The sequence below is a fragment of the Symphalangus syndactylus genome, chromosome 2, assembly GCF_028878055.3.
Source record: "Symphalangus syndactylus isolate Jambi chromosome 2, NHGRI_mSymSyn1-v2.1_pri, whole genome shotgun sequence".
Classification (NCBI taxonomy): Eukaryota; Metazoa; Chordata; class Mammalia; order Primates; family Hylobatidae; genus Symphalangus; species Symphalangus syndactylus.
The window spans coordinates 37587508-37850500 of NC_072424.2; the positions used below are offsets into that span (position 1 = coordinate 37587508).

At 48.3% G+C, this 262993-nt stretch overlaps 8 protein-coding genes and 2 long non-coding RNA genes across 51 annotated transcripts; 4 read left to right on the forward strand and 6 right to left on the reverse strand.

The window, feature by feature from the left end:
• Positions 1-16620: 16620 nt before the first annotated feature.
• On the reverse strand, positions 16621-23808 carry KAZALD1 (Kazal type serine peptidase inhibitor domain 1). 5 transcript variants are annotated; one of them, XM_063618086.1, is made up of 6 exons: positions 22748-23808; positions 21764-22320; positions 20432-20592; positions 20205-20352; positions 19914-20031; positions 16621-17616 (listed from the first exon to the last, which is right to left on the reverse strand). In XM_063618086.1, exons 2-5 carry the CDS (start codon positions 22266-22268, stop codon positions 19937-19939), a joined length of 909 nt encoding a protein of 302 aa, XP_063474156.1. In that variant the 5' UTR covers positions 22269-22320; positions 22748-23808; the 3' UTR covers positions 16621-17616; positions 19914-19936. The 5 variants fall into 5 exon arrangements, with proteins under 5 accessions (XP_063474156.1, XP_055107665.2, XP_063474159.1 ...); XM_055251690.2 differs by having other exon boundaries at positions 16738-17616; positions 20432-20647; XM_063618089.1 differs by having other exon boundaries at positions 16740-17616; positions 19937-20031.
• Position 23809: 1 nt separating this feature from the next.
• Positions 23810-30140, forward strand: LOC134732505 (uncharacterized). The gene is made up of 2 exons (XR_010115756.1): positions 23810-24747; positions 27991-30140. It is a non-coding gene; the product is annotated as an uncharacterized lncRNA (long non-coding RNA).
• A 12289-nt stretch (positions 30141-42429) lies between these two features.
• On the forward strand, positions 42430-48017 carry LOC134732510 (uncharacterized). Its single transcript, XR_010115770.1, has 2 exons — positions 42430-42900; positions 47500-48017. It is a non-coding gene; the product is annotated as an uncharacterized lncRNA (long non-coding RNA).
• Positions 44622-53571, reverse strand: SFXN3 (sideroflexin 3). Of its 11 annotated transcripts, none has more exons than XM_055251734.2 (12): positions 53272-53571; positions 52324-52492; positions 50997-51160; positions 50304-50354; positions 49752-49850; positions 49292-49367; positions 49045-49130; positions 48650-48777; positions 48423-48472; positions 47160-47209; positions 46632-46679; positions 44622-46374 (listed from the first exon to the last, which is right to left on the reverse strand). In XM_055251734.2, the coding sequence occupies exons 3-12, from the start codon at positions 51155-51157 to the stop codon at positions 46278-46280; spliced, it is 846 nt and encodes a 281-aa protein (XP_055107709.1). In that variant the 5' UTR covers positions 51158-51160; positions 52324-52492; positions 53272-53571; the 3' UTR covers positions 44622-46277. The 11 variants fall into 11 exon arrangements, with proteins under 11 accessions (XP_055107709.1, XP_055107708.1, XP_055107693.1 ...); XM_055251733.2 differs by having other exon boundaries at positions 49752-49846; positions 50231-50354; XM_055251718.2 differs by having other exon boundaries at positions 49752-49909; positions 50231-50354.
• A 90-nt stretch (positions 53572-53661) lies between these two features.
• On the forward strand, positions 53662-77248 carry PDZD7 (PDZ domain containing 7). The gene is made up of 17 exons (XM_063618139.1): positions 53662-53732; positions 54424-54813; positions 60766-60906; positions 61224-61398; positions 62449-62625; positions 62882-63029; positions 64162-64222; positions 65649-66044; positions 66571-66768; positions 68404-68454; positions 69020-69195; positions 72612-72703; positions 72854-72945; positions 73109-73180; positions 74042-74659; positions 75579-75679; positions 76075-77248. The coding sequence occupies exons 2-17, from the start codon at positions 54588-54590 to the stop codon at positions 76456-76458; spliced, it is 3108 nt and encodes a 1035-aa protein (XP_063474209.1). The 5' UTR covers positions 53662-53732; positions 54424-54587; the 3' UTR covers positions 76459-77248.
• On the reverse strand, positions 77089-88425 carry LZTS2 (leucine zipper tumor suppressor 2). Of its 15 annotated transcripts, none has more exons than XM_063618233.1 (5): positions 88308-88425; positions 82009-82458; positions 80791-81450; positions 79211-79468; positions 77089-78439 (listed from the first exon to the last, which is right to left on the reverse strand). In XM_063618233.1, the coding sequence occupies exons 2-5, from the start codon at positions 82414-82416 to the stop codon at positions 77756-77758; spliced, it is 2010 nt and encodes a 669-aa protein (XP_063474303.1). In that variant the 5' UTR covers positions 82417-82458; positions 88308-88425; the 3' UTR covers positions 77089-77755. The 15 variants fall into 15 exon arrangements, with proteins under 15 accessions (XP_063474303.1, XP_055107748.1, XP_055107767.1 ...); XM_055251773.2 differs by lacking the exon at positions 88308-88425 and adding an exon at positions 87739-87961; XM_055251792.2 differs by lacking the exon at positions 88308-88425 and adding an exon at positions 86556-86710.
• Positions 88426-90582: 2157 nt separating this feature from the next.
• Positions 90583-97389, reverse strand: TWNK (twinkle mtDNA helicase). Of its 7 annotated transcripts, XM_063618160.1 has the most exons (6): positions 95471-97384; positions 95040-95280; positions 94384-94491; positions 93922-94063; positions 91923-92013; positions 91782-91796 (listed from the first exon to the last, which is right to left on the reverse strand). In XM_063618160.1, exons 1-5 carry the CDS (start codon positions 96711-96713, stop codon positions 91969-91971), a joined length of 1779 nt encoding a protein of 592 aa, XP_063474230.1. In that variant the 5' UTR covers positions 96714-97384; the 3' UTR covers positions 91782-91796; positions 91923-91968. The 7 variants fall into 7 exon arrangements, with proteins under 7 accessions (XP_055107893.2, XP_055107920.1, XP_055107902.2 ...); XM_055251918.2 differs by lacking the exon at positions 91923-92013 and having other exon boundaries at positions 90583-91796; positions 95471-97389; XM_055251945.2 differs by lacking the exon at positions 91923-92013 and having other exon boundaries at positions 90583-91796; positions 95040-95218; positions 95471-95585.
• Positions 97390-97407: 18 nt separating this feature from the next.
• Positions 97408-98665, forward strand: MRPL43 (mitochondrial ribosomal protein L43). The gene is made up of 4 exons (XM_055251959.2): positions 97408-97611; positions 97727-97833; positions 97958-98184; positions 98361-98665. The coding sequence occupies exons 1-4, from the start codon at positions 97481-97483 to the stop codon at positions 98379-98381; spliced, it is 486 nt and encodes a 161-aa protein (XP_055107934.1). The 5' UTR covers positions 97408-97480; the 3' UTR covers positions 98382-98665.
• A 649-nt stretch (positions 98666-99314) lies between these two features.
• On the reverse strand, positions 99315-116101 carry SEMA4G (semaphorin 4G). 3 transcript variants are annotated; one of them, XM_055251910.2, is made up of 15 exons: positions 115565-116101; positions 111844-112350; positions 111604-111752; positions 111272-111334; positions 107202-107300; positions 106544-106637; positions 106292-106405; positions 105914-106083; positions 105661-105830; positions 104942-105086; positions 104590-104812; positions 104241-104356; positions 103952-104112; positions 103705-103766; positions 99315-101629 (listed from the first exon to the last, which is right to left on the reverse strand). In XM_055251910.2, the coding sequence occupies exons 2-15, from the start codon at positions 111965-111967 to the stop codon at positions 100803-100805; spliced, it is 2517 nt and encodes an 838-aa protein (XP_055107885.2). In that variant the 5' UTR covers positions 111968-112350; positions 115565-116101; the 3' UTR covers positions 99315-100802. The 3 variants fall into 3 exon arrangements, with proteins under 3 accessions (XP_055107885.2, XP_055107867.2, XP_055107876.2); XM_055251892.2 differs by having other exon boundaries at positions 103937-104112; positions 115565-116099; XM_055251901.2 differs by lacking the exon at positions 115565-116101 and adding an exon at positions 115233-115545 and having other exon boundaries at positions 103937-104112.
• A 4220-nt stretch (positions 116102-120321) lies between these two features.
• On the reverse strand, positions 120322-176680 carry SLF2 (SMC5-SMC6 complex localization factor 2). Of its 6 annotated transcripts, none has more exons than XM_055251985.2 (20): positions 173105-176680; positions 170575-170618; positions 169317-170050; positions 168180-168237; positions 161616-162610; positions 160570-160640; positions 156852-156974; positions 156289-156456; positions 155213-155315; positions 148720-148795; positions 147148-147289; positions 141661-141763; positions 140296-140472; positions 138680-138777; positions 137964-138051; positions 135597-135728; positions 135050-135127; positions 128890-128976; positions 125967-126035; positions 120322-123569 (listed from the first exon to the last, which is right to left on the reverse strand). In XM_055251985.2, the coding sequence occupies exons 3-20, from the start codon at positions 170040-170042 to the stop codon at positions 123534-123536; spliced, it is 3330 nt and encodes a 1109-aa protein (XP_055107960.2). In that variant the 5' UTR covers positions 170043-170050; positions 170575-170618; positions 173105-176680; the 3' UTR covers positions 120322-123533. The 6 variants fall into 6 exon arrangements, with proteins under 6 accessions (XP_055107960.2, XP_055107953.2, XP_055107949.2 ...); XM_055251978.2 differs by having other exon boundaries at positions 161616-162607; positions 173356-173876; XM_055251974.2 differs by having other exon boundaries at positions 173356-173876.
• Between the last annotated feature and the right edge of the window lie 86313 nt (positions 176681-262993).

Below are 262993 nucleotides of genomic sequence, written 5' to 3' on the forward strand. Positions count from 1 at the left end.
AGATATCAGACTTACTTAGCCAACCCACACAATTTCATCAACCAGTTCCTTGAAATAAAATTTGGTATGTATTTAATAAAATTTATTTTATTATTTTTAGAGGCAGGGTCTTGCTCTGTCACCCAGGCTGGAGTGCAGTGGTGCAATCACAGCTTACTGCAGCCTCAAACTCTCAGGCTTAAGCAATCCTCCCACCTCAGCCTCTTGAGTAGCTGAGAGGTGCACACCACTGCAGCAAGCTAATTTTTATTTTTTGGTAGAGATGGGGTCTTGCTATGTTGTCCAGGATAGTCTCAAACTCCTGGCTTCAAGCAGTTCTCCCACCTCTGCCTCACAAAGCACTGGGAATACAGGCAGGAGCTAACATGTTTGGCTCCCCCAAATTGTTTTTAATGAGCCAGGTGTGGTGACACATGTCTGAAGTCCTAACTACCTGGGAGGCTGAGATGGGAGGATCACTTGAGCCCAGAAGTTCGAGGCTGCAGTGAGCTATGATTACACCACTGCACTCCAGCCTGGGTGACAGAGCAAGATTCTCTGTCTAAAAAACAAAACAGGACGGGCATGGTGGCTCACGCGTGTAGTTCCAGCACTTTGGGAGGCTGAGGCAGGCAGATAGCTTGAGTTCAAGAGTTCGAGACCAGCCTGGCCAACATGGTGAAACCCTGTCTCTCCTAAAAATACAAAAATTAGCCAGGTGTGGTGGCGCATGCCTGTAGTCCCAGCTACTTGCAAGGCTCAGGCAGGAGAATCACTTGAACCCAGGAGGCAGAGGTTGCAATGAGCTGAGATCACACCACTGCACTCCAGCCTGGATGACAGAGGGAGACTCCATCTCAATAAATAAAATAAAATAAAATAAAATAAAATAAAATAAAATAAAATAAATAAAATAAAATAAAATAAAATAAAGTGGCTCACCAAAGATTCCCTAGCTAGTAAGTGGGAAAACAAGGTTTCTAGCCAGGCTCCCAATTATATTATAACTGCCCATTCAGTGTCAGAACCTGGCTCCAGGTCCCAAATTCAAGGTAGGTTATACCTGTGCCCAGTGAAAAGGTGCTTATGGATCTCCCCAGCCCCTCATAACTCTCAAGCATCACTGTGGCTCAGCTGAGTTTTTGTTTCTGACCTGGATCTTGTCCCCTCTGTCAGGCTCCTGGCCCTTTGTTCTGGGTTCTTATTGCTGTCTCCGATTCCTTCCTAAGGAGATGGGCCCGAGAGTGGCAGAGCCTATGTGCCTTCTAGGCTTTGGTCACTCCCTTTGAGAAACAGCCAGACCCCACCCTCCAGGTCAGAAATCTTCCAACTGAATCCCTATGGAATATTGTCCTGATGTAGTCTCCGAGCCGAGGGACTCCCTAGGAAGCTGGATGCTGGGCAGGCTGTGGGTGGAGGGGGAGGGCTCAGGGAGACTGACTGAAGGACTCTGAGCCAAGAATGGGTTTCAGGAGTCTGGGAAAGAAGTCTAGGGAGCACAGGGGCTCAGTGAGGGCGAAAATCCTCCCCAGCCCCTCAGTTGGTACCTCACAGTTATCTTTCGGGTCTCAGCTGCAGGAAGCTCTCCTTCACCCACATCTGAGGGTAGGCCACATGCTCCGTGTTTCTTCTCTCCCATCCTCTGTCTTGGCCCAGGTGAGCAAAAGGGCAGAAGACCTAGGCAGAAGAGATAGACCTCACAGGTGACCAGCTCTCCTTAGTCCAGAGGACATGTCTAGGATTGAAGCCTAGAAACAGGGGATGGCAGGAAGCCCTATGGGCTTGGAGGCCAAAGTCTAGCCCTGTGAGTGCCTTGCCTTTGGTTCAGACACTCTAGGATTAGTGAACCACCCAAGGCAAGACTTCCGCACCACCACCAGGGAGGACAAGAGAAAAATGGGAGGCAGAGGATAGCCCTGGGGAAGCCAGAGGTGATCAACAAACAAGCTTCCTACCCTTCATATAGGGATGTGGGTAGAAACTACACACAGGGAAATACTCAAGCCTCTCCATACCAGATGGTTAAGGTCACTTGATGTTAATGAGTGTCTCATCTATTTGGGAAAATCCAACCTGGAAGAGATCCCTTACCTCCACCATCCAGCTTCACCTGACCTAGGCTCCCATGGCACAAGAAAAGTAATGGTGTCCCATGGTCTTGAGTCTGTGCCCTGCCTTCTATTTCCAGCTTCTGTTCCAATTTAACTGCAGGAACTGGTGGGAGTCATACTCCCACCTGTGCCTTCGTGAGGAGGTAATTTCTTGTTAGAGATTTTAGGACAAAAATGTCTAATCAGCTGGGCATGGTGGCTCACACCTGTAATCCCAGCACTTTGGGAGGCCGAGGGGGGTGGATCATTTGAGGTCAGGAGTTCGAGACCAGCCTGGCCAACATGGTGAAACCCCATCTCTACTAAAAATACAAAAAATTGCCGGGCATAGTGGCAGGTGCCTGTAATCCCAGCTACTTAGGAGGCTGAGGCAGAAGAATCTCTTGAACCCGAGAGGCAGAGGTTGCAGTGAGCAGAGATTGCACCACTGCACTCCAGTCTGGGCAACAGAGTAAGACTCCATCTCAAAAAAAAAAAAAGTCTAATCATTTATAAGTCAGCAGTCTTCAGAGAGCTCAGAGAGCACTCCAGAGGGTGGAAGCCATGTATCCCCCATTGGACTAGAGGCTCCCTAAAAGGAGGAGGCTCCATGTCCCCTTTTAATAGGGACTCCCAAATGCAGTTGTATTTCTCTTATCTTCCCCCTCAGTGCCTTGCCTTGAGGTCTGCAAACAGTGATTCTCAAAACAGAGTCCCTGTGAAGAAGCCTGGTAGGATCAGGGGTCTCAGAGCATGGCCAGGGCTGCCAGACACCCTCCACACAATATGGCCCCCTGCATAGGCTGGTGCAGTTACTACTCCACTGACAGCTCTTTAGAATCCATTCAGAGTTTTGGCCCTGCTGTAATCTCTGGGTGATGAATATTTCCCCTAATGAACTGACGGGAATTGAATTAGGCTGGAATGCTTGTGTGCTTAGACTGTAGCTGATTAAACCCCCATCTGTGCAAGAACTGCCTGTAAACAGCTCGTTACATACAATTTTTTAAAGGAGGGAAAAATGGTGTTGGTATTCAAGTTCTGCAAAGGAACAGGAGAGAAAGTGGAAGCAAAATGTCCATCCCAGGATTTTGGCAGGATCTGGTTGCTTTTAATCTGATCAGGCCAGTACTCCCACCTTAGGGCACCTCCACTTTCCAGCCAACTTATCTCATGAGGAGGGACTTAGGCCAGGGGTCTTCAGGGCACAGGTACCTGCACCCTTCCCCAGGAGTCCTGCCCAGATCTCCTCTGAGCCCACAACTGTCTACCTCTTGCAAGGAGCATTTATTAAACAGGGAGTTGCTTTGGGGAAAGGTAGGAGAAGGAGAAGGTGTGAGAGCGAAGTCAGGCCTGTGGATTCAGTTCCCATCAGATGCAGCTCTAGCTCTTTGTTCTTCCTCCAAAATCATCTGGTCACCTTCACAGGAAATTGTAGGGAGTTCGGGGTAGGCACTCCGTCTGGGCTATTCGTGGGCCCTTCGTCAGTCAGGACCAAGGACAGCACCCCCACTATTTCAAGGATCACCAAACTTCCAGGTTCCTCCACTTTTCCCTCTTCTTCCCTGCTAAACATTCCTCATTCTTCAACACACCTTTTCCTTTTCCTTCTTGTTCCCTTCCTCTTATTCCTCCCTCTTCCTTCTCATTCCTTGTCCTTAATCCCAGGGACAGAGCCTGGCTTCTGATTCTTCACCACCAGGTACTTCACCCCAGGAATCCCTCAAGAAAAGTTAGTTAGGCTGGGCACAGTGGTTCACGTCTGTAATCCCAGCACTTTGGGAGGCCGAGACGGGTGGATCGCTTGATCCCAGGAGGGAGAGACCAGCCTGGGCAACATGGTGAAACCCCGTCTCTACAAAAAATTAGCTGGGCGTGATGGTGTGTGCTGGTGGTCTCAGCTACTCAGGAGGCTGAGGTGGGTGGGTCACCTGAGTCTGGGAAGTCAGGGCTGAAGTGAGCCATGATCGTGCCACTGCACTCCATCCTGGGTGACAGAGTGAGACCTTGTCTCAAAAAAAGAAAAGCTATTTAAGCACCCCAAGAAGTCTATCCCACCAAACCTCTGTTAAAAGCCTTATTCCCATGACTGACTCTTACCCAGGCCATACAAGAACATACACGCCGAAATCTGGTGGTTAGCAGGAAGGAAGGTCAGGGTGATTGTTTCTGACAGACTGGCCAACTCCCCTTCTCCAGTGGAGCTCAGAATCAGCCCACCTGATTTGAGTACTCCCAGCACAACTATGGCTCTAACACTACAGCCCTCCCCTCTCTTCACCCCTCCTCCCACCCTTATCACTTTCCCTCCCTTCCCCCCTCTCCTCTCCTCTGTGTCTCTATGAAAAGTGGCAGCAGCTGCTGAAGAAGGCAAACCCTTCAATGAGCATCAGCAATTGTAGTGACTGAATGTCCCAGCCTTCTTTCCCAGTTAATCTGACTTGGGAAGAGTTGAGGTGTGCTCTGGCTCTGCTGCCTATGAAAGGCAGAGAATAAATAACAAGCCAGAGGCATAAACAGATGTGCGGATATATGCAGCTGGCATTTCCCTGCCAAATTACTATGGACAGAATGCTGGCAGGGGGCCAGGATGCCTCCCTCCCTGTTTGGAGTTCCGCCACCAGGACCTATCCAAGCTCACCATCCATTTGGCAACATCTGAGTGAAGGGAAGGGATGCCAGAGAAGGGAGTGGGGAGGCTGCAGGTGCCCTTAGGTTTGGTGAAGAGCTCCAGAAGCTCATTCTAAAGACTCAGGTGGGTGGGGGTTAACATGGTGGGGAGGGATAGGGAGCTCTGACCAGGCCCTCCCTGTAGGTTCCCTAGGGTAGTCCCCTCAGGGTGTGCCTTGAGGGTCAATTCTTATCATACTATATGGCTCTGTGTTTCCACCCTCCCATTCACTCAAGGGTTGGGTGTTCCTTGATCTTTGGTCATATCTGGCATTCCTCTGAGTTGGCATGGAGTACAGGGGGCAGGTACCAGCTGGTTAAGAGCCAATCAGAAACTATGCAGAACAAAAAGATGTCCCTACAGGCTGGGCTCAGTGGCTCATGCCTCTAATCCCAGCACTTTGGAAGGCCAAGGCAGGCAGATCACCTGAGGTCAGGAGTTCAAGACCAGTCTGGCCAACATGGTGAAACTCCGTCTCTACTAAAAATACAAAATTAGCTGGGCATTGTGGCACACACCTGTAATCCCAGCTACTCAGGAGGCTGAGGCAGGAGAATCCCTTGAACTCAGGAGGCGGAGGTTGCAGTGAGGCGAGATCGCGCCACTGCACTCCAGCCTGGGACACAGAGTGAGAATCTGTCTCAAAAAAAAAAAAAAAAAAAAAAAAAAAAAAAAAAAAGGATGTCCCTGGAGACTCCAGCTCTGGAACAAGAAACTGTGCTTGGAATTACTGTGCAAGTAGCAAAGCAAGTGGGCAGGGAGAGAAAGAATGATCTAGAAGGAATGTTGCCCAAGGGGGTCTCTCTATGGCTAGCCCCAGATCTGAATTCAAAGAGACACCAAGCCACCTTCTGGGCTTCATTCAGATCACAAAGGGTCTTTTCTCTTATTAATTTGCCTTTCTTATGCCAGGCCATCTCATGCAGATTTGAGTGGCATGGAAAAGTTTTTCCAGTGCCTGATTATTGCCTTGCACCATATAAGGTGCTGCAGATTTCTGACTCTATGGGGATGGGTGATGTCTGCTCTGATGAGCCATGGCATTATGACAGATCTTGGATGGTCTCAATTCTGTAGGCAATGGGGAGCCAAAGAATTATATGATAAAAGTAAGTGGCCTAAAAAGACAAGACTGGGAGTGGAGTGAAAGGATGGGTTGGAGGAAGGAGAGATGCAGAGTGGGGAGGCTAGTTAGGAGCCTGTTTTCAATCAGGCCTGATGATGGGATCCTAAGCTATGCAGAGGTAAAGGAACAGAGGGAAGAGTGGAAAAACAACTGCTGGGACTTTGTGATGAATCGAACAGGAATCAGATGAAGAGGGATAACATGGCCACATAATTTATCACGCAATCTAGAACAGTTTTGAGCATAAATGGAGTTCTAGCAATGATTTTACCAAGGCAATAGACATGAACTGTGGACAACTCTGGGCAAATCTGAACACACAGATGCATTGGTCAAAGATGGCTCAAAGTATGATGTTTGGGCAAAAGCATGTATAGGAATGATGCTGACCAAAGCAAGGAGGCTGGGAGGCAGAGTAACAGGATGGGAAAAGAGGGAACAATGCCCTTGGCATTGGACTTGTCAAGTTTGAAGCACTTAGAGACATTCACCTTGCAATAACCAGCAGGCCACCCTCTTCCAAACATCCATGAGTGCTTACTTGGCAATGTGTGTTTCAAACTTGAAGGACAGTCAGAGTTAGATATGTTGCTTTTTTTTTTTTTTTGAGACAGAGTCTCGCTCTGTTGCCCAGGCTGGAGTGCAGTGGTGCCATCTGGGCTCACTGCAACCTCTGCCTCCCAGGTTCAAGCAATTCTCCTGTCTCAGCCTCCTGAGTAGCTGGGATTACAGGCATGCACCAGCAAGCCCGGCTAATTTTTATATTTTTAGTAGAGACAGGGTTTCACCATATTGGTCAGGCTGGTCTCAAACTCCTGACTTCAGGTGATCCACCTGCCTTGGCCTCCCAAAGTGCTGGGATTACAGGCGTGAGCCACTGCACCTGGCCTAGTGCATATTTTTTGACGCACAGATGCCACTTCTAGAAATGTTAATCTCAGGAAATATTCATTCTTGTACCAAAAAATGACATATATATATAGATATATATAGATATCTATATCTATATCTATATATTTTTTTTTTGAGACGGAGTCTCGCTCTGTCGCCCAGGCTGGAGTGCAGTGGCGCAATCTCGGCTCACTGCAAGCTCCGCCTCCCGGGTTCACGCCATTCTCCTGCCTCAGCCTCTCCGAGTAGCTGGGACTACAGGGGCCCGCCACCATGCCCGGCTAATTTTTTGTATTTTTAGTAGAGACGGGGTTTCACCGTGGTCTCGATCTCCTGACCTCGTGATCCGCCCGCCTCGGCCTCCCATAGTGCTGAGATTACAAGCGTGAGCCACTGCGCCTGGCCAAAAATGACATATATTAAAGCAGGATCATTGTAGCATTGCTTGGAAATAACCTAAAGGTCCGTGAATAAAGAATTGGTTCAATCTATTCTGGAGTGTCATGTGAAATATATCCACATATATTGAGGTATATCCATATATGACCTAGAAAATATCTCTGGTTTTTTTTTTTTTTCTTTTTGAGATGGAGTCTCACTCTGTCATCCAGGCTGGAGTGCAGTGGCGCAATCTCAGCTCACTGCAATCTCCGCCTCCTGGGTTCACGCCATTCTCCTGCCTCAGCCTCCCGAGCAGCTGGGACTACAGGCGCCCACCACCATACCCGGCTAATTTTTGTATTTTTTTTTAGTAGAGACGAGGTTTCACCATGTTAGCCAGGATGGTCTCGATCTCCTGACCTCGTGATCCGCCTGCCTCGGCCTCCCAAAGTGCTAGGATTACGGACGTGAGCCACTGTGTTCAGCCCATCTCTGGTATTTTTAAGTGAAAAAGGCAAATTGCAAAATAATAGTATGACACGATAAATATACAATAATTGTTTTAAACCCTATTTTTGTGTGTGTCTATATGGTGACTATGTAAGAGACCTAGAAGAATATACACTGAATTGTTAACAGTAGTTGCTTATGGAAAAGAGAATAGAATTAGAGGGAAAGAGAAAGGCTTTTACTTCTTTACACAATACAGAAGTTTGACGTCGAATTTTTTTCTTGAGATAGGGTCTCAGTCTGTCACCCAGGCTGGAGTGCAGTAGCATGATCACGGCTCACTCAGCCTCCAACTCCGGGGCTTGAATGATCCTTCCACTTCAGCCTCCTGAGTAGCTAGGACCACAGGTGTGCACCACCATGCCTGGCTGATTTTTGCATTTTTTGTAAAGATGAGGTCTTGCTGTGTTGCCCAGACAGGTCTCCAACTTCTGAGGTCGAGTGATCTACCTGCCTCAGCCTCCCAAAGTGCTAGAATCACAGGTGTGAGCCACCAAGCCTGGCCAAAATGGAAATTTTTATAAGCGTATGTTCATAGACTACATTTTTAAAGTAAGGGACCAAAAAAAAGGATTTTTTAAAACACAGACTAAGGAGTTATTAAGGGGATAGGTGAAGCCCTAGGAGTGGGTGAAACCAGAGACTGGGGCTGAAACTTGAGACCTATTCCCACAGATGGGAAGCTAGGAGCAAGGAGACAAGGCCAGAAAAGAAACCCTAGAGGGTGGCCAAAGAGGGTAGAAATCACTTCTGACGCCCAAGGCTAGGGAGATAGAATCTCCACCTCACATGTAAGACTGCCCTTATCAGTCTCTCCAAACTCCAACCCTCCCCTTCAGGAGAACAGAGCTATACAAGAGCCCAGCTTTGTTCCAGGGCCGTAATGTGTCCTCGGTGACCCACAGCTGTTCCAGACTCTGAGCTGTTAGAGAAAAGCCCAGCTCTACGTTAACTGCCACATCAACCCAGAAGACCAGCTTGATCCTCGGCACCACCTAGGGTGACCCAGCCCCAGCCTAGGTGGCCCCACCCTAGGTAGTCCTGACTTTTTCCTACTTCTCTCCTCTACCCTAATGCTGTCAAAACTCCCAGTACTTCGCCAGGTGAAAAAAATAATAGCCAGAAATTAATTCCATCTTGGGGAGCAGGGCTGTGTGTGTGTATTGTGGGGGGTGACGCGGATGGACAGAGAGCAGCTTGACTCACAAGAGCTCCTCCCCTGGGGAGATGGAACCTGACAGACAGGGGTGTGGGATGCATTGAGGTGACTTCCTGACAAGGCTGTCAGCATGGCTCACTCTTCACTCTCAGCAGCAGGTCCCCTGCAGCTAAGTCGGCTTCTTCGTTTTCTCTGTCTCCACCTCTCTAAGGCTGGCTCTCTTCCCCCTGCCAGTGCCTCTTCTCCCCTTTGGAAAGCCCTTTCCAGTGCTCACTTCCTATCTTGGTGCTCCACTTCCCAGCTCTGCTAGGCTTTTTCTTTTTCTTCTTTTAACAGAAATGCATAGAGTCAGCTTTTCCATTAGGGTGCCCTAGCCCCTGCCTCCTTCTCAAACACAGCAAATTTTATAGATGATTGGGAGTCCAGGGATGTACACAGCACATGGGGCAAGGAGACAGTGTGCACACATGTGTGTGTGTGAGAGAGAGAGACAGAGAGAACACCTTTTGGTCCGTGTGTATGCTGCGAGTGGAGGGAGGGGTTCAGAATGTGTATGGGCTGGAGGAGGGCACAGCTGGCCCTAACCAAGGTTCCTCAGTTCGTAGAAGATTATAGATACCAGTACCAGCATTGTCTATAGAGTTTGTCTCATCAGCAGCCCCATCCCCAATTTATAAGTGAGAAAGCTGAGGTCCAGAGAGGTTAAGTAACTTATCTTCCATCACACAGTTAGCTAGTGGTAGAACTAGGGTTAAAACCCAGGAATTCTGACTCATGGACAATACTGTGTTCACAACTCTCTCAGAGACCTTAGAGAAAAGGTCCTATATCTCAGACACCATAAAGATGACAGATGCCCAGGCAACAAGGTGTTGCCCATCTCTACAAAAAAAAATTAAAAATCAAAAAAATAAATAAATAGCTGGGGCTTGGTGGCATGTACCTGTAGCCCCAGCTACTCAGGAGGCTGAGGCAGGAGGATCCCTGCAGCCCAGAAGTTCAAGGCTGCTGTGAGCTATAATCACACCACTGCATGCCAGCCTAGGAGACAGAGACATTATCTCAAAAAAATTAAATTAAATTAAATTGAAATTAAATCTTAAAAAAGGAGACTGGGCACAGTGGTGCATGCCTGTAATCCTAGCACTTTGTGAGGTCGAGGCAGATGGATCACATGAGGTTGGGAGTTTGAGACCAGCCTGGCCAACATGTCTCTACTAAAATGACAAAAATTAGCTGGATATGATGGCGCATGCCTGTAATCCCAGCTACTCGGGAGGCTGAGGCAGGAGAATCACTTGAATCCGGGAGGCAAAAGTTGCATTGAGCCGAGATGGCGCCACTGCACTCCAGCCTGGGATACAGAGAGAGACTCTGTCTCAAAAAAACAAAAACAAAAACAAACAAAAAAATCTTAAAGATGATAGATTTGACTAACAACTTCTTAAAGTGGTGGGAAAATCTAGAATCTCCTGGCCTTCAGGCTGCCCAGGGGACAGGCCCAGCCCTGTTTCTCTGTGTCCCCACCAGCCCCAGCGGTGACAGCAACCCCTCTCCTTTCCATCATCGCTGATTCTCTCCTGATGGAGTTCTCCTTGGCTGGGTGTTTCTTACCGACCCTTATTCCCACCCCCGGCCGCCTCATCCAAGGACCCAGCCCAAGACAAATTGGTCTTCCCCTTACTCAAGCTCTGGTTCCAGCCACTGCCTAGGGGCTTGCTCGACTTTTTCGAGTGTCCTCTGTTTCCCAGCCCAAATCTGAAGTCCCCTTTGAGCCGCAGCTCCTTGGCATTGGAATCATTTGACTGCTCCAGGAATGACCCAAGACATCTTCCCCTTCATTGATTGGAAGAAAAATTGGTTCTTAACACAAGCTCTGTTCATTTGACAGCAACATGAAATGCCAGCACGGGGCGGCCACCCCCTCTGCCCCTGCCTAGCATGCTGTAAGTTCTGCGGGTCCCCTTGCAGAGCTCATATATGAAGACTGTCTTCCCCGTCTCGCTCTGCCCCCAACCCCTGCCAGGAGCCTCTGCTATGAGGAAATGGTGGTGAGTACGGCAGTCTTCTCCTATCGCTCTAATCGCCTCTCCCACCTGCCCGCAGCTCCCCGAGGAAGAGGGGTGGAAAGAAGGGTGTGGAAAAGAGGTTGGCAGAGCAGTAAAATGTCAGGGCCTTTCCTCTCTGCTCCCTCTCGTGGCTCTGGAAGCGTCCCACTTTCTCCCCTCGCCCCTCTCCCCATCTCCATCTCCTCCCCTTCCCTCTTTCTCCTCCGCAGCCCCCGATGCAACCGCTGCTGAGGCAATGGTATTTGGGGGATGAGGCGGGAGAGGTTAATTATTGCTCCCTCGCCCGCCACGCCCCCCCCACAAGATGTATCTGACTGTCAGAAGGGGTGACAGATGAAGACAAAGTACAGGTACGGCGCAAACCCGCCCTTCTTGTACCAGCCAGGGGTGGGGGTGGAGGGGGGCGCTCTACAGAAGTTTTAACCCCTCCAACGCTGGTTCACACAGCAGGGCGGGGCGGCGGGAGTCGGGGAAGCTGGAGTTAGAACCTGGGTCCTGATGAGGGCCGGCTGAACCCAGAAAACCTGTGGGGCCTCTTGCCTTGCCCCAGTGATCTGAGGTGGGGGGCTAGGTTGCGGGGAGCGACTGTCCCAGAGGCTACAGAATCAAGGTCACAAGCAATCATTCAGAAAACTTCACAGGAACAGAGAAAGGGGCTCATGGAGTAGCCTAGGTCGATTTGGGGACTCAGGAACCCCAGTAAGAGGGAGCGTTCCACCACTCTTTCACCTTCTCCATGACAATGTCCCCCTCACATGTCTGTCCCCAAGGCTGCTTGTCAGGGTGTGCCTGTGTATTGGAGAATGAGCTTCTGTGTAATTGTGTGTCTGAAACTGTGTGTACTTCTGATGATGTAACGCAATAGGCTTGGAAGTACTGGCCTACACTGAGGTTGTGTGTGTGCGTGCGCACACGTGTGTGAACGGGTGTGTGCATACACACCCACGGGTGCTTGGAAGGTGTTTAAGGGTACTGTGATGGTGCCTGTACTGTGAGCACAATGTGCTGTGAGTGTGCACGAGAGAGAGTGCTTCTGTCTGTAAGTGTGGCTGGGGCGAAGGAGTGTGTGTCAGGAGAATGTGGATGTGTGCATCCAAGTACTGAAGTGTCTGCATTTGGGACTGTACACACGTGTGCTAGTGTGAGAGACACGTGGACGTGGATTATGGTGTAAGTGTGAGCATGGTTGTGTGTGCACGCACGCTGTGTGCACACTGGGCTCGAGACTGCAGCCTCTCCCGTTCACTGGCGTCCCTCCCTTTCCTGACTCCCCTCTCTCCATAAGCAAACGAGGTGAAATAATTACTTTTCCATTTAAACGCCCCATGTTCAAGCCAGAATGAAAACAAAGTGATTTAATAAAATTGTCTTTAAAAGGGAAAAGAGGAAAATAAATGTCTGCTCTGCTCCCCTCCCTGGCGTTCAGGGAGGCCCCAAGCCCTTCAAAGTTAATTAAAACAGGAACAAAAATCACAGAATCGCTTCCCAATCCTTTTCCCATCTCTCTCTGCCTTGAAGGTAAGGCAGCCCCAGAACCACTGCCTCAGCCCTGTGCCTGGAGGGTTCCTCCTGTTCTAAGTTTCAACTTCCCCAAGGACCAACCCTCACTCTCAGCAGGCACCTTGGCCTTCCTGCACCCATGTCTGGGGAAGGCAGCTCCGTCTCTATTTCCCTCCTCCCAAAGAGTCATTAAAGGCTTTGTCTGGTCATTTGAAGTCCTTGATGGACACTGGTCCCCATCAGAAGCTTCCGGCCTTGCCTCCTCCCAGGACACAGCCGGCCCTCAGCCCCTGCTGCTCCCCCGCCCCAGGTCCCTTGAGCCTCCAGCTGCTCTGAGCTTTATCTGTCTTCACTGACCCCCTGGCCCAGTCCTCAGCTCCAGCCCAGCACAGTTCCGGCTGCTTCCGCCTGGTCTGTATCTGTTCCCCATCAGAGGCCCCATTGGAGCTCTAGCCCTTCATCAGCCCAGATAAAAGAGATGGATGGAGGTGACTTTGGGGGATGCCCCTCCTCACAAGTCCAGAGGTAGAGCCCTGGGTTCTGACAAGGGCTCCCTGAGGAGGGCTAGGGGTGGGGGTGAAGACTGCTGAGCTCTCTGGAAGCCCAGTCCCTGCCCATCTCTATCCTGCCTCAGCCTTTCCCCTTTTCCTAAGGCCCAATTCCTAAGGCCTCCTCCAGGCAGATGCCAAGACTGCAATCACCCCATTCTCCAACACACCCACTCCAGCAGGGAGCTCTGCACTGGGCACCCTGCCCCCATCTCCATGCAGATCATCTACCCCAAAATAGTAATGCATGGTAAAACGTTTATTGAGCACCTATTTTGTTACAGACACATTGCTTATAAGATCTCTAATCCTCGTCACAACCCCTATGGAGTAAATTTTATCACTATATTGCAGAAGAGGACACAGAAGAAGGAAAGTTAAGAAACCTACCCAATGTATGCACTTAAAAAGCAGAACTGGCTGCATGGGTGGTGCATGACTGTACTCCCAGCTACTCAAGAAGCTGAGGCCGGAGGATTGATTGCTCCAGCTCAGGAGTTCAAGGGTGCAGTAAGCCATGATCGTGCCACTTTAGTCTGGGTGACAAAGCGACACCCTGACTTAAAAAAAAAAAAAAAGCAAAAAAAAAGCAGTAGAACTGAGACTCAATCCCATACTGCAAAACCTCCTGTGCAAAGACCCACCATTACCCTTCAGAGATTACTCCCCCCAGAAACCCCCCACTACTGTCCCCAGAACTTAATGCCTCTGACACCAAGGAGTTAGGCCCAGGAGAACTGTGAGGCCTTCTCCAGCCCTACTCCAGCTCTCGGGGTGGGGGTAGCAGGAAGCAATTGTCCCTAGAGTCCTCAACCCTTATCCTGGGAGACTCCATTACTTCCCTCAAGCTGTCACCACTTCTCATAAAGACCCTGTCTTTTCTTCCAGGGGACTCCAGCCCTCATTTCACTGAAGGTACTGAGCACTTCAAGGTGCTCCCCACCAAGAGGATGGGATGAGATTTGATTGTGGGGTAACTCTCGTCACCACAACTGGACTTTCATAACTGTCCACCCTGTCCAGAGAGGCTTTAGTTGCCCAAATGGCAGAGTAAATGTCAAAACCAAATCCAGGCCAGGCACAGTGGCATGCGCCTATAGTCCCAACTACTTGGGAGGCTGAGGCAGAAGGATCTCTTGAGCCCAGGACTTCAAGTCCAGTCTGGGAAACATAGCAAGACCCTGCCTCTAAAAATAAATCAATCCGAAAAATAAATCTAGGCCAGGAACTAGCTTGCGTTTTTAGCACATACCGCCCGCACCCCACTCCCTAACCAGCGAGGACACAGCCCAGGGATCTAAGGCCTCAACCCTGGGGAAAAAAAAGAGGCCCTGAAGAAAGGGGAAAAAGGCAGTGAAGGGGCAGAAACCCTGGTAGTCCAGCAAGGGAGGGTGAGAAGGAAGGGGAGAGGTACGAGAATTACCATAGACCAAGGGTTGGGGTGGCACCTGGCAACTCCCGGACTTGACTGCATCTGGAAAGCATCTAGCAAAAGCAGGCAAAGGAAGAAATGATTCAGAAGCACCTTCCCACTTCAGTCCTAGAAATGTGTGTGTTGGTGGAGTGGGTGGACATTCTATGACCTTTTCCAGGTCTACGCCCCACCCTTGTTTGAACCCCTTGGGCTGAGCCCAAACTGGAAGCTGGTAATGGCAGCCAGGTAGGAGATGACCCAGGTGGCTGGGACAAGGCTTCATGGGACGCTGGTATTGTGAGCCCTGCCCCACCTCACCCACCACTTAAGTGAGTCACCTAAGCCAGGCCAGGCCCTGGAGCCTTAGCTCTCCTCTGCCCCCAGCACATCTGGGAGTCAGCTTCAGCAGACAGAGGGCTAAACTGGGGCCCAGCATGGGGAAGGGAGGTGGGGGTGGGGAGGGAGGGATGACTCCCTCAAGATGGCTTCCAGGCTCCACCCCCAGACAGGTGTATCCCTGCCACCAGAGCCTCTATCTCTGCCCTGTCCCCACCCCAGCTCCATCCCCAATCCCAACCTCGTTACTCACTTCTGCCCCCTTCTCTATCCCACCACCCCATCCCTCCCCAAGTGTCCTCAAACTGCCCCTCATTATCCACAAGTGACTCCCAGAGGACACTGCCTCCCAGAACTGATCCCTCCTGGTCTCTAAGTGCCCTCATCACTGCCCTCAGAGAACCTAGCCTCTTACCCCAGCCTGGCAGACCCCGCTCCCACCCTTCCCCAGCACTGAGCAGAGGCAAGACTTGATGTGCACCAACAGTTCCTTACCACGTGTGCACTTACACAGCTGTTCCCGGTTTAGAAAGAATTCAGTCATTCAGAAGGCTGAGGAAATAACCACAATGCATCCTAGGAGGCAACAGGCCTATGTCTCTAGCTTCTTTCCCTCTGCCCTCAGCTGCCTTCATGCTCAGAATAGAGCTCCAGGTGACAGGACCAGTGATTGTGAGTAAAAAACCAGGGAATCTCCAGGCCTACCAGAATTTAGGCCTATCTACTCGCATATACACATATTAGACAGTATTATATGTGCGCGTGCACATAATCCAGGAAATATAAACATACATAACTAATGTAAGTATACATACACATCTTAGACTGGAATCCAAGTTCCACGAGGGCAGGAACAATTTTCTTTTAAGGCTCTGTCACCCAGGCTGGAGTGGTGCAATCACAGCTCACTGGCAGCCTTGAACTCCTGGCTCAGGCAATCCACCCGCCTCAGCTACCAGAGTAGCTAGGATTACAGGTGTGCGCCATCACACCCAACAAATAAAAAAAAAATTTTTTGTAGAGATGGGGCTTCACTATGTTACTCAGGCTGGTCTCGAACTCCTGGGCTCAAGCAATCCTCCTACCTCAGCCTCCCAAGTGCTTGGGTTACAGGCAAATTTTTCCCATGATGTAGCCCAGTGCTGGTACATGACAAGTATTTGTAGAAAGAATATGACACAGCCAGGCATCATGGCTCATGCCAGCTACTCAGGAGACTGAGGCAGGAGGATCACTTGAGCCCAGGAGTTTGGGGCTGCAGTGAGCTATGAAAGCGCTACTGTAGTCCAGCCTGGGTGACAGAGCAAGATCCTGTCTCTAAAAAAAAAAAAGAAAAAGAAAGAATGATACATAATGGAATATATACTTGAAAATAAATGTCTATACATATACATATAACAATACATCCAGATGCAGTCAAGTCCACGAGTCTCCAGGTGCCACCCCAACCCTTGGTCTATGGTAATACTCATACGTCTCCCCTTCCTTCTCACCCTCCCTTGCTGGACTACCAGGGTTGCTGCCCCTTCACTGCCTTTTTCCCCTTTCTTCAGGGCCTCTTTTTTTCCCCAGGGTTGAGGACTTTTGCACACACATACATACATACAAAACCTATATATAGGCCAGGTGTTGTGGCTCATGCCTGTAATCCCAGCACTTTGGGAGGCTGAGGAGGGCAGATCACTGGAGATCAGGAGTTCGAGATCAGCCTGGCCAAAATGGTAAAACCTCATCTCTACCAAAAATACAAAAAATTAGCAGGGCATGGTGGTGCACGCCTGTAATCCCAGCTACTTGGGAGGCTGAGGCAGGAGAATCGCTTGAACCCAGCTGCAGTGAGCTGAGATAGCACAACTGCAATCCAGCCTGGGCGACAGAGTGAGATTCCATCTCAAAAAAACTACATGTATAATATATCCACATACATATATATGCATTTAGATGTATACATGCATACATACAATGCACACATAACTACTATATATTGTATTTTACATATAGATATCATACTAATATATGCTACACATACATGTGCACATTCATATACATTAAATGAATACAAATTGAAGCATCTTTTTTTACTTAGATTTTTCCAGTCAAGTAAATTGTCTCAAGGCCCCTGGCCCAGGTCTGAGTGTCACTACCAGAATGATCACCAGATGGCACTCCTTCGCCACTTCCTGTACTCCCAAGTTGCCAGAGATGTCGCCTCTTTCCGCTAAGGCACAAAACTTGCAGAGCCAGGTGTTCCCCAGGCGCTTCCCCGCACGCCACCGCCCGCGTCCTCCCCCCAGCCCCCACCAGCGTGGTGAGTGTGTCCTCGGTCCCCAAGGTCTGCAGTCTTGGCCCTCTCTGAGTCGGGTTCATCTCTCGGGCTTCCAGGCTTCTTTTTGAGGGACGCTCTCCGGCTTCAGGCTCCAGTTCTGCCCAGTCCGCACATCGACCCCCCGGTCACCAGGGCGCCAGGGGCTGGGCTTCGCCAGGACACCCTCGGTTATACCAGCACGGCTGCGCAACTCTTTTTTGAGCCTTCGCGATGAGAGCAACCAGTCGAAGCGGCCCTCCTCCTCACGACAGCCCGAGGAGGGGGTCAGGGTCATTTTCAGACAGCCCCCTCTGGCTTCCTCTTCACAACCTGCTCTAGATGGAGGAGAGAGGCACGCCCAGCCCGGCTGAGCTAAAAGCAGGGAGAAGAGCCCGGCGGAGGCCTGGAAGCCTCGGCTTGGGAGGAGCTGGTCCGACGGACCCTTCCTGCCCCGGTTTGTCCGGACTCCGGATCTCCGGGTAGGAGCCAGAAGAAAGCGCATTCCAGGGATTTCAAGCGGACTATACTTAAAATCTTGGAGGTGGGGGATGTAGGGTGCGACTGAGCCTCTCCTGCCTTCAGGCCTGGCAACTCTGGGTCGGCGCTTCTGGAACCTCACATCCCGGGTGTGAGCAACCTAGGACACAAAACGCGGGGATGGCTTGAAAGCCCGTGGGGAGGCGAAACCGGGAGTTCTGGCAGCGGCTGAGCCTCTCCCTCCTCCTCCCTCCCCCTCCCCTGCCTTCCCCCGGGAGCAGCGGGAAATTATTTATTAAAACGCCGCCCGCGCACTCATTTATTTGCGGTGAATAATCCTCGGCATCTCAGCACGTTTATTAAACCTCTCCCGTCCCCGCGCCCGCATTACTTTAATAATAAATCGCGTGTCACTTTCCAGCGACATTATTAAAGCGCGTCCGCTGCAGCAGAGGCGGGGTGCGGGGAGGGAGGGGGCGGTGGACAACAGTTCTCCCATTCCAGGCTGTGGGGCTTGAACCAGCAAGGCGGCGGAGGGGAAAACTGAGGCTGCTAGAAGGCTGCAAAGTCGGCTAACGCGATCAAGGAGTACGGATTCCCCGGGACCTGCGTGACCCTCTCCGGTGGGGTGGGGCTTTTGGTGAGGAGCCTCTGCTCTGCAGGTGGACGCGGTAGGAGCTATGGGCCCGCAGAGGGCGCCTTGGAGCCCTGCTGGGTGAAGAACAGGCTAGGGGCGGATTCCCTGGCTGATGCTGGGACTCACACCCTCGTACCCTCTTTCAGCGCTGAGCGGATTTTGGCCACAGCGCCGAAGAGCACGCCCCACCCCCGCCTACCCCTCTGATTCTGCTTCTGTGGGCGCCCTGGAATCGGCTCCCGGTATCCAACCCGCTTGGGCTGTTGTGCGCGGCTCCTGGGGCCGCCCAGCTCCAGCCTGGGTTCGGCAATAAAAACTATCGCTGGCTTAAGGACCCGGGGCAAGGCAGCAGTAGATGGAGTAGGGCGTAGCCGCGGGAGGGGCGGCCAAGCAGGACCTGGGGTTGGAGTTCCGGACCACGCCCCTCCCATGTGGCCAGGCTCCCTGCGTTGGGCCCCAGAGGACAAACTCTGACGCTGAGCCAAGGGCAGGCCCTCCCGCAGTGGCGCCAGGATCCGGGTGGAGCCCTGGCGTGTAGGAGGCTGTCGCCATCCACACACAGCCTCTCGGCCTCGCTGACTTATGCTTTCATTCTCTCCTTCAATCATTAAATAAGCATTGAGTCTCACCAGTGTCCCTGGGCGGGCTAGGTAAGAAGAATGAGGAAAGAGATTTGGGGACCCCAAGCCAGAGAGGACAGGTCACAATTGGGGCAGATAGGAAACAGGCTTACCATGGCTCTGGCTTCTGCAGGAAACGGGTAGATTTCTATGGGAGCTGGGGAAGGGTATGGACCACACAGGTGACCAAACTTCTACCCTCCTCTATCCAGTTTATGCTTTCATTTTGGGGGCCTACCCACATAGCCCTGTTCCCCATTCTGGCCTGGGGAAGGGTTTGGAATAAGATGAGCACAGAAGCAGGTAATGTATACCAGCCCCAATGGAGGGCAGACTGGGAAGATAACTTCCCTCCAGCCAGATGGCTCCAGCCTCCCTCCCTCAAAGGCAGGATAGGCCCAAGTTCAAACCTTCTCTCTGTACATCTGGCAGGCACGTGCTTAGAGAGCAGGCCCTGCAGCTTCTGGAAGCCAGAGTTCTGTTAGTGTGGGAGGCCTCCCAGGGATATTCAGTTTTCATGTGCACATCTGCATAAACTGTCTGTGCATCTGTCTGTACATCATTAGAAATCTTTATTGGTGCCTAGCCCTGTGCTAGGCTTTGTGCAATACAGAGTGGTAAAAGATCTGGAGCTGGCCTCACCCATCTCCCTGCACTGAACTAAGTCATGCTCCGCTGTGTTCTCTCTTATACAAAAGACGGCAGACAGCAAAGGGGACTGCAGTTAGTAGGTGCAACTGGGGCTTAGGAGAGAGGGAAAAGTTCTGGAAGATGAGTTTGGGGAAAGGGCAAACAAGCTAGATAAACGCTGGAGACCAGGAAATAGCAAGAACCAGGGCCTGGGAGGAAGGGCAGTTAGAAGTGTGGCCGAGCAGGGCTGGAAGAAGTGGAGAATCCTGGTGCCTGCACCTCTGTGTCTGCTCTGGCCCCCACCCCAGCCTGGGAAACAACCTGTTGGAGGTCCTACTGGCCAGGGCATCTCCTGCATGGGTCCCTTTGTACCCCACTAGTCCTGGTCTCAGCCTCTCTCCCTACCCTGCTCCAGCTTTTGTCTCTCCCCTACCACACTGCTATCTTGGAGTCAAATAGGCCTCCCATGATCATCCCTACTGACAGCATGAAAGCAGTCCATGAAGGGACCCTGCTCCCCTTTCCAGGTCTTTTCAAGAGCAGGGATGAACACTATAGCCGCTCACCCACCCCCAGGGGCCAGAGCTCTGGACCTAGTAGTAATCGTCACTCTCTTCACTCTCAGCCTCCTCCTCAGGAACCAGGTTTAGTGAGCGCAGCTGGGGGATGCCTGTAGAGTTCAGCTGGTCTGCAAACACATGTGGGCAAAGGAGAACAGGAGAGAAGGACTGTCAGTGCCCACATAGCCCAGTCTGCGGAAGGCTATGCTTGTGTATACAGACACATGGACTGTTTCTTACACATTCACAGCTGGAATCCAGCACCATCCCCCCAACCCCCAGAGCTCAGGAATCCCCTTACCAGGTGTGAGCACTGTCAAGCTAGCAGGGGCCTCCACTTGACCCAGGGCATTGCGGGCAAGGCAGCGGTAGGTGCCCTCATTGCTGGGACGCACAGCCTGGATCTGCAGCCAGCCAGTCACCTCAAACCTCTGGGGTCCACCCCTAAACTGGAGCCAGGCAAGGAATCAGCAGGGTCCTTCTGGAGGGCCCTGGGCTGCCTGAGGGAAGCCTCTCCCACCAGTCTACCTGCACGGAGATGTGGGGGTCATCCCCTGGCAGCTGGATGTCCAAGCCATCCTTCCTCCACTCGATGGAGGCCATGGGGTAGGCAAACACCTCACAGCCAAAGATCACATCCTGCCCTGTCACATTCCAAGTGTCATATGGATGTGACATGATCTGGGGCCCTGGGGGTGAAGGTGGGAGGTCTGAGAATAGCATGGCCCAGCAAAGGCATCCAGTCTGGCAAAGACATGATACACAAATTTTTGTGGACATGCTCGTGGCAGAACACAAGATATGTGGAGGTAAATACACATCCATAAACACACCATGACACACACAGGTACACACAGATGTGGATGCTGGTACACACAAGGGTACCACGCAGACGTGGAGATAGGTATACATGCACATGTGCACATAGAACCTCATGCAGACCCAATGCACAAACAAGCACACACACCTACATTGTAGCTTGGCAGCCACTCTGTCCCTAACTGCTCCCCTGTCCTCATTCCACCCTCCTCAGCCTTTCCTGCAGTGCTTGTAACCAAAACCTTCCAGATCCCCCTTCCCCTTTTCTAAACAGGCCCAGTTCCCAAAGGCGGAAAAGCAGCCGTTCCCTCCGCAGCACCCCCTGGGGGAATCCCGCGGCAAGGCGGAGAACCTGAAGCTGGACTTGTGCAACAGGCAGGAAGCCTGCAGGAGTGGAGGAAATTGTTGGGACTCCCGCGGGGTGTTTGTTTTCTGGCTGCCCCAGCCGAGCCAGACACAGAGCCGGGACTCAGGAAGTGAAAGTTACTAAAGCTACCAAGGAAAGCTAGAGGCCTGAATGGCCCCCAGTTCCCAGGGATAGAGAACTAGCTTAGCTTCCCGCTCCTCTTCACTAATCCCTAAACGCAGGAGAAAGGAGAGAGGTGGGGAGACTGGGTGAACAGACTGCTCTAAGAATCTGCCCAAATGAAACGTGATTGCATCTCACAGGAACCCGTCTTACTGCCTGGACTCCACTGGTCTGGGGAAAGTCGGGGGGTCTCTGAGCAAACCCACAGGCTGTGTCTGCGCCCTCAGAGGACCTGTCTCTCCCTGCCAGCCAGCTCTGGAGCTTTCACGTGGTTCAGCGCATGCAGCTTGCTGAGGAAGCCCGGGACCCCCACTCCACTCCACCCCCCACCCCCACCTTAAGGTGGCAGCTTCTATGGACCAGTAGCGAGAGCAGGGTTTTACACGGGACTCGAGGCCTCTATGGCCTTATCTTTTTTGCTCTGCTGGCCAGAGACCAATGCCTTCAGGGGTCGGGGAGCAGTGCCTCCAGGAAACCTAAATGCTGGGGTGGGGGCCCCGGGCCGTGCGTACCCGATTCGCAGGGCCCCGGGTGTGCCACAGTGAGGTTGGCATAGGGCCGAGCGCGGGCCGCCTCCTGCAGGCGGCAGATCTGGGCGTAGGTGTGACCGTCGGACCCGCAGAGCGGGCTCTGAGAGAGACAGGCACACAGAGGTTCCGGCACCTCTCCGCGGCTCAGGTCGCCGCCTGTGTCCAGCCGGCACTCAAGCTGCTCGCCGCAGTGCCCGTAGAAGTGAGCACTGGGGTCCAGGTCGCAGAGCTGGCCCTCGAGGTTGGCGCATTCCCAGCAGCAGCCGCACGCGTCGCGCACCCAGCCCGCCAGGCAGCCCCGCGGCGCTGCGCACTCTTCTGGCCGGCAGGGAGCGCAGCCCTCGCCCTCCGCTAGCAGCCGCAGCCAGCCGCGCCGCAGGTAATCTGGGCCTGGGGATGGCCTTGCGCCGGTCGGGGGCGGTGTCAGCACCACCAGCAGTAGCAGGAGCACAGGCAGCGACAAGGCAGCTGCGGGCGGCGGTGGCATGGTTAGCGGGAAGCCCTGCGCGCACTCGGGGCATCAGCGCGTTCGTGGCACCCTGCCAGGAAGGGAAGCCAGGTCAGGAGGTCAGAAACAGGGCCTGTGCCGAAAAACCAACCTCACTGCTTCTTGTACCAAAGCACGACACTAGCATTGCCCCCTCCCCCGTTACCAAGTAGACTCCCCCAACACACAGGCCTAGTGACCCTCTAAGGATTATCCAGTTATGGCAGTTAGCAATCAGTTGGGCTGCTCTTGGCGGGGGCTGGGAGTGAAGAGAGGTGAGGAAAGGGTGATAAGGCTCAGGCGCACGCACACCCACCACCAGCACCACTTCCGTGCACCATCCGACTTCGATCCCTGGTCCCTGAGCATCCTTGCCAAAAGAGAATGGGCGGCTCCAGAAGTAAGAAGCTGTTAATGGGGGGTGGGAACTGGGGGAGCTGATGCCCCCTCGCTTATGGCCTGGGGCACAGAGTGCTCACCTAGTGTCCGGAACTAGGCCCTTCGCAGCAGCCGTGATTCGAGTCCGAAAGAAAAGGTTATGGAAAGAAAGCAGGGGCGCAGTCAGCCGGGCCCGCCAGCCACCTCTGCTCCGGCCTGAGGACTTCTGAGAGAGCCCACGGACTTGGATTCAGAAAGCAGCTCCTCCGCCCCCTCTCTCCGCCCCTCGACTTCGCTCACCCGCCTTCCCACTAGTTCTAAGGCTGCCAATTTTATGCAGCCGCACAGGACCCTCCCGGGTCATTTCCCCCAGCCTGGCCCAAAGTCACAATGCGAGCAGAGGAGCCGTAACCAGACACCGAGGCTGGGAGAGAGGAAGGGGGTGAGGACCGGAGGCGGGGAGTGGGGGTAGGAGTTTGGCTGGGAAGCTCAAAGTGTTGGCTGAACGGCTAGGCTCTGTCCCATCTGACTTTACAGTCCCTAGCGTCGGCGAGGGCAGCTGCATAAGGGGGAGGCGGCAGGAGCTCTGGTGCCAAGTCATTTTACGTCGATGTCGGGGCGCTCCTGGAGGGCAGGACCAACCAACTTCGTCTCCCCGCAGCCCAGGGCTGGTTCCCGGGAGCGACAGCAGGCTTGCCCACCTAGCTGCCCCACTGAGGCGCGGACAGACTGGGTGCCTACATCCGCCTTCCCTCATCTGGCCTCCTTCTTCCTCCCCACATCCGGCAGGTGCTGCGACCCGCGGGTGAGCCGGGTAATTCGAGGTCTGAGCCGACCAGCGGCCGCAGGGAGAGGCGTGCTGGCGCCTCCCCGGCGGGCGTCCCTCGGGTCGGGATTACAGGTTACGGTTGCGAGGCTGGCAGGGCCGGAGGCACTCGGCCTCGCGGCCGCCACCACCGCCACCGTGGCACTTTGGGCCGGGGGCGGGGAGGAGAGTATTCCTGCGGGCCCGCCCGCCAAACCCGGGTCGGGCAGGCCCCGCCCCGGCCGGCCCCAAGTGGCTCACAGAAGCCGCGGCTCAGTCCAGCTCGCGTGGGGGTGGGGGGCAGAAATAGCAATCCGCAGCCGGCGAGGGGGCGGCACTTAGTCAGGCTCCGCCCACAAGGCCTGGCTGCGGCCCCCGCCCGCCTGCGCGGGATCGACTCCGCATGCGCACTGGAGCCCCGGAATCCAGCCGGGCCTCTCCCTTCGGAGAGCGCCCCTGAGTTGGGCCAAGCCCATTCATTCAGGGCCTCCCAAGCCACGTAGGCGCCATCCCTGGCCAGAGGGGTTCTGAGGAGGTGGGCAAGTGCAGACACTCTCTCCCGGTCTCAAATTCGAAATAAGAACTAGAAGTGAACTTCACGCGAGGCCTCGCAACTGTCGCGAGAATCAGAACAGGAACTCTAGGAACCGAGAACAGTAACAGCCCCCGGATTTTTAACAGAAAAAAGAAAGGGCGGAGCCAGCTCTGGTGGATAGTTGTGAGTAATCCCTGGTCCTTGGAGTAAGTGTCGATCTGGGGCAGAAGGGGAACTGTCAGAGAGCTGCCGGAGACCCCGAAAAAGGCCAGAGACGGGGACTTGTGGGGCTGACGAATGGAGTCACCCAAGGAGAGGTCTCTGGCTCTAACAAAACACCTTAGGGACGGAGCTCCTTGCCCGGGATACAGAGCAGAAACAAGTCCGGGATCTCTTAGTGAATTGCTGCTGGCTTCTAAGGCCTGGAGCCTATATTCAACAACAAACTTCACGGACCTAGAAACTCTCCACTTATCCTACTATTGTAGCCCGTTGCTTACTTTCAGTCTTTCCTATGCTCTAAGCCTCTGGTAGTAGGAATCGTGCCTAATTCACTACTGTATCTTGTGAACCTAGCCCCGCGCCTGGTGGCACGGCAAATTCTCGGTAAATATTTGTGGATTAAATGTGAAAGACTGCCTGAGTGTTTAACCTGAATTTTCTGAGTCGCTGCTGATGGAGAACAGTAGGTAGACGGGGAACCAGCGCCCTCTGGTGGGCTTGTGGTTCGTGACGAGAACATCCTGGAACTGTGCATCCAGGTAGGCACAAAGATAATAAAAGGGGATCCGCTGTTATTAAGTAGAGATTTTGTTCCAGTAAAACCCTACATACCGTAAAAATACTTTTAGAAGGGAGTTTTTTGAATAGGACACAACTTGAAAGTTTAGATACATTCCCCGATCCTCAACATCCCATACTTTATCTCTCAAGGTTCCAAAATATTCAGTAACACCTATGCGCATCATACATAGTAAAGAGATAGCAAATGATTTTGCGTATTTATACTTTGAAAACGTTTACTCTGTTTTGTGCAAAACGGGCCAAAGGGAAGGGATTCTCTAGCCTAGATGATGTGAAGACTGCTAGGGAGAGGAGCCAGGTGGCAGCATCCTTTGCATTTAATGAGGGAGACTAGATCCAGATGGGCAGGGTGAAGTCGAAATTTGTTGATAGTAGATGGTCCCGCCTCTTTTTTCCCCTTTTCCTGCAGATGCTTGTATTGAAGAAGGAATGAGGTATAGAATGTAGTTTTCTTTCCACTGTGAAGCCTTGTGTTCACAAGATTATCGTACTTTCACTTTCAGTCACTGACACATGAAATAACTGAAATATAATGACAGAATGATGAGCTGGAGTGCGGTGGTGCACGCCTGTAGTCCCAGCTACTTGGGAGGCTGAGGCAATAGGATCCCTTGAGCTCAAGGGTTCGAGAGACTATGTCTCTTTAAAAATAGAATTTTAGGGCCAGGCGTGGTGGCTCACACCTCTTAATCCAAGCACTTTGGGAGGCGGAGGCAGGCGGATCACCTGAGGTCAGGAGCTTGAGACCAGACCAATATGGTGAAACTTCGTCTCTACTAAAAATACAAAAATTAGCCCAGCGTGGTGGTGCATGCCTGTAATCCCAGCTACTCAGGAGGCTGAGGCAGGAGAATCACTTGAATCTGGGAGGCAGAGGTTGCAGTGAGCCCAGATCACGCCACTGCACTCCAGCCTGGGTGGCAGAGCAAGACCCCCTCTCAAAAAAGAAACAAAAAATAGAATTTTAAAAATAAAAGAGTGACAAGGGCCCTATACAGATGAACAACAGAAGATGAAACAAGGCATACAGAGTTATTGTTTAATTTGGTAAAAACAAGAAATTACTTCAAAGGACCCACATATTTTAACCTGTCACTTCACGAACCCTATTTTGACACAGCTGGTGAAAATAGTAGAGTTGCAACTTTGAGGAAGAAACAGGAGTGAAACAAATGGCCCTTACTGACCTATTAGAGATGGATACAGAGAAATTGTGCTTCCTGTGATTATTAGAATTGGTTGAGAAAAAAAAAAAGCTAAACATAGATAATTAAAATGGAATACTTTGTAGCTACCAACTATGACAAATAGGTAAACTCTAATATATGTAGGAAACAAAGTGAAAAGTACATATGGAAAAATAAGGTAAAGAGAAAAGAAGAAGTATATGGATACTGATCACAACTGTATGTATATTTATCATCTATATCATCAATAAACATCCTAAGAGAATTTGGAATGAGGCTAATGGTTGAGTGTGATACTCACTACTCCTTTATTTTATAAGTTATTTTTCCTTTTTTTTTTTTTTTTTTGAGACAGAGTCGAGCTTTGTCGCCCAGGCTGGAGTACAGTGGTGCAATCTCAGCTCACTGCAACCTTGGCCTCCCGGGTTCAAGCGATTCTCCTGCCTCAGCCTCCTGAGTAGCCACCGGTTAATTTTTTTTTTTTTTTTTAAGTAGAGACAGGGTTTTGCCATGTTGGCCAGGCTGGTCTTGAACTCCTGACCTCAAGTGATCTGCTCACCTTGGCTTCCTAGTAGAGGCTATTTTTATAGGTAAATTAGAATGTCAAGATAAATGTAGCAAAGCTGGGACTGCCACGTAAAAAGATTGGCTGGGCACAGTGGTTCATGCCTGTAATCCCAGCACTTTGGGAGACCAAAGTGGGCGGATCACCTGAGGTCAGGAGTTCGAGACCAGCCTGGCTAACATGGCGAAACCCCATCTCTATTAAAAATACAAAAATTAGCTGGGTATGGTGGCACATGCGTATAATCCCAGCTACTTGGGAGGCTGAGACAGTAGAATCGCTTGAACCCAGGAGGCAGAGGTTGCAGTTAGCTGAGATCGCGCCACCACACCAACCTAGGCGACAGAGCAAAACTGCATCTCAAAAAAAACAAGAAAAGAAAAGAAAAAGGAAAACGTAATTCAGCTACAGGTAATGTTACAAAATGAAGACTGGAATAGCCAGGAACTGGCTCTCTGGAATACCTAGGCATTAAGGCAAGTTGAATAAGCTTCAAGACATCTAGAAGGAATCAGGCCTCAGTCTACCTTCGTATATCTCAAAAGGCAATCCCTCCCCCCAGCACCCACCTTCAGTATCCCATTGACCCTTGAGATGGTGACTATAGCTCCATCCAACCTGATGACTTGGCCAAATGTTATATTGATAAACTTAGAAAGGATGCTTAAATCATTCTACACGTAGATTCTTTCTACATTTCTATTTCTTTTTTTTTTTTTTTTTTTTTTTTTTGAGACAGAGTTTCACTCTTGTTGCCCAGGCAGGAGTGCAATGGCACAACCTCGGCTCACTGCAACCTCCACTTTCTGCGTTCAAGCGATTCTCCTGCCTTAGCCTCTCATGTAGCTGGGATTATAGGCGTGCACCACCACACTAGGCTAATTTTGTATGTTTAGTAGAGACAGTGTTTCACCACATTGGTCAGGCTGGTCTCGAACTGACCTCAAGTGATCCATCCACCTCGGCCTTGCAAAGTGCTGGGATTACAGGCGTGAGCCACCGCGTCTGGTCCTTTCTACATTTCTTGTTCTCATTTTGTTTTTAACTTAATTTCATTATGAAGTATAACAGACAAGCAGAAAAGTGCACAAAATAGATATATGGTTAAATTAATTATTACTAAATGAACACTCATGTGATCATCCAGGTCAAGAAACAGAACATTGCCAACACCCGCAGAAGCCCCCATCATGCCCCCTCCCCAATAAGTTTCCCTCCCCTTCTCCCTAGATAACCTTTTTTTTGTTTGTTTTTTTGGTTTGTTTGTTTGTTTTTGTTGAGACATGGTCTTTCTCTGTTGCCCAGGCTAGAGTGCAGTGGCGTGATCATGGTTTGTTGCAGTCTCAAACTCCTGGGCTCAAAGGATCCTTCTACCGCAGCCTCCCAAGTAGCTGGGACTACAGGCACACCACCACGCCTGGCTAATTTTTTTATTTTTATTTTTGCAGAGACAAGGTCTTACAATGTTATCCAGGCTGGTCTGGAACTCCTGACCTCAAGCAGTCCTCCCACCTCAGCCTCCCAAATTGCTGGGATTATAGATGTGAACCACTGTGCCTGGCCAATAACCACCTTTAACTCTGTACTTTAATTTTACCTGGTTTTGACATTTATAGAAATTGGGACATGCCTAGGATTGGAATTACTGCTTCATGTGATATGTATATTCAACATTAGTAGATTTTCTTTTCCTTCTTTCCTTTCCTTCCTTCTTTCCTTCCTTCTTTCCTTCTTTCTTTTCTTTCTTTCCTTTTCTTTTTTCTTTCTTTCTTCTTTCTTTCTTTCCTTCTTTTCTTTCTTTTCTTTCTCACAAGGTCTCGCTCTGTCTGGGCTAGTCCCAAACTCCTGGGCTTAAGCAATCCTCCCACCTCAGCCTCCCAAAATGCTGGGATTATCAACATTAGTAGATATTACCATACACTTTTTCCAGTGTGATGTGTGAATTTATATACTCTTCAGCAGTTTATGAGAGTTTTCATTATGCCGCATCCTTGCCAAGAGTTGGTATTGTTGTTGTTCTTTTAAATTTTAGCCATTAGGTAAAAATTTTAGAGCCTAAAATTTTTAAATGGCTAGTTCTGCAAGGATTTCCTCTCTTGGATATTTTTTTAAAAACCTTTTATTTTGAATTTTAGACTTGGATAGAAGTTGCAAAAATAGCAAAGAAAGTTCCCATGTACCTGTCACCTAGCCTACCCTGGTGATAACATAATATCTTATATAACCATGATATAATTATCAAAACCAGGAAATTGAAATTTATACAGTACTATTAGCTAAACAATGGACCTTATTTAGATATCACTGGTTTGATATTACGTGTGTATGTATAATTGAAATTTTATTGCATGTGTAGAGTTGTGTGACCATGAGGTGAGTAAATGGGTCTTCAGGGGTATGACAGGGTAAAACTGATGCCAAGGGAAAAGCTAGTAGACTCTATAGTACTAAACACAGCGTCATTTAATATATGAGTAGCTTTTAAAATTATTATATCAAAAGTCAGTGATGGGAAAGGCAGCTAGTTACTGTAGCTAAACACACACAGCTGGGTACGGTGACACATGCCTATAGTCCCAGCTACTCCGGAGGCTGAGGCAGGAGGATCACTTGAGCCCAGGAGTTCAAGTCCAGCCTGAGTGAAATAGCAAGACCCCATCTCTATAAAAACAACAAAAACCCACTGTCACACATTTGCACACTGTGCATCTACCTGTTGGGGGAGCTGTGCACATGGGTAGAGTCCCAGGGTCACTGGTTGAAGTTCACTTTGCATTATGACACACTCAGAAGGAAAGATAAGTTTCTGCCCTTACATCCAATTTTACTTGAAGACAGTTTTCTGTAGGTGAGGCCAATGAGATAACTTTCTGCTGACACCCCTACAGCATCCTCGTTCCTTCTGCCAGACTTCCAGATCTCTATTTCTGGCCCAAACCTCTCTCCTGAACATCATTCCATGGATTCATCTACATCCACTTCTAGTATTTTCTTCCACAGCCAGGAAAGAAGTCCATAAACAGCTCCCGGCTGCATCATACTTAGGACACCCAGAAAAATGTATCAGTATATCACATCTCAGGGAAACCTTTTATTGACTCTGTTTAGGTGATGTGCTCAACAATAATTCACCACATGGCCCAGGAGCCGCCACCCTGGACCACAAACCCCATAGCAGATGCAGTCAGTGCCTCACTCATATACCCTTGGCTCACACCAAAAGTTACCTGCAGATAGTTCCTTTATGACCCGGTGGGTCTGTCTGTCTGAGGGAGTTCTTTAGCCCCTAGAGTGAGCTCGGCTGACACGCAGGGCAGGCTGGAAATGCCGTGGAGGTAACAACTCAGGAGCAAGCCACATCTGGTGAGGAAAAACACTGGAGGACAGATAATCCTGTTCCTTACCCTTCAGTGGGATAATTTTGAGGTGTGTTCTCCACAGTTTTTCAGAAGGCTTAGAGAGACTGAGTCACAGTTGTCCTCAGTGGTAACCTGCTCATTAATGCATCCTTTATTTGGTTTTCCTCCTCTCTCTGACTTCCCTTCCCCCTCACTGTGTTTTCTGGGATAAACTCCTAAATAAACTACTTGTACCAAAATCCTTGCCTTGGGATCTGCTTTCTGGGAAATCAAAATTAAGACAACCCCTGTAAAGGGAGGAGGCCATCTTCCTGAGTGCCCCCTCAAGACCATAGGGACCAGGGGGAGATCTTAGACCCCAAGACCACATTGTGACAATATCTTTGCTCACACCCCACTTTATTTCCTTCCTTTTTTTTTTTTTTTTTTTTTTAAGAGACAGAATCTTCTTCTGTGGCCATGGCTGGAATGCAGTGGCATGATCATAGCTCACTGCAGCCTTGAACTTCTGGCCTTAAGCAATCCTTCTGCCTCAGCCTCCCAAGTAGCTGGGACTACAGGTGCATGCCACCACACCTGGATAATTTTTTTTGGTAGAGACAGGGTCTGGCTCTGTTGCCCAGGCTGATCTTAAACTCCTGGTCTCCCAAAGCACTGGATATCCCACTTTTTTTTTCTTCTTCTCTTTTTGAGACAGTGTCTCTCTCTGTCACCCAGGCTGGAGTGCAATGGCACGATCTCAGCTCACTGCAAGCTCTGCCTCCTGGGTTCAAGCGATTCTCCTGCCTCAGTCTCTTGAGTAGCTGGGATTACAGGCACTTGCCACCATGCCCGGCTAATTTTTTTGTATTTTTAGTAGAGATGGGGTTTCACCATGTTGGCCGGGCTGGTCTCGAACTCCTGACCTCAGGTGATCCACCTGCCTCGGCCTTCCAAAGTGCTGGGATTACAAGCATGAACCACTGCACCCAGCCTGGATATCCCACTTTCAACCTTTGCTCTTGAGAAATAACAGAGTCTAGTGTTGGCTTCTGTGGAGTGTTGGGACTCCCCTTAGCTGACCAGTTCACTGAAACTAAGGAAGAACCTGACAAATGTATGCTCAGAACTCCAAGCAAGAAACAGTGGGGGCTTTCTCAGGGCTGATGGGAAATAAAAAGGACTAATTAGCTAGGAACTACTTGGCTTTTAAGCAACCAAACCACATGGAGAAGCTCAGGTCCCAGCAGAGCATCAGAATATGATTTATAGAATGCTGTGCATGTATAAAAGTTCATAAGCATTACATGTCAACATACTCAGCCTGCCAAAATCCAGAATTTTTTGTGCCTTTTCTATCATTTTCCCCAAGGGTAAGGTACAAGAAAGAGAGGTAGCAAAATGTGGCAATCACAGTACCAGGAGCAGTGGCTCATGCCTGTAATCCTAGTGCTTTGGGAGACCAAGGCAAGAGGATCACTTGAGGCCAGGTGCCTTGGGAACATAAGGATACCCTGCCTCTATCCCACTCCCCAAATAGCTTAGCATGGTGGCCTGCACCTATAGTCACAGCTACTTGGGAGGCTGAGGTGGGAGGATTGCTTGAGCCCAGGAGTTAAGGCTGCAGTGAACCACGATTGTGCCACTGCACTCCAGCCTGGGTGACAAAGCAAGACCCCATCTCCGAAAACAAAACAGGAAAGTGGCAATCAGGAGAACTTCCCAACAAACCTGCTGGATCTGTCCCCCAGTGTGGGGGATACAGATGGGAAATCTGTTCAGTAGAATTATATAGAAGTTGATGAACTAAAGAAGTGTGTAGAATTTTGGGGCTCTGAATTGGGGGTTAAGATCCCCTGGGTCCTGGGACTTTTTGACTTGCTGTCACACTCCCCTCAACAACTTTTTTTTTTTTTTTTGAGAAAGGGTCTTTCTCCATCTCCCAGACCGGAGTGCAGTGGCGCAATCACAGCTCACTGCAGCCTTGACCCTCTGGGCTCAAGCAATCCTCGTGCCTCAGGATGATAGCCGCCTGTCAGTACACCCAGCTAATTTTTAAAAATTATTTGTAGAAACGAAGTCTTGCTATGTTGCCCAGGCTGAACTCAAAACTCCTGGGCTCAAGCAATCCTCCCACCTCAGCCTCCCAAAGTGATGGGATTACCAGCGCATGCCACCACACCCGGCTTAACATTTTTGTTTTGTTTAGAGATGGAGTTTCGCTTTGTCACCCAGGCTGGAGTGCAGTGGCACCATCTTGGCTCACTGCAACCTCCACCTCCCAGGTTTGAGCAAATCTCATGCCTCAGCCTCCTGAGTAGTTGGGACTACAGGTGTGCACCACCATGTCCGGCTAATTTTTTGTATTTTAGTAGAGACGGGGTTTCACCATGTTGCCCAGGCTGGTCTCAAACTCCTAAGTTCAGTCAATCTGCACGCCTTGGCCTCCCAAAGTGCTGGAATTACAGGCATGAGTCACCGTGCCTGGCCTGGCCTAACATTTTTGAAAGTGTGGCTGCATCACAAGAGACAAAGCTGCTGTGACCCAGGTCTTATGCTTCTGGAGCCGCCAAGTGCAAACAATAGCCCAGCCACTAGACACTGCCTGTGACTGGCAGCATCTATGGTAGGTGGCAGCTAGAGGCCCCACAGCCTAGGAAGGGCCTCCCAGAAGTTTTTATTTTGACTTAGAATCGAGGCTTTCAGTCTCAGCTTTGCCAGCAGCTGAGACCCATCTGAACCAAGGTTTCTTCTGAGAAACGAGGGTGAATTTGGACTTCAGGCATGTCATATTTGGCATGGTGTTTTTAAGTTCTTACTCAAACATTGAGACATTGTATATAAAAGTCCAGAATTTGGGGCCAGAATTGTCAGGCCAGGATGTTCAGAGATGCTTTGAGGAGAACCCCCAGCTGCTCCTAGTGCTAGGATAGAGAGGTGGGAGGGGTAAGGTAAGAAAAGCCAGAGATGATATCCAAGCTGCTGATGCTGCCAGATTGTTTTGAAAACAAACAACAAACAGTGGGGAATCTGGCCTACCCAGCAACAATTGAAGGTGAGTACTGGCTGCCGTTTTAAATAGGACTAGCCCTCTCCAGCTCAACACAGTCCCAACCTAGTATGCTTCCCCCATTTAAGATTCCTGACATAGCCTTTGAGTTCATGTTCCTTGAACTAGATGGTTTGTTCAGCTCTAACATGCAATAATAACAACAGGCCAGGCATGGCGGCTCATGCTTGTAATCTCAGCACTTTGGGAGGCCGAAGTGGGAGGATCTCTTGAGCCCAAGAGTTCAAGATCAGCCTTGGAAACATAGTGAAACCCCCATCTCTACAAAAAGTAAAAAATCAGCAGGGTGTGGTGGCACATACCTGTAGTCCCAGCTACTAGGGAGGCTGAGGCTGGAGGATGCTCACTGGAGCCCAGGAGTTGAGGCTGCAGTGAGCTATGATGGTGCCACTACACTCCAGCCTGGGTGACAGAGAGAGACCCTTTGTCAAAATAATTATAATGATGATAACAACAACAACAACAATAATAGCTATCATTTATCAGTGCGCCAGGCCCTATGGCAAACAACTTACATATGTCAACTTGTTTCAGACTTACAAAACCGTGTAGGGTAGGATTATTAGAGGAGAAAGCTGAGTTTCAGACCTGTAGGAAAGTTTGCCCAGTGTCACTGGCCAGTAAGCAACAGAGCTAAGACTTGAACCTGGGGCTGCCTAGGTTCAAGGCATGATTCTAACATCACACTATCCTGCCACTATTACAGTATTTTTGCCAGCCTAACTTCATTGCAGCTGGAGCCAGAACAGCAGCAAGTGTTTTATAAATGTAAATACCCCATATTCAGGGGCGAAGCTGTGGAAATGCAGGCGAGTGTGTGCCCAGATGGCAGGAGATCAGGAGGTAGGGAGACGACGGGGAAATCGCAGGTCACAGCATCTGGCCACCTGAGGCCAAAGTGCTTCAGGGTTGGCCTCAAGAGAAGACAAGAAAGATGAGGTGGGGGGAGGAGAGAGGAGGCCAGGATGTCTGAGAGTCCTTGGGGAGAACCTCCAGGTGTTCCTCCTGCTGAGACAGGCAGGTGGGAAGTGAGAGAAGCAAGCGCTGATGACTGAGCTGCTGGCGTTGGCAGGAACCTAACTGACTCAGGGTGGTTGAAGCGGGGGAGTGAGGTTAATGGGAATCAGGGGGCTCTCTGAGCCCCAGGGCCTAGTCCTCCTCATTCTTGTTCCCCTCTCCTTGCCTGAGTGGTCTGTGGTGACCAGCCAAATTCCTTTACAGGAAACAGCCCAGCAACCTTACAGGGGGAAAAATGGAGTCCTCCTTAGGTGCAGAAACACAGCAACTTACCTAAGGTCTTGGGCCCCCCGCCCGGGGCAGTGCATCGAGGTGAGACATGAGAAGAGGAAAGAGCTTGTCCAGAGGCGCGTGGTTCCACAGCCCATAAAGTTGGGGGTGGCCCGAACCTGAAACGGAGCCTTGGCCAGGATCCTGCAACCAAAGCCTGAAGCGCCCCCCGGTGGGGGCCGAGAGAGCTGCAGGCAGGTGGCGGCGCGGGGCAGGCGGGCGGGCGGAGGAAGCTCCCGCTACGCAGAGAACGCGGTGCGCCCCCTTCCCACCTGCGCGAGGGCACCCTGCCCGGGGGAGGAAAGGCGGGAGTCCGAGGCGGGTCGGATTCCCAGCCAGCTCCCTCCTCACAGGAGGCGGCCCATTATCCGGCGTCGTTAAAGAGCAATTAGATGGAAATTAAGCCGAGAACAAGTATTGATTATCTCATTAAGGCAGGGGGAGCCCGCTCAGTCGGGGAGAGTTTACCGCCGCTCACTCCATTATCTGCAAGGTGAAAGCCTGCGGTCATCAAAACCCAGTGATGTATCGATCTTGCCCCCATCCCCAAACCCATTCCACCCCTCCCCCCTAGAGTAGGTGGGTTCTAGAGAGGTGACACCACGGGTGTGATGAGCTGGAGGAAGAGCTCAGGCCCCTACTGTCTCTCTTAGCACTTTCTCTTTAGTTCCCTTTATTTCTTCAGTTTCTGGTCCCAAATTTGTTTCTTTTTTTTTTTTTTTTTTTTTTTTTTTTTTTTTTTTTTTTGAGACGGAGTCTCGCTCTGTTGCCCAGGCTAGAGTGCAATGGCGCGATCTCGGCTCACGGCAACCTTCGCCTCCCGGGTTCAAGCGATTCTCCTGCCTCAGCCTCTCGAGTAACTAGGATCACAGGCATGTGCCTGCCACAACACCCGGCTAAATGTTGTATTTTTAGTAGAGACGGGGTTTCACCATGTTGGCCAGGATGGTCTCGAACTCCTGACCTCAGATGATCCTCCCGCCTCAGTTCTCAGATGATCCTTCCCGCCTCCCAAAATTCTGGGATTACAGGCGTGAGCCACCGATCCCCGCCCAAATTTCTTCTGATGGTGGGAAGGGCGGGAAACCAGAGACAGTTCACCTCTCTCCAAGATTGGAGAAAGAGGACTTCTGTGGTTTTACATCCAAGGAAGAGAAACCGGAGTTGAGACATAATTGAAAGAATATGCCCCTGTTGACACACAGTACAGGGCACCCCTGGGCCCCGAACTCCTTACCTCCCAGGAGAGGTTGAGTTCTGGGTCACCATCATCGCCAAAGGAAGAGATTCCTAGGACAACCCCACAGGCTCCCCAAAGCCCAGCAACTTCAGAAGTCAGAAGGGGCTTCCTTAGGGTCCCTGATGGTGTGATCTTTGTAGAAAAATCACAGTGTCAAAGAGGAAAGTTTTCATCCTGGCTTTGCTTCTAACTGGCTGCGTGACCTCCTGCAAGTCACTCTGCCTCTCCAGGCCACAGAGTCCTCAAAAGAATGGGTCCAGAAGAGCCCCAAGGCTCCAGTCCAAGTGCCTAGTTCCCTGCTAGCAGGCACTGGGGATGCGGCTGTGTGCTCTGCTCCACCTGCCTCAGGAGCTCATGGTCCCAAGGGGGAGAAGACGCTGAACTGACATCATGGAAATCAGTGTTACAATTATAATAGGAGTCAGGAGAAAGAGTTCAGGTGCTGTGAGGAAGTTTAAGCAGCCAGGAGGCTTGCACACGAAGCAGATATTCCAATAAACACACAGGGGACAAGCCTGTTGCCCACTCATTCATTCAACGCACAATTACTGAATGCACATCGGAGCCCCTGGTGAGCAAAACTACGGTGTCTTCCCCCTGAAACCCACAGTCCGGTGAGGGAGACAGACATCAATGATATAATCGCCCGATAATTGCCGCAAAAATAAAGGCAAAAGCACAAATATGGTAGGTATGCTGAAAAGTATGACGGGGCGCACGGAGAGAGAATGAGAGAACTGAATTGAGGGAGGGCGGGGGCCAAGGAAGCCTGTCCGAAAAAGCGATGGTCGGCCATCATTTAAGGTTGGAAGTCCTGAAATCGAGGCAGCAGGAAAGCTGGAGGAGTCCCCTGGAGAGAACGAGCCCTTCTTCCCCGAAGTGCCAAGATTTGCCTTCGAGCGCGCCCAGGTCGGCGACGCAGCAGAGAACACTGACGCTCGTAATCCATTGCTGGACTCACCTGAGAGCCTCAGGTGCGCGGGAGAGTGGTAGGGGGAGCAGAAAGGAAGGCGGAGTGGAGGGACAGCAGCCGCAGGTGGTGCGCCCAGCCCGCCCCGGGTTGGCTCGCGCGAAGCGAGAGCCGCCGCAGCAATATCTGGGCTCATCTCCCTGCCCCGGAGCCGGGCAACTATTAATCTTGGTTGACGGTTTCTAATGTCCTGGTTGGGAGGCGGGGAGTGCGGCCCAGTCCGCCCTAAAGGTAGAAGTGGTTAATGGGCCTCTTCATCACCGCCAGGAGCCGGTCCCTGGCGGAGCGCGAGGGGCGCTGCAGCAGGTGAGCTGCGGAGCTGGCGGAGGCCCTTAATGAAGCTGCCCGGGCTGGGGCGGACCGAGAGGGAAGCTGGGGGACGGAGGCGGTTCCAGGGGTGAGAGGTAGGTTCGTCCTCCCCGACAGCCCAGCTTTGGGTGTGTGGAGTGGGGGAGCTCACCTGGGCGCCCTTTACCTGAGGGGCCCTTCTGAAGGCGCAGTGCTGGGGTAGGATGCTGACTTAGGCCTGCCTAGATATGGATCTTTTCCAAGGTGACGGGAGTTGGGCGGGATTGGGGTAGGAAGGGGGGTGTCCGAGAACCCGGGTCGTCCTGCAATAAGCGAGGACCAGACACAAAGTGGGTGCTCCGAACTGTTTGCTGACCTGCAAGGCCTGTGCCTCACGTGTGCAGGGGAGAGATGTTAGGGTCAAGTGAGAATTTCGGGACCTCCGGACCCCAGTGATCAAGAGCGTCCTGTCTTTTCACAGCCGCTCCCCTTCCTTCTCTGTGACTCAGTTTCCCCTCTGAGGCGGGTTTTCAAGCTCCCCAGCCCTCCATCTCCCAATCCCGTCCCCTCCTCCAGCATACGCTAGCGGGATCTGTCCCTAACCCCGTCCTCTCAATGCAGTCACCACCACCCTCGCCCCCATCCTGGCCCAGACTGCTGGGAAAGAAGAGGTGGTCCCACCCAGCCGCGTTGGCGCCACTCCATGGCCCTCCGCTGGGACCCGCTGCCTCCCGGAGACCGGGCTTCTCTGCGGGTTTGGCTGTCTCTCGTTCGCTGTCAGCTTCTCTCCCGCCCTCTCCCGCCTCCAGCCGCATCAGAAATATATTGTATTCTCACCTAATCCTGTTCAATTACAGCATAATAAAACACATAATAAAAACCTAATTCATTTTTTCTCCTGCGCCCCCTATCTCCCAGCATGTTCTTGCTCGGGATTAAAAATTTGTCTTCATGTTTGTGGCACGCAGTCCCAACTCCTCCACATATTTAATGTATGAGCTGGGGGCCTGCGGGCTCTGCGGTCTTTGAGCCGGGACGGCGCCTGCCAGTCACCTGAGGATGCCGGCAAGAAAGAGGGAGGGGTGTGGACCTGCGTGGAGCCCCATCGGTGCCCACTCCCCTCCTTCTCCTGGATGAGGCGCTTGAAGGCCCCGAGGTCTCCAGTGGCGGGGAGAGATAGCACATCCTTCCCGTCCAGCAGACCCACGGTAGCTTCCAGTAGTCATAGCTTGGAGCAGGTCCTTGGGGATCGAGTTTGGGGAAAGAGACTCGGCCTATATGGTGCCGCTCGGCGGGAGATACAGAGCATAGCCACAAAGAGGGGCCCCTCGGTCTTCAGCCTCCATTCCCTCCTCTGTCTCTGACCTTCTGAGATGGCTTGGCCTGGCCTGGCCAGTGAAGCTCTGCCTTCCCTGCCTGGACCACCATGCCCAGTCCCGATGGGTTCCCTAACACCCTCTGATCATATTGTGAACAACCTTGAACTGCTGAAATAAGGTTAGAACTTCCCACCAATAAGGGAAAATTTCCTGCAAAGGCACAGTACCTGGTGGGTTTACAGAGGGCAGGTCTGAGACCCAAATACAGCCCAGTGATATTCCTTTGTTTTCTTTTCTTTCTCTTTCTCTCCCTTCTTTCTCTTTCTTTTTCTTTCTCTCTCTATTTCTTTCCTTTTTCTTTCTTTTGACAGGCTCTCACTCTCTTGTCCAGGCTGGAGTGCAATGACATGATCACAGCTCACTGTAACCTCGAACTCCTGGGTTCAAGTGATTCTCCTGCCTTGGCCTCCTGTGTAACTACGATTACAGGCACATGCCACCACACCCAGCTAGTTAAAAAAAAAATTTTTTTTAGAGATGGGGTCTTGATATGTTCCCCAGGCTGGTCTTGAATTCCTGGGTTCAAACCATCCTCCTACTTTGGCCTCCGAAAGTGTTGGGATTACAAGTGTGAGCTACCATGCTCGGCCTGTATTCCTTCATTTCTTCCTTCATTTATTTAGGACAGAAGTTCTCAAACTTTCTACATCCACAGAACCCTTAGTTTTTCAGTAATTTTTTTCACAGCACCTGAAGTCAAAAGAAATAGCTAACAGCTGGGCGTGGTGGCTCACGCCTATAATCCCAGCACTTTGGGAGGCCGAGGCAGGTGGATCACTTGGAGCCAGGAGTTCAAGACCAGCCAGGCCAACATGGTGAAACCCTAAAAATAAATTTTTTTTTCTGCTAAAAATACAAAAATTAGCCGGGCATGTTGGTGGGTGCCTGTGGTTCCAGGTACTTGGGAAGCTGAGGCAGGAGAATCACTTGAGCCTGGGAGGTGGAGGTGAGGTTGCACCACTGCACTCCAGCCTGGGCAGCAGGGCAAAACTCCATCAAAAAGAAAAGAGAGAGAGAAGGAGAGGGAGAGGAGTGAGGGGGAGGGGTGGGGGGGGAGGAGAGGGATAAGCTAACAGTTTCCTTTAAGTACCTAGGTCCAAACAACTTAAGTATTGACATCCTAACAATTTTGTAGCTGTCTAAAAAACTAATATACATAAATTGGAAGAAAAAATAATATTTTTATTTCATTCTTAACCCCAATTGCTTACTAATGGGATGCATGTGCCTGCTGGGTTCTGTGTAACTTCTCAGGACTTGGAATCACCTTGAACACTGTCATCCTCATTTCCTGTTCCACATTGACTTTTGTGTAGTTCTTTGTATTACAGCAACCACCAAAAGCCCAGTGATGCTGGGTGTGGTGGCTCACACCTGTAATCCCAGCACTTTGGAAGGCTGAGGCGGGCGGATCATCTGAGGTTGGGAGTTTGAGACTAGCCTGACCAACATAGAGAAACCCCTTCTCTACTAAAAATAAAAATTAGCCAGACGTGGTGGCATACGCCTGTAATCCCAGCTACTCGGGAGGCGGAGGCAGGAGAATTGCTTGAACCTGGGAGGCAGAGGTTGTGGTGAGCCAAGATCGCACCATTGCACTCCAGCCTGGGCAACAAGAGTGAGACTCCATCTCAAAGAGAAAAAAAAACGAGAGAGAGAGAGAGAGAGAGAGAAAGAAAAGATCATTTGCAGTGATAAACAAATCCAGCAAGATGAACCAGACTCAGAAGACTTGAGAATTTAGAAAGTAATGCTGCCAGGTAGAGTGCAGGGTGATGTTTTACCTGACACCATCACTGACCAGCATCACCATCCCACCCCACTGTGCCTTGGTGCCTTGGAAATAAGGTCATGAAAATGAAATCCTATATCACTAAGGCCAAGCAACACAGCTGTGGGACCACTCTAGGAACTGGACAACAGTATGGTGAAGTTGTCTCCCTTCCAGCCTGCCTTAAGCCATACCAACTTGGTGCCAGCCCCAAGAAGCTGCGGATGTGAAGGGTAGGTCAGCCCCACAGGGAACTGCCAAAGGAAATAGGCATTGGCTTGTGCTGGGAAATAGATAAACAACAGACTTGGAGAGAGTGGCTCTGATTACATATGAGACACTCTCTCCAACACCCCATTCTCTGCATTGGAAACTCCTGGAGAGACAAGAGAAGAGGGAGGGAGGAGCTGAGCTCTTCCTTCGTCTTGCTGACTATAATAACTAGGGGGCAAGCTTCACTTCCTCAGGGGATTTTTCAAGCCATGTTACCCCCAAGATTCTGATACGACTCCCTGGGAGGACACCCTTCCCCATCCTCCAGGCTGAAAATCACTAAAGCTGTAAGCCATCGTTTGTTTTGAAGGTGTCACATTTTTACGTTTGTTGAGGTATAAAACAGATTGAGAACCACTGTGTTGTGACCTTACCTGAGATCAATACAGGGGTGGGATTTAGGGCACATTTGGATTCCTCATTCATTTATTCAGCAAATAAGTATTGAGTACCTACTGTGGATCAGGCACTATTGTAGATGCTATGGGCATGTAAAAGTAAATATATGAATTGATGTTTAATGGGTATATAGTTTCAGATTTGCAAGAGAAAGTTCTGGAGCCTGTTTCACAACAATGTGAAAATATATATATATGGCCGGGCGCGGTGGCTCAGGCTTGTAATCCCAGCACTTTGGGAGGCCGAGGCGGGCGGATCACGAGGTCAGGAGATCGAGACCACGTTGAAACCCCGTCTCTACTAAAAATACAAAAAAAAAAAAAAAATTAGCCGGGTGTGGTGGCGGGCGCCTGTAGTCCCAGCTACTCGGAGAGGCTGAGGCAGGAGAATGGCGTGAACCCGGGAGGCGGAGCTTGCAGTGAGCCGAGATTGTGCCACTGCACTCCAGCCTGGGCGACAGAGCAAGACTCCGTCTAAAAAAAAAAAAATATATATATATATATATATATGTGTGTGTGTGTGTGTATATATATATATATAAATATATATATATATATATAAATATATATATATATATATATATATATAAATTTTTTTTTGAGACAGGGTCTCCCTATATTGCCCAGGCTGGTCTCAAACTCCTGGGCTCAAGGGCTCCTCCTGCCTTGGCCTCCCAAAATGCTAGGATGACAGGCGTGAGCCACCACACCCAGCCAACAATGTGAATACAGTTAACATTATTGTACACTTAAAAATGGCTAAGATGGTACATTTCATGTTATGTGTTTTTTACTACAATTTTAAAGTGAAGATATGGTGCCTGCCCTCAGTGGGGCTTTCATTTAAACTGGAAAGAAACATCTGTATAAGGCCAGTAATACATGTTGTAGTAAATACCAATCAGGGTGATGCCCAGTTCACAGCAATTGCCCTTCTTTGGTTACAGCCTCAACGTCAGAGGTAAACCTGAATGTCCAATGTCCTTGCCTGTTGACCCTGACCCCTGGCCACCTGCTAGGGGTACACAACTGATCTAAGCTGCTCCAGTTTTTGAAACTTGGAGAAAGCAGAGGTAATTCTGTTATAAAATGTTCTTAAGGGTTTTGTTTTGCACAGATTTCTGTACCTCACTCCCCAGATGGGGTTATGTTACATAGATTTTCCGGTAAAAGTATTAGGTTGGTGCAAAAGTGATTGCGGTTTTTGGCAATACAAGGCCTCTTTTCAAGGGGATTGCCATGTCCATAAACTCCAGCTGCTGACACCCCCAAAGTTGGCTTTGTCCTTTCCAGCCCTGTTGTTCACCTCCATCTCTGGGTATGAAAACTATAGCAGAATCCTTCCAATATCTCCCCCTATTTACTGAAGCTAGCCACAATTATTTTCTGTTGGTTTCAACAAAATAATCTCAAAACCCAAACCAAAGTGTTCCTTTTGGGAAACAAAAATTGTCATTTGATGAGGACTTGCTGGTGGTAGAGGAGGGGAGGTCGGAAGGAAAATAACATAGCTGGTTAATTTATAGGTTAACATAGCAAACTCTTGCCCCTTCAGCCTGAAGGAGCTTCTTGTTTCTTTATTAAAGGCACAGGGTTATTTTCCTACTGGATGTGTTGGATGTGGGGTTGTGTGTGTAGTCCAAGCTATGCAAGGTTCCTCCTGCCTTCTCCAGGTCGTTATTTAGTTGCAAACATTGCTGGTCTGAGAAGATAGGAAGGAGGAAGCTATGGGAGGCTGTGGCCTGGAGCTGAGTCTGCCTTTGTCTGGCAGCCTGAGCTGGGACTGGAGCCTAGGAGAGCCCCAGTGAGGGAAAAGATGTGTATACAAGAAGAGAGAAGGGAGCATCTTAGGAAACCCCCCTTTTGGGGATAATACAGCTGAATCCAGATTCCTCCACAATTCCTAGCAAACGGTTGTCCTTCATGCCTTTCGGGCACGCGCGGTCTCCCCGCAGGTGAGAGGGTAGCTTCTCTGTTCACCTAACCGCCCATTTCTACCCAGCACCGGCCACAGAGCCCCAATTAAGAGTTCAGCAAACGTTTCCTGGACTGTTAGGCTCAAGGGTGGTGAAAGGGAAACGAGGACTGCGCCGAAGAAAGAGCCAACAGCCTCAGAGGCAGCTAAAAAAAAAAATCCGGGCTTGGGATCCAGGAGGAGACTCCTCGCGTGATTCCTCGAAAACCTCGCGGATTTCTGGGCAGGAAGTCAAAGGGCTGGCGCTAGGGAATTCGTGGGTTTCGAAATTGGAAAGGAGGGAGGGGGACTTGGTGGATTTATCGGCGCAGGATCGAGGTCAGCGGGAAAGCGGATCTGAGACATAGCTTCCAGGCTCCCACCCGGAAGGTGAGCGAGAATCGGGGCCTGAGGCACTAAAGCCGTTGCTTGGGAAACGGGAAGGAGGCGGAGCCGAGCCTAGCTTTGACTGACAGGGACCACAGCAGGGGCGGGACTCTGCTTCTGACTGTTCCCAGAAGGTGGTGGCTTACCTTTGACCGCGAGGGCCCGGGGGCGGGGCTTGAAATGGACAAGCTTCACTGGGAGGAAATGGGGCTTGACTCTGACCTGCAGGGCATCAGACCTAGCAGGACTAGGCCAGAGTCTGGCATAGCCCCACAGTGCCAGAGTTGAAGCTGGCCCTGATTACCTGTCCTTAGGAAGCCGGTGTCCTTGGTTCCGGTGATCCTGGAAAGGAGCAGTATATTCCTACTTGACCACCTCCCTGTGGCCAGGCTAAATTTAAAACATGGCCAGGGAGAGAGGGAAGGTTGTGGTCTTTCTGGTCTTCATAATAGGCAGGATGGGGGCTCTGGAGCAAATGAGGCCAGGCAAGGGGAAGAAGTTGGGAGGGAAGGCCAAGAACACCAATTCAGGCTTCCAGAGAAAGTTCCTGAAGTCTGAGTTCTGGGAGGAAGACAGGAGGCCCACCCAAGAATGGGGCAGAGCACTTTCTAGTGAAAAACGTGCTGCCCCTCAGCCCAAATGCTGACTTCTGAGGAAATTTCCAAGTATACGGAGGCAGTTTGGAAGGTATAATTGGCTAAGGTTTGTCCCTAGAGAGCCTGTGATGTGCCCTATAGCTAACTCTTTGGATGTGTTTGAGAAACTGGTGTGGAATTAGAAAGGAAAGATGACAGAGAAGCCCACTAGTGCCCTGGCCAATCTTTTCTCTGACATGGTTTAGTGTTATCTGTGGAGCACAGATAATTCTGTTATAAAATGTTCTTAAGGGTTTTGTTTTGCAGAGATTTCTGTACCTCACTCCCCAGACGGGGTTATGTTACATAGATTTTCCAGTAAAAGTATTAGGTTGGTGCAAAAGTGATTGCAGTTTTTGGCAATACAAGGCCTGTTTTCAAGGGGATTGCCAAAGGCCAAAAGTGTAACTGCAGAAAGAGCTTTAAGAGTTGACTAAGGATTCTAGTGGGCTTGGTGATTGACAGGACAGGATGAAATTAAAACTAGTTATCTAGGCCGGGCACGGTGGCTCACGCCTGTAATCCCAGCACTTTGGAAGGCCAAGGCAGGTGGATGGCTTGAGCCCAGAAATGGAGACCAGCCTGGGCTACATGGCAAAAACCATCTCTATAAAAAAATACAGAAAATTAGCTGGGTGCAGTGGCACGTGCCTGTAGTCTCAGCTACTTGGTAGGCTGAGGCAGGCGGATCAATTGAACTGGTGAGGTCAAGGCTGCAGTGAGCTGTGATCTGTGATCGTGCCACTGCACTCCAGCCTGGGCGATAAGAGTGAAACCCTGTATCAAAAAAAAAAAAAAAAAAAAAAAAAAAAACAGAAAGAAAAGAAAAGAAAAAAGAAAGAAAGGAAAAGAAAAAAGAAGGTGAAAGCATCTACATTCCCCCTCTATCTTAGGACATACTTGGGTTGCCAGAGGGAGGACTGATTTTCTAATCTCAGAGCTCCCTCTGCTGGGGGATGAGGCTCCCTACACAAGGGGAGGAATGAGACAAGACCTGGACTTGGGGAGAGTCCTGGGAGAGACGGAAGGCTGCAGGCAGGGGACTCTTTCTGGGCCCTCAGGACATGGAATCAAGTGAAGACCAAGAAGTAGACAAGTTTGCAGTTTATTGAGTAATGGCTGGCTTCATAGATATTATCACTGGGGGTGGTTGATGGGGGGAACAGGAAAATGCTCTCAGAGGTTCCCACTGAAGCCCTTTCATCTGCCCTGCCCCACCCACCACTGAAGCCAGAGGTCATGGGAGCTGGGATCTAACTACACTCTGTGAACTTACCACCACCCATTCCATCCAAGCCCATATTTTATTTGGACTAGCCATTAATGCCCGGGCCCTTCCTTTTCCAGGGGGTGGGAGGGTGGAGGTGGGGACAGGACCAACCCTCAAGAAAGAAAAGAGGTTAAGGTGGGGGTTTTGCTGAATGTCTAAGAAATGTCAGTGGAACAGGCTGGGCGTGGTGGCTCATGCCTGTAATCCCAGTGCTTTGGGAGGCCAAGGCAGGTGGATCACCTGAGGTCAGGAGTTCGAGACTAGCCTGGCCAACATGGTGAAACCCCATCTCTGCTAAAAATACAAAACTAGCAAGATGTGGTAGCGTGCACCTGTAATCCCAGCTACTTGGGAGACTGAGGCAAGAGAATCACTTGAACCCAGGAGGCAGAGGTTGCAGTGAGCCAAGATCGCACCATTGCACTCCAGCTTGGGCAAAATAGTGAAACTCCATCAAAAAAAAAAAAAAAGTCAATGGAACACAAAATTCCCTGTCTTAACATTGTACATTTGGGGCCTAGCTGCCCTTGAGGATGTCCTAGTTACACCCTCCCTGATACCTGTGGAGTTTAAGCACCATTCCTACAGCTATGTCCCTCGGGAGGGAGTGCAGTGGGAGCTCTTAAAAGGGAATGCTTGCTCTGCCTCTGTGGCTTTTTGTTTGGGAAAGGGAGTTGGGATTGGAGGATTTAGATTTGAGGTCATGATGGCAGAGCACACCAGGAACTCTCAAGGCTGTGCCTGAAGATGCCCACGCTGCCGAGTAGGGTGGTGGGGGAGACAGCAAGGGCAGTACAGGACACAGGCACTCCTTTGTCTGGTAGAGAGGAGGAGGGGAAATGGAGCTATTCCAGGATACAAGGGATGGCAATGAGGGATGCATAAGTCCCCTGCCTCCCTTGTCCCAATATGTTCTCCTCTGCCAGCCCAGTCAGCTTGGGGAGCTAGGTATCAGAAACCTGAAGGATTCAGCCCTCTTTGTCCTACTAGTGTCTATAAGTCTCTGTCCTGAGATCCTGGGGCTCCTCCTATGTCTAGAAGGGATGAGATGCCATCAAAAATAACTTGGCTGGCATAACAGTTTAGAGAAGGAAGTCCCACCTATAGCCTGGCTGGCAGGCAGGTGGACATGAGGCTGAGAAGGGAAGCCAGATGTCAGAACGTACTAGGCTAGCATGCCTGCTCCTAGCTTTCAGGACCCAATGTACACATACACATGTGTATCATGTATGTATATGCATGGACACTCAAGCACAGGAGGGAGGGGTTATGTGCTCTGATCTTTGAAACCAGAGAAGGGAGGAAAAGCCTTATGGGGGTACCTCCCCCACCCTAATAGGTTGCTACCCTCAATGGCCATCTGCCCACCAAGGCCGCTGCCCAGTGCTAGGCAGATAGCCAAGTGGCAGGGGTGATATGACTCCACTAAAGCAGCAGCCCAAGGAAGTGAGGGAGGGGACAGAGGCTGACCCTCCTCAAAGCCCCTTGTTGTAGTAGACCACTTCAACACTGGGGTTTTGCTCATGGATCTGAGCTCTCAGCTCTGGTTCCAGCTTGCTCACGTGTATGGAGCTGCAATAGAACAGCACAGGCCAGTTAACGTCCCCTGAATCCAACCCCACTCAGGCCCAGGGATTGCCATCCCACCTCCTCCCAGGCTGAAGAATCCTCTCCTTCTACTGCCAGAAGGACTGGCTCACTGTCATTCCCCCACTCCCAGAATCAGTGGAGTGCCTCCTCCTGAACACACCGGAAGACCCTAGGTCAGCTGGTCCAGAGATGCAGAGTCCAATCCAGAGTCCCCCACCCAGCCCAGGGACAGCACTTACCTCTTCTGGGGGAATAGTGCACAGCACAGGGGGGTCGCAAATACCAGGCTAGGGGAGACGAGTGTTGGACAGGTTTGTAAAGCTTTGGCCTTAGGGTGTTCCCTCCCTGCACCCCACCCCATCCTTGGAGATGGGCCCTAGGGGTGGAGATTGATAAAAGCTGAAAGGACCTTTTAGGAATAGTAAACCCAACCTGGACATCAGGTTCTGAGGAAAGAGAGCCCCACAGCCAGTAAGTGGCAGAATCAGGAATTAAATGGGCATGAATCTCCTGGATGGCACCAAAAGGTACATTTCCATGGTTTCCTCTTATAGATGAAGACTGGAACCCCCTCACTAAGCTCTTGACCTTCAAGGACAGGGACCACCCCCTAACACACAAAGTAGACCCTATAGGTGTTCCAAACACACACCCACTGAGTGTATGAATGGATGATGTCTATAAACATCTTAAAGACAATCCATACCCACCCACATCCACCATGGACAAGGCACTCCCACACCCCAGCTAACTCCTTGCACACTTACCAGAAGCCCACCAGTCCCACCTGCAGGGGTGCCCCCAGCCAGGGGCGGCGCTGTGGAGAGACAGAAAGACAATAGAACGGCTTGTGTCCCCTGCCTCACTGTCACCCCATTTCACCCACCATAGCTCTATCCCATCAGCCTTGCCTTGGATCCCTTAGACCTGTGGCCCTTTTCTTTATCCCAAGGCGATGACAGGGCTGGGACCTCCAGATCTCACCCTTCAGTTCTAGCCAGGCCTGTCTGCTGATCACCCTCCCTGGCATCCCATGACCTCTCACCTCTCAGAATTGGTTGCCATGGTACTCCCTGGCCCTTTTTTTTCTTCCCTCATTTCCTCCAGGAGCTGATTTCTTCAGGAAACCTGTGAACCTCCACTTACCTCTTCCCATCCCAGTGGCATGAATCTGACCCTTTGCAAGCACATCTCTTCCTCGGCACTCTTCTCAATTTGCTCTGGCCACAGGGACCACCAACCTGTTCCTCAGATGTGCAAGCCCCTCCTGCTGCAGTGCCTTTGCACTGACTGTTTTCTGTACCCCAAATACTCTTCTCTGCGTTATTTGGCTCTCTCCTCATCCTTTGAGGCTTTAAAGACCCCTTCTCTAACCATCCTATCTAAACAGCTCTCCCCCATGAATCTCAATTACACTACCCCCACTGCTTTCCTACAAAGCACATATTACACTTTCTAAGAATGTATTTATTGGGTGCCTCCTTGTTTCTTGGTTTCTGCATCAGACTATAAACTTCATGAGGACAGGGGCCATAACCATCTTGTTCAGTGCCGTCTCCTCAGCCCTAAAACATGCCTGGTGCATGGCACTCAATACATTTGTGAATAAATGATTCTGTGAATGAGCCAGAGCTTGTTCCTGTGCTTTGCTTTTGTGTCCTGTTCATGTCTGTGTGTGCGTGTTCACCTGTGTGTACCTCTCAGTATGGAGGCACTAGGGGGTAAAAGAATGAGCATGAGATCAAGCATGACTATGACAGTCCTCTTCTGTGTGTGTCAGAAGCTTCTGGAGTAACACTGATGAAGTTGGTTTCCTCCCCTTGTCCTCTCCTTCTGCCCCCGCAGGGTTCCTTCACCCCAGCCCAGTTCATTCTCACTGAATGAATGAAGGTGGAGGAGGCGGTGCAGGGGTCAGGAGAAGGGCTGGCAAGTCTTAGAGACTCAAGCGAGGCTGGAGAGAGGGTTGGAGCCTGGTCACTTCTTCTCCCAGCCATCACCCATTCCAGGACAGGAGAGGTACAGTCGCCTACCTTCAGGAAGTCTTTCTTCTCCAGAGTGTCCATGATCAGTGGGGGGATGGCTGTGGGGAGAGCAGGGCCAAGAAGGAGAGCATTAGTAGTGGAATTAGAGTCAGGAACTGTGAAGGGTGACCCCCTCAAAGCTCCTCCCTCTCTCTCCAGAGTCCTCCAAAGTCCCTGAGAACTGCACCTACTTCTCTCAGAGTCTCCTGTGCCCCACCCAGACACTCCCGCCTTACCCATGGCAGGAATCGCCATGCAGATTCTTGAAATCACCACCTGGAAGATTCCCTGCTTGGCTGCAGTCACCGAATAGCCAAGCCTCTGACCTGCCTCGTCAGCCACCGGGATGCCCACCTGCAGCTCTCTGCAAGGGAGGGGGGTTGGGGTCAGATCACAGGCCCCAGATCCCGCCTGCAATGCCCAAATGAGCAGCAGCTCCTCAGGGTCCCCTCACACACCCCAGGCTCAAAGGCTGGTTCTCCCACCTGAGGATCCCAGGGTCAGACTGAGCCAGGGCCCAGCAGCTCATGTCTGGGGAGGGAGAGGGATGTCCCCATTCTGAGGTGGTCTGCGTGGCTGGAAAGTGTGGTACATTCTGGGCATGCACGTGCCAGGAGCCAGGGTCACTCACCTCTGCCTCATCAGGGGGATGTTGATGCAGTTGGCAGCTGCCACCGCTGCAAAGGGCACAAATCTGCCAACCAAGGGGGGCAGGTGCTGGGGAGGAAGGGTGTTGTTCAGTGGCCCTGAGGGCCATGGGGTGGTGAGGGGCTCTGGGGAGATATAGGGGGCATATAGGTCAGGACTGGAGGCGTGATGAAGAAGAAGGAGGCAGATAGAGGATGAATGGGGGGGTCAGGGGAGTGAGGGGCCTTTACCTTGGTGAGGGATTTGAGTCCCAGGGCCGTGGCCACAGCTCCAGTGGTGGCACTCACATAGGCTGTCCCCAGCTGCCTGTGGGTGGAAAAGCCAGGTCACGGGGAGAGGTGACAAGTCCAGCAGGTGGCCCTTTCCTTTGGGGATATGCCAAGTCCTCAATACATGAGGCGTAAAAGGGGAAGCTCCTTGCAGAAGAAGCCCTCCCTCCATCTCCAGCGTAAACTTGTCTGGAAGCCCCAATTGCACCCTGTGAAGAGGGGTGGGTCCCCTACAGCATACATAAGAGGACCTCATGCCTTCAGTTAGGCAGGGTAAGTTGGGGTGGGGCAGGCTGAGGAGAGGGCGCTGAGCACTGGCTGCATGGACCACAGGGAACTGGAGAGAAAGGAGAGGGCACTGCAGGCTGGGAGGAGAGGGTCAGATGGGACAGTGCAGCTGCTGCTGGGGGCTGGCTCTCACCTCACGGTGATGGGAGTGTCACCACTGCGGTTGGAGTAGTTAACAATGGCATTGAAGGACTGATTCACCCACTGCCAGAACACTACAGTTGGGGTCTTCCTGAGGGAACAAAGACACTCACTTCTGCCCCGTCTACAGTGGCCCTCATCTTTAGACCCCTGTAATGAAACCAAAGGTTATTCCCCAAGCCTAAGAAAGGACCCAGTTGATGGCCCTAGAACCTGCTCTGGTAACCCCTATGTACCCCCACTCCCATTTATACAAACACACCTACTGTTTCTGGGGTGAGAGACCTCCTGAGGCTGAATTCTGAGGAATGGGAGGGATTCTAACAGAATCTTTCACTCACCCAATTGGCCCAGACAAGAAGCACCTAGTCAAGCCGTGCTCTAGCTTAGGGCACTGAAGAAGGGGACGTGGGACAAGACCTGCCTGTAGAAGGTGAGCATGCAGCCAGTGATGGTCATGTTCATGGGCACCTGGGCTGACATGCGGCCAATCAGGACCACCTTCTCCCCTGTGTCCGGATGGAAGGCGGAGTCATACACATACTTCGCCCTCCACAGCTGGTCTTCGGTGATCCCTGGGGTCACCACGCCGGCCCTGCAGAAGTTGGCAAGGAGCAGACAGGCTATGCCAGGGGGGCAGATCTGCCCTCACAGGCCCCACCTGCCCAGCCCAGGGTAACTCTGGACAGAGAACCAGGAACTTCAGCCCCCTGTCTCAGCATAAGGGAGCTCCTTGTCTTTGGGAGAGGGCCAAAGTTTCCCAGAAGTGGAGGCTCCTATTTCTATTTCCCTTATAGCCACACAAAGAGGGGTACCCTTCTGTTTCTGCCAAAATTCTGGGTCATGGGTGATGGTGGTTTCCAGTGGGTCAAAAATGGCTGCGAGCATTGCAAGAGTTTTTCCTCCCAAAGATAAGGGGAATTCCCTCCTATCTTCCTGGGACTCCACTTTGAGCACCTCTATCCTTGCAGAGGGTAACCCCACAATGGGACAGGTCCCTGTAGAGGTTTGTGATGCATAGAGCAGCCCCTCCCGTAAATATCAATGCCATCTTCTCAACCCAAATGCCCTAAAATCCTTTGGGTTAAAGCTCTGTGATGCCAACAGAGGGGGCTAGAGAGTGAGGGGATTGAGGGACAGGGTCACTGTCAAGCTTGAGGAGGCAGGTACAAAACATACTATATTAATCGCAGAAAATGAGATCCTGGCACACAGGGTCAGATTGGGGGGTGGTCACCTGTAGTTCTGCACAATGTTCCGAGAAGCTTCCAGCTGTGCCCCAGACAGCAGCAGATTTCGAGGATCAGTAACAGTGAAAAAGTGCCGGGCTCTGCCCAGGAAAGTACTTTGGTCCCAGCGAGGTTCCTGGATGTTGATGTCTAAAGGTAATTCACCCATTTTCTGCAGGACAGAGACAAGGGTCAGAGCGGGAGTCCAAGGGTCCAAGGGCTCCAGCTAGGGGAAATCTTTGGTGCCCCTGCCCTGGCCCCTAAGCTTATCATCAGTCCCTTCAAGAGCTCAAGGTGACTAGACAGGTAAGCAAGGATGTGGGGAGGAGCTGTTTTCTGGGCAATGTCCCAGCCCGGGGACCTGCAGCCACTGGAGGAGGGGGAGGGGAAGACCAGAAACAGGAAAACAGATCTCCTTGTGCTCTATCCTGGTACAGATTTTCATGAGTGAGGATTTACATGTATGTGGTTGACACATAAGCAGCAACAAACATCCCAGCCACGTGTGCTGCAGACGCACAAGAATATATAATATATTTATTACACACCCATGCTCAGGTGAGCTTTAGGCCCCAGCTGCCCTGAGACCTGGATACAAACCCCCTAGGCTGTTTTGGAAAATGACACAAGACATCCCACACTCCAGTCCCTGACTGGAGGAGAGCAAGGCCTTACTGGCCACCCAGGGCTTATCTGTTCCAGATCTCAATCAGGGGACTCTGATGTCAGCCATGTGTGTGCATGTGGGCACGCACAAGTCCCTCTACAGACCCATTTTCTCCAACTCACACTGAATGACCCCAGGTTCTCCCTGGTCCCTGGCCAGGCAGGACTGGCACAGACACTCATCCACCTCTCTCTGGGCCACCTGCCTCCGGATAAGAGCAGGATTCAGTGGCTGCTCCCTCCACCCAGCACAGAGAGGAAAGCCTGGTGCAGCCATCTGGCTGAGTTGGGCAGAATCCTACAGAATGACTAATCCTCTCCAGCCACACTTCCTCCCGCAGAGGCAGACACGCCCTCCCCTCACACTCACATACCCACACACAAAGACACAATCATGCACACCCTACCCAGACATACTGACAGGGTGGAGGTGTCCTGTATACACCGGCTCACAAATACCTTTACAGGCGCACACTGTGCCCATCTGCAGACACTTGAATGTGTGACTACACACAGCCCCACCCTGACATTCCTTCCCCCAACCTCCCTTGTGCCCTGTGGACCTCCATACAGCCGAAGATACTGACTGCACCAGGACAATTTCAAGGCAGGCTTCCTTCACTGACCCCCATTCTCGAACCCCGCCCGCCAGAGAGAGCGAGCACTTACGCTTTCCAGAGCTCTCTGAAGCTCTCAGAACCGCCTTCCTCTCTGCCTCCGCTGTCGCCGCCGGGCCCTCCCAGCCATCACGCGGGACGTCACGCGTGACGCCGACCAGCAGGGAGGGGCAGGAGCTTCCCGGCCGCGCCCACCCAGTGGGCACCGGGATTGGCAGAACCTGGGGGAGGTGGGTGTCATTCGAGGCGATGCCCCCAGCCTGGGCCACCGGGACTAGACCCTAAGCTGCTTCCCAGAGCCAATCCCACCTCGGGGATCAGTTCTGGCCCCCTCCCCGGCCAGAGGGAGGAGGGGCTGGAGCCGCGGGGGCTGTTCCCTTTGTTTACAGTCCCCTGGCGGGCCTCAGCAGACCCCCAGCCCTGCAGCAAGCGGTCTAGGTGCCCAGAGAGAAAGCCTAGGGTGCAGGTGGGCGGTGTGGAGGGGCGGTCCTCTGCTGGCGCGCCGGGAGGGACTCGGGTTACCGCCTGGCTTGTTTACTTGATGGCTGCCTTGGCAATGGCCTCTGGCTTGCTTGCCCCCCTGGGCTCCTACCCCAGTATCCACAAGCTCGTCTTGTAGCAGCGCGGCATTCGCATCACTTCACAGCCCCGTTCCTGTCGTGCCTGTGCCCCTTCTATGTCCCCAGCCCTCTCCTTGCTCCCCCTCTGTAACCCCTAGCTCCATTGTGTCCGTGGTCTCCTTACGCTCCCAACCCCTAGCCCTGCACCCCAGACCGTAGCCCCACCCCTGGAATGTGGAGGGGCAGACGACCCCAGGAACCTCGCGGTCTGCATCCGAGCAAATGCATCAGAAGGATTCTTAGGATTCTTCCCGTCCTGGGACCAGCTGCCCCACCCTGCGAGCATTCCAGAACTGGGTAGCCACAGACACCTTCTGACAGAGGAGGAGGATGCAAGTGAAGAAGGCACCCCCTCCTCCACGCACATACTCACAACTCACCCAGACACCACACAGAGCACGCGTGCAGCAAACTCAGGCTCACGTCCCGCTCTGCCCGGTGGCGTCCCCCCACGGAGGCCTCAAGGGTGCCCACGGAGGGGTGGCAATTCCAGGAGCCCCGGTAGCTGGCTCGGCTCAGAGAAGAGGTGGTTCGAGCGGGAGGGGAACAAGCCGAGACCCAAGCCCTAAATTTGTGGAATGAGCTAGGGCGTCAGAACCAGAACTGGGGTGGGTAAAGAACTCCGCTGACGGGCACCAGGGCGTTCGGCTGTCCCGGGCGCCCAAGGGAGGTGCCGGAATAGAATGACTGGCGGCCCTACCAGCCAATGGAAGCCCGGGGCGGTGCAGGCCAGCCCAATTCCCGCAGCCTCCGCGGAGCGTGGGTGGGGTTTGCCGGCTGCAGCAGTAGCTCTCGCCTGCGGGTGGTTTGACAAGGCTGGCGGCGCCACACCAGCGACTAGGTGAGGGGGACCAGGCACAAAGGGGTGGGGGACCTGGAAGGCCGAGTTGATATTGGGGTGCTTCATTCTGGGTCCCAGAACTTCTCCGAGGGAACTGGCCCTGGGTTTTGCGCGGGATGTCGTGGGACCCCTCTCCAGCAGATCCTCCCCGAAAGCTTGGGAGAGGTTCATGCAGCCTCTTTAGACCCGGAGCCGCTGCCTGGAGCCCGCGGGTGTCTGGGGGGCTTCCTGGGCCTCAGCTGTCTGAGGTTCTGAAGCCCTATCCTCGAGGCTCAGCCCACCCCACGCCGCCCCCGCCCTACCCCGGGCCACCCCCATGCCCGCATGTGCATGAGAGAGGTGATGCCATGAGCTGTCCTGACCTCTCTTTTGTCTCACACCTCTCTAAGCCCCAGGGCCCGCAGTAATCCCAACTCCACTCTCAACCTCTACTGAGGACTGGGGACGGGAGTAGATTACTCAGCCTCGAGCAGGAATGAGGGGTGAAAGGTTCCCATCTGCCTTGTATAAAGTTAGCGAGAGTCCACGATGGTGCCTGGACGGGGCAGTTCTCTGGCCTAGGGTGAGACAGGAGGGGGGCCTAAGGCATGGGAGGGCAGGATGCTTAAACCAGCGGGGAGGGGTGGAAGTTTTGGGGGGCAGCAGGGGAAACATTTACACCCCTCCCTCATCCCTGCTCTCCCTGCCCAAGCCTGGAGCTCACACTTCTGAGAGGCATCGCAGACGAGGGCCTTCACGTTACTGAGACCCCAGCCCCGCACAGAGGCTCATGGAGCTCGAAGCCCGCGGGGCTGCCCTCTCCAGAGCTAGCAGATTCCTTCTGGACCTGTAGGGTGTCGCCCTAGCCCAGCCGCCATGGCGCAGGGTTTCGCAGTGGGCTTCGACCCACTGGGCCTAGGAGACCTAAGCTCCGGCTCTCCGAGCTCCCTCTCCTCCCGAGGCCACCTAGGCAGCGACTCAGGCTCCACCGCAACGCGATACCTGCTAAGGAAGCAGCAACGGCTGCTGAACGGGCCCCCCCGCGGAATCCGAGCCTCATCGCCCATGGGACGCGTCATCCTCATCAACTCCCCCATCGAAGGTGGGGGCGAGACCCAGCCACTGTCCTGGGTTGGGGAGGGTGGGGGTAGGGGACAGTGGGAACTCAGCAGGAGGAGGCAGAGCCAGTATGATTGGGGGAATTCAAGAGATAGGAGTCACAGGGAGGTGGCAGGCCGCCTGGGAACCCATACACTCTTCCTCACCTGCCCTTGGCCTCTCCTCCAGGCCAATCCTGTAGGGGTCCAGGGTCGTAGAAGGGTCAGAAGAGGGAGAGAAGGCCACGGCAGCAGGGACAGGCATGCGTGTGGTATGCTAGCCCCAGGTGGGCAAGGCAGGGGATTGAACTGGCCTCTTTCTCCCATGGGCTCTGCCCTTCTCCAGATCCATTGTGTGTACTTCTGGGGGATGGGGCAGGATAAAGAAGGACATCCTCCATCAACCAGTCCATTGTGTGACAAGCTCTGTGCTGGGCTGCGAGGAGTCAGTGCCCAAGCGGGTAGACAGAATTCAGGGCTTCTGTGCTGAAGGAGGGGAATGAAGGCAGCACAGCAAATGTTCAGAAGAGGAGGGTTGAGGGTGGAGAGGGAGCTCCATCAGGAAAGGGGAGACCTAAGCTTATGTAGTTGCTTAATGCCGCTTCATGGAGCACCAATTCTATACCAGCCTTGGGGAGGTGTTACAAGGGACCTAGAGAGAAATCAGGCTCCCTCTTCACCTTCCAGAAATCTATAGTGTAGCAGGACAGAGCAATAAGAACAGCTGGTGGCAGGGGTGAGCTATCACCAACAAAGGCTGGAAGTGAAAAGCATGGAGCATGGTAGGTGGGCACTTAGGAGCCAGCCTGGCTGCAGTGACAGATGTGAGGTGACTAAGAGCTGGTGAGAAAGACAGGACCTAGAATGCCAGGTGCGGAGCCAGGCCCCCTGAGTCTGGGCTTTCTGTGGGCAGGGCCAGATAAATATCTCCAGCTCCTCTCCTCTTTCTTAGCCAGCAGAGCTCCCCTGGCTGGATCCCAGACTGGACTCTTCAGGCCCTGCTCCTCCCGCTCTGACCCAGCAGGGCATCTCTCTTCCCCTCCCTAGGCCACCGGAGCAGGTGGTGTGGGCATGTTGCTCAGGGAGCAGGCTTTCCTCCACCAGTGGCCTGGCACACTCACCCCTGTCATACACCAGTCTATGCTTCACCCTCTGGTGAGCACAGGGCACTGCTGAGGGTCACCACGGTCATTCTGGTGAGGGAGCAGAAGTCCCCAGAGGAGTTAGGAGACATTGGGGAAAAGGGAAGCAGGCACCACATAACCGTCTTTATTAGTCCCATTCTATTAAAAGAACTATGCTATACTCCCTCTGATACACTCTTTCTCTTTCTCTCTCTCTCCCCTTCCCTTTGCCCATGTATGATGCAAGGGCTGTTTATAACGTCTTTTTTTTTTCTTTAAGAGGGAAAGGGTCTTGCTCTGTTGCTCACCCAAGCTGAAGTGCAGTGGTGTGATCATAGCTCACTGCAGCCTCAAACATCTGGGCTCAAGTGATCCTCCAGCCTCAGCTTCCTGAGTAGCCAGAACTATAGGCATGCAACACCAAGCCCAGCTAATTTTATTTTGTTTTATTTTTTGTAGAGACAGAGTTTCACCATGTTACCCAGGCTGGTCTTGAACTCCTAGGCTCAAGTGATCTTCCGGCCTCAACCTCCCAAAGTGCTGGGATTATAGGCATGAGCCACTGTGCCTGGCCTATATCGTCCCTCTAAAGATCCTCTTCCAGGGATTTCATGATTGCTTTCACTCTCTGCCTCATGCTAGTGCCACTGTGCAGCCAAGGAAGCAGCATCTCCTAGCAGTGAGGGACTGAGGAGTTGCTCTGACCACTTGGCTTCTCCTCTGACTGGGCAGGGACCCTCTGAGCTCAGAATTCTCCCCTCTGCCGGAGCACGAATACCTCCCAAGTCACCGCAGCCTGGAACCCTGCCCCATGTTAATATTTAGATCACTCCCGGGGAGTAAAATAACTGATAAGGAATAAACGGTGGGAGAAGGGACATTGCCACCTACATCAGCCCCATGAGATCCCACCAGCTCCTTAAATTCAACTGGTCCCAGAGAAAATGCATTACCTTTAATCCAGGAAAGCGTTACCCTTAATGCATTTCTCCTCACTCTCCTAGTTTGTCCATCCATCCATCCATTTATTCTTTCACTTATTCAAAAAAATACTTATCAAATACCAAGCACTGTCCAACATATTGGAGATACACTAGAAGAGAATTACGAAGTCCCTACCATGATTGAACTTACGGTCTAGTGAAAAGAGACAGATAAATAACACAAATAAGCGAACGACGACAAAGGATGGAAAGAGCCAGAAGGTGATCATCTGATGATATGATAGAATGGTGCTTCTCAAACCTCAGATGCCTCAGAATTGCTGGGAAGTCTCATTCAGGGATAGATTACAGGGCTCAGTCCCAGAGCTTCTGGTCCAGTGGGTCTGTGGTAAAGCGAAAGAATTCCCATTTTTAGCAAGTTCTCAGATGATACTGATGCTGCTGATCCAGGACCAAGCTTTGAGAAGCCCTACAAGAGGGACTCACTGGGAGGAGGGGTAGGACACTCCAGGAAGCCTTCTCTGAGAAAGTGGTGTCTGAGCCAGGAGGGGAATGAGGAAGAGGAGCTGACCTTCTAAAGGCCTGGGCAGGAGCACTGCAGGCAGAGGGGACACTGGAAGGACTTGGCCTCCATGAGGGACAGGAAGATCAGTGTGGCCAGAGCTCAGTGAGGGAGGGGAGGGCGGAGGGGTGGGCAGAGGAAAGCCCAGGCAGGGCCTTATAGGGCATGGTGAGGAGACTGGAGTGCTAGAAGCAGGAACAGGTGTTGAAGTTTTTAATCAGGGAAAAGACATGATCTAATGTAAAAGCTGACTCTGGGTACTGTATAAAGAATAGCAAAAGGGGGCAAGAGTGGAAGCAAGGATAGTGCCGGGGCTGCAGTGGAGCACCTGGGGGAGAGGCTGGGGCAGTGGAGGTAGAGAAGATTCCATCCTTGCAGGGCCCAGGCTCCTGGAAAACCTCAGATTTCACATTCCCTGACCCAGGGCCCTAGGGAGGCCCCAGTGAGGCCCTGAGGAGAGAGGGTTGGTAGCAAGGGAGCAAAAGCCTCCTTGGCTAAGGCTGAAAGTGTTCTGAGATCTGTATAATCTAATCAGCTGGGAAAGCCCTGGCCCCCCACATCTGTCCTGCATCACCCCTCCCCGCAGGCTGCCCTTGGGGATTTCTTTCTGAGCTGCCCTGGCCGTGTCCTGTAACCTGACTTCTCTTAGATCAAACTGAAGTGTGTGTGTGTGTGTGTGTGTGTGTGTGTGTGTGTGTGATTTCTCCCTGTCAAACACCTCTAGAGTAACCCTTACCCATGAAGAAATCTCAGCTTCTTACCTGGGACCCAACTTACCCCTCTAGCCTTCTTGCTTTTCTGTAACTGGAAGGCCTCCTCAAGGGCCCACAGCTGAGCCTCCCTGGCTCTTTCCCCCTCATTAGTGCCCCCCACTTTCCCCCCACCCATCAAAATCCCACCCATCAGAGTCCTTACAGAAACCTTACCTGGCCTGGGCGCGGTGGCTCATGCCTGTAATCCCAGCACTGTGGGAGGCCGAGGCAGGCGGATCACTTGAGTTTAGGAGTTCGAGACCAGCCTGGCCAACATGGTGAAACCCTGTCTCTACTAAAAATACAAAAATTAGCCCAGCGTGGTGGCACATGCCAGTAATCCCAGCTACTGGGGAGGCTGAGGCAGGAGAATCGCTTGAACCCAGGAGGCGGAGGTTGCAGTGAGCCAAGATTGAGCCATTATACTCCAGCCTGGGAGAAGAAGCGAGATTCCGTCAAAAAAAAAAAAATCCTTACCCGACAGGTTCAGCCTTTAGGAGCCCCCTTCCCCGCCTACTTTCCCCAGCGTGATGGAGAGGACCACCTTGGGCACATACATATTGCAGTGTGGTGTGGTTTGGGGTTTCTTTCCCTGTGTAGCCAGGTAGTTCCTAGAACCCTGACTTCCAGACTCACAGAGTCTAACAGATGGAAGGGCCCTCAGGGATTCCATAACATTCCATACAGAGATTTGCTGGGTCCCAGCTTGCATGCCTCCAAAGATGGGAAGCTTACTATCTGTCTTAGAAAATCCCTTCCATTGGCCAGGTGTGGTGGCTCACACCTGTAATCCCAGCACTTTGGGAGGCCGAGGCAAGGCGGATCACGAAGTCAGGAGATCAAGACAATCCTGGCCAACACGGTGAAACCCCGTCTCTACTAAAAATACAAAAAATTAGCTGGGCGTGGTGGCGGGTGCCTGTAGTCCCAGCTACTCAGGAGGCTGAGGCAGGAGAATGGCGTGAACCTGGGAGGTGGAGCTTGCAGTGAGCCGAGATCGCACCACTGCAGTCCAGCCTGGGTGACAGAGTGAGACTCCATCTCAAAAAAATTTAAAAAAATAAAAAAAAAGAAAAAAAGAAAAGAAAATCCCTTCCATTTCAAGGCTGGGGTGGTGGCTCACTCCTGTAATCCCAATGCTTTGGGAGGCCAAGGCAGGCGGATCACGAGGTCAGGAGTTCAAGACCAGCCTGGCCAATATGGTGAAACCCCATCTGTACTAAAAATACAAAAATTAGCCAGGTGTGGTGGCACACGCCTGTAATCCCAGCTTACTTGCGAGGCTGAGGCAGGAGAATGACTTAAACCTGGGAGGCCGAGGTTGCAGTGAACCGAGATTGCATCACTGCACTCTAGCCTGGGCGACAGAGCAAGACTTTGTCTTGGGGAAAAAAAAGAAAGAAAACCCTTTCTATTTCTAACAGCTGAATGTTTTAGAAAGTTTTTCCTTAAAAAATCTGCCTCTGTCTAATTCCACTGTGTGAGCAAGAGTGCTGCAGGCAGGTTCTGTTTACACAGATGAAAACATCTAATGCCTTCCACAGGGTAGCTCTACAAGCATTTGAAGATAGAGCTAATATACTAATTTATGCTGCAAGCTGATGAAGCCAGACACCTTCAACCATCCCCCATAGAACAGAATCCTGAACCTTCTTGTCTGTCCATCTGACTCTCGGAGTATTAGAATTGTTTATTAATTTGGCTTACCCCAGGCCCATGGGCATGTGAAGCTCAGAAAGCAGTGATACACACACACACACACACACATACACACACGCACGCACACACACGCACAGATGCACACATATTAGGAAGGAAGGAGACCAGTACCTTTTTTTTTTCTTTTTTCTTTCTTTCTTTCTTTTTTTTTTTTTTTTTCTTTTGAGACAAGGTCTCACTCTGTCACCCAGGCTGGAGTGCAGTGGTGTGAACACAGGTCACTGCAGCCTCGACCTCCTGGGCTCCTGCCTCAGCCTTCCGTGTAGCTGGGACCACAGGCATACACCACTACACCTGGCTAGAGAATAGTGTCTTTAGCGTAGAGTCCTGTCCCGCTGATGTCACCTTCTTTCACACCTTCCTGGCCCATGGTCTCAAAATCACTCAGAGGGGGCAGGATATGTGGCTCACACCTGTAATCCCAGCACTTTGGAATGCCAAGGTGGGAGAATTGCTTGAGGCCAGGGATTTGAGGCCAATCTGGGCAACAAAGTGAGACCCTGCCTCTACAAAAAATTTAAAAATAATCTAGGCACAGTGGTGTGTGCTTGTAGTCCTAGCTACTTGGAAGGCTGAGGCAGGAGGGTTACTTGAGCCCAGGAGTTTTTGGCTGCAGTGAGCCATGATCACACCACTGCACTCCAGCCTGGATGACAGAGCAAGACCCTGTTTCTTTATAAAAATCACCCAGAGGGGCCTTAGAAATGGGCTGACCTGCCCCACTGCATTTAGGCCCCCACGTGCCTGTGCGACTGTGCCCAGCAACCTAGCCTTTGCAGGCCCCAAGTTGGGGAAGCCAGGGGCCCTCTGTGCCCACAATGAACATGGGGGCATCCCTAAATCCCTGTCCTCACAGCCAACAGTGATGAAAGTGACATCATCCATTCAGTGCGGGTGGAGAAGAGTCCAGCAGGGAGGCTGGGATTCAGCGTGCGCGGGGGCTCAGAGCACGGCCTGGGCATCTTCGTCAGCAAAGTGGAGGAAGGCAGCAGTGCAGGTAAGCGGAACCCCCAGGCCAAAGTCCAGGCTTAGGATGTGACTCCAATCTCAGTGAATGGCAGGGGATGCTGCTGTCAGGGACAGACGGAAGAGTCCCCAGCTCTGGAGGACCTGATTGATGGGGAGACAGAGCCAACCCTCACAGCAGAATGGTTTAAGGGACAGATCCCTAGGCACTGGGAACACTCAGCCCCTGCTCTGACAATCCTCACTCTGATTGAGGAGCTCAGTTTGACCCCAGGGAGCTCCATCTGATGGGGGAGGCTCAGCCCCACCCTGGGGGCCCATGCCAGCCACTCCCATCCTGTGGTGCAGAGCGGGCTGGCCTGTGCGTGGGGGACAAGATCACGGAGGTGAATGGGCTGAGCCTGGAGAGCACCACCATGGGTAGCGCCGTGAAGGTGCTGACCGGCAGCAGCCGCCTGCACATGATGGTGCGGCGCATGGGCCGTGTGCCGGGCATCAAGTTCTCCAAGGAGAAGACCACGTGGTGAGCAGCAACTCCCTCATCCTAGCCCTGGCCTTGCCCCAGCCCGCCCCAGCCCACCCCAGCCCTACCACCACCCAAAACCCACTGGCAGGAGAGGCTTCTGCTCCTCCTGCTCGCTGGCACAGGAAACGCAGGGGATCCAAAGGCCTGAGTTCAAAATAAGGAGAGGCCGCATCTCTCCCCTGCCCTCCTCCAATAGCTCTGCTCTCCCAGATCCCAGTGGTTCTGCTGCTACATTGCTGCTGCTCCTGCTGTGAAACCCAGAGGCAAAACACCACCTCTCCACAGGGGTGCTGTAAGGATTAGAAATGGGGCCTAGCCTGGGCAACATAGCGAGACCCCTTCTCTAAAAAAAAAAAAAAATGCCAGGCACGGTGGCTGAAGCCTGTAATCCCAGCACTTTGGGAGGCTGAGGCAGGCGGATCACCTGAGTTTGGGAGTTCAAGACCAGCCTGACCAACATGGAGAAACCCCGTCTCTACTAAAAATAAAAAATTAACCGAGCGTGGTGGAGCATGTCTGTAATCCCAGCTACTCGGGAAGCTGAGGCAGGAGAATCGCTTGAACCTGGGAGGCGGAGGTTGCGGTGAGCTGAGATCATACCATTGCACTCTAGCCTGGGCAACAGGAGTGAAATTCCATCTCAAAAAAAACAAAAACAAAAAAAAACTGGGCATGGTGGGCATGTGCCTGTAGTCCCAGCCATTCAAGAGGCTGAGGTGGAAGGACTGCTTGAGCCCAGGAGGCTGAGGCTGCAGTGAGCCATGATCACACCACTGCACTCCAGCCCGGGTGGACAGAGCAAGACCCTGTCTCAAAAAAAAAAAAAAAAAAAAAAAGGAATGATCCTGGCACATTGCAGCTGCTCAATAAAAAGAGGCAATAAGGCTGGTTTCCCAGTTAATGAACCTATGCCCCACTGCAGGTCTCAGGCCTGGGGAGTCCCCCAAAGGCAACCCCCACTTTCCCTGCCGTTGTTAGAGCTGCTGGGAGGGTGGTGGGTGGCAGCGGATGGAGGACCCCACCTGAGGGCCCCCTGCTGTTGTCCAGGGTGGATGTGGTGAATCGGCGCCTGGTAGTGGAGAAGTGCGGTTCGACACCCTCTGACACCAGCTCAGAAGATGGCGTCCGGCGCATCGTCCACCTATATACAACCTCCGACGACTTCTGCCTGGGCTTCAACATCCGTGGGGGCAAGGAGTTTGGCCTGGGCATCTACGTGTCCAAGTGAGGGCTGAGGCAGGAAGTGTCTTGGGGTAGAACTGAGAATGGGGTCTGGAGTGGGGCCTAGGCTGGGATGTGGGGATGGTCAGCAAGTGAGGCCTGGCCAACCACCTGTCTCAGTGAGGGCCTGGGAGGGGGTGGGAAGCCCCAGTAGGAGGGTCAAGGAGCTTGACTGGTGCAGTCTTGTGTCCAAGAGAAGGGGGTCTGGGGTGGGGTGATGGAGGGCAGGCCTATCAGACTGATGCCTGTCTGGCCTCAGAGTGGACCATGGTGGGCTGGCCGAGGAGAATGGCATCAAGGTGGGGGATCAGGTCCTGGCGGCCAATGGTGTCAAGTTTGACGACATCAGCCACAGCCAGGCCGTGGAGGTGCTGAAGGGCCAAACGCACATCATGCTGACCATCAAGGTGGGCAGAACTGTGGGGGTAGGGAGGTGAGGCCAGAGTAGGGGCTTCCCAGACCACCCTAGTTCTTAATTATGCTCTGCAATTTATGACGTTCCCACAGCCACTAGAAGGTAGACAGGCATAGTTCTCATCCCTGTTTTGAAGAAGAAGAAACAGATTTAGAGAGGCACAGCAACTCACGAACAGGTCACTTACTCAGCTGGTCAGTGGCTGGGCGTGGTTCCAGTCCTGCTCCCCACAGTGCTAGAGTGGTGCCCCTTTCTTATGAAGGGTGGAGGCCTAGGGTTGAAAGGAACAAATGTCTTGCCCAGAAGGGAGGGGTGGTGGCTGTGGCTTTGGACAGGACCTGGGTGATGGGCATCCCTAGGGCATACAGCTAGGAGGGCTGGGCTGGGGCCAGAGGTTGGATTTCACGGGAGGCGGCTGGATTCATTATTCATGTGGGTCTCACACTTGTCTGAGGATCAGGTCTTCTCATTCTGGCTCCTGGAGGATGCCACCTCACTCTCCCCTGGTGCCCAGCCCTGGCCCCTGCTCTACCCTTCTGCTTCCCCAAGTCTTCACTTGGGGTGAAGGCTTCATTGGGTGCCTCCTCTGCTGCCCTCCCCCACCCATTTCTACCTCTCCCCCATTCCATTTTTCCTTTTCCTTCCTCTCAGATTATCCCAAACATCTCTCCTTACTCCCATTCTGCCCCTCATTCATTCAACAATATTTTTGAGCACCCTCTATGTGCCGGCCACTGTGCCAGGTACTGGGGCTACAACAGTGAACAGGACAAATAAGTTCTCTGCTACTGGAGGGAGACAGACCAATAAACTAGATGCTTGCAGATAGTGACAAATGCTCTAAGGAAATTAACAGAGAGATGGAATGGAGTAATTCAGGAAGGCCCCTGTATCTCCGGGTCAGGGCGGCCTCCAGGCAGAGTGAACAGCAGGTGCAAAGGCCCTGAGGTACAAAGGAACTTGGCATGTTCAGAAAGAAAGTGGCCTGTGTGACCAGAACATGATGAATTTGGAGGACAGAAATGAAGTTGAAAGTTTATGCCCATCCTGTCACCCCCGCCCCATTCTCACTCTCCCTCCTCACTGCTCCCCCTTCCCTCCTATGCCCACCATCCCCTCCCCAGGAGACCGGCCGGTATCCTGCCTACAAGGAGATGGTTTCTGAGTACTGCTGGCTGGACCGACGTAAGTGGCTCAGATCTCCAAGGTTGGAGAGAAAGGGCTGAGGCCTGAGGGTGGGGCCCGGATCTCTGAAGAAGAAAAGGGCCAGGCTCAGTGGCTCACACCTGTAATCCCAGCATTTTGGGAGGCCAAGGTGGGAGGATCGCTTGAGCACAGGAGTTCAAGACCAGTCTGGGCCATGTAGGGAGACCTTGTCTCTACAAATAATAATTTAAGCCTGCCACGGTGGCTCATGCCTGTAATCCCAGCACTTTGGGAGGCTGAGGCGGGTGGATCACCTGAGGTTGGGAGTTCGAGACCAGCCTGACCAACACGGAGAAACCCAGTCTTTACTAAAAATACAAAATTAGCCAGGCATGGTGGCCCATGCCTGTAATCCCAGCTACTCAGGAGGCTGAGGCAGGAGAATTGCTTGAACCCAGGAGGCGGAGGTTGCAGTGAGCAGAGATCGTGCCATTGCCCTCCAGCCTGGGCAACAAGAGCAAAACTCCATCTCAAAATAATAATAATAATAATAATAATAATTTAAAAATTAACTGGAGTGGTGGTGAGGGCCTGTGGTCTGTGCTACTTGGGAGGCTGAGGTGGGAAGATTGCTTGAGCCCAGGAGTTTGAGGCTGTGGTGAGCTGTGGAGCTGTGATTGTTCCACTGTACTCCAGCCTGGGTAACACAGTGAGAGACTGTCTCAAAAAAAAAAAAAAGAAAAGAAAAGAAAAGAAAAAGCCTGGCACGGTGGCTTATGCCTATAATCCCAAAACTTTGGGAGGCTGAGGTGGGTGGATCACCTGAGGTCAGGTGTTCGAGACCAGCCTGGCCAACATGATGAAACCCCATTTCTACTAAAAATACAAAAATTAGCTGGGTGTGGTGGTGCATACCTGTAATACCAGCTACTCGGGAAGCTGAGGCACAAGAATCGCTTGAACTCAGGAAGTAGAGGTTGCAGTGAACTGAGATCACGTCACTGCACTCCAGTCAGGGCCATAGAATGAGACTTTGTCTCAAAGAAAAAAAGGAAGGAGAAGGAGAGGGAGAGGGAGACGGAGAGGGAGAGGGAGAGGGAGACGGAGAGGGAGAAGGAGAGGGAGAGGGAGACGGAGAGGGAGAGGGAGAGGGAGAGGGAGAAGGAGAAAAGGACAGGAACCAAGACCCTTCACACAGTCTAGAGCTATTTCTGGGCTCCCCTCTGAGAATCTGCGGATAAAATGCAGGCTGTCCTAGGGTCTGGAGTCCCAGTGGGTGATTCGAGAAGTGACATGCCTTAGGTCAGTGGCAGCATCTCAGAGCAGCGGGTTCCTCACCACTGCGGTTCTAACCCAGGCTGCTGCCTGACCTTGCCTCCTCCACCCCTAAGCCCAAGGGTGGTCTGCAAGCCGGGCAGGGCCCTGAAGCAAGCCCGCTGATCCCTGGCGTCCCTACTCCCTGCAGTGAGCAACGGGGTGCTGCAGCAGCTGTCCCCGGCCTCTGAGAGCAGCTCCAGCGTCTCTTCGTGCGCCTCCAGCGCCCCCTACAGCTCGGGCTCCCTTCCCTCGGACCGCATGGACGTCTGCCTGGGGCGGGAGGAGCCCGGCAGCCGCGGCCCAGGCTGGGGGCGGGCCGACACAGCCATGCAGACGGAGCCTGATGCGGGAGGCCGGGTGGAGACCTGGTGCAGCGTGCGGCCCACAGTCATCCTCAGGGACACCGCCATCCGCTCGGACGGCCCCCAGCCCGGCCGCCGCCTTGACTCTGCGCTCTCTGAGTCCCCCAAGACGGCTTTGCTGCTGGCCCTCAGCCGACCCCGGCCCCCCATCACGCGCTCCCAGAGCTACCTGACCTTGTGGGGTACGTGGGGGATGGGTGGCTGCTGCTCCCTCCACAGCCTCTGGTCCAAAACCTGTCTCACACCCTGTCCTGGGCTCAGACCTCCCTTTGCCCCAGGCCTTGACGCAGCCCCTGCCCAACCCAAGCTCCAGGCTGCTCAGACCCTGCTGTGGGCTCCACTTTAAATTAGTCCTGGACCCCACATTCACCCTTAGTCTCAGCCCCTGTTCCCCGAACCAGCCCTAACCCCAACTCCTGGATCTTGGAGTTCCCAGGCCTATTTAGACACACAGTCGCTCACACACACGCACGCATGTGTGCCCTTCTCTAACTGGGCCTCAAGGGAGATTCCTTACATAGCCACAGCTGTGCGGTGGGGAAAAGGGTCAGAAAGTCGGAAGAGGAACCGCACTCCCACCCCGGCATAGCTGCAGATCCTGTCTGCCCTCTCCTCTCCCTTCTCTCTGTCCCTCCCCACACCCCTGCCCCTCGTCCTTCCCTTCTGCCCACCCCTCCAGCTCCCCCGGTTGCTCCCTCGTGTCTGCAGAGGAGAAGAAGCAGCGGAAGAAGGAGAAGTCGGGGTCTCCTGGGGAGAAGGGTACCCTGCAGCGCTCCAAGACGCTGATGAACCTCTTCTTCAAGGGAGGGCGGCAGGGGAGGCTAGCACGGGACGGGCGCAGAGAGGCCTGGACACTGGACAGCGGGAGCCTGACCAAAACTTGCCCTTGCCTGGACATAGAGAAAGGTAAGTAGTGGGTTGATCAAACAGGAAGACAAAGTCAAGTCCACTAGCTTCGGCATCCAGCAGTTCTGAGTTGAGATCCCACACCGCCTCTTACCAGCTGAGTCCCTACTCAACCCCTGAGAGCCTCAGTTTCCTCATGAGTAAAATGGGGGTAATAATACCTATTTCTTTTTCTTTCTTTTCTTTTCTTTTCCTCTTTCTTTCTTTCTCTCTTTCTCTTTCTTTCTTTCTTTCTTTCTTTTCTTTCTTTCCTTCTTTCTTCTTTTTTTTTTTTATTTTGAGATGGAGTTTTGCTCGTTGCCCTGGCTGGAGTGTAATGGTACCATCTCAGCTCACTGCAACCTCCACCTCCTGCGCTCAAGCGATCCTTCCACCTCAGCCTCCCAAAGTGCTGGCATGACACGTATGCATCACCATGCTCAGCTAATTTTTTTGTATCTTTTTGTAGAGATGGGGGTTTCACCCTGTTGCCCAGGCTAGTCTCAAACTCCTGGACTCAAGCTATCTACCCGCCTCAGCCTCCCAAAGTGCTAGGATTACAGGCGTGATCTACCACACCTGGCCAATCCCAACTACTCTGGAAGCTGAAGCAGCAAGATCACTTGAGCCCAGGAGTTTAAGACCAGCCTGGGCAACATAGCAAGACCTCGTCTCTAAAGAAAAAAAAAGTAAAAGAAAAATAAAGCACATCTTGGCTCAGCTGCTGATTTAAGCTGGGTCTAAACATCTGAGCAACATCATCAGACATCTGTCCCCCTCCCTCTCTCCCATGCGTTGGCTTCGCTATTGTGGGGCTTTGCCGACTTGGGGGTAAGATGGCCTCTATTGCCTAGCAACCCCAGGGGAAAGTGCTTCTCCTTAAATAGTTCCAGCTGAAGTCCCAGGGTAAGCTCTCCCTGGCCCAGCTGAGATCCTGTGCCATGCAGAATAAATCGCTGTGATGTGGGAGAGAAAGTGCTTTTGTTGGCCAGCCTGGGTCATGTACCCACCCTGGAGTACACGGGCTAAGAACAGAGTGGGGTGGGTCCCCAGGGGAAAATCAGGGTGCTGTTTTCAGAAGAGGGGGGTGGATGTCGGATCAACAAAACAACCAGAGAATGAGGAGCTGGACGCTGCTTCGCCCTGGGGTGGGATGTTCTGGGGTCTCAAGGTGATTGTACCATGGGAGAGATAATCGCTTCGAATTACAGCTGCCTGGTCCTTCTCCGTCAGCGCATCTCTCTTCCCACAGTTCCCAAGGCCCTGCCCTCTGCTGGTTCTCCTCCCACCTCTCTGACCACTCCTCTATCTCCTTCCAAGGCTCCTCTTTTTCCCTCTGTCCCCTGAAGGTAGGTACTTCTCCAAGCTCTGTCCCTGAGGTTCTTCCCTCCATACATTTGCTTCCAAGTGAATTTGCATAAGCAGTGCTCAGACTGCACCCTCTCTTGATCCAAAACCGTCCTGACTCCCCGTTGCCTATGAAGGAAGTCCATAGACTGAGCATTGCCTTCAAGCCCCTCAGGGCCAGGCCTCTTGCCTCCCTATCCCACCTACTTCCAGTCTGAATTTTCCATTCCAGCTTGTCCTGAGCCCTCCTGACCCCCATTTTCAGACTGGGGGCCAAGGCCTGCAGCTGAGCCTCTTTCTTCTTCATAGCAGGGGGCGTGGGCCCAGTGCAGAAGTTTGTCACCTGGAGACTGAGACGTGGTAATTCATGCATCCCTTTACCAAGGCCTAGTTTACAGTAGAGCAGCAGATAAGGGTGCATGCTGGGGGCTAGCTAAGTGGCTCTGGACTAAACTCAGTCAGGGTCAAGCATGGGGGATCAGGCAGCTAGAATGGTACATGTTGGGGGCAGCTAAAAGAATTGGACTAAGCTTACTAGGAAAGATAGAGTGGCAGACAGATATTGGGGTGCATTTTAGGAGCTTGTGTTGGGACTGCCAAAGATATATTTGGGGGTGATGAGGGAGCCTGTGCTGGGGCTCCAGTGGGGAACAGACTACTATGACAGTGCATGTTCAGGGGGCCCTGGGGGCACTGGGCTAAGGCCCCATTAAGAAACAGACTGGTATAGGGGTCCATGTTGGGGCTGAGGGCTGGGGTTTGTGCTGCATTGGTGGGCAGGTTGCTGTGGGCAACCATGGTGGGGAGCATATAGGCTAGGCTAGGTTTCTGCCCCAGGCACCTGGGCTCTCAGCTGGCCAGTTCTGGGGCCCAGCCCTGCTGAGGGAAGCCCCTCTCCCCTCCCCTGATGGCTCCTGCCCTGCAGACCGAGAGAGGGGCCGGGCCCTGCTGTCTGCCAGGTCTGGGAGTCCCTCCAGCCAGCTGCCTAATGTGGATGAGCAGGTTCAGGCCTGGGAGAGCCGGCGGCCCCTCATTCAGGACCTGGCCCAGAGGCTGCTGACTGATGACGAGGTGCTGGCTGTCACCCGCCACTGCTCCCGGGTAAGCCTTCATCCCATCCGCAGCCCTGGCACATGGTCCTTCAATCACCCAGCCCATCATTCATTCAGGCCACTGTCCACTGACCAGTGTCTAGGCTTGATGCCAGGAGGCTAGTGGTCAGTAAAATCAGAAGTCACCCCTGTCACACACACACACACACACACACACACACACACACACAAACACCTGCCAGCTCACAGGAAGAAGAGCTAGAAAATCACTAGAACCTAAACGCCCATGGTGATGAGTCACATGAGGAGCTGTGAAGAAAAAGAACATGAGAGGGTAACCCAGGAGACACACATTAGATGGTATGGGCTGGGAGGCCCTCCTAGAGGAGGTGATATTTAAGCTGAGAAGAGAAGGAGCGGACAGGTGCCAAGTGGAGAAAGTGAGTCCCTGCAGTCACCTGCCTCTGTCCTCTCTGAGCCTCCATCCTTCACTGCATGCCACCCTCTGCTCCTGGGTCAGCCTGCAAGCCTGGCTTCATGCCAGGTCCTCTCCCCTGTTGCCCAAGTAAGTAATACTTTGCCTCCCCCAACACCTAAACTGTTGTTCTCTGTTCCCTTCCACTTCAAAGAGAACCAGAGGGCCCCAGGGTGGGGAGAGAGTCAGATTTGAAGGAGTCCCTGGGGCCCATCTGTTGGGGAGGCTATGGGGCACAGCTCACTCACTCCAGGACTGGCAGGTCCTCTCCTGCCCCTGTCTCAGGAAGGCCTGGGTGTGTACACTGGGCTCTTTGTGAGGAGTCTGCACACTGTGTGTGAGGGCAAGCTGGGAGGTCTTGAAAAATTGTTTGTGGATTCCCTCACCCTTCACCGTACTCAAAGTGGGGCTGTGTTTTATGTCTGTGTGGTGTGTGCACTGGCGTATCTGTGGGGTACCTAGTTTGTGTTGATATGACTGCATGATTGTGTGTGTGTGTGTGTGTGCATGTGAACAAGCATGTGTCTGGCTAGCGTGTGTGTGTGCGTGTGCATGTGTGTGTCCATGCATTGTCACCTGGAGACTGAGACATGGTCATTTATGCATCCTGTTACCAAGGCCCGGTTTGCAGCAGAGCTGCAGATGAGGGTGTGTGCTGGGGGAAGCTAAGGGGCTTTGGGCTAAACTCAGAAAGTGTCACCCTCAGCTCCCAGGGCTAAGTAGGGCAGCGTGTACCAGCCTCCAGTGGGCCTGCAATGTAGGCTTTGGCCACGAGGTGGGGCTCTGGGACTCTCTCTTTGGCGGCTCCTTTTCCCTCATCCCTCCCTTCTCCTCTGCCCAAACCTCCCACTGTGCCCCCATACCACCTGCCGAACTCAACCACCACCCAAACCTGACCCAAGTCCCCCATACCAACAGGTCAGACCCTCTGCGATGGAGCCCTGGCTGAAGTGATGAGTAAAGTTCTCCTAGTGACTGGGGCATGTAGCCCTGAACCCCAGGCTTCCCCTCTCTCCCCATGTAAGCCATCTCTCTACAGCTGCTAGACCAGGAATCAGAAACCCCTCTCTGGTTGGCCAGGCGCGGTGGCTCACGCCTGTAATCCCAGCACTTTGGGAGGCCGAGGTGAGCGGATCACCTGAGGTCAGGAGTTCGAGACCAGCCTGTCCAACATGGTGAAAGCCCATCTCTACTAAAAATAAAAAATAAAAAGCTGGGCGTGGTGGTGGGCGCCTGTAATCCCAGCTACTCGGTAGGCTGAGGCAGGAGAATCTCTTGAACCCTGGAGGTGGAGGTTGCAGTGAGCCAAGATCGTGCCATTGCACTCCAACCTGAGAACAAGAGCGAAAATCCGTCTCAAAAAAAAAAAAAAAAAAAAGAAAGAAAAGAAACCCCTGTCTGATCGCTGTAACACTCCCCAAGCCACCTGGTGACCCATTGTCTTTGGCAGAATAAAGTACACGCTCCCCGCTCTCACATTGCAGGTCCTCCCCGATTCAACTCCCTAACCCACCAACCTCCACTTTCCCATGGCCGCCGCATAGGTTTATACAGGTTACAGCCTGCACAACCGCAGAGACACTACTCACATAGTCACAACCTGTGCAGCAGCTCTGCAAGGAGGCTCTTCATGGACCCCATGGCCACGTTTAAACCACTATCTACTCATTTTTCCACACCACCTTTGCAACACTTTCTTCCCAACTTTTGTGCTGTTCCCTACGTCTATCTTCTAAGAGTCAGTCAAAATACCACCACCTCCATGAAGCCCACTAGGATCTTCCCACCTTCCTCTGAGACTCCCTGTGCCCCATTGCCCATGGTTTGTAGTTCACTGGGGTATGTGACTCATCTTCCCCTCGCTCCCACTAGACCCAGTTCCTGAAGATCTGAGACAGGATCATGGTGCCCCTGCTGCCCAGTACAGGGCCTGGCACTTAGTGGGTACCAAATCCAAGTCCATGAACTTAAAGCGTGTGCACATATGAGGCTGGTTCTGCACCACATGTGTCTCTCCAGACAAAAGGGAATGTATTATTGATATGTGTAAGTGTGAGTCGCTGTAACTGTGTGTGGTTTGGGGCCACACACATCGTTTGTATTGTATTTATTTCCAGATATTTATGAATGACTCACTCTGACCACCAGGGCATGCTCTGTCTCTGTGCTTGTGCCCATAGAAAGTGTTCTATGCGTGTGTGTCCCTGACTCAGTCTCCCTCTCGCCACGAGGGGGCGGTGTGCTGTCCAAGTGGGATGGCTCCCAGTGTTCAGGTCTTCAGAGTCAGTGGGGTGTGGCTGGTGGCATCCGGGCAGTGCCAGGCAGAAGGGGCTCCACCCCGCCCCCCCCCAAGGGAACTGATTGGTGAGGCTGTCTGCAGAGCCGGCCCTTCCCCAAGCCTCCTATTCCAGCCCCGAACAAAGCCTAATTTGTAGGTCTATGTGCAGACACATGCTGGGACAGCCAGGCACACAGCCTAGAGTTTGGCTCAAATTCCTTCCTTCTGCCTGGGATGTGGGGGTGGGGAGGAGAGTCCACTCCCTGCACATCCTTTTCCGGCACCAGAGCAGGCAAGAGTTAGACTTCCCGGGTGCCAATCCCTCTTCACACTTGATTATCTCTGTGGCTTTGAGTGAAGTCCTTCTCTCTGAGCCTCAGTTTCTGCATCTGTAAAACGGGAATAATTAATGCCATTTCTCAGGGTGGTTGCTGAGAGACGGTATGTAAAAGGCTTAGAAAAGTGTCTGTCCCAAAGCTGTTATCGATGCTGTTGCCATTTATTGCAGGTCTGTTATTACTGCAGGCTTCCACCCTGTCACCAAGATCAAACCACCCTGTGGCAGCTGGGGGTGGAGTGAACCTTTCCCAAGGCATGCAGGGCTGGATAGGTCCCTACATGTGTAGAAGAAACACCTGCATGCCCTGGTGTCCCCCTCACTCAGCTCTGGAAGTCCCCACTGCTGTCTGACCTGTGGTGCCTCTATCTGCAGTATGTGCACGAGGGAGGCATAGAGGACCTGGTGAGGCCCCTGCTGGCCATCCTCGACAGGCCCGAGAAGCTGCTGCTGCTGCGGGACATCAGGTGGGAGGAGATTGCAGAGAGGGCTTGGGGGCAGGAAGGGGATCCCTGGTACCACCCCCAACCTCCCAAGGGCTGAAGGGTAACCTGGCACCTCCAGAACTGAAATCCTGCCTGCCCCTCCCACCCCTGCTGTCTCTCGCCCTCTCCCAGGAGTGTGGTGGCCCCCACAGACCTGGGCCGCTTCGACAGCATGGTGATGCCTGTGGAGCTGGAGGCTTTCGAGGCCCTCAAGAGCAGGGCAGGTCAGCAGTGGGGGGCGGGGCTTCTGGGTCCTGAGCCCTGCTGGGGGTGGGGATGGGACCCGGTGGTGGAGAGGGCTGCAGAGATTGCCGAGCCCCTTGAGCTGCGTCCCTCCCGGAGCCTGGCGGGGTGCCTTGCAGCTGACCTGTTCATCTCTCCAACCAGTCCGGCCTCCTGCTTTGAGACCAGCCCGGCAGGACACGCCGCCCAAGCGTCACCTTATCACCCCCGTGCCTGGTCAGTCAGAGTCCCAGAGCCCAGGGAGGGGCACAGCCCTGGGGAGATTAGGGAAAGGAGGATGGGCCTTCTACTTCTTTCCCCACTGGGGGCAGTTGTGGCATCCAGGCACATTGTGGTTCCCTGAAGGAGAGCTCTTGTCCCCCAGAGCCTTTTATCACATCTGCTGGTCACCACCTGTACTATACCTTACTTAATAGTTGGTTTGAAACCCACTCACTTTTAAAATCTAGTCTCATTCTATGCAGTAACCTCTGAGAAATTACGTTTGGTGTGCTACAGTCGTATTTTTTCTTAGACGCACTAAAATAGAACTGTAACGATTCCAGCAGGAAGTATTAAAATGCAATTCTAGGCTGGGCGCGGTGGCTCACGCCTGTAATCCCAGCACTTTGGGAGGCTGAGGTGGGTGGATCGCTTGAGGTCAGGAGTAGAGACCAACCTGGCCAACATGGCGAAACCCCGTCTCTACTAAAAATACAAAAATCACCTGGGCTTGTTCGTGCACGCCTGTAATCCCAGCTACTCCGGGAGGCTGAGGCAGGAGAATTGCTTGAACCTGGGAGATGGAGGTTGCAGTGAGCCAAAATCGCGCCACTGCGCCTGGGCGACAGAGTGAGATTCCATCTCAAAAAATAAATAAATAAATAAATAAATAAATAAATAAATAAATAAAAGCGATTCTAATAGAACATGTTTGTCTGCCTCCCCGGTTGGTGGGCCGCACTGCAGTGGTGCCTGAACAATCTTGGGCCTGGCTGTCACAGGCCCCACACAAACCAAAGCAAGGCCTGGGTCCTGGAGAGGTGGTCCAGGCTGGGAGGGGAGGAGTGGGCAGCTGACCTTGGCACTCTTCCCCAGACAGCCGCGGAGGCTTCTACCTGCTGCCAGTGAACGGCTTCCAGGAGGAGGAAGATGATGGGGACCTGAGGGAGCGGCTGGGGGGCCTCAAGGTCTCCCCGAGTGCCTCTGCCCCTCGCCACCCTCATAAAGGGATCCCCCCTCTCCAAGACGTGCCAGTAGATGCCTTCACCCCCCTCCGAAGTGCCTGCACACACCCTCCCCAACCACCCCCCGTGGCTCCCCGGCCCCCGCGGCCTAACTGGCTGCTGACAGAACCCCTGAGCCCAGAGCACCCTCCGCAGAGCCAGATCCGGGGCCGGGCTCAGAGCCGCAGCCGCAGCCGTAGCCGCAGCCGCAGCTGCAGCCGCAGCAGCTGGGGTCAAGGCAAGTCTCCAGGTAGACGCTCCCCATCCCCGGTGCCTACCCCTGCCCCCAGCATGGCCAATGGGCGCTACCACAAGCCTCGGAAGGCCAGACCCCCTCTGCCACGACCTCTGGATGGGGAGGCAGCCAAGGTGGGGGCCAAGCAAGGGCCCTCGCAGAATGGAACTGGGGCGACGGCCGAGGAGGCAGCCATGAAGACCCCTAGTGGCGAGCTGAAGACAGTGACACTGTCCAAGATGAAGCAGTCCTTAGGTGAGTCCAGGTGGGACTGTGCCCGGCAGGGGACACTAGGAAGCCTGGGCCTAGGGAAAGAATCTGGAGTATTGGGCCAGGCGCAGCGGCTCACACCTGTAATCCCAGCACGTTGGGAGGCTGAGGCAGGCGGATCACTTGAGGTCAGGAGGTCAAGACTAGCCTGGGCTACATGGTGAAACCCCGTTTCCACTAAAAATACAAAAGAATTAGCCGTGTGTGGTGGTGGGCATCTGTAATCTCAGCTACTCGGAAGGCTGAGCAGGAGAATCGTTTGAACCCAGGAGGCGGAGGTTGCTGTGAGCCCAACTGAGATTGCGCCACTGCACTCCAGCCTGGGCGACAGAGTAAGACTCTGTCTCAGCCGGGCACGGTGGCTCACGCCTGTAATCCCAGCACTTTGGGAGGCCAAGGAGTTCGGGAGTCCGAGGACCTCACCTGAGGTCAGGAGTTCAAGACCAGCCTGACCAACATGGAGAAACCCTGTCTCTACTAAAAATACAAAATTAGCCTGGCGTGTTGGCACATGCCTGTAATCCCACCTACTAGGGAGGGTGAGGCAGGAGAATCACTTGAACCCGGGAGGCGGGGGTTGCAGTGAGCCGAGATTGGGCCTTTGCACTCCAGCCTGGGCAACAAGAGTGAAACTCCGTCTCAAAAAAAAAAGACTCTGTCTCAAAAAATAAATAAATAAATAAAAGGGAATTTGGGGTATTGGGGTGCAGTAGGGTGGGGTCTAGATTTGAGGGGCTGGGATCTGGAGGATTTTGGAATGAGTTGAGATTTGAGTAGTAACAGAATGTAGGGATGTGGGAGAAGCTGGGGCCTTGGATTTGGGGATGGGATTCTAGATTTCTCCAGGGAGCTTGCATTTTGGGGTCCGGCTGCACTCTCACATGGTGTTTTTCCCCATCACTAGGCATCAGCATTTCTGGGGGCATTGAGTCCAAGGTGCAGCCCATGGTGAAGATAGAGAAGATCTTCCCTGGGGGGGCTGCTTTCCTCAGTGGGGCCCTGCAGGTGGGTGAAGCATGCCCTGGCCCACCCTCTCAGCCCACAGCTGAAACCGGGCAGGAGGTGGGGCTGGCCATGCTCAGCTTCCAGCCAGACATGTTTAGCCCAGGTTGTGGGAGGAGGCTTGGGGTGAGGGGGTTCAGGTGAGCAGGATGAGCAGGCCCAGGGAAAACTCTGTCTCCTCATGCTAGCCTGAGCCTGAGCCCCAAGGGACAAAGAGCCCTTGTGCCCCACCCTGCCCCCAACGGCTCCAGGCACAAAAGTCTCATTGTCCATCCCCTCCACCCAGATGGGGGAGGAGTGTCCTCGTGGGTGGAGGTGAGAAGATACTGCCTTCAGGTTGGGGGCTGATGCAGGGTGACATGAGGAGGGAGGTATGTGACTCTCTCACCCCATCCTAGGCTGGCTTTGAGCTTGTGGCAGTGGACGGAGAGAGTCTGGAGCAGGTGACCCACCAGCGTGCAGTAGACACCATCCGTCGGGCTTATCGAAACAAGGCCCGGGAGCCCATGGAGCTTGTGGTCAGGGTCCCCGGGCCCAGCCCATGGCCCTCACCCTCTGACTCATCAGCCCTTACTGATGGGGGCCTTCCTGCTAATCATTCGCCTGCCCACCAACCCCTTGATGCTGCTCCAGTTCCTGCCCACTGGCTCCCAGAACCTCCCACCAATCTCCAGACTCCTCCCACTGATGCCAGGCTCCTCCAGCCAACTCCCAGCCCAGCCCCCTCCCCAGCCCTCCAGACTCCTGATTCTAAGCCTGAACCCTCCCCACGCACCCCATGACCCTTCCCCTAACCTCAGATTCTCCCACTGACTCCAGCATCTCGTTATCCCCAGGACCTCTCTTACCAACTTCTTTAGAACTCTCCAGCTCCTGCCCACCCTGCCTCCTCCCAGTGCCACACTGGTGGCTCACATCTTTCCACTTTCTTCCTTCCTCAGCTGTCATTAAGGCTCTGCCTTAGTATCCAAGGACAAGGTGCTAGTGGGCAGCCTGTGTCACCTGCACTCACTGTTCCCCCACCTCCCAAGCCAGGAAAGGGGGTGAGAAAGCCAAGGTCTGGAGCTTGGGATTGGTGGGCACTTTCTCACACGCTGCCCCTTATGAGTCGCCCAAGCCTCCAGGGACACAGACTCTCAGACAGGGCCCTGAAGGGGTCAATGCATCCATTCCTCAACCCCAAGCAGCATTCTGTGCAAGGAAAAGGATGAAAGGCTTTTCTAGTCCCTGAAATCCTGAGAGATCATTTCATGTTGGGGTCCACTAAGACCTCAGACATTCTACTGGATTTGTCCTTCCTCCATCACCTTTTCTCCCCAAGAGAGCTCTATGAGGGGGAGGAGAATAGCCAGCAAATGGTGGGGGGGTGTGGGTCAAACAAGTTCCTGTACTCTTTATTCAGCACATTCACATTATTTTTAAACAAAAAAATTTTTTTAATTTTTTCTTTGGGTTTGTACAAGAAATTTACAGTGTGAAAAATATACAAGTGAAAACGAGGCCATAAACCTGGGTGAAGGGAGAGGCTGCTTGGTCACAAACACAAATAAACAAGACATTTCTGAGTTCTTCCTTTGGTCTGACTTCAGCCCCCTCACTCCAGGAAAGAGGCTGCAGAGCTCAAACCCGGGAACTGAGCCCAGGCCCGGCCCTGTCCCCCAATGTGGGCAGGCACATCTGGAGCAGCTGGTGCCATCTGGCTTTCTCTGGCTTTGGGGTCGGGGGGAATGTGGAGAGTAGGGAGCCCCTTCTTCTTCCCAGCTCCCCTGGCTGGAGTGGGCTGGAAGCGCCTGTGAACAGGGTTGGCAGTGGCACTGGCAGCGGTGGGGAATGAAGTGGGTAGTAACAGGAGCCTCTGGGTAACAGTGAACACGGGGACCTTCAAGCAGTCTGATCTTGCTCCTCCAAGTCATAGGGCCACCCCGAGTTCTTGGCAGAAGCCCAGAGGCCTGGATCCTAGGAGACAAGTGGCTTTGGGGCCCTCAGCCTTTGGGGTCATCCATGGACCCTGGGGCCTAAGTGGATCTGCAGCTGCTGCCCCTCTGGCAGAGCTCCCTACAGAGCTGGGTGCCGAGGGCCCTAGATCTCAGTAGCAGTGATCTCCTCCAGGCAGATGCAGGGGGCCTGCTCTGCCAGGCCCAGGTCAGCGAGCTCCCGGGCCTCCAGCTCCAGGCTGAGCTGCTGCAGCTCCTGCTCTAGCTGCCGGTTGCGCCGGTACATCTGGATGTAGTTGTGCTGCAGCTGCTTCTGGTAGCGGATCACCTGCTCCTTCTCTGCCTGCCAGGCCAGCCGCTCCCCCTCAAAGCTGTCCCGCTGCTCCTCACCCCGCCGCCGCTCCCGCTGCAGCTCCACCCGCAACCGCTCCACCTGGGCGCGCAAGCTGCCCCCAACCCCGGCTGCTGCCCGCTGCACTTTGGCCTCATCACTCTCTGCCAGGAGGAATGGGTCAGCAGTGGCAGGTGGCACATGGGGCTCCCGGAGTCCAGCCGCCTCAGCATCCAACTGCCCAGCTTTCTCCCGCAGCTGTTCAGCTTCTTGGCGGTGTCGCTGCAGCTCCTGGGAACAGGCTTCCAGCTCCAGCTCCCGAGCTCGGGCGGCCTCCTGTAGACCCCGCGCACGGCCCTCACTGACCCGCAGCGTAGCACGGGCCTCCCGGAGCGCCACCCGCAGGGCCACCAGCTCGCTGCCCTTCTGCACCAGCTCTGCCTGAGACTCTTTCAGCTGCTGCTTCAGCAGGGAGATCTCGCCTGATTTCTGGCACACCTGGGGGTGGGAGGAAGTGGGGAAGGATGGTGAGACAGGTTCTCCTGGGGCGACAGGCCCTGCGCATCATGCTGGGCATTTGGGAGAGAAGAGTCCATCTTTATCCCCATTTTACAGATGGAGACACTAAGGCAAGTCTAGTGACATGTCCAAGGTCATACAGTTAAGATGTGGCTTAAGTGGAAAGCAGACCTAGATCTTTTTGCTTCAAAGCTGGTGTCTTCAAAGCATCACAAGACACTGTGGAAGTACCACCAAGCCCTGGGGACTGGGGACTGGGGACTGGGTGCTGGCAAGTGCTGCAGGAGTGGGGGCAACGGAGGGCAGTGCCCAGGTGCCTGCTGGAGAGGTACCTACAGTGACTTGGTTAAGAGCTCAGATATTGGAGCCAGACTGCCTGGGTTCAGATTTGGGGCTTCAGCCTTTCTGGGCCTCAGTTTACTCATCTCTAAAATGGGGAGACTAAGGGTAGCCCCTCAGTGTTGTTATAAGGATGAAATTATCTGTTCCATGTAACATGCTTAGAACAGTGCCTCCACACCACAAGCACCACATTCTTACTATTGGCTGGAAGCGTGGCTCCGTGCCACTAGACAAGGCCAACAAGGAGACCTCCCTCCGAGAAAGGGACAGAGGGGAACCTCATCTCACGGAGGTGAGGAAGGGGAGGACCTCTGGGGGTGGCAGGCTGAGGGAGGGTGCGGCTGGGCCCCTTTTTCCAGGGTTTCTCCCTGTGTGACCCTGCTCCCTGCCCCTCCTGGTCTGGCCCACCTCCCACTTGGTCTCCTCAAGCCTCGGCCCGAGCTCCCGCTGCTCCCGCTCCAAGGTGGCGCAGCGCCGCTCCAGCTGTTCGCGCTCCTGCAGCAGCTGTGCGAAGTCGTCCTGCAACTGCCGCTTCTCCTGCTGCAGCTGGAACACCTGTAGCTGCAGCAGCTGTTGGGCCCGCTGTGCCCGCTGTGCCTGGGCCGCACAGTCCTCTCGCAGGGCCTCACGCTCTCGCTGCCAGTGCCGCTGCCGCTCCTCGTATGCCTGCAGGCAAGAAGAGAGACCTGGCTCCTGGGCAGTTTTCCCAACTCCCCATTCAGTATCTGCTCTGGCGGCCCACTTCCGAGGGCTCAGGAAGGGTGGATTCCATTAAACAACAATAGTAATTGCAACAATACTAACTGCTTTTATGATGATCATAGGAACAAACACAAGAGCAAGCAGACCAGGCTCGGTGGCTCATGCCTGTAATCCCAGCACTTTGGGAAGCCGAGGTGGGTGGATCACTTAAGCCAGAGTTCGAGACCAGCCTAGGCAACACAGCAAAACCCTGCCTCTCCAAAGAACAAAAATTAGCTTGGTGTGGTGGCATGCGCCTGTAGTCTCAGCTACTTGGGAGGCTGGGGTGAGAGGACTGCTTGAGCCCAGGGGGTTGAGGCTACAGGGAGCTGAAATCGTGCCACTGCACTCTAGCCTGGGTGACAGAATGAGACCCTGTCTCAAAAAAAAAAAAAAAAAAAAGCAAGCACTTGGCCGGGTGCAGTGGCTCACACCTGTAATCCCAGCACTTTGGGAGGCCGAGGCGGGTGAATCACTTGAGGCCTGAGGTTCGTGACCAGCTTGGCCAACATGGTGGAAACCCCATCTCTACTAAAAATAAAAAATAAAAATAAAAAAAGGCAAGCATTTATATAGCACTTCCTAGGTACCAGGCATTAGTCTAATCACTTTATACCTTTTGCCTTATTTAATCCTCATAATAATCCTATGAAGCTAGAAATATCCTTATTATAGATGAAGAAATACAGGCTGAATAAAGTTAAGCAACTTGCTCAAGCCCAAAAACTAGTATTTGGCAGTGGGAGGTTTGAATCCATGCACTCTGACTCCTTTCCACCCCACAAGTTTTGTTTTTTGTTTTGAGATAGAGTCTTGCTCTGTCACCCAGGCTGGAGTGCAATGGTGGAATGTCAGTCCACTGTAACCTCCTCCTCCTCCTGGGCTCAAGTTATCCGCCCACCTCAGCCTCCCAAGTAGCTGGGACTATAGGTACATGCCACCACATTTAGCTAATTTATTTTTAGTAGAGATGGGGTTTCCCCACGTTACCCAGGGTGGTCTCAAACTCCCGAGCTCAAGCAATCCGCCCATTTCAGCCTCCCAAAGTGCTGAAATGTGCCCACAGATGTGAGCCACCACGCCTGGCTACTCCACAAATTAAACCAGACAACTGGTGGGGAGGGCAGGAGGGTCACAACTACAACTACCCAACCCCCCTTCCCTGCCAAAATGGAAATGCCCCTTGCATTCCCAGGGCCTTGGGATGTCCTGCCATGCCCCTTCCCCATCATTGCCTTTGACCACACCTGGCACATGGTAGCCTCATTCTTGTCCATACTGTCCCGCAGCTGCTGAAGCTCTGCCTCCCGGTCTCGGAGCTTTCCTTCCAGGACACAGTGCAGCAGGGCCTCGTCCGAAGGAGGTGGAGGTGGGGGTGGTGGTGAGCGCTCCCCACAGGAGCTGCTGTCAGGGGAGGCCCGGGTACCACTGCCCAAAAGCCCCCCAGCCACACGGCCCCCCAGGGAGCCTGTGCTCTTGCTAGAGGAGGACCGGCCACTGTCTGAGTGGGAGGGCCCAGTAGGGACCCCTCGGGCTGGCCCAGGCAGTGCCCCTCGCCCAGAGCCATGGGAAGGCAGGTGCCCGCCTGGGGAGCTGGTGGTTGGCTCGGCACCTCCGGTGCTGTAGGTGGGCAGGCTGGACAGTGAGTTTCGGCCAGAGTCGGATAGCGTCCCTGATGGGCAGCCACTGGCCCAGCCACTAAATGCCAGGGGTTTGTCAGCAGCTGAAGAGGAGGAGGAAGAAGAGGAGGAGGAGGCAGGGCCCCCAAACAGCTGCGTCAGGCTGCCCTGGCTCCCAGACAGCCCGGTGGCCCGAGGACCCATGAAGCTAGGCAGGGACGGAGCCCCTCGAGGTTTGGGCAGCACTGGCTTGAAGGCTGTTGGGCGGATCAGGATCTTCTCCATGTTCTGAAATGAGGTGCCATGTGACACTGGAGATGAGCTGCCCAATCTTGCAGAGCCCTTATGACACTCCCTGCCCTCCCATCTGGGGTCCCCAATGCCCATATATTCATAACAATTGCGGCCACTGGTGGAGGTGGCCACCAGTGTCAGCTTTGTGTCAAGCAATTTGAAAGGTTGATCTCCATTATCTAAATATGATCACTATCCCCATATTAGAGATGAGGAAATGGAGGCTCAGCAAGGTTAAAGGCCTTGCCCAAAGTCAAACGTATAACTGGTGCAGAATAACCAGAACGTAAGCAACTAGCACTTACTGCATACATGCTACATGCTAGGCACTATGCTATACATTATTTGACCTTCATGTCAGTTCTAGAAACTGAGGCTCAGGTTAAGTGACTTCCCTGAGGTCACACATCCAGAATGAGAGAGCTGGGATTAGGACCCAGGTCTGGTGAATCTGGAGCCCACACTCTTTCCTCTATATAAGCTTCTAAATTCCAGTTTCCCAAGGGAGGACGCCCATTCTACCCAGGCCCACAAGGAAGAGCTGGTCCTCACCTTCTCCAGCTTTCCGGAGACAGGGATGAGCTTCGGTGGTGGGCCGCGGAGGTGGGCATTGTGTGCCTGCTGCCCTCGGGCATCCTCGACATCACTGCTCGGGCTGGGGGGTGACTCTGTCCGGAAGTCCTCATTGATGTAGGTGAAGGTGGTGACAGGGACAGCCTTCCTAGGGGGCACAGCTGGGCACAGTGGCTCCTGTGCCTCATAGCCACCCCGCAGCAGGCCATCCTGCTGGCGGAAGAAGGTGGGCCCAGGAGGGCCGTGGTGGCGGGGAGGAGCTGGCCCCCCGGGACAGGGCCGGCCTGAGATAAGGCTGCTCACACTACCCATGGCTGGAGCTTGTGGGGCAGTGGCAGCTTCAGGAGCAGGCTCCAGTGGCACTGGCAGAGTCTGCACAATGGCCATGGTGGCAAAGGCTCAGGCCTGGCCAGCGGCCTCGCAGGCGACCTGTAAGCAGGGCAGTGGTGTCAGAGTCCCTCCACCTTGATATCCCTCCTGACCCACTGATCCTGACCAAACACCTCCTTGACATCAGTAACAAGCCCTGATCCCCACCAAGACTCCCCCTTCAAGCGCTGGAATGAACCTCAATTCCCCCTGGGCCCCAGACCACACTGCCCAATGCTGGTCTGTACAGGGCTGAGGAGTGAATTCACTCAGCAGAGATGCTGAGAGGGATGGGAGGCCTGGATGATTACTGCAGGGCCACCTGGCAGCAAAGACCCAGGCCCAAGCCCAATCCTGTATCCTCCACAGAGGCCAGGACTCAGGTGAGGGAGGGGCCCTCTCTACCAGCTTGAAGCACAGGTCCCTGGTCCTCTCAGCCAGGTGGCCTCATTACAGGGCAGTTTGGGCAGAGGTACCTCAGGGGTGCAATCAGCACCTCAGATGGTAATTAGGGAACAAAGGGCCAAGGCCAGGCAGTGCCCTGCCTCCCCCTGCTGGGCCTCAGTTTCTCTCAGACAGAGAGGCGGCTAAACTGCCTCTCTGTCGACCTGGCTAAATAAGAAACCCGTGGCTCTTAGGGAGTCCACAGGTGTCCTTTGGGGTCTCCTGCCTCCCAGAGGTGGATGCAGGCTCATACCAGTTTCCATGACAACTCCTAGCCTCTGCACACCCAATCGGTGAGGCCTGAAGGAGGCTCCACAGGCTCTGCCCCACACTGCCAACCTCTCTGAAACCCTACAGCTTCAGAAGGTCCCCAAATTAACCCTGAGGGGAGGAAGGTAGATGCCCCACCTTCACCTCTGGCGGCTGCTCCAAAACCTCACTTCCACAGAGCCCAGGCAAGAGGGCTCCACCTCCCCAGGCCCTGCTCCTTCCTGGAAGCAGCTACAAGCCCCCACCCGGAACCCCCTCCCTAGTCCCAGTCCCCAGGCCGCTGATGACCAGGACTTAGGCATCTGCTGAAGTCATCATGCAAAGCGGGGCCAAGAAGCGGACAGAGAATTGCACTGGGAGTAGGAGTGTGTGCATTTAGTTATTTGTTGTGTGACTACATGCACAGGAGCATGAAAATGAACAGGTGTGTATGAAAATGTGTGAAAACATCATGAATGTGAGTCTATGCATGTTTGATGTATCAGTTCATTCACATACATATGAGTTCATGTGTGAATTCACATGTGTATATCTTACAAGAGTGTGTGGGTAAGGGGTCATTAGAAAGCCTGTGCAAGTTATAAATGCGGATCTAACAAGTGAATTTGTAGTGTATGGGAGAGACGGTGCCTGGACAGATTTGTCAGTAAGTTCATGGGTTTACGTGTGAGCTCCCATGTTTGTGTGTGACTAGGAAGGTGAGTGCACCAGGGTGTGCAGGGGAGCCTGTGAACGTGGGCACGCAGGTATGAGAGTGGTGGGAGCCCGGGTGGCTTGAGGGCCCGTTGGTGGGGGGAGCCTGTTTCCTTCTCTCTTTGGCGTGTGGGGAGAGGTGGGATATTATCCAACTCCTTTGCCTGATCTGTTCCCCTTCTTTCTCGCATGCGCTCCATTAAATCCACCGCCCTCCTTCCCACCCGAGTCAAAAGACACTGCGAACCAGGAAGGGGTGTCCACACCGGGGCAGGAGCTGCGGGGAGCTGAGGGAGGGGTAGGCCGGGGGCAGGGAGCGACCACAGGCCCCTCTGTAGGGCTGGGGCTCAGACCACCCCACACATCCCAGCCCCCAGCAGAGCAGATAGAGAACCCCCTCCCCTCCCCTCTCTGGGCCCACTCCAGGGCGTGGAGTGAACAGTGGGGAAGGGACTTCTTACGGGGCCAAGGGGGCTGGCACCTCTGTTGCATTTCCCCACTTCAGCGAGCACGGAGAAAGTGAAAATTGAAGGAAGGAGACAGGCTCAGAGAAAGACAGGGACCCAAAAGAGACAAAGACTCGGAGGGTCAGGCCGACAAGGGGACAGCCAGCGAGACCCAGTAAGCCAGGGCCCCCTAACCCCACGGAGCCGAGGGCCCGTAAGTCCAAAGTGCCACAGAGCCGGGCCCTGAGAGCCACACACCCAGGGAGCCAGAGCCAGGAGTCTGGAAAGCCAGGCCCAGCCAGGCCGGCTCCCGCTCTTGGAGCCCGAAAGAGAAGGAGGGGCAAGTGGAGGCTCCATTTTGAGAAATGCGTTTGTGGCTGTGGGAGATGGGAACCCCTCATTCTCCCCAGCACTCCCTGAGCAATCACTCTGGCCCAGGAGCACCCCCCTTTTAGCGGGCTGAGGAGAGCCTCTAGAGGGCTGGAGCTGGTTCAGGGCCGGCGATGGATCTGAAGAGTTGGGGAAAGTCTCCCTCCCACCCAAACTCCAAGGACCAGTCAAGCGGGGTCAAGTCTGCGATCACGAGTTCCCATTCCGCGGGGGGAAGCCAGGAGCCCCTGACCCATTCTCCAGAGTCCAGCCCCCCTTCCAGAAAGTGGGGGCGACTGGGGAACGCCGTCTCCCCGCTGGATTCCACCGCGCAGAAGTTGGGGGCTCCCCAGGCCGCCTCCCAGGCCCGGCCCCCCCTCACCTCCGCCGCGCTGCTCCATGCTCAGCCCCAGGCCGCCCCCAGCGCTCCACAGGCGCGCCGCCCGGCCCCGGCTCCGGCTACGGCCCCGGCCCCGGCCCGCGCGCCGCCACTCGGAGCTGCGTGGCCCAGCCCCGCCTCCGCCTCCGCGGCGCCCCCGGCCCTGGCCAGCCCCCGCCCGGTGCCAGTGGGCGGCGCCGCGCGGGGGAGGGTCCGAGGGGCGTCTCCGCCCCGGGGCGCGGACACGCGCAGGCACCCGCGTCACGCGAATCCGCCGGGGCGCACGTAAGGGCTGCTCGGCGGCAGTCGGGAGCCCTCCCTCCGACGCCCTGTGACTGCGTGTGTGGGGGCTCGGTTCGGCTGGACGCGGCGGCGGCGGCGGTGGTCACCCTCCACCCCAGCCGGGGCCCCGGGGCCAGCGACAGCTGGTCATTGTTCCAGCACAAAGGGCCACGGCGCGGCAGCGGCCGCCCCTCCCCCTCCGCTTCTCCAGGCGAAGCTTCCCTGACACGCTGTTAGCCTCAGAGTCCCAAGCGAGAGGAGGATGGCCGGCCGTCCCCCACTCTCCGGTGCCGGGGCCCCGCGCCCTAGCCCGAGTAGGAGGCCGAGGCTCGATCCGCGCCTGCCCCGCGGCGGGTTGGAGGCGGCAACATGGGCTTCACGGAGGCGACGCCACCTGGCGGCCGGCTCGGAGAACACACCCAGCCGCCCCCCACACGCAGGCCCTGCCCCAATCCCCGGCACGATGCCCTTTTCCCCGCGAACCCAGGCCGGCCTCTGGCGCGACCTCGTGCTCCCCAGCCTCCCCTCGGGATCACTTGCTAAGAGAGAGGTCATTTCTCGGAGAGGAGCGGCCCCTGGCTCCACAACAATCACTGGGGCGAACCGGTGCAAGCCTACAGCCCAAACCTACACCAGCCTCACGGCAGACAACATTCCACTTCCTCAGGGTCGCAAGTATTCTCACCTTCTCGCACACAATACAGTCTCCCTAACACCCACACGACCTTTCCCACATGCAGCCTCACCACGCAGCCACAAGCAGTCTCAGCCGTCACGTGAGTCCGCGTTCCTTCTTTCCATAATCTTCCAGTCCAACTCACACACAGACACGGTGTCACAGGCCTGTTGGGCACAGGTTCCACAACAATCCGCAGTCCTTCGCACCCAGTCATAGTCTCAAATGCACTTAGTCTCCTAACCATCTTTCACGCATTGACAGCCTCTATTCACAGTCACTCACACAGACAACTTCTTACACGCCGTGCTTCACAAATATTCTACCGCACAGCCTTTCCCCTAGGTGTCTCGGTGACCCGGTCAGGTCAGCTGATGCCTGCATCCCTGGGCAAAGACAGCCTTTCTCCCCTAACCACCCCCTCCCCCGCAGGGCCAAGGCCTGCCAGAGCTCGCCCGGGCCCCAGGAAGGAGCATCCCCCCCTTCCAGGCCACAGCCCTGGCCGGCTCTCAGCTCTATTTTTAGCTCCATGGACAGGGTTGTTTTTCTTTCTTTTTCCCTGGAAAGGGAAACACAGCCCAGCCACCCTCAGACTCACCCCAGACCCTCAGCCTCACAAGAACAGACTGAGCCCCTCTCCCCAGCAGAGCCCCCTCCTCTGGCCTTGCCCTGATCCCTGCCTCCTGGGGCACCGAGAGCCTCCTCCTCTTTCTGGCAGCCTGCCCAGCTCAGGCGGCAGCTGGGCTCAGCGTGTGTGTAGGGGTAGGGGGTGGGGCGAGGAGGAGGCATCGGGCTACTGCCCACTCCCTCATTCCCTGGGGGGAGGGGCTCGTCCTCCTTCTTCTAGCGGGGGGGGGGTAGGCCCACTCTGGTATTGAGGGAGCGTTTACACTCATGCATTTTCTCGGGGGAGGAGACTCCGACTCCCCCAAGGAGTGGAGGTGAGGGTAGGAAGGGGACCCGCAGGCGCTCAGGCAGCTGCTCTCTGGGCTGGCGGTAACAGGCGGGGGCAGCTGTCCACTGCCATCAAGGGCCTGTCTCCGAAACCTTCAGGGATGCAGACACCAAGAATGTATTGGGGAGGAGGACGTCCAGGAGCCCGAGTTAACCCCAGCCCTGCCCAGCAGCCCGGCCCTCCTGCTCCGCCCCGGCTCCAGGGGGCGCTGTGCTCCGGTTCCTGGGATAGGGCTTATCCCCGCTCCAGGCGGAGAATGGAACGCCGTCCGGCCTGGGACCAAGCAAACGCGCCCCGGACTAGGGTGGGGTTCCCGCCCCGTGGTGGGGTTGGGGGCACAGGCCACTGGTCTGCGGAGCTGTCACGTGCTCGGCGCCTGTTTACGTCTTGGTCTTCACCTGCGGGAGGCCAGGAAGCAGGAACCTCCGGGTGCGTTTCACCCGGCCCGCCCCCGTCGGCAGTCACGGGGCTGCCCCTTTCCCGCACCCAATACGCGACCGCAGAGTGCCCTGCCCGCTGTGGGTCCGCGCGGGCCGGCTGGCGCTGTCCCTGGGAGTGCAAGGGTGGCCAACTGGGCGCGTCCTTTCCGAGTGCATGTGTGTTCGCGTGTCCCAAGTGCGGGCGTGGGTCTGTGCACGCGTGTATGGGGCCCGTCGGCGTGCGTTTTCGTGTCGCTTCCCTGTTCGGACTCTTCGCGGGCGCCCCACCAAGTGCGGATGCCCCTCCTCACCCCAACCCCTAGCTTCCCGAGAAGCGGAAAGTTCGTTCAGGAGCGGGGATGTGCGGGAGGCGGGAGTTCCTGCACCTCCGCCGCCCCACCACTCACCCAGCGCCACCTGCGCCTCGGCTCCAGCTCCGGCCCCGCTCCTGCTCCAGCGCGCCCACCTCCTTGCCGCGACAACGCCAGCTCCCTAGCCCGCTCCGAACTCTAGGTTCCGAACTCTGGGCTCCTGGCTCCCGGCTCCCAGCTCCCGGCGCCCGCTTGGCCCGACCTGGTGGAGCGGGGCGGGGCGGGGCGGCTCAGGCCGCGCCCCCCACCCAGGGAGGGGAGTGGTCTGCCCCGCACTGCACCAGCAGCCGACCCAGTGCCCAGCCCAACAGTGACTCGACGGTGGCCGAGGCTGCCCGTCTGGCCTCTGACTTCACAGCTTACTGGATTTGGTTTTTGACCTGGGGAAGGGGGCGAGCATCACGTGACCGATAATTCGGCTACCTGGCTGCCTTAAGCTAAGCTGCCTATAGAGCTTGACTCTGCCACCCTCCCTGCTCCGATGGGAGCCCAACCCGGTCCACTCTTGGCCCAATCCCCAAATACAGGGACAACCCCTGGGAAGCAGACAAAGAAGGCTCAAGTTTCACCAGAGCAGCTCCCACCTACCCCTACCACGTACACACCTCAGCGTGGGGCTGCCCAGGCAGAACCAGCACAGCCCCCTCCCTAGAGTAGGCATCTGCCCAGGTGAGCAGGCCTGCGGGTTCTGACCCCCTACGGGGCATGGCTGGGCTTCTCTAAGACTCATAAAGTCCCACCCACAGGCACAAACAGGAAGTTGGCCTGTATTGCAGGGAGGTCCCAAGGGGTCCCTCCCGCCATGGCACTCAAGGCAGCATGTAGGAAGGTCTACAGGTATCTGGGCCATATGGGCTACAGGAGACCTCGGTGAGTTGTTTTTTGGGAGGGAGTCTCGCTCTGTTGCCCATAATGCAGCGGCAGGATCTTGGCTCATTGCAACGCCCGCTTCCCAGGTTCAAGCAATTCTCCTGCCTCAGCCTCCAGAGCAGCTGGGACTAGAGGCGCGCGCCACCACGCCTGGCTAATTTTTGTATTTTTAGTAGAGACGGGGTTTCACCATATTGGCCAGGCTGGTCTCAAACTCCTGACCTCGTGATCCACCCACCTCGGCCTCCGAAAGTGCTGGGATTACAGGCGTAAGCCACCGCGCCCGGCCGAGTTGTTTCTTCTTAAACCCATCCACAGCAGAGACGAAGCTGCCGGAGGACCAAAGCTGTCCCCTCATAGCCAAGTGTGACATACACTATCAATTAGAGGACAAGGCTGTAGATCCAACTGGACCCAGCTTAGCCACGCCTTTCCTGAGATCTCAGGGAAATCTTTTTTATTTTTTTTTTCTTCCCAATCCACCGAACCTGTGAGTCAGGGAGATTCTTAACATCCAGTTGGGTGTAGGCAGACCAGTCCTATCCCAGGGAATCTGCACAGGCCCTAGGGACCCCCCACTGCTTTCTAGAATCCAGGGATCTGAACAGACTGGGCAGAATCATGATATGGGGTATTTAAGGCAGGTATGGAGTAGAATGTGTTTGTGCAGGGGGTAGGGCTGGGGGGAGTATTAGCTTCCCCTCCCCCTCATCATTCTGGTTTGTGCTGTGTGGGGTGTCTGCTAGAAGGGTGGGGCAAGACAAACAGCCAAGTCTGTATCTATCCCTCTATCTCCAGTTCACAGAGACCTCACAAAGGTCCCCTACTGGAAACCCCTAAAAGATCTCCTGAGAACCCACCAGGCATTCTAGGGAGACAGGAATGTGGAAGCCACATCCTTACAGGTATGACTGATACGGTATTGTGCCTCTGGAAGGCATGGCTGCCGTTCAGTGTTACAGACTCTGGATGAGGCCTAGACCAGCCAACGGCTGGGAATGATTACTGCGGGATTAGGGAGGCCTGGCTCCAGCCAGTCTGGGAGAGACCCCCAAGAAGGGAGGCCCTGGAGGAGCTCTCCCCACCCCCCCAGGTTCTTCCTCACAGAGAGCAGCTTTCCAGCAGCCTTGCTCCGGATGTTTCAGGAGACATTTGTGACTAGAGTTCTCACGCTCCAGAGACCACAGACCCCTCCACCGGCCCCAGAAGCCCCTTCATAGGTTGAAAGGAAGAGCCTGACAAGGCAGCCCTGCTTCCAAAGGGAGCAGGAAACCTTCCCCCAACCCTTACAAAAGGATTCTCCCCAGCCCCCTCAGAACATATTGCATTCTCACGACTCTTTCAGGCAAATCCAAAGGGAAACTGGGACTTTTGGATATCAGAGGACGAGAGATGAGAAGGTGTCATCATTTAGGAATACTTCTGACAGTCCCTCTGGATCACCTATTTTACAGTCTCCTCCAGGGCTTGTTAAAAATGAGCATTACTGTACCCCTCCTCAAATCCAGAACAAGAAATGTACGTGGTGGAGGATGGGGGGAGAATGGGGCCTAGGTTCTGCATTTTTCACAAGTCCCCAGGAGTTCTGGCACACATTGGCATATGAGAAACATGGAGAGGGTACAGGAGGGAGATGGATGGGGGTGGACAAAATATGTTGAGTCTAAGTCCACTTGAGAGGTGAGTGGCTCACATCACAGAGGAATGGCCAGTCAGGCAGGGCATTGGGCTCATGTGGCCCAGTGATGAGTACCTGTGCCGGGAATCACTCGAGATCCTCAGGGAAGTTAGGTATGAGGACAGATCATCTTGTCTTCCCTAGGCCAAGAAGAGATGTAAATGGGAGGTGGGGTGTGAAGGCCCTTTAATGTCCCTGCTTCCTTGGGAGACCACCACTCAAAGGCTGCAAGCAGTGGGAGGGGACCCGTCCATTCCCAATCCCGAAAGGGAAATTCAGCTACGGACTGGGGAGACACCTGGTGGATGAATAAGAAAAAGCACAGAAACAAAGGCAATGAAAAAATCTTTTAGTAAAACTGGAAAAGGCTCTACAAAATGTCCTAACTCCAGCTGTCTTGAGGCAGCACACAATGGCATCAGTGTCTAGGTGGCAGGCACTCTGGGCTGACAGCTTCCTTCCATGGCTCTATGACCAAGCAACCCAGCCCGAGGCAGCTCCCACCAGTGAGGCCCTGATATTGCAGGGCTAAGCACCTAGGATCCAATTCTAGTACATGCCACCTCATGCCAGGCTCTACAAAGTGGGGAGCAGAGGGGCTTGGTACCCACTGTATCACCCTTTGACTTTGAAAGCCTAGGCTGGAGTTTCGCATGAAGTCCCCGATTCCCCTCCAGGTTCATGGGGCCTGACCTCACTGCCTTGAATCTGACCTGCTCATTCCTACCTCAGGGCTTGGATTTCCTTTTCCCTCTGCCTGGGTCCCCTTCTCCGGATATTCACGTGGCTCTCTCCTTCTAGTTGTTTAGGCCCCAGCTCACATGCCCTTGGCTCAGAGACACCTTTTCAGACCACTTATCTACACTAGCCTGCCAGCACTCTATCGCATTTCTATTTTCTTTACAGCATTTTTCACTAAAACTAGGTTTTCTGCTAATTTGTTCATTGCTTGTTTGTCTCTTCCACCAGAATGCATGCGGGCAGGGACTTTATCTCTCTTTTCAGTGCTGTAGATACAGGACCTCAAACAAAGCCTGAGCAACACAGTAGTTTCTCAGTAGTCTGCTACATTGAATTTTCTCACTATGGAAACCTGCTCTAGGTTAGGCCCCTCAGACTGAGAAGGGCACACAGCTCAGGACCACAGGATAGAGGATCCCTCACAGAGTTTTCTGCTCCGGCCTGTCCTATCAGGCTCATTTCAGTGACTAGCTCTGCACGGCCTTCACTTTGAACGCTTGGAGGTGTCTGGCTGGTCAGGAGTGGGGGCCTGGCCTGAGCAAATCTCAGAGTTCTGTGTTGTAGCCCGCTTTTTGCCAGAAGAGGGCTTTTTGGCCACTGGTCCAGTGTCATCCTTGAGCTTCTTGAGCCGGGCTTTGTTCTTTGGTGGAATGGAGAAGGTGAGGGAGTTCTTGTTGAACTCAAGCGGGAAGACACCTACATCTCCATCAAAGCGGTTCTTGGACACCTGCAGATACCGTTTCCCTGGCCCGGTTACCAGCTTCCTGTCCTGCAGGATCAGAACATTGTCTGCTTCCTGGCTTGCCTGGGGAACAGGGGGCAGAAGGAGGAAAGCAGGAGTAAGAAGACATGAGCAAAGCAGAAAGGAAGGCTGACAGGGCAGGGAGGAGTGATAAGAATGGGGAGAGGGAGTGGGTACAGTGGCTCACACCTGTAATCCCAGAACTTTGGGAGGCCGAGTCGAGTGGATCACGATGTCAAGATATCAAGACCATCCTGGCAAACACGGTGAAACCCCATCTCTACTAAAAATACAAAAAATTAGCCGGGCGTGGTGGCATGCACCTATAGTCCCAGCTTCTTGGGAGACTGAGGCAGGAGAATCGCTTGAATCCGGGAGGCGGAGGTTGCAGTGAGCCAAGATCGTGCCACTGCACTCCAGCCTGGGCAACAGAGTGAGACTCCGTCTCAAAAAGAAAAAAAAAAAAAAAAGAATGGGAGAGGGAAAAGTACTTCCTCCCTTGACCAAAGCTCTTTGAACTACTGACCACGATGCTGGGGCCACTCAAATCTTTCAGTTCCCTGACAAGCTTGCTACTGTTTCAGACACTGCCTGTGCTGTTCCCTCTCTTCTCCACAGTGGGCCACCCCACTCAACCTCAGCTTCTTCTCTTTTAGGTCTCAGTCTAAATGTCACATCTGATGAAGGAGACCATTCTTTTTTTTTTTTTTTTTTTAAAGACAAGGTCTCAGCCGGGCATGGTGGCTCAAGCCTGTAATCCCAGCACTTTGGGAGGCCGAGGCGGACGGATCATGAGGTCAGGAGATCAAGACCATCCTGGCTAACACGGTGAAACTCCATCTCTACTAAAAAAATACAAAAAATTAGCCGGGCGTGGTGGCACATGCCTGTAGTCCCAGCTACTTGGGAGGCTGAGGCAGGAGAATCGCTTGAACCCAGGAGGTGGAGCCTGCAGTGAGCCGAGATCACGCCACTGCACTCCAGCCTGGGCGACAAAGCGAGACTCCATCTCAAAAAAAAAAAAAAGACAGGGTCTCACTCTGCTGCCCAGGTTGGAGTGGAGTGCAGTGGTGTGAGCACGGCTCACTGCAGCCTCAACCTCCCAGGCTCAAGCAATCCAATATATATATATATATATATATATATATATATATATATGTATATGTTTGTTTTTTTTTTTTTGAGACGAAGTCTCACTCTGTCACCCAGGATGGAGTGCAGTAGCGCGATCTCCGCTCACTGCAAGCTCTGCCTCCCGGGTTCACGCCATTCTGCCTCAGCCTCCCAAGTAGCTGGGACTACAGGTGGCTGCCACCACGCCTGGCTAATTTTTTTTTTTTTTGCATTTTTAGTAGAGACAGGGTTTCACCGTGTTAGCAAGGATAGTCTCGATCTCCTGACCTCATGATCCACCTGCCTTGGCCTTCCAAAGTGCTGGGATTACAAGCGTGAGCCACCACGCCTGGCCAATTTTCAAATATTTTTGTAGAGACAGGGTCTCACTACATTGCTCAGATCGCCAAACTCCTGGGCCCCAGCAATCCTCCTGCCTCAGCCTCCCAAAGTGTTGAGATTACAGGCGTGATCCACTGTACCCTGCCATTTTTCCACTTCTGTATTACTCTTTCCCAGCTCCATGTTTGTTCCATCATGGCACATGATTTGTGCTCCTTGCTCTGAACTCCCTATGCCCAGCCCAGGCCTCGTATGTAACAGGCATTCAGTGTATCACTAGAAGCTCCAGGATTGGGCTGGTCCTGATGCCCAGAAGGCCCTCACAATTATCTGATTGTCTAATACCCATTGTCTACCAAACCTCAACCCAATCTTTGTTGTCACCTCCTCTGGGAAGTCTCCCAGATGTCCCGGGCTGACTCAGACATCTTTTCTCTTTGCTCTCCAAATACTTGTGCTGCCTATCATAGCTCTTATCACACTGAATTGCTATCACTGTCTTACTGTTTCCCCAGGAGAGGATGTGAGCTCCTGGAGGGCAAGGAGAGCATAAGAACCAACTATCAGCCTTTGTATTTCCAGCACATATATTCCTCATGTCATGGCCTCAGAGGCATTGCCTCCTGCCTGTTCGGATGGACAGTCAAGATGATTAAGGCTGAATGAGGGCTGTCCCTGGTCACACCTACCCACTCTATTTTCCAAAGCTTGAGCTCCTCTAAAGGCCACTCACTTTGGCTGAGCCAAAAATGGATGCTGTCTGCAGTTCCTTGTCATCATCCTCTTTCCGGGGGTGAATGACCAGCGTCACATGGCAGTTATTGTCTGTTGCAAACTTCCGAAAGACCCCGATGATGTAGTCTTGAGCTGCAATCCTGCCCCCATCCCAACAACACAAAGAGCTTATTAGACACAGAAGGACAAGAACATACACATACTCTTGATTCATTCACATCTCCCCACAAACTACCACAACCCACTCTACCTCCCTCTACCCAAGGACTCACACTCAGATCCCTGTCCATACATCCTGCTGCCATACCCCACACCTCCATATGATACACATGGGGGTGGTACGTGCCTGCACACATCTCAGAAAATAAGAGAGCACAGCATGTGTGCCTAGAGGCCAGCTGCCTGAGAAGTGTGTGTTGTGTGTCCAAGCGGGCTCAAGCTAGACAAGAGAGGATGTCACCTGTCTGTGGACAGCTGCTCGTGACCCATCATGAACTGCAGGTTGTCGATGACCACATGACAAATGTCATAGACGTAGACTGCATGTTGCATTGTATCTATTACAGTCCTGGGAAGAGGAAAGGCAAGGAATTTGACAAGTTGTCTCTAGACCACCCCAGGCAGAAGAACTAGCATCCTGAAAACTCTCTTGGCTGCCTCCTCTGCCCTTCTATTATTATTATTATTATTTGAGACAGGGTCTTGCTCTGTAGCCCAGGCTGGAGTGCAGTGGTGTGATCACAGCTCACTGCAGCCCCAACCTGCTGGGCTCAAGTGATCCTCTTACTTTAGCTTCCTGAGTAGCTGGGACCACAGGCATATACCATCACCATGCCCAGCCTAATTTTTAAAATTTTTTATAGAGAGGGGGGTCTCCCTATATTGCCCAGGTTGGTCTCAAATTCCTGGGCTCAAGTGATCCTCCCACCTCACCCTCCCAAAGTGCTGGGATTACAGGCATGAGCCACTGTGCCCAGGCCTGCCCTCTCATTCTTTGAAAAACTCCAAACCTAAGGAGATGGGGGAGTTCCTACTGGAGCTGGAAAAGGAACCAAAGGTTCCTGAGTGCTGGGATATGTCTGGGAAAGCAAGGTGGCTGGAATCTGGGAGTCTCACCTGATGCTCTGCTGTCCATGGAAAGTCATGAAATAGAGGGGCAGGTCCTCAAAGCGGTCAGCCCAGTGATCGTATTTGTCCAGTTGATCTTCCAGCCGCCCCTCGGCAAACTGTGTCAGCATGACCCGGGCTAGTCTCACATTACTGATCTCGAAGCTACCCCACAGTGTGTTCACCCCCTGGGAACACAAATCCAGGGCATACTCACTGATGAATGTTGTCTTTCCACTGCCTGTTGGCCCTGCAGTGGGGTGGAACAGACCTGGGTGAGGAGGAAGTCCTACCCTTGAAACCAAGACATAGGTCAGGGCTTTAAAATTCGGGGGAGGGGGCAAACCTTCTTTTCAACATTGTCATGGCTCAAACCCACTTGTTTTTGTCACCTGATCTTCTGCCCCTTTACTCTAAGTAGTGATTTCTCAAAGGGTTACCTGTGAAGACCGTCAGCTCGCCCTTTCGATGTCCTTTCAAGATACGATTGAGGTCTGGAAAGCGGCTCCAACGGAGGCCAGCTGTTTGCTCCATATTTGACAGTTCTCCTAGCACCTCCTCCCGAAGCTGCCGGAAACATACGATGGACTTGTGCCAGGCAGGCAGGGCGGTACGAAGAATACGAGAAAGATTGAAGCCTCCGTTCAGGGCCTCCAGGGGACGGGGCTGCTGGTCTCCTGGCCGCACCAAGAAGCATCGTTTGGGGTTCAGTTTTCGTGCAAACAACTTGGCGGCTTCCCAGGACCGAAGGTCATCCCCCAACCAGAATACAATCCGCCGGAACTGTTCCAGGTAAGGGAGTAAGGCAGGGGGTAAGCAGGTCGTTCCTCGGGGTAGAGTAAGCGTAGGCAGCCCCGTGGACTGGTTCAAGGCCAGGCTGTCAAGCTCACGACTCGTCAGTACCACCTCAGCATCTCGACGACTAATCAGTGGTAATCCAAACAGATTGTGGTAGGCACTAGGTCGGGGAATAGTGGTTTCCTCATAGCTCACTCCATCCCCCTGGCATTTAGCCTCTAGTAGCTTCAGGCCTCGTAATCCTGAGCCCCCAGGGGAGAACCAAGGGAAGACAAGACTGCGAGCAGATCGCAGATATCGCACACTGAAACGCTTGAGTGTGTCATCTGTAACCTTGGTAAGGCCAAACATTGTATCAGCCAGCTGAACCTCATCCTGATCAGGCAGCTCCCAGAGAGGTATTGCTCGGTTCCAGATCCTCCGGACCTCCTCGCTGTCCTCAAATTCTGGAGCCTTACTAAGCAGAAGTCCCTCCCTGGCCCCATCCCCTCGCCCCTCCACGCTGGCCTGGAAGTCTTCCCAGCTCCCCTCTGCTAGGCTGGTCATGCAGAGAAAGCGGCCTGTGGTCTTGTCAATGAACAGGCTGAAGGAAGTGGTAACACCAGTCTGGTCTTTGAGCTGTGAAGACTCTGCAAAGGGGCTCAGTGCCCGCAGGCAACTGTGGCCATCCTGGAAGGGGATCCCATGCCCCCGCAAATACTGGCGGATTTCGGTTGCAGTTACAGGCAACACTGGCATATCCAAGGCTTGGAGAGTCTCCTTCCTGTAACGTCTGCGAGGAGGGCCTGGGGCCAAGTTTCGGGGCAGGCCCCTCCGACCCATCCACTCCCCACGCAGGGGTAACAAGATACGGAGGGGGTACCCACCTCGGAGGAGGACCCACATTCCTAGCCAAATGTGGGAAGTCACTACTTGAAATGCCTTAGGTGCCTGGTTAGCGTGCCTTCACTAGACCAAACTCTAGGGATAACCCACGCAGCACTCTGCAGAGCTCACTCTAGGTGCATTCTCTCTCTCTCTCTGAATTTCTCCTCTTCAGCCCCTCTACGTTGCTGCTTCACACATATGCCCATCTACACGACCCTTTCACGTCCACGTCCTTCTACAATGGCTCCCCCACCTCTACGATCCGTTACAGTTTCTCTCCGCCACCTCACCTCTATGACCCTCTATACAGTTCCTCACTGATACAGTTTCTTTGCATCATCTTCTCACCTCTACTGCCCCTCCACAGCATCTCCTCGTCGTCCTCATTTCTATAGTCATCTGCATCCTTTTTGTAGTCCCTTTGCCCTAGGCCCCGACTAGAGACCCTCTTCCGCTTCTCCTTCCCCTCACTGGGACCTCAACACGGCGAGAGCACCCAGCACGACTCCCGCCAATCCCCGGGCCCAAAGGAATGCCAGTCTCTATCCTCCCTCGTGTCTTCACTCCGCTCTACTACTCCGAGCTCCGCAGCGCAGGCCCCTAGCTGCAGGTTACCACTTTTGTCTCTCCCACCTCGCCCGCAATGTGAGTCTCCCGCACATGCTACTCGCCTTGACCTCGGAAGCAAAACTCCGGGAGCGGTCGTCCCGGAACCGGAAGCCTCGAGGTTTAGTCCCGCCCCCCTCTCCTCGCCTCTTAGGCTCCGCGGCCTCCAAGCTGTAGCTATGACGGCGCGCGGGACTCCGAGCCGCTTCTTGGCCAGTGTTCTCCACAACGGACTGGGTCGCTACGTGCGGCAGCTGCAGCGTCTGAGCTTCAGCGTCAGCCGCGACGGCGCCTCGTCTCGCGGCGCCAGGTGAGCCAAGGGAAGTGCGCAGGCGCGGGTCGGGGTAGGGGTGGAGGTGGCAACGACTCCCGGGTATGTCGCCCCCAGTCAGGGGTCATACTGTTCACTCTCCCGGGCCCCTTAGGGAGTTCGTGGAGCGGGAGGTGATCGACTTCGCCCGACGGAACCCAGGGGTCGTAATATATGTAAACTCGCGTCCGTGCTGCGTGCCCAGAGTAGTGGCCGAATACCGTGAGTGGGGCCGGGCTCGGGCTGGAGGGCGGGATCAGGGGCCCGACCCGCTAGCCTCCCTCTCGCCTGGTCGCACCGGCCAGCTTTCGCCCACTCTCACCCACTCTCACCCCTCTTCTGCCAGTTAACGGGGCTGTGCGCGAGGAGAGCATCCACTGCAAGTCGGTCGAGGAGATCTCGATGCTGGTGCAGAAGCTGGCCGACCAGTCGGGCTTAGACGTGATCCGCATCCGCAAGCCCTTCCACACCGACAACCCTAGCATCCAGGGCCAGTGGCACCCCTTCACCAACAAGCCGACCACGTTCCGCGGGCTACGCCCCCGAGAGGTTCAGGATCCTGCCCCAGCCCAGGTGCAAGCACAGTGAAGAGTTGCCCCACCAACTCCAGCCCCAGGCTTTGGACTGTTTCTCCAGTAAAGGTGGTTCTTCCCCTCTGGGATTCCAAGCCCAGGCAAATGGAACCCATCGATGGGCAAGTTGACGGAGGTTCTGCTTGGGGTAATGAAGAGCTGCCTGTTTCTTTCCAGTGCCTGCTTCTGGGGCAGTGACCTTGTGAACCACTCATTTTTATGCAAGTGGCATCCCTAAAACCTGAGATGAGGAAGACTTCAAGGGTTTTACAGGGCCCTTGTTTTTTAAATCCAAATTGATAATAATGATCTCAAAACACAGTGAGAGGTCCGAAGGCTGGCTTCTGAAGAATCCCTGATGTCTTACTGGTACAACCACTGAACTATGGAGAGCTCTGCTGTGATGGGCTAGGCACTTTATATCTGTGTGAATACAGATTTATAAAACTCAGGTTAATAAACTTATCCAAGGTCACATTTCAGGTCTGTCTTCAAAATGTGTGCATATGTTAAGCACAAGCCTCAGTTTTCATTTTAAAACTAGACACAGAACATATAACAACCGTCAGGTGGTTAGTATCAAAGGCCAAGTGATTAATCTAGGCCTGACCCCTGAAAGAGAGAGGGGAGTGATTCTCAGACCAAGCCCTGGCTAACAAGCTTTCTCTGGTCTTAGCTATACATCTCCTTCCCCCCACGTCCCTCTTTGTGCAGAAATAAAATCCATGTCCCTTGAGCCAGCTGGTGGGGTGTGCTGAGAACCTTGGGGAAGGGCAGGAAGTCTGATATTAATGAGTATTTTCTAATCTTAGTTTAAAAAAGGGGGATGGTGGGGAAATGAGAGCCAGGAAATAAAAGTCTAGAAACCCCTGTAAGAATTCTTGAACTGTTGTCATTTGCTTGTCATGCCCTAACACCATGATCAGTGAATAGTGTGAACCTTACTAAAGAGGCCTGTGTGCCTGCCAAGGAGTCAGGACGGAAGCAGAGGATCCCAATTTCCTCTGCAAATAGTTGTACTGGGGAGCAGAGCCAACCCTAGAGGCAGACATCACCTTCTGTATAGGCTCAGGAGCCTGTCCCTTGGTGATCAGGGGTGGGCCCATCTAGATGAAGCAGACTAGTCATAGCTGTGGGGAAAGAGGGTGTTTATTAACCAACGGCAGGGAGAGGAGCTGAGCCCAGGCTCCCCACTCTGTCACATGCCTGTTCCACCCACCTGGTGGTAAGTGGGGGCATTCCTAAAGAAGCGTAGCCATTCTCACAATAAATACATTCATTGTGGGGTGGAGGTGGGAGAGGTTGGGTGAAGGGCAGTAAAAACCCGTGGGATTCCACGTTCTCAGCTACAAAAATAACAGTCATCCTCACCCGAGGGGAATAGGGGAGCTCAGTCAGAATTGATTGTCCCATATAGGCCTAGAGACTTCAGAGGCCCCTGGACCCTGAAAGTGCCCCGGTGAGGTAGGACAGGGGTAGGAGCAAAGCGTCCAAACTCCCAGCCTCTGCCCTTTGCATAGTTCCAAGAACGGGCTTCATGTGCCAGTTGAGACATCAGATTTCTCCTCCCTTTCCCTGCTGTAGTCTAGAGGAAGCAAATGCTTGATTCCCCCAAAAGAGAGGGTGGCTCATTGAGTGCAGTGTTGGTCATCCATCCTAGGGAAGGGCCTGTGAGGACAGCTAAATGGGAGGGGGATCTCCCTCTGAAATGTCCACGGACCAAACCCAACAGACAGGTCCAAGACAGCAAGGGGAGGCTCAGAGGTGCATGTGAGTGGAAATGTAAGCGCATGTGTGATACAGATGTGTGTTACCACATGTGTGTGGGGATGGGACATGCCTGGAGCTTTGTCTCTGATACTCTTAAGAATGACCAAGGAGAGTGGGGAGGCTGATTCACAAGGGCCACACAGGAAGGGAGAGGAGGGGAGTGATGCAGTCTTATCTCCCCAGGCTGGCCCGTTCCCAAGCTCTTCACAAAGAGGTCACCATATGGGGCTGGGGAAGAGGACCAGATAGGATGTGGCAATTGGGAGGGTACCCCAAGTCCAGAAGCAGGGATGAAACAAGAATGCACCAAGGAGAAGGTGAGGGTGGGGGCACTGCAGCCCAGCCGATAAACATTCTTCCACGTGTGCATGTGAATGTACGCAGGGCTTAGGTGGCTGGCAGAGGTCTTGTCTGGTTTCAGGACCATCCAGCACACAGGGCCATGCAGAGGGTGGTGACATTGAGCCCATATGGACCTGCAGAGCCCTGCCTGGGAGAAAGAGAAAGGGTTTGGGCAGATGAATGGAACAGGAGGATGGAGTCCTCACCTATAAATGTTTAGGTTAGGGGTTAGGAACTGGCTCTGGGTCTGCAGGGCACCTGATCCTGAGGGAGCACCTACCTCTGAGGAGCACCGATGGGCCTGGGCTGCTCACATGTGGGTCTGTGGAGACTGAGGAAGGGGCTTTGGCTGGGCCTGACTGGCCAGCCCTACAGGGACATCAAAAAGTTGGGAGAAGGGCATGGACTGGGGGGTAATGAAGGTAGGGTGGCTGCATTAGGGAGGCAGTGGCCCAGCCTGGGACAGACAGGCTGGCTTGGAAGAGCATTTGTTCTGGGAGGCTGGGCTCAGACAGAGCTCTCATCTAGCTGCTCCACGAGCTGCGTGTGCTTCCTTTTTTCCAGGATGCGGCTGAGTTCCTCGGCGAAGGAGCAGGGCCCTGCTGGTACTCCATTGTTGCTCTGCCTCAGAAGCACATAGCTATTGCCATTCATCCTTCGCAGCCGGCTGGGCAGTGCCACCAGGCCATTGGTCAGCTCAGCCGGTGGTGGTGGGGGCGGTGGGGGTGGTGGGGCTGGGGCTCCCTCCCCAGGGATGATCTGGAGACAGCTGCCCTCCAGGCCCCCAGCCCCCTCATCATCACCCTCATCTTCCTCTCCAGGACACTGGCCTGAGACTGTCTGCAGTTGCACGGCAGATCCTCCTGCCCGGCTGGCCCGACCCAGTGAGTATTTCCGTCGGCGCCCTCGTCTGCCTTCCCGCAGACAGGCCACATAGAGGAGGCAGAAGGCCAGGATGAGGCAGAGGCCACCGAGTACAGCAATGGCTAGCACATAGAGGAGTCTCACATCAGGTGCCAGCTGTGCCCCAGGTGTGGCAGGGGCTTTCGGAGCTGGGGCAGGAGTGGCTGGCCGGACTGTGAGGCTATAGGAGGCCAGCAGGGTGCGGAGGCCATTTTCCTCAGCATAGCAGCCATAGTTGCCACTGTGCTCAGGCTGTGCATCTGTAACCAGCAGCCCGTCCACGCCCACACGGTAGCCACCCTGCTCATCGCTCAGGCCCATGCTCCCATTGAGTAGCCACAAGGCCCGGGCCAGGTTGGATGGCTGGTCACAGGGCAGGAGGACATCGTCACCCCGGAGCACAGAGCGGGTCTTCAGTGGTGGTGGTGGCCCTGTGGGGTTTGGGGGAGAGGTCAGTACCAGCCCATCCCAGGAAAGGATTAGAGATGGCAAGCCAGACTCTTCACTGCCAAGTCCCTGGCACCAAGCACAGAACTCAGAATCACAGTGACAGCTGACCCAGGCTCTGTGCTCATGCTTCCACAAAAGGTTCACACTGGCGCTTCCCAGGAAGCAGGCAGTGCCTTGGGCCGTTTTCCATTCTCTCCATGCTCTCATCCTCTCCTGTGGTTTCAATTTCTGCCGTCTGCCAGTAACTCCTAATCTCTACCTGAGACTTCGCTCCTGAGTGCCAGACTCGTATATCTACCATGTGCTGGGCATCTCCACATGAGGTCTCTTGGACACCTCAAAGGCCAAAGCTTTTCTCCCAAACTACACCAGGTCGTTTCCTTGAATTGCCACCACTATGAATGGCACCACCAGCCAGCCACACAGTTGCTTAAGTCAGAAACCTGGGAGTCTCCCTTCTCTTTCTTGCTCGGCTTTTTGTTTTGTTTTGTTTTTTTGAGACGGAGTCTCATTCTGTCGCCTAGGCTGGAGTGCAGTGACGTGATGTCAGCTCACTGCAACCACTAACTTCCTGGTTCACGCGATTCTCTTGCCTCTGGCTCCTGAGTAGCTGGGATTACAGGCATGTGCCACCATGCCCAGCTAGTTTTTGTATTTTTAGTAGAGACAGGGTTTCACCATGTTGGCCAGGCTTGTCTCGAACTCCTGACCTCAAGTGATCCACCCGCCTTGGCCTCCCAAAGTGCTGGATTATAGGCGTGAGCCACCGTGCCCAGCCCTTCTTCACGTTTGTATCTAACTGTCACTAAGATTCTGTTTCTGGCATCTATCTTAGACCTGTTGATTTCTCTCCTTCCATGACTCCTGGCCCACTCTGGCCCCACGTAATCCATTCTCCATGAGAGATATTTTAAAAACACAAATCTGATCTTGCCACTCTCCAGCCTAAAACTCTTCAGAGGTTTCCTATTGCTTTTCGGATAAAGACCAAAATCTTCAACATGGTCTTTGCCCACTTGTCCAGCCTATTCTACTGTCACTCAAATGTGCCAGCCTCCCTCTGCCTGCTGCTCCCTCTGCTTGCATGTCACCCCATTACTCCATGTCCTCTGCTTGCCTGGCTAACTTGTGGGAGATAGCATAGTATATTGACCAGAAGCACAAAGTCAAGTCAGACTGCTTGGGGTCATGTTTGAATTCTTTTTTCTTTCTTTCTTTCTTTTTTTTTGAGATAGGGTCTCACTCTGTTACCCAGGCTGGAGTGCAATGGTGTGATCTTGGCTCACTGCAACCTCTGCCTCCCAGGCTCAAGTGATCCTCCCACCTCAGCTTTCCAAGTAGCTGGGACTACAGACATGTGCCACTACACCTGGCTAATTTTTGTATTTTTTGTAGAGATGGGGTTTTGCCATGTTGCCCAGGCTGGTCTCCAATTCCTGAGCTCAAGCAATCCACCTACCTCAGCCTCCCAAAGTGCTGGGATTACAGGCGTGAGCCACTGTACTCAGCCAGGTTTGAATTTTGGTCTGGTTTCTTAATAGGTGAATAAGTGTGAGCAATTTACTTACATGCCCTGGGCCTCATAGAGGTCCTTCATGGGGATAATAATAATGGCACCTTTCTCATAAGAATGTTGTGACAATAGATGACATCATGCATAGAAGTATTTAGATCAGTGCCTGGCACACAGTAAATACTTAATATATCTTAGCTATGATGATTAACTTTTGTTCTTTCTTCAGATACCAGTTCAGTCATCTGATCTTCCTTGGGGAAATACCCATTACCGTCCTGAACCCTTGTCATCCACTACTTGGCTATAAGCTCCAGAAGTGACAAGACACTTCACATCTTGAATATGTTTCCTAGTTTATAATTCATTTGGGCAGTAAATGTTTGTTGAGCACTTACTCTGTGCCAGGCTCTGTGTTTGAGTCATCCTTACCAAACGCGTGCAGCCACAGCCACTCGGATACAAACATATGTGTACACATGGCAGTAAATGGCAAAGAGGACAGGCTGCGCAGCTAGACCCACACTCATATGAGTCACTTACCTGTATCCCTGATGCTCTCACAGCCTCGATTTCCTCTCTCTATGTCCTGTATCAGTGCTGTCCTGCGACAGAAGATCAGGTTTTATGAACAAGGGGAACTGGGTTTCAGTTTCCCAGTGAAAGGGCAGATAGGTCTGTTACCAATAACTAGCCCCTGCACTCCCCCAGTAGCTGTCAGGCCTTCCTCCTCCGCTCAGGCCACATGTGACTCTCACCCCCCACTACTTCCCACCTGCTTCCCTGGGACCTGTTGGCTATGGTGGTGGCTGCCGCGCAGGCATGGGTGCCAGGGTCCCAGCCACAGTAGGGGTCTCGGGCCAAGATGCAGTCATAGCAGGATCGGTAGCGGGAGCAGCTGGAGAGTGGTAGCTGGATGACTCCGCTAGGAGCTGCTACGTAGAGGCTGTGCTGGGAGCCAGATAGGACAGTTGGTTGGCAACGCCTCCACTCATACAGATACACAGCCTCTGCCCAACCTCCCCACTCCCTCCTCCTATTTCAGCAAGGCTATATTAAGGGTCACAGAGAAGGGCTACCTGCAATAGAGAGATGACTAGATTTTCCACAGACTGGGGCTCCCTGAACACTTGTGTCTCTTCAATAATGTGCATCCCAGAGCCCAGGACTACAGCCTTGTGGATCCAGCCGTCAGCTGGCATGGAAAAAGCAGAGAGTTAGACCCCAACTATGGGATCTGCTCTCAGCACCCTGCAAGAGGCCTAATAGGAACAGCTCAGGAGTCCTGAGGTCCAGAACAAGGACTCAGCCAGGAGCAGTGGACCCTCAGGACATTGGGAACTCCAGACTAGTCATGGCAGGAATTAATGGATTCAGAAGCATTAGTGATCAGGGCCAACAGGGATCAGGGATTGGGATCAGAAGCACCTGTGCCCAGAAAGAGCAGGTCATAGGTGGGTCCAGCAGGCGTGGTGACAGGCGTCCCTGTAAGGTGTGTGTAGCGTACGTTGCGCTTGAGCAGCAGGGGCCGTCCACGTGTGGGCACAATGGGCCGAGCCATCAGTGGGTGCAACTTTACAAAGTCCAGGACCAGGGATGGCAAGTCTTGGGATGAATTGTAGCCTTGGCTGCGCAATGAATCTGTGATACACTGGGGTGGGGGACGAAGGTGGTGAACCTCGGCACTCCACCACCTGCCTGCCCTCTCCACAAGGCCAGACCCTCTGACCCTTCCCTGGGCTCTGTCTACTCAGCACTGGCCCCAGGCCTGGGCACTCACCGAGCCAGGCCGGGGCTCAGGCACCCCACCCTCATAGCGACCCCAGCGCCGGGAACCATCCTGGTATTCCATATAGGGTCCTGCAAAGACAGCCTGGATCTCTGCCAGGTCATAGCGGCAGATGGCTGAGGCCTCCAGAGTCTTCCTAGGAATGGGACATAGGGCAAGGGGGGTGAGTTACAGGGAGTCAAGCCTGCCCCCCAACTCGTGCTCAGTCTGAAGCTCACTGTTACCCCTGGCCAACCCCAGCTATAGTCCCACAGAGCCTCTCCTGTGAGTCAGTGGGCCACTGCATTCATTCTCTGGTTCTAGCCTAGCCTGATGTGCTTAAAATTCTCACTTTGCCAGCACTTTGAGAGGCCGAGGCGAGCAGATCACGAGGTCAAGAGATTGAGACCATCCTGGGCAACAGGGTGAAACCCCATCTCTACTAAAAATATAAAAATTAGCCAGGCGTGGTGGCGCGCGCCTATAGTCCCAGCTACTCAGGAGGCCGAGGCAGGAGAATCACTTAAACCCAGGAGGCAGAGATTGCAGTGAGCCGAGATTGCGCCACTGCACTCCAGCCTGGCAACAGAGCGAGACTCCCTCTTAAAAAAAAAACAACTCGCTTTGCAGCCAGACCTCCCCACAGTGGATCCTATCTCATCCTCATTGACCTCTGCTCCAGCCCCTATGCTGTCCCCAGTTTCTTGCCTTCCCATTGTCCCTGCACTGACCACTGTGTGCTCAGCGTGAAGGCTGCATAGAAGTGTGTACGGCTTGAGGTTTCAGCGTCCAGGCTGCAGACCCCACGCAGTGTCTCATATAGTGGAATGTGGCAGATGAGACGGGCTTTCAGGAAGGATGTCCACTTCTTCTGCAGGATCTTCTTCCCTCCCAGGTCTCCCTGGGGAGGCAGAGACATGGGGTAAGGGGCCAGGGTCAGAGGTCCAGCCTCTATACCCATGCCCCAACGTCAGCCCTCTCCACCTTGCAGACACGAGCCACACGGGCCACACGGTGACTGCTGCGGCTCTGAGTGAAGCTGCCAGAGCCCTCCTCAGTGGCACGCTCCGTGAAGAAGTAGTACACCTTGTCATCATCACCCACCGCACTGGCCTTGCTCTCCCACACGAGGACGGAGAACACAAACTCAGCATCTGTGGGTCAGGCAGTTTGAGAGGCTTTTGAGACAGGCTGGGGATTCCTTTCCCCCACTCTGAGGCTGACCCCTCACTTGACAATACACAGGAATAGAATGGACAGGCTCACCTGGGGATTTCGGGGTGGGGTGGTCAGCTGGCCAAAGGAGTAAAAATGAAGAAATAGTCCCCTACCCCCCATCATCCTGTGCCTCATCCTCCTAACCATTGAGCCAATGCATTGGTGTCTCCTCAGTTCTCAGGGAGTGTGGGTGGCGGCTCCGGCGGATGTCGGGAATGCTCCGGAATTCATACCTAGTGGCTGTGTAGAGGCCTCCATCTGGCGTGGGGACATTCCAGGCATGAGAGACATGTCATATACAACAGGGCACATGACATATACACGGTGGCAGGTCCTAGAGATGAGATCCACATCCTAAAAACACCATGCCTGTGATAGGGAAGAGGGCCTGCTCACCAATGATGAGGCCTGTGAAGCCACGGGCTGGGTCATAAGGACACTTCTCCTTCCCCTCCTCGAAGCTGCTCGGCAAGGTGAAGGCCTCAGCATCCTAGGGAACAAGGAACCAGCAGTAAGTGGTTCAGAGGACAGGCAGGGACAGTGGCTCAAAGTCAGATCAGTCTGGGGTCAGGGATCAGTGATCAGGGATAGGGGCAGGTTGTATGGCAGATGCACCTGACAGCAATAACTTACGCATCCCCTGAGAATGACCTTATGGCCTAAAAACAATGTATGTTCGGAGTTCCAAATCTGCGAGTGGCCAACCCAGAGATTCACTCCTTATCTACGAAGAACATCTGAGCCCCTAGCCCATCCTGTGGAACACATGCTGTCCAGGGGATCAAGGCCCTTTGTTTTGGGTTAAATGAAGTTTGCCAGGTGGAGGTGATTAGGGGGAGGATGCTAAGTGAAAATGCTATAAAAACTGCATGCTTTTTACAAAGGGGAATGGTTCTCCAGTGCAGCCCGCTGCCACTGGACTGCCCTGTATGGAGGTCCCCTTAGTAAACCATCCATCTCCTTCACTGGCTCTGAGTCTCTTCTTTGGCATCTGGAACATGATCCCATCCCTAATGAAGTCAACAGAGATCTGGCACAACACAGGTATACTCACAATGGCTGCACAGAGGGGCTGGAAGGCGTGAGTCCCACATGCATAGAGGTGGGTGGAATTGAGCCGCTGCAGGAACCGCACATGGTTAAAGCACTCCGTCTGTGGGATGAGGTGGAGAGGGCTGTGAGCCCCCTGCCTGACTAGAGGCCTCCTCCATTAGTCTAGCTTTGTAGTTTGGCTCTTGCCCCCACCCACAGGACAAACGGTTCTTTCCAAGATACCTGTGATCCTTCTCACTGCTCCAGAATATTTCCTGGAACTCACTGTCCTTGGCCCCCCAGTAACATGACCCTATTTCTCTCCTCTGTCCCTCAGATTACCTGACATCACTCTGCCAATATCTCCTGTGTCTCTTGCAGTTCCCTCCACCTCTGGTTCAAGAGCTCCCAGGGATTCCACCATCCTGAGGTGCTTCTCCTCTCCCATCCAGCTCCTTCATCACAACTCTTTCTATTCTTGGAACTCCTGCCCTCCCTGCTGGGGTGACACAACCAAATCTATCCCTAGATGCCAGCTCGCTCTCCACCTGATATCCCAGGGATGCTTCAGATTCACCTTGTCAGAAGCCAAGTTCATCCCCTCCTCCATAACCTACATCTTTCCTAAACCTGTTTATCCAGTCTTTCCCACCTCACTTCATCCATCCTACGACTCAGCCTAGAAGCCAGGAATCATCCTTGCTGCTTCCTACTTCCTCACCCCCACATTCAGTCCCTCTCCACAATTAATTCATTGTCCTAAATGTCTCTTGACTTGGTCCGCTTTGACTCCACCACTAGCACCCAGTCCAAATGACCACCATGACCTCTTCCTTAGACATCTGCAGTTGCTACCTGATAGCTCCTGCCAACCTTCTCTTTTATATAAACGACTTTTATAAAAGCTATTTATTCAGTCAATGATGAATACATGTACATAGATTTAGAAACTTAGAAAGTACAAAGGGGTATGTTATAAACAGGGAGTCTCCCATTTATCCCTGTCTCCCAGGTTGCCTGCAAAGAAGACTGCTGTTACTATTGTCTGAAGTTTCCTTCCAGAGATATTTTACCAAACAACACTTTTGCTACTCTCCAACCACTTTCCAAGGGATATTCTAAAAATGTAAACCTAGCCAAGTGTGGTAGTTCACACCTGTAATCCCAGCGCTTTGGGAGGCTGAGGTGGGAGGATCACTGGAGCCCAGGAGTCCAAGACCAGCCTGGACAACATAGCAAGACCTCATCTCTATGTGGTGGCATGCACCTGTAGTCCTAGCTACTTGGGAGGCTTAGGCAAGAGAATTGTTTAAGCCCAGGAGGTCAAGGCTGCAGTGAACCACTGCACTCCAGCCTGGGTAACAGAGTGAGACCATGTCTGAAAAAAAAAGTCAAGTGGATCACATCACTGTATTGGCTCATCAGTGACCTGAATATAGAGTCCCACATGCTCCTAGCCCTGTGTGATGGGACTCTGCCCCTTCCTCTGGCCTCTTTCGCCCTACTCCAGCCACACTGGTCTTCTCTGCCTGTCAAATGCCCTCAGCTGCCAGCCTCTTGACTCCTTTGCCATGTTAATGATTCCTCCTCTTGCCTGTTACCCAGGGTTTAAATCCATACAGGCCTCTTTGTGTCTCCTGCTGCTCCCTCACCTGGTACAAGCCACTAGCATCTGTTCCTCTTCTCCATAAGCCTGCTCAGGTCCCTTCCTCTGACCCAAATGATGCCCCCAGCCTCCTCACTGCTTTTCCTGCCTCCAGACTCACCTTATTTTCATCCATCCAGTGCCTGGGGCCAGATAAATATTCCTAAAGTGATGTTTCCCCAAGATGTGTTTTTTTTTTTTTTTAATTTTATTTTTTTTGAGATGGAGTCTTGCTCTGCCGCTAGGCTGGAGTGCAGTGCGTGATCTCAGCTCAACTGCAACCTCCGCCTCCCGGGTTCAAGAGATTCTCCTGCCTCAGCCTCCCGAGTAGCTGGGACTACAGGTGTGCGCTACCATGCCGGGCTAATTTTTGTATTTTTAGTAGAGACAGGGTTTCACCATGTTGGCCAGGCTGGTCTTGATCTCTTGACCTCATGATCCACCTGCCTCGGCCTCCCAAAGTGCTGGGATTACAGGCCTGAGCCGCCGTGCCCAGCAGATGTTTACATTTTTTAAAGGGGGGTAGGGAGGAATTCTCTGGTCAAATAACTTTGGAAACCACAGGTGAAACCTATCTTTACTGGGGTTACTTCCTAGAGCCTGAAGGATGTTGCTGTGCATTGTGGGACTGGGCACGTAGCGTTTCCCAAACTCATTTGACCCCTCTTTTGAAAATTAATGTTCCTTAGAACATGCTTTGGGAACTGTTCTAAAAAGCCTTGCTATCCAAAGTGTGGTCTGGGGACCAGCAGCATCAACTTCACTTGGGAGCTTCTTGGAATTGCAGACTCTTGGGCTCTTCCCCAGATCTACTAAGTTTAGCACCTGCATTTATAATATACCTGGGTGATACATTAAAGTTGAAGCCTCTAAAGTATCAAATTGTGAGGTGTTCACTGTCACAGAATAAAACCCAAACTCCCAGCTGGGCATCTGTGGCCTTCCATGACCTGGTTCCATCTGCCTCCCCAGCCCGTTTTCTACCTGTGCTGCACCAAGAGGCAGCCTTTGATGGAAGCTCTTGGAGATGCCTTTTTAGACGCAGCTGTCCTAACACCACCCCTGGCCCACCTTGGCCCAGTGCACCTTGGGAATTTTTTATTTTTATTTTTTATTAGAGATGGAGTCTCATTATATTGTCCAGGCTGGCCTCAAACTCCTGGGCTCAAGTGATCCTCCTGCCTTGGCCTCCCAAAGTGTTGAGATTACAAGTGTGACCCACCATGCCCAGCCCAGGGCCATTTATTTTGTAAAAGCTCTCCAGATGGAGCCATTACATAGCCAGACACGGGACCCCTGGAGACACCCTATTCTTTAGCTGGAAAGGGCTGACGCTTCATTAATGCCTGTCCATGGAATACTGGGTATTTGACCTATTCCTTGACCAAAAACTTATTTTTCTCATCTGCAAAATGCAGGATAATACTATTTCATAGGGTTATTTTAGAATTAACTGAGATAATAGCTAAATCAGCACTTGCTATAGATGGTCCCTGACTTAACAATGGTTCAATTTATTATGATGGCTTTATTGGGAAGTAACCCCATCATGAGTAAGCATCTGTAGAGGTTACTTATTGTTTTTTGTTGGTTTATTTTTTTGAGACAGGGTTTTGCTCTGTTGTCCAGGCTGGAATGTAGTGGCTTAATTATAGCTCAAGCAGCCTCAACCTCCCAGGCCCAAGTGATACTCCCACTCAGCCTCCCAAGTAGCTGGGACTACAGGTGCACGCCAGCATACTTGGCTAATTTTTGTATTTTTTTTGTAGACAGATTTCGCTGTGTTGCCAAGGCTGGTCTTGAACTCCTGGACTCAAGCTGTCCTCCTACCCTCAGCCTCCCAAAGTGTTGGGATTATAGATGTGAGCCACCGTGTCCAGCCTACTTATTGTTATTTTGATTATTTGGGATCCCAGAGGAGATGAAGATGCCACTGTAGGACAAACTAGTAGGCCACCAGATGTTTGAATTAGAAGTACTGTGCCCAGATGCCGGGGGCAATGGCTTACATCTGTAATCCCAGCACTTTGGGAGGCCAAGGTAGGAGGACTGCTTGAGGCCAGGAGTTCAAGACCAGCCTGGGCAACATAGCAAGACCCTGTCTCTAAAAAAAATAAAACACTTAGCTGGGCATGTGCCTGTGGTCCTAGCTACTCAGGAGGCTGAAGTGGAAGGATCCCCTGAGCCCAGGAGTTTAAGACCACAGTGAGCTATGATCATGTCACTGTACTCCAACCTGGATGACAGAGTGAGAACCGACCTCAAAAGAAGATAAAAAAAATGCTGTGCCCATGGCTTGCCACTCTGGCAATACTTACAATGTTTACTGTGGTTTCTGAGATTGACTGGCAGGTCTGTACCTACCCATCTGTGTCCCCAACAATCCTGGCATCCCTGATTGAGGAAGAAGAGGAGGAAAGGAGCTGGGGACAGGGCAGACCACATACCTGGTTGTTTTTCCCTTTTTGATGACATTTGCTTTGCATCTCTGGGGAGGCTTCCCAGTGGATCTAGTGGAGGCAAAGGGAATAGGCTGATGCATTGACCCCAATACCTATTGCTCATAGGACCAGGCAATAGGACCCCATAGAGTTGGGGAAATTGGGGTGAGGATCGATTTCAGGAGGAACATTGAATGCAAGGGACACCTGGGCTGGGAAGGGCAGTGCTGTCTGACCAGGCGGCTATGGAAGGCTGGCAGGGTTTTCCGGAAGTTGAGGTCCCAGGGAGCTGGATAAGGATGGAGACCCTCTGGGTGGTCCAGGTTCCAGGGCCTAACCTCTTTGTGAGCCCCATCTCCTATGTCGTTGGCACTGAGAGAGAACAGGGCACCTCGGGCTCCCACCAGCAGCCTTGCTGAGGCCTCCTCCAGCAGCAGTGTTGAGTAGTTCTGGGCTTGGCCCTTGAAGTGCCGGGTCCCAGAGAGCTCTGGGGAGAGCAGGAACAGTGAGCCTAGTTCTGGGGTGCCTCCCCACCCCCAGCCCTGGCTCCCACTGCCTTTTGAGGTTGAGGGTCTAACCTTCATAGGGTATGGTCATCCGAGGGGTGGCATCTAGTTCTCTAGACGGTCTCCGCAGTGAGGGTCCCGGGACTGCAGTTGCTGTGAGGATGCTGAGGAGGAGGGGCCAGAGCCTCCCCCACATCTTCCTGGGGAGGCCCAGACTAACAAGACCCCCAAAGGGAGCCAGAGTCACAGGTTGTGGGAGCAGGGAATGGGAAGCACAGTCACAGGGGTCAAAGTCCAAGGAAGTCACTTGGACGGTCAGGGGTCATAAGGTCATAGGAGTCAAGGCATCATGGGGCCATGGGGGGTCCTGGAATTGGGGGGACATGGAGTCACAGGGTTGTGTGGCCATGGAACCCCAGCTAAGAGGTCAGAAGGAGGGAAGGGTCACATGCCTTTCCGCATCAAATGCAAACTCCATGGTGAGAGAGAGTTGTGAAGTTCTAGAGGGGTTGTAGGTTACTGATGGGGTCACCCTGCCCCCGACAGTAGAGCTAGTCCTGGTTTTCTGAGGTCCGTTTTCTGAAGAAAAAACAGGGGGAAAAAAAGCCCTTTGATCTGTATGTGGGTGGAAGATGGATGGCATTACCCAGACTTCAGGGGGCACTGAAAGAAGGAGGCCAAGCATCCACAGAACGCCCACGCCAGGATCGACTCACAATCTTTCTGTCTATCCCTTTGCTCTGATGCAGGAGGCTGGGGTGGAACTTACCTTCCTTGCAAGACCTTAGATGCCCACAACCCGAAACCCAAGGTCATGACCCTCTTCTGGCCAAGTCAGAAGCTCCGCTAGGGCCTCAAGTCAAAGGAGCTGGGGTTCTCTGAGAGAATGCCCGCTTCTCCCAACAATGAGATGCAACTCGGTCAGCAGCTGCCCCTGCTGCCTGCGGGGGTGCCTTATGCAGGAAGGCCTGACCAGAGAGGTTTAATGGGCCTTTGTTTATTTTGTCCTGCTTTCCCTTTGTTTTTTCTTTTCCCTGGCCTGAGAGCTCCCTCTGGAATTTCTCTTTAATTATAACTTCTTGGTATTCCTCTCCAAGGGGGTGCATATCTCTGCCCACGCCAGTCTGTACTGCACCCTCTGGCTAGGCATCCACATGTGTCCCTACCTGCAAGTAGGCATTCACAGGCATTGGGGTGGGTACCTAGGATCCCCCTGGTTGCACAGGTGTAATGTCTATGCAGGAGGCTGTGGTGTGCAAGGCCAGTTGAGACATAAGCAACGTGAAGAAGGTAAATGATGGGATCCCTGAGCCCTTGGCCCCTCCCGACATATCTTGGACCCTCCCTCAAGCCAAACAGTTGGGGATGGGATGGGGGTGGGTGGCGGGCCTCCCCCAACCCCTGGAACGGGCCTCCTAATCACCAAGGGGTTCCTTGAAGAGTTCCTGGGCTAGGCGAGGTGTGGAGACCTAATACATTCCATCTCATCAGCCACCCACAGGCAGGGCCAGAGGGTGCCACTGGTGCCTCCTCTCCCAGGTCAAATATTAACTATCTGGCCTTGGAAAGAGGGGCGGAATCAGGAACTGACCAGAGGGATAACAGGAGCAATTTTTCAAGAGGTTAAAGGTCAGCACTGCAGGGGCAGAGCCCTGAGGGGGAGAGTCGAATATGAAAGGGAGAGAAGAGGATTCCCTGACCCTGAAAGGGCATAGGCTCCCTGTTTGGGAGCTGGGACAGCAGGAAGCTTCAGACAAGCTGGCCATGCCCCACCCCTCCCTGTGGAGGCACACCTGTTTACCTTTGGGACCTTCTATTTGCTCAGTGCAAAAGGCATGCGTGTGGGGAGCACTATGGCTAGGAGGAACCACTCAGTGTGGTGCATGTCACACTTATAATTTAAGAGTCACATGGAGCCGAGCGTGGTGGCTCACACTTGTAATCCCAGCACTTTGGGAGGCTGAGGCGGGCGGATCACGAGGTCAGGAGATCGAGACCACGGTGAAACCCCGTCTCTACTAAAAATACAAAAAATTAGCCGGGCGTGGTGGTGGGCGCCTGTAGTCCCAGCTACTCGGAGAGGCTGAGGCAGGAGAATGGCGTGAACCCGGGACGCGGAGCTTGCAGTGAGCCAATATTGCGCCACTGCACTCCAGCCTGGGCGACAGAGCGAGACTCCGTCTCAAAAAAAAAAAAAAAAAAAGAGTCATATGGGTGACTATTAGGAAGGTGATGTACATGCACATGAGTGCACACACACACACATGTTCACAAGGAGGACTGTGAACACATAGATTCACAGGGGTCATTCACACATATACTCACAGGGAGGTTTGTACACACATATGCTCATACAGAGGGCCACAGCCACAGGTAATCATACATATTCACATGTGAAGTTGAATTTACATGCCCATCCATTCAGTAGGTCACACAGCCTCAGAGGTTGAGAAGAGATAAACCCACACATGTGGGTTTCTGTCAAGGACTATGCACCTATTCAACAGGAGGGTCCTATACATACACATGTATGTGTAGGGACATGCATACAAACCCATTGATATAGTGGGCCAGGCAATCATGTTCACAGAAGGGTCAAGTACATGTGTGTTCACACAGAGTTCTTGAACACAGAACTACATCCATGCAGAGACAAGCACACATGCATACAGGGGTCCAGGTTTTGCCATAGACTTGGAGGCTGCTAGTGTCCACTGGGGTGAGATGCAGAGCAGAACCCTGCCTCCGTTCCTGAAAGTCTCAATTCTAAGGCCCAATTTCAAGTGTGTGTGTGTGTGTGTGTTGGGGGGGGGGGGGTTGTGTGTGTGTGTGTGGTGATGGGGGAGGCTTCTGACCTTGGATGGGCAGATGGGATGGGTGCATGAGTCAAGGCAGCTCTACAAGGGAAGGAATGGGAAACTAACCTAGGCAGGAGAAGTCCCCTAGCTTTAGCAAAGGAAAGATGGAATGGAACGCATAACTTAATACTCCTCCACCCCAATGTATATTGCAGTTCTAGAGGTGGGAGACGGGCTGGAGCTCTCAGCCCCAACTTAACCTGTTGGGAGGGGGCGGGGCTAAGTGGGCGGGGCGGAGCATACCACCCCTCCCTTCAGTGGCAAAGTACGGGTTTAAGGTCTCCAGTTCACGCCCCACACTCCACCCCAAGTTCCACAGTTCGGGTTCTTCCCCAGGGCCAGCCCCTTGAACTCTGATCACCTTTCCTCTATTAGATCTTGGGGTGGAGGGAATTGGGGAGGAGAGACCCTTCAAACAGGATCAATGGAGGATCAGCAGGCTCTCGACCTTCATCCCAGATGTCCACCTGCCTAGTGTAGGCGGTATTTCCCTCTGCCTAGTAGGATGGCGGTCTCTCCCGGCTTGAGAGAGCCCCTCCCCCGGCACCCCCTCCCTCCAACATCCTGGACAGTCCGCGGTCCTCTCCCTTCGTCAGGTCTAACCTCAGTCTCTACTGCTGCAGCTCGAGGACAAGCTCTCCTTCGATCCCGCCGGACGCCGGGAGACGTGACCCAGATCCTGGGGAACACTGTTCGCCACGCGGCCCCCTCCCCGCGCTGGTCCCCGACTCCATGGTGGCCGGTCTGCACCCCGCGCAGCCCGAGGCCTGGCCCGCGCCCCTCTAGAGACTTCATGCACGACCGGGGGCTTGGCGGTGAGAAAGGCCTGGCCCAGCTTGGGGGGTAGAATGGACGTGGGGGAGGCCTTGCCCGACCCCCGGCCCGCAGCCCCCGGCTCACGCCAGGGCGCCCCCTGCACTCCTCGCCTTGCTCACCTTTGCGCTCGGATCCGGGGCCATAGAGACAGCGACGCGCGGTTCCGCGGCCCCACAGCACCAGCTGCGAGAGGAAGGGGCCGCGGCTGGAGGCGGGGCGGGGGGTGGAGGCGGAGCCGGCGGTGGGGCGGGGTCCTGAAAGGCGGGGCCGACTGGGTGGGGTGAGGGGAAGGTCGCCGCTCTCTTCTTTGCGCCCCCTACTCTAGCACAATAGAGGCGGTTTGAGGGCGAGGCTCACACACAGCCTTCGGCCATCGGGCGACCCCCCACCTCTAGGCGCTGCGGCCCTGATAATCGCCCCCTGGTGGTGGCCTCGCCACTCCGTGCACCCTCCACATGCTTATAGCCCGTCCTCTCCTCCGCTGTAACCCTAGGACACCCCCCCCACTTGCCTACTGCTGGGGACGTGCAAACCTGTCCTGGCGTTGCGGGGTTGGGGGACCCTCTCCGAGGGCCTTCTGGCCTGTCCTCTAACCTGGACCTCACTCCCTGTGCTCCTGCCACCGGCTTCTGCTCTCGGCCTAGGGTGTGGAGGGAAGGCTACCCTAGGTGGAGACTGGACGTTGGGGAAGCTCTGAACACAAGGCAGGGGCTTGATTCCCAGCTTCAGGGGCTGTTCAGCTTGAGCTATGCGTGGGGGAGATGGTGTCAGGCCTCAAGGGGATGAAGTAACAGCTTGACCTGAAAGGCATATAGAAAATGCTTTTTCTGGATAAATAAGCCACAAGCATTTGCACCTGTTTACTCACCAAATCTTAACCCTAACCTAGGCTCACCTCAGGGACTGGGCCATTCAAACACTTGCCTTCCCCTCTAGCTCATCTTGGGCACCATTCTTATCCAGAACTTAGAGTGCACCCTTCTAGGCAATCAAGTACCCTATCCTTCCCAGATTCAATCAGCTTACCCAGCAGCAATCTAGGAAACCCCTCACAATCAACTCCCCAACTCCTTTAACTCAACTAGGATGGTCCTTCTGTGCAAACTTGGGTCCTTCCTCCTTTAATAGGTCACAGCCTATTAAAGTGAACTTAGCTCCTATAGTCCAAACGAAACCTGCATTCAGGCCCTGACCCAGCCTGGTCCTTCCTCCTCCATCTATGACAGTATTCATGTGGGCTCAAGAGATGGACCAAAATGATAAAGGCCATAGGAACATATGCGATTGACTCTTGCACGTGCCTAGGAGTCAGAACAGGATTCAAGTGGCACATTTAACCAAAGGAAACTTGGGAAAGACTTCATCCTTCTTTCTGGATTCCCCAAAGCTCAGTTTGGCACTGAATCATACACAGTCTCGTAGTTTGGATGGCTGTGTGTGACTGCAGACTGCTAGACAGCAGGGCCCACATCACAGTTCCACCTCCCCCAGCACTCTGCAAATAGGATGTGTGTGGCGGGGAGAGGGAAGGTAGCTGGGGAGAAACACAATAAAAAATGTACACACACTTTTACAAAGAATATCCTGCTTCATTTTTTATTTGTACCCTCATCCCATCCTGAGGAATTTATAGCCCCATTTTATGGATGGGGAAACAGGCTCTAAGACATTAAATAACTTGCCTTGAAATTCATTCTTGTGTTTACGGAGAGGACAATCAAGACTGGAAAAGCCTGAGAAGGAGGAAGCACGGTAAGCCAGAAGGGGAAATACCACTGGCAAAGGTAGAAATGTTCAAGCGTATGCACAGGCTTGTGTTGGGGGACTAAGGAAGGGGCATGAAAGAGGGCAGTGAGTTTGATTTGATGAAATGGGGGGGGGTTCCTAGTGGGAAATAAAAGGGAAAAGTCAGCTAGTAGTTTGAAAAAGACCACAGAAGAAAATCCTGAAAGAGATGATGGACTGAGTAAGGACGTCTGAGCTGGGAAGACCAGTAAAGGCAGGGCTAAGACAAATCTGCAGTCCTTATCAAAAAGTGGGTTGGTGGTAACAGTGGAGGCAGGGTAGGAAGACTGCTGGTCCCTCAGTAGCAGATAGGAGAGCAATTAAACTGTAGGGGTCCAGGGGGCTAAGAGGCACAGCTTCCCAAATGTTCACAGAACCTGCAGTGCTGACTTCAGATACCTCTGGAGGTGGCGAATAGGCCAGTGTGGTAGGCTCAGTATCACTCACCTTCACTTTATGAGCCAAGCTTTGCTCCTCTGAGGTGCTGATGGCAAACTCAGACATTGCTAAATGAGCAAAATGTGTGATTTCAATGATCACTGGGCAGTTACTTCAGTACTTTTGATACCAGACCACAATCCATTTCCTTCTGCCATCCTCCCAGTGAAATCTCTAAACCTAATGAGAGTATCAGATGTAAAAGCAATTAATGGAGCTGTCCATAGGAAGCCCTTTTGATTTGACAGTACGTCTCTCTGCAAATTCAGTGGATAAAATAAGAACGGGGGAATACTGACAGACAGTGGAAAAGAAAACTGGAAATCAAATAAAGAAATTAACCCTAACCCAGCCATAAATCTGCATCCTGGGACACAGGCAGGTCATTCTTTGAACAGGCTGTCACTCATTCATAAGGTCACTACTCTGGCTGCTTCACAGGGTGGCTGTGAGAGGATTCCATTTGGAAACCTTCTGGAGAACTTCACACACACAGAAAAGTATGAGTTTTGTTTTTGCTAGTCTATTTTCCCCAACTTTGCTGTAAGAAAGTGGCTGAGGGTAGTGCTGGCCGTCTTTAGCAGTGATTGTCAGCCACTTACACACCAGAGTTTAGCTCCACTTTGCACAGAACAGTTACTTACTGTAGCAGGGATCCTAGGTGAAGGGGGTGGGTATGAATTCCTGAAACTTGAGCAGGTTCCCTGAAGCAAGAGAACTCTGGCCTAGTCAAGTTGTCCTGCTTCCTGTTCAATGTGGTGGCATTTCTGTTCCTGCTTTGCCATCTCCATCTCTGGTTTGCCCAGCACTTTCCCTTTAGGTGGTGTGATCTTTATTTTGGCCATATATACAGCTGAGGTGCTTCTTCTATAGGGGCTGTCACCAGTGCAACAATGCAGAAGTCTCACTATTCCACTGTGCCTCAGAAGCCTGTTTTGCCTGTTAAGTTTTCCTCCCAGCCAGTCGTCTTGGAGTCAGACCCAAAGCTGGGCCTTCTGGTTTGCCCTCTCTTGACTCCAGCCTAGGGAATGGCTAGTAAGGGAAAGGGAGTGTCAGGACATTTCCACAAATGCTGGAAAACCACCACCCATCACCAATTTCTCAGCTTTAGCACGCTGGCTTTTTTAAAAAGTGGAAATTTTAATAAAAAAAAATCAGCAGAGATAGCTGGACAGAGAAGCCTCTGGAGCTCTCGGTATCCAAAGAAATAGGGCACACTTACGACTATAATTTTTGGAGATATGGTTTGCTCAGATGTCAGTACACCCTGAAGTGTCTGCTTAAGATCAAATCTGTCATCAGAGAAAAGCCTCGTTAGAGCAGCAAGCATTTGCTGAGTTTTTTTTTTTTTTTTTGAGTCAGAGTCTGGCTCTGTCCCCCAGGCTGGAGTGCAGTGGCACCATCTCGGCTCACTGCAAGCTCCACCTCCCGGGTTCACGCCATTCTCCTGCCTCAGCCTCCCGAGTAGCTGGGACTACAGGCGCCTGCCACCACGCCCTGCTAATTTTTTTTGTATTTTTAGTAGAGACAGGGTTTCACTATGTTGGCCAGGATGGTCTCGAACTCCTGACCTTGTGATCCGCCCACCTCGGCCTCCCAACGTGCTAGGATTACAGGCTTGAGCCACTGCGCCCGGCCTGCTGAGTTCTTGCTATATGCCAGGCACTGTACTAGGCACTTTTCATACATTAGCTCGCTTAGTCCTCACAAACCCTGAGGTACACACTATTATTATTCCTTTTAACAGAGGAGGAAACAGTGAGTTTAAGTAATTTGGCAAAGATCAAAAGGCTAGTGTGATGAATCTGGGATCTGAGGTCAGGCCTTGGGGCAAGGTCAAGGCCGTTAACTTGCATAAGGCTGTGCTGCCTGCCCTCTAGTAAGTACTTATGGCAATGTCTCTGCTTCTTCCTGGGCTGTCATCCCCTCATCCCTCCACCCCACTGTCAAGAGAAAAATGCTCCCGTTTAGTCTCTTTCTAGCCAGCCTGTCAGAAGGGAGAAATACTGGTATGGTTTTGGAACTCAAGGCCTCTGACAATGCCTAGGCCTTCTATGGGCTCCAAAGTTTCTCCTATGAGGTTTCAACCTCTGCCTCCCAAGTTGGCATACCCAGAACTGTATCTGCTTGGCAGGTTGGAGGTGATCTCCAGCCCTGCTTCTGCATTGTACAGCTTCTTCTTTCTTGGTCCTGGGCTCAAGAACAAGGGAGTCAGGTTAAGGGTATTTGTTTCTAATTCTCTTTGCCCAAGAACAGAAAGTATTTTAACCTGGATACCAGGAGGTAAGATTCATGAGGGTTCTATGTTGCTCACCATCAAATCCTTACTGAATCCTAAAAAGAGTGCCTAGTATGTAGTTGAGACTCAATTGTTAGAATGAATGGTGGAATGAACATAGTGAATGAGGTAAGAATGAGATTACTGAATTCCTGATTGCAAAGTATACAGCAATTAACTGGGTTACATAAAAGTGAACTGTGTACAATGATGGCTTTATGTTTTCCAGAAACAGGAGACATCAAGCTAAAAAACTGGACCATCCAAAGCAAGAAGAAATGTTTAAAAGCCAGGGGACTGGGGTGGGCTGAGGGAACAGGGCATTCTAGATAACTTAGCCTCCCCAACTCCCAAACAAATATTACCAAACACACGTTCAAACTGAGAAAAAGCAGTTTTAATAGCACACACACACATATTCATAGGACTTTAACAAGATGTAGTATAAAATCTTTAAAAAAATAAAAAGAAAGAAAAAAATCTGTATTTACTGCCTAAGAGCTGGTGGATTAACTGGCTGACAGGACTGCCCAGGAAAAACAAATGCACAGATAACGAGGTATGCCGACACTGTTCATGAGTAAGGAATAACCACAGATCATGCTAACTGCTCTACATGCCCAGCCACCTGGACCCTACTGTTGCCTCCTTAGCGACAAACCACCACAGTCATCCCCTAATTCTCCAACTTAGTAGCTTGTTTGATGGGCTACCTCTTAAAATTTTCATTTTTAATTTAAAAATTACCCTTGGCTTAAAGACGCCACACATTATTACTGGCCAGTCCCCCACCAATTATATTTGTTTTGATAAAAATAAAAATGCAAATACTCCAACTAAGCCTGGATGATAACACGCCATTTTGTATCTTACATTTGAGGAGATTTTTGTGAAGTTGAAAGCAAGCTACTATTTGTGCTTGAAAGCAGAAACAAAATGCAAACCTTCCAAAAGGTGACAAAGGCACCACTGCCGTCAGGAGATAGAAAATGTACAAATGCTGTTACTTTACGGCTACATCAATGCATTTTGTGCATGGAGAGCCTCTTAATGTGATAAAAGTAGTAGAATTATATTTTCAGTAACAAGAAAAACAGTTAGAAAAGGCAAACAGTTACACACAAAAGCATAAACACAAGTACCTTAATGTGCAGCTTGCAAGAAGGGTAATAAGTTTGCCATACATATCCATAAAATTAGACAAGGTGATTTTTGGCACAGTAATATTGCCAAACACACCACCACTCAGTGCAAGCTTTGTTTGCCAAGTCCCCAAAGTGGCCTGACATTCTCTGTGCAATGAACATTTCTCCCTCTCTACCATCCCATTCACTGGGCAATAGCAGCAGGAGGGAGACAAAGCATGGGTACTCAAGGGAGAAGTAAAATACTTGATTTGGCAGAAAAACCATGGGCTACTTGTGCTAAAAGAGAGTCACAAAATTTTCATGAGAACCCAAATGCAAATACTGACTAGACTATGACCTGGAGTCTGAAGACCTCTACCAGAGTCATAAATACAAGGGCCTAAACTGAGGTCTGGCCATTTATTTTAAAGGGACCATGAAGTATTTTTTTCTAAAGGAGAAATATAATTGAAAATAGAGATTTTTTTCTTATTGGAACTGTTAAATAAAAATGTATCAAAGTGGTTTTAAATTTGATAGGCAGTTATCTGTTGAAACTGCAATACAAAAGGGTCATTAAAAAAAAACCTGAATAACCCACTTGTCCCCCCATTAATGTACACAATTAGAAAATATTTACACACTGTAAATTACAAGCAATATAAGCAGTATTTTATACTTTGAGATTTTGTACACTTTACACAATGCAAAATGAGAAAAATATGAACACGTATAAAATTACACGCAAATAATGTATCTACAAAGGATTAAATTACAGAATGAAAGCCCCCATCCTTGGGCAGATAGATGCCAGAGTTTCAAGCTTCTGTCAAATAGAACTCTTTGTATCTATCTCTTTAACCATAAGTGGCATTTTGTAACAATACCCTTGAGAGGTAGTATCAAGATAATATTCTTACCAGTAAACAACACAGAATAAAACTTTTGTTGGTCTGACTCTTGGAGCCTCAATCAGTTTAGGTTCTTGGAAACTGGATTTAGTCTTCCCTATAAAATCTTTGACTGCCAATGCTTGATTGACATGAGCTCAAAAGTTACTGATGCTATTTTAAATGATAAATTTAAGACAAAATGCTTTTTACTCCTAAGCCTCAATTTAGAGGTAGAAAGTTATTTTATTTTCTTGCCTCTCAAACCGCAAACATCAAGTCCAGTTTCCGTTCCCCTCCATCATCTTTCCCCCCACAACTGGAGACACTAGAGCACTCAGGAGAACAGGTCACTCAAGCCAATACTGAAAGAACAACAAAAAAAGTTGGCATTCTTTCAGGAAACAAACCCTCCTAAAAGGGACATCTAGTCAACAAAATAATTTTCTAGTTGGCTAGTAAGGGTTTGTTACTACCCCTGGGCTAAAACCAACATGTGCACTTCCACTAACCCTCTACCATTTAAACCAAAGGATGGCTTTCCAGTGTTTAAGAATTTAAAGCAGCTGTGGTTTTGAAGTGCAACAACTTCAAGATACAAGAGCGCGCGCGCGCGCACACACACACACACACACACACACACACATACACAGACACAGTGTCCCAAAGAATTCAGGTGTCTGCCAAAATTATACACTCATGGAAACAAGGTTGTTGGAAACTTGTCCAGATCTTTAGGCTTTTACAATATAGACTTCTGTAATATGGTTACCAAGAGCCAGAATTCTAAGATATAGCCAATATTCTAAGATTTAACCAGTATTTAAAATACATGCATTTAAAAGAAATTCAGAACAAACTGCATATGAATGTTCTGGCATCAAAACAGGGCCACTACTTTACAGCTTAACCTCTTCCTCTTAAGGGGATCTGACAACATACCAAACTTTTGTTTCTCAACTGTTTAAATGTATTTTAAAAACAGATTTATAATCTTGAGTAATGAAGGAAAATGCATGGATTGAAACCTCCCTGTGGTTTATAAAGTTACAGAAGAGATTTATGCTTTTTATTACTAAACTCAGTTTTAAGCATTCCCTTTGTGTCCAAAAATAAACAAGAGGGAAAATTAAACCCAACTGGAACTTGGTCTTGCTTTCCATGTCCAACTTCTCAAGTTAGTCCAAGCTCTTTTCTTATATATTTCCTGTGATTATCCAAGTGACAAAATTACTATCTAAAAAAGATAATTGGCTTATAATTTAACAAAAGGAGTTAACTGGGGCAGGTTACACATGTGACTATTATTCTGCTTCTACCCCTCCCATCTTTTAATAAGACTCTGCACTTTTGAAAGGTCAGTTGCCTTAACAATTAAGCAGATCATATTTCATATCTGCTTCAGAAATGGCAATTTCTTCATTACCAGCTTCATACTAGATATTCAAGTGGCACATTTGCTGTACATTTTCTTGGCATTCATTGGATTCTGTAATAATCCTTTCTACTCCTCTAGGAAAGGCTCTTATTGAATTTCTCTTGGTTCATGTTTTTGCTGCTGCAACTCCTATTAAGAATCTGGTACCCAGAAGTCATGAAGCTGCCCCTAAAAAAAGGGAAGGAGAAAAAAGAGGGTAAAGCAAAATTTAATCACATTATGAATTAATCCTTATAAAACTACTAATCATCAGACAATGGGCTTTGATAAGACAAGTAATAAAATCTTTATATTGACTTCTCTGAAAATATATGGTAATCAGATTCATATTTCACATTTAGTGGTCAAACAATAAAAAACAGTATAAAATAAGTGCAGGATGTTTTTCTCACCACTGCACACATGGAGGGACTTAGTTAAGCAGATTAAATAATGTTAAGCTGATTAGTATAGTTTTGCTATTAAATTGTTTTCTGTTTTAATACCACATCAGTACACGACCGGCATTAAAAGAAAATCTATTAAGGTTAGAAACAAATACAAAAACAACAAAACATAAATATAAGATTTCTCAAAGACTTAAAATAGAGAGATTGCTTTATCTACTTAATATTCAGTGTTCCTATTATTTTGATATAAAATATAAGCAACTTCTAGGCCCTGGCTACTCAAAGTTTAGTCCCTGGCTACTCAAAGTTTAGTCCCTGAAGCAGCAGCATTGGCATCAATCTGATAACTTGTTAGAAGTACAGAGTATCAGCCGGGCGCGGTGGCTCATGCCTGTAATCCCAGCACTCTGGGAGGCCGAGGCGGGCGGATCACGAGGTCAGGAGATCGAGACCATCCTGGCTAACACAGTGAAACCCCGTCTCTATTAAAAAACACAAAAAAATTAGCTGGGTGTGGTGGTGGGCGCCTGTAATCCCAGCTACTGAGGAGGCTGAGGCAGGAGAATGGTGTGAATCCAGGAGGCGGAGCTTGCAGTGAGACGAGATTGCACCACTGCACTCCAGTCTGGGTGACAGAGCAAGACTCCGTCTCAAAAATAAAAAAAATTAAAAAAAGAAAAGAAGTACAGAATATCTCAGTTCTCACTCCAGACCTATGAGTCAGAATCCATATTTCACCAAGTTCCTAGCTGATTCCTATGTACTTTAAAATTTGAGAAGCATCATTTTAGACAATCCTATGCCAGTTACTCTGTAAACAAGCAGGCTAGCACACTTACTAGCAGGTGTTAAAAAAAATGTCCCTCTTAGGCAAAGACTCCTTAGACATAACATCAAAAAAAGTGAGATATATACATAATAAATAAAAATAAAGGAAAGGCAACACAGAATGGAAGAAAATATTTACAAATTATATCTCTAATAAGGGATTTGTATCCAGAACATACAACTCAATAATAAAAAGACAAATAACTATATTCAAAAATAGGCTTTTTGAAATGAAGTATGGGATGAAAAAAAATGGGCAAAGGATCTGAATAGACATTTCTGCAAAAAAGCTATACAAACGACCAGTAGGCATATGAGAAGATGTTTAACACCATTAATCATTAGGGAAATGCAAACTAAAACCACAATGAGACTCTACTTCCCTACTCCCTACTACGGCTTTAGTAAAAACAAGTGTTGGTGAGAATATGGAGAAATTAGAAACCTCAGACATTCTGGTGGGAATGCAAAATGATGCAGTCACTTTGGAAAACAGTCTGGTAGTTTCTTAAAACACTTAACATAGAATTACCATATGGCCCAGCAATTTGACTTCCTTTTCAAATGTTTCATTTAAGAACAAATAGTCATATAAAAACTTGCATACAAATGTTCATGGAAATATTATTTGTAATAGCCAGAATGTGAAAACAATACAAATGTCTAATAAGTAGATAAATAAATGTGACATATCCATACAGTGGAAAATTATTTGGCAATAGAAAGGACGTACATGCTATAACATGGATTCACTTATCATTATATTAACTGAAAGCAGCCAATTACAAAAGATTACATGGTATATCTCATTTACTGATGTCCAGAATAGGGAAATCTATAGGGACAGAAAGTAGATTAGTGTTTGCCTAGGATTTGGGAGGAGTCAGGAGGGGAACCAAGGTAGTAGAGGAAAGGGGAATGAATGACTGCTAATGGGTATGGGATTTCTTTTTGGGGTGATGAAAATGTTCTAAAATTAGACTGTGGCAATGTTCTTCACTCTGTCAATGTATTAAAAACCACTGTATATATTAAGTGGGGAAAATCTATAGTATGTGAATTCTATCTCAATAGATCTGTCTCAAAAATGCTCTTAATCGAATAACCTCCATTTGATGCAATGTAATATTTTTAAATGGGCTCAACCACTTCTGGAAATAAATTAATGAATATAAAGCAAACAAAAACTAAAAAAATTACAAACCATGTACTATACCGGCATTTTCAGTTTATCTTAAGATAACTAGAAGCAAGTACACTGTTATACTCTATTTTATTTCAAACAGTATGAAGAGTGCCATTCAGCAAAACTATTAAGAATAAATGAAATTGTATAACAAAATGACACCTGAGTAGGCCGACAGTTCTGGATTATTTCCTGCCATTTTCCATGTATCCTAGCGACCAAGTCTTTCACCTTAAAAATATCAAAAACAGGAAAAGGGATCAGATTAAAACATCCTCACCTACAATCAGCTTAACACTACACAAAATATCTGACAGCTGCAACAGGCCCACACTCAACAACTCAATTTGATTTCTGTCAACAAAGAGAAAATAAACTACTCATCTTTTGAAGGAGATTTCAAATCATAGTAATTAATAAGACTTTCCTTTATCATCATAAGCTAAACTATTGAATGCTTATGATTTAATTTTCCTGTTATTAAAGATCATCCCCCAAGACACATTCTCTGCCTTCAAAGGAACTTAACTTTAACTTGCTGGCTTTTGAACAACCAGATAGAGAAGCTGAAGGGTGGTCTGTGTCAACAGGGCCCAAGGCTTTGGCTGTTCCATGCCTTCCCTTCCCAGCTTCCCTTTGAAAGGATCAATGCCATTAAAAAAACGTTTATTTGTCCCTTTCCACATTATTAGAAGATCCAAAATTCACTGTTACTCCTCTCCGTGTTTGTGCCCAAGTACTATGAATCCCCTTTAAATACCTAGTATTTTCCTACATTTGGAGTAGCAAGTGTATGTGCAAAACTGAAACTTTACCACAAAAACCAAACTCTATCACTCTAGAGATTCTCAATTAGCTATTGAACATAACTGCTTGAGAAAAATGTTTTAAACAAGTCAGGAATTTTACAGCAGCTTTAAATTTATAAAGTAAATTATAATCTATGCTTTTTTCTTCATCCACAGTTCAGCAAATTAAATTTCTCCAAAACAATCACCAACTTTTCTGTAATAGAGGCTTTTGGAGAGGCAGGCAACTCACCTATTTCAGCAGGACCATCCCTTGAAGCAATTTCCACAGACCACTGTGTCGCTTTCCACTTTAAGTAGAAGCACTGGCAACAATCTGTGCCAAGCCCCTGTCTTTAAGAAACACAAAACTTGGGTGGTCCCCTTTTAGCATGTCTGACAGCAGTAGCCACCACCAAGTTCTACAGGCCAGCAATTCTGGTCAATGAATGCTCAAAAGAATGTGCTTCTGAAACTAGAGTTCTACTCTTGGGGAAAGAGCTATCCCCTACATGTATCTGAAAATCAGAAATCTGATAACTTCATTAGTTGCTTATTTTTGTATATAATTTAAATTTACTAAAATAAATACATATACTAAATCCGAATGGGTATCGTTCAAATGACTAACCTTTGCAGCTAATTAATGTAAGATATTAAGTTACAAAGCTGAGGCTTCACATTCAATGACTATCCAAAGACAAGAGGCAAAAAGAATCAGCTTTGTATTACATTACCAAAGCTAAAAGATAATCTTGGAATAAAAAAATCCTTAGAAAAAAGTATTTTTATTTTATTTTATATTATTTTTTGAGACAGAGTCTTGCTCTGTCGCCCAGGCTGGAGTGCAGTGTCAAGATCTCAGCTCACTGCAAGCTCTGCCTCCTGGGTTCAAGGGATTCTCCTTCCTCAGCCTCCTGAGTAGCTGGGACTACAGGCACGCACCACCACACCTGGCTCATTTTTGTATTTAGAAAAAAGTATTTTAAAACTGTCTGATTTTATGTTTCAGGAAAAACTGTCAAATCATTCTATTAATACTAACATTACTTTCCTACTCCATACTCATATATTTGGCTTTTCTACTGTCTTTGAGTATATAAAACCTTTAAGAAAAAAAGCTTAGCAAGCTTAGTGCTGAATCATTTCCACCCTAGAGCTCAGACTAGGTGTTGTATGACCCAAAGATTTGAAGACTCCTGGCCAGGTGCAGTGGCCCACACCTCTAATCCCAGCTCTTTGGGATGCCAAGGCAGGCGGATCACGAGGTCAGGAGTTCGAGACTAGCCTGGACAACATAGTGAAACCCCGTCTCTACTAAAAATACAAAAAAGAAAATTGCTGGGCATGGTAGCAGGTGCCTGTAATCCCAGTTACTTGGGAGGGTGAGGCAGGAGAATTACCTGAACCTGGGAGGCGGGGGGTTGCAGTGAGTCGAATTTGTGCCACTGCACTCCAGCCTAGGCAACAAGAGTGAAACTCCGTCTCAAAAAAAAAAAAAAAAAGATTTGAAGACTCCTTCCTTTAATATATTCTTCAATGAAACATTCAAAGAATAACAGCTAATCTATTTGTACTCTATGAATAAAACAACTTTTCAACCATCATAAAATTTCAAAGCCACTGTTTCATAACTTATATATTTATTTAAATAATGCTTCAATCCTTGATGGTAACTTAAGCATGAAAATTTTAATTTGTGTAATGGGGAAAAATATGTATCATTAGTACTAGAAGTATTTTTCTTCTTGGGTGTCAGGAGTTTCAGAACACAAAGTAAAGTGAAAAGTGTATTTGCTTTGAGATTTTTTTTCCTTTCACTTTTAATTTAGCTACACTAATTTAGCAGGAGCTGATTTCTGCTATTAAAAGAGAAAGTCCTATTTCTAATCTTACATGTTTCTTTTTTTTCTGAGACAGAGTCCTACTCTATCTCCCAGGCTGGAGTGCCATGTGTGTTCATAGCTCACTGCAACCTCAAACTCCTAGGCTCCAGTGATCCTCCTGCCTCAGCCTCCCAAGTAGCCAGAATTACAAGTGCATGCCACCATGCCTGGCTATTTTTCAAAATTTTTGTAGAGATAGAGTCTTGCTATGTTGCCCAGGTTGGTCTTGAACTCCTGGCTTGAAGCAATCCTCCTGTCTGAGCCTCCCAAAGTATTGGGATTACAGGCATGAGCCACCATGCCTAGCCTTATATGTTCTTTTTCTGAATATAGGCCTGTATGCTTCTATCCTTAAATATTAACGTAACCAAGATTAGGGAAAAAAAAGAAAAAAAGAAAAAACACACTTACCTTAGTTCTGTAAAAAAGTCTTGCATCTTCCCTAATATCACATTTAACATGCTTTTCCAAAGCCCCACAGAGTAGCACAAAGTGTTTCTGTGCAAAACAAATGCAAGGGATGAAAACAATTCTGAAGCATTACAAATTAACAAAGAAGAAATTATGCAGCTAGAACAACTAAATCATTTAAAAATCTATTATTCCTGTTAGCAATGACTGATGTTAACTATCCAACATAACAGTAGTTGTATCAGTGAAAGTTGCTTCCATGACAGTAAGATTACTAGTTTAAAAAATATACACTCTAACAAAAGTTGTTTTGCTATGCATTAACTCGCATTAATGAAAATTAACCCCAGAGCTCTAACTAGGTAATATAGTACTCAGAAATTTAAAGAGTCCTTCCTTTAACATACTCTCTAACAAAATATTCAGAAAACAGCTAGCCTTTTTTAAAAAAAAAAATAAAAAAATTTTTTAAAGAAATGGGGTCTGGCTCTGGTGCCAGGCTGGAGTGCAGTGGCACAATTATAGCCCACTGCACCCTTGAACTCCCCAGCTCAAGTGCTCCTCCAGTCTCAGCCTCCTGATTAGCTAGGATTACAGGCATGCACCACCATGCCCAGTTCCTTTTTTTTTTTTTTTTGAGACACAGTTTTGCTCTGTCACCTAGGCTGAAGTGCAGTGGTGCGATCTCAGCTCACTGCAACCTCTGGCTCCCAGGTTCAAGTGATTCTCTGCCTCAGCCTCCTGAGTAGCTGGGATTACAAGTGTGCACCACCACACCCAGCTAATTTTTATATTTTTAGTAGAGACAGGTTTTGCCACGTTGGCCAGGCTAGTCTCAAACTCCCGACCTCAGGTGATCCACCTGCCTCAGCCTCCCAAAGTGCTGGGATTACAGGTGTGAGCCACTGCGCCCAGCCAATTTTTTTTTTTTTTTTTTGAGATGGAGTCTCGCTCTGTCACCCAGGCTGGAGTGCAGTGGCAGGATCTCGGCTCACTGCAAGCTCCGCCTCCCGGGTTCACACCATTCTCCTGCCTCAGCCTCCCGAGTAGCTGGGACTACAGGCACCCGCCACCACGCCCGGCTAATTTTTTGTATTTTTAGTAGAGACGGGGTTTCACCTGGTCTCGATCTCCTGACCTTGTGATCCACCCGCCTCGGCCTCCCAAAGTGCTGGGATTACAAGCGTGAGCCACCGCGCCCGGCCGCCAATTTTTTTTTAATTTTTAAATTTTTTTGTGGAGACAGGGTCTCACTTTGTTGCCAAGGCTAGTGTCAAATGCCTGGCTTCAAGTGATCCTCCCACTTCAGACTCCCAATGTGTTGAGATTACAAGCATGAGCCACTGCGACTCGCCAGCACAATACTGGCGCATTTGATATTCGGTGATGTTGGTATCTTATGAATATATTATACTGTTGCCAAGGTATAATGGTTAAGTTCCACTCCAACAAACAGAGCTAACATTTGCTGACAAATAATCTTTTCAATATGACATGATTATAAGACCACTATCATGCCCCTCTTTCTGGTATATATGGGAATTCTTATAGCAAATCAGTTTGCGACTTTTTTTTTTTAAGAGATAGGGTCGGCCGGGCACAGTGGCTCATGCCTGTAATCCCAACACTTTGGGAGGCTGAGGCGGGCAGATCACGAGGTCAGGAGATCAAGACCATCCTCACTAACATGGTGAAAACCCGTCTCTACTAAAAATACAAAAAAATTAGCCAGGCGTGGTGGTGGGTACCTGTAGTCCCAGCTACTCTGGAGGCTGGGGCAGGAGAATGGCATGAACCCGGGAGGCAGAGCTTGCAGTGAGCCGAGATTGCGCCACTGCACTCCAGCCTGAGTGACAGAGTGAGACTTCATCTCAAAAAAAAAAAAAAAAAAAAAAAAAAAAAAGAGATAGAGTCTTGCCCTGTTATCCAGGCTGGAGTGCAATGGTGGGATCATAGCTCCCTGCAGCTTTGAACTCTTAGGCTCAAGTAATCTTCCCATCTCAGTCTTCTGGGTAGCTGGGACTACAGGTACGTGCCACCACACTTAGCTAGTTTTTTTGATTTTTTGGGGAGACAGCATCTTGCTATGTTGCCTAAGCTGGTTTTAAACTCCTAGGCTCAAGCAATCCTCCTGTCTCTGCCTCCCCAAGTGTTGGATTACAGGCATGAGCCACCACACCTGGCCCTATTTTTTTTTTCTATAAGAACAAGACAACCTTTCATTAATAGAGGTTCATACTCAATTCTTTGAAAAATTATGCATCTTAAATTTTAGAAATGTATAGACCTAAGCAGTTCTCTCACATATACTTGGTGAGAATGTAAATGAACACTTTCTGGGATGAAAATGTGATAATAGCTATTTAAAATAATTAAAATTTGAAATATTTATAAACTTTGATCTAACAATTCTACTTCTAGGAATTTACCTTATAGCTATGCTTGCAGAAGTGGGCAAAGATATATGAATAAGCATGTTCATATTAACACTATGTGTAATCACAAAAAACATACTGTTTATCAATAAAGGCTTCAAAATACTATAGTTATTAGACAGAAGTGCTAATATTTGATTTTTTATATATTTTTTTGAGACAGGGTCTCACTCTGTCACCCAGGCTGGAGGGCAGTGGCATGACCACAGTGCATGGCAGCCTCGACCTCCTCAGGCTCAGGTGTTCCTCCTGCCTCAGCCTCCCAAGTAGCTGGGACTACAGGCATGTGTCACCATGCCCGGTTAATTTTTTTTTTTTTGTAAAGGTGGCATTCTGCTATGTTGCCTAGGCTGGTCTTGAACTCCTGGGCTCAAGCGATCTGCATGCCTTGTCCTCCTAAAGTGCTAGTATTACAGTTGTGAGCCACTGCGCCCAGCCAAGTGCTAATGTCTTAAAGAGGAGGCCGGGCACAGTGGCTCACGCCTGTAGTATCAGCACTTTGGGAGGCTGAGGTGGGTGGATCACTTGAGGTCAGGAGTTCAAGACCAGCCTGGCCAACATGATGAAACCCTGTCTCTACTAAAAATACAAAAATTGGCCAGCGTTGTGGCGCATATCTGTAGTCCCAGCTACTCGGGAGGCTGAGGCAGGAGAATCGCTTGAACCCAGGAGACAGAGGTTGCAGTGAGCTGAGATCGTGCCACTGCACTTCAGCCTGGGTGACAGAGCAAGACTCTGTCTCAAAAAAAAAAAAAAAAAAAAAAATTTTTTTTTAAAGAGGAAAAAAAGGAAGTTGCAAATGATACTAACACTATGATTCCATTTTTGTTAAAATAATTGCTAGTATATTATATGTAATATATTAGTAAATTGTGAAGAAATTTACAGGAGGGCACTGGATTGTAGGAGTCTTTCAGTTTTTACTTTATATAAGTTTTACAATAATCACTAATTTTTTTTTTTTTTTTAAATAGAGATGGCATTGCCCAGGCTGCTCTTGAACTCCTGGGCTCAAGTGATCCTCCTGACTCAGCCTCCCAAAGTGCTGGGATTACAGGCATGAGCCACCATGCCCAGTCACTGACTTTTTTAATCATAAAAAGTAATTTATAGCCGGCATGGTGGATCACGCCTGTAATCCCAGCACTTTGGGGGGCCGAGGCGGGCGGATCACAAGGTCAGGAGTTTGAGAGCAACATGATCAACATGGTGAAACTCTGTCTCTACTAAAAGTACAAAAATTAGCCAGGTGTGGTGGCAGGCACCTGTGATCTCAGCTACTTGGGAGGCTAAGGCAGGAGAATCGCTTGAACCTGGGAGGCAGAGGTTGCAGTGAGCCAAGATTGTGCTAGTGCACTCTAGCCTGGGTGACAGAGCAAGACTCCGTCTCAAAAAAAAAAAAAGATATAAAATATAAAAACCATGTAAGAACATTACAGACAGATGACTGTATTAGCTTCCAATCAGAAAAGCAAACACTTTTTTTTTTGAGACAGAGTTCTGCTCCTGTTGTCCAGGCTGGAGTGCAATGGTGTGATCTCAGCTCACTGCAACCTTCGCCTCCCGGGTTCAAGCAATTCTCCTGCCTCGGGCTCCCCAGTAGCTGGGATTACAGGTGCCCACCACCACGCCCGGCTAATTTTTGTATTTTTAGTAGAGACAGGGTTTCACCATGTTGGTCAGGCTGGTCTCGAACTCCTGATCTCATGTGATCCACCCACCTCGGCCTCCCAAAGTGCTGGGATTACATGCGTGAGCCACTGTGCCCAACCGCAAACACAGTTTTATACACAATAGCATTTATAAAAACATAAGAACCAGTCTTGTGTCTTTTCTATTATGTCTAGGAGATACTATTTTTTTTTTTTTTTTTTTTTTTTTTTTTTTTTGAGGTGGAGTCTCCCTCTGTTGCCCAGGCTGGAGTATAGTCGTGTGATCTCAGCTCACTGCAACCTCCACCTCCTGGGTTCAGGCAGTTCTCCTGCCTCAGCCTCCAGAGTAGCTGGGATTACAGGTGTCTGCCACCATGCCCAGCTAATTTTTTGTTTTTGTATTTTTAGTAGAGACAGGGTTTCATCATGTTGGCCAGGCTGGTCTCGAACTTCTGACCTCAAGTGATCCGCCCGCCTTGGCCTCCCAAAGTGCTGGGATTACAGGCATGAGCCACCACGTCCAGCCTAAGGTTTTTTTTTTTTTGTTTTGTTTTTTTGTTTTGAGATGAAGTCTCGCTCTGGCACCCAGGCTGGAGTGTAATGGCACGATCTTGCCTCACTGCAACCTCTGCCTCCTGGGTTCAAGCAATTCTCCTGTCTCAGCCTCCTGAGTAGCTGGGATTACATGCATGCACCAACACGCCTGGCTAACTTTTTGTATTTTTGTAGAGATGGGGGTTTCACCATGTTGGCCAGGCTGGTCTTGAACTTCTGACCTCAAGTGATCCACCCACTGCACCCTCCCAAAGTGCTGGGATTACAGGGGTAAGCCACGGCACCCGGCACGTCCGGCCTAAGTTTTAAAACAGGAATTGGAGTAGTTAAGATATGAAATAAAAGGAATTAAGCAAGAACTTTCCCCAGGAGTATGGGAAGAATAGAATAATTCAAAATGAAAATCTGAATGTTAGAAATGCATTTCTCAAGTAGCCTGCCTTACTATCAGTTTAATTTTGAAGGCAAATGTTATTTCTGAAGGAACAAAAGGGGAATGGCAAAGAAATGGGAAGAAACTAGCTAAAAGCTGGCTGTATGGCAGATGCAGCTGACAGCAATAACTTAAGCATACTCTGAAAATGAACCTATGGTCTAAGAAGAATGTGTAATTGGAGTCCCAAGCCAAAGAATCTGGGAGTAGCCAACATAGAGTTTCACTCCTTAGCTATGAAGGACATCTGAACCCCCGGCACATGCCTTGGAAGGCCATTGGGATGCAGGCCCTTTGTTCTCGCTTACATGGAGGTTCCTAGGTAAAGAGTGCTAAGTGAAAATGCTATGTAAACTGCATGGTCTCTACAGATGGTAGCAGTCCTCCTGTGTAGCCTGCTGCCACCTGACTGCTATTTCTACTGGAGTCAATATGGGCCCAGCACAACACCAGACCACTTCATATTTGGTGATGTTGGTATCTTATGAATATATTATACTACTGCCAAAGTATAATGGTTAAGTTTCACTCCAAGAAACAGAACTAACATTTGCTGACAATTCTTTTCTTTTCTTTTTTTTTTTTTTTGAGTTGGAGTTTCACTCTTGTTGCCCAGGCTGGAGTGCAGTGGTGCAATCTCAGCTCACTGCAATCTCCACCTCCCGGGTTCAAGCGATTCTCCTGCCTCAGCCTCCCGAATAGCTGGGATTACAGGCACCTGCCACAATGCCTGGCTAATTTTTTTGTATTTTTAGTAGAGATGGGGTTTCACCATGTTGGCCAGGCTGGTCTTGAACTCCTGACCTCAAGTGATCCTGACCTCCACCCGCCTTGGCCTCCCAAAGTGCTGGGATTACAGGCGTGAGCCACGGTGCCCGGCCAACAATTCTTTTCAATATGATATGATTACAAGACCACTATCATGCCCCTCTTTCTGGTATACATGGGAATTCTTATAGCAAAATGAATTAGCTTTTTATTAAGAAAACTTTATATAGTTTTCTCCTATATAAAGCATGCTCACTCATTCCATCATCAGTAACACCTATTTAAAAACAGCAGCAACAACACTAAACACTACCTACCCGTTGTCCAGAAGAAAAAGAATGAGAACAACTAACTTCACCGACTAAATGAAGAAGAATGTAGGTCAGGTAATATGCCTGTTAGAGAAATGAATAAAATTAACACCTATGAATTAGCTAGCATAGATGTCATTCCAATTTACACATTAGGAAAGTTGCCCAGGAAGGATAAAGGGTATGTTCAAGTTAACCCAGCTGGTCAGTAAGTAAAAGCCAAGCATCTAAACTAGGCTTTCTCATTTCTAACTCAAGTGCATTCTTTTTACCATGATTCATGACCTCACGACTGCCCTAATAAAGGGCTACAAAAAATACTCTTGGAAGCAAATTACCAACAATCATCCTTTTACCTAAATTTTCAACTCTCAAATTTATGGAAGAATTTCATGACAGTGATAAATTAAAAATATCATTCGCTTTAAAATTATGTTTGCTAGAATGTATCTAGTATCCAAATCCAGAAATGCCTACATTATCAGTCTATGGTTAGGAAGCTGATAACAGTTATGCTTCTATGTACTCTTTGAGACTTTCTAGCACTGGATACCTGCTTTTCAAGTTCTAAATGAAGACTGTCATCAATAATGCCATCTGGTTGTTCGGCCTTTTTCTTCAAGACCATTTTCTTTAACAAATCAGAAGGCTTCATCTGCACAAGATAGCGATGTAGGACTGATACCTATTAAAAGAAAGAGGAGACATTGAACAAAGCTAAATAATACAGTTGTTCTTTCTTAGGCTATTTTTTCCAGTGTGTACTCTTTCATTTTGTCCTTTTATTATAGCTTTCTTTACACTTGAACAATATCCATTTTCCCTTTATGTAAAACCCCTGAATTGCTTAAAAAGGGATTTTTAGTGGTCGGGCACGGTGGCTCACACCTGTAATCCCAGCACTTTCAGAGGCCGAGGGAGGTGAATCACCTGAGGTTAGAAGTTCAAGACCAGCCTGGCCAACGTGGAGAAACCCCGTCTCTACTAAAAATACAAAAATTAGTTGGGCATGGTGGCACATGCCTGTAGTCCTAGCTACTCGGGAGCCTGAGGCATGAGAATCACTTGAATATGCGGGGTGGAGGTTGCAGTAAGCCGAGATCGTGCCACTGCACTCCAGCCTGGGCGACAGAGCAATACTACGTCTCTCAAAAAAAAAAAAAAAAAAAAGGGATTTTAAGTTAAAGATCTAGTACTTGTAACTTAGGATAAATGCTTAGGAGACCAAATGATATTATAACAGAGGTCACAGGGAATGCTTTCTCTGTTAAATTATTTGAGAGTCAACAAAGTTGACTCTGTGGTTAGAAGTCATTGAATTCTGAGAAGAACTACAAGAAGTTGCAGTAAAAATCACAACTAAATTGTAACTTGAATATCAGTTAGTGAGTTAGAGGGTTAATTATTCATGTAATTATTCAGCTAATTATTCTATTTTACATGGGCAAAAAAGGAAAAAGTAACAGAACAATAAAAGTTAGGAGAAATGGTAGAAATCCTATCTCCAGATCTCTTTTGAAGGCAGTAAATATCATTGAAAGGAATGAGAACTATCTGCTAATTACCCTGGTAGCTCCAGCACGATCCCCATATATCTGGAATCAAATCTACCCCAACTCTACTAAAGCAGAAACCAGCTGTGCCCATCAATCTCTCCATCCCACAGCATCTCGTACATGCTTTGATTACTGTTCTTACCACACTAACCCACAAGAGTTGGTTAATTTTGTTTCAACCATTAGATTATGTTTTCAAGGGCAGAGTCTCTAATCTAAATCTTTGTTTGTTTTAATTTCTAGGACCTGGTGGCATACCTTGTACCAAACTGCAAATCAAACAAGAACAGAGGGACATCCAGATCAGGTTCTATGGTGCTTTTTTTTTTTGAGACAGAGTCTCGCTCTGTCGCCCAGGCTGGAGTGCAGTAGCGTGATCTCGGCTCACTGCAAGCTCCGCCTCCCGGGTTCATGTCATTCTCCTGCCTCAGCCTCCCGAGTAGCTGGGACTACAGGTGCCCGCCACCATGCCCGGGTAATTTTTTTGTATTTTTTTTAGTAGAGACGGGGTTTCACCATGTTGGCTAGGATGGTCTCGATCTCCTGACCTCGTGATCCACCTGCCCCGGCCTCCTAAAGTGCTGGGATTACAGGCTTGAGCCACCGCGCCCAGCCTATGGTGAGTTTTCAAATCCAACCAAGGGCAGCCCCATTAGTGCCATCAATGTTTATAAAAAGCCTTCAGAATTTCTCAGAGTGGGACTTCCATTGGACATTTTTTTTAATTAAAAAAATTCATATATATATATTAAACACAGGGTCTCCCTATGTTGCTTAGGTTGGACTCGAACTCCTGGATTCAAAGGATCCTCTGGCCTCAGCCTCCCAAGTAGCTGGGACGATAGGCGTGTGCCACCAGTACCCAGCAACAGCGGGACATGTTTATCCACACCCTCATATATACATGATATATTCTTACTGAACAAGTACTAGAGGGCAACTACATTTAAGCTCTCTGATCTAAAAAGACTCATTTTAAAACAGGTTAAAGATGCAATCAATGTACAATGGTTTTGCAATTTCTAATCTTGCAATAAAATTGCTAACTTGGAAAAGCTGAATTCAATAAATGAAATCATATTCATATAATTGCACATTATGATTTTCCCAGTAGTTTCTTTATACATTAATTCACATCTGATTGTCCACAACCATCCTAAGTAGTGGAGGGTGCAATACTATCTCCATTTCACAGGTGAAAAAGCTGGATCTTGTTAGTTAAATGTGCTAGAGATTACATGAACAGTATCAAGCTTGAGAGCTGGGCTCTGACCCCAGGACCTTTGACTTATGGTTCATCAATTTTCCTTACACCTCTCATTACCTCTCCCATTTATTAAAAATAAAAATGTATCTATTTATACCTGCAGATTACTGGCATTAGGAATATCTTCGTGTTTCTCATCCAAAAGCTTTGAAATAATCACTAGACTGAGGCATTGTCTCAGTTGCCTAGAATTAGAAGTTAAAAGTATTTAGAATGTATTTTAATTAATACTGCTTGAAAAGCAAATGAATGAGCCAAGAGGAGCTCTAGTTCTAATTGGAAATACAGGCAATGTTTCAAGAGAAGTCTGTACAGGAACATATAAGCTGTTATAGAACAGTAAAATTTTCATGTAAAATATTTGTACATAAAACTTGAGTTATCTGAAGCTCAATAAATCATTTAACGGCCTTATCTTGGACCCTGATGATTTACTGACAGAAAACCTATTTTTTTACTGATGAAATTTATTTTTACTAAAGCAAAAAAAAAGCTAATTCATTTATTTTTGTGGAATATATCATCTATATTAAGGTAACAGATAAACTAAAATAAAAAAATAAAAAATATTCAGCTTGGGTGACAGAGTGAGACTCTGTCTCAAAGAAGAAAAAAAAAAATTACATAATGACCTGAGTTAAGAATTAGAATAAGGCAGAATCAGGCTATCAACGCCTTTTCTCACAACTGAATATGAAATAAACATATCTGATCTAACATTCAAAGAATGATGAATGGAAATAAAGTACCCAAGGCATTTCATTAATGTAAAATTATAAAATTTCTTAATGTTTAATTCTCACTTTTCAATACCTTCCACGTGATGTCCAATTAGGGACCAGCTGTACCAACCACAGAAGGTTGTGGGGATGACTGGAGAGTTCACTTATGCCCAGACAGAGTTCAGGCACCTGAAAAAAAGAACATGTAAGATTTCTATTCAAACAGAACAGTAGAATCAAACACCCAACAGATCATCTACATCCCTTCTTGACATAATGGAAGCACTAGTACGAAATAGAGCACACATTTTTAGAAATAGCATGGAGTCTAGAATCTGCTAAAATGTACACAATACACAGATTCAGTTTTACTTATACTATCTTAAATGGACTGAACAGATACATTTAGCAGAATTTCACTTGGCTTTCACGTTTTGTACTACATCATCTCTCCATCTATATTTAAACAATCCTTCTTGGAAAGATAAACTGATCTAAATACAAATGTGTATGAGAGTTGTACAAGACCATATATGTTCCTGATTTGGGATTTCTTGCACTTTAGGGATCCTATTCCAGTATTTTTAAAAGCCTAACACCTGGCCGGGTGTGGTGGCTCAAGACTGTAATCCTAGCACTTTGGGAGGCCGAGGGAGGTGAATCACTTGAGGCCAGGAGTTTGAGACCAGCCTGGCCAAAATGGTGAAACCTGTCTCTACCAAATACACAGAAATTAGCTGGGCAGAGTGGCGTGTGTCTATAGTCTCAGCTACTTGGGAGGCTGAGGCACAAGAATCGCCTGAATCCGGGAGGCAGAGGTCGCACCGAGACAAGGCTGCGCCACTGCACTCCTGCCTGGGTGACAGGAGATGCTGTCTAAAAAAAAAAAAAAGCCTAACACCCCCAAAATATGTATTATCATTGTGTATCAATTTTTAAAAAAGCCTAACAGTTGCTTCAAAATAATCTGATGAGCAGGGAAAGGAAATATAGGGTCAGTTTTACATTAGACAAGATTATGTCTCAATTATTGAAGCAAAGTGATACTTAAGAATTTATTATACTCTTTGCCCTACTTTTGCATATTTTAATTTTTCCATCAAAAAAGACTGAAAAATATAATTTTTAAAAAGGCCTAACAAAAATTATACATGTTCATCCTCCATATGGTTGCAGAAGTTCAACTCAAATTCTGGTTGTAGGTATGACTCACTCCATCATTTCACTTAGGTCTCTGCTCCAAGGTTATTTTGGAAAGGCCTTTCCCTGCCTGCCTTATATGAAATAGCATAGCATCCGGTCTTGCTGTACTCATGTCCTGCTTTATTTTAATTTGTAGTACTTAACTACTACCTGACATGATAATATAATCAACATTTACTCGTTTATCTAACCCTTTGACTAGGACAAAAGCCCCATGAAGACAAAGACTCTGTCTCTTTCACAGCTCAGTCTTTAGCACCTACATTAATGCTCAGTCCATAGGAAATCCCCAATAAACACATTTTTGTTGGATAAATAGCTGAAGTTTTGGAAAAAATTCAATTATCATGAATTTAAACACAGCTCCAGCAAACATTCTCTTCCTCAGTTCATTTTTAATCTGCCAAAGATCTTGAGTTTAGAAACAGTATTAATTCCATATGCACTATGAGTCAAATTGTAATGCTATACAAAAATGAATAATGAAGTTTTAAATAACATTACCTTTGTGTTCCAATCTCTGATGTTTTTCATCAGGTTTATCAGGAGGCTTTGAAAGTCTACTAGAGGAATCTGTTTCAGCTGTTTTTCCAAACTCATTTTAAATAACATTAAAATCAGCAACATTATTTCACGATCCTGGTAACCTTCTGGATGTATAGATGTACACAAGCCTAGAAACTGTTTAACATAAATGCACAGACAAAAATATTTTAGGAGGTATATTTTACTTTTAGTTTTAATTATAAACTCTTTGACAAAATATGCAAAAAAGAACTATAAAGAAAACAAACATCAGATGTCTAGAGAAAAGAAGGCAAGAACTACTCAATGTTAATAGTTGAATTAAGTGGCATTTTCTTCTCCATTTTCCATTTTTGAGATTTTCTTAATGGTTCTGTATCACTGATTCGATTCAGCAACTAAAAATGTTTCACACTGTCATTAACTCTTTTTTTTTGATCTTCTTTTTTTTGAGACGGAGTCTCACTCTGTCGCCCAAGCTGGAGTACAGTGGTGCAATCTCAGCTCACTGCAACCTCCACCTCCTGGGTTCAAGTGATTCTCCTGCCTCAGCCTCCCCAGTAGCTGGGGTAACAGGTGCCTGCCACCACGCCTGGCTAATTTTTTTTTTTGTATTTTTAGTAGAGATGGGGTTTCACCATGTTGGCCAAGCTGGTCTCAAACTCCTGACCTCAGGTGATCCACCCGCCTTGGCCTCCCAAAGTGCTGGGATTACAGGCATGACCCACCGTGCCCGGCCTCTGTCATTAACTCTTGATCACTAAGTTATATTGTAAGACTTTTTTTTCATACATCCTACTTATAAAAAAACTATTGGTTTCAAAACTATTTAATGATGTAACTGACTTAAAGTTCTGTTCACTAATATTAAAACAAAATAAAAACAGCAAAAACAATCTTTAATACAAAGATTATTGCTAAGAAGTTTCAGAGACTGGAAATCACCTGGTAAGAAACTAAAGAGTTCTTTTTTTTTTTTTGAGACAGAGTCTTGCTCTGTTGCCCAGGCTAGAGTGCAGTGGCACGATCCTGGCTCACTGCAAGCTCCGCCTCCTGGGTTCGCGCCATTCTCCTGCCTCAGCCTCCTGAGTAGCTGGGACTACAGGTGCCTGCCACCATGCCTGGCTAATTTTTTGTATTTTTAGTAGAGACGGGTTTTCACCGTGTTAGCCAGGATGGTCTCGATTTCCTGACCTCGTGATCTGCCCGCCTTGGGCTCCCAAAGTGCTGGGATTGCAGGCGTGAACCACTGCGCCTAGCCGAGATTTTTTTTTTAAAAAACCATTAACCACAGACTAAATGGTTCTAGCTCTGAGCAGAAGACACACAAAAGTTTTTTCCTACCTTAACCACATTTAAAATGTTGGTTTCAGGAAGTGTTGAAAAAATTGGCTTATAAGATGAATCTTCACTTTCTTTCCCCCTTGATGTTGTCTGTGTTTCAGAACTATTGAGAAGTGAGTAAAGCAATGTGAAGTTAGGCACAAAATATATTACTCACTTTAAGAAATTCTAGGCTACTTATTAAAAACTATGTTTTATCGAGGTATAATTTACATACAATAAAAGGAATGTACCCATTTTAAGTTTTGATAATCATATATACTAATGTAACCACCATCCAAATCAAGAAGTAGAACATTTCCATTCCCCTCAAAAGTCTCTTTATGCCAAATCCAAGTCAATCTGCTATCCCTGATTCAAGGCAAACACTAATATGATTTCTATCATTATGCATCAGTTTTCTCTTGAACAAGCTACTTTTTATATGGTACTATCCTCATTGCTCTTGGTGTTAGAGAGCTATGTAAAAGATGGCTCTGACTAAAAAGAATTCATAACAGGTAAAAGACTCATAAATGGCCTAAAGAAACTGCTATAGCAATATACAGAAACAATTCAAAGCACTCTAATTCTAGTTATCAGAGGTTATCAGTGAAGATTCATGAAACAGGAGATGCATGAACTTAGCTTTCAAAAGATAGATAACATTTTTAATTTTTTGAAAAAATAATACTTTTATATGGTTTTAAAAAATCAAAATATATTAAGGTACAGTATGCTGTGATAAACTGACCTCCTAGCTCCGTTCTTTATAACCACTCGTTTCCTCCCTAAGATAATTACTACAAGTTTTAGTCCTTCCTTCCATTGACATTTTATGTATAAACAAACAAATAAGAATATATGTCCCACTGTGGTATAAGAAGAAATACATTTGATCTTTGTCCCCAATTCCTGGCACAGAGCTCCTAAAACCTCTGGAACGTCTGATGAGGTAGGAGGAGCCTCTTTTGTTATTTATAAGCCCTTTTCAACCATACCTAAATTTATGCTAATAATATTGTGACTCCTGGAGGATGGGGGCTGGTTGCCAGAGTTATCAACCATGTGACTAGAAGGCTGAAACTTTCAGTCCCACCCAGAGGGGTTAAATATTAAAATGGCTAATGCTTTAATCAACCAGCCCCGTGTAATGGGCCCTCCATAAATACTCTAAAGTTCAGAGAGCTTCTGGATTGGCTAAGGCATCAAGATGATGAGAGGGTAGGTGGGGTGGGGTGGGGTGGGGTGGCTCACACCTGAATCCCAGCACTTTGAGAGGCTGAGGCAGGCAGATAGCCTGAGTCCAAGAGATCAAGACTAGCCTGGGCAATACGGCAAAATTTGGCTGGGCATGGTGGCTCACGCCTGTAATCCCAGCACTTTGGGAGGCTGAGGCAGGCAGATCACCCGAGGTCAGGAGTTCGAGACCAGCCTGGCCAACATGGTGAAACCCCATCTCTGCTAAAAATAGAAAAATTAGGCTGGTGTTGTGGCGGGCGCCTGTAATCCCAGCTACTCGGGAGGTGAGGCAGGAGAATCGCTTGAACCTGGGAGGTGGAGGATGCAGTGAGCCACGATTGCGCCACTGCACTCAAGCCTGGGTGACAGCAAGACTTCGTCTTAAAAAAAAAAAAAAAAAAAAAAGGCAAAACTCTGTCTTCTCTATTAAGGAAGAAAGAAAAAAAAATGATGGGAAGGTGGAGTACCTGGGGAGGCCAGGGAAGATCCATGCACTCCCATCCCCATACCTTGCACAATGTATCTCTTCCATTTGGCTGTTCTTGAGTTGTACCCTTTACAGCAAACAAATAATAATAAGTAAACTGCTTTCCTGAGTTCTGTGAGCCATTCTAGCATATTATTGAACATAAAGGGGAGGAGGACTGTAGGAACTCCTGATTTATAGCTAGTTGATTAGAAGAAAAGGAAGCCCAGACTTGTGATTCCATATGAAGTGGTGGCAGTCTTGTGGGATTGAGTCCTTAACCTGTGGGCTCTGTGCTAACTCTGGGTAATTAGAACTAGAATTGCATTAAACCGTAGGACATCTAGTTGGTGTCTACACGGAACTGGAGAAATGACAATGTGTAGAAAACCTATACATTTGATGCCAGAAGTGTTGTAACTGTAGAGGAAACATTTTTTTACCCTTTATCACTCCCCCTCCACCTTTAATACAAATGTTAGTATATTATATACCTTTGCACCTTCCTTTTCTCACTTAGCAATGTATCTTGGAGATATTTCCACAGCTACATGTGAAGAACTTTTTTTTTTAAATAGGTGCTTAGTACTTATTTGCGCCCCTTCCTAGTTGTATAACCTTGGGCAAGTTACTTAACCTCTCCATGCCTACCTTACTTGTAAAATGGAAATGAAAATCTTACTAGTATTTGTAGTAACTACTAAGTGAGTAGTTAGTAGTAACTACTATGTGAAGCCCTTAGAACAGAATCTGGCATACAGCAAACACTATATAAGGGCTAGTCATTACCGTGTGGAGGGACAGCAGGCAGATCAATTTGATTAGAAAGCCGACAACAAAACAGAAAACAGGTCAGGGTAAAATCATAACATCTTAAATATAGGGTATAAAGGTTTGAGAATAGTAGAGAGCGAGTTCCTGCAACAGTGAAAATAATATCTTGCAGGTGTAAAGGCCCTGGAGGAAAGATTTTTTGCCAGGGTAGGCATGAAAAGTGAATCTGAATTAGACTGACTCAGGAAATGAAAAGGAACGAATAGATGTGACACAGGTGGAGGAAAAGGAACATAGAGATGTGAGAATTGAAGGGATACAGAAATGAAGGAGGTTAGAATGTATTTAGACTTAAATTTTAAGTCTATGTACCTAGCAGAATAATGGTCAAGAAAAGAACTGTGCTAGTATCCCTTAACATCTGAATTTTCCCTATCTAAATATTTACTCTAACAATCTGCAAACATTTTCACTCTACATCTACTATTTGTATAGAGAACTTGCCATGATGAATATGCATATACACACCAGCAAAAATGGGTAAGCTGTGAGTCCTGGTTAAAAAAAAGAACAGTGATGGCCAGGTGCAGTGGCTCATGCCTATAATCCCAGCACTTTGGGAGGCCAAGGTGTGAGGATTGCTTGAGCCCAGGATTTTGAGACCAGCCTGGGCAACATAGCCAGATCCACTCTCTATAAAAAAATTTAAAAACATTGGCCAGATGTGGTGGCATGTGTCTGTAGTCCCAGGGTACTCAGGAAGCTGAGGAAGGAGGGCCACTTGAACTCAGGAGTTCGAGGCTGCAGTAACCCATAACCGTGCCACTGCACTCCAGCCTCAGTGACAGACCAAGACCTCATCTCATGGAAGGAAGGAAGGAAGGAAGGAAGGAAGGAAGGAAGGAAGGAAGGAAGGAAGGAAGGAAGGAAGGGGAAGGGGCAGGGGCAGGGGCAGGGGCAGGGGAAGGGGGAGAATGGGGGAAAGGGAGGGGAGGGAGGCGAGGGAGGGGAGGAAGGGGAGGGAAGGGAGGGAAAGGAGGGAAAGGAGGGAAGGAGGGGAAGGAAGGGAAGAAAAGAAAAGAGAGAGAACAGTGAGTGGGGTTGTATCTTAACAAGTTCAAGCCAGGCACGGTGACTCAAGCCTGTAATCCCAGCAGTTTGGGAAGCTGAGGCCGGCAGATCGCCTGAGCTCAGGAGTTCGAGACCAGCCTGGGCAACATGGTAAAACCCTGTCTCCACAAAAAATAAAAAAATATTAGCTGGGCGTAGTGGTGAGTACCTGTGGTCTCAGCTAGTCGGGAGGCTGAGGTGGGAAGATCACTTGAGGCTGGGAGGCAGAGGTTGCTGTGAGCTGAGATTGTGTCACTGCACTCCAGCCTGCACAACAAAGCAAGACCCTGTCTCAAACAAACACACACACACGCACACAATTTCCAGACTCATGTTCGTGTTGTTTAAACAGGCATTTTGTTACACAGCACTCATTCCTTCACCAGATCACTTGTGTTAAGCTTGTGCCCACCTTTACTCACCAGTATACAACAATAGTGACTATAGCCACCACCACTACTACAGTAAAGTAAGAAAAATTCAAATTGTTGTATACAACATACAAAATTACCATACACTACTGAGTTCACTAAATGTTAATAAAGTAGGAGGTATGTTAAATGTTTATATTATGCAGAAATATGTGGTAACTTTTAAAATATAAGTGTTTAAGAACATTCTTGTAATATTTAGGGGAAATAGTTGGGATTTTTGGATGGGCTGGGTAAACTATTTTTCCCATTTAAAGTGATGAAACATAGTCTCTAGCTGAAATGTTGCTATCCAACGTATTTTCAGATACAGATTACATCTGAGTAACCAGGGATCCTATATTGAGTGGAAAGAGAATTTTCATAATGTTTAAGTGAATATATTCAACTTTTTCCTCTTTTATTTCCTTTACCTTTCTGTTTTTACTTCCTTTTCTGTGATCAGTCTATTCATTTCCTCTGCCCATTTTTCTAATAGGTACTGATCTTTTTCTTATTGACTTGAAATTAATACTTTGTCTGTAACCAGTTTCCTTTTTTTTTTTAGATGGAGTCTCACTCTGTCACCCAGGCTGGAGTGCAGTGGTGTGATCTTGGCTCACTGCAACCTCCGCCACCCGGGTTCAAGTGATTCTCCTGCTTCAGCCTCCCAAGTAGCTGGGACTACAGGTGCGTGCCACTACACCTGGCTAACTTTTTTGTATTTTTAGTAGAGACAGGGTTTCACCATGTTGGTCAGGCTGGTCTCGAACTCCTGACCTCAAGTGATCCACCCGCCTTGGCCTCCCAAAGTGCTGGGATTATAGGCGTGAGCCACTGTGCCTGGCCCCCACCTTTTTTTTTTTTTTTTTTTTAAAGACAAGGTCTCACTCTGTCACCCAGGCTGCAGTACTGTGGTGAGCTCGCTGCAACTTCCAATTCCCGGCCTAAAGCGATTCTCCTGCCTTGGCCTCCCCAAGTGTTGGGATTACAGGTGTAAGCCACCACACCCAGCCCAGTGTATCTTTTAACTAGTTACACTTCAGATATTTGAAGGTTATTGATATCTCTTTATTAATTTTATACCCAGACACCCACATCAAATTTTCTTAGTTATTTGTCAGTTTTTCACCTGAGTCTTAGGCTTCTATGTCTATATTAACTCACATCTACAAAAATCTTTCAGCAACTCCTTTCCAATTTTTCTATCTCTTGTTTTTTTTCTCTTGTCTAATTACTTTGGCCAATACTTCCACCAAAACAATGTTATATAACAATGGAAAGTCTTTTAAAAAAGAAAACTTTTATGAGAATATTTCTATTATTTGCCTGCTAAACATGATGATGGCTTTTAGATTAAGACAGATGTTAAGAATGTATCTAATTCAAGATTGATCTCAACTTTGAGAGATCTTTTTAAAAATCAGAATACTAAACTTTAGCTATAATTATATGTAAGTTGTACGAAATGATATTTTTGGAGTTAATTATGATGAGAAAACTTACACTAGATAGTCTTCATTAAAGTCTGGCTGAAGATTCTCCAGGGGAAACAAAGATCTAAAATCAATCCCCATATTGAAAAACACAGCTGCTACATCAGACAATGATGGGATCCAGGGCCAAACTGGTGAGTCACTGAAGGTATCTAATTAACAGAAGAAAAAATTTCATTCTAAATCTGTGGTCTACAAACCCACATTTGCAAGGTGACAGTCTGCAGGTGAAACATGAATAATTACAATGGTTTTATAGAAACGACAGCTGCTAATTTTATGCTAACAATACAGTTATAGGATGATCATAGGAATTACAGATGCCCAAATAAAATAAGAAAATGACATAAAGAAAATATCTGAGAGTGATGGATAAAAGGGTGTAACTCAGAAGGAAGTAACACGTTTTTTTGTTTTTTTTTTTTTTTTTTTGAGACGGAGTCTCGCTCTGTCGCCCAGGCTGGAGTGCAGTGGCGCAATCTTGGCTCACTGCAAGCTCCGCCTCCCGGGTTCATGCCATTCTCCTGCCTCAGCCTCTCCGAGTAGCTGGGACTACAGGCGCCCGCCACCACGCCCGGCTAATTTTTTTTTGTATTTTTAGTAGAGACGGGGTTTCACCGTGTTAGCCAGGATGGTCTCGATCTCCTGACCTCGTGATCCGCCCGCCTCGGCCTCCCAAAGTGCTGGGATTACAAGCGTGAGCCACCGCACCTGGCCAGTAACATGTTTTAAAATGGCTGGAAATACCACTGGTAAAATCCCGACTATCAATAACACAGGAAGATTTTTTATCATCTTCATTGCCTTTATAGTCCCAATCCCCAGGACAGATGAAACAGGTAAACCACTATGCTTGTTTTATTATAAGGGCTCTCAAAGATGAGAAAGCAAATGTTACACTTTTGCAGTGGATGCTTTCAACAGGCCTTCTGTATTATCAGTATAATACTGTTGCTTACCAATAAGCCAATTAAACTTAATTGGCTAAGTTTGGAACCATTTCCACTGATCAAGCAAAGCAAGCCATGATTTGGTAAATAGTAAGTGAGGGTTTCCACTTGCAAGATCTTATACTCTTTTTCTCAATGCAAGTAAGAAAATTCAGATACTCATTGTTTAACTGAAGTTCCATTTCATTATTAAAGACTTTTGAGGTCGGGTGAGGTGGCTCATGCCTGTAATCCTAGCACTGTGGGAGGCCAAGGCGGGTAAATTGCCTGAGCTCAGGAGTTCCAGACCAGCCTGGGCAGCATGGTGAAACTCTGTCTCTACTAAAATACAAAACAATCAGCCGGGTGTAGTGGTGTGTGCCTATAGGCCCAGCTACTTGGGAGGCTGAGGCATGAGAACTGCTTGAACCGGGGAGGTGGAAGTTGCAGTGAGCTGAGATTGTGTCACTGCACTTCAGCCCAGGCGACAGCAAGATTCTGTCTCAAAAAAAAACAAAAAAACGACTTTTGATTAGAAAAATAATTTTGTATTGTGTATTTCCAAATATACTAACATTTAGTAATATGAAAGATACCATGTAAATAGCAACCAATAATACACACTGTAAATCGTAATAAGCTGATATACTTACCATTTCTAATTGTTATTTCCATCAATGTACTTAAAATCTGCACTGACACAATACAGTCTGTATGAACTGACATCATCTGTCAAAAGCAGAGAAATGACAGGATATTAAGAAGAAAGAAAACACAAACATTCATTATTTGCTAGGCACATATAAAGTTGTTCTATGTGGGCCAGGCGCAGCAGTTCATGCCTGTAATCCTAGCACTTATACCTTGAGCTTAGGAGTTTGAGACCAGCCTGTGCAAGACGGCGAAACCCCATCTCTACAAAAAATACAAAAATTAGCCAGGTGGGGTGGCGCACACCTGTAGTGGAGGATTGGTTGAGACCAGGAGGTGGAGGTTGCAGTGAGCCATGATCGTACCACAAAAATAAAAATACAATACAATACAATAAAAATAAAGGCATTTTATGTGCATTTATTATAATGATAACCTTATGAAGTAGTACTCATTACACATATGAGCAAATAGGTTCAGAGAGATTAAATATTCTACCCAACTAATATATATATGTGGAGAAGGTAGAATTTAATTCTAAAGTCAGAGCTCTTTACATTCTAACATGCTGCTTTTTTTTTCAACTTTCATTTATAATTAGACAAATATAACATTTGAAACTATCAAAAAATGTCTTTTTAGTACACAGCATGACATGAAACCAAAAAAACACAAAGGAAAAGGCTGCAGGCAAAAATCAAACCACAAATTAATAAGATACAAATATACAAAATAATATACCAACATAGTTTTTCAAAGATGCTCAATATCACTAGATCAAAGAGATGTAATAAAAACAGTAAGATATCACTGATTGGCTGGACGCAGTGGCTCACACCTGTAATCCCAGCACTTTGGGAGGCCGAGGCAGGCAGATCACGAGGTCAGGAGATCGAGACCATCCTGGCTAACATGGTGAAACCCTGTCTCTACTAAAAATACAAAAAAAATTAGCCAGGCGTGGTGGCGGGTGCCTGTGGTCCCAGCTACTTGGGAGGCTGAGGCAGGAGAATGGTGTGAACCGGTAGGTGGAGCTTGCAGTGAGCCGAGATGGCACCACTGCACTCCAGCCTGGGCGACTGAGCAAGACTCCATCTCAAAACAAAACAAAAAACAAAACAAAACAAAAAAAAGTTATCACTGATTGACTTCAAAATTGGCAATGATCAAGAATATTGACAATACCCTAGTATTATCAATTTTCTAGTATTCATAATACTAGAAAAGAGGAAAGCAGTCTTACGCCTCAGGTGAGTGCAATTTGGTTAAAACTTTTAAACTCGGGCCAGGTGCAGTGTCTCACACCTGCAATCTCAGCACTTTGGGAGGCTGCAGTGGGAGAATCATTTGAGCCCAGGAGTTCTAGACTGGCCTGAGCAACATGGCAAGACCCCACCTCTACAAAAAATTTTTAAAAATTAGCTGGGTGTGGTGGGGCGTGCCTATAGTCCCAGCTACTTGAGGGGCTGAGGGGGAGGATCACTTGAACCTGGGAGGTTGAGGCTGCAGTGAGCAGTGATTGCACTACTGCACTCCAGCCTGGGTGACAGAGCGAGACCCTGTCTCAAAAAAGAAAAAAAAAAAAAAAAAACCAAAAAATCCAAACAACTAATTGGTAATATTTATGCCAAGTTATTATTTTATACTTTCATCTAGTTAGTCTTCGTACATACGGGAATTTAGATGCAAATAATATGCCTGTAATGCCTTTTTACATACAGGAATTTAGAGACAAATAATATACCTTTTTTTTTTTTTTTTTTTTTTTTTTGAGACAGAGTCTCACTCTGTTGCCCAGGCTGGAGTGCAGTGGTACAACCTTGGCTGACTGCAACCTCTGCCTCCCAGGTTCAAGCGATTCTCGTGCCTCATCCTCCCAAGTAGTTGGGCCTATAGGCCTGCGCCACCATTAGGCTAGCTAATTTTTGTATTTTTAGTAGAGACGGGGTTTCTCCATGTTAATCAGGCTGGTCTTGAACTTCTGGCTTGAAGTGATCCACCCATCTCGGCCTCCCAAAGTGCTGGGATTACAGGCTTGAGCCACTGCACCTAACCTCTGATATAACTTTCTTTTTTCTTTTCTTTTTTTTTTTTTTTGAGACAGAGTCTCGCTCTGTCGCCCGGGCTGGAGTGCAGTGGCGCAATCTCGGCTCACTGCAAGCTCCGCCTCCCGGGTTCACGCCATTCTCCTGCCTCAGCCTCCAAGTAGCTGGGACTATAGGCGCCCGCCACCGCGCCCAGCTAATTTTTTGTATTTTTTTAGTTGAGACGGGGTTTCACCGTGGTCTCGATCTCCTGACCTCGTGATCCGCCCGCCTCGGCCTCCCAAAGTGCTGGGATTACAAGCGTGAGCCACCGCGCCCGGCCTCTTTTTTTTTTTGGGACAGAGTCTCACGCTGTCACCCAGGCTGGAGTGCAGTGGTGTGATCTTGGCTCACTGCAACCTCTGCCTCCCAGGTTCAAGCAATTCTCCTGCCTCAGCCTCCCATGTAGCTGGGATTACAGACACCCACCACCATGCCCGGATAATTTTTTGTATTTTTAGTACAGACTGGGTTTCACTATGTTGGCTAGGGTGGTCTCAAACTCCTGACCTCGTGGTCCACCTGCCTTGGCCTTCCAAAGTGCTGGGATTACAGGCATGAGCCATCACGCCCAGCCTGACATAATTTTTTACAAGACAATTTTTTGGGAACAAAAATCTCAAGTTTAAAAAAAATTTTTAAAAATCATTTAACAAAGTAATTTTATAGTGGATTTGTAGAGGAACACATATTGTATTTCTATTCTTATCTTTTGCATTTGCTTAGATGCCATAGATTATAATACATTTAAATTTAAAATGTAAAGGGTTGCCGGGCACAGTGGCTCACACCTGTAATCCCAGCACTTTGGGAGGCCGAGGCAGGCAGATCACTTAAGGTCAGGAGTTTGAGAGCAGCCTGGCCATCATGGTGAAACCCCATCTCTAATAAAAATACAAAAAAAAAAAAAAATTAGTTGGGCATGGTGGTGGGTGCCTGTAATGCCAGCTACTTAAGAGGCTGAGGCAGAAGAATCGCTTGAATCCGGGATGTGGAGGTTGCAGTGAGCTGAGATCGCGCTACTGCACTCTAGCCTGAGAGACCAAACGAGACTCTGTCTCAAAATAAAATAAAATAAAATAACATAAAATAAAAAAATAAAATAAAATAAAATAAAAATGTAAGGAGGAGTAACCTGAACTCTACTTTCAATCAGTCATATGGCTTGTGTCATTTTGAACACAATCTATGTGAAAAAAAACTTCTGCTATGATGTTTGTGCTGTTAAGCTCTGCCACTAGGAGGCAACACCATTCACAGACATGTTACACATACGACAAGGTTTCTAAAAATCTTTTTGTGGTGGGTGAAAAATTCCAGGGTAGGAAATACAGTGATTTCAGATAATTAAATAAATGTGTAAAGGAGTATATACAGCAATCTAATGTCTATCAGTTGAGATTGGGTTAAATAAATCATGGTATAGCCTAACAAAGGAATACTATGAAGCCACTGAAAAGGATAACGTATCAACACTCTGAGATGAAATGCTCAATAATTTACTGCTATCTGAAATAAACAAGTTATAAGACACATTCACATGTTCTGTTTATGTTAAGTTACATGGCAATTTTTGAATGCAGAGAATACTCTAGAAAACACTGACCAAAATGTAATAGCTCCAGAAATTAGGACTTGGGAGTTCAGCCTTCTTATTTTAATTTAAAAAATTTAAACTGTTCACTCAAACAGATTCTGACAGAAACTTCTTTTTAAAAATATTTTAGGCTGGGTGCAGTGGCTCACGCCTGTAGTCCCAGAACTTTGGGAGGCCGAGGTGGGTGCATCACTTAAGGCCAGGAGCTCGAGGCCAGCCTGGCCAACATGGTAAAACCATGGTAAAATTGTTAAAAAAAAAAAAAAGTACTAACCTTTTTCTGGTCTACTACATTTAGACACTCATGATAAAATCACAAAAATGCAAGGATTTTAATTACATTTTAACATTAAACTTACAAAATACTAGTTAGGAGTATAGCATTAAAATGAATTGACATAATTTCTAAAAACTACTTACAAGTTGGTAAAGCCTCCCACAATGAAAATGGACTTGGAATCAAAAAAGGAGAAATGAGACAAAGTGTCTTACACAGAGAAAGTGTTTAATGAATGACTAGTCTGGTTTTCAGAAAATAAATATGAAATTTATTAAAAAAAACTGCTTAAATGAAGGTATGCTCGTATGCCATAATTAGGGTTTGAATGGCTATAACGATGGGCCCACATCAACAAGAGGCAAATTAACGTAGATAAATGTAAAGTCTTACTTGGAGGTTTAAGAAACGATATATACAATTAGAGAATAATGAAGCCCTGGCATAACAGTAAATGAAGTTTTTTGTTTGTTTGTTTTTGTTTCGAGATGGGGTCTTGCTCTGTTGCCCAGACTGGAGTACAGTGGCATGATTAGTTTTTAACTGTAATAAGCAGAAATTTGTAGGTTTCTTCAGATGGACAAGAGTCTCACTGAAAACTGCTGGTAAGACAGACCTTATCTGGAGCATGTGTCCACGTATTTTCGGTGGACGCAGTGAGGGAACACTTTAGGAGTGACATTGACAAGCTACTCCTTTACTTGGATCTTACCTTAACAGCAAGACCTTCAACTACTTTACACTTTAAAAAAGCAAATTTTCTCTCTCACCCTGGTACTCTCTGTATCTACCTTACCCTACATTTTCTTCATAGCACTTATCATCTGACATAATACACTTATAAATGTGTACACACACACGTTTATTGTCCATCTCCTCTATATTAGCATGTGGGCTTCATGAGATCGGAGACACTAATTTTTTCATTGCTGTTCTCTCCAGTGCCTGGCACAGCTGGCACTCAAAATGCCAACTATATAAAACAATGAACGAAAGGCTGTACTGGAATCTCTCTCCAGTTCTCACCAAATACGAGATTTCTTGAAATGCTATCATAAAACCCAGAGTAGAAACTCCATGTTTTTCCCACTTTTCACTTTATATATAATAGCTGTAGTTCTCTGATACCATTGATACTTTTTTCCTTTTTGTTATAGGATTTCTGGGGCCAACACTCACATATTATAAAGGACTCTTTTATACTACGATTCCTTTTTCCTGAATGTATATTTTTCACACATTTAGGATTTTATTAAAGTGGAACACTCAGTAACCTGAGAATAACTTTTTTTTTTTTTTTTTTTTAACAGATGTGGTCTTGCTATGTTGCCCAGGCTGGTCTCAAACTCCTGGTCTCAAGCAATCCTCCTGCCTTGGTATCCCAAAGTGCTAGAATTACAGACATGAGCCACTGCCAACAATAACTTGTCATTCATAATCATTCTCGTCTTTGGAAGAAGCATAATTCCAATCTAACTGGGTAGTTCCTATAGTACTTGTTGATACAGAAGCTTTTATATTGGAAAAAGCCCCATCCATGCCCTCCCATATAAATGTCTTTTTTTTTTTTTTTTTTTGGAGACAGTCTCACTCTGTCCCCCAGGCTGGAGTGCAATGGCGCAATCTTGGCTCACTGTAAACTCCACCTCCTGGGTTCAAGCAATTCTCCTGCCTCAGCCTCCTGAGTAGCTGGGATTACAGGCGCCCACGACCACACCTGGCTAATTTTTGTATTTTTAGTAGAGACAGGGTTTCACCATGTTGGCTAGGCTGATCTCCAACTCCTGACCTCGTGATCCGCCTGCCTCAGCCTCCCAAAGTGCTGGGATTACAGGCATGACACACCACTCCAGGCTGATACAAATGTCGAGACTAAGAAACTTCTACATTGATCTGCATGAAGGTCCAAAGTATCTAGAGTAACACCAGGACTCTATACATAGCATCAATGATACCACTGATATTTAAAAAGTTACTAATTGAATTAACTTTCTGGAATTATCATACCTTAAATTTAAGATAATTATTCAAGTGGATTTAAGCGTTAAATATGAATGGGGAAAAGAAACACTTGGTTGGATTTGCATCCAAAAAAAAACTATATATATGAATGGGGAAATATTAGTATACAATTAAAATTCTGAAAATGTATATAGGTACCACCATAAACATGAAAAAAGTTAAAAAGAAATTTAGGTATGTAAGCCTTAGAAGATCCCTTGTAAAACTAACTATAATAGTGATTTATCACTGTGGTGAAGGGTTCAGGCACAACTAACACTGACTGTCCTGTACAACTATCTACATTATCCCTTCCTTTATAATCTCTTTACGTTGACTCTTTTTGCCACATTCTAAGCCACTGACGTCATGGATGTGCTACATTAATTTTTTCTGCAGTAATGGATACATATGTAACAAACCTGCACATTGTACACATGTACCCTAAAACCTAAAGTATAATAATAAAAAATAAAAAGTTTTTGACTTAGAAATATAGGAGGAGGCAACTATAACCCTCCAAACATTCCTCTTACCCGGAACAGCCACTTTAACACAGGGACAGGACACTGGACATAGTGATAAGCAGACGTAAGGAAACCTTGTGTTGTCAAAAAAATCTGATCTGTTTTTCCTGATCTGAAAAAATAAAGTAAAATCAACATGGCTATTAACTTCATGGCAAAATATTTCTACTATCACTACCAACACATCTGACATAATCAGAGAAATGAGCAAGCAAATCGTCTTCAGTCCATAGAGGTGGACTCTATATCAATATGGATGAGTTACTCATAAAATAAATTTAATTGATGGCCTAAAGCTGATCCAATCTGTTGGCTAGGCTCCACATTTAACTGGTGGACAAAGCTACATTTGCTGGTAGTGTTGAGAAAGAGCCTATCAAGTCTCAGACTGGGGAAGTACTTTAAAAAATCGGCAGCAGAACTGATGTGATCTCTCTAGAGCTGAGATATCATGCACTGAGAGAAATTAAATCAGTTTGGGCACTGTGGTGGAGATTACTAGTTGCACATCCCAGCATCTATTTTTGCCTTTCTTCTTGGTAACTGAACCCTGGTCTGTAGCTGCGAACACTGGCTGCCTGAAATAAACATCACTCTCTGGCTTCCCTTGTGGCCAAGTGTGGCCATATTGACTAAGTTCTATTCAACTAACTTAGTGGGTGGGAATGCTGTGTGGAATTTCTGGGAACTTGAACTAAAGGCTAGGGCTCTAATAGCACCCGAAGCTAGGTGCTAAGAATGGTGAAGAAAGATTATATGGTAAAACTGGCAATTCAGCCCTGGACTTCCTACTTTTATACTTCTTTCAAATATACTTCTTGTTTAAACCACTATTATTTTGACAGTCACTGTTATTATATACTGATCTTAATAATAATTAATAAAGGCATACAATGTGTCAAACAACTATCCTACACTGCTTCCTATAATTAACGAAGAAAACATAAAGATCAATAGTAATAAGAGGATTAGGAAACTTAATGGGTCATAATAGAAATTAACCTTTTAGAAGATTACATGAGTCAGAAGTGTTTTAGAGTAATTTTTTATACATATAAAAGTAAAATGTCTATTTTTCTACTTACTTAAGAATAAGTTTTTCTACAGCACTTTGTCCAATAAAACCAGAGTCTCTTAAATCCAAGGTATACTGATTGAAAATTTTTCCAGAATTGAGGAAATTAAATATTTCTTCACCTGGATGATGATCAGGAATAGCATCAATTGTAACTGAAAATTTCTTTAGAAATTCCCTGAAACATAAAAAAAGTCAATCAATACCAAATTGTTACACTACATATAGTTTTGTATTTAAAAGCTGGGTGCAAAGAAAACTATTTTTTAAACCAATGTTAATACCAAATTAGAAGATGACCATGAGAAAAGTATGCTTTGCTTCTGCCACTTTTTGTAGTTGTTAGTCAAAAGCCACTAAATGTGTCTATGTGAAAAGAAACAATAACCAGGAGAAAAGATAAAAGATGAAACTTGGCCCTAACATTTGCCTTTCAAACCCATTACAGACAGATGAGAAACCTATCATAAATTATGCACTAACAGCCATCAATGGCCCATTTATTTTACAAAAACAAAACTAAAAAATGTAAAAACTTTAATAAGGTAAAATACATTATGAAAAATGCTATACTTGTGCTCTTCTAAGAGGCCATCCTCATCATCTGTACTGTCTTCTTCTCCAATTCTGATTGGGGATTTAATGCCTCGGCCTTGCCTTATGTCTTCTTGTAGTTGCTTCTGCAGTTCATCTAGCCTGAGAATTGGAAAGAATGTTGTAACAGTTTGCTCTAAAAATATTTTTAAAAAGTCTTTAGTTTATATCTAAAAGCATCACAAAGAAAACCCTTATTAAGTACCCTGGTATATGACAAATTTTATTATACTATAGGTCAAATTATGTCTCCCAAATACATCATGATGTACAATTTTCATGAAAACAGATATATTTTAGGTGCTAGGCTTTTACCCAGTTACCAATGTGGCATTAGAATAGTGTTCCATTGCATAAAAGACTTGAGGATTTCCATAAAGCTAGAACTTCAAGAATGATCTGTCCAAACCACTCACAGAATGGGAAAGGAAAAATGGCAAAGAATAAACATCACTAATTTGATCATCCTCTCTACTCTTTAAAGTTCACTTGGCTTCTAGATGCCCAACAACCTGATAACTAGGCTTTCTAGCAGCAGTAGTTGCCACTATCATCATCATCACAACACCTAACATTTACCGAGCACTTAATATGTGACAGGCACTGTACTAAGGGCTTTATATATTAACTCTTTTAACTCTTACAACAACCCCATGTAGTAGTTTATAACGCATTTTATAGATAAGAAAACCAACATTAGAAAAGCAAAGTAACTTGCAAGAACTTGTAATGCAAGGATGTGGGATTCATAGCCAGAGAGTCTAGCTCTAGAGTCCTTGCTTATACTGCCTCTCCAAGATTAAGTTATTTTAAACAAGGTTCTTACCCCAGCCACAAACAGTGATAAGTATAGCTGAGGAGTAAATAACTAGTAAATGTACTGTTCTATCAATATAGAAAAGGGTCAATCATTCGATTAAACTAGTACTCCTGTCTTTCATTTGTGAAGTGCTTGATTTTAAAGGAGGAACTTCAGATTTCATATCACAGATCACAAGAATTCATGAAATATTTAAAGAATTTTACAATACAGACAAGTTCTCTAATTAAATTCAGAAAGAGGGAAGCTTTTGAACTACTAATCATCTGAAAAATTCCTAAAGTTAGCTACTTGGTTATCAAGTTTGAGATATGTAGCACGTACTAACTTCTATGTAATCAAGTCAGCTGAGCTGTCAGTGAAGTTCTCCAGGCTAGGTTCAAGGACACTCCTTGAATTAACAAGGAATATACTTTCCCCCTCTTATTAGCAAAACCTGTCCATAATTAGTCACATAAATTTCATTAAGATCATTATGATCCTCAACTTTTTTTTTTTTTTTTTTTTGAGACGGAGTCTCGCTCTGTCACCCAGGCTGGAGTGCAGTGGCGCCATCTCGGCTCACTGCAAGCTCCGCCTCCCAGGTTCACGCCATTCTCCTGCCTCAGCCTCTCCGAGTAGCTGAGACTACAGGCGCCCGCCACCACGCCCGGCTAATTTTTTGTATTTTTAGTAGAGACGGGGTTTCACCGTGGTCTCCATCTCCTGACCTCGTGATCCGCCCACCTCGGCCTCCCAAAGTGCTGGGATTACAAGCGTGAGCCACCGCGCCCGGCCGATCCTCAACTTTTTTATCTCTCTCTCTCTCTCTCTCTCTCTCTCTCTCTCTCTCTCGTGTGTGTGTGTGTGGGGGGGGCGGGGGGGTGTTCATCATAATTCTAAACTTTTTCCTCAAAAGAGTAACTTGATAGAAATATTTCAGAAAATTCTACCTGTGTGAACGCCCCCACCCACCAAACAACCCAATTAAAAACAGGCAAAGAATCTGAAAAGACATTTCTCCATTTGTATAACAAATGGCCAATAAGCACATGAAAATATGTTAACATCATCAGTCATTAGAGAAGGCAAACCAAACAATAAGGAGATACCACTTTACTATTAGGATGGCTATTATCAAAACAAACAAACAAAAAAACAAAGAGAAAATAATATGTTGGCAAAGATGTGGAGAAACTGGAACCCTTATTCATTGTTGGTACAAATGTGCAATGGTGCAGCCATTGTGGAAAACAGTGTGGCAGCTCCTCAAAAAATTAAATGGAATTACCATATAATCCAGTAAGTCCACTTATGTGTATATGCCCAACAGAATTTAAAGGAGAGACTTGAAGAGATATTTGTATACCCATGTTCATAGCAGCATTATTCACAGTAGCCAAAAAGTAGAAGCAATCCAAAGGTCCACTGACAGATGACTAAAGAAAATGTGTTATATACATAATACAATGGAATAATCAGCTTTAAAAAGAATGGAAATTCTGACACATGCTACAATATGAATGAACTCTGAAGACACTGCCCTGAATGAAATAAGACAGTCATAAAAGGACAAATATAATACCACTTACGTGAGATAACTAAAACAGTCAATTTCATAGAGACAAAGTAGGAGGGTAGTTGCTGAGGGTGGGAGGAAGGGGAAAATGGGGAGTTTTTGTTTAATGGGTATGGAGTTTCAGTTTGGAAAGATGAAAAAGCTCTGAAGCTAGATGGTGATAATGGCTGCACAACATATAAATTTACTTAATGCCACTGAACTGTACATGTAAAAATGGTTAAAATGGTAAATTTTATATGTATTTTCCATTAAAAAAACCACAAAAAATTCTATCCATGCTTTCGATCTAGAATTTCAGCTATCAGATACTAGTTGTAATAAACAGAAAGGAATTTATATTATTAGTTAGTACAGTATACTATAAAAACCTGGATCTTTTGATCCAGTCTATGAAAAGGAGAACCCGTTTTATTCCCCCCTTTTCTTTTTTTGAGATGGAGTCTTGCTCTATTGCCCAGGCTAGAGTGCAGTGGCGCAGTCTCGGCTCACTGCAACCTCTGACTTCCGGGTTCACGCCATTCTCCTGCCTCAGCCTCCCCAGGAGCTGGGACTACAGGCGCCCTCTACCACGCCCAGCTAATTTTTTTTTTTATTTTTTAGCAGAGATGGGGTTTCACCATGTTAGCCAGGATGGTCTCGATCTCCTGACCTCGTGATCCACCCACCTCGGCCTCCCAAAGTCCTGGGATTACAGGCGTGAGCCACTGCGCCCGGCCCCCCCTTTTTTTTTGAGACGGGGTCTTATTCTGTCACCCAGATTGGCGTGCAGTGGCTCAATCACAGCTCACTACAGCCTTGACCTCTTTGGGCTCAGATGATCCTCCCAACCTCAGCCTGTTGAGTAGCTGGGACCATAGGCATGTGGCACCATGACTGGCTAATTTTTGTATTTTTTGTAGAGATGGGGTTTCACCATGTTGCCCAGGCTGGTCTCAAACTCCTGGGCTCAAGAGATTTGCCTGCTTTGGCCTCCTAAAGTACTGGATCACAGGCATGAGCCACCACACCTGGCCTCTTTTTTTCATTTGAGACTGGGTCTCACTCTGCCACCCAGGCTGCATTGAAGTGGCGCCATCACGGCTCACTGCAGCCTTGAACTCCTAGGCTCAAGTAATCTTGCCTGGGTCTCCCAAAGTGTTGTGATTACAGGCATGAGACACTACGTCCGGCCAACATATCTTATTCTAACACAGTTGACAACAGAGTCCAAAATGCACGCTAATTTCTCATGATTTTTTAAAAAAGGTAAATTAAAAGTAAGCCACACAAACAAGCAGAATGTTAAATTTAGCAAATTAATCTTTATGCCAACGAACCTTTCTGTGTCTTCCATTTCCTTCACTAGACGTTCTAAGGTATTTGTGTAAGTTCCAGGATGAACAAGTCCCTAAAACAAGAAAATTTAGAAATACTTTACAACATGTCTTAGTAGAAGAACTGGGATGTTTTAAGTAATTAAGGGTACGAAAGACTATTTTCTATTTCAATAATCTGGGCCAGGATAACACCTTTCTTAAAGGATAATTTTCACCATCATGCTTTAAATCTAGTATTTTGCACTGCAGACAATTTGATTTTACTACCCATTAGGAAAGGCAGTACGTATAAAACCCTGCTAACTTTGAGATGTGACTGCAAACACTCAAGGACTCTGTGGCTACCCTGTCTTTACTTTTAAATTCTATTTTAGTAGAATCAAACTACTAATTTTTAGGTGTTACCTTGGAATATTAACACCTTCCCCACCAAATTTTACAGACATCTTAGAATTTAATTCAGCTTATTCCCAAGATAGAATGAAGCACTTTATAAATAAAATTGCACACCACAATCAACAACATTTCTACACTCTACCTTCATTTACAGATGTGGTCTCCAAAGCAGGGGGTGTGCAAGGTGATCCATTGGGGTGCAGGAAGAAAATAATAGAACTTCTATTTATATGGAACTTCTATAGAGACTCCAGTAGAACTTAGTAACTTCTACGTCACTTCTACAGGAAAATACTTATTTTTCTCTTCTTCCTTTTAAATTGTTTTTGCATATGCTTTAGAAAGTACACAGTATTATAGTGGTACATATATATAATCTAAAGGTATACATATATGTTGGGGTACATGCTCAAAAATTGTTTTTACTAATAGAAGTGTGTGTGATCAAAAGAGTTTGGAGACCACTGACTTACAGTAATAAAACTAAAGATATGGAAACTCATTTACCAAATAAGAATTATTCAATTTTCAGTACAATTATGAGTTATAATAAATACTAAATTTTAAAGTGAGTTCCAATAATCCACCCCTTTCACTTATTAATCATCTTTCCCTCTTCAAGTAAAGATAAATGTCACAGAACTACTTACTGTATAGTCTGATGACTGAGATCTAAGCCCCTTGGAAAGAGCAGGAGGCTTTCCTGTAGTTGCAGGAATCTGATTGAAGTTCAAAGCCATTATTTCTTCCAGTGACTTTAATGTTTCCTCTTCCTCATCACTGTCTAGGTTGTAACCTAAACTTTCTTCATCACTATCAAAATCACCCCTTAGTTTTCTTTTCAGTGCACTGCTACCTGCATTGGCATTTCCTGAACTCTCTCTTTCTGAAGGGGCTTTATCTGAAGGTGCTGCAGGGCTTGGGATACATGGCACAACTTCCAAAGCAGCAGGGGGAGACTTTGTAGGAGTGCCATATTCTGAGCGCAAAGGTCCCCCAGAAATTTTCCCTGAAGATACATTAGAATCGGCCTTATTAGTCTTTGCTTTGTGTTCCTTGTGTTTGGTGGATTCTGTAGAATGCGCAGAACATTCTTTAGATGAGGAACGCTCTTTATCTTTTTTAGAAACTGGAAGAGCACAATTTTTAGCATTTAATGGTACTAGAGAGGAACCAGCACTTGGAACATGGGAAAGTAAAGGTAGTTTTGTCTCCTTCTCCTTTGTCATGGAGTTAGCGGTTTTATTTTTCTGAAGGTTGCTAGCTTTTTTAATTGCAGACTTTTCCTGAGATAAAGGTAAGTGGGGTTTCTGCATCTTAGTCTCCTTGGTAGCTGCCACTCGGATTTGGTCACTATTCCTGGTAGAATGGTGGCCAGAATTGCCAGAATTTGAAGGTGCCAAGCCTGCAGAAGAGCGATCAGTTTCATGTGGTTCCTTGGATATATCTTCTAAGCGCAACACATCACCAGGTGTCTTCAGTGCAATATGTTTTATAAATTTTTCTTTCTGATGTGGTCCATCAGGACGCTTCTCAAGGAAGGACTCTCTTGCTTTTGGTATCATAGCTTCTCTTGTGCTTTTCAGATCTGAGTCCACAGAGTTCCTTTTTCTTTTTTCAGGGAATTTATTCTGCTTAGAGCCTGCTAAAATTTAATTTTTGTTAGATTAGTGAAAAGTATACTTTCCAACTTTAGTAAAGTTTATTCAGTGAGTATCTAGAACACCCTAATGAAATGTTTAAAATTCTAAGTATTAAGGCTGAGATTAGTCACCATATATGGAATGCAGAAAAAGAGTTAATGTTATTTATCAAGTGAATACTGGTGTCCAAGAAATTTAAAGCTAATGACAAATGCTCATTTTAATTCCAAAGCTATGAAAAGTTTACCACCTTAACAGAATTAAAGATGCCACTCCCTAAAACAAACAACTGCATATTTGTACCAAGTTAAGGATTCCATAGGCACTTTTGGAAATTCTTTTAGACCTAGGACTACCTGGTTGCAGAAATGTAAGTAACACTTCTACATTTAAATGTATAGTACCTTAAAACACATATAGGATAAACACTTGAAGGCAGATAAATGTTAATTTCTCATTTAAAAAAAAAAATCACGCTGTGTCCCAATGCAGTATGACTGGTGTACTTACAAAAGGGAAAATTTGGAGACAAAGACAGACATGCACAGAGGGAATACAAGGTGAAAATACACAAGGAAAAGATGCTATGTGACTGGAGTGATGCAGCTGTAAGTCAAGAAATGCCAAAGATTGCAAGCAAGCACCAGAAGCTAGAAGAGGTAAGGAAGTATTCTCCCCTAGAGTTGCCAGAGACATCATGGCCCTACTGATACCCTGATTTCAAACTTCTAGCTTCCAGAACTGTGAAACAATAATTTCTGTTGTTTTAAGCCACTTGGTTTTGGCACTTCGTTATGGCAGCCCTAGGAAACTAATATAAGCTATATTTATTATAGCCCCATCCAGAAGTCCTTTAATAACCACATACATTTGAATGAACCAGTTTTTAAAAATTCATATTGTGGGCTGAGCGCGGTGGGTTGCACCTGTAATCCCAGCATTTTGGGAGGCCGAGTGGGCAGATCACTTGAGGTCAGGAGTTTGAGACCAGCCTGGCCAACATGGTGAAACCCTGTCTCTACTGAAAATACAAAAATTAGCCGGGCATGGTGGTGCGTGCCTGTACTCCCAGCTACTCGGGAGGCCAAGACAGGAGAATCGCTTGAACCTGGGAGGTGGAGGTTGCACTGAGCCGAGATGGCGCCACTGCACGCCAGTCTGTGCAACAGAGCAAGACTCCGTTTCAAAAAAAAAAAAAAAAAATTCACTTTAACCTGGTGCAGTGGTGTGTGCCTACATAGTCCCAGCTACTCAGGAGGCTGAGGTGGGAAGATAACTTGAGCCCAGGAGTTCAAGACCAGCCTAGGTACCAAAGCAAGACTTCACCTCACAAAAACAAAACAAAAACAAAACATTCACTATTTGTGCAATCAGTATTCCCCAAACCAGATTTCCCTAAAGCAGATTTTCTGCACATGGACAGATGTCTCCACTCCCCAAGAGTTTGCTTTAAAAACCTACAATGGCTGGGCACAGTGGCTCACGCCTATAATACCACAACTTTGGGAGGCCAAGGTGGGGGTTCGTGAGGTCAGGTGAAACCTTGCCTCTACAAAAAGTACAACCCCCTCAATCCCTTCTCTACTTAGAAAATTTCTTATCTTTTGGCCATGTCCAGTGGCTCATGTCTGTAATCCCAGCACTTTGGGAGGATCACTTGAGCTCAGGAGTTTGAGACCAGCCTAGACAACATGGTGAAACAGTCTCTACAAAAAATACAAAAATTAGCCGGGTGCGGTGGCATGTGCCTGTAGTCCCACCTACTTGGAGGCTCAGGTGGGAGGACTGCTTGAGCCCCATGAGGCTACAGTGAGCTGCAGTTGTGCCACTGTATTGTGCCAGTCCAGCCTGGGCACCAGAGTAAGACCTTGTGTCAAAATGAATAAATAAAATAAAATAAACCCTCCAAAACCAAACTTGAGAGGCAATTATTATTTGGATAGCTTGATCAATATATAATCTGAAAAATTCAATTTATAAAAATGAAATTAACTAATTAATAAACAAATGCCCTTATCTCTGTTCTTTTACAGATATCTCCCATTACCCGAGGAAATCATTCCATCCCATTCAGTTTTCTGGGGTTAAATGTCTTACAAAAAGGACAGGGGTCACAGGATGAGAAATTAAATGACTAAATAAAAGAGAAGATTTGGGATACTGATTATCATACTTTAAAGTATGGGATTACAAAAAATGAGCTACAGAGCTGCCAGTTTGAGTTTTATTCCATTTTTCTAGAGAAGTCAGATAATTTAAATATAGCTAGAAATGAGGAAAAATTCCTGCTTTGCTCAGGCATTATCCAGGGTTGATCCGGGAGGAGACAAACACTGTTTGTGGAAGATGTTTAGGATAAGTCAGCTTATTAAGGGGTTTCATCATCTAGAATTAGAGAAAAGTGAATTGGTACTGCAGGTAGGATCCCCTTTAGCAAGCTCTTCAGGTCAGGTGATTAATTGCAAAATGTTCATAATTCTTTCTGTATCCTTTGTCAGCCTGTAGAGAATAGTTTTATAGTTTTTCAAATATTTCAAATATACTAATACATAAAATATTCATATAAGAGAGAGATTGAGTTTGTAAAAAGAAAAAAAGGAGGCTGGGCATGGTGGCTAACACCCGTAATCCCAGCACTTTGGGAGGCTGAGGCAGGAGGATTGCTTGAGCCCAGGAGTTCAATGCTGCAAGTGAGCTATAATCTCACCACTGCACTCCAGCCTAGGAGACAGTGAGACTCCATCTCAAGAAAAAGGAAAAATCCAAAGGTCATTAATAGGTGATTGGTTATTAATCAGTTATGAAATGTACTAGCAATGGATTAAATTTCCCCTCAGAATTCAGCCAAAAGACAGAGCTCTAGAAGACCAAAGGGCCAAATGCCTATTCTAACATTACTTCTGAAATCCCTCAACTTGTAATGTGATTAATGATTGCGTGATTACATACATTACCATGACAATTCAGTGTATTAACAAGATGAACAAGACATATCATTTGGATTTTTATTTTTATTTATTTATTTTTTTTGAGTCTGAGTCTTGCTCTGTCACCCAGGCTGGAGTGCAGTGGCACCATCTCAGCTCACTGCAACCTCTGCCTTCCAGGTTCAAGCAATTTTCCTGCCTTGGCCTCCTGAGTAGCTGGGATTACAGGCTTGGGCACCATGCCCAGCTAATTTTTGTAATTTTAGTAGAGACGAGGTTTTACCATGTTGGCCAGGCTGGTCTCAAACTCCTGACCTCAGGTGATCCATCTGCCTTGGCCTCCCAAAGTGCTGGGATTACAGGCATGAACCACCGCGCCTGGCTTAGATTTTTAATAATTTGGCTATCAGACACAATAAGCATTCTTCATGCTATCTAGATTGAAATATCCCCTTGTCCTTTGCATGTTGAAATTCTGTTGATGTTAGTCAATTGAAGTATAAATGTATATTTATTAAGAGTATAATGCTACAATTATTAGTGATTATGAAATACATGCAAAAATATTAGTAATAAAAATGTAAGTGAAGGCAACCAACATAAGTCAGCCTCTGAAAATACATAGAAAGCATCTTTTCCAAGCAGTACTCAAAAACTTTGCTAGGTGGGATTATATAAATGAAACTACTTTAGCCATCATGAATGAAATTTGCAAATCCAGGAAATGAAAAGATTTTTTCAAATCTTAAGTCAGAGAAAAAAGAAAAGGAATAATGTGGTAGCCACACCACCAGCAGCAGCCCCTTATATAAAATAATATTTTGTTCTTCCATTAACTTTGGTGCAAAATGATCATGTATTTAGTATTAAAAATGTGCAATACAGTGAGTGCAGAAGCAATCTCCTGGCTAAGAAATTCCTGTTCTTCTACAATAATGTCAAAATTCACTAAAATTTGGTCATAAAATCAGCAACATTATAAAAATTAAATAAACAAAAAACACATAAAACTTTAGATTTATTCCTGTATCCTAGAAGTTCCTTCTATAATGGTAAAATATGGTTTCAGCCTTGGCTGAAGATTGATTTTACTAGTTGAGAGTTCTTGGTCAAAATGCAATGCACCTCCCAAATATAAATAAAATGAAGGAGTAGATGAAACCTGAAGGAAGAGTTAGAACTGTCTCTCTGTACTTTGGCTTTTCCATGTCTAAAAGTAAACCACCATATAAAGTTATGAAGTTCAAACGAATTAAAAGCACATAAAATGGCATAGCACACAGTAAGTACTCAATGAAAGTCAGCTATTATTATCATGTCCAATGTATCTTACTGAATGTGGGAATTTGTTTTTCAAAATGTATAGTCACATCAGGAAAAAAATCAGATACACTAGACTATTAACTGTTGTTAGTCGTGGAGACCTTTCATTTCTTGTTGCAAACTTCTGCAGTGTTTGCTTTTTTAATCTTCTATTTTCTAGTTTTTAAAAAAGATAAAATGTACTGAATTAACAGATTTGTTATTTTATGTTTTTTTCAATCAATAAATGCTAAAAGTACAAACTAATGTCATGTAGATATCCTTGAAATTTAATATTAAAAAGGGATCCTTGGATTTGAAATATTAGAGAACACTGCTTTTTATCATGGTAACAGTTTCAACCTTATACAAAGCATCTTCAACATAATACCAACACCTCAGTCTACAATTCCATGATTATAAGATTATGTTTCCTGGGGGCCCAGTGCGGTGGCTCATGCCTGTAATCCCAGCACTTTGGGAGGCCGAGGTGGGCAGATCACGAGGTCAGGAGATCGAGACCATCCTGGCTAACGTGGTGAAACCCCGTCTCTACTAAAAATACAAAAAATTAGTCGGGTGTGGTGGCAGGTGCCTGTAGTCCCAGATATTTGGGAGGCTGAGGCAGGAGAATGGTGTGAACCCGGGAGGCGGAGCTTGCAATGAGCCGAATCGCACCACTGCACTCCAGCCTGGGCGACAGAGTGAGACTCTGTCTCAAAAAAAAAAAAAAAAAGAATATGTTTCCTGATGTAGCCAAGGATGCAGAAGGAAACACTGAATACCAGTATGAGAAACATACTGTTATGAACTCCTGAAGAAGGCAGAAAAGATTCAAGACAGATTACAAGTTATATGTACTAGGTCAGGTGTGGTGGCTCATACCTGTAATCCTAGCACTTTGGGAGGCCGAGGCAGGAGAATCGCTTGAGCTCAGGAGTTTGAGACCAGCCTGGGCAACATGGCGAAACCTCGTCTCTACAAAAATACAAGAAATTAACCAGGCATAGTCGCCCACATCTGTAGTCCCAGCTACTCAGGAAGCTGAGGTGGGAGAATCATTCGAGGCCAGGAGGTCAAGGCTTGCAGTGAGTCATGATCATGCCACTGCATCCCAGCCTGGGTGACAGAGTAAGACCCTGTCTCAAAAACAAACCCAAATTATAAGTACTAGATTCAGGGACTATTTTTTTAATATGATTTTATGAAACTCTTAATTAATATGAGACACTGAATTCATCCCCAAGAAGCGAACTGCATATTTAAACAAATTTGTTTTAAAAAGCAGTGCCATTAAAATGGAAATTTATTCAGAAATCCAAAAATTTAATTTTGATTCTACCTGAAGTAGGTTCCCATGAATCAGAAGAGGATCTTTTTCTTGAGAGATGTCCATTTTCCTATGAGCAAAATGAGATAAAATTAATTAAGTGTTGGGGACAGTAAAGAATGTGAAGGCATTCTTCCTAACATTTAAACACAGATTTCTTGATTGAATAAGGCAAGCACCCACATTTGGAGGTAAAGCCTAATGTCTATAATAAAATATTTAAAGATCTTAAGGTTTTTGTCATAAAAATTAAGGGCATTTGTATCATAAACATGTAAAAATATCATAAAAATGAAGTCAGTTTTCATAATGCTGATTTACGTTTATATCAATAATTCAAGAATATTATATTAGAACACTGTATTTTTGAGACAAGGTCTTGCTCTGTCACCCAGGCTGGAGTGCAATGGTGTGATCAAGCTCACTGCAACCTTGATCTCCTGGGCTCAAGCGAGCCTCCCACGTTAGACTCCTAAGTAACTAGGCCAACAGGCACATGCCGCCATGACTGGTTATTTATTTATTTATTTTTAGTAGAGCCAAGGTCTCGATATGTGGCTCCGGCTGGTCTCAAACTCCTGAGCTCAAGCAATCCTTCCACCTAGGCCTCCCAAAGTGCAGGAAGCAGGAAGATCGCTTGAGGCCAGGGGTTCAAGGCCAGCCTGGGCAGTATAGGGAGACTTATCTCTACAAAAAAATACAAAAATTAGTCAAATATGGTGGCAGGTACATAGAGTCTCGACTACTTGGGAAGCTGAGGTGAGAGCATCATTTGAGCCCAGGAGTTTGAGACTGCAATGAGACATGATCACGCCATAGCTCCAGCATGAGCGACAGAGCAAGACTGTCTACACATAAATAAATAAGACTATACTTGCCTTAAAAAAAAAAGAATGCTTACTTTTCTGACTAAAAAAGATCTTTGCTCCTGGTCTGAAAAAACTAAGGATAAGAAACACTGCTTTACTAAGCTCGATGAAGGGCAACTTGAGGAAACCTAATGAAACCAGCTTCTACACAAAATGTGCATAAGTATTTCCTTTAGGAAAGACATCAATGTGATGTAACAACTCTTAAATATTTTTAAATTTAGTACTCTAAATATGATATAGCAGTAGCAATGCTAATTCAATAATTCTTAACACATACCACATTTGATAGATTATTCTTTCCAGGTATGATGTCACTCTGTTTCCTTTGTTCCTGCCTTGGTTTATATTTTCTTTCTATACTAGAAGATTTTAAGGAAAGATTGCTTGCTTCTGAGAAAGAATTCTCAGAGTTGATTCTCTGCTCCATTTGCTCCTTTCTCAACCTCTTTAGTTCTCGTTCTCTGCAGTAAGAAGCTAGTGACAACTGGAATTTAGCTCCCAATGGGCTTTCTCCCGGGTGGTGCCTGGACAGGCTGCTCCTGCTGCTAAGACTTCTGGAGCTGTTCTTGAAGATGTCAGCTTCTGCCACTGTGGTCTGCTTTTTGGAGTCTGCATTGGTTTTGCCTCGATCTCTATCACTCTTCTCATTATTTTCATGAATGAATAGTGACTTCCTTCTCTCTGTGGATCGATGTTTTTTCTTTGGTGACTTCATCTCCTTTGGCAAGTGATATGAAGAAGGAACATAGATATTTGTTCCTTTGGCTAAATATTTGGAGGCCAGTGACACACAAGGCCGACGTGACTCATGTATACCATGATCTTCATGGTGCTCTTTAACACCTTTCATGAAAGCTTCTATAATAGGGCTCTTTTCTGGTGGCACCCTTTTGGGTTTAGATTTTTTTGGTGAGGATAGTTTCCTTTTAAACTGCTCTGTCCCAGTGATAGACAATCTACTTCCTTCATATTTGATGTTTGATTTTTGTGGTGAATCCAACATGTGTCTGTCTAGCCAATTAAAACACATACAAATTGCATGTTACTAAAATATTTAATATTTATCTAAATTATTAATGTTTAAAATACAAATTAAACTAATGTTACCACAAAAGTTTTCAAACCAACAACTTGGATAATGATACACACTTTATTGGGGGGTATAGGAGAAATTAAGACATGATTTATTTGTTAAAAGCCTTAGTTTCATAAAGCTCTCTTTTGGTACATCATATAACCTCCCTATGGCTCTATAAATTACTGTGTTAGAGAATCAAAATAGTATGTTTTATGAACATTAAATTTTTGACTAGAAAAATATTTTAAATGTAAGAAAACATAACAGCAAAAAGACTTTCTTCATCATATTTAGAACTTCAGTTTATCCTTGTAAAACAAAATGCTGCATCTTCATTTTATTTCCAATTTTGAACACTACGTTTACTAAAACAGTTTAGAGTAGGTTTTAAAGTTGAATCTGTCTCTCTCCTCACCCCCAACATAGCCCACAAAAAATGCATCAACAGTGTACATACCTTGTTTTGAAGCTGGTTTGAAGAAATCTATAATTGACTGCTTCCTGAAAATAAAAGCATAATATGGCATCATATAAGCAAATATTAAAACCTTCACAATTCAGATTAAATGGAGAAAAGTTAGATTTATAAAATAAAGGCTGGATTTCACTATTTGGTTTAACTAATAAAGTTCTGATAATGGTAACAATGCTTTGCTAAACTGTTCATTAAAAAAATAGAAAATATAACGTATCACTTCCTATAGGAGTTCATTTATAAAAATATAACTGAGGTTTATATTATTTATAGTACTTAAATAGGTAAGACTGGTGTGTAGACCCAAGGAATTAGTACAGAGTGCTTCTTAAGACTGAAACGTTCCCAGCTACATGGTAAAATGCAACATCTTGGGTATCAGCATATGAACCTACTTGTTCTCTGCAGACATTGATACAAAATAACTACTTAGTATCTAAGCACAGCTGCGTTTTAAAATTTAGAATAAAAAGCTAAAAAAAAACTCAATAGATGTATGCCAAATTAATAATGGGGATTATAAAAATGGAGTAAAACTTGAACAGACTCTCATAACAAGAGTAGAACAGTAGATGGTAGAATGGCAATATAGGTGATTTGGCTGATCTAGGGAATCAGTTGAAGAGGAGTTTGCTGGACAAAGGCAGAAAAGAAAAATACCAAACTTATGCTACCCTCTTTATACATTAAGATGCTAATCTAAGTAACAGCTGAAATTAGAATGAGTTGTCACAACTAGTTTCAAAGTCTTAATTTTTTATCAAAGAATCCTTAAGATAGTTACAAAAATAACACATTGCTTGGGAAAAACACAAGGAGAAAAGGAAGAAAGTTAACAAGAATAACAAAAGCCAAATTAATTTTTAAGGATTTCTGTACCGTAAAGACTGGATTTCATTATCTGGTTTAACTAATCAAGTTCTGACATTGGCAATAATGCTAAAGTGAAATAGGAACCCATTACCAGAATTCGTATTCTGATTTGTTCACTGTACTTAAGAGTTGTCAGCTGCAAAAAAGGGGATGTTATGATATGCTGAACAAAAAATTAACTTTCTGGTAAACTTTGCTAAAATGTATCATTTTACTGAAAGAGAATAAGCTATAGACTATTGATTTCCCTAAACATTCATCCACTATGAGGTTGGAATGCTCAGTGAAAATTCCAACAATTCAAGTTTCTTGAAGGTTAAGCTTCTTGTACACTTTACTGGTCACATTAGAAGAGCAATGCACATCTTTACTGGTTTACCAAGTCCATCACGCTTGTTTTGAGATGTTGGTATAAAAGCTAAGTGCTTATGAGATGAATATGAGTGACAGGCTATGGAAGAATATATGTATTTGTTTACATAAATTATACTAGGCAAATTAACTCCACCAGAGTAGATGCTGGAGGTTCTGCAAAGGGGAGAAGGATGATACCTTGTTATTGATTGAGGAGAGATGGGAAGGGACCCAGAAGCAGCTAATTTGTTGCAAACAAGATAATTCTAAATGCATTTTACTAAATGTAACACTGTATCTCTTTCCTAAAATATTGGACCTCAGACTCCTTTTTGATTAATACACCAGAAAGAGAAAAAATGGTTTTGGGTAAAACATACAAGAAACCTGTAAAATAACCATGAATGTAACTTTCAAGAGGTAGGTTCTCTAAGTTCATATGCACACAAATGTCCACTGCTTATTTAACTGGCTAAAAAAAAAAACACACACACACAATTGTAACAGTTTCACAAACCCTTATCTGAACCTTCTAGGGCCAAATGTGTTTTAGAATTCTGAATTTATCAGATTTTAGGAAGGGGATAACTTGGATGTATTATGGAAAGTCCCCAGTGGGGTCTCGTGCTGCAACCTGTAATCAAATCCACTGATATTTCTGCAGAAAAACATGAATATTCACACTTAATGGGATAAAGACCAAGCCTTACATTAGTTTCAGTCAGATCTGGCTGCCAAATAAGATGTGGTGCCAAACTTACTGAAAACGTTTGGTTTTCCTAGCTTTCTGGCTTTCAGAGTTAAGATAAAGGATTGTGGGCCTGTACCACAGTATTAGAACATGAATATTGTTAAAACTTACTACAATTTAACTTAAAATAAAAGACAGTACCAAGTTCGTAGGGAATTTAAACATGTTTTATTGTCAGAGGATGTCATTAGATGAAACTCCCCATCTCATTACATAGCTCCCACAAAATCTTTACAAAAAAATTAGCCTCTTGGAGAGGCGTGAAGTTACTGAAAGAGAAAACACGTCACATTCCAAATCTGCAAGTTCTTTTAAGTATGAATTAGCGTGCACGCTGGACTACAAAGTAATTGGTGGAAGGGATTCCCTCATCACAGGTTACATAATTTCACCCACAACATAGAAAAGGTTTATATTACTAAACCACTAGGATCAGTAGAACTGACAACGTACAGAAAACGATCTAAATATGCATTAAGCAGTTAGGGTCCCGGGTCAAACTCTTGCAAAGGAAAAAAATCACGTTCTTTCTACCTAAGGCGGGTTCTCCGTAGCTGTCCAGGCTGGTGGTCACTAGACCAAGAGCAGCTGCCCAACTACAGAGAAGCAAACTCCAACTCCCAGAAGCCCCTGCGCGGAGGCGGGGCGGGGGTTTGCCAGGCCCCGAAACTCCAACGCCTGAGCTCGCGGAGGACGGCGGGAACTGGAAGAGCGGCGGTCTGCAGCCCTCCCCTCATACCCTTGCCCCCGCGACCCGGCCCCTTCTCAAGCCCTCTGCACGGTACCTGTCCCCAGGACTCTCTGTTCTCTTTCCCGCTGCAGCATAGGCGGTACTACCGGGTCTCAGATGGCAGCGCGGGGGCGACGACCCCGGGGCTGGGGATGAGGGGAAACCTGGCCTAGCGGGCATGCAGCGCCTTGTCATGTCGGCGCCGCTGGCGACGGCGGCATGAGCCGTGGCTGGAGAAGTTGGGTGCGTGGTTGCCGTCTTGCTGCTGGGACTCCAGGAGGCTGTCGGAGCAGAGGTGGGCGGCACCCCCTTCTCTCTTCATGGCGGTTCTCTCTTCGGAAGTGACTCCGGCGTGAGCGGGAAGGAACCTGAGGACCAGTAAGGGGCGGGTCTTAGTTCATGAGTCACATCTTGATTGGCTGGCACGGTGGTCATTTCGGTGGTGGCGCAATAGGAAGCCGCAGCCTCTCTGGAGAAGGCGGGGCTTGGGGACGGGGGAGGAAGAAAACTCCCCCTCCCACCCCGTCACATGCACCGAGGGCGCGCGCCTCTGGTCCCGGCCGCCTCGGCCTTGGCCGGCGCGCGGGGGCGGAAAGGCGCGGGCAGCTGCTGGCGGGCAGCTGGCGACACCCGCCTGGTTGAAGGGGAGGGGTGAGGGTTTGCTGAAGCAAACCCGAGCCCGGCAGCTGCCTTCTTTCGGAATGGCCAACACTTGGGCTTCCTGTGTCACATAATTGTGCCTCAGAAATCCGCAGTTGTTCTTTACATCGTCTCTTTAACATCTTAGGCCAAAGTGCCATAATACTGTCACGATTTCCTGAGGGATCTGCACAGCGCGATCCGAAGACTTGTCTATTCTACGAGGGTTCTTGTTGAGTGTCAGCGGTAGATTTTTTTTTTTTTGTCTTTAAGAAGAAAAAAACCTCAAAAAACTCCATTGGAATAAAGACAGTTTTTAATCTGCAAAAGCATTTTGTTTCTCATGAGTTACCATGAAGTCTCTGCAGCCGGCTTCCTTGGAGATTTTTTTTAAAGGAACACAAGGTCAGCTTTCAATTGTCCATGTTAAGCGTGGGCAGCACAGATGAGTAAAAGCTGCCTGCAATCTCCAACCCTCCTTTGTAAAGGGCTTGTGCTCTGGAGGCTGTTAGCCATGGTTTTCCTTATAAACCGAGAGACTGGTCAGAGTATCTCTGAACCTTAGCCTCCACATCTGTAAAATGTGCATTTTACTCACTTTTCTGGGTAATTGTAAACCATAAAAGAATAAAGCAGTGTACACTGCACAGTTCAGATTCTCTCATGTAATAGGTACTGAGCAAATTATAGTTCCCTTTCTTCCCCAGATAGATTCCTACAGCGAATTTTACTTTACAAAATCTTCCAGAGACAGGTCAAATACTGTTGCAATAACTGTTAACAACCAAAATATCAATTTTAAGATGTCCAAGCTTTAATTGACAGAGTTATTTAATGAGTTGGATGGAAAAAAATCTTAAATGATATAAAATAATTTGGACGGGTCTTTCAAGTTTATTGTATAGAAATTGAACTATTGGCCTGGTACAGTTGCTCACATCTATAATCCCAGCAGTTTGGGAGGCCAAGGCAAGTGGATAGCTTGAGCCCAGGAGTTGGAGACTAGCCTGGGCAACATAGCAAGACCCTGTCTCAAAAATACATAAATTAATTAAAATTTAGAGAAAACGAAATTGAACTGTTCTGGTCACTAAGCATGCCTGACTGACTCCAAGTTCACCTCCTTTTCCCTTCCCCTTTAGTCCCTGGGAGGAAGAATTAATAAGGAATAAAGTGGACAAAAAGCTGGCAAAGTAGAGGGTCGAAGGTAAACAGTGAATATACAGGTTTCACGTTCACCCCAAAAGCACATATGTACAGCTGTATACTAGGTAGTGGTGGTGGAAGAAGGGAAGTGCCAAAATAGTACTTTTCTGCTCCTAATCTGAGAATTTACTGTACCTAACTTTTTTTTACATAAAAAAACAGATGCTCAAAATGTGTTGAATGACTTACACATTTGCATTTTACATGTATTATTTCCTATCTCTTAGTGCTTTCTGTTGGATGTTTTACACTAGGAAGTTTCTGTACTATAACAGAGCACATCTACAAAACATTTAATCCAATTCATTTCATTGCATGCCTAATCGATAAATAGTAATGCATAAAAACACATTCTGCCTGATCATTTAGTTGCTTTTCTTGGATTACAGTACTTGAATCATCCAGCCTCCATAGTATCACTTTAAAGCCTGTACTCAAACTACCAAACAATAGTTTTCTCGTTTTCTTAATCTGAGTAACAGATTATGGAGTTAAGTGAGGCAAGAAATCCCTCGATCAATAAATGGAGATGGAGTCATAATGAAAACACAATTTTAAAAATATCTTCTTAACAGGAAGTAGTTATCTAAATCCTCAATAAGCATCAAGACTCTGTTTAAGCTGTGTATGAAAGTGGTACAGATTTGGGTTGCAGGGTGAAATATGTTCAACATACTAATAAGAACCCCAGGGAACTTCTAGGGCCTAGGGCTCTTCTCCTCCACCTCCCACCCCCAAATAGTATTGGACAGTCTATTTTGTGTTTATATCCTTTCTACCAGTTTAAATGTGTACATATATACCATGCGTGGATGTGCACGCACACACATTTATTGTAAGGGTTTTTACACTTTAATTTGTAGTGGGCTGAAAGGAGATGACCAGGAAACTCTACACTAGGTAAAAGATTTAAGGAGTTCAGATGTGTGCTTAGGAGGCGCTAATAGGGGAGGATGGCAGGGGGGATACTGGGGGGAAAGGACATTGAACAATGTAACCAAACCCAATTAGAGACTTAAGACAAAACTTAGCTGGGATTTGGAAAAAAAGAGAAATTAAGGCTGGATGACCATAAAAGGCTAGTTTGGGAAGATTTCTGGGCATGGGGATGGGATGAGGATGCAAAGATTGAAGAAATGGAGCGGCTTCTTTGCACAAAGCTTCTGTGGGGGTACAGCTCAGCTCAGTTTAGCACCCTGCCTTGTTAAAGACAACAGGAGGAGGGGGCTCTGGCCTTGATGAGAAGGAATGGGACAGCAGCAGAAACAATGTTACATGAACAACAGATCAAGTTTGCTGGGAAAATCAAGCCCAACGTGGGAGTTCCTGAGAGGAGTGACAGTATAACTCATGCCAGAGATCTTAAGCAGTCACACAGAGAGAAAACAGCTTGGGCAGATTGGTTCACACAGTACCTTAGCAGGCAGGGACTGAGTACAAAAGGTCAGTAAGTGACAGAGAATGTTACCAAAAAGCAAAGAACTCTAAAAGTAATTTCTGATTGTACCCAGTAATAAATTTTTGCTCTGAAATTGCCACACATTTAATTAACTCCAAGGCTCTTGTTGGAAGGTGTTCTAGGGCAGGCCAAGAGACAAAGACTGATTTGCTGTAGAACTGCTGGGGGAGGTGAAGGTGAGGGTAGAGGGTGGCCTGGGAAGGGGGATAAGGAACAGACTCAGAAAAACAGGAAATAATTAACTTGAAAGCCTGACAGAGAAAGACAGACCACGTGATGATCTCAAGAAGGGATGGCGAGCTCACAGCATCTCAAGATCCACACAAATTACTTTGCAAAAGGATGCCAAACTCAAAACTGCCCAAGTGCTTGGAAAAAGGACCTCCCAGGTTTAAGCGGCTGCTGGGGAAAAGCCAAATGTAAAATAATATCATGTCATGTAACCTAACGTTCTGGGAGTAATTAGTAGAGCTGTGCAAAAGCAGATTTAATGTGAAGGAACGTCCATTTCTTGTTCTATCATGATGGAATGGTGCCAGATAGTTTCCCACACTTCAGATACATGAGACACGTATTTGTGATTTTTGACATGTCTGAATATTTCCTATACTATTTATTAATGTTTTTCCTTAAATTGCTTTTTAAATTTAAGTACATTTATTTTGGGAGAAAACTTTAAATCATTCCCATAAGTGGAAAATTAGTATCAATTTCCTAAAATGGAAGATAACTGTAAAAACTAGTATTAGTAAAAATATATAACTAGTTTAAAATATATAAATATATCCAAGTTTCTAGAGTTATCTTACCAGTAGTGGTGGTAGGCATTGATAGGCGTAGATATTACTCGTACATCTGAAATATAAGAAACTCTTTGGGAAATACTGGTTTTAGGGATTCTATCCCATATTTAGGTGTTTTTCACACTTGGTTAGCAACTCCTTAGAGGATTTTGAAATTGATGTAATGGGTTACAGACCATGTTTTTAAAAAAGAAAAAGACAATGGAATAGAGAATGTCTGTTCACTGCACAGAACATATGGGCATGTGTTGTTTTGCAACATTTTTACTTCTTCAATTGTATATATATTTTATATGGTAGTGATGTAAAAGGTATTCCTGTGGCCCCTGCTTTGGGCCATGGTCGAAATATTTAAAAGTTATTGCTATAGTCTGTGTTCATATTTCATACTTGTGTGTATTGGTGGCACTGAACAGCCAAGGCTGGAGTGCAGTGGTGCAATCATGGCTCATTATAGTCTCAACCTCCCGGGCTCTAGTGATTCTCCCACCTTAGCCTCTCAAGTAGCGGGGACTACAGGCACATGCCACCATGTCTGGCTAATTTTAAAAATTTTGTAGAGACGGGGTCTTGCTATGTTGCCCAGGCTGATCTTGAATTCCTGGGCTCAAGCCATCCTCCATCCTCGCCTTCCCAAAGTGCTGGGATTACAGGCATGAGCTGCTGCACCCGGCCAAAAGTTGTTTAAAGACACGGAGCAACATTTAAAAACCAAAAGATTTCACACAAAATTCTAAATTTCTGGCTTCAAGTGGTACTGTGTCCGGAATTGGTGGGTTCTTGGGCTCACTGACTTCAAGAATGAAGCCGCGGACCCTCGCGGTGAGTGTTACAGTTCTAAAGGCGGTGTGTCCGGAGTTTGTTCCTTCTGATGTTCGGATGTGTTCGGAGTTTCTTCCTTCTGGTGGGTTCATGGTCTCGCTGGCTCAGGAGTGAAGCTGCAGACCTTCGCAGTGAGTGTTACAGCTATTAAGGCAGCACTTCTGGAGTTGTTCGTTTCTCCCCATGGGCTCGTGGTCTTGCTGGCTTCAGGAGTGAAGCTGCAGACCTTCACGGTGAGTGTTACAGCTCATAAAAGCAGTGTGGACCCAAAGAGTGAAAGAACAAAACTTCTACAGTGTGGAAGGGGACCCGAGCGGGTTGCCACTGCTGGCTCGCCAGCCTGCTTTTATTCTCTTATCTGGCCCCACCCATGTCCTGCTGATTGGTAGAGCCCAGTGGTCTGTTTTGACAGGGCGCTGATTGGTGCATTTACAATCCCTGAGCTAGGCGTAAAGGTTCTCCACCTCCACCAGACTCAGGAGCCCAGCTAGCTTCACCCAGTGGATCCCGCACCGGGGCTGCAGTTGGAGCTGCCCACCAGTCCCGCGCCGCTTGCTCGCACTCCTCAGCCCTTGGGTGGTTGATGGGACTGGGCGCTGTGGAGCAGGGGGTGGCGCTCGTTGGGGAGGCTCGGGCTGCACAGGAGCCCATGGAGGGGGTGGGAGGCTCAGGCATGGCGGGCTGCAGGTCCTGAGCTCTGCCCGGTGGGAAGGCAGCTAAGGCCCAGTGAGAAATCGAGCGCAGCGCCGGTGGGGTGGCACTGCTGGGAGATCCAGTACACCCTCCGCAGCCGCTGGCCTGGGTGCTAAGCCCCTCATTGCCCGGGGCCGGCTGGGCCGGCTGGCTGCTCCGAGTGAGGGGCCCGCCAAACCCCCGCCCACCCGGAACTCCAGCTGGCCGGCGAGCGCCGCGCGCAGCCCGGGTTCCGGCTCGCGCCTCTCGCTCCACACCTCCCTGAAAGCTGAGGGAGCCGGCTCCCGCCTTGGCCAGCCCAGAAAGGGGCTCACACAGTGCAGCGGTGGGCTGAAGGGCTCCTCAAGTGCCGCCAAAGTGGGAGCCCAGGCAGAGGAGGCACCGAGAGCAAGCAACGGCTGTGAGGACTGCCAGCATGCTGTCACCTCTCAGTACAAAGTGTGGTCTCGCACTTACGCTTACAGGGGCTAGGTAGGTAACTGAAGTAAGTGAATCAGGTCGATTTTCCTAACTTTTATAAAGCCTTGGGATTAAAGAAATATTTCTTAACAACAGCAATGACAATGGCCAATGCTTACTGAACCTTATTATGGGCCAGAGACTGTTCTAAGCACTTCATGAGTACTGACTCATTTAATCTTCATCACATTCCTACAAATTAGAAAATGATGATCTTTGTCTAGTGTCTGCACAGGCATGGTAATAAGAGGCACCTACTACTGAGCCTCAGTGAGGAGAGGGGTGGTACTGTAGAACTAGACAACACATTCCCCACTAAATGGGGGCAGCCTCTCCAGGCTATAGCTTCCATATGGGAATGCAAGCCCAGGGTTGCCTCCTCTCCTCTCAGTGTCAACCCCTGGGGAGTAGTGGGTGAGACATGACAGACCTGCAGTCAAAGCATGCAGCCCCTAGTGTCTTGACACATACCCTAACATTTGTTTATTTCTATAGTACTATGAGATCATGTTCTCTTAAAGCAAATGTCTCTTGGGGCCAAAGAGGAGAAAATAGTGAATGCTTTTGGTTCCCAGTGCAGTGTTACAGAGAGCAGGCAAGAATGTCATTCAGGGCTTCATACTTAAAGAAATTGCTGTACTTTACCTATGAATAATACCTATGGGAATTTAAAAGGACTGATGGCCGATATATATCAAAAATATCAAATGAACATGTCCTTTGACCCAGCAATTCCCCTTCTAATATATTTTAGATATGTACTTCTATGTTCACAAAGATGGATGTGTAAAGGTACTCATTGCAGCATTATCAGTAGCAAAAGACTGAAAGGGAACTAAATAGTCCAGCAACAGGGGACTAGTTGAATAAATGCTCATCTACACAGTAGAATATTAGGCTGCAGTTAGGAAGTCTGAGTTAGATACACAGGACGTTTTGTGGTTAAATGTGCAAGGCCTGGGGCTCTACTTCCTGGGTTCAAATTCCAGCCCTGCCACCCAGTAGATCTACGACCTTGAGCAAGTTATCCAACCTCTCTGTGCTACTGTGCTCATATGTAATGGAGAATGATGATACAGGTAGTATCTGCCTCATAAGTTTTTGTGAATTTTAAGTGAGTGAATACACAGCTAATTGATCACAACCAGTTACAGATTTCTTTGTTCCTTCTCCACTCCCACTACTTCACTTGAGTAACCTTAAATTTTTTATTTTTTTTGAGACGGAGTCTTGCCCCGTCGCCCATGCTGGAGTGTAGTGGTGCCATCTCAGCTCACTGCAGCCTCTGCCTCCCAGGTTCAAGCAATTCTCCCACCTCAGCCTCCTGAGTAGCTGGGATTACAGGCACGTGCCAGCACACCAGGCTAATTTTTAAATTTTTAGTAGAGATGGGGTTTCGCTGGGTTGGCCTGGCAGGTCTCAAACTCCTGACCTCAAGTGACCCACCTGCCTCAGCCTCTCAAAGTTCTGGGATTACAGGAGTGAGCCACTGCACCTGGTCTAAAAAAAAAATTTTTTTTAAATGAGTTAGTATACAAGTAGAACGGTGCCTGGCATGTAATAAATATAAGGTTAAGCGATTGTTACTTGTAATATAAGCTGGTGTGGAATAATCTCTAAGATATATTAAGTGAAAAAATTAAGTTGCAGGCCGGGCGTGGTGGCTTACATCTATAATCCAGCACTTTGGGAGGCTGAGGTAGGTGGATCACTTGAGGCCAGGAGTTCGAGACCAGCCTGGCCAACATGGTGAAACCCTGTCTCTATTAAAAATACAAAAATTAGCCAGGCATGGTGACATGCCCCTGTAATCCCAGCTGCTCCAGAGGCTGAGGCATGAGAATCGCTTGAACCCAGGAGGCAGAGGTTGCAGTGAGCCAAGAACGTGCCACTGCACTCCAGCCTGGGTGAGAGTGAGACTCCATCTCAAAACAAAACAAAAACAAAACAAAACAAAAAAATTAAGTTGCAGAACAGTGTATGTTACTATTATACATAAGTTATTTTTCATATAAATAAAAGCAGTTATTTGCATGTATGTGCCAAGACTATCTCTGGAAGGATGCTGTGCTTCTTTAGTGATTTTCTTTTCTTTTTCTTTCTTTTTTTTTTTGAGACAGGGTCACACTTTGTTGCCCAGGCTGGTGTGCAGTGGTGTGGTCACTGCAGCCTCCCAGGCTCCCACCCTAGCCTCCTCAGTAGCTGGGACTACAGGCATGCACCACTGTGCCCAGCAAATTTTTGGTATTTTTTGTAGAGACAAGGTTTCCCCATGTTGCCCAGGCTGGTCTCAAACTCGCGGGCTCAAGCCATTGGCCCACCTTGGCCTCCCGAAGTGCTGGGATTACAGGCATGAGGCACCATGCCTGACCCTAAGTGATTTTCTTTTCTTTTTTTTTTTTTTTTGAGATAGAGTCTCCCTCTGTTGCCCAGGCTGGAGTGCAGTGGCATGATCTCGGCTCACTGCAACCTCCGCCTCTTGAGTTCAAGCAATTCTCATCTCTTAGCCTCCTGAGTAGCTGGGACTATGGGTGTGTGCCACCACACCTGGCTTATTTTTGTATTTTTTGTAGCGACAGTTTTGCCATGTTGGCCAGGTTGGTCTCGAACTCCAGACCTCAAGTGATTCGCCTGCCATGGCCTCCCAAAGTGCTAGGATTACAGGTGTGAGCCTCCACGCCCCGCCCTTAAGTGATTTTCTAACTGCAGCCTAGTATTCTACTGTGAATGAGCATTTATTTAACTAGTTCCTGATTACTGGACTAGTTAGTTCCCTTTCAGTCTTTTGCTACTGATAATGCTGCAGTGACTACCTTTATACATCCATCTTTGTGAACATGGAAGTATGTATCTAAGATACATTAAAAGGGGAATTGTCAGGTCAAAGGACATGTACATTTTATATTTTTGATAGATATAGACCATTGGCTCTTTTAAATGTCCAGCTTGCTCGTAGGTAAAGAAGTTCATGACAGTGGTTGCCTCTAGAGAGAGAGGTTTTCCCTTATTTGTAAAATTTACACTTTATCAACTGCATATATAATTTTTCCAAGGAAATATGTGAATATATATCCATACTTTTTAATGTCTATGTATCTCATTTTTTTAAAAGGACCAGTGGTTTTAGATGAAAAGTTATGCAAAGTGCTATGTTAAATGCTTTCAGAGAAGGCCTTGCCAGATGGCCTCTGGTATCTCTGCTAGCCTCTGCTCACGTCTCTGTCTTCCTTTCTCAGGACCTCACCACTGAGAAATCCCCACTCTTAGTTGCTCCTTGTGGGCAGTGTGGGAGCCAGCCTGATAGGTGATTTGGTAGCAGAAACATCTGTTGCTGGGTTCTCAAACTCAATGTGTTTGAAACATAACTCTATCTTCCCTCCCCAAACCCCAAATTTGATGCTGTCCCCTCCATTATTCTCATCTCAGTGAATGATTTTATCCTCTTCCCTGACCTGTCACCCAAGCCAGAAATGTGCGAGTCCTACTAATCCCTCTCTCTGTCAGCTTCAGACCCTACCTGTTATCATCACCAAGTCTCATTGATTTTCACATTAAATAGCACTTGTTTCCTTTCTTCTCTCCTACACACATACACTCCTATATGATTCTTTTTAGAAATGTAAAAGGTATAGACAAACACAAATAATAATATTACAAACCCGTATGCAGCACTCTGAACTCACAACTGTTAACATTTTATCTGGTTACTTCTTTGCTGGTCTTTCTGTTTTTATAGTAAAACATTACAGGTCCTTTTTCCATTATCACCCCCAGGTTAATTCTCCTCTCCACCACTACTGTGATTTTAAAGTCCACTAAACATTTTAATATACATATATATTTAATCATACAGAATATATAGGATTATTTTGTATATGTTTTAAAAATATGCATACATGTACATTTTATTTATGTATGCCAGTTAATATGTCACATTTTATTTGTCTGTTACAAACAATGCTGTCCTAGACATCTCTGTACATGTTTCTTTGTGCCCATGTGCAAGAATTTCTATGGGTTATATAATCAGAAGGGAAATTACTGGGTCATAGGGTATTTGCATTATCAAGTTTATTGTATGCTGCAAAATTGCTTTCCATAAATGGCTGAATGAATGTACAATCCCACTAGCAATGTATGAGAGCACTGTTTTCCTTACGTCCGCTCCAATATTTGAAATCATCATCCTTTTTTGTTTTTGCTAACCTGAAGGGTGAAAGTGGTTTCTTATTGTTTTATTTTGCATTCCCTTAATTGTTAGCTTGAATATCTCTTTCGACATCTTTGGGGAGCCCATTTAGATTCTTCTTTTGTTAATTGCCTATTTGTAAATTTCACTCATTTTCTACTATATTGTTTATATTTTTCTTTTTATTGAGACAGAGTCTTGCTCTGTCGCCCAGGCTGGAGTGCAGTGGCATGATTTTGGCTCACTGCAACCTCCGTCTCCTGGGTTCAAGTGATTCTCTTGCCTCGGCCTCCCAGGTAGCTGGGACTACAGGTGCGTGCCACCACCCCCGGCTAATTTTTTGTATTTTTAGTAGAGACGGGGTTTCACCATGTTAGCCAGGATGGTCTCGATCTCCTGACCTCGTGATCGGCCCGCCTCGGCCTCCCAAAGTGCTAGGATTACAGGCATGAACCACCATGCCCGGCCTTGTTTATATTTTTCTTATTGGTTTGTAGAGTTTTTAAAAAATAACTTATTTTGAGTACTCCTTTCTATCTCATCTGCTGCACCCCTGTACAGGTCCTGGTCAGTCCTTGCAAAGTCTTTTGAAACAGCTTCCAAATTGGTCTCCTGTCCTTCAGTTTTTCCCTTCTTCAATCCATCTTACACGTTGCAGCATGAACTATCTTTCTAATAAGCAAATCTGAGCATGCTACTCCCAAACTCATTACCAACAAGCAAATAAAACAAAAACATCATCATCAACAACAACAAAATCAAACAAAACCCCCTAACACATTTTAATGTTTGCCATGCTACGTAATCTATGATCCGGTCCCTCTGTACCTCTGCTGTGTCGTCATACTGATCCTCCCCGTGTATCTTATGTTGAGCCATTCAGGACAATGCTACTGGCCATTCTTTGAACACATCAGCCTCATTCATACTTCTGGGCTTTTGTGCAAGCACCTTGTAGTGTTACTTGTCCTCCTAGTAAAAATCTCCTTGACATCCCTGAAGGGGCCTGGTTGCTCCTGGCTGAACTCTCATATTCGCTATGACTCTACTATAATATTTATGACCTTGAATTAAAATAATTTATTGTATATATGTCTTCTCTCTAGATTGAAAGCATCAACTAGACAGGGCTCTGTTCATCTCAAGAGGCAGTACAGGCTGGGTGCGGTGGCTCATGCCTGTAATCTCAGCACTTTGGGAGGCTGAGGCAGGAGGATCATTTGAGCTCTAGAGTTTGAGACCAGCCTGGGCAACATAATGAGACTTTGTCTCTACAAAAAATAACAAAAGCCAGGCATGGTGGTGCATGCCCGTAGTCCCAGCTACTCGGTTAGCTAAGGTGGGAGGATTGCTTAAGCCCCACGGGTCAAGGCTGTAGTGAGTGATTGCGCCACCGCACTCCAGCCTGGGTGACAGTGAGACGCTGTCTCAAAAAAAAAAAAAAAAAAAAAAAAAAAAGGCAGTATAGCAGAGTGGTTAGGAGTGGTGGACTCTGAAGCCAGACTGCCTAGGTTTGAATCTTAGCTTTTGCTACAGTTCAGAAAGGTACTTAGCGTCTCTGTGCTTCAGATTCTTCATTTATAAAATGGAGATAGTAATAGTACCCATCTCAATGGCTTGTATTAAGTCAGTTAGCGTATATAAAGTGCTTATATTGGGAGATCAAGATGGGAGGATCACTTGAAGACAGGAATTCGAGACCTGCATGGGCAACAAAACGAGACTCCCATCTTTATAAAATAATTTAAAAATTAGCCAGGTGAGGTGGTATGCACCTATAGTCCCAGCTGAAGTAGGGGAATTGCTTGAGCCCAGGAGTTGGAGGTTGCAGTGAGCTATGATCGCACTGCTGCACTCCAGCCTGGATGACAGAGCAATACTCTGTCTCTTAAAGTGCTTATAATAATGTCTGATATCTAGTAGCTCAATAAAGGTTAATTCCGATTATCCCTATTTATTAAACCCATTATTAAGAACTATTTTATTTATTCATAGTAGGCACTTGGCATGCTTGCATGAAGGCCTTGTTGACTTGCCCTGGATGTCTTAATGCCTTTTTTAGAATTAGGACTGTGGATGATGAAACACCTGTCCACTGAAATTGGGGTGGTACATTCTCCATGGAGGCTAGCTCTTACAACTGAGTTAGTTCCCCCAGCCTGTCTGCTTGCCTAGCCCCAACTTCCTCTGATTTTTTGACACAAGGCCCCTTCCTCAAAAGGTGATTCCTAGGGCAAGAGGATGCAGTTGGTGCAGGGACAGAGCTAGCCTATGTGGCACTTGAACATTCCCAACTGAAGTTCCAGGAGTAATCCCAGTTGTCACTTAGTCCTGGTTTGGGCCTTAGTCAGTAGTGCCCTCCTTCTTCCTTCTTTCCCCAGCCCCTCCATCCCAGGCACTTACTTCCCAGCCAGAAACAACTGGAGACATTAGAGAAATGCATTGCATTAGATGAACCTGAGAACATTCTTTGCATTTTAAGGATCTAGGCTAGCCACTCTGTGGGACTTCCACCCCAGTCCTCTCCAGGTCACTCACCAAATCTGTCTTTTTCCTGTTCTGTTTGCTTTTGAAGCAGGCTTTAGTCTGAGGTCCCAACATGTGATAAACCCAAACCATCCATTCCAAGATTTCCCCAGAATCTCTAGTTTCCCATATTGGAGTCTCATATGCTCTTTATCATAGTGTTCTCTTTCTGAACTCTTCCTAGCACAAAATTCTCACTTTGTGTTCTTATGACCAGAGCAGAAACAAACCTTTCCTGAATAGTCAGGAGCCGGAAAATGTCCTTTGTTTTTGTTTTGTAGAGCGTGCCTAGAAATGTCGCATCTGAGTTTCTAGAGGCCCTTAGAGTGCTGCTGGCTTAGATCACAAACGAAAAATTCAGATATGGACAGGTGTGGAAAGCCAAGGGATCAGCCTAGGGGATTCTGGGTGTCTCCAATTCGGCAGAACAAATGGCAAAACAACAGGTGTCCACAGATGTACCGACCCATGAGGCACTCATATTCAAAACTTGCTTTGGGATTACGTTTTCTCACGAAATCTGCCCCTTCTTTCTGCAGTACCCACCACCCAATCTCTACAGGGTTTGGGAAATTATGCATTCTGCAGACATTATGTTATAGGTACCAGGAGGTTATGCGTGACTTACTCAGGACTGGCTTTAGGACTCAAAAGTTCTGAGATTTTTAGACTGTTCGTTAGTCATAGAATGTTGCAGCCTACCTATAGATGTTGCATAATGATTAAAATGTATGTGTTGGTTTAAGTAAATGCACAGGGGCAGCCACGACTGACGAGATTGAGACCTATTGAATTGGGAACCCAGTCTAGGACCCTCAGAGTCACAGAGTGCTCTCTTAAAATAGAAGACATTTGGCTGGGTGAGGTGGCTCTCTCCTGTAATCCCAGCACTTTGGGAGGCTGAGGCAGGCAGGTTACCTGAAGTCAGGAGTTCAAGACCAGCCTAGCTAATGTGGTGAAACCCCGTCTCTACTAAAAATACAAAAATCAGCCAGCTGTGGTGGCGGGCGCCTGTAATCTCAGCTACTTGGGAGGCTGAGGCAGGAGAATCGCTTGAACCCAGGAGGCGGAGGTTGCAGTGAGCCGAGATCGAGCCACTGCACTCCAGCCTGGGCAACAGGAGCGAAACTCCATCTTAAAAATAAATAAATAAATAAATAAAAATAGAAGACATTTTCAGGGCTGGGTGTGGTGGCTCATGCCTGTAATCCCAACATTTCGGGAGGCCGAGGCAGATGGATCACCTGAGGTCAGGAGTTTGGGACCAGCCTGGCCAACATGGTGAAACCCCGTCTCTACTAAAAATACAAAAATTAGCTGGGAATGGTGGCGGGCGCCTGTAATCCCAGCTACTCTGGAGGCTGAGGCAGGAGAACTGCTTGAACCTGGGAGGTGGAGGTTGCAGTGAGCCGAGATCGAGCCACTGTACTCCAGCCTGCACGACAATACTCCGTCTCAAAAAAAAAAAAAAAAAAAGACATTTTCAGACTGGGGAAGAAGGTATATTATGGAAAAAAAGAAGAATCAATATGATTTCTCCTAATGTTGGAATCAGAAATGTGGTTGGTGAACATTAGAAAGTGGGCATTTCATTTACTCTTTTGTAAGGCAGACAGAAACCAGAGCCAAGAACTAACAAAAGTAAAAATTTTATAAGCTTTTTCCCACCCCACACTTGTTATTGCTGTTCCTTGTTTGCTTCTAGGAGTGATGGCAGAAAACACTTACAGCTAATAGGGTCTGTGTGCTGGTCATCAGATGCATTAACACAGCAGGGAGTTTAGGAAGCTACATGCTGTTTCTAAGCCAAGCTTAGAGGAAAGGACCCCAGAGGATGGGTGGCAACCTCCAAAGGAGAGGAAGCAGTTTCAGTACCTAGGTCTGCAGCAAAGAAGGAAGAAGAGAGCTTTGGGTGAGATACACTTGGGAGGTAGCAGTTGGTCTTGAGAAAGGGCCAGGCAGCAGCAAAATTCATGTGTGAACAAAGGTTTCGTAGCAGCATTGTCTGCAATAGCCAAACTGGGAACGAGTCAGGTGTCCATCAAAAAGGAATTATTAAATAAATTACAGAACAGCTTTACCATGGAATAGCAGACAACCATTAAAAAGACTGGAGAGTGCTGGGCACGGTGGTTTATGCCTGTAATCCCAGCACTTTGGGAGGCCAAGGTGGGTGAATCACTTGAGGTCAAGAGTTCGAGACCAGCCTGGCCTACAGGGCAAAAATCCCATCTCTACTAAAAAATACAAAAATTAGCTGGGCATGGTAGCGGGCACCTATAAATCCAGCTACTCGGGAGGCCAAGGCAGGAGAATCGCTTGAACCCGGGGGGCAGAGGTTGCAGTGAGCTGAGATCTTGCCACTTCACTCCAGCCTGGTCAAAAGAGCGATACTCCGTCTCAAAAAAAAAAAAAAAAAAAGCCTGGAGAGGGTCTAAAGGTGCTGACATGAAAAGATAACTGAGATATTTTAGTGAAATATGAAAGTGAAAAAAGCGAAGTCCACAATAACATGCATATTGTGAAATTCCATTTGTACGTGGGTTTTCTTTTTAAGGATAGCCATGCAATGTTTTCTTACGTATTGTTGTATATACATAGAAAATGTCTGGAAAGAAATAACACAAGACTGTTAGTGCCCCACCCCACTCAGCTCTCTAAGATTGAGACATACTAAGGGAGGCACCAAGGAATTACTGCTTTCTTTTTTTTTTTGAGATGGAGTTTCACTTGTATTGCCCAGACTGGAGTGCAATGGCACGATCTCGGCTCACTGCAATCTCCACCTCCCAGGTTCAAGCGACTCTCCTGCCTCAGCCTCCTGAGTAGCTGGGATCACAGGCACGCACTACCAGGGCCGGCTAATTTTTGTATTTTTAATAGAGACAGAGTTTCACTATGTTGGCCAGGCTGGTCTCGAACTCCTGACCTCAGGTGATCCACCCACCTTGGCCTCCTAAAGTGCTAGGATAACAGGCGTGAGCCACTGTGCCTGGCAGGAATTACTACTTTAAACTTTATAATCTTTTATTGTGTTTGAAAGTTTTAAAAACCATTTATAATTAAAAATTTTTCTTTTCTGCAAAAGGCTTTGAGGGTTTCAGCCAAGTGAATTTCAGGATTTACAATATTCGAAAGCATATCTCTCAATGCTAATTTCAAATAAGAATATGGGCTTTAGTCTTCTACTTTTTTCTTTTACTCAGGATGGTGAACAAAATTGCAGTATTAATATACACTCTTTTCATGCACATGCAGAATATTTAGAAAGAATGAGTGTTCTAAGCCATGGAAGGATTCAATGAAATGTCAATAAATGGGTAGCACACAAATAATACTCTCTGTCTACAATGCAATACAATTAGAAATCAGAGACAGAAGTACTATATTTAAGTAATAGTTAAATAACCAATTTACGACACAGTCCAATTCTAAATTCTCTCTCTAACAGAGTTAAGACAGAGGAAAAACTTGTACTAATGAATCTTTGATGATTTTTACCTTCACTCCTAAATATTATTATTTTTTCTCACCAGTGGATTCACATCACACACTCCTAATTATGAAGAGAACATTCATTGCTCCTGAGTTGAACTACATGTAAATAAATGAATGAGTTCATTTATAGCTCACCTCCTTCCATAAAGATTTGAAGGCAGTTCAGTTGCTTGTGAACTCAATTCTGAATCTGGAGAAACCTTCCTTGCCAGTCAGTGGTTGTAACACTAATTTATTAAATCCATGAAAAATTCCTCCAAGATCCTAACCCTTGGCTACAGGCATCAGCATTTGAAAGACTCTGTTTTTCTCTGGAGAGGAGCTCACACACCTGCCAGGCACAGTCATGCTTAGATACTGACATAGACAGATCCCCAAATATATCTTATGTGAAAGAAAAAAAAAGTTGCAAGACTATGTGTAATATGTACTGTATGAATTGTTAGATTATCTAATTTGCAAATCAGTTATATGCTTGGGGCACCAAGAAAGCAAAAGACCAAAACAAAACAAAACACACAAAAACCTAAAAAACCCCACAACTTTTTGAAAGAATACATTTAAAAAATACTGAAATAAATATTAAAGAAAAAATTAAAACTTTGACTTTTTGCTTGTTTTTTTTTTTGGTTTAGTATTTTAATTTTGAATTATACATGTGCAGGGCCAGGGGACAGAGTAACCATTTTTAGGCTTAGGGTTGCTTAAGTTCTAAGTCTGGCTATGATTTTATAAAAATATTTTATATAAATTTTTAAATTTATATTATATTTTTATTTATATTATATTTATATTTTTAATTTTATTATAAAAATAAATTTTGTAAGCTTTACATATATATTTATATGTATTAAATATTAATCTATGCAGGGAAAGCAATTTGGATAAATGCACCTCAACTTAAAAGTGGTTACATCTCTGAAAGACAGGATTTTAACATTTACCTTACATGTTTCTGTAACTTTTGACATTTTCACAATGAGTATGAGTTATTTTTGTAATCAGGAAAACAATGAAGGTTAAAAACAACATAAAATATAAAGTGCAGGCAGTGGGCAGTCAGGCCTAGTCCAGGAATGTCACTCGTCAGTTGTATGGTTGTGTGTGGTCTCACCTTGGTGTAGGCTGCTGAGATATTGCTGCCCAGTCTGAAGCTTCACCCTTGATTCACTGCAGTTTCCTTTGATTCCTCTGTCCTTCTGCTGCCACCTCTGACCTGTGTTCCCCTTGTCAGATGGGGCTTGCTTGACATTCATCTGACTATTAAGATTCCAACCCCTATTTTTCTCTTTTCGAGCTGACCCCCTGGAATTGACATTACCTCAGACCCTCTAATAAATCATCAGCTCTTTTTCCTATGTAAACAGGCCCTCTGGGCTGTCTTCTTGTGTGATTCAGAGCTTTACGTAAATATTCTGGCAAGCTGGGTCAATACAAAATGTGGATGTGGGGCCGGGCATGGTGGCTCGTGCCTGTAATCCCAGCACTTTGGGAGGCAGAAATGGGAAGATTACTTGAGGCCAGGAGTTCGAGATCAGCCTGGGCAACATATCAAGACCTCCTTCTCTACCAAAAAAAAAAAAAAAACAAAAAAAATTAGCTGGGCATGACGGCATGCCCCTATAGCCCTAGTTACTTGGAAGGCTGAGGTAGGAGGATTGCTTTGAGGCTGCAGTGAGCTATGATTGTACCACTACATTCCAACATTCCAGCCTGGGTGACAGAGATTCTGTTTCTAAAATAAATAAATAAATACATACATAAGTAAATGAAATGTAGATACAATCATTTAAAGATATTGAGCACAGTGAGTTTTCATAAGCTGTGTTTAAATGGGAGGTAGCAATGGTACCAGCATAAAAGCCAGCTTTGGCCAGGCACGGTGGCTCACTCCTGTAATCCCAGCACTTGGGAAGGCTGAAGCGGGTGGATCACTTAAGGACAGGAGTTCGAGACTAGCCTGGCCAACATGGTGAAACCCTGTCTCTACTAAAAAATACAAAAATTAGTCATACGTGGTGGTGGCCACCTGTAATCCCAGCTACTCGGGAGGCTGAGGGAGGAGAATCGCTTGAACCCGGGAGGTGGAGATTGTAGTGAGCTGAGATCATGCCACTGCACTCCAGCCTGGGCAACAGAGCGAGATTCTGTCTTAAAAAACAAAAAAATGCTAGCCTTTCCCAGGCAGAGGATGCTCACTGGAACACAGAGCTGGACAAAAAGTGGCCAGTTGGCAGCAAGGAGACTACGATGTTTGGAGAGGAGGGGGTATCAGGTGGTGATGGGGGGCTTTGATGGGCTGAGGGGACTTCTCTGAGTGGAGAATTCATCAGGGGCTGGTGCTTCCTGAAGACAAAGGCTGCTGGATTTACTGGGCTTTAGCTAATCCTCGGTTTGGAGACACACAGATTACCTGTCTGGCCTATTTGTTAGTGTGTTATGCAGAGATGAAAACCCGATAAAAGAGAAGCCTGGAAGAACAGAACTCCTGTGAGGTGAGAGGCCGCCTTCCTAATGTAAAGCCGATGGCCATTCTGAGCCGGTCTTGCTTGATGGATAGTTGGCCACCCAAAGAGAGAGGGAGGGAGGGAGAGAGGGAGAGAGAAAGGAGAGAGAATTGAAAGGGAGGGTAGCACCCAGTGAGGGCTGCCAGTAACCATTTCAGAAAGGAGTCAATGGCACAGATGTGAGAACTGCAAAAAAATTTAAAAAGAAAGAAAAAAAGACAAACTAAAAATAAATGAAAGGAGTCAAGAGGCAGGCGGGGGAACCAAACCTTGTTACACCTGTAAGATTCTTGATTATGTGTGGCTTCCTCAATCGTGTTGTTTATATTTTCCACGTCTGTTTCCATGGTGATTAGCAGTAAATCAGTAGCAGCAAAGCAATAAAAGCTTTAAAATAAAATGTATTTGTCTTTGGGGAGCAGCAAGAAAGGAGGAGCCGGGGAGGCTGGCAAAGGTACCTCCCCAAGGAGAGGAAAGCAGGCTGGTCCCAGGACCCACTGCAAGAAGGTGAAGGAGATCTAGATTTGGCAGCAAGCTTGGGCGGAGGAGGACCCTTGGGGCTTATTTAAAAAACAACCGCAACAAGGAAAGCCCCAGCCCTTCTATTATTTTACTTGTCCTTCCATTGTGGCATTTATTGCACACCTACTTGGAGATAATAAATTACCCTGTGGTCTGGGTGCGGTGGCTCACGCCTGTAATCCCAGCATTTTGGGAAGCTGAGGCGGGTGGATCACTTGAGTCCAGGAGTTTGAGACCAGCCTGACCAACATGGAGAAACCCCGTCTCTAATAAAACTACAAAAACTAGCCGGGCATAATGGCGCATGCCTGTAGTCCCAGCTACTTTGGAGGCTGAAGTGAGAGGATTGCTCTTTCGAGCCCAGGAAGCAGAGGTTGCAGTGAGCTGAGATTGAGCCACTGCACTCCAGGCTGGGTGACAGAGTGAGATTCTGTCTCAAATAAATAAATATGTAAATAATCCTGATCATTTGCTTTTATATTTTCAGCTAGATGTAAGAATGTCTCACGTGTTCCTATATTCCCAAGTAGCTGATACAGAACACGGCATGTTTCAAGGGCTCAATATATTTTTCTTTCTTTTTTTGGTTAAAAAGAATCTTACTTCTATATACATAGGTATAATGCATAAATGTGCCCTTTTTGCTTCCTCTTTTTCCTTGGCTTCCTCCTCCCCATTTTCTCAAAGTCATACAATCATATGCAAATAGAATGCATACATACATATATAGATTTTTTGTCAATATATATATTTCACAAAAATATGATTATATCATATTATACAGTTTTCTGCCACTTGCTTTTTTTTCCTCAACAATACCTCTTGGAAATCTACCAAGCAAGCAAACTTCTGCAATACAATCTCATTCTTTTTTTTTTTTTTTGAGATGGAGTCTCACTGTCGCCCAGGCTGGAATGGAGGGACAAGATCTTGGCTCACTGCGGCCATGACCTCCCAGGTTCAGGTGATCCTCCTACCTCAGCCTCCTGAGTAGCTGGGACTACAAGCACATGCCACCATACCTGGCTAATTCTTTGTTTTTTTTTATAGAGATGGGGTTTTGTCATGTTGCCCAGGCTGGTCTTCAACTCCTGTACTCAAGCGATCAGCCTGCATCAGCCTCCCAAGGTGCTTGGATTACAGGTGTGAGCCACCATGTCTTGCCCATCGTTCTTTTTAATAGCCAGAGGTGTGGCTGTGCTATATATAACTTATTCAAGGTGTGGCTCAGCTGGAGCTCCTGGCTTTCTGGAACTGATTGTTCACATTTCTTTCTAACCTGGCACTCAGTGACATCAGGCTGGTAGCTTGAAATCAGGCATGACGGGAATATTTACATCATAGAAATCTGCAAACTAAGGCTTTTTCCTGGTTTTAACTAGCATACCACTCGGTGCCTATTACTGGGTTTTAATTTGTTTCTGTTTTTTTTTCCCCAGGGATGGGGAGAAGAATGGCCAGTACAGACAATCCTAGTGTGTGTGTGTGTGTGTGTGTGTGTGTGTGTGTGTACATATGTATGTATAATCTCTTGGCATTTGCTCTTCTATGGGATATAAGAGTGTGATTGATGGGTCAAAGGGAATATATATTTTCAATTTCTAAGGATGTTTCCAGATTATAGAGGGTTGTGGAAATTTGCATTTCTACCAGCAGTATAAAAACTGTTTTCCTTCTTTCCCTGTCAGCAATGGAAATTACCCTCATTTTAATTTTTGCTAGTCTAAAAGGTATAAAATAATATCTTGTATTTTAATTTGCATCTCTCTGAATACTAATAATTTTGAGCTTCTTTCCCTATGTGTGTTGACCATTTAGATATGCTCTTTTGTGAGGTGTCTGTTGATGCCCTTTGCCTATTTTTCTATTATTTGTATCCCTTTTGTCCATTTATAAAATCTTTTTATTTTTAAAAAATCATCTGTCCTATACATTACAAATATTTTCTCCCAAATCTATTGTTTGTCTACTGACTTTGTTTTATCTTTTGCCATACAAAAGTGTTTTTTAATTGTTACAAGGTAAAATAAAATATGTCTATATTTTCTTTTATAGCTTCTGGATTTCCAGTCTTGGTTTACAAAGCACTTCCCTTCCTGCCTCCATATTGAACATGTAGCCTCCTAAATTTTCAAGATTGTTATTTTCTTATTTTGTACATTTGTTTTTAATCTATATGGAGTTTATATTTGTATGTGGTATAAAATAGGAGTCCCATTTTATTTTCTTCCAGATGGAAGTTGTCTTGGTGCCATTTATTAAATAATCCATTCTTTCATGGAATTAAAACACCAAGTATGTCACATGGTAAATTTTCATGTATATACTTGGTCTGTTTCTGGGTTCTCTATTTTATTCCAGTGATCCATTTATCTATTCCCATGCCAATACCAAATTGATTTAATTACAGTGGTTTTATAGTACATTCTGATGTCTAGGAAGACAAGTCTCATCCTTTATGTTTCTTTTTTACATTTTTATTTGCCATTCTAAAGCATTTATCCTTCTATATAATTTTAGGATGATTTTATTTAATTTTTCCTCCAAATCAAAACTTTTTTGTTATCTAATTAGAATTGCATCAAACGTGTCCATTAATTTTGGAAAAGTTGACATTTTCATCAATATTCTTTTATCCGTTCCAAATATATTTACTGAGTACCTACTTTGCAACAAGCTCTGGAGATACAGCGGTGAAGAAGATAGACATGGTCCCTACTGTCTTTGAGTCCAGGTTATTTTGTTTATAAATAAGTGGCCCAGTAATTCCACTCTTGGGTATATACCCAACAGCAATGAGTGCTAATAACAACAAAACCAGGTGCAGTGGTGCACATCTGTAGTCCCAGCTACTCAGAGGTGGAGGCAGGAGGATCACTTGAGGCCAGGAGTTTGAGGCTGCAGTGCATCATGGTCATGTGGGAGAATAGCCACTGCACTCCAGCCTGGGCAACACAGTGAGACCTTCATCTCTAAAAGAAAAAAAAATGAGTGCTAACATCCACCATGAAACAGATACAAGAGTATCCATAGCAGTTTTATGCATAATAGACAAAAACTGGAAGTAACACAAATGTCCCAACAGTAGAATGCATAAATTGTGATATATTTCTACAACAGGTTACCATACAGCAGTGAAAAAGAATGAACTATTGATTCCCACAACACCATAGATGGATCTCACAGATACATTGAGCATGAGAAGGTAGACACAAAAGAGTATATACTAAGTGATTCCATTTCTTTTTTTTTTTTTGAGATGGAGTCTCACTTTGCTGCCCAGGCTGGAGTACAGTGATACGATCTCGGCTCACTGCAAGCTCTGCCTCCCGGGTTCACACCATTCTCCTGCCTCAGTCTCTTGAGTAGCTGGGACTACAGGTGCCCATCACCATGCCCGGCTAATTTTTTTTTTTTGTACTTTTAGTAGAGACGGGGTATCACCGTGTTAGTCAGGATGGTCTCGATCTCCTGACCTCGTGATCCGCCCACCTCAGCCTCCCAAAGTACTGGGATTACAGGCATGAGCCACTGCACCCAGCCAAGTGATTCCATTTCTATGAAACTTAAAAAACAGGCAAAACTTATTTAGAGAGAGGGTAGAATGTGGCTACTTTTGGGAGGTGGATGCATATTGACTGTGAGGAGACACAAGGGAATCGTCTGGAATGGGGGTCATGCTTCACATTCGATCTGGCTGGTGATTACGTGAATACACATACAGTATACCTTCATCAAGCCAGACACTGTGAACCATCCATTTTACTGTTTGCAAGTTGTGCTTCAATTAAAAAGCAAAAAGGATAAAGGTAAACTTATCCACACAGAATTCCCCCCTCCACATCAGGGTGCCTAGGATAAGCAGCCATCTGTGGACCTCTGTCTTATGCCCTCTCCATCTCTGAAACACTGAGTTTTCTAGTGCTTTCTAGGCTGGGCTATTGCAATCTGGAATCTACAGCAGCTGCTGCTGATACCATCATTTTCCAGCCCTCCTTTAAAAAATGTATTAAAAGAATATCTTGATGGACTACAGTATTGTGGAAAAGCAACAGACATGGACCAGCCAGCTCAGACCCCCTCTCCCCGACTGGTCAATGAGAAACCCTGGGTTTATGTGCCTTACCCCCAAAAGAGTTATAAAGTTTAGTAAGTGCCTGGAAAGCAGGCAAGACTCTGCGATGCAATCTGGATCACCCATTACCAATTTGCTTTGCTCACCGACCGTAGTGGCTGGGCCTTATGCTTCCTAGGGGAAAATGAGCAGTTTGAATGCCTGCCCCCTCCTTCTCTCCTCTCCCATCTTATCCATTCTCCTCCCTTTGTTCTCCATTAATGTGTTCTCTAACGTGGGGGTGCTCATATTTGTGGCTATTTGAGGAGAAAACTTTGAGCCAAACTTGGGGCTTCACACATAACCCCAAGTTGTAAGCATGCGATGTAGCCTGCAGAGGTTACAAAAGGCAGATTACTATGTGGTGCTGCGGTTGCAGTTATTTCATGCCATTTTGTATTTCCGCTCTCTAGGGTAGTGACTCACTGCTTTCCAGTTCAATGTGAGGACATGTCCCACAGTGTTGATGGCCTGATGCTCCTGGAGGACATTCCTAACCCACCACTCACCAAGTTATTAGAAATCTAACTCCGAAATCACTAATCCCCAAATAGCCTCTATTCTCTCAACTGCTGGCTTCCTTGCTTTGATTTTATGCACAGTAGTTCTAAACTCAAGGCCAAAAATTCTACCCCATGCCGAGCCACTTTCAAAGGAGAACCAATATGCTAGGACTAGAGGGGGATTTGAATAGCAGCTAATTGTCAGTTTGTCTAGTGAATAAAGCTTCCTCTCTCCCCTGAGCAAGCTGGTTATTTGTTAAAGTTTGCTGGGGTTTTAGAGCACCTCACTGTCAGGGGCAGTTCAAACTCAGCAGTTTTAATTATTAATCAGGTCAAAGGCTGATGACAATTTTTCCTCTCTTCAGGGGAGGGTCTTGAGGGTTCACAGGAGGGGATGTCCAAGCCCTGTCCTGTGACGGATGGAAAGGAAGGAGAGAGGGAAATGATTCAAGTCAGAACAGTCCCAAGTTCCTAATGGTTCCTTTGCCCAAGACAGACCATATTGGAAAGTCGCTTCATCTGCCTCTGGGTTCATTTTAAGCGAATATAGATCTTCATCCTTTCCAGGGGGTTGTAGCTTTCTGAGTTGATAAAAATTCCAGACTTGACAGAACACATTAAAATGTTGTACCCTTGCAAATTGGAGTGCAGAAAAGGTGGTATGCTCTTCAAATGTGTCTACTCTGAGGTATCACCTTCCTCAGGGTGGGAGTGGGGAGGGGTGCCCTCTGCTTGAGCACACGTAGAAAAGGCATGAGGCTTTTTCCAGTTGGAGTTTGTAACATTTTCAAATGCAGCGACTCTACTCCTGCCCTTCCTCCCACACTTCTTTCCTGATCCCTGTGGGTCTTCTTTCTCCTTTTGGCCTGAGACCCCAACTTGACAAGATCCAGAAAGGTCTCTTTTACATCTGCCTATTTGTTAGCCGTTCTAAACGATTCCAGCAGCCTCTGCCTCCCACCCTCGTTGCTAGGCAGATTCCCTGGTTGCTAGGCCACCACTGCTCCTTCCCTGCCTCAAAAAGAGGTATGAATTTCTGGTGACCCACTCAACCATCCACCCACCCACTCACACACTGACAAAACAAATAGGTCCTAAACGCCTACTAGATGTGAAGCCCTGAGCCCAGCGTAGAACAGTTCCAAATGGAAAGAGAGATGGCAAATCCAGGGGTATCTGATATAGAGGTGACCAGTTGTCGTGGGGGTGATGAGCATGCTGTCTCCTGGGAGTTTTGTCAGGGGACAGCCATAGACTTGGAGAATTTTCTCTGACCCTCAGCGTTTTGGGTGCAGAAAACTCGTTTTCTGCGCAACCAGAAACAGATCGTCCTAGTGGCAAAAGCATATTGATCAGGCTTGAGAGACTAATGCCTAAAACCAGAATGTGAATTTATTAATTTATAATGTGAATGAAGTCTGTCACATGGATCCAAGATAATCCACTTTTCTGGAAATGATGGTGTCACCAAAGGGTATTGGAGAGCTGGTATAGAACACCAGTTTGCATAGGAAAGGGAGTATATCTGTATATCTATATTAATTTTAACATTCTTACTACATGTCAGGCAAAATGCTAGATGGTTTACAGATGCAATTTTATTAGTTCCTCATATCAACCATGAGAGGGAGCTACAAAACACTCCTTCCAATGTCACAGAAAAAGTAGTTCCAGTTAAACGACTTAACTCAGGTCTTCCAGCCAATAGATGACAGGACCAGAATTTGAACCCAAAAGCCCACAGTTGGACCAATGGATTCCAGCTACCTGGCAATAGTAGGATGACACGTTAGCTGGGGGGCAAGTTGGGTAATGGATGCTAAGGCACTGATGAATGAGCCTGATGGAAATTTCCAATAAACGATGGAACATGTGGAAGTGGAACTCTGTTGAACCTAGATCTAGAGATGGGAATTGGAGGCATCATCTAGCATTTAGCTCACTTCTTCTGGAGGTGCTCTGAGAGAACAGTTTCTCAATTCTTGGTGATAGTTGATACATATTTGTGCTTGTTAGCTCCAGTGTAGCAGTGGAATATAGGAAGGTCATGTGAGCTGGCATCTAAATGGTGTGGAACAGGGGACCTAAGAGGGATTGCTAGGGCTGGGACCTCAGAGGGAAAGGCTTCTGGAATAATAGCTTCACCACCGTCCTGCCAGACAGACATCAACCCAAGAGTCCCAGCACCTAAACCTACCAAGAGACCAAGATCTTAGCTTTTTTTGTTGTTTTTTAAGAGACAAGATCTCACTCTGTCACCCAGGCTAGAGTACAGTGGTGTTCACTATGACCTAAAACTTCTGGGCTCAAGCTATCCTCCTGCCTCAGCCTCCCAAGTAACTAGGACTGTAGGTGGGTACCACCACGCCCAGCTAGCTTTCTAAACAAATTTTTTTGTAGACATAGGCTCTCACTATGTTGTCCAGGTTGGTCTTGAACCCCTGGCCTCAAACAATTCTCCCACCTTAGCCTTCCAAAGTGCTGGGATTACAAGTGTGAATCACCATGGCTGGCCGATTTTACCTTTAAGGAAAGGTAGAAGCAGCCTTGGGGAGAAGGTCGCATGTTTGTGGGTGGAGCAGAGTCATTGAGCTCTCTGGAAGGGGCACCCCGGAACCCGCATAAGGTCGGCAGAGGAGTGCATTCCTCGTTCAGGGGCCTGACAGGAGCCCCAACTAGGGGGCAGAGCAGACATAGCACAGCCTAGATTTGGGAGCCAGATTCAGACAGGAGCCTGGGTGGCATTGTTCTGAAAGCCGAGAACTCAATGAGACATGGCAATGGTGTTAACCTCTGTGCAGACAAGAGCGACTCCATCGCGGATGCTAACCCGCCATGTTGACTTCTGAGTAGCCCCAGTCCCCTGAGTGCCTCCTGATTCCTGCCTTATTTGTCTCTAGTGTAAGAACAAAGCAACCCTGATGTTATCGCACAAATTATAGGCTATGACGCATGTAGCATTCTTGCCTTTTCTGGAGGGTTGCCTTGCATTGTCCTGCTGGAGTGTGTGCACCTTTTCTCTATGGTATATAAGCCGTGGGTCTGGGAAGTAACAGTGCGGAAATCTACTTATCTTGCATCCATGCAAGACCATGCTTCTCTCTGTAAGTTCCCCCCAGTAAAACACCCTTTACCGACATATCGGATTTGTCTGCCTCGTTCTTTGTTTCTTGGCTCCTTCAGCATTTGGGGGCTGCTTTGCATACATGGCTCTTTCCCAGAACAATCTCTATCTCAGGCTAAAGTCCAAGCCCTAATGAATTGAGGAAGAACGAGGAGCAAGGAGGTCAAAAACCTGTACCTTTTCTTCCCGCGCTTCTTAGCCTCTTGTTCTTGCAACAAACTATTCTGGGTCTAGACTTGAATTATGCTAGGGAAGGAATCTGTGTTCCGTAAGTTGTCTGTTTCTCTGCTTTTGTAATTTACTTTTTTGGCGTTCCCCCCAGTTTCCTAGCAAAGTGCTTTTTGAACAATCTCAGCCTTGTCTGGATGCCTGAGATTTGCCCACATTTGGGCCGAGACAGCCAAGGGGTTCCAGGGCCCCTGGAAATTTAGCATGGTGGGGCCAGCAGCTGTCTCAGCTGGATTTGCAGGAAACAGCTGGTGGAGCCAGGGCAGAGAGAGGTGAAATCTCAAGAGAGGAAGAGATTGAGAAAGAGAGAGAGATGGGAGCAGCTGCAGTTGCTAAGCTCTTCCTGCCTGGGTTCTTCCATTACAGAGGCCTGCCACCATCTCCAGCTCTCCTCACACTGACTTTACTCAAAAAGAAATAAACAAGTTAAAGTAGTGATGCCCCAGGGACTATAAACAGTGAGCATGGACAGCATCTGATGGGGAATCAGACCTAGGGTTCTTGCCTTAGAGCCTGGGTTGTGTTCACCTGCAAAGCTTAACAGCACCTGGGGTGTGATTCAGTTGGAGGGGGATTATGCCCCAGACATTAGACCATGACTGTTTGGGGATAAGGTCCAATCAGGGAACATAGCATTCAATTGAAATAGCAGGGAATTGGAGGAATTTGGGCTCTCCTGTTAGTTTAGTAAACTGAGAGTCTTTCAAAGGTTTGTGCATGGCTCTGGCCTGCACCTGATAGGAGGCCCTCCCCCAACCCATACCTCCCTTACTCGGTGAGCCATGATTTTTCTTTTTACTTAAAGACCTGGAATTATGAAATAACCGGAGAAACACACGGATTCTTTGACTTATTGCTAGTTGGCCCTTTGGGAGAAATGGCTGAGGTTAGGAAGGTGCCAGAGTTACTCAGAAAGTTCTGGAGGGTACCTACTTCTAACCCACAAATACTTTGCAGACGCAGGCTTGGTTCCTGGGCAGCAGTGGTTAAATTGAAATCTTGATTCTCTTGGTAACTTGATGGCTTAGTTTAGGCCTCAGGTTGCTGTTCCATGAACTGCCTTGAAATTTAATCACCCAAATTTATTTCCTAGAGTGTTTTTCACCATCTCCTCCTCTAGGCCCATTAGTCACCATCCCGTGACCTGACAGAGTGATTATTAAAGACCCTGTGGTTCCCTTTCACTAGATTTAGGGGTGTTGGTAACTCTGGAGGCAAGTTCTAACTTGGGTCACAGTTGGGTGGATTTTCCCTCAATTGGTTGTGAATCTTCCCTCAGGGCACCTGGAGGCCTGGGAGAATTACACTGTGTACCTGCCATTTCTTCTTTAAAGCTGGCGAGATGGTTACTGGTGTCTTCTAGGGCTGGTGTTTTCAGGCTGGGGGTTGTATTATCCTTTGCCCCTGAGCACATTACTGACATCTCCCAGCTTGTATTTCCCTTTCGGTAAAAGGGGGATAATGCCCATAAAAGGTCGGTGCTGACTGGGCATGGTGGCTCATGCCTGTAATCCCAGCACTTTGGGAGGCCGAGGCAGGCGGATCCTGAAGTCAGGAGAGCGAGACCATCCTGGCTAACACAGTGAAACCCTGTCTCTACTAAAAATACGAAAAAAAATAGCTGGGCATGGTGGCGGGCCCCTGTAGTCCCAGCTACTTGGGAGGCTGAAGCAGGAGAATGGCATGAACCTGGGAGGTGGAGCTTGCAGTGAGCTTAGATCGCACCACTGCACTCCAGCCTGGGTGACAGAGCGAGACTCCAGTCTCAAAAAAAAAAAAAAAAAAAAAAAAGTCTGTGCTGAGCCTGGCACATCAACATGCAACGAAATGTTAGCTCCCTTCCCTTCCAGCTGGTACTAGACCTGGGCCTTCCTTTGAGGATCTTGGAAGAGAAATTTTATTAGTCTGATTTAGAAGCATTCTTACAGAACTTCATTTCAATGATAGTTCATAAATGTTTAACTCTCTCTCCCTTCCAACCTAGTCCTCTTCTAAATAGGGGCTGCAGACCAGGTGCAGTGGTTCTTGCCTGTAATCCCAACACTGGGAGCCTGAGGCAGGTGGATTGCTTTAGCCCAGGAGTTTGAGACCAACCTGGGCAATGTGGCAAAACTCCATCTCTACCAAAAACTACAAAAAAGTTAACAAGACATGATGGTGCGCGCCTATAACCCTAGCTACTCGGGAGGCTGAGGTGGGAGAATCACCTGAGCCAGGGATCTTGAGGCTGCAGTGAGTCGTGATGGCATCACTACACTCCAGCCTGGGTGACCGAGCGAGATCTTGTCTCAAAAGAAAAAAAAAAAGTAGAGGCTGCATAGAGGTGTCAGGCAGGTAATATAAATATATAGCAAGCTGACTGGGCACTGTGGGGCCCTGCTGAAGGTAAGACAGTGTCTCTCTCCTAGAAACAGTTGTTTCCAGGTGCGAATGAAAGCCAGGATGATCTTGCCTTTTTTTTTTTTTTTTTTTTTTTTGAGACAGAGTCTCGCTCTGTCGACAGGCTGGAGTGCAGTGGCATGATCTCGGCTCACCGCAACCTCTGCCTCCCGGGTTCAAGCGATTCTCCTGCCTTAGCCTCCTGAGTAGCTGGAACTACAGGCACATGCCACCATGCCCAGCTAATTTTTGTATTTTTAGTAGAGACGGGGTTTCGCCGTGTTAGCCAGGATGGTCTCGATCTCTTGACCTCGTGATCCACCCGCCTTGGGCTCCCAAAGTGCTGGGATTGCAGGCGTGAGCCAGTGTGCCCGGCCGATCTTGCCATTTTAAAAGAGAAGCCAGATACCAGCATGTATGATGAAAAGTCTCAAATTTTATGTATTCAATTAATTAAAAAATTTAAAATATCGGGTAGGTAAAACACAGTGTGGCTTCCCACTGGTTAGGATGGCAGTGGGATGGCTTTGCCCTTGGCAGGCTCTGGATACAGTGTTCTCATTTTTTGTGACCACCCCCTTTCCCACCCCAAGGACTGGGCCTTGCTACTGTCTTCTTGGTTGGCCTGTCAAGGTAAATACGTGAGCCTTCTCCTCTCCTGCAGACATGTTGGGCCAGTTAAATGTTATTCTGTAGAAATCTCAACCAACAAGTCAAAAGATGAGTTTCCTGCTCTTAATAGATAATTTTTATTGGTTTTGCAATAAACGTATGAAATAGAAACAATAGCAATAAACTAGCTCAACAAGAAATCGAAAGGCGCAGGCCCCCAAAGCCCTTCCCACCTCTTGTTAATGAGTCTCTAATTTATAGACCGGCTTGCAGGCCCACTTTTCTTTTGCCAAGCTTTGCAAACTTTTCCACCTTGGAGGCCCAGGTGCTCTGGGGGCTTCTGTGCTCATTTCCACATAGTGGCTGTAATGGAAGCTGGGACACAGACATGCCAGACGGGTTGGGGTGGCACTGCCTTGGGGCTTGGGGGCCTGAGCCCAACCTTGTCTCCTTAAGGGGACTTGAGGGTCTGTCCCCTTTGATTTTGTTTGTCAATGGAGGGCAGAAAAGGAGAGTGACCAGGATAAAAACTTATGCTGAAATGGCCGAGGGCTACAAGTTTAAATTTTGGAGAGCACAGAGGCCAGGGAGTGGGCACAAAAAGCATGCAGAGGCTGAGGGAAGGGGTTGCATCTTCTAAACCCTTGAACTTCGTCTTTTGGAATGTGCAGAATATTTTTAGTTTGTGGTGCCGGGCCTTTTCTCAGGATCCAAGTCGGCGTGCCCCATGCCTGCTAAGGGAGGTAGGGTGGATGGGGGGTGATCCTGGTGTCATTGTAGACACTGATGAGACCTTGCAGCTGTTCTCAGTGGCAACTCAAGCAAGCTGGAGGCCCTGGGTCCCTGCCAGCGGGTGTTGACTTGCCGGGTTACTGGCAGTGTCAGATGAATGATAGCTAAAGTCAAAAGGGCTCAGTGCTCCATTTGAACATTTCCCCTGGGGCCTGTAGCCCAAAGAACAGGTTATCTGTGTCCCTGATCACGCCTCAAAGAAAGTGCAGGCCTCCTCCGGGCTCATGCTCTAACCGTGAGAGTGAGAAAAGAGGACCAATTGGGGTTTCTGCATCCACCCCTCCAGGGATTGGATGACCCAGAGTTTGGACGGGTGGCAACAACCCCGGCACCCCATGGCAGGAGCCCCCAGAGGGCATTCACTTGGGATGCTGATGCTGTCATCCCTGGGGCCAGGTTGGCACTCCAACACCCCCCTTCTCGCCCGTTCTGGCCATGCCCAGTGAGGGCAAAGCTGTGGGCACATCTCTTCTAGAAATTCACAGCAGTGCCTCAGGTCTCTGTGGCTCTTCTCCTAACCCCATCTCCCCACTCTCCAGTGAGCTGGGGGGAAAAGACTGCTGACTTTGCAACCCACAGCCCCTGAAAGTCCCCTTCGATAGCATGCTGTTTTGCTTCGAGGACACAGGACTGTGAACTCGAAATTGTCTCGCCTTTGTCACCTCCTGGCAGGTCTTTAGAGCTCGGGGAAACAGCCGAGCGGTACAAATCTCAGCGGCGTGGTAAAGCCCCCCTAACTCCTGATGAGCTGCCTGACTCATATCCGTTTCCCTGGCAAAAAATAAGTTTTTGTTATTGCTGGCTTGGCAGAAGCACGGAAGAGTGCGTGAGGATCTACTGCCCCATGCATCACTGGCCAAATTGCCTGAGAAATCCCAGCTCTAGAACTTTTCATCGTTGGCTGTGATGTACGGAGCAGAACGGCAGCTCCATTTCCCCCACATGGGGCTCAGCGATGCTGGCACTTTGCAGACCTTCCCTGCTTGCAACTCACAGCAAATGTGGCCTCTCCTTTCTCTTCCCCTCTTCTTGGCCTCTTATCCCCCCAACAACCTTTATCTTTCCCATCCCCCTGTCTGCTCATCAACCCCCTCCCTGCTCTCCCCAGCAGAGCCATAGCTGGAGAATCAGGAGGAGGCCTGCAATGTCATTTCCCTATCACTCTGCAGACGATTCCACACTAATGTTCTTTTAATGCTGTGATGCTGCACTAATTAATAAGCATCCTGCACAGAGGCCTCGCCTCGCCTCTCCTCCCCTCTCCTCCTCTTCCCTCCCTGCCCCTCCCCACCAGCCCCCTGAGAAGGCCTCTTCATATCCTGGCACCTGGCAGCAGAGAAAGGATTTCACTCTTCTACCTGGGCTGCCTGATATTGCTATGAGAGATAACAGTATACGAACCAATAATCTAGCCTGACAATCCAATTTACTGACCAATAGCGCACAATCCACCATGTCATCGGCTGTGGGGAGGCCCATAAATTAGTTCCTAGTAATTTATTCTGATCAATAGAATGGGCAAAGTCACTTGTCTCTTTAATCAAAGGCCCTCTCAGAGATGTCAGTGTAGGCAGCTGCGTGGGAGGGAGCAGGGCTCTGTGAGCAACAAGGCAGTGGGTGCTAGCACCACACTCCTGCCCTGGCTTCCAGAGCCCAGAAGCCTCCCCAAAATGGGGCTAGTGTGGGAGGGGCCCAAGGTCCAAGCTGCCTATGCTTCCCTTGGTCACCCCAACCATAAAACATTGGTTTTCAAACAAGCTAAGGACAGAAGCGGCCACGATAGTAATTAACAAGAGATAAGCTCCAGGGAACACTGTACAGGGCCCCAACGATGTCTGATTTTTTCTGAATGTTCAGAATCTTCCTTCCTCTCCTGGTCATGGGGCCCTACCAGCGCTTGTGCTGATGCTTCTATAAAGAGAAGGATCCTAGCCCCGTGGGTAAGAGCCAGACTGCCTGGCTTTGAATGGTGACTCTGCCATTAGCAACTTGGCCTCAGGCAAGCTTCTTGCCTTTCTGTGATTCACTTTCCTCATCTGTAAGGTGGAACTAATAACAGTACCTACCTCAGGGTTATTAAGAAGATTTAGTAAATTAATTATATGATATATAATAAGTTAATATAAAATTAAACTAATAAATGAATATACAAAGTGCTTAGAATAGTGTCTGACATGCAGCAAGCACTATATTGAGTGTTTGTTAACATAAACAAATACAGAGATCAAGGGAAAACATTGATGTGCTTCTCTCTGAAGATGTGCCAAGTCCTTGAGATGGTCTTCCTGACAACTTTGGCTGTTTCCTACCCGTCTTCACCTCTTGTCTTCCTTGTCCAAAATAAATAGATAAAGGAAGAGTGTGTTGATGTTAGCTCTTTGAAGTGACAGGGAAACTCCAAAGGCCACCGTGCAAGGTTTTCCCCTTATCTGGGCCCTCTGGCAGAGCCAGTGTGTCGGCCTTGGGGAAACAGACCAATTTTGCTTTAGAGAAAATAGGCCTGATGTTAGACAGCAGGGAGGGAAAGGAAGGTCTGTTACCTATGCTGGCTGCAGGGACTGGCTTGTGAGGAAGGAGGCAGAGCTTGCTGACATGAGCAGGACACAGGAAGATGCTGGGCAGGGCGCCATAAAGGGCAGTGGTGCAAGGGTCTGTCACCTTGGATTCCCATCCTGGCTCTGCCACTCACTGGCTGTGGGACTTTGGCCAAGTCACTTCAGGTCTCTGACCCTGATTCTGTATTGAGGCAGGAAGGGGTTTCACAGAGTGATCTCAGAAGTCCCTTTGGGGCCGGGCACGGTGGCTCACACCTGTAATCCCAGCACTTTGGGAGGGTGAGGAGGGTGGATCATGAGGTCAGGAATTTAAGACGAGCCTGGGTAAGATGGTGAAACCCCGTCTCTACTAAAAATACAAAAATTAGCCAGACGTGGCCTGGGTGACAGAACGAGTCACCATCTAAAAAAAAAAAATTAGCCAGGCATGGTGGTGGGCATCTGTAATCCCAGCTATTCGGGAGGCTGAGGCAGGAGAATTGCTTGAACCTGGGAGGCAGAGGTTGCAGTGGGTCGAGATTGCACATTGCATTCCAGCCTGGGCGACAAGAGCTAAACTCCATCTCAGGGGAAAAAAAAAAAAAAAAAAGAAGTCCTTCAGGCTCTGACGTGCTGAAATTCTGTATGAATCAGTGAAGGAGTCTGTTGGCTTTTTCTTGATCCCCCTCAACCCTGTACTCCCCACAATAATCATCTGAAAGACTCCGAAACCAAGTTAGTAGCCCAGAGAAATCTGCAGTGTCTCAGGAATATTATAGTTACTAAACAGAACTAATGTTATTTGCAGAACAGGGATGGGGTGAGAGCCAACTCATTCGGGATTGGGATTCCTGAGCCCCTGGCCCCCAACAGTAACTAGGTTCCTGGATGTGCAAAGGGCCAGGGGCCTCTGTTCTGCCATCAAGGTCAAAACCAGGACTTCTGATTCTTGGGAACCTTGGAGGCCTCTTTGGTCAATCATTAGCCCTTAGGGCTACCTCATGGCAGGGAAGCCCATGCTAAAGGCAAAGACTTACTGAGGCACAGAGGGGAAACTGAGCCAAAATCACACCCAAAACTTCAGACTCCAGTGACTGTCCTTGGATCCTATCCTGGCCTCCTGTTCCCCCGTAACAGCCCTGGTGTGTTTATCAGAGGTGAGCTGGACGGCTGGGGTACAGCGGTCATCGGGGTGATGGGACCAGGTTGGAGGCCCGAGGCCAGCCCAGGGTGGCTACATGGCAGGTGGACACAGTTTCTGGTGAGCAGGAATCTGGCACCCTCTGCTGACCCCGCGGCAGGAGACAGCTGGTCAACCAGGCTAGGCTGCAGCCACCGGGAGGGGGAGGGGTGGGGTCCAGGACCAAGAGGCAGCTTCCAGTCAAAAGAGCAGCTTCCCTTTCGGAATAGATCATTTTTATTGGTTTTGCAATAAGCTTATGAGACAGAAACAATCGCAATAAACAAACCGAAGAAGAAATCGAAAAGATGGACCCCGAAAGCTGTTACTGAGCCCTTCTCACCTTCTCTTAACGAGCCTCTAATTTATAACAAACTCATCAACCCAGCACCTCCAGGGTTCCCTGGTTCCAGGTTGGAACCCCTGGCCTCTACCTTGTGTGTGACTTGTCATCTCCAGGGTCCTAAGACCTGGCTCCAGAGGTGGCAGGGGGCTCTGGCTAGTAGGAGGAACTGGCCCAGGGATATCCAGGGACTTCCATCATGGCTTCCTCTGGGAGGATCTGCAAAGTGTGGTCCTCCCCTGCCACGCACCCCCCACCCCTGCCCAGTAGGTCTCTCCAGAATCAATGGGGCTGGCTCTGGATGGCCCACTTCCCCAAAACTTCTGCTCCAACCCTCTGCCCAGCCCCAGGCTGCTGATGCAGGCATGGAAATCATGTTCCTTTCAGACTACCAGATTAGGGCTTGGCATGGGAAGCTGAGATAGCTGGGGGCTTCTGAGCCCCCAAGTTCCATGCTCCTCGGATAGGACTGAGGTCACTGCTGTGAGCTGAGGTTTTTCTCTCCTCAAGATGAGAAGCTCCATTAGAGCAGAGCCATGTCTCTCCCCTTCCCCTCTTCCCCTAAAGCTAAGGCTGTCTGTGAGGAGGGCCAAATGCCTCCCATCAGACTGGGCTTCCAGGAGGCCGGGGCTGAGTCACTTCCTTCACCTGGAGATCCCTGGGGAAAGGCTGTGTCGCCCCCCTAGACTGCAGGCCCCTGGGCCTGGGTCATGTTTCCTTACCTTAGACTGAGGCTGTGGGAGTGCATGGCTACATTTCTAGCACAGGCTGCAGCTCCCTTAAGCATCCATTTTTTCCAGTCCCTTTTGTCACCCAGTAACCCTGAAGCTTTTCCCCAGGTAGCCCCGTCTTCTACCTGTCCGCGCTGGAGGAACAAGTCAGCCTCTGTGCCTTTCCTGGCAGCTGGGCATGGGACAGGGCATCAGGGATGGGAAGCAGTGTTCTGCCGACAACTCTCTGGGTTGGGTAGGGCTATGCTTCTCTGTAGGGGACTGAGTGTCTCCTTGTGAAGCCTGCAATCATTGGAGATGGCCACAAGATGTCAGCTCGAGGCTGTGGAAATGGCTCCAGTCCTGGGGCTGAGCTCAAAAGGAAGGAAATCAGACAGCAGCCTGCCAGGCCCCCTCTGCCTCCCACACAAACTCACAACAATGCTCCATCTCTCTGCTTTGTCCCCAGTTCTTTGCTCCCAGAAAAGTGGGTTCTCCCAGAAGAGAGGCTCCTTGACTTCCAGCTCTGGGAAGGATGGGAGCTGCTGCCCCTATTGCAGCCACCCTTGCTGGGAAGAGCCCTGCGTGCCTGTGTTCCCCTGTGTGTCCTTGTGGGTGTGGCTTCAGGCCACCACAGCCAAGTGTGAGTGATCAGGGCTGCCTGTGTTTGTGTGTAACTCTTGGCAGGAATTTGTGTCTGCCACAACAGACAGAGAAATTCAGACATGAAAGGGCCCTTCGAAATCTCCCAGTTCAACCTCTTGTTTTACAGATGAGGAAACAGAGGCCCAGAGAGAGAGAGGAAATGGCTTGTCCAAGGCCACACAGCAAGTCCATGCTAAGCTGTTCCTGGAACCCAGGTCTCCCACTTTGCCGCATGTGTGTGCGCACCCATCTGGGAGTCTGGTTGACCAGGACTGTGTGCCTGGTGTACTTTTGTGTTAGTGATTTACATCCAATGGGTCCTGGAAAGTTCCCTGACTGACCATCAGCCTGCAAGTTTCCAAACAGAATCACAAGGAAATGGGAAGAAGGAAGGCATGGAAAGGAAGGAGGGAGAGACAGAGAAGTACATATGCTTGTAGATGCACATCTCTTTTTGCTTCACTGGGACAGGGTGTGATGTCAATGGTTGGATGTGTCTGTATCTCCCTAGGTAAGTGTGCCTGTGTCAGATACCTTGATTCATTCTGGTGTTGAGGTTTGAGTCTGTGTACATGCATGTGTACGCGTGTGTACTAGGACCCATTCGTGGGGCTGCAGGGAGTCAAGGTGTCTTTGGGGAGGCGTTGGTGCTTTTGGCTGGGTAGAGTGTGAGCGATGGTGTGTGCCAGCGGTTGGCATGCCTGTCAGTGACTCTGGAGCGAGCATCGGTCAGTGGCTGCGTGAGTGACTAAGGGTGTCAGTGAGCATAAAGAAGAGGCTGCTCCCTCTCCCCATCTCTTTGTCCCCAATCAGACTGTCTTCCCATGGCCCCTAAGGTTTCAGTGTCCCTGCCCCAGTAGCAGTGAAGAAATCCTTTATCGGTTGAGGCACCAGCCCCCCGTGTCGGGATTTCAAGGTTCCTGTCGTTTCCATCCATCTTCCGGGGCCTCCTGGTATTAGCATTGATCTACAGGGGAAATGGAGAGCGTGGCTGGGTTATTACGCACCCGCCCGCCTTCCATGGGCCGTGATTGAGTGCACACAGAGAATTTTTGAAACATGGCCACCCTAACTTATTCTGTCTTCCTGCCAATAGCGTGGCATGGGTCCAAATTACGGGTCGATACCAGCTGATCTTTTTATGTTAAACTGTGATGAAGTTGCTTCTGTGGGGAGATGGTATTAGGCCCTGGGTCCCCTTTTGTTGGAGAGCTTTTGGGATGGAAAAGGGAGGGATGGAAGAGTGGGCAAGGGGAGTGGTCAGTTGGGCATCATGGAGGGCAGGTAGTGTGTGCATGGGCCAGAGCATTCGCATGCCCGCAGGGGAGTCAGAGCTCGCTGCACTGGCCCTGGGATTCCCGGTTCCTGCCTGATTTCTCCCTTTGTGACCCTTGCCACACTGGGGACCCTCAGGGACCCCCATCAGACTTTCCATCGCTCAGCCAGCCTGCCCCTGGTGAGGCCCCTCCCTGCTTCCCTCTAAGGATAGAATTCCATTTCCCTCTAGCTGCTTCCACCCTTCTCCCCCACCCCCACTCTACACACCTGCACCATCAAACGGGTTTGTCTTTAACCTCCAAACAGGGAACTTTAATTAAAGAGACAGTGACCCCTTTTATGAGTTTGGTCGAGTTGGGTTTCAGGGCCCTTGTCACTAGCGGCTCACATAACCCTAACAAAAGCTTGAAGGCCCCAAGAGGAGCCGGTCTCCCTCATAGACATTGTGGTGGGGGCACGGGTGGGATGGGGGTGGGGGCATGGAGAAGGGGGAGGCATCCTTGGGTCAGGATCCCCAGTGACTGCATTGGTGAGGTTGAAGGTTGGGGGAGGGGACAGGTGAGGGGTCTGGGGAGGGGTCACTGACACTGTGCAGTACCTTTGGAGTGCAACCCCCCCCATAGGACAGCCGTCTGGACCCCAACAGTGTAGCAGCTTCTGTCTGCTTGAAATGGTTAAGTTTCCAACAGGGTCTCCTGCGAATGTACAGGGCTTGAATCCCATTTGCCTATGGACTTGTATTATAAAACTTGAAGTCATCTCCAAGAGGAATAGACTGGACAGAACTCCAAGAAGAGCTGAATTTTTTTACCCACATATTTAAAGGAAAAGTGGTTTTCTGATAAAACATAATTGCTGATAACTATAATAACACCACTCAACATCTGGCACGAAACACAAATTCTGCCCTGAACCTGAAGGTGCAAACACCGCACAGCATACACACTGCCTAGAAGGGAGCTGGTGCTCCACATGGAAGAACTAAATTCAGGCCTCACTGTGCCCCCTGCTGTCCACCTTCCCCACCCCCAGCTCCCTTAAGGACCCCAAGTGTAGACATCTAGTGGGTTCGAGTCTGAAGAGCCCTTATCTTACGTCCAATCACCTCTTGTTGATTTTTAACCAAGGGTTTCTCTAGGTCCTGTAAGGGATGTTTGCTTGCCCTTTGATCTGGTACTTTGATATCCTTTGTGAATTCTTCAGCCTGGAGAGGGCTGCCCAATCTGCCACACTTTTTCATTCAACAAACATCAGGGACTGTTAAAAAGAACCAGTGTGTAATTGATTATTTCCAAAGGGATGAGTTTTCATGAAGTGGGGTGCACTCCCATTAACTAGAGGCTGATACATTGTCAGTTATCTGCAAAAGGAATTAGCCACCTAAATGGTAATCCGGGGTTGCTCTGACCAGAAACTAAGGCTCAAACTAGCAAATTTGTGGAGATGAGACTCAAGGCCAAAACTCAATGAAGAAGATTCTCAGCACCCCCTCCACTTCCACCGTCACCATGGGATCCTTGCTCCTCCTGGTAACAAGTGTGGTGAGCGGGTAGGGACACTTAGGTGGAATGTGGGGACATCTGTGAGGAGTCAAATGACCCACGAGGGCATACAGACCAGAACTTGCAACGTCATCACACCCCAGGTCTCCACATTCCCACGCGTGGACCTTCCCTTGTGCACATACGTTCCCATGTGTGGACCTTCCCCTGTGCACCTGCGGCGTCACCTACCCACGTGAGTGGCCTGTCTATGTGTGTGACCTCACCCGCAGAGAGAGGTCACAGCCCCTTCCCTCCTCTGTAGGGGAGGGATCTGGAGGCCAGAGGGGCTGGGGAGTAATTGGTTTTGGCGTTTCCTACCTCCGCTGCCCAGGAAGCTTCCTCTGTTTCATCTTCAGCCTGATCAGTCCCCAGTCATGTGCCTTTCCACACGGACGCCCCCGACCCCCCAACCCACCATGCTCTCGGAAACTTCGTTAGTGCCATTAGTCTGCTGACCCAAGCAAATCACCAACTCTTCCTGCAACTCAGCCTCTCAATCCCTCCCCCAGAGACCACCCCCCAGGATCTCCAGAGCTGGCTCACTCTCCCCTACCTCCTCATGTTCCCACTCATCCCTTTCTGGTTGATACCCACCCCCAACCCCATCACTCCCAATCTGGGATTCTCCTTCCTCCTCATTCATGTCTGCACACTCAGCACTTTCTGAGTCTTTTCCTGCATGGGTGTCCCAGCAGGAGCTTAGTCCGTGTCGGCCACCGGTACCCCGAGCTGAAAGGGTCCCATGCACCTGCTCCTTAGTAGTAGAGGGTGTAGGGTAAGGCTCTGGCCATAGGAACCATATAAGGAGGAAACTAACAGGTACTGAGCTCTTACCGTGTGCCAGGCACTGTGGCAGACCCTTTTACCCAGTTAGATTATTTAATCCTCACAACCCAAGAGGCAGTCATTATTTTCCCCATTTTATAGATGAGGGAAATTGAAGTTTGAGAGATTATTTGCTCATGAGTAGTAGAGCTAAGATTGGGACCCATATCTGCCTGACTCAGAAACCATTTTTTCTGCTGTATAGAAAGGAAGAGCACCCCCATCCCTGAGCCAGGCCCTAAGACCTAGAAACTTCCTATGTGAAGGAGACCCTGACATGAGGTTTGTTTCTCCTTTTTCCTCTGTTATAGCTAGGTCTTGAGGGGTGTCTGTGTGTGTGTGTGTGTGTGTGTGTGTGTGTGTGTGTGTGTGTGTGTGTGTGTTCCTATCATCTTCCTTTCAGCCTAGGAAGCATTCATGGTACCAGGCCCCTGTTGGGGGCCCCAGGTTGCAGGCTGGTGCCAGGATGCACCCCACTCAGCCAGCTCCTGGCCGCACAGGAGAAGGCCCTGTTTCCTCCATGGCCTCCATGGCTGATGTGCTGGGCCCATTGTCCAGGCAGAAACAAAGACTGCGGATTTAAGCCGAGTGACCAGGCGGCTCTGCCAAGCAGAAAAGACCGCCCCCCTCGAAGATGGGCCCAGCCGGGGGTTAGGAGGGGGACCCGAGAGAAAGGGGACAGGGAACCTTTGAAAGTAACTAATTAAAGGGCCTTTGCCTGCCCCCTCCCCCTGGGCGCCTAATCTCTCTGGGGCAGCAGCCAGACAATGTGCCCCTCCACCCTGCCCCCCTCACCCGAGTTTTAAAACAAGAGACAACTTGAAGTTAATGAGCGCCACCTGACGGGGGTCCCCTAATGAGAGGGGTCTGCTGGGCAGCTCACACATTCTCTGGTTCCATGAATAGCTCCCCCCACCCCCTGAGTTTTATTCATCTAGGGCCAGGGGCAGGGGGCAGAAAGGAAGGGGCCCTGCTCAGCTCGGAGCATGTGGACTGTGGTTCAGGGCAAGGAGGGGGCCCCGCAACCCCCTCCCCCATGGCCCATGCCCAGCTCTGAGGCTGAGGCTTACCAGGGTTTGGCCTGAGACCTGGGTGGCCCAAGACCCAGCTGGGCAGCTCAGGGCCAGCCCTGCTGCACAGGCTCTTGGTCACTGGCACTGCCACTGGCTTTTCCCAATGGGGCACTGAGGCGTAAGATGCATGCTTTGGGGCTACTGTACTTGGTGGTGGGGACTGGGGTCAGGAGACATTTGGGAGTGGGACTGAAAGCCTCGCTTGCATATTTGGGCAGTTTCCACCATCTCTGCCTCATTCATCTAACTCTGAAGTCCTGGTCTTATCTCTGATTCTTCCATCTCTCATCCCTGCCTGGCTCCCATCCCTGAAGGCCTCATTTCCTGCTTCCCTAGATCTGTTCTTCATCTCTCACCCTTCCTTGCCCCCAACAGTTGCTCCTCTCCTAGACTTAGCACCTTTTGCTCCCAGAGTGGGGTGGGCAGTTTGTAAACCTCAGGAGACAGGCCCAGCCTCCTCACCGGGGTGTGTGGGTCCTGCCGCTATGAGTGCGGAACAGCCTGGGGAGTGAACAAGTGTGCAGAACTTTGGGGAAGATGGGCAAATTGTGAATGACTCCAACTCTGCCCTCGAACTGCTTCTGCCCCAAATAACTATCCTTAAATCCACTGCCCATCCCTGTTCCCCATCCCAACCTGCACTGGAGCCCGCAATGAGATGTAGAGAACCAAAGACCCTGACTTCTGATAAATCAGAGAAACGGGGACCCATGGCAGCCTGATCTTTGCTTTGAGACGAGGAGACAACCAGCAGGGCTCCTCATAGTGATACCACAGAATTCCCCCTACTACCCAAAAAAGGCAGGGGCTGTCGGGGTAGCATTTGAAAGGCCTGAGGTGGAGGGGAGACAGGAACCAGACAGCCTGGGGGTCTCCAGCCAGCAGAGAGCCATGGACAGAGGTGACTAATTTCCCAACTACTCATGGTGAAAATATCACATTTCATGCTTTGTTGCCGATTCATAGAAAAATCCTATTAAAACCCAGTAGATTATTTATACCGTTTAAACAAATGATGATCAAAGATTTTACATGTTTTTAAAAGAACCCAGAGTTATGCAGCCTGGCTGGGGCTTAGGCAGAGTGTGGTGGATAAATGTATGGTGTGTGTGGATGTCTTGCTAGGGGAGGGTTAGGGGTAAGATTAGCTGGGCAGGCTTGGATGGGGAAGTGGTTACGGTCGTCTTTCCAGCAGGGGGCGACCTCTCCCCGGTGTTGATACCCCCTCCCAACACCTGATCAGAGCCCCACAGATGGGCAATGATTTCATGTCCCTTTCTGTCTGGTCATCCTCCCTTATAGCTCCTGGACCTGATTCAAACTCCCCAAAAGTGTAGCTGTGCGGGGTTGGCAATTTAGGGACCATGATTGTGTGGGACTGGGGCTTTGCAAGTGAATGTGCATGATGCAAGCACCACGTGCGGCTGTGTGTCCAAGTCTGGCATCTGTGTATGGGTCAGTGTGGTGCCCGTGAACCAGGCAGTGCATGCAGTGTGACTCTCTTGTCTGCCTTTGTGATTTACCTTCCTGTTAGTCCCAGGCTGAAGGTCTCCCCATCCTACAATAAACCTGGCCTGTTGTTCCTATTACACATTCACATGCACAGGTCACACCTGCTCAGAGAGATGCTTTCTGAGAGGCAGTTCCCAGTGGCTTAGCTTGGATGGTGGGCAGTGATAGATGAGTGGAAGAGGTAAGGGCCCCTTTGAACAAGCTTTGGGGGACCCCAGCCTGGGAAGAATTGTTCCCCTACCCAACCTCTGAAGGACCCATGGGAACCCCCTGAATCTGCCTAATCTCACCTGCCTTGGGGTTGTAGCTCCCCAACATGCATCCAAACCCTCCAATGCAGGAACCTCCAGGACTATCCATGGCCTGTCCAGGGGGACCCTAGTTAGGCCCCTCAGAATCTATCTGACCAGAAATTGAACTAGGTCCTGGCCTGGCCCCTGAGACTAGAACACGTATTGGGGGTGCAGGGTACATTCCCTTTCAGAAGAAGCTGCCTGCCCCCAGGGCCACTCCATCACAGGCTGAGGCCCTGCAGCAGGACCCCCCATCTTGAAGAAAGGTGTGCTAAGTGATTGCGATCCCAAGGTGGAGGTCAGCCTAGAGCCTTGTTGCCCTTGTCGTGAGAACTTGGAGCCTAGTTCAGCTCCAGGAGTTGGATGAGGGCCGGAGGGAGGGTGGATGAGCTGATGCCTGGGGCAGGGACAGAACAGCCCTGCATCCCGCACCCAGTGCTGCCTGTGCCTGCCCACCAGGCTGTCCTGCCTCAGCAGTTTTATTACTCACAGGGAGATAACGCCCTGGGGGGAGGCAGCTTGTTCTGAAGGGGAATGTTCCCTGCACCCCCAATATGCGTTCCAGCCTCAGGGGCCAGGCCAGGGCCTAGTACGATTTCTGGTCAGATGGATCCTGAGGGGGCTAAACCAGGGTCACCCTGGACAGGCCATGGATAGTCCTGGAGGTTCCTGCATCAGAGGGTTTGGAAGGGGCATGGCAGGGGGAGAAGAGGCAGAGTTAAGGGGAAGTGTGGTTCTTCCCTTGAAGGGAGAAGGGGCTAGAAACAGCAGGCTATGGAGGCATCTGCCTCCTTGGAGAACCCCCCCAACTGGGACAGGGGAGAGCAGGAATCACGGAGGGCACCTCGGCTGGCGTGAGTGCTCAGGGCTGCTGATGGGCCTAGGGGACATGAAGTTTCTTCGCCACTTGGTTTGCTTATGTGTTTATTGCTCCTTCTGCAAAGCTGGCTGCAACAGTGACAGGAGTGCCCAGGGCCTGTGCAGCTAGCTAAGGAGTGAGACCCGGCCTTAGGATATTTAACCATCTCATCATGGAGACCCTGGCCTATTTGTTTTCTTCCCTGACTCTTTTCTTTCTTTCTCTTTCTTTCTTTCTTTCTTTCTTTCTTTCTTTCTTTCTTTCTTTCTTTCTTTCTTTCTCTCTCTTTCTTTCTCTCTCTCTCTCTCTCCCTTTCTTTCTCTCTCTCTCTCTCTCTTTCTTTCTTTCTTTTTGAAACAAAACAGGCCACATTTGGGAGCCTAGACTATCAGCGAGTAGAACAATCGCTTGTGACTGTTGCATCCATCACAGGCTGAGGTCCTGCAGCAGCCCGGCCTGGAGGAGCCACCACCAGCCCCGCTGCCTTCACCACATCCCTCACTTTATTAGAATTTATACATTGCCCCGATTGAGGAGGAAAATAATTAACACCCCTACAAATATATCGTAAACAAAATATTTATTAGAAATAAATAACTCATTTATTTTACATATTTCATTTCAACAATAACATTACCCAATTTATCATTTAACATTTTTGCAAGACAATTTAACGACTACTTATTAGCATTTCCATTTTTCACCCGCGCACCATAAAGCACAGGCGCTCCCCAAATGGCCTGGCACAGGCCGAGCCAGGGGCTCAGAAGACCCTGGGGAGGGCTGTGGACCCCCTGGATCTCTCTCTCTCTCTCTCTCTCTTTTTCATTGAGATAGAGTCTCGCTGTGTTGCCCAGGCTGGAGTGCAGTGGCACGATCTTGGCTCGCTGCAACCTCTGCCTTCTGGGTTCAAGCGATTCTCCTGCCTCAGCCTCCTGAGCAGCTGGGACTACGTGTGTGTACCATCATGCCCAGCTAATTTTTGTATTTTTAGTAGAGATGGGGTTTCACCATATTGGCCAGGCTGGTCATGAACTCCTGACCTCAGGTGATCCACCCGCCTCGGCCTCCCAAAGTGCTGAGATTCCAGGCGTGAGCCACCACCGCGCCTGGCCCCCTCTCTCTTATATACTCAAACGTACGCAGGACAGACAGCGCACAACAAATACACGCAGTCACCTTTGACCATAGACATCCTCTCCTCACATAAACTATGGAGCTGCTCTCCCCAGAGCAGACACCTCCAGAAGACACATACAAGTATGCGATTGACACCCCAACGTTCATGCTCATGTGGACCCCATAATCACCCCCCTACACACACATGTGCGCACATACACACTCACATTCCTAGTGGCCCACACCCAATTGCACACAGACGCAGTCACTGGCTGTGCACTTATGTCAACCTCAGTTCTCACATACGTGGGTAATGGAGAGGAGGGAAGTGCGGCCTCTTCCCTCTAGCTCCACAGGGGTGGGGTGGGGCATGGACGAGAAGCCCAAGTGCAGGATGTGAGTCCCCTTCAGTCCCCACCTGTGGCCCTTGGGCTTCCCTCTATGTCCCTCTTCTGTTTTTCCCTGCTCAGCAAGGATTTCCTGGGATCATGTGCCCATTTTTACTTCAAACTTCTGCCCCAGGGAGGTCATCCTGAAGGCTAGGTCTCTCCAGTGCCCAACCCCAGTATGTTCTCTGGGAAGGAAGTGTGTAAGAACCAGACCTCAGCTGCTTGGGTTCTGGGCTATGAATCCAGGGCTGGGGCTCTGGGCTACAAAGGAGAGGTTAGAATCTGGGTGAAGTAAGGTTAAACACCTGCTGATATTCGGTACATTTGCGTGTCTCCTCTCCACCCAGTGTCAAGGCCCAGCCTAGCTCCTCTGCCTGCTTCCTTCTGTGGGCAGAGAGAAGGGAGCAGGGAGAGTCAGTATCCCAAGTGACAGACGAAGCTGGAAGATGCTTCTCCATCCTCCTACCCTCTAGTTCTGACCTGGTGCCTGGTGGAGGTGGAGGGTGTCCCCAAATGCTCGTGGAATCAAACTGGAGCCCCCACCCCACCCTCTTCTCAATCCCTAAACAGTACGCATTCCTGTGTGTGTCTGTGTGAAGACATGGGCTGAGGGAACAGATGGGTACGCAGCCCTCAAGGACATATGTGCATGCGTGTGTGCCACTCAGTGTGCATTCTGCCCAGGCTGCCTCACTGCCCCACCCCCAGCGCCAGTCACAACGTCTGGGAGATTTGGGTCCATTTTGAGGTGTTGGAGGGCCAGGGCTGAGATGTTCCCCCTGAGTGCATAGCCTTTCTGCCCTCTCTCTGGGAGGTGAAGGTGGGAGGCTGGTGGCTGGGTTGTGGGGGTGGCTGGGGCCCAGGAGACGGAGCAGGGAGGCCCTTCACAGTCATCTAGCCAGGGGATGGGGGCAGGGCCCAGGGGGAGAACACACAATGGCTGGAGGTTGGAGGGTCTGAAACTGGAGACTTTAATAAAAGCCACTGACAGCAAATAAAGCTGCCAGGGGAGTCCCATTACCCACAACAAGGACCCTTTGTGAGCTAAGCAGGACTGAACTGACCCTTCTCCACCAGCCTGGCCCCATACCCACCCACCCAGGCCCCGTCTGCCTGCAGGCTCCACAGTCCCCATCCCCAGCCCAGCCCAGTCCAGCTCAGGGGCTTGCCAATGCTGAGGGGATCGGGCTGCGGGATGCTCCCACAGCCTGCAGGTCTTTCTCTACACCTACCCCAATCTCCCTGGTTTCCAGTGCCACTGGCATTTGGTTGTTTAGTGCCCTTCACAAGTGTTCAGTAACTCCACTGCAAGATTACCTCTGGTTAAATAAGTGGGGAAACTGATCCCTGGTGTGGGATCCACTCACCCTGGTCCAGTGATGGGGCAGGGGACAGATACCCCAGATCGGCCTGGTCCTGATATGGACCCTGGTATGGGCCTTCACCCTAAGACGGCCCCGCTCCCCTCCGGAGACCAGTGCTGACTCCGGTACTGTGGTATATCAGAAAGACTTCTGCACTTAGGGTCAGGCAGACCTGGGTGGAGTCCTGGAGCTGCCCCTTACCAGTCGTTTGACCTTGGGCAAATCACTTCTCTTGTCTGAGCCCGTTTCCTCATCTTTTCAATGGAGCTGGTTTATTTATTTATTTATTTATTTTTAATTTCTTGGGTTTTTTAGACAGGGTCTTGCACTGTTACCCAGCCTGGAGTGCAGTGGAGTGATAATGGCTCACTGCAGCTTTGACCTCCTGGAGCGAAGTGATCCTCCCACCTAAGCCTCCCGAGTAGGTAGGACTATGCCCAGCTAATTTAGTATTTTTTGGAGAGATGGGGTCTCCCTATGTTGCCCAGCCTGGTCTTGAACTCATGGGCTCAAGTGATCCTCCTGTCTCGGCCTCCCAAAGTGCTAGGATTATAGGTGTGAGCCACCATGCCCGGCCCAGTGGGGCTGATTTAAAAGGATTCCTCTCTGAAGGTTAGGATTAATGACCTAATAGATATAACACATAAACTTTAAGGCACCCCATAAACGAGGGTTGTTATAATCACTCATTTCAGCCCCACTTTGAAACCAAATTGTAAGTTGAACTGTGATCTCCATGCAAGTTCTGAGTCTTGCTCTGATTCCCAACCCGACAATGATATTGTTAGGGGCATAGGAAGCTCGATGAACGGCTGTTAAATGAAAAATTGAAGAAAGGGGTGGAAGACATTCTAACCTCTGACCTCAGCTAGGAAGCCCACTGATTGCTGGAGGGTCTGGGGGAGCCAGGCAGGGAATGGAGAAAGCTGGGGGTCAGAGCACGGGCCTGGAGTTTGGGGACACTTGGAGGAATGGGGGAAGTGGATTCAGGGTAGTCGGGGTGCTCTGAAGCAGAGTTGGGGGTGCTCAGAGGGAAAGTTCTCTGAGGTTGGGTGACGAGGAAGGAGGTAGAAAGGGGCAACCCATGGGGCTTGGGGTTGCTGCTTTAAAGGCAAGGTGGGGCCTGAGATGGGGGCACCACACAGGGTCAGAAGATGGGGGTCCTGTTATCACAAGTCCCTCCCTGGTCCGGCAGGAGGGGATTCTGGTGCAGGGCGGGGAGGGAGATTAGGAGGCGCTCTCAATTGCCTTAATGGGCTCTAAGAGGCGGGATCCTATTATAGCTCGGGGTGCCCCGGGGTGCCTTGCTGGGAAGACAAGCTAATCTGCCATGCAAATTAAATCCTGCCTCAAGACGCAAGGCCTGCTTAATGTGATCCATTACACAGTTTACTTGTTTATATCTAATATTGGAACAGGCAGCCCGGGCGGGCGGCAGCGGCAGGCGGAGCGGCCCAAAAGCAGGAGAGTAAATTACCAGCAAAATGAGCTTTTCCAGCCTCAGCCGCTGCCACCACCCATGCCTTCCTGGCTTTCAGCGTCTTGGGCGCCCCCTCCCGCCCGCCCGCCCGCAGCGTCCCCTCACTCTTGCTGCTGTCTTGCTTCCTCCTCATCAGCCTTCAAGTCTCCGTCTTCTCTTTGTCTTTCTCCTTCTTTTTCTGTCCCTTGGCCGCTGTCTCTGTCTCTGTCTGGTTCCTTGTTTCTTCCTGTCCGTCTTATCTCAGCCTCGTCTGTTGAGGCTATCTGGCTGCTTTTTTCCTCCTCCTATTTGGATTTCCAGCGCTCACTTTGGGCTTTACTCTGCAGTGCTTCATCTCTCCCTGCAACGGGGACAGAGACATGTGTCTCTGTGGGTGCCGGGTAGCTGTGTGACACTGTGTGTGGGGAAGTGGAGGGTGAGCCCAAGCCTGGAGGACACGCTTGTGCACACACTCCTGGGGAGCCCTGCGAGAGGCTGGGCACTGGAATGCCCGACTTGCTGGCAACACTGTCCCTGATGGTGAGGGCGCACACTCAGTGACCTTGAGGTCTTTCTATGGCAAGTGTCATCGAGCCCTGTGTGTGGGCATGGATGGGCTCCTGGGACCTGTCTCTCTCTGTCTGTCTCGTGTGTGTGTGTGTGTGTGTGTGTGTGTGTGTGGTAGTATTTTAATAAATCTTGCAAGAGGTTGCCTGCCGTCTTTCCCATGCACCCTTTGGCTGGGGCGTCCTTCCCTTACACCGAAGCTTCCCTCACCTTCCTCACACTTCTTCACCCACAGGCCACACTCCTTCCAGCTCCTGGAGCAGCCCTAAGGCTTCCAGTGCCCCAGGGTCACCTGACTGTCCACCATCTGAGTCCCTGTGTGTCATGTTTTGCTCTGCTCTGTTCCTGGCCCACTTCCTCCACCCCACTTCCCACCTCTGTACTCCTCTGTGGAGTCACTATCCCTCTGGCTAGATATCTCTGAGGCCCAAGCCTGTACCTCCAGGAGAGTCAGAGGCCAAAACAGAGCCAGAGACAGACAGAAAGAGAGTGAGATGAGAGAGACACACAGAGACACTCACCATGGAAGAGGGGGTAGACAGGGGAGGTCAGACAGAGAGACCACAGGCATGGACAGACACAGGTCGGGGCCAGGCAGCAGAGGGACCCAAGAGGGTGGGATGGCCGCGGATCTGTGGCTGGGGGCTCACACTTAAGCTCACAGAGGCCCAGGCCTGGTGTTAAGGGGGCTATTTCAGACTCCGAAGCTGTTTGGGGTTGGAGGGGTGTGGGCACGGGGGCTCCCTATCCTCTGGGCTTGATGGGGCACCTGCCGTGTGACCATATTTTGAGGAGGAGACATGAGTGACAATGGCCTAAGCCTCTGGCCCCCTGACCTGTGCCTGTGGTCCTGAGAGGAGCCAGCCCTCCTATCAGGCTCTGAGAGCCTTGGGCCCCCAGGACAGACAGGGGCAGAGGGAGAGAAAGCTCCTACAGCTTTCTGTGATGTGCACAGCTGCAGCTCTTGTGCCTGCCCTGCACACACACTCACACACACATGCCACGTGCCAGGCTGGAGGCTTGCCAGTGAGGCTCTCCTGGCTCTGGTCCATGGCCCTGTGCTGTGGCCCTAGCTACAGTCTTTGTGCCTGGGACTCCTGGTTCCCTAACCTCCTGTTCCCCAAGGGTCTTGCCCCCTTTCAGGCCAATGAGCAGTTTTGACCCCCACTCTCCTATTCCTCAGCTCTCTGGGACTACTGGCCCCCCAGTTCCTTCCAGTTCCCAAGAACCCTGGAACCCCTGGTTCTTCAACTACCTGGCACACATCTTGTCCCTGACCTCTGGCCCTGGTTGGGGGTGGGGGCTCCTGACGGGTGGAGGGTAGGAGGGAAGGTGTGAGTCTGTATGTCTGTGTGGAACGGGGGCTGTTTAGATAAACAGATGGCAACAAATGGCATAAAATTATATACCCATAATGTCAGTTCATAACATTTTGTTCGACATACTTGATTTAATCGCTTAGCTGACGATTTGGCTTTTGGGCCCATATGGTGGGGAATGAAGCTGCGTGGCACCCGCTCCAATCTGGCTCTTTTATCACCGAGGCTGGGGGGGCGGGGATGGGGGGGTCGGTGGGGGGAGGAGAAGCCATGCAGATGGAAAGAGAATGAGCTGACAGGAGGGGGCCCAGGGAGGGGGTGACAGCAGGGACTGAAGGGGACTGGACCCTGGCAGGGTGGAGGAGGGCATCTGGAGACAGTGTGGGTGGGTCCGAATCAGCCAGGATGGACAGGACTGTCCCCAAGGGACCTGAACCCTGTGGCTGACCTCAGTTGACTCTGCTAGGGCTGTGGCCCAGATCTGCCTCCATGAGCCCAGTGACCTGACACTGTCTTTTTCTCTATTCAAAACCAAGACCCAGACCCCCGGGGCTATCCCCATCACTTCTGCCAAACTTAACAATTTGTGTGTGCACACATATGTGCCTGCGTGTACGCCTGCCTGCTTGTGCGTTTGTGCGAGGATGTCTGGAAGACCAAGAGATGCCTTGTGTGATGAGTTCTGTCTGTGCAAATTGCCTGACTTTCACTCTGAGCAACTGGGATGAGGTGAATCAGTGTTGTTGGGCTGAGATTATTTCGGTGTGACTGAGTGAATGGGTGGTCCTGACGCACCGGGGCGCGCAGTAGGCATTCCAGCAGTGTGCTCAGTACATGCCTCACAGAGGTTTGTTCTGGGTGTGAATGCTGGACTGGGGAATGATGTGTGTGTGTGCGTGTGTGTGTGTGCGTGTGTGTGTCCAGGCCCATCAGGGGACTCACCCTGCACTCTCTGCAAACAAATCAAGCCCTGTGCAGAGTGCCCCCTCTTAGTTCTCTGGCTGTGGTCCCCAATTGCCATTCACCTGGCCTCTGCTGGGCACTCAGAGAAGAGAGTCTGGCTCTTCCCCACAGAGGTCTCCCACTTCCCCATCGCCAGTCCAGCCTGCTTACACCCTGCCCACCCTCCTCCTGGTCTCAGAACTGCGCCAGCCCCCACGAGTGTTGCAAATCTGGGCCTAAATCGGCGACCATCACTCACGTCGGAGCCTCATCTGCCCCCTGCAGCGTGCCACCCACTGGTTCCAGAAAAGGGTGGGGAGCTGGCCCAGGATGGGGGCTGGCACCTGCAGAGGATTGGGAACCTGCTATCTTCCCCCCAATCCCCAGGACTCTGTCCCCCAACCCCAGCATGGGCTTTGTGTGCATGGAGGCTCCTGGGCTGTGCTGGGGGCCTTGCCACCCATCTGCCCTTCTGGAGTCTCTGCCGCTGTCTCCCTGTGTCTTCATAAGGGCCTCCTTCCCTCTGTCACTCGTTCTGTCTCTGTCTCTGCTTCTCCCTCCCACTGCTTTTCTCTCCTTGCACCTCTGAGGATCTCTGAAGGTGGAGACCAGGACTGGGCTGGGGCTGGAGACCTATGCCAGCCCTCTCCACGTGGGAAGTTCTATTACCATCTTCCCCAATCCAGCGGGATTCTTCAGGAATGTTACCGGGCCTTGTGGCAGGGCTGACCCTGCTGACTGCTCTCTACCTCCTGTGGATTGTGCCCTCAACACTCTGACTCCCATGGGATGCTGTAGTGTTTTTTGCTTGTTTGTTTTTGAGATGGAGTCTCACTCTGTCACCCAGGCTGGAGTGCAATGGTGCCATCTCGGCTCACTGCAACCTCCACCTCCTGGGTTCAAGCGATTCTCCTGCCTCTGCCTCCCGAGTAGCTGGGATTACAGGTGCCCGCCACCATGCCCAGCTAAGTTTTTGAATTTTTAGTAGAGATGGGGTTTCACCATGTTAGCCAGGCTGGTCTCAAACTCCTGACCTCAGGTGATCTGCCCACCTCGGCCTCCCAAATTGTTGGGATTGTAGGTATGAGCCACCGCACCTGGCCCAATGCTGTGTTTTGACCAAACTCTCAGCTCTCTCTCAGGACACTTGGCCATTCACTTGTTCAACAATCATGGGGTAAAATCTGATGTGCCTGACACTGTGCCAGCCAAGATCAGGAGGACACCCATTTGCCCTGCCCTCCAGGGCCTCACCATGTAAGGGAGACAAGTATGCAAACACATCAGGCTGCTGGTGTTCCAGCAGGTGCAAGAGAGGTCCCAATGAGGCCCAAAGGAAGGGAAATTCTATGGGTAGGGATATGGAAGCCTGAGGAGAAGCTTTAGAGAGAAGGGGGTTCTAAGCTACATTAAAACATTTTCTTTTTCTAGTTACAAAAATAATATTTGCTCCATGCAGAATACATAGAAGGCACAGAAAAGCTCAAAGGAAAACAAAAATAAAATAGAACCTCTAAAGAAAATTTCAGGGAGTCTGGAAACATGATGGCGTGGTCAGGGGTGGGAGGAAGCCAGGGTCCAGTGGAGTTTGGAGAAGGGCATTCCAGACGGGGAGGGAACAAGGCACCGCAACATGAATCTGGGACATTTGGTTGCCGTAAGAAGTCAGCTGTGGCTGAAGTCTGGGGTCCTGTAGGCTAGCTGAGGAGCTGACATTTGCTTTATAAGGAATGATGAGCCTATGAGAGTAGTAAGTAGATGAGTGATGTGTTCCTATTTTCCACTTCAGAACAATTGTTCTGGAGGATGGATTGGAAGTGGTGGGGACCCGAAGCAGAGACACCAGCCAGGAAATCACAGAGAGCATGAGAGGTGGTGGCAGGGAGAGTGTAGTGGGAGAGGAAAGAGGAGAAGCAGTGGGAAGGCAGAATGAATGGGAGTGGAGACTGCTGCGATGTAGGGGTAGGGGTGGTAGAGAAGGAAGGGCTGAGAATGAAGCCCAGGCCTTGGGCTTGGTCAGTTGTGTGGCTGGTGGTGCCATTCACTAAAACAGGAAACCAAGCAGAGGAGCAGGATTCAGGTGGGCACGCAGGGAGGAATGAGTTTGGTTTGGGACATGTTAAGTGTGAGATGGAAACGTCCAAGTGGAAAAGTTTAGTTGACAGTGGAATACACAGGTCTGGAGCGCGAGGGTGTAGATGTGTTCATTTCTTTGTATTAGTTAAAAAATATTTACTGAGCATCTACAGTAGATTGGGCTGAGGATTCAACAGCGAATGAGACAGACTGCACCTTTCCCTTGTGGGGCTCACAGCTCCCCGTGGAGAGGTGAGATCTGAAGCCATGGAAACAGATGGACTTTCCAGAGGGAGGGGAGAGGTAGGTGCCAAAATGCCAGCATCTCCGGGCTGGCAGCGGGGCAGCACAGAGCAAGGGCCTCTTCCTGCTCTCAAATCACAGAAGGCCATCCCATGCACTTGCTCTGCTACCTTCTTAGACACACTTTGACTGGATGTCTCCTGGGGTCCCTGTTCCCCAGGCCTGCTCCTGCCAGTGTGCTCATGGACACTTGCATATGTCTGCAATCCTCCCTGTGTCTGCCTTGCTCCCACGTGTGGGGTAGTGGAAAAGAATTTCAACAAACTCTGGTTCTATGTGACATGTAAATCCCATTTAGCACCTGACATTGTTTGAAAGAAACTGTCCGGGCATCATGGCTCACGCCTGTAATCCCAGCACTTTGGGAGGCCGAGGTGGGCTGATCATTTGGGGCCAGGAGTTCCAGACTAGCCTGGCCAACATGGTGAAACCCTGTCTCTACTTAAAAAATAAAAACATTGGCCGGGCACGGTGGCTCACGCCTATAATCCCGGCCTCCCGAGGTGGACGGATCACGAGGTCAGGAGATCGAGACCATCCTGGCTAACACAGTGAAACCCCGTCTCTACTAAAAATACAAAAAATTAGCCGGGCGTGGTGGTGGGCACCTGTAGTCTCAGCTACTCGGGAGGCTGAGGCAGGAGAATGGCGTGAACCTGGGAGGCGGAGCTTGCAGTGAGCCGAGATCGCGCCACTGCACTCCAGCCTGGGCGATAGAGTGAGACTCCATCTCAAAAAAAAAAAAAAAAAAAAAAAAAAAATTAGCCAGGTGTGGTAATTTGTAATCCCAACTACTCGGGAGGCTGAGGCAGAAGAATTGCTTGAACCCTGTCGGCAGAGGTTGCAGTGAGCTGAGATTGAGCCACTGCACTCCAGCCTGGGCAACAGAACGAGATTCTGTCTTAAAAAAAGAAAAAGAAACCAAGACTCCTTGCTATGGTCTTCAAAGCCCTTCATGGTCTGGCCTCTGCCCAATTACCCAGCCTCATCTGCAACCAAGCCTCCCACAAGGCCCAGCGGCTACCTTTGCAAACAAACTCCCAATCCCTGATCAGCTCTTGCTCTCTCCCACCTCCAAGCTTTACATATGCTCTTTCTCCTGACTCCATCTGCTTCTCCCAGCCAGTCAACCCAGCTGACTTTTTTTTTGAGATGGGTCTCACTCTGTCGCCCAAGATGGAGTGCAGTAGTATGATCACAGTTCACTGCAGCCCCGACTTCCTGGGTTCAAGCGATCCTCCTGCCTCAACCACCCAAGTATCTGGGACTACAGGCATGCACCACTACACTCGGCTAATTTTTAATTTTTTTGTACAGGCGAGGTCTTGCTATGTTGCCCAGGCTGGTCTCCAACTCCTGAACTCAAGCAATCATCCCACCTTGGCCTCCCAAAGTGTTGGGATTACAGGTGTGAACCACCATGCCCAACCTGCCCCAGCTAACTCTTAATGACCTAGCCCAAGTGCTTCCCATCTGGAGCCTTCCCTAGTCTGCCAGAGTGCACTGGAGGCCCCTCTCATAGGTTTCTGTTATGGCACAAATGTTTATGTCTCCCCAAAATTTGTGTTGAAATTCTAATCCCAAGGTGGTGGCACTAGGAGGTGGGGTTTTTGGGAGGTGATTAGGTTGTAAAGGTGGAGACCCCATTCTCAGGCTGGTATTGCTATAAAAATAAACAAACAAGCCAGTAAATAAAAAGAGACACCAGAAAGCTAGCTAGTCCCTTTCACCATGTGAGGACACAGAAAGAAGCCACTATCTATGAGAAGTGGGACCTCACCAGACATGGAATCTGCTGGTGCTTTGATCTTGGACTTCCCAGCTTCCAGAGCTGGGAGAAATAAATTTCTGTTGTTTATATGCCACCCGGTTTCTGGTATTCTCTTATAGCAGCCTGATGGACTAAGACAGCTTCTCTTTTGGAAGGCCTTATTTTCTCTACCTCCAGATAAGGAGATCCTTTAGGATAGGGCTTGTTTTGTTTTTGTTCATCTTTACACCCCAGTGCCTAGCAAAGTTCTGGGCACATATTAGGTGTTGAGGATTATAAACTGTGCACTGAAGGCAGGCTGCTGTTGAGCTCGAGCTGGAGGGGCAGGTGGCCGGTGTGTTGGGCAGGGCAGATTTTAGAGACAGAGCTGGTTTTAGGGGGCTGATGTGGGGTGGAAGAAGCCTTGGCATTTGGGGTAACAGCTGGGTGTTGGGGTAGGTAGTGGGAGGTGGGCTGAATGTAGTAGGGGTGGATCTGGTGTTGGCGTAGTGTGGGGTGTTTGCGGGGGTGGTGGATGTTAGAAATGTGGTGTTGAGAGCTAGGCAGGTAACTAGGTGTAGGAGAAAGGGGTGAGCAGAGGAGGGAAGGGGAGGGAGCTGAACGCAGGAGCACAGGAGAGAGTCCCCCGAGACCTCTCCAGGGTTCTGACTTTTAATGCTGCTGATCCAGCTCTTCCTCAGTAACCAGCTTCTCCCCAGAAGGAGAGGAGAGGAGAGGAGACCCGAGGAGAAGAGCCTAAAAGGGTGAAGAAGGATTTTCATTATGAAGTTAATTAGCTTCAGAGCGGCTGCACCTTTCAGGACGAGGAATTAGAGGGATTTAATTGCTTTATCAGCCTTCCCTTTGATTTTCAGCAATCAGGCCGATTTCATTTAATTTAACTGCCACAGACGAGGAGAAAATTGATGCGCTCACCTGCCTCGGAGCAGAAAGAGAGAGAGTGGGGAAGAGGGAGAGGGGGAGCCAGAGAGACTGGCAAACACAGAGCCTGCAGATTAATGAAAACCAACAGCATTTGCTCACAATTGGAGATGAAGTGTGCCCTCGAGGTGTTTGGAGCTGTATGTGTGGCCGTGTATCCATGGCTCTGTGTGAGTTTGTGTGTGCGGCCACGTGGGAGTTTGTGACGTGCATGTTTGTGGGGGCGTGACGATGAGTGCCTTGGTTGACATGGAGGTGGGTGTGTGGGTGAATGTTGGTATGTGGTTGTAGGTAAGTGATGGTAGAGGCATGTGATTGACTGTTGAAGACTCTTCATACATTGAAACAACGGTGTGAGGGAGGATGGCTGTCTCTGTCTGCGTAACCATGAACACAGTGACTGTGTGTATGTCATTACATAAATAAGAATTTTGCTCTCTGTGAAACTGCATACCTATTCATCCATTTGTTCAGCAAGCGCTGAATAAACTTGTGCTGAGAAGCACGCACAGTGCTGTGGGGCAAAGGAGACTGAGATGGAGTCCCTGACCTCAAGGATTCCCAGTCTAATGAGGAGAAAGACTGGTAAATATGCATCATAGTTAGAGTACTGTGCTGCATGGGTTGCCCTGGAAACACTGTCTGGAAGGCCTCCAAGAAGAGGTGGCTTTAAAGATGAGAAAGTCTCTAAGTAGAGAAGGCATTGATGGGGTCGTGGTATAGGAAGCACATTGCAACCAGATCAAAGAGTATGGGTCACATAAAGGGAAGCTGGGGCTGCTCAGGTGGGCAGACCCCAAGAAGAAGGACTCTGGAACATGCTAAGAAATGTAGGATTTCCTGCAGGGGGTACTGAGTTGGAGGTATCTCTCAGATATATGTGATAGAAAGATTGTTGGCCGGGCATGGTGGCTCACGCCTGTAATCCAGCACTTTGGGAGGCCAAGGCAGGCAGATCACTTGAGGTCAGGAGTTCGTAACCAGCCTGACCAACATGGTGAAACCCTGTCTCTATTAAAAATACAAAAATTAGCTGGGTGTGGTGTCGTGCACCTGTAATCCCAGCTACTCGGGAGGCTGAGGCAGGAGAATCGCTTGAACCCGGGAGGTGGAGGTTGCAGTGAGCCAAGATCACGCCACTGCACTCCAGCTTGGGTGACAGGGTGAGACTTCATCTCAGCAACAACAAAAGATTGCACTGATTCACTGACTGTTGTGTGGAGGCTAGACTGGAGAAGGCAATGGAATGACCTGGGGAGGGGACAGGGCAAAAGGAGGTGAACATTTCTGAACAGCCAGGTTGTAGATGATTCCATAAAGGGGAATATTAGTGGATAAGGAAGTTGGGGGATGATTCAGTCTGGAACATATAGAGTTTAAGTTGCTGTGGGACATCCAGGTTGAGGTATCCAGTAGACAGCTGAATATGGGTTTGGAGCTTAGCAGAGAGGTGGGAGGCCCAGCCTGGAGATGGAATTGTCTGCATGTATAGGCTGTAAACAATGCCTTAGGAAGGGATGAGGCGACTCAGGGAAAATGTTGAGATCAAGAAAAGAAGAGGGTCAAGGATGAAAGCCTGGAGATCAGTCATGTATATGAGACTGGAGAAAGAAAAAGAAATGGGAAAGATGGTGAAGAGTCAGACAAAACAAAGGAAAACTGAAAGTTAGAGAAAAGAGAACATTGCTGAGAAGTTGAGTTCCATTTTTAGACATGTTGAGCTTGAGGTTTGCTATGAGACATCCAGGCAGAGATGGGCAGGATCTAGAACTCAGAGCTCTTAGTGTAAGTGAGTGCCTGGGGATGTGAGAGTTTATGGGGGAAATCTCGCATGGCTGGAGAATAGGATAAGTGGATGGATGCGGAAGATGATGGGATTGGAGAAGTGGGTAGGGTTATGTAGGGCTTTAAATACCAACCTCCAAGTTAGTACTTTACCTGAGGGCAGGAGTTGTTTATTGTCTTTAATAAGGACGATGACTTGATCAGATTTTCATCTTAGAGATATGACTCTGTCTTAGTTTGATTTTCCCCTAGATCAGAGCTTGAGACAAGGACTTAGGTGAAGGCAGTTTATTTGGAAAGTGATCACAGGGAGCAGTAGTGAGGGAGTGGGGAGTGTGAAACAGAGAATAAAGCTGGTTGTGGCCGGGTGCAGTGGCTCACGCCTGTAATCCCAGCACTTTGGGAGGCCGAGAGGGGTGGATCATGAGGTCAGGAGATCGAGGCCATCCTGGCTAACACAGTGAAACCCCGTCTCTACTAAAAATACAAAAAAAAAAAAAAAATTAGCTGGGAGTGGTGGCGGGTGCCTGTAGTCCCAGCTACTAGGGAGGCTGAGGCAGGAGAATGGCATGAACCTGGGAGGTGGAGGTTGCAGTGAGCCGAGATCATGCCACTGCACTCCAGCCTGGGCGACAGAGTGAGACTCTGTCTCAAAAAAAAAAAAAAAAAAAAAAAAAAGAAAGCTTGTTTTCTCTATGGGCAACCGAAAAGTGATCCTTGGAGATCCTCTGAAGAATCATGTAGAATGCACTTCAGAATTGTCCCTTTAAAGGACAGGAAGCTGGGTACTTATCTACTACTGGGTACTTGAAAGAGGCCCCCACTGGTTGACAGTTGCTGCCAGGGCCATTACATTCCCTTTCTTGGGCTAGCTGCACTGAAATCCGAGGTGGGCCAAGAGGAAGAGATGCTAGGAACAATAAAAGCATCTGCCTCATTCTGGCAGCCTCTTGGGAAGTGGATTAGAGAGGGAAAGGTTGGAAGTTGATGATTGTAATTGGAGAGGGAGAGGTTGAAGATAGATTATTGTAATGTCTAGACGATCCAAGATAAAAAATGCAGGAACTGATAGAAGGGCTGTCTTGGAAGCATAGAATTAACAGGACTTGAAGATCAATCTGATATTTGGGGTTTATGGCAGGCAGAATAATGGCTTCCCAAGTGTATTATTCTGTCTTCTGTTACTATAAAGGAATACCTGTTTAGAGGCTGGATAATTTATAAAGAAAAAAAGTTTATTCGGCTCATAGTTCTGCAGGCTGTGCAACGTGGCACCAGCATCCGCTCAGCTTCTGGTGAGGTCTCAGGAAGCTTTTACTCATGGTAGAAGGCAAACAGAACAGGCATGTCACATGGTGAGAGAGGGAGCAAGAGAAATGTCACAGTCTTTTAAACAACCAGCCCTCACGTGAACTAACATAGGGAGAACTCACTCATTACTGTGGGGAGGGCACCAAGCCATTCATGAGGGATCTGTCCCCATGACCCAAACACCTCCCACTAGGCCCCACCTCCAACACTGGGGATCAGATTTTAATATGAGATTTGGAGGGAACATTCTAACTATATCATCAAGGTCTATATCCTAATTCCAAGAACCTGTGGATATATTACAGAGCAAGGGGGAATTAAGGTTGCCAGTCAACTCCAGGAGATTTATCCTGGATTACCCGAGGAGATCCAATGTACTCAAAAGGGTCGGCCCTTACAAGTTAAAGAAGGCAGACGGGTCAGAATCAGAGAGAGACTTGAAGATGCTATCCTGCTGGCTTTGAAGATGAAGGAAGGGGCCACAAGCCAAGGAATGCAGGCAGCCTCTAGCAGCTGGAAAAAGCAAGGTAGTAGATTCTCCTCTAGAGCCTCCAGAAGGAACCAGCCCAGTCAATACCTTGATCTGAGCTTAGAGTGAGACCCATGTTAGACTTCTAGCTTCCAGAACTGAAAAGTAATAAATCCATGTTGTTTTAAGCCACTCAGTTTGTAATAATTTGCTACAGAAGCTATAGGAAACTAATAAAGGGTCCAAGAAGGATTCTGTAATAACTTTCAAGATTTCTAGCTTGGGCCAGAGAGGGAGGAGGAATTCATGGAGAAAGGGAAGAGAAGTAAATTTGAGAGAGCAGCTTCTGAGCTATTTCATCCATGTTCTTTGTGCAACTGGAGGGATTTCCGTGTGGAGCTATCCAAATGGAATATGAAGTCAGGGTGTAGGAAAGATTTTGGGGGAAGGGGAGGGCTTCATCAATATGGTGATATTTGAAGCTGGGGAAGCAGATGACATTTCTTAGCAGAGGATGAGGACAGAACCTTGCACAGATGCCAGAGTGTTGGGGCCAATGGAGAAGCTGCTGCTGCTGGAGGCTCATTCTCTTGATCTCTGTTTCGTCTTAATGAGCTTGTTGAGTTCCAATGTTGGCTCCATGGCCTCCACTCTGCCTTCTCCAGTATCCTCTGACCTTCCCCAGGACCTTGGTTTCTTAGGAGGTAACCTACAGGGCTGCTCTACTCTGTTGTGCAGGTTGTACACTGCACAGCTCTAAGGGCATCATTCACACAGACTACAATATGAACGTGGTGCCCTCCTAGCATTGTCAGTGCACAACCTTGTGAACAGTACACGACAGCCTGGTTGGTCTGTTTAGAGAGACAGGGAATTGGAATTGGACTCTCCCTTGCCTCTAACTCCGTATCTAGAGTCTCAGCCCTGGCTTGAATCCAGGATGCAAAAGAGGTCTCAGGAGCAAGGCCCAAAGTGGGAGCAGCCCCTGGAAAGATGGGGCTCTGGAGGCTAGGCTCTCAGGTGTCTAGGCCTGGGCCCTCCATCAACCCCCCATTTCTTGGGCGGACAGCTCTTCCCTCTTCCCCCAGCACCCCACCCTGTTGACTGCCTTTTGATTAGAATGTGGACTCTAACTTGGAATTAACCTGATTAATGTAATGAAGGCAGGGCCGGCTCAGCACTGCCTGGTGATGAGGGGAGATGGATTGGGAGCGAAGGCGCTCGGATGGAGGTGCGGCCGTAATTGCTGTGTTTACTGCTACCTGCCTCGCTGACCCTGCTGTTTAGCCCATTAATGATGATGCACAAGCTTCACTTTCCAGAGATAATGACAGAGTCTTGGGGGAGGGAAACAGAAGTGGGGTTCTGGGGTCTGAGGGAGACATGGATCTGAGGATGGGGCCATGGTGAGGGTGAGGGGTTGAGGGGCCCGGGGCACAGAAGCATATGAGGGGACAGGGTGCAACAGTACAAGATGGGGGGCTTGCTCTAGGCTCCTGTCCCCTTAGGATAATTCAGGATAACCGCCCAGCACTGAGCTTTGGGTAGGGGCTGCAGCAGCTGGCAGGGCTCTCTGTCTGGGCAGGAGGGCAGCACCCCTGCCTCCCCAGTTCAGGAGGGCTTCCTGGAGAAGAATCTTGGAAAGAGGAAAGAAAACCCAGAGGGTGGGCACGAGCTGAGCAGTGCTTCTCCCATGCCTTCAGCACCTGCCTGGGGCAGGGAGGAGAGCATGTGGGGGTCAAGGCAGAGCCTTGTGGGGCATTGTGTGGGCACATACATATGTACCCATGTACTGAGCACAAAGAACCTATGCATGTCAATAGGAAGACTTACCACTTTCATTAATTTCTCTTTGATGCCTCAAAGAAGATGAAATGGATGTCCCTAATCTCATCTGCTGCCTCTCTATGTGCTTTATCATCTATGTATATCATTCATTCATTCATTTGTTCATTCATTTGAGATAGTGGAGAGCTGCCCTAGTTCTACTGCAAACTTGTTGACCCCACAAGGTAGACCCCTTCCCCTCTCCAGGCCTCAGTTGGCTGCTCTGTAAATGAAGGAGATGGACCAGGTGGTCGGCCCTGATATGTGATGATGCAGAGATGCTGCCCGTCTTTCTCGACATCTGCAGCCTGCCTGGTGGCTCTGGGTGGATGGAGGGCCCTCTCAGAGCAGGCCCAAGGACCATGTCTTTCCATGCTGTGTTGGATTCCTTCAGAGCTGCCCACACCTACATCCTAGCGTTCTAGTAGCCAGTTGGCTTTGTGGACCCACATGAAGCTCCTGGGCACCAGAATTACCTGCTTTTTCTCAAACGAGCCACGGCAGCCAGGCCTCCCTTGCTGTGCACTGGGGCAATTGATTTGTAAAACAAATTCAGGACTTGACATTTATCCCTTAAATTTCATTATGTTAGTTTTGACCCATTATTCCAAGCTGCCTGTGAGGCCCTAATTTTGTCCTCTGCCATTTAACAAGTTTTACATCTTCTGATGATCTGGTGAGCCTGGAGGTCATTAACAAAAACAGGAACTAGGAAGAGCTGAGGGTGGAGTCATGCAACAGAACCCTAGAAATTTCCTTTTGAGCTTACACTCATCTACTTTTTCAATACCTTTCTCCATTTTAACTAGTGATTCTTGGTGAACCTACATTGGTTACTGCTGTGCATAAATGTTCTCTATTTAGTGCCCTTGCATTGTTAATAATGCATTTTCCAGAATGTAGACTCTATGAGGGCAAGAACCACATTTGTCTGGTTCACCACAGGATCTCCAGTGCCTGGCGGTCTCTGTCTGAGATATAGACATAGAAGGTACAGAGTACAGGCCGGCACGGTGGCTCACACCTGTAGTCCCAGCACTTTGGGACGCCGAGGCGGGTGGATCACCAGAGGTCAGGAGTTTGAGACCAGCCTGGTCAACATGGCGAAACCTTGTCTCTACTAAAAATACAAAAATTAGCCAGATGTGGTGTTGGGCGCCTGTAATCCCAGCTACTCAGGAGGCTGAGGGAGGAGAATTGCTTGAATCTGGTAGGTGGAGGTTGTGGTGAGCCAAGATCGCACCACTGCACCCCAGCCTGGGTGACAGAGTGAGACTCCTTCTCAAAAAAAAAAGAAGGTACAGAGTACAGAGTCATTGAGAGAATAATTGGCTCCTCTAGAGAAACGAGGATGGCAGTTGTGTTCTCATGGAGTGACTAGGAATGTCTGTGCGTGTGACCGCCCCAGTGCTTGCCTTCTGTTCTCTCACATCAGGCTTTGACAGGAACTTCCTGAAGAGGAGAGGGAGATTTGGTGGAAATTTTTAAGCAAGTACTGAGGTACTTCAAGAGAGAAATGTGGTGTGTGTGTGTGTTTGTGTATGTGTGAACTTTGGGGTCAGGAAGACCTGGATTTGCATTTTGCTTTAGTTATTTATTAGTTGCATGATTGGAGGTGATTGCTTATCATTTCAGAGCTTCAGTTTTTCATCTGTAAAATGGGGCAAATAATATCTAACCCCCCTCAGTTATAAGGATGAAATATAACTAGATGGACGGCGGCTGGGTGTGGTGGCTTACGCCTGGAATCCCAGCACTTTGGAAGGCCAAGGCAGGAGGAGGACTTGAGGCCAGGAGTTCAGGACCAGCCTGGGCAACATGGTGAGACTCCATTTCTAAAAATAAATAAATAAATAAATAAATAAAAATAAAATAAGAATTTAAAAATTAAATAAAATAAATGACGGAGGAAGCCCCTAGCACATGGCTTGGCATTGTGCCTAGGAATGATAGCCCCACCCTCTTTGCCCCCTCCCTCTCCCTTATGTGGACTGAAACTCTCAGGGAGAAAGAGAGGGAGCATGAGGAATGTTATTTGTGCTCCAAAGTATCTCTGTACACTTACAGAGATACTGTAAAGCCAACCTTGACTTTTTATTAAAAGCTGTTTCCTTAGCTGGGTATGGTTGTGAATGCCTGTTGTCCCAGCCACTCAGGAAGTTTAGGTGGAAGGATCACATGAGTCTAGGAGTTTGAGACAAGCCTGGGCAACATAGCGAGATCTTGTCTCTAAAAGACATGCATAAATAAATTAAAATGAAAAGTTGTCTCCCCTTATTATATGGGTTATCAATGTTAATTGAGGAAAAGCTAGATTGAGATATGCAAAACACAGCATCGCCTGTAACCCTACTGCCCACATGTGTGTGGATCTGTGTCTATGGGGAGCATGTTGTACTGTTTAGTTTTTAGACACACTGAATTAAAGTTTTCAGGAGAACTTCCAGGTGGAGGTGTCAGCTAGGCAGATGGAAATGTGAGTCTAAACGGTGGGAGAGTGATCTGAGCCAAAGACAACAGCCTGGGCAGTTGTCTGCTTGCATGTAAGTAGGCTGTTGCAGCTGTAGGAAGGAGCCTGGGGCCTGAAGGCTGAGGGCAGAACCCTGGAAAGCACCAGCATTTGAGGGTCAGGTGGAGTTAGAGGAGTCAATGGTCAAGACAGAGAACCACCAGCAGAGAGGATGGAAGAAAGTCAGGGGAGAGTGTGGTCAGGAAACCAGGTGCAGGGAGAATTTCAAGACGGTGGAGTGGGTAGCAGCGTGACATGCTCCAGGGATGTCACACAGGATGAGGCCCCAGAGAGCCATGAGATGTGCAGTAGGAGGACATAAAGACCTTAGCTAAAGCAGCTTCCCTGGGGTGGTGGAGGCAGAAGCCAGGTGACAATGGGAATGGGGCTAGAGGCAGGGAGGAAAGTAACAAGTGTGGGCTACTCTTCCAGAAAGTGTGGTGAGGAAGGGAAAGGGGTCTATGGGGTCCTGGACTGTGGGGGTCAAGGGATGGTGAGGTGAGCACATGTGCACACTTGAAGGGGTAGAGGTAGGGAGGGGACAGTGGAGAGAGAGAGGAGAATAGTTGAAGCAGAGTCATTATAAAGCATGACTTAACGGTTTATAAAACATCTCAGGCTGGGCGCGGTGGCTCACGCCTGTAATCCCAGCACTTTGGGAGGCCGAGGCGGGTGGATCACCTGAGATCGGGAGTTCGAGACCAGCCTAACCAACATGGAGAAACCCCGTCTCTACTAAAAATACAAAATTAGCCGGGCATAGTGGCACATGCCTGTAATCCCAGCTACTTGGGAGACTGAGGCAGGAGAATCTCTTGAACCCAGGAGGCAGAGGTTGTGGTGAGCCGAGATCGCGCCATTGCACTCCAGCCTGGACAACAAGAGCGAAACTCCAACTCAAAAAAAAGAAAAGAAAAAAAAGTAAAGAAAAGAAAAAAATCTCTGTATCTTCCACAAAGTCTGCTGAGGATGTTGTCCATTACGTAGGTTCGTCCCTTCCACAAGGAACCACATGAGCGGCGGGACTCACAGTAGTTAGGAGCACAAGCTCTGGAGTTTGCGAATCCTCATTTGAGTCAAGGCTCAGCCATTTACCGGTGATGAACTCTTGGGCAACCTCTCTAATCACTGGTTTCTTCACATGTAAATCGGGAAAATAATACCAAATTTATGTGATTGCCATGCAAATTAGATAGGGTGATAGATATTTAACCTGTTATATAGCAGCAGGTTCATAGAACTAAAAAGGGAGAAGTTATTACTATTATTATTTCTCATTAAGAGTTCAGTCACAGGAAACAGACACCCATTCTAAGGTGAATGGGTGTAACACTGGGAATGTAATCCTGGGAACTGAGGGAGTTCTAGGCTGCTTCTCAGCAATGACTCCCAGGATCTTCTATGGTTTGTCTCCGAGGTCTGGCTGAACACTGTCCACACCCGTTCATCCTTCTACATGCTGTCTGCAGAGCTTTGAGGCAACAGGTAAAGACACGGAAGAAATTTGGGTACAATAGGATGTGTCAGAAATGATGTTTCATTTTTTCTGGTTTTGGAGTTCACGCTTCTGGAGGGAAAGCTGAAGAAGGCATTTGAGCTGTGAGCTTAAAGATGGTTCTAAAGGCCTCAAGTGGTGGCTCACACCTGTAATCCCAGCACTTTGGGTGGCCACGCCAAGAGGATTGCTTGAGCCTAGGAGTTTGAGACCAGCTGGGCAACATGGCAAAATCCCATCTCTACACAAAATCTAAAAAATTTGCCAGCTGTGGGCCGGGCGCGGTGGCTCACGCTTGTAATCCCAGCACTTTGGGAGGCCGAGGCGGGCGGATCACGAGGTCAGGAGATCGAGACCGCGGTGAAACCCCGTCTCTACTAAAAATACAAAAAATTAGCCGGGCGTGGTGGCGGGCGCCTGTAGTCCCAGCTACTCGGAGAGGCTGAGGCAGGAGAATGGCGTGAACCCGGGAGGCGGAGCTTGCAGTGAGCCGAGACTGCGCCACTGCACTCCAGCCTGGGCGACAGAGCGAGACTCTGTCTCAAAAAAAAAAAAAAAAAAAAAAAAAATTTGCCAGCTGTGGTTGTTCCTGTAGTCCCAGCTACTTGCGGGGCTGAGGCTGGAGAATCACTTGAGCCCAAGAGGTCGAGGCTGCAGTAAGCTGTGACTGCACCACTGCACTCCAGCCTAAGTGACAGAGTGAGACCCTGTCTCAAAAAAGAAAAAACAGAGAAAACAAAACAAAAGAAGATGGTTATGAAGACTAAAAATGAGGATTTGCTTTTAGGTACTGTGCAGGGGTGATCGGAGAAGTTTTAAAAAGAGATCTGCTGCCTGATTAAAAGAGCTTTAAACTGCAAGTTGATGATGGTATGTCAGGGAAGGAAAAACCAGAAAATCTTTAAAATTGGATGCTCTGGGGACTGCAGGTGTGATGGCTGCTGTGGTGTCATAAAAGGAGGAAGACTTTAGGGTCAGGCAGACCTGGGTTTGAATTTTGCTTTATTTACTAGCTGCATGATTGATTGTCATTTTAGAAACTCAGTGTTTTCATCTGTAAAATGGGGTTAGCTTCACCTCACCTTCCTTTGACCTTGTCTCTCCCCAGCCCAGGACCTCATGGTCTCCTTTCCCTTCATCACCCAACTTTCTGGAACAGTCGATATTATTGGCAAAATTTACTCCTGTCAGTTGGAAGGATTAAATGCAGTGATGGAGATAAAAGCCCTGCCCATGGCTTGGCATTGTACCTGCAAATGGCATCCCCATCCTCTTTTTCTCTCCCCTCCTTCCTCCTTATATTACGGGAAAATGAAACTCTCAGGGAGAAGAGAGAAGCATGTGGAGGAATGTTGTTTGTGCTCTAAGATAGCTCTGAATTACCAGAGTCTGGGAAGTCAACCTTGACTTTTTAAAAAAAGCTGTTTTCCTTCATTACATGAGTTATGAATGCTAATTGAAGAAGAACTGGAAAATTCAGATGTGTGAAATAAAACATCACCTATAATTCTTCCACCCATATTACCACTGTTAATATTTTGGTATGTAGACTTCTGGTCTTTATTTTATGTGTACATAATGAATGTTTTTTGTTTTTGTCTTGATTTTTTACAAAAATGGAAATATAAAGTCATATTGCTTTGTAAACATTATTTTTAACTTAACAATGTATTGTGGACACTTCTTCATGTCAGTGAATATAGCTCTACAATCCATACCAATATTGTTAATGGCGGCAGAGTAGTCTACTGTAAAAGGGTTCAGAAAGGTGTCAAGATGATACGTAATCAGGAATCTGCTATCAGTGACTTCAGGGGATCCTGGAAATAGGGAGGGGTGCTATGGGGTGGTGTTGGACGAATACTGCCACATAGCCAGCAAGGAGTAGGCTTTGGATATGGAAATTAAAGAGTGTCCAAATTAATGCTGATTCCCAGCAAAATTCTAGAAATGATTATTATATATGAGGTCTGGCAATGCTTAGCAAGGAGAATGATGTTTGGCAGAAGCCAGCATGAGGTCTCTACAAACACATACCAAAGGACAGAATATCATGCTTCTTTTGTTGATAAGGATACAGAATGAAGAGGTTAGGGGAATGCAGAAGACACTGTTTTTATACTTACAACAGGGCATAAAGCAGCTTATCATCGTATTCTTGTGTATGTGATGGGAAAATGTGGGCTGCATGATGGCCCTGCTTGGAGGAGTCATAGCTGGTGACTCACTCTACCCAAAGAGATGTGATGACAGGCTTTCTGTCTTGCCAGCATGACGTCTCTGAGCCTGTGACTCAGCCCTGGCCACGCGATGTTTCTATCAGTGACTCAGATGAAGATGTAGGTGTCCAACTCATCATACCTTCAGATGACACAAAGAGGAACAGGATTACTAATAGATTGGGTGACAGAATTGAGGTTCAAAATGATCTTGGCAGGCTGGAATGATGATCCAACATGAGCAAATGACATTTGGAGAGCATGGATGGAGAGTCCTGCAGGCAGGTTAAAAAGATCAGAAGTGCAAATATGGGGCCAGGAGCCTCGGCTTAGAAATGAATCACACGAAAAAGACAAAGTTTATCTGACAGCGAATTCATTGTGAGTTGATTGTGCGGCACTACCAGGAGCCTGTTGACTCCCAGGCTGCCTCGGTAGATGCAGGAAGCCTGGAAGAAGAAAGGTCAGTGTTCCCACCGGGTCCCATAGTTTGCTAGGTTCAGGCCTGGGGACCCCTAAGAACAAAGTCCAGAGGAGGATAATCCCCATGGTGAAGGATCTAGACACAAAGTCTTTTTTTTTTTTTTTTGGATGGAGTCTTACTCTGTTGCCCAGGCTGGAGAGCAGTGGCACGATTTTGGCTCACTGCAACCTCCGCCTTCCAGGTTCAAGTGATTCTCCTGCCTTAGCCTCCCGAGTAGCTGGGACTACAGGTGTGTGCCACAATGCCTAGCTAATTTTTGTATTTTTAGTGGAGAGGGGTTTTCACCATATTGGTCAGGCTGGTCTTGAACTCTTGACCTTGTGATCCGCCCATCTTGGCCATCAAACCTGGCTAATTTTTGTATTTTTAGTAGAGATGGGGTTTTGCCATGTTGTCTAGGCTGGTCTCAAACTCCTGACCTCAAGTGATCCACCCACCTTGGCCTCCCAAAGTGCTGGGATTACAGACATGCACCACTGCCTCCAGCCCTAAACACAAAGTCTTAAAGTAGGGTGGTCATTCAAGTTATTACCTAAACTGGGACAAATTGGGAGTGAAAGTGTTATTAATAACTAGAATGCATCATTCTACCTTGGAGGCATCATTGGGACTGGGGCTTTTTATACTGGAGAAGAAATAACCAAAGAGTTATTGTGTATTATATATGAATCAGGAAACTTGTTTTTATAGTCCATTATCTTCTAAAAAATTATTATTTAGAGGTCAAAACTGGAGGATCACTTGAAGCCAGGAGTTCAATACCAACCTGGGCAACATAGTGAGACCCCATCTCTAAAAAAAAAAAAAAAAATTAAAATTGGCCAGGCATGATGGCCCCTGCCTGTAGTCCCAGCTACTCGAGAGACTAAAGTGGGAGAATCCCTTAAACACAGGAGTTTGAGGTTACAGTGAATCTTGGGCAACAGACGGAGACCCTGTCTCTAAAACAAACACATAAATAAATATTTAAAAAGGAATATCTGCTCATTGAAAAAAATTCAAATGATAAACAACTCTCTTCTATCAAAAAAGAATAAAACTAGCACACACCTCATCAATTTGCTATGAGGATTAAATGAGTGTAAAGTGTTTAGAGCAGTGCATGGCATAAGTTTGTAAGATACAAATAAAAATAAAACTGTTTAAAATGGAAAAAAGCTCTTCTTTTCCTCACCCCTCCCATCTCTATATCAGTCATATGTTTCAGAGGTAGCCATATTATTAATTTATTGTGTATATTTCTAAAATTTTAAAATTTTTATTAAATTTAAAGTGATATACTTACATGAAGCAAGTGTGGCAAAATTTTGATAAATTGCTAATTCTGAGGGATTAGAATATGAGAGTTCATTGTACTATTTTCTCACTTTTGTGTATGTTTGAATTTTTCATTAAAAGTTAAATATAGGCCGGGCGCGGTGGCTCATGCCTGTAATCCCAGCACTTTGGGAGGCCAAGGTCGGATCACCTGAGGTCGGGAGTTTGAGACCAGCTTGGGTAACATGGTGAAACCCTGTCTCTACTAAAAATACAAAAAAAATTAGCCAGGCATTGTGGCGGGCACCTGTACCCAGTTACTCGGGAGGCTGAGGCAGGAGAATCGCTTGAACCTGGAAGGTGGAGGTTGCAGTGAGCCAAGATGGCAGCACTGTACTCCAGCCTGGACAACAGAGTGAACTCTGTCTCCAAAAAAAATAAAATATAAAAAATAAAAATAAGATAAAAATAAATAAATAAAAGTTAAATATAGTTGGCTGTGAGTGGTAACTCACACCTGTAATCCCAGCACTTTGGGAGGCTAAGGCGGGAGGATGGATTGAGCCCAAGAGTTTGAGACCAGCCTGGGCAACATAGCAAGACCTCATCTCTACAAAAAATCAAAAACTTAGCCAGGCATGGTGGTGTGTGCCTGTAGTCCCAGCTACTTGGGAGGATGAGGCAAGAGGATTGCTTGAACCCATGAGGTCAAGGCTTCAGTGAGCTGTGATTGTGACCCTGTCTCAAAAAAAAAAATTATATATAGTTGACCATTGAACAATTCAGGGGCTGGAGTGCTGACCCATCATGTAGTTGAAAATCCATGTGTAACTTTTCAAATGGCCAAAAAACATGAAAAAAATGCTCAACATCACTAATGATCAGGGAGATGCAAATCAAAACCACAATATGATACCACCTTACTCCCATAAGAATAGCCATAATAAAAAAAATTTTTTTAAATAGATGTTGGCATGGATGAGGTGAAAAGGGAACACTTCTACACTGTTGGTGGGAACATAAACTAGTACAACCACTATGGAAAACAGTGTGGAGATTCCTTAAAGAACTAAAAGTAGAACTACCATTTGACCCAGAAATCCCACAACTGGGTATCTACCCAGAGGAAAAGAAGTCATTTTTTGAAAAAGATACTTGCACACACATGTTTATAGCAGCACAATTCACAATTGCAAAAATGTGGAACCAATCCAAATGCCCACCAATCAACGAATGGATAAAGAAACTGTGGTACATATTTGATGGAATACTGCTCAGTCATAAAAAGAAATGAATTAATAGCATTTGCAACAACCTGGATGGGATTGGAGACTATTATTCTAATTGAGTAACTCAGGAATGGAAAATCAAACATTGTATGTTCTCACTTATAGGTGGGAGCTAAGCTATGAGGATGCAAAGGCATAAGAATTATACAGTGGACTTTGGGGACTCAGGGGGAAAGGGTGGGAAGGGGTGAGGGGTAAAAGACGACACATTGGGTTCAGTGTATACTGCTCGAGTGATGGGTGCACCAAAATCTCACAAATCACCACTAAAGAAACTTGCTCATGTAACCAAATACCACCTGTTTCCCCAAAACCTATGGACATAAATAATTAAAAAAAAACAAAATCTATGTATAACTTTTGACTCTCCCAAAACTTAACTACGAATAGCCTACTGTTGCCCAGAAGGCTTACCAATAACAAACTGCCGATTAACACATATTCTGTGTGTTATATGTATTATATACTGTGTTCTTACAATAAAGTAAGCTAGAAAAAAGAAAATGCTATGAAGAAAATCATGAGGAAGAGAAAATATACTTACTATTCAATAAGTGGAGGTGGATCATCATAAAAGTCTTCATCCTTGTTGCCTTCACACTGAGTAGGCTGAGGAGAAGGAGGGAGGAAAGGGGTTGGTCTTGCTTTCTTGGGGTGGCAGAGGTCAAAGAGGTGGAGGATGCAGAACGGGGGGCAGGAAAGGCAAGCACATTCAGTGTAATTTTTTTGGAAAAATTCTGCATATAAATGGATCCATGCAGTTCAAACCTATGTTGTTCAAGGGTCAACTGTATTTACACAGCTCAAAAAGCAACCAAATACAAGGTTATAGTTGTCTTTTATTAAGTCCCTAGAGGCAACCATTTTGAAATTGATTAGTATATCTTCTGATATGTACTTCCCTACTTCATGCTTATATTGCTATTTTTGACTTTTCACTTTATCTCTAATATTATAGATATCACATATATTATGTGCACATGTATATAAATTTTCAGGAATTTTAACAATTATTATTCTCTGAATATACCTTAAAAACACACCCTGGCTGGGTGAGGTCGCTCACACCTGTAATCCCAGCACTTTGGGAGGCCAAGGCAGGTGGATCACGAGGTAAGGAGATCGAGCCATCCTGGTCAACATGGTGAAACCCCGTGTCTACTAAAAACACACAAAAATTAGCCTGGCATGGTGGCACGTGCCTGTAGTCCCAGCTACTCGGGAGGCTGAGGCAGGAGAATTGCTTAAACCCAGGAGGCGGAGGCTGCAGTGAGTTGAGATCCCACTACTGCACTCCAGCCTGGGCAACAGGGCGAGACTCTGTCTCAGAAAAAACAAAACAAAACAAAACAAAAACCACACCCTGTCCTTTTTTCATGGATGTGTTTCTCATACCTCTTTGAGGTTAGGAATTGCAGATTTTTTTGTTTTTTTAAGCTTTCTTCTCTTCTCTGAGTATTCTTTGATTCTTTCAAGTTCTTTTTCTTTTTTTTCTTGAGACAGAGTTTCTGTCATCCAGGCTGTAGTGCAGTGGTGCAATCTCGGCTCATGGCAACCTCCACCTCCTGGATTCAAGTGATTCTCATGCCTCAGCCTCCTGAGCAGCTGGGATTACAGGCATGCACCACCATGCCCGGCTATTACTTAATTATTATAGAAGATGAGGATTGGGATCTCTTATGTCACCATCTATAATCATTTTATCTTTGGCCCAATATATTTATATCACAATTTGGGGTAAAAATCAATATATCACATTTATGTACATAAGTGTGTAATTTTTTTTTGAAATGGAGTCTTGCTCTGTTGCCCAGGCTGGAGTGCAGTAGTGCCTTCTCACTCACTGCAAGCTCTTCCTCCCGGGTTCATGCCATTCTCCTGCCTCAGCCTCCCGAGTAGGTGGGACTACAGGCGCTTGCCACCACGCCTGGCTATTTTTTGTATTTTTAGTAGAGACGGGGTTTCACTGTGTTAGCCAGGATGGTCTTGATCTCTTGACCTCGTCATCCGCCCACCTCGGCCTCCCAAAGTGCTGGGATTACAGGTGTGAGCCACCGCGCCCGGCCTGTAAATATTTTTTAGCACCTAAGCCATGTTGTGATTTTCATCACATTTCATTTCTTGTATAACTATTGTTTTTTTCCTGGAGTTAATACTTGCCACAGGTTTTTTGTTGTTGTTTGCTAAATTTTCTGGCTACTTATTACTAATTCATCTCCAAATTTCCAAAAGAAGTATGAAGCTTCTTTTATTTTTGTCAAACATATTTTATAATCTACTGTAACTATTTTTTTAAATAGGTGGCATCCTTTTTGGATCTAAAATTTTCCATTCAGGGCCACCACTAACACAAATGACCCTTTTGAGTAAGTTAGTAAAAGACACCCCATCTGAACAGATGAACTGTAGGAAGGAGCTTCGTGGAATGACAAATTATAAAATAGTGCTGCTTCTGGGAAAACCAATTAGGAAGAAATTCCTCTTCCTGTAGGTTTGACGCAACCCCTCATCAGGATTGTGACTTGGCAAAACAGAGTACTAGAACTAAGGATTTGTCAATCCATTGTACTGGGTATTTGGCAGGGCCTTTTAATCTAGAAAGCCAAGTCTTTCATTTCTGGGGGATTTCTGGAATTATCTTTTGATAATTTTCTCACTTCCATTTTTTTTCTTCTTTTTCTGAGACTACTAGTTGGATGTTTATACTTTCTGTATTTATTATCTAGTTTTCTTTTTCCTTTTTAAGACAGTCTCACTCTGTTGCCCAGGCTGGAGTGCAGTGGGGCAATCATAGCTCACTGCAGCCTCAACCTCCCCAGGCTCAAGTGATCTTCCTACCCCAGCTCCCGAGTAGCTGGCACTACGGGCATTCACCAGCACGCCCGGCTAATTTTTGTATTTTTTATAGAGATGGGGTTTTGTCATGTTGCCCAGGTTGATCTCGAACTCCTGGGCTCAAGTGATCCACCTGCCTCAGCCTCCCAAAATGCTGGGATTACAGGTGCAAGTCACCACGCCCAGCTTATCATCTAGTTTTCTTATGTTCTCTTTTCTAGTTTTCTCTGTGGCTATTTGTTCTCCTTTTTCAAGGCTTTCTCAACTTTATAATATTCTATTAAATGTTTTACCTCTAATATTATATATATTTCATATATAATATGTGTACATATGTATAAATTTTCAGGAGTTTTAACAGTTATTATTCTCTAAATATACCTTAAAAACACACCCTATCCTTGTTTCATGGGTATGTTTCTTTTACCAATCTGAGGCTGTTAATTGTTGGGTTTTTTTTTTTTTTTAAGTTTTCTTCTCATCCCTGAATATTCTTTGAGTCTTTCGAGTTCTTTTTTTTTGAGATGGAGTCTTGCTCTGTGTCCCAGGCTGGAATGCAGTGGAGCAAACTCTGCTCACTGCAACCTACGCCTCCCGGGTTCAAGTGATTCTCCTGCTTCAGTCTCCCAAGTAGCTGGGATTACAGGCACCTGCCACTACACCTGGCTAATTTTTTTAATGCCTGGCTAATTTTTATTTTTGGTTGAGATGAAGTTTCTCCATGTTGGCCAGGCTGGTCTCGAACTCCAGACCTCAAGTGATTTGCCTGCCTCAGCCTCCCAAAGTGCTGAGATTACAGATGTGAGCCACCGCGCCTGGCCCCTTTGAGTTCTTTTTCTTATAGTTGTTAATTTTGCTTGCTTGCTTGCTTTTTTCTTTTTCTTTCCTTTTTCTTTCTTTCCTTCTTTCTTTTTCTTTCTTTCTTTCTTTCTTTCTTTCTTTCTTTCTTTCTTTCTTTCTTTCCTTCCTTCCTTCCTTCCTTCCTTCCTTCCTTCCTTCTTTCTTTCTTTCTTTCTTTCTTTCTTTCTTTCTTTCTTTCTTTCTTTCTTTCTTTCTTTCTTTCTTTCTTTCTTTTTTTTTTGATGGACTTTTGCTCTTGTCACCCAGGGTGGAGTGTGCAATGGCACGACCTCAGCTCACTGCAACCTCCACCTCCCGGGTTCAAGCAATTCTCCTGCCTCAGCCTCCTGAGTAGCTGGAATTACAGGCACCTGCCACCACGCCTGGCTAATTTTTGTATTTTTAGTAGAGACGGAGTTTCACCAAGATGGCCAGGCTGGTCTCAAACTCCTGACCTCAGGTGATCCACCCACCTTGGCCTCCCAAAGTGCTGGGATTAGAGGCGTGAGCCACTGTGCCCAGCCTGGTCTTTATCTTTCATGTTAGAAATTTGTCCTAAATCATTAGCATCTTTTTCTGTCCATCAATACACAAAGGTAGGGCACTAAATGACCGCTTGAAAGCTTTGCGCTAATTTTAGGACCTGTTGATTAGTGGACATCACTGAAGAATGATCAGTTGGAGACCCGGATGTTTTGTGGGAGGACTCTGATTGTCAGTATCTAGAGGTCTTTTTTTGGGGGGCTGGTCAGTTTATTCAGTTTCCAGCTTGGAGGGCTGAACAATGGGAGACAGCTGCCAGCTTTCTGAAAGTCAAGATGGGGGAGATAGCTACTCCCCAAATTTAACCAGCTCATTTCAATATAACATGGGTTAAACATTCTTTTATTATTGAAAACTTCAAACATATATAAAAATAGAGAAGAGTATAATGAACCCAGCTCCAACAGTTATCAATTTATGGCCAGTCTTATTCTCAGCCAACTCTACCCCCTAGATTATTCCTCAGCCAACTCTACCCCCTAGATTATTTTATAGCAAATCCCAGATATCACATCACTTAGTTTATGAATATTTCAGTTTATATTTTTAAAGTAAATGACTTTAAAATAACCATAATATCACTAGCACATCCAAAAACTTAATAGTGTCCAATTAATGCAGTGCTTATGTGTCCCTGATTGCCTCATAACATCTTCTACTCTTCTTTCTCTTCCTCCTCTTCCTGCTCCTTCTCCTCCTTTTAATTACTTGCAAGATTCAAATATAATGCAATTAGTTGATGTATCTCTCAAGTCTGTTTTAGTCTATCCATTTTTTTTCTCTCTTTCGATTTTTTAATTGAGGAAGCCAGGGTATTTACCCAAAATCTGGAGTTTTTGGATTGCATCCTTGTGGTTCCTCTGTTCACAGTATTTTCTGCAAGATAGTAGTTACATCTATAGGCTTTGTTAGATTTAGATTAGTTTTTTTAAAATACCACTTTATTTATTTATTTATTTATTTATTTATTTATTTATTTATTTATTTATCTGAGATAGAGTCTCTTCCTGTTGCCCAGGCTGGAGTACAGTGGCGTGATCTTGGCTCACTGCAACCTCAGCCTCCTGCATTCAACCCAAGGTATATACAGCTCATATAAGAAAGGCAGTAGAAATGCTTGTTTTTTTTTTCCCTGATCAGTTTACTAAATAATGAGTTGGCTCTCTACCGTCCTTCAAAGAAGATTAGTAAGGTTTTTCTTTTAAGTATAATGATTATTCATGGATTTAAATTTATTAGATGAATTGCAATCAATTGCAGTTATTATTCTCACTGATGCTCAATTGTATCATCTTTGGCAAATGGGAGCCTGTAATTAGTGCACAAGTCCTTTTGATAAGACCCTAGTAGTCTTTCATAGCTTCCTTGCTTTCTGGTGTAAGATTTCCAGAATGATCTTGTACATGTCCTGTTTCAGATCTGAAATTTTTCATTCCCCCCAAAGAGCCCTGGTTCTTTTTAATGTAAAGTGGTATTTAAAGACCACAGTCTGGAGACTAGAGGTGCTTATTGCTACTGAGTTGGTTGGTTGGTTTCTTATCTTTTTCAATGCATAAAGCCATGAAATACATTTTTTAAAGATAAAATACACCAACAGTTATTACTGATACTTCCAAATCAAATACAAGACTATGGGGATTTTACTAATCACCATTGATCTTCCATCTGTCTTTGTTTGTTATTTCTCCCTTACCAAAAAACTCTAAGAACATCAATCTCATTACTTATTGGCTTTATTAGTGTATATCCCACTAGGGATGTACAATTACTGGATTTTAAATTACTTGAAATAGTTTCATCTATGTGATTACAATACTAACTTAGTAAATAAGTTCATTTGTTTCATTTTGCTTTTGATTTTTTATGGATTACTTATTTATGTACTTGATTTTATTGTGTTATTATATAAAGTATCTATATGGTTTTAATCTATTTAAAAAAATCTATTGAAAATTTATATCAGTGATGTCTACCTTCTACCCCATCCTCTTCACTTTGTTTCCTCTTTTCTCCAATAATTATTTTAAAAACATTTTATCTTTTCATTTCGAGAAATGTAAGCAAATAAGAATATATATTCATATCCATCCTTTCTTTCTTAAACGGTTGCCCATTACACACATTTTCATCCACCTTAATATTGACCTTTTAAAAAAATGTATGTCTAGGAATATGTCACATGTTTATCCTTTGGCTCAACCTGCTCCCTGGTTTTTTTCTCACTGGTTTTTCACACATTTCTTAAAGCAGATACCCAATGACAAGAGCAAGAATGTGCTTTAAAGGCATGTACGGATCTGAGTCTGAATTCCAGCTCTGCCCTTTACTTGCTATGTAACTTTAGACAAATATGTTTAATCTCTCTGGGTCTCATTGTCTTCATCTGTAAATTGAATAAAATAAAACCTTCTTCCTTGGGTTATGGTGAATAATCTGGGGAAGAACAGTGCCCAGCACATAGTAAAGATCAGATACGTGAGTTGTTTTCAATTGTGTTACTCTGGGTTTTTTTTTATATTCTTGTCAATGTGATGATTCCAAGAATCTTACAAGTACTGAATACGATTTGCCTTATTTCAGCTCCTGAAGGAGCAGGCACCTCTCAGGCCAAGTGAACAGTCAAGAGCACTGAATGGGGTCAGGGCTGCTCAGATAGTATCCACAGTCGGGGGCTGGCTTGTTTTGATCCAAGCCCAGGCCCCTCCATTCTGGCCGGCCTAACAGAGCTGTGTCCTGTTCTGCAAAGCCGCCACCACTTCTTGCCTTCCTTCTTTTCTTTTCTTTTCTTTTCTTTTCTTTTCTTTTCTTTTCTTTTCTTTTCTTTTCCCCTTCCCTTCCCTTCCCTTCCCTTCCCTTCCCTTCCCTTCCCCTCCCTTCCCTTTCCTTTCTCCTTCCTTCCCTCTCTCCCTTCCTTCCTTCCTTCCTTCCTTCCTTCCTTCCTTCCTTCCTTCCTTCCTTCCTTCTTTTTTTTAGAGTCTCACTCACTCTGTCGCCTAGACTAGAGTGAAATGGCATGAACTCGGCTCACTTCAACCTCCACCTCCTGAGTTCAAGTGATTCTAGTGCCTCAGCCTCCTGAGTAGCTGGGATTACAGGTGTGCACCACCACACCTGGCTAATTTTTGTATTTTTTAGTAGAGACAGGGTTTCACCATGTTTGGCCAGGCTGATCTTGAACTCCTGACTTCAAGCGATCCACCTGCCTCGGCCTCCCAAAGTACTGGGATTACAGGCGTGAGCCACTGTGCCCAGCACCCAGTTTTCTTTCTTGGCTCAGCTCTTTCCTATCCCAGGCTGCAACATCCCTCCAGAAGCTGCTTCCAGCCTCTGCAGCATCCTGAGGAAGCTTCCTTTTAAACTTGGAAAAGGCTTTCTTACTCTATTCTCAGAGCCCTGGGGCTTAGGTTAAGAGCTCCATCCTCTTCCCTTCTGCTGCCTTTGAGGTTTTATGATCATGTGACATCATTACCACACTCTGCCATCATGTGATTGCATCGTTATATCGGTAACCATTACTAAGTTAACACAATTACACTATCAGATTGTCATTTCGTTGCTGGGTTGTGTGCCTTGTTACAGTCATTTCAACACTACAATATCACTGATTACATGGTTACCTCATTACAGCCCAGTACTGTTAACCTATAGTACACTGACCCATCATTTCCTGGTTGATAGTAGCAAATTGCCATATGGTTATACTGTTTTTGGATTACATCGTTACAGCCCTACACTATGACTTGTATCTTGGTGGTGATACATCATCTTTACTGTGCTATGGTATTATAGGATTATTTTGGGTTAATACTATACTGTTACTTTGTCACAGAATTAAATTGGCCCATCCAAACTGCAATGCAAAACTGGAGACTAGGAGAGTGGGGCAGGAGGGTATATCTCCTGATTCTACATCCAGAGGCCAATTTACTCCCCTGAGCTACTTCCCTGTAATTTTGTCTATTGGCCATCATGCCCTGGCATGTCAAACTCAGGCACAAATACTCAGTGTACAAAGGCATGTCATGATCTCTAGCCCCAAGTTAGCGTCTCTTCTTACCTCTGCTGGTGGCCCATCAGCCACCAGGCTCTTGGAACACCCTTGGAGGCAATCATCTTTGCCCTGTCTCTCCTCCTCATCTTCATAACCAATTAGCAGCCAAGTCCAGACATGCTGTCTCAGTGAGGCTACCACCAGGCCTTCTTGGGTCAGACTCTTGGAGATGGAGCCCACCCAGCTTACCTGTCCCCCTCTGTCCCTCAGGAAGACTTCCCTATCACAGACCTTCCTTTCACAGGTCAAACTGCATCTCTCTCTCTCTCTCTTGCTCTCACTCCATCTCCATCCCCCTATCTCATCATTGCACTAGACTTCTAGTAGTCTTCCTGCCTCAAACTTTCCCTTCAACGACCTTGTCTGGCAGCTAGAATTAACTTGTAAATAAAACTTTGCATCAGGTCACCTTAGAAGTAGTCAGTGCCCTCCCCCCAATTAAGGATAGGAAAATGGTCAAATAGTCTGGCATTCATTGCTCTTCACAAACTGGTCTCCCTGGCCCTCATCTCTCTCATCCAGTCAGTACCCAAGTCTTGTCAGTTCAGCCTCCAGTAAACATATGAATGTCAGTTTTGGAAAGTTCCCTTTCCAACTATTACCCAATATTTCCAACTATTACTTCTCCCTTGAACAACCCCATGCTTCAGCCAGCCCATGTTTGCGCAGAGCCTGCTTCTTTCAGACCCCACTTCCCTACTCTTCTGGGAAGTCCTCCTAACCATTCTCTCTGCCGTTCTACTCTCCAGCCCTCAGCAGCCTCTCCCTGGTCTGAGCCCACAAGGCACAGCTGATTTGGGTCAGTTTGATGGGCTCACAAGTATTCCCTGAGGTTTTCTCAGCTCTCTAGCCAACCCAGCTTGTCTTGGGCTATCAAGAGAGTTCTGACATTGGGGAACTTGGCCTCAGACAAGGGGGAGAGCCAAGACAGGGCTAGGCAATTCTTCATTCAATACATTTATTCTGGTATCCATTAAATGCCAGGCTCTGAGAAAAAAGACATTGACTCCACTCTTGTGAAACTTAACATTTTGGTGGAAAGACAGATAATGCACAAGTACTTGCCAGATGACATGTTGATGAATGAAAAAGTTTGAGGACCTTTAAAAGCATATCAAGCAGTCAGGGAGGACTTCCTGGTGGAGGTGACATTTAATCTGCGATCTTAAGGATCATCAGGAGTTAGTCAAGTGAACATGGGGGTTGCAGGGTAGGAGTACTTCATGCTGAGAGAACAGCCTGTGCAAAGGTCAGAAGGGAGGGGCAGTGGGGCTGGAGCAGAGAGAGCAAAGGAGCATGCTAGAGGCAAGGCCAGGGCACAGGCTGAAGCTTCATGGCTTGTAAGTCAAATTAAGAATTTGAACTTGATCTCTTGCAGGCCCACGATGATCCCCAGAAGAGTGTTAAGCTGGATGTTAGTATCAGGGAGGGAGGCGGTGCAGCAGGATGTTATTTGCATTAAAAAAAATAACGTTGGCCACAAGCAAGAGCCAGAATCAGGAGAGCAGGCAGAGCAGATGATGGCTCAGCCTTGAGTGGTGGCAGAGAGCTAGAAGCAAGTGGACCAGATGTGATGTATTTACAGGAGGCTGAACTCTCAAGACTTGGATTCTGATTGGATGGGAGAGATGAGGGAGAGGGAGGAGTCAAGAATAATGATGGGATTCTGGCTTGAGCCATGGAGTGGATGATGGTGCTGTTCTCTCAGATTAGGATCAATGGATGGGACAAAATTGTGCCTTGGGTTCTGCACACGTATTCACCTAGGATGTTTGAGAATAATGACAGGGGAGTGTGGGGAGCTTGGGCCTCACCCAGTCAAGGGGTTGAAGAAGTCTTTCTGGTTGGACTAGCTGATGGCAAGGCCATGACTAAATGTGGCTGAGGGGCCAAGACAGGAGGTTGGGCCTAGGACTGGGATCTGGGGGGACCTGGAAGTCAGAGGAGCAGGAGGCCTGGAGGCTTGGAAGGGGACCCAGGGTGGCCCAAGGCTTGGGTGACTCCAGCATTGGTTGGTGACAGACAGCTAGGTTGGGCTGGGCTGCCCTCTCCTCCTCCGATAATTAATCCCGTGCGGGGGCCGCGGGCGATGACAGGGCTGTCTAGCGTGCACTTAAGCATTAAATGACCAATTTCTGTCAGACTAACTTCCCCAGCCTCCCCATCCCCTCCCCTGCTGCCCACACCCCGCCTGTACCCCCTCCCTCCGCTCCCTGCACTCTGAGTTTTTCAGCAACTGATGGCTCCTGGTTCATTTCTGTGGAATTAATTGGTCCCTGAATGAATTCTGTTGACAGGGCAATTTATCATGTGTTTGGGCTGACAGTGCGGGTGTTGGGGTAGGGGGTGGGGATATGGACTGAGGGGGACAGGATGGGGGGAGGAGGGGGTTTGAGTTGGGCTGAATATTGACCCTAGATAGTACCAGTGCAAGGGTTTGGGGTACCATAGAGCACCCCGATTGTGGCTTCATCCTTGGCTACACATCCTGACCCCGCAAGTTTGAGAACAAACCCCAAATTGGAGAGGAGCCCCCAAACTTTGTCTGGTCTCTTTCCAACTCTTCAATGAACCTACATGGGGATATGGTCACTGGGGAAATTGAGCACCACCCTACATTAACACTTGTAAGGCTGGAATGGGGCCTGGGGTTCTGGGTGAGAATAAGGGAGGCTATGTGTGTGTGTGCACATGCATGTGTGATGAGGACTCTCATGCACTCAAAGACTGAAGAACTGATTAGTCTGCGGGGTAAAGAGGCTGGTCCCCAGGGAGTTGGGCGCTCAGCCGGCCTGGCTAACAGGGGCCTAAGGGACTGGCTAATTAGGGTATTGGAATGGTTTGGTCATGCAGAGGTGTGGGGGGGGAGGCTGGAAATGTTCTTGGCCCCAAAGAGCAGCTTCCTTTGTCTCCCTCCCCTCGTGCCCTACCCTGCACCCTCACGGGCACCCTCAGATCACCATTCATCTGCCCCAATGCTTACAGAGACCCACCCCAGAGACCTCTGGGCAGAGAGTGGGAAGAGAGACAGGAAAAGGCAGTCCTAACTCTCAGATGGGGAAGATGGCAACAATAAATAAATCCATGCCTCCTCCTTCTGTAGATTAAAGAGCTTTCCCCCATCCCCTTCCCCATCTGAGTGCACCCACCTCACCTCTACAGAGCTTACGCGAACTCCTTCTGGCCACAGAGATTGCCTGAGCACCTACAGTCTGGAACTACGGAAGCCTAGAATGTCCAAGTGGGAAGGAGCCCTAGTGGTCATCTGGTTTTACACACAAGGAAACTGAGGCACAGAGAGAGATTGAGGTCTGTTGAAGGTCACATAGTGACCTTGTGAGCCAGCCTTGTGACCCTCTTGTGGGTCCCTGTTGCCCTCAGTGTGGAGATGCCTCCATACACACATGGTTTTTCTGCTGCCTCTAGGTTGCATGCTGGGAATTCCTCGGGGGGCAGGTGGTGGCTTTCCCACGTAAGGCAGCTGAAGCTACGCCTGAGCACTTGAGGATGAACAGTCGCAGAGATCAGACTGTGAGCATGGGCTCAAGGTGCTGCCGCGGTTCAGTCAGCTAGGGAGGCCCCTTGGAGAAGGGAGATGTGGATGGAGTTTGGGAGTGGGGGCAGTGTGATCTTGGGGGTCTGGCTTCTGTGTCTTGAAGGATGGAGCCCAGGACCTCCCCACAGTGTGAGCTCTCCCTGCTGCTGTTGGCCATGTGCTCCTGCTGCCTTCACAACTTCCTTCTGAATCCCCAGAAGAGATTCTTCCAACATTCTCTACCTGCTCAAGGCAGGATCCAGTCCTGCTCCCCTCACTCTCAGCAGACAGCAGCTGTGGCTCCTACAATCTTTCTGAGCAAATCTAGTGGACCCTGTCCCTTCAAGACCTTCCTCTCCCAAGCAGAATTCTCTGATTCCTCTCCACCCCTCTCCACAGGCCTCCACCCCATTCTTTCAGGCCCCTCATGTCCATCATGAGCAGCTTCTCTTCATATCCCTGCCTTCCACCCTCTGCCTCAGCCACAGGCTTGTCCACATAGCCCCTGGCCAAAAAGAACCTTCTCTTGAGCTCACAGACTATACCATCCCCAGGCCCCTCTCCTGTTCTCCTCCTTTCCAAATATTTGAAAAGAATCAGTTACACTCTGCCCCTTTCTACATCCTTATATTTTAGACACCCCCCGCTTCCATCTGCAGAAAACACTAGCTTGGAGGTCACCAGGTATCTGCTATTCTCCAAATCAAATGGCCTTTCCCTCAGTCCTAGAACATCAAGAAAAGTCAAATTTGGCTTATTCATTATGCTTATATGTGTCAAGGACCCGGTTGTCTCTTTACCTTTCTTAATTGAAATTTTATTTTTCATTAAAGTCAAAATTAGGTTTTAAAAAATTATAGTCACATAAATGACTATACTTGCCCTGTCCCCGTCCACATTGTTCCCAGCTCAGAGACACCATTTTATCTTTCTGTTTATGTGTATATAAGCAAATGCAACAAAGATTCTTATTTTCTCTTTCTCATACAGCAGGTCTTCTGATCTGCACTTGTCTTTCCTTTTTACTTAAAAATAAAACCAGGTCATGCTTCCTTGTCAGTTTCCTTCAGGAGCTAATCTAAGCATTAGCATAGATTCCCATTATCTCTTGCCTGGACCATGGTAGTGGTCTCGTACAGTTCTCCCTGCACCCACTGTCTCTCCTTGTATTCCACTTCTTCGTTATGGATAGAGCACTCTTCCAAAAATGTGACTTATTAAGCTATTCTCTCTTGCTCAAAAACTTTCCATAGCTCTCGTTGCCTCTAGGGAAAAAAAAAAAATCCAACGCTCTTAACAGAGCATGTGTGTCTTCCAGAACTGCTTAAATCAGAACTTTTTTGGTTGCAAATGACAGACCCAACAAATTTGCTTAAGCAAAACAAGGAGAAGGTATTGAATTTTGACCCTGGAAATCCAAAAATGGGGCTTGCTTCGGGCCTACCTGGCTCCAGAGATTTGAATGATAGTACCAGTGTTTTGTTCTGTTTTGTTTTTTTCCTCTACCTCTCAGCTCTGCTGTTCTCTGCTTGACTCTGAGCATGACTTCACCCTTGGGCAGACATTCTCCACGTGGAGTCCCAAGCCCTCGTCATTGCAGCTCACAGGCCAAAAACCCCTCCTCTCTTCCAGGACTCCATAACAACGCTCCTGAGAGAACTCCCATTGTTTCTAACTTTTTATCTCTGTGCTGTGGCCAGGGACATGGGGTCCTCATTGGCCAGAGGAGTGTCACAAGCCCAAATATGTGGTAGGAGCTGATGGGGCACTGTGATTGGCAGTCCCACGATAACTACACAGGATGGTAGAGGGGCAGCTTCCCAGTGGAAGGAGGGATGCAGTCTTGATGCCCCCCATGGGGACTGTGGGAGGTGCTTTGGGTTGTAAGGAACAGAGAGTCACCCCAAGGAATGGTGGGAGTTCTTTGAGGCATTCAGTGCAGTTTGAGTCTCAATCCTCTGCGCTGCAGGAGAGGCAGGAACATCTGCCCTCTCAGTCCTCCTCATTAGCGACTCAGCTACTCTCTCTGTGGGTCATCCTCCTCTTCACATGATTGAGGGCTCCTACCATCAGGCTCAGAGAGCACAGTGAGCCGAGGGAGGTGATGGGAGGTGAGTTAAGGTGGTGGTGGGGATGGGGAGGGATTTTGACTTTGACTCTGAGAGAGATGGGGAGCCACTGAAGGTTTCTGGGCAGAGGAGGGACATGAATTGCCGTATATTTTGGGGGACCATTCTGGCTGCTGGAGGGAAGCAAAGATGGAAGCAGGAAGGCCAATTAGAACTTTCTGTTTGCGAGCTCAGGTGAAGGACCACAGTGGCTTGATCCTGGATAGTCTAGTACAGGTAGTTGGAAGAGATCATGCTCTGGATAGATTTTAAAGGTAGAATTGTCTGGTTTTGCTGATGAATCAAACGTGGGATGCAAAAGACAGGAGTCAGGGAAGATGTCGGTTTTTGGGCTTGAGTGATACAAATGGAGCTATCCTTTACTGAGGTGAGGAAGACTAGGGGATGCCCTCAGGGCCTCCTTTGGGCTTTTCTTTTCATGGTTAATGGCCTCTTTCTTCCCATACTTCCTAGTTTTGTTTTCTGAAAGAGGAGGATTGATTGGTTCAGTGTGGATTTGTGTTCCAGTCCAATTCTGTACCAGTAACAGAGTCACTGGTACAGATACATTGTCTACATGGGCAGGAAGTGGCTCTGGGTAGGGCAGCTTCCTTAAAGGAGCTGTGTGTGTGAAGGTACCATTTTGGCATGCCCATGACAGTGTTCTGATTACCTTTGTAGCTTCATCTCCTGCCACCTCCCTCCACCACCACCCCTCCCCCAGCACCTGATACTCCAGCCACATTGTATCTGGTGTATTTTCATGACTTCCTGTCTTTGCTCCTGCTCTTCCCTCAACCCAGGACACTTCTGTTCATTTGTTTCTGACTGTCATACTTGGTGTGCCTCAGCTGGGAACTCTGTAGGGGTAAGATGGGGACAGAGCCAGCAGAGTCAAAATGACTTCTGGAGAAAACAAACTGAAGCAGGAGAACAGGCCCTCTTTGTGTCTGGGGTGGGTGAATGGGGCTGCAACTGGCCAAGGATGATAGATCATGTTTTGGGGCCCTCAGGCTGATTCCAAGCTGAAATCAGTATTCTAGGAGGGACACCATATGAAGCTTCTGGGCAGAGGTGCTTACTGTAAGCAGTGGAATGTTTGCTGTCCAGTTCAGTCTGAGAGAGACCAGAAATAGAACAGAAGAGGTTCCAGTGAGACCCACATAAGAGGCCGTGGCTCCCAAATCGATGGAGTGGGCAGGGCAAGGCTCCCTGTCTGGGGTGGACCTGGAGGCAAAGCCAGGCACTGGGAGTCTGGTACCTGCTATATATGATGAGGGCAGTGTTCACTGGGCTGCCCTGGCCCAAGCCAGTGCCCTCGCAACTTCCAGAAACGTACTCGCTGGGCACCAGGCAATAGTCAGGAGTTCTGCCATGCTGAGTTTTCATGGGTTATGACCAGGATCTCCAAAGTGGGGTGCACGTCTTCCAGGGAGTGCAAGATAATCCATTTGGGTATGAGAACATTAGAACTTCTATTTTTACATATTCCAAACTCTTTTTTTTTTTTTTTTGAGACGGAGTCTCGCTCTGTTGCCCAGGCTGGAGTGCAGTGGCGCAATCTCTGCTCACTGCAAGCTCCGGCTCCCGGGTTCACGCCATTCTCCTGCCTCAGCCTCCCGAGTAGCTGGGACTACAGGCGCCCGCCAACACACCCGGCTAATTTTTTGTATTTTTAGTAGAGACGGGGTTTCACCGTGTTAGCCAGGATGGTCTCGATCTCCTGACCTCGTGATCCGCCCGCCTCGGCCTCCCAAAGTGCTGGGATTACAGGCTTGAGCCACCGCGCCCGGCCCCAAACTCATTTTTTAAATATTTTATCTTTTACACAATTCATAATATGTTAGTCCAGTAGTATATTTATGGAATTTGTAAATCAGTAAATATACTTATATTGGGAGTACACATTCACAATTCTTTTGGCTGAGAGGGTGTATGACCAAAGAAGTTTGAAGGCCACCCTTCTAGGAGGCTGGTGGTCAAGACAGCCCACACCAGGCAGGGTGAAGGGTGCAACTGCCATTTTTTGAGATGAAGAATAGGGAGGAGACACAGATGCAGAGGGAGGGGGAAAGGAATAGACTTGATTGAGGGTTTGCTGATTTGTTGGGGGTCCTGTACATCCCCTAGAGGTGCCATGATATGGGTGAGCGTGGGCAGATTGGCTTGAAAGAAAGGTCTCTGGGATTCTGATGTAAAGGAGGTGTCTAGGAGACACTGTCCCAAGCCAAAGGGGAAGGTCATTTCTTAGTCTGCCCCAATGTCCTGCTTGCATCCCTGGCAGCTCAGAGATTCAAGAGCCTTTCAAGGAGGAAGCTGCGATAGAAGCTGGACTGGGAAGGTGTCCCAGGGACGCAGAAGGAAAGTTTCCAGGTGGAAGCTGGGCCCTTTGTGTTGGTAAGAGTGTGGGAGGGCCAAAGCTGGAAAGCTGCTGAAGGGATGGAAAGGAGAACCTCCCAAGTATCTCTGATGCAGCAGAACAATCCTGGACAGTCATCACATCCCCCTTCCCCCTACAACCCCTCACAAACAGAGAACAGAGAGGTGGAGACATAGAGATCTTTCACTGGACACCTGGACACAAGAACAGCAAGGATGGCTAAAAAAACAATTCTCCTACTACCACACCCCCAGACCCATCCAGGGACATATAGACGAACACATAGATGAACAGAAAGCCATACGGATGCAGGAAGCCACCGACCGCCCCGCGACAGACATAGGCCCCTGCGCGCCCTCTCCGGGACACACCCAGACCGCAGCACAAGGCGCACCAATTTCAGCCGCTGCTTGCTGGGGCCCGGGGCTCCGCAAGACACTGGAGGCGCTTGAAGTCCCATGAACCAGCTCCCGAGTCCTCTGCGGGGCATTCTTCGGGCCCAGAAGTAAACGCAGAGCGAGGAAACTTGGGGCAAGCCTCTGCGGTCTTCGCGTTTCATTGCAGACTCCGGGATAAAATTGCTGCTTCGCCCACGCGCAACTGCACTGGATGGGGAACGGAGGGAGGAGATAGGACAGACGACCACCCCTCCACCCACGTGGAGAAGGCCTCAGACTTCGGGTTCTGAGAGCCAGCACCCTAAATCTCGGTGCGGGTGTACTGGTAGGACCGCAGAGTTGGCCTAGTGTAGGGGCTAACTCGGAGTTATTCTAAAGTTTCAGAGAGTAAGAACTTCCTGTCCCCAGGGCCGGGGTGCATGGGGAGGGTGGCTACTAAAGGGCAGGCTAGTCTCGGCCTTCGCCGTGGTTCAGCTGCCGCCAAGGGGGTCTCGGCAAAGGAGTTGGAGGTCGCAGTGGGAGTGTAGTTGGGAGGATCATTGAAGGGGCTTTTGGGGATCGACCAGTGGAGGGGAGGCCCATCTCAGAGACAGGGAGAGACAAACTTGGAGCCGTGGGGAGTGACATACAAAATTTTATTCTTTATTTATTATTATTATTATTTATTTCTTATATGCACAAAAGAAAAAGAATCAAAACGAACCGACGCGCTGAAAGTGGCCGAGGAGACCAGAACCATCCGGGGACCTTTAGCAGGTTAGGCCTGGGCCTGGGTCCGGGGCCTCTGCCCGGCCAGCCCCACAAGACTGGGATGGGCCGGACCTCGGCGCCTTCGCCACCCCGTTCGGGCCACTGGAGCCTGGCTGGGCGCCGGGTTCCCTTAAACGATTCTCTTTTCTCTTTTTCCTTTTCAAATAAAAAAGGCTCGAATGGGAGAGAGATCTGGGCGAGGACTCCAAGCCTTTTCGGATTTGTTCAAGGATTTTTATTTATTTTCACTTTTATTGACTTTGTTTCTGTTATTTCGAGTCGTCACGATCCACGGGTGAGAAGACATGCAGGGCGCATCGCCACTACCGAAAGAGCAACTACGGGGCGGGGCGGGGCGGGGCGGCCCGGCCTTCGGCCGCCCGGGGCGCGCGGGGCATGGCCGCGAGGGGGCGAGCCCGGGGGCTGGAGCTGCCACCTCGGATCTAGCCTGCGGAGATAGGGCGGCCGGGCCAGGTCTGGGGAGAGAGGCCGAGGAAAGAGCAGAGACAGACAGACAAGAGCGACAGAGACGGAGAGAGACAGAGACAGAGGGGGAGAGGAGCGGAGAGGAGAGAGGGGCAGAGGGAGAGAGGGGCAGGGAGGAAAAAGCGAAAACACGGAATTACAGAGAAAGAGCCAACAAAACAGGCCAGAGGAGTCCACAGGACCATGTTCGTCATTTTGCATAGAGATTTCTTTTCTTTCGTAATTTTTTTTGTAACATAAAAAATGCCCCCCTGCCCCAGGACGTGCTGTGCTTTAATGGGCGTGTAGCTGTGTCTCCCCCCTCCCCCCCAGCGAGCGGCGACTTTCACAGCACAGACAGCGGGGCGTATCTACAGGCAGGGCCGGCGGGCGACAGGGACTCTACGGGGCCGGGCGGGGTGGGGCTGAGGGGGAGGGGTTATGTACACCGGGGTTCGCCTTCACACGACACACACCATCTTTCCACAAAGCAGCAGCCTGGTGGGCTTTTGTGTTGTTTTGTTCCTTTTTGCAAAGACCATCATATTAAATAAATGTAGACTTTTTGTGGTTCCGTTCAGTTCCTGCCGGAGGAGGAGGCTGGGAGGGGGTGGGAGGAGTGGAGTGGGCAGCCCCCCACTTCCACCCCGCAGCAGCTCAGACGCCAGCTCAGAACCGGTTCTTATCACCGGCAGATTGAGAGTCTGTGTCTGGGGAGGGGGCATCAAGTAACTGCTGGAGGAAGACCCCAGTCCGCAACCTATGGAAACTGGTCCTATGGCGGTCCCGGGAGAGCGTCCGATGGGGCTGCGAGTCAGGGAGGAGGATGCAGGGCGTCGAGGGACGGGCGAAGGACGGACAGGAGGGGAAACTGGGAGGCCAGCAGGTGGAAGAGACGCTGAGGTAGGGGCAAGGCAGGGCTGCGAGTCGGGTATCGCAGCAGGAGGTGCCGGGCCCTGGGGAACTAGGCAGGCCAGGCGGAGTAGTGAAGAGCCGAGAGTCCGGCTCGGTCGGTGCGGGCTGTTGGGCCCCCCGGTCCTTG

What these genes read in the sequence shown, in the direction of transcription:
- KAZALD1 (XM_063618086.1), bottom strand. Translation starts at nt 22,268, where the DNA reads ATGCCACCGCCGCCCGCAGCTGCCTTGTCGCTGCCTGTGCTCCTGCTA. An exon ending in ACCCCCACATCTCCGTGCAG is followed by an intron (nt 20,353 to 20,431) that starts GTAGACTGGTGG and finishes GCCTGGCTCCAG; the next exon opens with TTTAGGGGTGGACCCCAGAG. An exon ending in CTTGACAGTGCTCACACCTG is followed by an intron (nt 20,032 to 20,204) that starts GTAAGGGGATTC and finishes ATGTGTTTGCAG; the next exon opens with ACCAGCTGAACTCTACAGGC.
- SFXN3 (XM_055251701.2), bottom strand. Translation starts at nt 51,157, where the DNA reads ATGGGTGAATTACCTTTAGACATCAACATCCAGGAACCTCGCTGGGAC. An exon ending in GACTCAAATCCCTCACCAAG is followed by an intron (nt 49,131 to 49,291) that starts GTAAAGGCCCCT and finishes CTTCCTCCCCAG; the next exon opens with CACCTGCCCCCCTTGGTTGG. An exon ending in ATCCCCCTGATGAGGCAGAG is followed by an intron (nt 48,778 to 49,044) that starts GTGAGTGACCCT and finishes CCTCCCTTGCAG; the next exon opens with AGAGCTGCAGGTGGGCATCC.
- PDZD7 (XM_063618139.1), top strand. Translation starts at nt 54,588, where the DNA reads ATGGCGCAGGGTTTCGCAGTGGGCTTCGACCCACTGGGCCTAGGAGAC. An exon ending in ACATCATGCTGACCATCAAG is followed by an intron (nt 63,030 to 64,161) that starts GTGGGCAGAACT and finishes TCCCCTCCCCAG; the next exon opens with GAGACCGGCCGGTATCCTGC. An exon ending in CACCTGGAGACTGAGACGTG is followed by an intron (nt 68,455 to 69,019) that starts GTAATTCATGCA and finishes CCTGCCCTGCAG; the next exon opens with ACCGAGAGAGGGGCCGGGCC.
- LZTS2 (XM_063618233.1), bottom strand. Translation starts at nt 82,416, where the DNA reads ATGGCCATTGTGCAGACTCTGCCAGTGCCACTGGAGCCTGCTCCTGAA. An exon ending in TCTCCGGAAAGCTGGAGAAG is followed by an intron (nt 81,451 to 82,008) that starts GTGAGGACCAGC and finishes ACCTCATTTCAG; the next exon opens with AACATGGAGAAGATCCTGAT. An exon ending in TTGAGGAGACCAAGTGGGAG is followed by an intron (nt 78,440 to 79,210) that starts GTGGGCCAGACC and finishes TCCCACCCCCAG; the next exon opens with GTGTGCCAGAAATCAGGCGA.
- TWNK (XM_055251918.2), bottom strand. Translation starts at nt 96,713, where the DNA reads ATGTGGGTCCTCCTCCGAGGTGGGTACCCCCTCCGTATCTTGTTACCC. An exon ending in CGAGCTGACGGTCTTCACAG is followed by an intron (nt 95,281 to 95,470) that starts GTAACCCTTTGA and finishes ACCCCACTGCAG; the next exon opens with GGCCAACAGGCAGTGGAAAG. An exon ending in CCATTTTTGGCTCAGCCAAA is followed by an intron (nt 91,797 to 93,921) that starts GTGAGTGGCCTT and finishes CCTGTTCCCCAG; the next exon opens with GCAAGCCAGGAAGCAGACAA.
- MRPL43 (XM_055251959.2), top strand. Translation starts at nt 97,481, where the DNA reads ATGACGGCGCGCGGGACTCCGAGCCGCTTCTTGGCCAGTGTTCTCCAC. An exon ending in GCCTCGTCTCGCGGCGCCAG is followed by an intron (nt 97,612 to 97,726) that starts GTGAGCCAAGGG and finishes CGGGCCCCTTAG; the next exon opens with GGAGTTCGTGGAGCGGGAGG. An exon ending in AGGATCCTGCCCCAGCCCAG is followed by an intron (nt 98,185 to 98,360) that starts GTGCAAGCACAG and finishes GTTTCTTTCCAG; the next exon opens with TGCCTGCTTCTGGGGCAGTG.
- SEMA4G (XM_055251892.2), bottom strand. Translation starts at nt 111,967, where the DNA reads ATGTGGGGGAGGCTCTGGCCCCTCCTCCTCAGCATCCTCACAGCAACT. An exon ending in CCTGCTCTTTCTGGGCACAG is followed by an intron (nt 104,357 to 104,589) that starts GTGCTTCTGATC and finishes TTTCCATGCCAG; the next exon opens with CTGACGGCTGGATCCACAAG. An exon ending in TAGTCATCTCTCTATTGCAG is followed by an intron (nt 104,113 to 104,240) that starts GTAGCCCTTCTC and finishes TCTGGCTCCCAG; the next exon opens with CACAGCCTCTACGTAGCAGC.
- SLF2 (XM_055251964.2), bottom strand. Translation starts at nt 173,495, where the DNA reads ATGACAAGGCGCTGCATGCCCGCTAGGCCAGGTTTCCCCTCATCCCCA. An exon ending in AGAATAATCTATCAAATGTG is followed by an intron (nt 168,238 to 169,316) that starts GTATGTGTTAAG and finishes TTTTGCTCATAG; the next exon opens with GAAAATGGACATCTCTCAAG. An exon ending in GTAGAAAAACTTATTCTTAA is followed by an intron (nt 155,316 to 156,288) that starts GTAAGTAGAAAA and finishes TTATTTTTTCAG; the next exon opens with ATCAGGAAAAACAGATCAGA.